The 270367-nt window shown below is 43.0% G+C and overlaps 3 protein-coding genes across 6 annotated transcripts; all 3 read left to right on the plus strand.

The window, feature by feature from the left end:
* Nucleotides 1-14851: 14851 nt before the first annotated feature.
* Nucleotides 14852-144771, plus strand: RFX4 (regulatory factor X4). 4 transcript variants are annotated; one of them, XM_073324380.2, is made up of 18 exons: nt 14852-15074; nt 41410-41496; nt 54989-55049; nt 60915-61038; nt 74211-74272; nt 79798-80011; nt 80916-80993; nt 83018-83181; nt 85910-86010; nt 87458-87516; nt 90372-90516; nt 94936-95030; nt 96802-96919; nt 105053-105172; nt 106472-106633; nt 119650-119812; nt 129833-129971; nt 143250-144771. In XM_073324380.2, the coding sequence occupies exons 1-18, from the start codon at nt 15032-15034 to the stop codon at nt 143520-143522; spliced, it is 2208 nt and encodes a 735-aa protein (XP_073180481.2). In that variant the 5' UTR covers nt 14852-15031; the 3' UTR covers nt 143523-144771. The 4 variants fall into 4 exon arrangements, with proteins under 4 accessions (XP_073180481.2, XP_073180491.2, XP_073180500.1 ...); XM_073324390.2 differs by having other exon boundaries at nt 106475-106633; XM_073324399.2 differs by lacking the exon at nt 106472-106633.
* Nucleotides 144772-151153: 6382 nt separating this feature from the next.
* On the plus strand, nt 151154-210836 carry RIC8B (RIC8 guanine nucleotide exchange factor B). Its single transcript, XM_073324456.2, has 10 exons — nt 151154-151353; nt 158308-158355; nt 172727-173335; nt 178838-178932; nt 189864-190017; nt 191381-191476; nt 194048-194192; nt 198062-198206; nt 200811-200930; nt 210282-210836. The coding sequence occupies exons 1-10, from the start codon at nt 151267-151269 to the stop codon at nt 210391-210393; spliced, it is 1611 nt and encodes a 536-aa protein (XP_073180557.1). The 5' UTR covers nt 151154-151266; the 3' UTR covers nt 210394-210836.
* On the plus strand, nt 179684-183630 carry LOC144930247 (uncharacterized). Its single transcript, XM_078851800.1, has 2 exons — nt 179684-180137; nt 180723-183630. Exons 1-2 carry the CDS (start codon nt 179684-179686, stop codon nt 180806-180808), a joined length of 540 nt encoding a protein of 179 aa, XP_078707926.1. The 3' UTR covers nt 180809-183630.
* Nucleotides 210837-270367: the final 59531 nt, after the last annotated feature.

The following is a 270367-nucleotide window of genomic DNA, read 5'->3' on the forward strand; positions in this document are numbered from 1 at the left end:
GCAATCAGACTCACAAATGAGGGGGTGGATCTCTTCTTTTCTTTGCAGTCAGAGTAATAACAGTCTGGATAATTCAGAGAAGAACATTTGGACCTGGAAAGGTTGGGGGTTTTTTAGTCACCTGTGACCTGAACAACAAGATGCTATTAACAAAAAGTTAAGGAATGTACAGAATTGTACATGCCCCCCAAAAAGGGTAACTTATGAGCCACTGCTCTACCCAAATTACCTTTCTGCTGCCAGGCTGTGAGAAGGGGGTGGGAAATGAATGAAAAGCCCTGGCCAAATAAGTGCACCTACCTTGTTCCCAGAGACTGCCAAATTGAGGCTCTGGTGGACCACCAGAGGGAGTGAGCTTCAAATGCTAGGGCCTTCCCCTCAGAGAGCTCTGGCCTGGGTCCTGGAAAATATAGTCTGACTGAGGTGTTCATGCTGCCTAGTCCTGTCTTAATTGCTGTGATGGTCTGGGGTGAATTACAGGCCATTCAGGGCTCTGAAAGTTGTAAGCAACATCTAAAATTGTATCTGCAAATCAACAGGTAGCCAGAGCAGAGATCAGCAGGAGCAAAGGAATGTGTTCATAATAGCTTACCCCATTCAGAAAGCAGGCTTCTGGTGACATTGAAGGGTAGTCCTAAGAGTATGGTACAGCAGTTGAGCTTAGAGACGGCAAAGTCATGGGATAATGATTGTGAGGCCTGTGCTAGAGAGGAAAGAGAGGTAGGAAAGATGGGTAGCCAAAGATGAGGGAGAAAAGGCAGCACAGACCCCAGTAGCTATCAGAGAATTGCTAGCATTGCACGAAAGCTTATGCTCAAATAAATTGGTTAGTCTCTAAGGTGGCACAAGTCCTCCTTTTCTTTTTGTGAATACAGACTAACATGGCTGTTACTCTGAAACCAGTAGAATGCAGAGACTATAAAGAGTCTGTGGCAATAGGCAGGTGTATCTCAATAGATAGAATAGATGCTGCCTCCACCAATTCAACTAAAACCGTGCCCCAGCAATAAACACCTACCACCGTCTGATCCAGGTAAAGTCAAATCCAGGTTTCTTTCATCCAGAGCTGCCTCTCATACAGTGGGAGAGTAATAAGATTGTAGAATTCAGTTGAATCCAATATTTTACTACCTATGTTTACACCGTGTGTTTTAAGAATGATCACCTACATTTACTGATCTAGGAAGACACTTTGGAATGATAGATGGTGTTATGTATGATATCAGCACTGCAGAGCAAATATAGGAAATAACTCAAGAACCATTTATAGACAAACTCCTAGGACATGCTTCTCAGGGTAGAGGTGCAGGGGCAGAGGATCCCCGTCCATGGCCCTCAGAAGAACTCTGCTTTGAAATAAGCCCCTCAAGTTGCTACCCTACTTTTAACTGAGAATCTCCTCCCTGCAGCTCTGTGGAACTCGCACACAGTCTTCAGAAAGGCATTTGAAATGCTGTATCTGGCCGCATTCTGCAAGTTGATCTTCCCTTTGTAAAGTGAAATGCCGTCACACACCGTTCTAATGTCAGCTGATGACTCCCATGCCATGACTGGGCTTCCTCAAAACAGCCATGTAATGACTTTTTGTCTAATCACTGAAGGAGATGTAATGTTCCAAACAAATACTTGCTCTCAGGGCTTTCATACAGGGTACTGTGGTTAGGAAACTGCGCCATAAAGTTTTCATTCTATTCCAGCTTCTTTATTTCTTCCTACTTGGTGTCCAGGAGAAGCTTTTTACCAGAAGTACTATTCAACATGAAGGTCACTAATATGACTCCCAGCTGAAATGCTGAACACAGTCCACTTTCTAGCACAAGCAAACATGTATTTTGCTGCTAGCTGGGATACCTACCCTATAAATCATTTTAAATCATCCCATTTATTTTGAGGATACAAGGGATTTGACGGTATTAAAAATGTAGAATTGTTAAACTTGATTACAGAAGTCTGGGCTGGAAACTAAGTCTATTATTCCACTGCAAAATGAAGTTTGGGTCTACAGGGATGAATTTGAAACTGTCCCTTAAAAATACCATAAATGTCTAATCATGCTGTGTAATTATGAGAAATAAAATTAAAAAGGGTGCTGAAAGATGTTTAGGTGCAGTTTATTCATAAAATCCAGAACTTGTAGCTGTAATTGAAGCTGGGTTTAGCTAATCACTTGTTCAGGCTTTAAAAAAACAGCCTCATTTTTGAGCCATTCAGATCATTAAAAGCACCTTTATAAAAAATTTCAGTGACGTTTTCATGTAAACCTTCCCAAACGCTCCAGCATTGTGCTTGTGCCTTGTAACCAGAAAGTGAAATTAACTATGAACAAAAGTGAAACTGGCTAGTCTTGTTTCATCATTCATGCAGGATGTTGTGCAAATACATAGTGAAAAGATTTTTTTCAACATCTTTTAAAATAATCTAAATGTAATAATATTAGGTAAAACTGGTTTGTTTTCAATGTATTTGTCTTCAGAGATTTTAAGGCCAGAAGGAACCATTGTGATCATCTAGTCTGACCTCCGGCATAAAACTTCTGAATTAATTCCTCTTTGAACTAGAGAATATATATTAGAAAAACCTTTAATTTTGACTTTATAATGTCCAATGATGGAGAATTCACCACAGACCCTTGGCAATGCCAGAGTCCCCTTTAAACATATAGTTGGGATATACAAATCGATAGCAGCAGTGCTCACAGAATAGGTGTTACTCTTTTCTGCTTAAAAGCCCAGGAGAACCACACACACACACGCACACACTTGGCCTGATGAGAAATTGAAAACTGCCCTCAATAATTACTTGCATTTCTTAATTTTAAAATGAAATGATAAAATTTGACACTTTTCACAGAAAAAAAGCTGTTTAAAAGTGTAATGCTTATCTTAAGGACTAAGGAAAAGGCTCGTGTTTTACTTTCTTCTTTGGCAAATGCACCAGCATAAAGGGTGCCGCTGGCCCTGTGCCCTCTCAGTTTCTTCTTACCGCACATGATGGTTGCTGGAATGACCCTTTTTGCTGTACCAAGGCTGCTTTCCCAATGGTTTTGGACTTTCTCTGTTCATATTTTATATAGTTATTGCAGTCAGTGTATAGAGTTAGTTAGTGTATATGGTACTGTTAGTAATTGTCCCTGTCGTCGAGAGACTTTTCGCCCAAGGGCTGGGTATGCCCTGGTCCCTGGGCTTCAAGCTGTGTGCCTCATGCGGCAAGCTGATGTCAGTGAGTGACCTGCATGCTAGCTGCCTAAAGTGGCTGGAGGAGTCTCACATTAAAGAGAAGTGCCAGATCTGCAGAGACATCAAATCCCGCACGAGAAAGGATAGTGACATTCAGCTGAAGGCCTTTCTTATGGAGGTGGCCCTCAGATTGGCCTCGGAGCTGAGCCCCTCCGAATCAACGCTGAGAATCAACGTTGACAACCATGCAGAGTGCTCCCCTGGCACCGTGCTCTTCCCAGCACTGCTCCCCATCCCTGGTGCTGAGGAAGAGGCATAAGAAACAACATACTGAGAGAGGGCATTCTCCCATGCAGAGGAGGAACAAGAGGGGAGCGACTAGCATAGTGAGACCTGCATCAGGCCACTCATCCTCCCCAGAGCCTCTGATGACGCCATTGACTCTGCCTAGATGCTGAGTCCAGTACAGGACCTGCCACCGTCTCTCGGGAGCAGCCATGGGGTCAGGCGTCTGCTGGCCCCTTCGATCCCGGAGGCTTTCCAAGCCGCAAAGGCCCCGCTGCCCCTCCCAATTCCGCAATATCCTCCAATATCCTATATTCTCCATATCCTCAAGGCCCCTCGTCAGCCAAGGCGACTGAGGACAGAAAGGAGCAAGGTGCAGCGAGCTCCACCATGGCACCGAACACCACGGCACCATCCGGGGCAAGCCCTCCATGATCCCGAGGCAGCAGTTCCCCGGCACTGCCCAGAGGCAGAAGCTGGTACTGCACCACTATGGTCTCCAGAGGAAGAATCCACTTCAGACTCTGGTGGGGAATCCTTCGCTCCACCCAAAACTTATCAGTACCCAGCCTACACACCAGACTTCGGTGCCAGCCCTCTGGTCCCTGGCCAATGCAGTGGCAGTACTGGAATTCTTGGGGTTTTCCCCCGGTACTGGTCACTCCTTCCCACCTCTCATACTCGGTGGTGTCAGAAAGGTGAGCTCCCGTCTCTTCCTATCTGGCAACAGACCTGACTCCGATACCAACCCCGGTGCCGATGTTCAGGAAGTGGCCCCAATGGACGTGGTGGAAGGAGATGAGGAGCAGGGAGCCCTGCCTCTGGCACAGGCCTCCTCCTCATCCCCAGACGAGGCAGTCGCAGGCCCTAGTAACCCGCTCCCCAGGAGCTCCTGAAAAGGGTTGCTGTGAACTTGAGTCTGGAGGTTGAGGAGCTTAAGGGGTCAGAAGACAGCCTAATCTACATGCTAGTTGCAGCTGCTCCCTCCAGAGTGGCCTTGCCTGTTAACGAAGTGGTGATGGGCCCTGTCAGAACACTGTGGCAGACTCCTTCTCTGCCCCCCCCCCAACACCTCAAAAAGGGCAGAGAAGAAATACTATGTCCCAGCCAATGGGTTTGAGTACCTTTATTCGCACCCACACCCTGGGGTCCCTGGTAGTGTCGGCAGCAAATGAGCAGGACAGACAGAGGCAGTCGAGTGCTAACCCCAAATATAAAGAGGCCAAGAGACTGGACCCATTTTTGAACGTAAGGTTTATTTGACAGATAGTCTCTAGTTACGTATCTCCAACCAGCAGGCACTGCTGGGGAGCTACAATTTTAATCTGTGGGACTCATTGTCCAAATTTAAGGACTCCTTTCTGCAGGAGTCAAGGCAGAAGTTCACAGCTATCCTAGAGGAGGGCAAAACTGTGGCGAGGACCTCCCTCCAGGTGGCTCTGGATGCAGCTGACTCAGCAGCCAGGACTATGGCATTGGCAGTCACCATGAGGCGCTGTTCATGGCTCCAATCCTCTGGCCTCCCTCATGAAGTGCAGCAGTCCACCCAGGACCTCCCCTTTGAGGGCACCTCCCTCTCAGAACAGACCGACTCGAAGCTTCACAGCCTCAAGGATTCAAGGGCCAAGCTTTGTTCCCTGGGCCTTTATGTGCCCCCAGATTCCAGGAAGTACTTTAGGTCCCAGCAGCCTCTCAGGGCAGGAGCCCTACAAAAGAAAAGGGAAGGGTTATAAGCTACGCCAACCCCTTCCTCCTACCTCAGCCTTCCAGTTGGGTTCTCACAGATAACCCGGCTGGGTGAGGCAGACCTTTTGGAGGTATGCCTGAGGGCAATATACCAGTCTTAACTCCATATCCATCTTCCCTTTTGTTATTGGACCACCTGTTGCCCTTCAGCTGAATATGATCATATATAACATCAGATTGTTCGGTACTGAGTACGGTAACAGTTACAGCCTCCGATTTTCATCCACGCCTCCATCCCACCCCTCGTCCCCATCCCTCTTCAGGGACTCTTCTCACGAGCAGCTTCTCGTCCAGGAGGTGCAAGCCCTCCTACGTGTGGGGACTGTAGAGGAGATTCCTCAAGACTTGAGAAGGAAAGGGTTTTACTCCTGATATTTCATAATCCAGAAGGCCAAGCGGAGTGGGAGGGGGGTCTAATGGCCCATCATGAACCTGTGTCACCTCAACAAATATCTCAAGAAATTGACATTCTGTATGGTCTCCCTGGACTCCATCATTCCCTCCCTGGATCCAGGAGACTGATACGCTGCCCTCGACTTAAAGGATGCTCATTTCTACATCTGTCTTCCACAGACACAGAAGATTTCTCAAGTTTGTAGTAGGTCAATGCCACTAACAATTCACTGCTCTTTCTTTCAGCCTATTGGCATCCCCACAGGTCTTCACAAAGTGTATGGCCATGGTAGCAGCCTTCCTCAGGTGTTGAGGTGTAGAAGTCTACCCATACTTCTACGACTGGCAGATCAAAGGGCAGTTGCAGGCTCAGGTGCAGTGCATCATCAGTACAATCCAGGCCACCTTCCAGGCACTGGGTCTGTTAATAAACAAGCAGAAGTCAACCCTGGTCCCCATTAAGAGAATAAAGTTTATCAGGGCAGTGCTCGACTTGACCCAGCCAAAGCCTCCCTGCCAGAAGCTTGATTCCAAGCTATATTGGACCTGATTTCCAAGGTCACGATTCACCCAATTCACGGGTCTGCTCGGGTCTACCTCAGACTACTGGGATACATGGCAGCATGTACCTACATGATGCAGTACACAAGGCTATGCCTCAGACCCCTCCAGATATGGCTGACATCAGTCTACTCCCCAAGCAAACACCACCTGGACTCAATATTCATGATTCCACCTCTAGTTCTCACTTTGCTGGCCTGTTGGAGAGACCCAGGATCCATAATGGAAGGGGTACCCTTTGCTACCCTTCAGCTATTGACAACCCTAGTCTCAGACATGTAAGACCTGGGGTGGAGAGCCCACCTCAGTAGTCTCAGGACCCAGGGCCTTTGGTCCCAGGAAGAACTCTCCCTGCATATAAATGTCAGCGAGCTCAGGGCAGTACACTTGGCTTGCCAGTTGTTTCTTCCCCAGATCTCAGACAAAGTGGTGCAGGTCCTGACGGACAACACTGTACCAAAATTTTGCATCAGTGTTTTACATCAACAAGCAGGGGGGCTCGATCTTCAGCCCTGGGCCAGGAGGCCCTTCAGCTGTGGGATTTCTGTGTGAAACACGCCATTCACCTCAAGGCATCAAATCTCCCCAGAGCCCAATACACATTGGTAGATCATCTCAGCAGATCTTTTTCCTCTCTCCACGAGTGTTCTCTTCACCCACAGGTCATCCATGTCATCTTCCAGAGGTGGGGGCCTCCACAGGTGGACCTGTTCACCACCAGACAGACCAGGAAATGCCAAAAGTTCTGTTCACTGCACAGTCACAACATAGGCTCCCTCTCCGATGCCTTCCTGCTCTCACGGGCAGACAGCCTGCTGTCTGCCTTCCCACCGACCCCCTTGGTTCACAAGGTCCTTCTAAAAATCAAATGGGACAAAGTGAAGTTTATCCCAATAGCACTGGCAAGGCCATGCCAGCATTGGTTCAGCAAGCTTCTAGACCTCTTTGACTCACATTCCCACTCCTCCCAGACTTGATTTCACAAGACCACAGCCAGTTGCTTCACCCTAACCTCACCTCCCTGCACCTGACTGCATGGTTGCTGAGTGGCTGAACCCTGAAGAGCAGGCCTGCTTGGATCAGGTTTGACGGGTCTTGCTAGATAGTAGAAAGCCTTCTACCAGGGCTACCTACCTGGCCAAGTGGAAACACTTGACTTGTTGGGCCTCTAAACGAAATCTCTCTCCATCCTGATCTTCTCTTCAGTCTATCTTGGACTATCTGCTCCATCTAAAGCATCAGGGTCTGGCTCTCTCATCTATTAAGGTTCACTTGGCAGCCATCTCCGCCTTCCACCCTCCACTGAATGACAGATCAGTGTTCTCCTGTGAGATGACAGTAAGGTTTCTGAAGAGGCTGGAAAGACTCTATCCTCAGGTTCATGATCCAATCCCCCCATGGGACTTAAACCTGGTCCTGGTGAGGCTCGTGCCCCCCCCCCTTTGAGACATTAGCGTCATGCTGCCTGCTGCTTCTCTCTTGGAAGGTCACCTTCCTGGTGGCAATCGCCTTGGCCAGAAGAGGCTCTGAGGTCAAAGCCATGATGTCGGAACCCCCTTATAAGGTGTTCTTCAAGGACAAGGTCCAGCTGCGCCCTGACCCGGGCTTCCTGCCAAAGGTGGTGTCGCAATTCCACAACAACCAGGACATTTTTCTACCTGTCTTCCCAAAACCTCACGAGTCCACTGAGGAACATCTGTTTCATACGTTGGATGTTAGATGGGCCCTCCCTTTTATATTGAGGGAATGAAGTCCTTCAAGAAGTCCACGCAGCTCTTTGTAGCAGTAGCGGAAAGGATGAGAGGGCTACCTTTTGTCATCCCAAAGAATCTCATCCTGGATAACGGCCTGTATTCAAACTTGTTACAAGCAGGCAAAGGTTCCACGTCCTGCCACTGTGACTGCTCATTTCACAAGAGCCCAGGGTTCATCAGCAGCGTTCCTTGTGCAGGTATCAATCCAGGACATCTGCAGGGCCGCAACCTGGTCATCGGTGCATACCTTCACGTCCCGCTATGCCATCACCCAACAGGCTTGAGATGACGCTGGTTTCAGAAGAGCAGTATTACAGTCAGCATGTCCATGAACTCTGCGCCCACCTCCAAAGGTCCTGTCTGAGAGTCACCTAGCGTGGAATAGACATGAGCAAGCACTCAAGGAAGAAAACTTTAGTTACTAACCTTCTGTAGCAGTTCTTCAAGATGTGTTGCTCTGGTCCATTCCATGACTCATTCTCCTACCCCTCTGTCAGAGTTACTGGCAAGAAGGAACTAAGAGGGTGCTGGGTCGGCAGGGCCCTTTACACTGGCGCATATGGCCAGAGGGTGCTCGAGCTGGCCCAATGGATACCACTGAGGTAAAAATCTCCAGCAACTGTGCATGCGCCATGCACACACCTGGCATGGAATGGACGTGAGCAACACATCTTGAAGAACAAGACTTATGGAAGGTTAGTAACAGTTTTTTCATTTGTTAGTGATGGGAAGAAATGAGAAACTAATAAGCAGTGCTTTGCACCTTCAAAGTGCTTCACAAGTCACTCTCATACCACGCCTGGTAAGTCAGTTGTGTAAGAATGATCCCGATTTTACATCTGGGAAACTAAATCAACCAGGCCCAAATTGCTGTTGTACTGGTGCAGAGACACCCTGCCCCTTCCCCCCCCCCAAGGAGAATGCTTCCCCTAGCTTGTGGCTGGTGAGGGCTTGCTTGGCCTTCCTCACAGGTTAGAGTAGCCCTGAGGCTGGCGCTGACCTGTATCCCTAACGCAATGCCCTCTAGGAGCCAGTGTACTAACGCAGAATAGCTGGAATGTAGGCACACTCTGGCTCCACTGCAGGGAGCCCCTCCACTGGGGGGGATGGGACAGAGCTGGCTTTATACCTTCCAGAGAGGTCTCCTACATCAGGATCATTCTCTAAAGGGAGTTTACAGCCCTGTAACCTGTGCAAAGGGGACATAGGAGATAGATGAATTTCCCCCCTGCTCCCCAGCCCTCCTCCCCCTTAGACAGGATGCCTCCCACCCATATGCAATCCTGGAGCACCTCCTCCCTCCAATTGCCCCACTTGAGGCAGGGTCCATGTCCCAAGCTCACTTCCCCACCGAAGCAAGCCCCAGGGCCTACCCTGCACCCCACCCTCTGGGGCACTGCCCGATACCCACCTCCATTGAAAGAATCGCAATTGCACTGAAGCCTACTAAAGTGACGACAAAGATTCTTCAGTATGAAAAACTGACCCCAGGTGACTTTTTTATGGTGTTTGCTTAAAATGCTACCTGGAAACACCAAAACTCTCTTCTCCTTTTACAGAAGCTTTTCTGACTTAAATGAATAAATGAGAAAAAAAGTCTGTTCTGAAAATATCTTTCTCTCGCGTATATGCCTTGATCCTAGATATCAACCCCTTATGTCAGAAGTCCAGGCAAAATCTCATTTAACCCGAACGTGGATGCAAATGGAAATGCTTCAGGCAGCAGTCTAAAATAATGATGTCACAGAATGAATGTCTGAAACTGAAAGATCAGATGATGAATCGGAACGTCTTATAAAACTCATTAAACCTCTGAAAAGATAGTGAGATCGGGATGAAGGAAAGCCCAAAAAAGATTGGGCCAATTCTTGATTAATTTGAAGATGAGCCAGGTCTCAGTAAGACAGAAAACATATTAACTGATGGGGATCCATCATAAAAATGTCATGCTTGAGCTGTATCAACGGGCAAAAATTGTATGGGCAGTTGCAGGAACACAAGTGAGTTTTTGAAAGAACACTTTCAGGCTTCAAATGTATCCTTTCGTCACAGAGGTCCAATATGACAGACCAAATATTAGATGCTTTTTTAGTTCACTCAAACAAATTGTTCATAAAAAAAATTGTGTTTGATAACACTAAAACATTAGGAAAACTCATGTAAAATTAAAAAATGGTCAAAAATCAAAAAAGTTTCATTTTTTTTCAACTCTCTCTTTTGAATTTACTTCCACTAAGACTGAAATTTGATTTGAACCAGTTCACACTGGTAACCGAACTGTGTTTGGGGGGTTTATGGGTGGCTTGATCTGGAACTGAACCCAAAGACACTGAATGCAACTGAAGGCAAACCTGAACTGAACCAAAACAAATACCTGTTCAGCTCCCTTTTAGCAGTCACCTTCGTCTTTGAGCTGGAAGTTCTGCCCGCAGGAGGAAGTATACAGTGTTCACATGGAGCATCACTTGCTGGGATTTGTCATCTCTGCAGAGGCAAACCTCTAGTTTAAATTAAAGAAGAGGGCTGCCCTGGGCTGCATTCAGCTCTGTGGGGGTTGTCTCTTGGCCACCCCATCCTGCACATAATCACTTGTGAACTGCATCCATCTCACCAGCACAGAGGGAACGTGGTCATAGTAGTTGCTGTATTGCTCTCTAACAAATGATTTAATGCTGGGACATCACAGGGATGGTTCTGTGAAGCGTTAGAACACATGGGCCTGATGTGCAGAGGTGCTATGCCCAGGTAGGTCCCACTGACTTCAGCGGGCATTCTGGATGTTCAGCACTTCTGAAAATCAGGCCCCCATAGTATATTGGCTCCTCTGCCTGTCCTGTGATTTGATATGAGCAGGAGGCGTCTCTCCCCTCAGGGTGCCAGGCTACACCACTAGGAGGCCTACCTCTGGCCAGACAGGCTCACTGGCCCTCACTCAGCCCCACTGCCTGATGCTTTGACAACACATCTGGCCTTCCTGCGGCCTGTGCCTCTGAGTAATTTCTGACGGAGCAGTTTCTGGGAGCTCCTCCATGACACCCAGATCTGGAAGCTCCATTACATTTAGCTCTTCCTATTTTTAAGTTAAAGCTGACTAACCGCCCACCCCAGCCTGCAGAAGTACCACAGGCTTCCAGTTACCACTGCTCCAAATATTTATTCATACACCCGCGTGCACATCCCCACTTAGGGTGACCAGATGTCCTGATTTTATGGGAATAGTCCCGATATTTGGGGTCTGTGTCTTATATAGGCGCCTATTACCCCCATCCTGATTTTTCACACTTCCTCTCTGGTCACCCTATCCCCAAACCATGCACAAAGTTTTCACAGCAGCAAACACGGGCAGGCTCCAAAGATTGCTCACACTGGAGCTTGCAGGGCTAGGAATTCAGGGACCGGGGAACCTTGTTTTGTTTTATTAAATCTAATACACTATTTCTATTTTACAGTGTTCTAGTCATAACATGAGGAAAAATAAACTCTGAAGTTGAGAGAAAGGGAGCAGCCAACTATGGAGCCCTGATTCCACCTTGCAGCTGAGCAGGAAACCCCCAAGTAAAAGCCCTGGGCTAACCCCTGCTCTGGTACACCTATGTTTGTGGCAGTGTAAGTGATTGGCCCTGTGATTGGAACAGAGGCCATGTCTACACTACAACATTATGTTGACCTAACTTTCGTTGGCCAACAGCCACTGCGGTTTTTACATCGTTTGTGCACATGAGGCTCCATGGGTTGGCAGTGCATGTCTTCCCAGGAGCGCTTGTGTCGATTGTACTATCAGGGTGGAGTATTGTGGGATGGCTCCTGAAAGCCAGCAACAGTCGAGGGGAGTAACACAGTGTCTACACTGACGCTACGTCAACCTAGCTCCATCGAGCATGACTGTGCACAGGAAGGGGGTATTACTAAATTGGTGTAGAGAAGCACTTGTGCTGGTTGGAGCCAAATGTAAGTAAAGACGCTTCTACAGCTACCTTGACACAAGGCACCGTACATTGGCCTACCCCTGTGGTGCAGAGCAGGCCTGAGTTAATGATGCTGTGGCTGCGCAAGAAGGAATAGACCCCACCCTCTGCTCCCTCCCTCCCAGTTGTGCTGGCCCTAGGAGCCAGAGGCAGGGCAGAATTCCTTTGCCACTAAGGAGGCTCTGGATGCCCAGAGGGCAGGTCTGGCAGTACAGAAGAGCCAGTTTCACAGTGCACTTTGCACTGGAGAGGAGTCTCCTGGGGTCCTATGAGAGACTGTGGCTGGGGGCTCGCTCTCTGCTGCATTCACCTGTGAGGCCTAAGGAGCAGCGAGTCCTGCAGGAAAGGGGGAGGAGAGCAAGCCCGTCCCCTGCCCAAGCTACAGCTCCCTGATGTCCAGATGCTGGCAGCTGCCCCCCATGTGCCCCACCATCACACACAGGCTGCAGCAGAGCCGGACCATGGATGTGAAATTTTGACCATCTTAAAAAGGAGAAATCTTGGCCCCAATTTTCTCACCCCCACCCCTTTTCACTGCCTGTAAGACAGTTTCTGTGCTGATGGCCTTGGAGCTCCGAGCCCTCATTCCCAGACAGACACCCGCAGGAGACAGGCCGAATGCCCCCAGCTGCTCATTGCAGCATGATCCCACTTTAACCCATCACGTGTTTCCTAGCACACTCCGGCGAGGACAAAAGGCATTCTTCCAAATACAGCTGCTGCAAACCTTTGGGTCTCTCTGGCCCTGCCGCCACCCCCCACCCTCCATTAGCCCTGATCAAAAGAAATGGTCAGTGTCTAAATCATAATTCAACCAGAAGGGGAGGAAAATGACATTCTTTCAAAGGAGGGCAACAACAAGCTGCTGTCTCTAAATTGCCAGATTCGACTTCCCCAAACACGTGGGAGTTCACTTCTTCTTTCAGGAAGAAATAGGGGGGATTTGCCTCTGTGGAGCAACCTAGAGAGACAATCCCCCACCCGTGCCCAGCAGAGGAAAGGTTTGCTTTCTCGTTGCTATTGCAATTCGACCCTCGTTCCCACCTTTCAACAGACATAAACAAGCTGGGCACAGCGCAGTGTATCGTTCTTCTTCACACCAATACGGTGGCCACACTCTGGTTTTACACTGTACCAAAGTTACAGGAATTGCTGAGCCTACGACACTGGGATTTCTCTTTAGGACTCTCCCGATTCCCCCCCCCCAAAAAAACAAACAAACAAACAAACAACCAACCAGCCCCATACAATATGCTCCTTGTCGATACTGTGTCCCATCACCTCATTATCATCTCATCCCTGGCATTCAATAGTGGCCAAAGGATCAAAGGGGTCAGTTTGTTTAAGGTGTAGGTGATTCCAGCCCGCAATAGCCAACCTCCCCGGAGCTCCGCCGGAACAGCTGCTCTGCCCCTGCTCCTAGGTCTTCTGGGGGAATGTTTTTGCAGCAGGAAGCGTTTGTGAAATTTAACAGGCCAATTTCTTTACCTTTCCCTGAAGGCTTTTTCGATCCCGTTGCTTCAGACGCTATTTTGTCACAGTCTCATTCTTTTGCAACCTCTTATTGAGCCGCAGTTTGCTTCCCCCACAAACCCCCCTTGAGTTTTCCAGGTTTTGCTCCTCACTCCTTTGCCCCAAAGGACAATCTTTGTGTTTATTGTCTTTTAGGCAAAGCTAACAAGTGTGTCAGCATCTCCCTGCTCTGCACAGAGACTTTTTGCAGGAGTGCTCAGAATCCGAGCAGGGCCCCGCGGCAGCCGACTGGCAGCAACGCTTTTGTCTCCTTTCATCTCTTAATATGGATTTGAAGGTACTAGGAGATGTTCGGCTTCCTGTTTAGCAGAAGCGCTGCTTGTTTCGCTGGGTGGTTGGTTTTTTGTTTTTTTTTTCCAGGGGAAGGGAAGGAGGGGGGAAGTCTGGGTGTGGGGGAGAGAGTAGAAAACGTTGGCTCTGTCCATGGTCAAAGTAATTCAGCTGTAATCCCCCTTTCTCTTCCTCTCCTGGAGCTCTATTCATATTCTAATCACAGCTTTTCCTTCCCTAAACCAGCCACTTTATCAGAGCCCGAGCTTTGCACTTTTACTTCCACTTCCAGCACCTAGAACCGCCTTCAGAATAAGCAACTTTCTTTGCAGTCCAGCCCCCTTGCACCCCTAAAGGGAGCCCTACAACGTTGTCCTAAAAACCGCAGGTAACATTTTGTTCTTTTCACGTACCCCGGAGAGCACACACAACCGTCCCTTCTTTCTTGGAAGCGCCGCCTGGAGCTTCCCTTCTCTTCCAGACTTGCACGTCAAGTGCATACAACGTGCCACCGCCCTGTACAACACATGCAGTTTATGTGCAGTCCCTGGCGAGCCAAGCAAAAATGCCTGGGGGTGGGTGGGTGGGTGTGGGTGTGCGCCAGGGACACAGAACTGGACCGTCAGCTCTGTTCATGGGCAACTTTCTCCGTCACCCCTCCCCAGCCAAACTGAGCTTGCAAGACCTGGGGGGAAGGCAGCACACAGCCTCCAACTCCATGTGTGTCTGGGAATGAGCCCAACTTAAAGCTCGGGGAGGGGTCGATCGATGGGGTCTTTACACACACCGCAGACCCCGCACCCAGATCTCCTGCTTGTTTGAGGAGCTGAGCCAAACTTGAGCTCAGGCTGTAATGAACCAAAGACTGGGGGGGGGGGGGGAGTGGAAAGGCCCCTGGAACTTTAAATCAGAAGAACGTTTCTAATGCTCTAACCGAGGAGGGAAGTCGGAGTGTTGGGATTGCGTAGATCTAAGGCCCCCCTTTTTGGAGGAAAGCTTTTCTTATTCAAAACAGCATCACAATGGGCTTCACATTGAGCCTTGCCACATCCCCATCTGACTAGCAGCCATTCATCAGGCTGGCTGGCCTATCAATGACATTTCTCCCATCAGGGCTCCTATAAAATGATGCTTTTTCCCATGAAACATCCGCAAACATTTTGACGGGTCTGGCTTTGCCCTGCTGGATTACTGAGTGTCCCTCTCTCTCTCTCTCTCTCTCTCTCTCTCTCTCTCTCTCTCTCTAACCTCCCCCCCTCCCCTCTCTCTGTTCTCGGTGTGCATCTCTGAGCTAGGGGATCTCCAGACCCCGGGACTTTGGGGCTTCTGTACTGCCCATGGGAAGAGCATGCATTGTGGGTTACTGGAGGAACCCGACATGGATTCCACAGGTTAGTCCAAGACTCGAGACAACAGCCTCCCATTGCAGCCAAGTGGAGACTATTCAACTTGACAGTGGAGGAAATATACTAGACTCTAATAGGATGATAAGTTACCCGGCTTCTAATCAAACGTGCATTGGTGTGTGTGTGTGTGTGTGTGTTTTCAGTTCACCAGAAAGAGAGCCCCAAAAAGTTGTGTTAAAAATAGACAGGGCTGGCTGGAGCCCGAAGTTTGCCCTTGCAGCTGAGGTGCAGGCTGGATTTTTCCTCGGGATATCGGCAAACTAATTCCCTCTCTGCTTTCAGTTTTAGGCAGTTGACTAGATTTGAGCGGAGCCTTTCCAGGGCAATACATTACGGTATTAATAAGGAAGGGGTTGTTTTTTTTTAATGACCTCATCCAAATGGCGTCTTGTGGGAATAGCTAGAATTCAAGCCGGTTTGGAAAGCGAGTCCCTCGCTGGGGTGGACTGGCTGAGTGGGAAGTTTTTCTGATTTTTTAAAAAATTCAAGCCAGGGTTAGGTGTAAAGACCTTGGTTGGAATGAAAGGGAGACCGTGAGTAACCTCTTCCTAACCGCGGCAAGCAAAGAAAGCCCCAGGCTTCCTTAGACTAGAGGGGATGGATGCGGAGCTCAGTCAGAGGAGTACACTGAAGTGTATTTGTCCAGCTCAGGCTGCAGCTTCCTGCCAGCCCCTGGCACCGCAGCGTTGGCAAGGCTCGTGCTTTGGAAATCGGGTGGCGGCGGATTGCAGTTTCGGTGGCTGGTAATGTTGTGGACAGGTTCTGAGAGTATCCCCTGAACCACATGCGTTATTAGCTCCCTTAACTTAAGGCCTTCCATTTCTTCCCCACGCCAGCTGTCAGTCAGCTACCTTCCGAAACGAATCCACCCCCCTTTTTGCGCCGGTTCACCTGGCGGCCCCCTTTTTTTCCCATCATGAAATCGATTTAATAATCTTGCACCCACAGAAACGACATTTCTAGATTTTTTTCTATGTCCAGCCGGATTTTACACTCGGGCCACACCAGCCTGTCCTGATGCAACCTATGACATAGGAAAGCAATTCCCACTCAGAAGCAGATCCCTGAATCCATCAGTAACCTTTGCGCTTTTCTAGGAAAAAAACTTTCCAAACAGGTCGCTCGCTCGCTCTCTCTCACGGCAAAGTCCTCTTTCGAAATAAGCCCAGCGTGGAATCATTTCCATTTTTCACCTGAGAAATCGTCAGTGGCCATTTGCCCTGATTTGCGGCTTATATTCGCCTTGTGCAGGTTTCTATCGAGTTTTAGGTTTCAGAGTAACAGCCGTGTTAGTCTGTATTCACAAAAAGAAAAGGAGGACTTGTGGCACCTTAGAGACTAACCAATTTATTTGAGCATGAGCTTTCCTGAGCTACAGCTCACTTCATGCATCCGTTAGTCTCTAGGGTGCCACCAGTACTCCTTTTCTTTTATCGAGTTTTAGTAATTTATAATTAATTATAAATTGCCGTGCTGAACACATACTGGGGACCCGATCCTTCCCCCAACGAAGTCAGTCCGAGTTTTGCCGTTGACTTCAGTGGCTACAGGATCCTGCCTTGCAATGTTGACCAAAGAGTAATTATGGGCCAGATTCTAGAGACCTTATGGGCTCAAAACTCCCAGCGACTCCGTGAGAGTTTTATCCGATGAAGACCTACAGGATCCACCCTAACAGAACTAAAACTTCTCTTTGATTTGGCTCCTTCTCCCTGACCGTGCTATATTTTCCACTGGGAATTCTCCTGTGTATGTCTTTCACTCAGATGCAAAGAATCTCTCTCCTCCAGCTCAGTATCTTTAGGCAGTTCTGAGGGAAGGAAACTAGGGGAGACTTATTACCGCTAGCATTTGGAGGACTCTCCAGAAGTAAGTTGTGAGGGGGAGGTGTGTGTGAAAATATTGTAACATTTCAGAACCCCTGAAAGCCTGTCTGCTCTCTACCAATTATCACCGGTTCGGGTAGGAGTCGATGCTGTGTTTTGAAAGGGGCCATCGATGTAAAGAAAGCCTAAAGTCTCCTAACGGATCGTATGCAAGTTTCAAGAGCAAGACGCTTCCTCACCTAAATGTGAACTGCTTTCCCGCATAAGCAGACGCCAGATATTTACATCTTTAATAGAATTTATTTTGTAAATGCAGAGTGTGAGATCATTGCCCGGGGTTTTTTCTGTTGAAGCTCTAATTATTATGTGCATGCATTGAGAACTAAACGCAACAGCTGGAACTCAAAACCTTTCGGGGGGCGCGGGGGAGGGAATAGTCTGGCTGGGGCGAATTTACAAAGATGTGACCCTTTAACAACAACAAAAACAAAAAACCCCGGAGTTTGTTTTCTCAGGATGAAAATGTTTTGAAATGAATGAAGCGTTGTACTCGCTGATTTGCAACACTCGCTCTGAGGCAGCCCACACTGCGCCTAGTTTTCAGTGAAGAGTCGTTAAACAGTAGGATAAAGTTGCCCCTCTTAGCAGGGACGCAATCCAGACTTATTTATGGGCACTGCTTGTTACTTACCGGTGGCACAGGCGATTGGAATCCCCGATACTTTCAATCCCAACGCTCAGACCTGTGCCCTGCGGCCGTCTCTGTGAGCTGCCGTTCTCTAAATGCAGCAGGGTTATGATAAATGGCAGCATGATTGATGAAGATAATATTAATCAGAAAACATTTTAGCCTTGCTAAACAGATGGCAAGAAAAGTGGAGCTTTGCAGTTGTCTCATTCAGACACCTTAGCCTCCCTTTCAGAGGACTTAATCCAATTAGCTTTTCTTCTGAGTTTCAGTTGTTATGTAAAGATCCTAGGGCATTGGAGGAGTAATATAGCTTCATTGAAAAAAAAACAAAAAACCCAGCCATGTTTTAATTTCTCTTTATCAGTTTTATTTTCTTGGTTTTTTTTTTTTAAAAGTAACGGGGGAAACAACCCAACCAGCCCGTAACTTTTAATGGCAAGGCACTGAAATCACTTAATAATCTTTGCTTTATAAAATAAAATATCATCGGCTTAAATCTAGCCTAGCGAATCGTCAACTAAGATACAGCGTGCGTGGAAATTAGTTATTTTAAAACCAATTCAAAGAAGAAATCGATTGCTACAAATCTGGAAGTATTACAAAATCCCTTCTCCTTTTAATGAGATCTTCCGCATCGTCTTGTGACTTTTTAGGAGGATTTTTGTTTTAAATAGCAACGGGCAAAGCTTCCCCGCCCCTTAATATGCAACAAGTGCTCAGAATCAAAGGCAAAATTTTGCTGGAGTGAAAGTGAAGGATGCATCCACACACCGAGGGAGAGATTCCGTTTCCTTTTTTTTTTTTTTTTTTTTTGTCCTTCTAAAGAAATACCCTTTAGCTGAGGTGTGGACAGGAGGGAAGAGAGATGATGAAGAAGAAGAGAATCACTTCTTACTAGCAGCAGGGATCCAGGAGCTCCGGTCTGGAAACTAATTGAAATAGACAAGAGGAAGCAGCGCCGGGACTGGTGGTCCTGGCTCCTGATAGCTGAAGCGTTTCCCGATTGTCCAAACAAGGCTGTACAGGGGATTGCTGTGTGGAGGGAACCCAACCCGTGTTCAGGAAGGGAAAAGCCCCCAGATTTCTTCGCTTGGGACAGACGGTTATTAGTGTGTCTGCCCTTCCCCTCCCTTAATCGACGATGAAGATAGGCTGTTGATATTCTTGTAAGGGGACCCCTACTCTTGCTGGCGATGCTGTTTAAAGGCACTTAAGGTCTAGCGTTGGGCAAAGACCCAGAAGTTTGGCGGAGTGAGTGATTTTGTTTTCTTCTGCAAGGCGCTGGAAGTTAACGTGTAAAAATCCAGGCCCTGCAGACGCACCGCTAGCTGGCGGCTCACCCTGCCCTTTGTTTTAGACTTACAAAGGAAGAGCAAGGAGTAGGGGGGATCTTCACAGGGGGGTTGGGTTTTATGGCTATAATCAGAGAGAGCTTTTCCCCCAGGGCGCAGCCTGACTCATTAAAACGGACCCCAAACAACCAGCCTAGTACTAGTACCTGTTTGCCCGGAGGAGAAGGAGAGAGACTCATAGAGTCATAGAATATCAGGATTAGAAGGGACCTCAGAGGTCATCTAGTCCAACCCCCTGCTCAAAGCAGGACCAATCCCCAATTTTTGCCCCAGATCCCTAAATGGCCCCCTCAAGGATTGAACTCACAACCCTGGGTTTAGCAGCAGGCCAATGCTCAAACCACTGAGCTATCCCTCCCCCCATGGCCAGCCCCATCCCACCCCGGCAACCAAGCCCCCGCCTAATCCTACCTCGGCCTCACCTCCACATGCCCTTTACCTCCCCAGTCAAAGGGGGAGACCAACACCCACACGCCCTATGGTGGATTTTCCCCAAATCCCTGCCAGTTCCCCCCTTCTCTTCCTCCTGGGTCCCCTTCCTTCCTGCGCTCCAGGCAGTCTCCTTTGCCATCCAGCTGGGATCTTTCTCTGGGGGCTGGAGGGGGAGCCGCTCCCCAGGGCTGCTGGCCAGGGAGGAAGTGACTCGGTGGAGAGCCAGCCGCAGCCTGGCCAGGCTGCATTGCTGCCACATACACATTATGAACCAAGCCAAGGGTCGGATCCTGCCGTCTTTCATTCCGCCCCCCATCACCCACCCTGCATTGCAAGGGTCAGGGCTGGAGGGAAGGGCTGTCATTTCTATACCTCTCCCAGCATTGACTCCTCTGGACACAATTCTCCAATCAGGGACAGGCTCAGACACCATGGTGATGGCTGCACAGCAAGCACCCAGAGAGACAAGGTGGCTGGGGTACTATCTTTTATTAGTCCAACTTCTAGTGGTGAGAGAGACAAGCTTTCCAGATACTCAGAGCTCTTCTGCAGGAAAGCACCTAGGCAGCTAGAAGCCTCCTTATAGAACTGGGCAGTCACTTCTGTGGTAGGGATGTCTCACAATTTAAGGGCCAAAGTCTACCCCCCTTCGACGCAACCCCACTGAAGTAAGCAATGTGTGAGTGAGAACAGAATTTGGCCCTGAAATCATCACCATCTGCTCCTGCTGCTTTGAATAGCCTATTCCTTCCCATCCACCTCTAGGGCCTTTGAGATGGTGCAATTCTCCCCAGGGTGGGCCAGTCCCACTGCAATCCATGGGAGTCCTGGCCAGTAAGGGGCCTGCTGCAGGGAGAGGGCTCAGAGCTACCGCGCCTAGAATGCGAGTTGGCTTCAGTGAGCCTTGCGCGGGCAGAGCGGTGCCTTGTGCGCGCTGATGGTGCCTTGCGCGCCCTGAGCGGTGCCCAGCCGCTGGAACTCACAGGACAGCTCTGCGCCTTCCCGCACACACCGAGAGAAAAGTTTGCAAGGCAGTGGAAGTACTAATAAGATGTTTCCATAGCCACAGCCCTCCCCCCGCCCCCGACATCACCATGGTGACTGCAGGGAGCTGGGGGGGAGGCAGCTCCGGGAGTGGGAAGGGGGTAGCAAAATATTATAAGTTTTCTGGTTTTGGTTCTTTAAAAGGCGTTTGGGAGCAGGGGGCACCAAGAAAGCAGCAGCGAGTTCACAACAAAGGGGGAGTGAGGGAGTGGAAGGAGCAAGGATCCAATGGAGCATGCATGTCCCCCTCATACAATGTAGGAGCCCCTGCAGCTTGCTGTGAAATAAAACCATGCAGAAGAGAAGGGGCGAAACCCTGCTGAACAGCTCCAACAAATCATTCTTAATCACTCATTAACAATCCTGTCCAAACAAACTTGGGAGGGATGGGCATCTAGAACCATCAGTTCTCTGGCCACCTCGGAGAGCAATCTTCCTTCCAGCCAAATGATTAGTACTACCCACTTCCTTGCATCAGCTCACACAACGCAGCTGGATTTTGCATTGCACCTTTGGTTGACATAATCTTCTAGATGCTTCACAGAGCTACCTAGCAAATGATCAGTGACAGAGAGAGAGAGAAAAGCAGAGGTGTAGAGGCAAAGGAGAAAAGTGATGTGTTCAGCTGAGATTTGAAATGACTCTGTCTACTACCTGTTGAATAAGCATGCTAACAGTATTGCTTTTATATTTTCAGGACTGGGCAAAGAGCTAGTTTTCCCATAAGTAAAGGAAATCTCTCATGTCATCTTAATATTGCATGATACACTGTGCGATATTACTGAGTCACACAGACACCAAACAGGCCTCACACCCAGAGATTCCACAAGAAGCAGGGGTCTGCAATGTATGATTCCCCTCCCTCCCCCTAGATGACGTGTCAGAGTTTAATCCTTTCATCAAAACAGTAGCTTTGTTTTGGTGGCGGTCATGATGTGTTTAGTTTATTTATTTTTAAGGCAGTTGTGTGTGTGCTCTCCTCTTTCCTAGGTGGGTAGCTTTACCTCCACATACCTTCAGCCATGTCCCAGAGGTCGAAACCCCCATCACTTCCCATCCTTTTGGGTTCCAAAAGAACAGCATGTCTTTCCTAGGACAGGAACTGGAGACCATGCTAGTGTTGCCATCTTGCCAAGCATTATAAAACCCTCTGAGAACGATCTGTACCACAGGATGTCAGGGCTGGGGGGGATAATGGAAAGGAGATCGTTTTGCAGTAGAATGTTTCTGCTGGATGTATGTTTAAAGTATGGAGACACTTGTTGTTACAGTTTTTTGGGCCCCGTGTTGCTCCAAATGAAATCAATGGCAAAACTTCCACTTACTTCAGTGGGAGAGGGATCAGGTCCTTTTGGGGGTGGTGGGACCTAAAGCTGATACTTCGGGCCTGATCCAAAGCCCATTAAACTCAATCAAAAGGCTTACATTTATTTCAGAGAGTCCTTAAAGCACTTTTGGTGTGAACCCTGAAATGCTTAAATCACGTGAAATGATGAAAGCATTTTAGCATTAGTCAAATTTTGGGATATATGATCATCACTGCATGAGGATTATTATGATTCCCTGTGAATGAAGATGACATTATAGCTACATATCTTTGTTACTAAAACATATCAGTTCATTTTAAACATTCTGTTTTATTCATTTGCATTTTTTCAAAAAAATCTAGAATGTAAACATTCACTTATAATAGCTATAAAGGCTTTCATACATTGATTTTGATCATGAAAATTGGTATAAAGATGTAACCACTTTAAATCTTAACAAATATTAGTGCCCTAGTTGGCAAAGAGATTGATTATAAAACTTTAAAACATTTGAATAATAATACAGTATTTAACCGTAGATTTCCAGATTTTTGAAATTCAAATTAGTGGTTTATTTTGTTGCTGGAAAACTACCTATCTTTTCATAAGAAGTTTCCAAAACAATTTGCATTGTTATCTAGGAGACAAACTGTTTATTATGGCTGAAGCATGTTATATTTCTTTATTGATTGCTTATGCTGTGGTAGAAATGTGCTTGTTATATTCTGTACTTCCATATACATAGTGCATTATGTTCATGGGGCTGATCCTGTATTCTTTTTGCACCTTGAAGTTGATATGGTGTGGATATACAAAGAATAGTGCGTTGAGTCCTATAGGGTCTAAATCCTGTTAACCACATTATCTGATTTCATAGAAATGCACCAGTGAAAGAGGTAGAAGTGGTTTTTCATGTTTACTATTGTGGTGCTGCTGGCATTATTTTGGGTATTATGCTGGCAGAACTCTTAGTGAGAACAAGGAAGGCGCTAGGATCAAGACTTTACATTGTATCCATGAATTTATATTAAACCCTGCTTTTCAGAGATTTTTGGACTGTTAGACATTGACTTTCAGAGTTCTAGTCAGGGGAAAAGATCGTCTACATTTTCTTCAATTGCTATGGAATTATTTCCAAAAGTTCGAGGGAAAGACGTGTTAGTTTTCTCAGCTGTGTGTGTGAAATGAGTGAAGGTGCTTTATTTGCCTGCTGTTTATAAATGGTTGTTTTAAAAACAAAAATACGCACACGAATAGCCTGGAGAGTGGCACAACTGTGCCTCATTTTGCAAAAGTAGAGTGAGAAAATATTTTTTTTTAAGCTACAGTCCTCAAGGTTTTACTTGGGCAAAACTCCTGTTGAAGAAAGGGCTCCAGAACTGGGCCCTCCGGACATGTGTGTGAGACTGTAATGGTGCTTCCAGTGGACATTGTGCACTTGTGACCCCCCTGCTCTCATCTGATATACAGAACAGTCCTCCTTTACTGTAGTGTTCTTGTCTATTGAGTTCAATATTTATCAAATATTTAATCTGTTTATACAATGACGACTATTTTAACACCCTCATGCTGAGACACTAGGGTTCTGTGCTACATATCAATATTATTAAAATATAATCAAGCATAATTTGAAAACACCCTTATTATTTTAACCCCCCCAAAGAATAATCAATCTGTGGGGAGGCGGGATTCAATAAAAATAAGGGCAATATGGAGGAGAGGGGGAAAAGCTGGGTGGGACAGCTGTGTCTGACTGTAGAACACCAGGCTTTCTTGTTTGTTTATAAAGAAGGATGAGAGGAATTGGGGTGAATGTCAAGGGGAACGGGTTCCACACTTTAGAGCCTTCCCCAGCAAAATCCTGACATTAAGGTGCAATGCTGGGATCGCTAAACTTGGGGTGGTGTCTGAATACACATCCCCCTTCAGGTCAAGACTCAAAGAGGTGGGCTCGAGTAAAGCCAGAACTGTAACGACGCCTTTGGAGCAGTGGTGGGCTGTCATGTACCTAATGCAGGTATAAAGTCCACACTTTGAGTGGTATTTGACATTACATGACAAAAAAATAATCAGCTTGCTATTGCATGAATATTGAAGTAGGTGAATTTTCTGATTTCCCCCCTCATGTCTATTTCCATAGATCTGTGCTGAATTTTATACATTTATGCCATTGTAACTGAAAATGAATACTCTCTAAGACTTGATCCCGCTGGAGCCTGAAACTCATAGCAGCTGAGTAAACGGACTGCTGACATTCTAGCTAGGATGATGGGTGGTATAATGGGTTTTGCCACAAGGGATACAATAGAGAACAGTAGTAACGAGGAAGGGTAATTGGTGATGATTACGCCAGTTTGGGCATAGGGAATGTTTTTTAATATGTACATAGTCAAACATTTGTGCATGCACACGTGTGTGTGTGTGTGTGTCTCTGTGTGTGCATGTCTCATTTGCATTCAGATGTAAGTGTGTGTGTATAGTATAATTTTCTACTTGATAGAGGGTCCGATCCTGCCATTTCCATCCCCCGCGCTTCCATGGAAATCTCCTGTTGAAATCAATGGGAGTTCCTCATACAAAGAGCTTGGCCTATAATGAGTTTTTATAATGCTTGTGAATATGTAATTTTATTTTGCATCCATGTCACATGTGTAACTGGCAGTTGTGGCTTTGTCCCCTTCCTGTTTATTTTGTTCTTAGAGATTTGCATGCAGATCTGTTCATTAGGTACAAGACATCAGCTGCTGTTAGAAACTCTATCAATGGCAAAATACACTGACTTCAAACAGGGCCAAGATTTCACCCCCTAAGTATAATTGATCATGCTAAATGTTTTTGGCAAGTTTTCCCCTTCATATTAAACTTGTCATAGAGAAAGAAAGAGGGGGTCAGCAGGAGGATGGGGTCCACTGGCTTCAATAACTGAGAAAAGGCTCCCTTGCAGTTTAAAGTTCCCCCAACCTGTCCAAGAAAGGACAAAATTCTCAGCTCAGGAATGTTTTGTTTATTTCCCTGTGACTGCAGTTAAGTGTGTGTGGTGGTGGGGTGGGGAGGGGTTTGGAAAGTGAAATTATGTCTCTAAAATGGTCTTTGTTATGTGACTGAAATAGCCAGTTCTCAGCAGCTAGCGCACCAGAGTTCACAATTAACAAATTCTCACCAGGTTTTCTAAATAAGAGCTCCTATATTATGATGGGTTTCAGAGTAGCAGCCGTGTTAGTCTGTATTCGCAAAAAGAAAAGGAGTACTTGTGGCACCTTAGAGACTAACCAATTTATTTGAGCATAAGCTTTCGTGAGCTACAGCTCACTTCATTATGATGATGAGCAACAACAGAAGTACCAGGATAGCAGGATAGACAGGTGTCTTTCCGAGAAACAGTCCCAACTAAAACCCACAGCATTAAGAAAGAGTCATTAATTCTAAAGCATTCAGCTCTTGATATGCATTTCGATTTCATTATTTTTCTATGCTATTCCTGGCCTGATCCTGCAGTCATTAGGTGGACAAAACTGCCATTGAAGACAATAGGAACTTTGGGCAAATCAGTAGTACAGGGTTAGGATCTTATGTTATGTCAGCACATCCATTGTAAACCCTATTCTTCAGGGGGGAGGGTTAATTCAGTTGCAAAGTTGATAGCCAGTCTTGAAAGAAATGGGAGTTTTGCCTGAAGTCAGGACTTAAAGAATAGATGATTAGAAATTGTTGTGGCTTAAGGACAAATGTCCTGAGACACATTAGTATTTGAGTCACTTCTTTTTTCTTTCTTTTTTTTCTTTTCTAATCAGTACTCACTTTTAAAGTTTTTGTAAAACCTGCTCTGGTCAGAATAATACTAACGGGCTTCCGATAGCCAGCTTTCCCCAGCACAGCTATTTCAGGTGATGCAGCTAGTTGGGGTCTGACACCACAAACCTGTACTCGTGAGCTTTCCCATTACATTGGATAGGGCTACCTGCAGGAGTAACAGCTACTCACCTGAGTAGAAGTTTATAGGATCAGGCCCTGAGTAAGCAAAACACTGAAATACAGATGCTGTGAACTTTAGGTTGCTATACAGATTTACAGGGCCTGAACCAGAGCCGAATGGAGTCATTCACTGGGAGTCTCTCCATTGAAGCCAACAGGCACTGGATTCTATCCTTAGTCTGTGGTACATTTATACTGCAGTAAAATGGCAAAGAGAATTACAGTAAGAAATCATCTTGATTACAGCAGATAAAAGAGATGTAGGGTGAATAGTGATACACTGAATGGAATGATACATTAGGTTAAAACATACTTTTCCTGTATTGTATTCATTTCCGCACAATATTTGATGAGTACTAAAGCTACACAGAGACAAGGTGCACATGCTATTGGTGATGAAATCAAGTTGCCAGAGGTAACGCTGGGGGGAAAGGCCTAAATCAGCACAACGTACGTCCAGCTTCCGGAGAAGCCTGTTCTCCTGGACTTCTAAAATCTACCACCGGACATATATTATTGTGCCATGTGAGGGAAGCCCTGGGCCCTGAAAGGGGTTCTGCTTGAGTGGGCCCCTTCACCTGCACACAGCCTCATTGCCCCAGCAGAGCTCCTTGCAGGTTCATGGATTTACTCCACCCACCCCGCTGCCCGCTCTGAAAACAATGGGAGCTGCCGAGTCCTGAACTCTTCGGAAGATCTGGCCCTCTGTTTTGCCTTTCTCATCAATGGCAATGATAACGGAGCCCAAAGTTGTGGTTGATTCTGTAGCCCAGGGTTTCCCAAACTTGGTGCCAACATTCCTCTCCTAAACACAGGGTGGTAGAGACAATACTTGCCCCCACACCTCAATATAAACTAGGGCTGTCAAGCGATTACAAAAATTAATCGCGATTAATCATGCAATTAATCACACTGTTAATAATAGAATACCATTTATTTAAATATTTTTAGATGTTTTCTACATTTTCAAATATATCCATTTCAATGAAAACACAGAATACAAAGTGTACAGTGCTCACTTTATATTTATTTTTGATTACAAGTATTTGCACTGTAAAAACCAAAAGAAATAGTATTTTTCCATTCACCTAATATAAATACTGTAGTGCAATCTCTTTATCATGAAAGCTGAACTTACAAATGTAGAATTATGTATAAAAAAACTTACGTTCAAAAATAAAACAATGTAAAATTTAGAGCCTGCAAGTCCACTCCATCCTACTTCTTGTTCAGCCAATTGCTCAGACAAAGAGTTAGTTTACTTTTTCAGGAGATAATGCTGCCTACTTCTTGTTTACAAGGTCACCTGAAAGTGAGAACAGGCGTTCTCATGGCACTGTTGTGGCCAGCGTCACAAGATATTTACGTGCCAGATGCGCTAAAGGTTCATATGTCCCTTCATGCTTCAACCACCATTCCAGGGGACGTGCATCCATGCTGATGATGGGTTCTGCTTGATAACAATCCAAGGCAGTGTGGACCGACACATGTTCATTTTCATTATCTGAGTCAGATTTTCTTTTTTGGTGATTCAGGTTCTGTAATTTCCGCATCGGAGTATTTCTCTTTTAAGACTTCTGAAAACATGCTCCACACCTCATCCTTCTCAGATTTTGGAAGGCACTTCAAATTCTTAAACCTTGGGTCAAGTGCTGTTGCTATCTTTAGAAATCTCACATTGGTACCTTCTTTGCGCTTTGTCAAATCTGCAGTGAAAATGTTCTTAAAAGGAACAAGATGGGCTGGATCATCATCCAAGATTGCTATAACATGAAATACATGGCAGAATGTGGGTAAAATAGAGCAGGGGACATACAATTCTTCCCCCAGGAATTCAGTCAAAAATTTAATTAATGCGTTATTTTTTTAACGAGCGTCATCAGGATGGAAGGATATCCTCTGGAATGGTGGCCAAAGCATGAAAGGGCATACAAATGTTTAGCATATCTGGCACGTTAATACCTTGCAACAATGACTGCAAAAATGCCATGCAAAAGCCTGTTCTCACTTTCTGGTGACACTATAAATAAGAAGAGGGCAGCATTATCTCTTGTAAATGGAAATAAATTTGTTTGTCTTAGCGATTGGCTGAACAAGAAGTAGGACTGAGTGGAACTGTAGGCTCTGAAGTTTTACATTGTTTTGTTTTTGAGTGCAGTTGTGTACCAACCCCCCCCCACGTTTGTAAGTTGTAGTTCCACGATAAAGAGATCGCACTACAGTACTTGTATGAGGTGAATTGAAAAATACTATTTCTTTTGTTTATCATTTTTACAGTGCAAATATTTATAAGCAAAACTAATATATACACTTTGATTTCAGTTACAACACAGAATACAATATATATGAAAATGTAGAAAAACATCCAAAATATTTTATAAATTTCTATTGGTATTCTATTGTTTATCAGTGCAAATAAAACTGTGATTAATTGTGATTAATTTTTTAAATCGTGATTCATTTTCTGGAGTTAATCACGTGAGTTAACTGCGATTAATTGACAGCCCTAATATAAACATTTTAATTGGTGTGGGTCGGGGCAGCAAAGAGCATTCATGGTGGAGGGGAGGAGGGTTCATGGACTGGGAGGCTGCAGTTAAAAAGCATTTTAATCACATGGACGGAGCAGCCTGTTTACTTCTCCAGCTTGCTGGATCATTTCCACTTGGAGCTCCTGCAAACAGCCCATCTATTGAGCAGCTAGCATTCAGCGCTGAATATTCAGGACTAGATTCTTGTCTTAGCCCTTTTCTTTTTTCCTGTTCCCTGGCCTTGCTTGCACATTGTGGGAAGTGGAGCCTTCTCCAGGAGGTCAGCCTCGCAGTTTGAGAAACTTGTGCTACTTTCTGAGGGGAGAAGGAGCGGAAGGAATTGAATTTGCTCTAGGTTTTTGAATCTCTAATTTGCGTATATTGGGGGCAGAGTGGAGAGCTGTTAAGAAACCTCTCAGAAATATATTTAGCTGGTAAGCTCTGTGGGATAAAACATAATGGCCATAATGGATCAGACCAAAGATCCATCTAGCCCAGTATCCTGTCTTCCGACAGTGGCCAGTGCCAGGTGCTTCAGAGGGAATGAACAGAACAGGTAATCATCAAGGGATCCATTCCCTGTCACCCATTCCCTGCTTCTGACGAGAACTCTTAGTGTGTATATGTACAGTCCATAGTACTGTGGGACACTGATCTTTGCTGGGACCTCTAGGATGGCCTAGAGCACATTGTTTATTAATTAATTAATTAATACATATTATTTTATTTATTATTGATTACCACCCCTTCTAATTTTGTAAAACAAATATGCTCCGGATGCATTTTTAAATTCTAAAAGAAATACTGTTCTCTTCTCTTTTTACCCTTTAGTATATCTTCATTTCTATTGCTTTGTTTTGCTGGGGGTTTTTTTTTTTTAGTATTTGGGTCCTTCCATATTGCTGCTGCCAATCCAGATGGCCCATCTGGACTTTTTTGAGAGTCAAGATTTCTGTATGGGTCTGGCAAGTGGTGCTCTTTTTGATGGGACAGATTTCTCTGGCTCTTGTATAGTTTTTCTCTTTTCTGCTGGTCTCCCTTTTCTCTGTTTGTTTGGTATCTTCTCCATCTTTATCTTCTCTCCCTCCATCCTCCTTTCTTCTTGGCTACCTCCTTTTACCAGTCCCACCCCCCCACCGCAATATTTCCTCTTCCTCCCCCTTTTCTTTTCTTTCTCAATTGTCTTCCTCATCCCCCATCCCTATTGTCATTGTTTTCTTGTCTCTTCCCCCTCATCACTTGTCTTCTTGCTTTGTCCTCTTTGCCTGCCTGTCTTACTGATGCACCACCTCAGTGCTTAAAGTGTGTGTAGGAGGAGAGGTCACAAGGGATCACAGACCTGGCAAAAAATAATAATTAAGAATTGAACCATGTCACTGAGGGGCACACTTTAAGCACAGTTTTATAGAAGTTGCACCTCCCGGATTATTATAGACCCCCCACATTTTTTCAGACCACTTTAAGCACTGATCACTGTGTTGGGCCAACTTGGCTTGCTGTTAGATTCAGCAGCGCCTGTTGCAGGGAAGGAAGCATAGCATGGGCACCTGGTGTAGACCTGCTTCTCATAGATATTGTATCCAGCCAACTCACTTTAGTTTTGTACCCCTGTGGGACTGAATCAATGGTCTGGGGCTTTCATGCCTCTTTGCATGCGCTAGTGGGTTGAAGTTCAAGGGTTATCATGATGATTTTCCCCCAAAAGCTACTAATGAGTGGATACCCCTGCCAGGTGACTGGGACTAAGAAACAAAGACCAGTCTCTTATGAACACTCGTGTGTGTCACACATTGATTACATGGGGTTCAAAGTAAATGGAATTTTTGGCAAAAGTGCAGAGAGGGAGCTGTCCTTCGGCCTGGGAATGAACCTGGCACAGAAAAGGAGGAGGTGATTGTGAACTTTCAAATGTTCCTGGAAGGAAATGTTGCAGAGAAATCAGAGAAGGTAAAATCTTCCATACTGCTATGTGCGGCAGACCCAGAATCACTGGAGATCTACATAATACATTAAAATGAGAGCATGAATGTGGCTGCAAACTGACAAAGTCATCCAAAAAATTCAGGAATACATTCAAGGTATATATTCTTTAAAAAAAAAAACAGGTGCTGGGGCAGATGATTGACCATCATGTTGCAGAGCTAGGTAATGACTAAGTCAGGTGAATTTGAATAGTTAACAGATGGATCAATTAGATATCAGTTTATTTCTGGTATAACTGATCACTAGGTCAAAGCAAGGCTACTGTGAGAAATGGACTTGACATTGCAAAGAACAGTGCATGCTTACAATGCTGGTGAAAACTACTGCCCAAAATATGTGGAATGCTGGAGAATGGCTGTCATCATAATTCCACGCAGAACATGAGGTCAGATATACCAAACATAAATCACCATGTGGTTCCTGAGGAGGATAAGGACAGAGTTTGAGATGTTCCTGTCTTGCCAGGCATAAATGCTGCTATGAAAAATAAGATCTGTAGTGAAATAGAGGAATCAGAACGCAAATGAACCATTGCAACCACAAAAGATTCCTGAATGTCCTTGGTTCAAGGTTTGGGCCAGTCTTTTAAAACTGAAATATGCCCTCTTGGGTGAAATATTACTCCAGATTTTTAAAACTGAGCTGTTGCACAACACATGAAGTAACAAGGTAATAGCACAGTGTAAACACGATTTGCTCACCATGAGATTCCAGATGAGTTAACAACAAATAATGGGCTATAATTCACAACTCTTTCAGGTGTATCAGTTCAAGCACAGCAGGGCAAGCCCATACTACACACCATAAAATGGGTTAGCACACAAGTCAATACAAAGAGCAAAAAATGAATAAACAGAACAAAAGGGCCCCATTGGATTCACAGGGTCCATACTTGGCATTGTTGGAATATCACAACACCCCTCACAATGCTTCATTAGGACCACCAGTTCAGAGATTTATGGGTGGAAGGACAAAGACCTTTAGCATGTTTCTTTGACCAAAGACAATTAACTCTGAAGTAGTTCCAACAGAACGATAGTCCAAGAAACTAGAACATAAAGAAACTACTACAAGAAGAATGCTAGACACTTACCCCTGTTGCGAGTGGGAAAGAATGTTAGATTTCAAAGAGGCCGTATCTGGCAACTTGCCAAGGTAATGGGCACCCAAGATACTACCAGCAGTGCTCCTGGATGGGCTGACATAATGCACATCCAGTCAACAACAATGAAATTACAAAAAAACAGCAAACCCAGGATCAAGGTAGCAGATCCACCTAAAGAACAAGTGGCCGTGTGATCAGAAAGCCACTGAGCTTGAGAGGTAATCGTTATTGACTAATGGTCCAGAAGAGGCAGAAGAATACTTTCATGTGCCCTAGCGGTTGACGTTATCTACTCTAACCAACAGCCTAAACGTCTCTCCATGTTTTATTAATTGTCCATATTAATTTTTGGTGGTTGGTTTGGTTAGTATATTAGTTGCATTTGTTTGTTTGACTGTTTTGAAAAAGATGTACCATCAGCCACTAGAATTGGTGGCAACTGACCCCTGCCATGTACCAGGCGTGTAATTGTTTGTAACCCAGTCCCACGTCAGGTGGCTGGTGCTAGGAAATAAATCTCAGTGTTTTGGTGAAGTTTTCAGAGCGATCATGATTTTTTTTCCCCTTTAGGGACTCTTTCAAAAGCTTCTAATGCTCTGCTGTAGTCAACCTTAGGACACTTCCAACAGTGCATACTATAGTGTGCTTCTCAGGCGATGGACGCCTTTGGTGTACGCAACAAGCAACTAAACAGCGTGTGTTACAGGAGATAAGGAAGGAGCAAGACACGAGTGGGTTTCTCGTCAGAACAAGTGATGTATAGCTAGCTCTGGCTATAAGCCTGACCATGACTTGCTGCTTCATAATCACCTGTAGTGCACACTATTAGGGAACTAGTCCCAAGTCTGCTGGACTAGCTGTCTGTATTATTGGCAGCAAGGGTTGAACTGGGGGGGAGAATATTCTGGTGGTGCTTGGCTCATGGCCTTGTTACTAAGCTTCCACCTTAGTTTGCTCTCCCCTCAACTCTCCCCACACCACCTTCTTCTGTGGGCTGCTACTTCCTTCACCTTTCCTCTCATAGATGCTGTCCCTCTTCCCTTTTCTCTTTCCCCCTCTTTCTGGAGTGCTCACTCCAAGCCTTGGAATAATAACTAGGAGTAATGGGATGAATTTAAGAAAAAGAAACATTAGGCTGGAGATACACTTCCTAGCAGGGAAGAGTCTATTAGAGTGAATAATAACCATCTCCAGGGAAGCGATGGAACATTTAAAACTAGACTAGACAAAGCCCTAGAGAATGCACAGTAGGGAACAACCCTAGCAGGGCCCCAGAACATGGTTAAAGTGACCTGCCAGATCTTTTCCAGCCTAATTTCCATGCTACTCAACCACAGTGGCTAAGCACAGCTAGATGTTAATGCTCAGATGATTAGCACTGAAATAGTTAAATGCTGTCAATTTAAAACTGTTGTCGTTAGGCTATGCAGTTGACGCCCCTTATGATAAACTAGAGAAGTCTCTTATAGCTATTGGATCAAATTCGATTCAGAGGTAACTCTGTTAAAGTCAGGGGAGTGACGCCAGGGATGAGTTTGCTCCATTGTTTCATCTGTTTGCAGACTCATGAAATAACTATAGACCTGTTACATTCTGGTCCCTGCTAGAGGGTTTTCATCACCACCAGTAGCATTCATAAATAAATAAATAATAAAGACGCTGAAGGCTTAGCTCCTGGAGAAAACGGAGCCACTAGGAAAGTTTTATTTATATATAGGTAGTGCTTTATGGATTTAGCATCTGATCCAAAGCCTGTTGAAAGCAATAGAAAGACCCTATTGACTTCAGTGGGCTTTACTCAGCTCCCTATTCCAGTAATGTTATGTTCAACAATTAGATCCTATCATGTAAACTTTGTGTTTCGGTTGAAAGCTGTTAGGCCCTGCTCCTGCGTCTACTGAAGTCAATGAGAGTTTGTCCTTTGACTTCAGTGGGTGCTGGAATAGACCCTTAATGATTTGCTGGGTATACTCTGGTGAGGCTGTCCTGCAGAGACCAATGGCCAACAGTGTTTTGTTCTGTTACGGAGAGTAGGGCTTGGGAGTTTAAAAGTCCTGACTTGTCCTCTGAGTTAGTATGGTTGATTGATTTGGGTCGTGACAGTGTTGTAATGCGTGGACTTCTTTTTCCCCAGAAGAAATATTAGAATAAGATGTACTATTGTTTTTCCTTTTACTATCATTATTACTTATTTGCATTGCAATAGCATGCAAAGACCCCATACCAGGATTGTCGCTCCATTGTGATAACCACAGTTGTGGAGGCTGAAGTTCTCTATCCACCCACATGGGCAGCAGGAATGCAAGGGTCTTTCATATCAACGTGCTTCAGGCTAGAGATGAGAAAAGTGTTCAGTCTCCATAAACTACTCAGTCAGCAGCATTTCTCCAGAGACTGCTACCACGGGGACCTGTTAGAACCATGTTTTTTCTGATGTGAACACTTACCCACTAGGAACAGGTGTAAGATCACCAAGTGAGTTCACGCAGGGCACTGGGCAGTCTTTCTCCAGTAATGATATTTCGTTAGTAAAGTGAAGGGCTGCATTTGATCTGGAGAACTAGAGATGGAAGATTCCATATCCTAGGGGCAGTCCCCTGAGCTATCCAGTCCCTCCTTATATCCACCATATTTGTTGTCCCAAGCCACACCCTCTTGGCTTGAGATGTCACAAGAATAGCTAATCGTGGCTGGCTGAGTCAGCACTGGGATTGGCTGCAAAACGAGGTGGTGGTGACTGATGTAGTAGATGGAACTCTTCCCTGTGAAAATGTTGAACCAATACCACAGCATAGTAGTGTTGTGGAAAACGAGTCACACCATCTGTTTGGTTCAAACAGTCTGAGGTCCTTTCATTTTTGAATACAAGCATGCAGGGAGAAGGAGACAGAGATGGTCACACACAGGAATTTCCAGGAAAGGTCTGCACTTTGCTTGTGGCATCGTTTTGTCTCAGGGCTTTTGCAGGTTTGGGGGGCGGGAGTTGCATATAATGGACAGCTAGGGACTTGAGCTAGGCTAGAGGTTGGCCTACTTTGTTATCTGGGTCAAAATACCATGGCCCAGCATATGCAAATGCTCTTAGCTTAAGCTAAGTCTTACAGGATGCAGGCCTGTAGGCCTCTTGCGTTACCGCTCTTGCCTATGCTGCATATAGTGCATAGGTCTTGTCACAGAGTGGGATGGGGTCAGGTCAACAATACTTTCCCCCACAGTAGTAAGGTTCAGTGTGTTGCAGGAACTGCCATCTCTCAGGTAAAATGTATAATGAAGTCTCCTTGACTACATCTGGATATTAAATATCTCATGGCACTCTTTGCAAGTGTAATGGTGTGCAGGCCAGTTTCTGCTTTCAATATTCACAATCTGTAGACCTACCTTCCCCTCTACTTCAATTGCTTAGCACGCAGTTTTAAATCTGCTTTGTAGTATTGTTGGAAGGTTATAACTAAAGCGATAAACAGAAAGTAGGAATGGATCGCATTCAGGTTCAATTGCCAAACCATCGGAGTGTGTGGGTGGTTGAATCAAAAGTTTTTCCTTTGGCCCATTTCTAGCTCTAACAGCAGCCAAATCCCACTTCAGAGGTGACTCAGCAATCAGCAAATTGAAGCAATCCATATAGGGTGAATCCTGAGCCCTTGTGCAAAGCTGAATTAAATGGTCCTATTTATTGTTATCAAATCACTTGAAAATTCTGAGTTCAGGAGCCAATCACTCCAGGTTTACAGAGTGGAGAGATTTGCACATTGGCATGTATGGATAATCATACAACCACATTCAAATTGCAGAATATTGCATAACTGGTGGAAAATCCCTGCACTGTGATTGGTTGAGACAAAATAAAGGCCAGATTAGATGATCATAATGGTCTCTCTTGGCCTTAAATCTATGACTTTGTGAATTCCCCTTCAGTACAATTATTCACATATATAACATCAACTACAATCTACTCTGGCAAACAGTCATTATTAGCCAGTCAAATGTAGGAATTTACATAACCACTGTCTATCTCAATCTCGATAGCTAGTCTTTGAATATACACATTTACAAAGTCTTATTGGTTACAGTAATCTCTCAGCTCCGATTAGCTGCTGTACTGAGAATTTTTTCAAGCTGTTTGCCAGCAATACATATAAGAACATAAGAATGGTCATAGTGGGTCAGACCAGTGGTCCAGCTAGCCCAGTATCCTGTCTTCCAACAGTGGTCAATGCCAGGTGCTTCAAAGGGAATAAACAGAACAGGCAATCATCAAATGATCCATCCCCCGGTGCCCACTCCCAGCTTCTGGCAGTCAGAGGCTAGGGATGCCCAGAGCATGGGGCTGCATCCCTGACCATCTTGGCTAATAGCCATTGATGAACTTATCCAATTATTTTTGAACCCTGTTATAGTTTTGGCTTTCACAACATCCTCTGTCACTTCAGCGTCTCAATCCCTTTAGCTGAAGCAGAAAAATGCCAACATTTACATGACAGAGAAGGGAAAAAACCAGGAAAGAAAATTATGCTGTCAATCTTCTGTGAGAGAGAATTTAAAAAAATAAAAGCTTGAGTTTAATTTAGAACATTAAAAACGTCCACGTAGAAACAATTTGAGTGTGCTTTCATTAGACACAATAATAAAAATATTTGGGGCTAATAAATACAGTGGTTTTCAGCCTCATTCTTTATGATAAATACCTTGGCAAATTTCATTTAGACCAGGAAATGCTTATTACTTTGAGGAAACACCTTCAAACCGTCTTTATGAAAGTACTCTGAAGTTAATTGTCCTATTCTCAAATTATTTAGCAAGGGAATCAAGAACGAAAAATTACCTCAGTTTTAAGAATCTGCTTCTTTCGGTCATACAGAAATGGTGTAATATTTATAATGGGCTTGTCTTCACTTACATACCAAAAAATATACAATTGCAAAATGCAGCATGTAAAATGACAGGTTGATTGACAGTCCACTTTTAGTCCCTGATATATTTACTTATTATTTAAAGAGGCACCGTCATCTCAAAAACTATATTTAAAAAAATCCTTACCTGTGTTCTTTACTAATAGTGTAACAGAGTTACTGTATTGCGTTACTATACAGAGTCCCCATGGGGTGACTGTGTTAAATATTACTAAGCACACCCACAGACAGCCCATAAAACGTCTGACTCCTCCCATGTGGGAAGGACTTCCGCCTTGGGAAGTAATTATTAGAGGAAGTTTAGGGGCGGATGGGTGTGCATGCTTCCTGTGGAAGGGAGAATGTGAAACAGCCCTCGTAGGAGGAGGGGAGCTGCCTTTGTACTCTATTCCTGCAATAAATAGATGTGCTTTTGTTGTTTCATGGAGCTCATGTTTGCATTGTTGTTGTGGGGACTGTGCCTGGCTATGCTAACCAACCAATACGTAGACCCCAAGGTCACAGAACAATAATTAGGCCTCAATCCTGAAAAGACAACCATACGGTGAGACTCAAGGCCTGCCTAGAGCCCTGCTGAAGTCTGTAGGGGTCTGTGCACATTCAGGGGTCTGCCTATATGGTTGTTTCTATAGGGTCATGGCCTCTATTATTAAGATCTGAAAGAATTTAAAAATCAAACTTACTTTTCACTTTTTAGTTTGTTTTTTATTGTTTTTTTGTTTGTTTTGGTTTGGGTTTTTTTTGCTCAGGTGAGAAACTAAACTAGACCAGCCAGCTTCAATTTTGTTTCTAGTCAGTTTCTCTCTTGCTCCTTTTTTTAAAAAATTTTTTTCATTAGCGCACTGCTGCCATATTTGGGCTTTGCAAGTCCCTGATGGCAATATTTAAATTTCTGCAAAAACATGTTTGTGCTTTTTAAGAAATGCACGAAAATATTCTTATTAGTGTTGGATGTTAGGTTTTGTAAAAACTTTAAAAAAAAACAACTGTTAAAAATAGTTTCCTCCACAGTTAATTTGGGGCCAAAACTACCTGGCAGGTGGGCTCTACAAAACAATCTAATATATATTCTGTCCTCATTTGCAAATCTGTGCCCTGATGCCACAATTAGATCCACATGGGCAGAGTCCTGCTGATTTCAAGCAAAAATACAGCAAATTATTGTTGCAACTTCAGTGAGAACTGGTGGATGCTCAGCCCTTTTGCAAAGCTAATTTAATACAGATGCTAAATATGGTTTTAGGAGCCTAACATTAGGGACCCAATTTTGGAAATCTTGATCCAGGTGCACAGGAAATGTCTGGCTGAATGTCTGAGTGCACCAATTCGCACTGGCTGTGATAGCCAGATCTCCATCACTCATCTCATAATGCCAGTCACATCATTTAAAGAAGCAGACCTTTTTCAGCCAGGTTCTGTAATGTGCTCTGTTATATGGTAAATTTGCCAGTAATCCTCTGAACATTGAGACTCAGGGTTAGTTTCCTCTATTCTTTGCTGCTTGGCAGGTCAAATAATTTTTCATACTGGAAGAGGTTTGATAGACACTTGAATGTGAGACCACAGGGGAAAACCCAGGGTGCTGCAGATAGTGGTGTGTGGGATCTGCCACTAAGTTTAGGGTTGCAGTACATTGTTGAACAGCAACTGGGCCTCATCCCATAGGTGACTGCATTAAGAGGTGGGGGGATTGTGCAAATTATAGTTTGTCAGCCTTCTAAATGAATCTAAGTCATGGTATTGATCGAAGACAGTGGGTTCAGTATGTGTAAAGATATTGACAAGCAAAATACCACCAAATAAAACCTTGAAAAAGCTTTGCCCCCAGTCCAGCGCCAGGCCCAGGCACTGAAGATAAATACAGATGGCTACTGCCAGCTCCCTGTTGCTAGGATGACTCACACAGTTCTTGTTAGAAGGATGAAGAACAGAGGATCAGTCTATCTGCTCAGAGGTGGTGGCAGTTATGTTTGCTTTTAATCCCAGCAGCTGAGCTCAACGCCATGAGATGCGTATAAGCAGCACAGGCTGCTTTCTGAAGAGCTCACGTCAAAGAGGTGGGGTTGCCTTTCTCATAGGCCTCTCAGACCTCACTCTGCTGTAATCCGGAGTGCCTGGTTCCTCTTTGCTGCTGAGGGCCTATCCCTCTGCCCCACTGCACTGAAGGAGCGGGAGGGATTCGCAGCACCACTGGGCCAATTTGAGCATGTGGCAGGAACACCAGATATGGTGCAGAGAATAATGTGGCATATGGCCCTTAGCCAGTGTACTGGATCTACCTGCCACAAAACTTCAACGGGATCTTTTCTTCTGTGAAAGCCAGACTTGTGGTTTGCGATTGGGTAAAGTACAGATTAGTTATCAAGGTTCTATTGTAAGGTTGTAAGCCACTGGGCTCAGGGTGGTCTTCTGTATGGCCATGTTGGATGTGATAGAAAGAGGAATAGCTTTCCGGAGAGGGTATAAACCTACCAGAAACAATAGCTATATGTTGCTGCAGTGTTTGTTTGCTTGAGCTGCCTTCCTGAAAAAGTGTGGAAAATCCTCATCTGCAAAGGGAGTAAATTCTAGGAATGAGAGAATTACGGGTCTGATACTTCTTGGGTGCTCTGCAGTCTAATGGTGAATGTGTTGCCCCTGTTCACAGAACCTGCAAACAGTTGAGAAAGGGGAGGTGGTGCATGCAAATGTGGCCGTAATTAAGGGAATGAAGGCTGCATTACAACATTATTCCTTTCAGGAACCCACATGGAATAGAGAGATGGGGTGGTGCAACATGAAGCTGCTGCGACCTGTGGCTCAGGGGCTAACCAGCTCGAACAGCATGTGCCCAACTATAACTGAAGGCTTATGGTAGGGTCCTGGCAAACATGTGATTTGCTGCTTCCCGTTGCCCTTCTTGAGTACTTCTGTATGGACCCCTGTTGCGTGCGTGTGTGAGCACCTGGGCGCATGAGGCTGCTCTCATGGGTGTTGTCTGGCCACGATTGCTTACGTCTTTATTTATTCAGATTCAATTCTGAACCAAAGTTGTACATATCCTGTTTTTATAACTTCAAAGTATACCTACAAATTAGCATTCTAAAACCACAGGATACACTTAGCAATGCAGCGAGCTGCCCGCAAAATGCCAGTGCTCTCATGTTTACCCACTAGGATGCTAAATCTCACAGACAACCATCCCCTGGACCTCCGCCAGCCCATCACTGCACCCTGAAATTAATGTTTTAGGTCTCTCATGTAGGCTGTGTGGTGTAAAGTGAGTGTGTGGTCATCCAGATCCCTTTCAATACTCTTGGCCCTGGCTATCTGCTACATACTTCACTTACTCTTAGTCTTTTCTCTGCAGGGTTGCTACCTGCTGCAAGTATGGGACCACTTTTGCAGCCTTGTGTTCACCCTCTTCCTACCCCACCTATGGCCACGGTCAGTTCCACCAGAGAGGAAGAATTACATTAATTGCAGTAGTGTCCAAAGGTCCCAGCCAGACTCAGGGCTCCATTGTTCTAGGAGCTGTACAAGCACACACATGAGAAGATTCAATCCTTGCCCTTAAGACCTGGCATCTAAGGCCACAGTCCTATAATCAGAGCTCCATGGCCAGACCCTTGTATCTGCTGGGAGGAGGAATTCGTGAGGGGATAAAGTGTCCACCTGAGTGTATCTGATTCCAGGATTGGGCCTCTGTGTGGGTTCTAACCCTGTCAAGACTTGCACACTTGGTTAACTTTATACATGTGAAGAGTCTCATTGAAATCATGCATAAGTCTTTGCAAGATTGAGGCCTAGAAATGTATGCATAGTGCATTTGTTTCAATTCCCTGGATAATTTTGAAAGCATTTCAGGAGAACAGGGCCCTTGATTTGTCTTGTCATATTAAATTATGTGTCAGAGAAATTATTGGTCTCCATGAAGAAGACTCTTAATGTACATGGACACATCTCACTCAGCCTGTGTAGTTTTTTAAAACAGAAATCTGATAGTTGAAGGTGGGAAGATGATTTGGCTTGTATGTGGGTTTGGGCAAGGTTTGAGTGAAATCCAGCCGAAAGGCCTCTAGCAAAACCTGTGGTTCTGTGTTGTATTGAGAAGAGCGAACGATTATCCAGGGAAATGCCTCGTCTCACTGTGATGAGACGGAGGCGCGGTAATGCGACCCTTTATCTAGTCTGCCGGTACTGGCTTCACGCTGTGCAACCCGAGCCATTGAGTCTTTCTAACTTCCTTTGCCTCGGGTAGCTAGGTGCAGCTGCTGCCCTGCATCTTTGCCGCCTGTGTTAGCCATCATTTTCAGGGTTTACACTGGATCTGGCCACCTGGCATAATGCCCAAGGTGATATTTCGGATAAGCCTTCATCGCTGATGGCATAATTCCAATGAGCAATCCCCGACTTCAGATGTTACACCTCCTCTACCCCAATGAGGTACAGGTTGGACTTTGGGGGGAGACCTCCAATACAAGGGTTCATCAAGTCTGTTCCGATGTTGGACTCTCAGGCTGTCAAGCCTTTGCGGTTGTGCAGGAACAGACCAAATGGCAAATTATTGCTACGGCCGACTGTCTGGCTAAGCACTGAAGAAGAAAAGATTCTATTTAGGGTTGCCAAGTGTCCTGTTTTTGACTGGTCGAAAAGGGACCCTGGTGGCTCCGGTCAGCATCGCTGACTGGCCTGTTAAAAGTCTGGTTGGTGGCACGGCTAAGGCAGGCTCCGTGCCTGTCCTGGCTCCGCAAGGCTCGCAGAAGTGGTGACATGTCCCTGCACCCCAAGGTGCAGGGGCGGCCAGGGAGGCCATGCATGCTGCCTCTGACCTGAGAGCCGGCTCTGCAGCTCCCATTGGCCGAGAACTGCGGCCAATGGGAGTTGCGGTGACTGTGCCTGTGGGTGAGGGCCTCGCACAGAGCCTCCCTGGCTGCCACTGTGCTTAGGAAACAGAGGACATGTTGCTGCTTCTGGGAGCCGCCGCAGGTAAGTGCTGCCCAGAGCCCGCTCTGCACTCCCAACCCCTGCCTGCATCCCAGCCCTGAGCCTCCCCCCCACGCACCCCAACTCCCTCCCATTTTCTGCAGTCAGAAAGTTGGCAAGCCTAATTGTATTATAGACTTCAGATCATTCAAAAGATTTGTATTTACACAAAAGACAAAAAAGCAATTTTGTTATTTTGCAGAGAGCTGGATTGAAAGATGTCTCAATGAAAGTGAAAACAAACGGTATTCCAGTCACACCTCTCTGGGGAATGTTTCTAATGATGAAAGTAAGTAATTTTTCATTCCATTTAAGTGAGGTTATGGGTATGCCCACGTGCAGAAGTTAACTTGTTTAAACATGCCATTGTAACATTGATGCTTACATTCAAAAACTATCTTTATTTCATCATGACATTGAATATATAAAGAAAAAATTACATGCCTTATAATGAGCGTAGGCCTACACTGCAATACAAGGGGCGATTGCAGTTCAGGTAGGAATGCCCATGTTGACAGAGTTAAAAATAGCAGTGCAGACATGGGGTCACCGGCTTCAACAGGGGCTAGCAGCGTAAGTACATACCTTGGATTCTGGCATGTTTGTACAGCCCTTGCTAAAGCCTGGGCTACCGCATCTGTACTGCTATTTTTAGCAGTACGGCAAGCACACCTTGGATCGCAGCATAGGTGTAGACTTAGCGGCACTGTGCTGTTTTTCAAGTTGATGATCTGGTAAATGAAGTGAATCTTGTTGTACAGCACAAAAAGGCAGTTACACTATGCACGTGATTTAAAACTATTAGTTATTATTTGTATTGTGGTAGCAACTACGGACACCAGTCATGGACCAGGATCCCACTGTGCTAGGCACTGTACAGACAGACAGCTGCCCCAAACAGCTTACAATCTAAGGACTGTAAAATAGTGTATATTCAGGTTTCCAAATCCAGTCATTGTTGGAATGAAAGAGTGTTTCAGTTGTGTAGTCCAAAGAGCCGGGTTACTGTGATATCTGATAATTTTATACATGTTTTTCATTAGAATGTTTGCCATTAAAAATGTATTGAAGAGGAAGCAGTGTTGTCTGTTGGTTAGATCAGGATACTCGGAGTCGGGGCTTCAGTAGGGCTCTGTGTGGGCACAGGGGTCTGCCTGAATAGAATAGGTTGCAGGATTTGGGGTCCACTGTATAAAAAGTTATGACCTGTAAAATGCAACTGTCAGGATTAGATCGAGAGCAAAATCTGTTTTGTTTTTGACAGGTGACCACCAGACACTTGGAACACAGAATAAAACAATAAACAGTGGCTTAATAAATCCTTCCTAATGTGTACATTATGTGTTTAAAAATTAGACTCTCTCAGGTTACAATCACATGTTAAATATGCCCTTACCAATGCTACTAATACCTTAAGTTATTAAAAGGACAGTGTCAATTTTAAATCTAGTCAGAAGAAAAAATATTTTAATTATCTTCAGTGATAGCAATTTTAGTTGTTGCTTGTAACAAGTTTAAAAATCAGGCAGAAATGATTTTTAAGGTGTTTCCCTTTAAATTTTTTTTTTTTTAATTCAGCATTTACTTTTCCCCATTTGGGTTTTTTCTTTTCATTGTACTCAATTTGGGGAGAGAAAATAAACATCATAAGTCATTTTCCATCTCTGCATTTTATGTGTTAGCCCATGCTACAATATATGTTTGCATTTCTTACCCTGCAGGCGATTGCTTAGGTCTAAACATAAACACTCTTAACTGAATTTTTTTAAAAAGCTATTTTTTTTACTATGCTTTTAAAAACTCAGAAAAACAACCCTTCCACCCCATATTTTGCATCCAATGTACCTGACTATCTTCCCCCCGTCACACACACACCCTTTTTGCATTAAGGGAGAATTAAATATTCTGAAGTTATCCAGTTGCTATGGTATTGATGATATGACAGTACAATAATTCAGTGGTCCTTTCTACACAGGGTCTCTGCTCCCCTCTGCTCAGGGCTGTAGGGGGACAACCCTCTAATTTAGAAATATGGGAAGAGAAGAATGGTTGGAACCTCCTGACATTTGTTTGTGACCCCGAAATTGAGAACACATGCTGTAATTCACTGAAGCAAACTGATGAGTTTAGCTGAGGACCACTTGTTTGCCAGGATTTATTTTAGAAATTAAGGAGTTCTTCTAACTGAGTTTCTCTGTAAATAATTCTGGCAGATTCACAACAACCATTTGTTTGCCCATGTTTTATATAGACGGAGATCATTAATATCTTATAACCAGGGGTGGCAAGTTTGTAGAAATTTTGGTGGTGCCCAGAACCTGCCCCTGCCCAAACTCAGCCCCCCACCTGCCCAAGGCTCTCGAGGGAGTTTGGGTGGGGGAGGAGGTCTGGGGTGCAGGCCTTAGGCTGGGGGAGGGGATTGGGGTGCAGGGTGCAGGTTCTGGGAGGGAGCTTGGGGATGGGAGGGGGTGCGGAGGGAGGGGGTACAGGGATGAGGGCTGTGGGGTGTGGCTGCAGATGAGGGGTTTGGGGTGTGGGAGGGGCTCAGGGCAAGACTAGGAGTGTGGCGGGTGAGGGCTCTGTCTAGGGCTGAGAGGTTTGCGGGGTTAGAGATGCTCAGGGCTGGGACAGAGGGTTGGAGTGCAGGGGGATGAGGGCTCTGGCTGGGGCTGGAGATGAGGGGTTTGTGGTGCTGGAGGGGGCTCAGGGCTCGGGCAGAAGGTTAGGGTGTGGGGGGATGAGGGCTCTGGGTGGGACTGGGGATAAATGTTTGGGGTGCTGGAGGGGCTCAGGGCTAGGATAGAGGGTTGGGGGTGCGGTGGGGGGATGAAAGCTCTGGCTGGGGGTGTGGACTCTGGGGTGGGGCAGGGCTGGGGATGAGTTTGGGGTGCAGGCAGGCTGCTCCGGGACAGGGGCCAGAGAGGAGGACTCCCCCCAGCCCTTTCCCTGCCAGCAGCAGCGAGCTCTGGGGGAGGAGCCCCCCTTCCCCTCCCCCCCCCGGCAGCACACTCACCCCCACCACTGTCACTGCATGTGCTCCTAGGGCCCCTCTCAGGTCCAGGAATCTCCCTCGCTTCCCCCATGGTGGGTGCCAGGGGATGCTGCGTGCACCTCCTCCCCTGCTGTTGCCCCTAACTGTAGCCTCACTGGGGGTGGGGGATGGGGCTGCCTCCTTGCCCAGTATGGGGCAGGAGCGGTGACTGCAGGCAGAGGGGCCCCCTGTGCTGGTGGAGGGTCCTGCCGGAAAAGGGAAGGGTCTGAGGTGCAAGGGCAGGCTCAGGGTCAGTGTGCCCTGGCAGTGGAGATGGGGGGCACTAGGACCTTGCAGCAGCAGTTGCTGCAGGGAGGCAGCATGGAGCTGCATGGAAGAGGCAGAGACAGGGATGCTCTGCTCCGGGACCCGGGGGGGCGTGCAGGAGGGCTGGGGGCAGCAAGAGGGGGCCGGGGGACACTCAGAGAAGGCACAGGGGGTGGGGGGAGGCAGGTGGGGCTGGGGGAACACCCAGCCCCAAATATTGGTGGAGCTGGGCCCCTGGGCTCTGAATATTGCTGGTGTTAAGGCACCACATGGAGACGTAACTCGCCGCCTATGCTTATAACATCAATTTCACACTGTGTGCTAAACCTGAGTATAGCCATCTTTCAAGTGACGCCTGATATGACTTAATTCCTAATAGCCAAAGAGTTCAGCGCTGAGCAGTCCTGCTTTTCAGAATGCTCACGGTCTCTGCAGGCCCAGTCCAAAGCCCATCAAAGTCAACGGAAAGACTCCCATTGACTTTGGTGAGTTTTGGATCAGGCCCTTAGTCCAAGCCAGTCGGATTCTTTCTTTTAACTTTGAGCTCCGGATCAGGCCCTGTCTGATGAATGCCCTATAGTACGGGTAGCTCTTACTCCAGAGTTTTCTGTTCTGGATCTGCAAAGAGTATGTTGGTGCTGGGCAGGTTTGGGCTTGTTTGATTGGCTAGTCCTTCCACTACAGGTGGAGTTAACTGGTGTCGAGGTCACTTTGGGTAATGTTCTTTTGCTTTATGGCAAGTATTAAACCTCCTCTAACTCCCAGGTGTCCCTTGAGCATCTAAAATGGCCACTTCATTGGTGAGCCAAGGAAATTCCATTTGTATTGTTTATCAGTATTTTGCAATGGGTCTTCCATCTGTATTCCATTGTTTATCAGTGTATTGTAATGGGTCTTCTGAGAATCAGGATCAGGGCAAGAAGTGCCATATTTCAAGTGTCTCTGTGCTGATTCCACTTCCCGATGTGCCTTTAAATACATGAGGAGTGAAAGGAGCTTGTATGAGTGTGTGTCAGTCACTCATATATCTGGTAGCTTGTTGGGCTGATGTGAAGTCATTGGCTCAGCATCCATACCTAATTGCAGGCTTTTCACCTCAGCCACAGCAGTTTTAAGGGTACTTATTCAGACCGTTGGGACTGATTTCTGAACCTCAGGACTTTCTGTGATGCCATGCCTGCAAAACCCACAGCCATAAAAGTGACATTGACTCAATGCACCTAAATTAGCAGATAGATTTTTCTCATTTTTCTTAAATATCTGTAGAAAGGAATTGCCATAGCTAATCAGAACTGAGGTCCCCATCTAATCCAGTATCATGTCTTCCACAGTGTCTCATATCCGATATCTCCGAAGACATTTGCAAAAAACCACAAAGTGGGCAATTATGGTATAATCCATCCTTGAGAGAAACTTCTTCCTAACTTCACGTTAATTAGAGGTGGGGTTATGCCTTGAAGCAGAAGGGTTTATATCCCTTAAAAGTCTTCCCTCCCCCCCCCCCCCCCGCCATGTAATGTGACTGGTGATGGTTTTTGTCCATATAAATGTCTTACTGCCTTTTTTGAATTCTGTTTAGTTCTTGACTTTAGTGATAATTGTGGCAGTGAGTTCTGTCAGCTGATTTTATTGTCACAGCCCCTGGTAAAGCTGCCCCTGCCAGAGACACACCAGGCTGCTGTCTTGGGCCCACACACTGAGCCGTTGTGCTTTTAAGCTTCCTGTGTCTGAGCAGAGCCCAGGTACTGCCTCTGGCTTTGGGTCTCTAGGCACACTCCTGGGGTGCAGATCCTCTATCCAGCACCCCCTTCTGAGAGCTGAGCCTAGGCCCTGTGACTAGAGCCAGCTTGCCCAGGCTCTCCAGTAGCTTAAGCATGCCCCTCCCAGAGCACCAACTTTGAGGGCACTGTGGCTTATGGTTACCCCTTCGGGGACACGAGAGAGATGAAAGCACATAACACACAGACTGTGCAAAGGTTCCAAAACCAATTGCTCTTTACTTTGGATAGCAAAAGAACTATACAGATCCAGCCAGAGCAATAAAATATGTATATGCTATTCCCTCCATCACTTCCCTCCCCATCCTGGAGTATTCTTCAGGGTGTGAGTCAGTGTCTTTGCAGGGCCAAGTTTCCCCTCTGGGATTTCATTCTTCCAGGTCAGGCAGCTCTATGATAAAGAGGAGAAGCCCATCTTGAAGGAGGGGAGTCCTGAAGAGGGGACCTGGAAGTCCAGAAAGATACTGACCCAAATCCTGAAGAACACTCCAGAGTGGAGAGGAAAGTGAGGCAGGAAATGGCATATTGGCGTATTTTGTTTTGTCTGGATCTGTACATGTCTTGTGCTATCTCAAGTGAAAGAATGTTTGTTCTTGTGAGCACCCTGTTTGCCTTTCACTATAGTTTTCCCAGCCTTGTTTCCAAGGTTTTGCTTTTAGTGAGGCTTTGGGCAAAAGCTATACAGTTCATTTCCCCCCGACACATCTTTCCTATAGTTAGATTATGCTCATAAAACCAATACCCTGTCCAAGACCACAGCCTGAGAAAATAGGTCTTTCCCTAGGGGTCTTTCCCCAGCCATTTTCCCTCTTCCCCCACCCTGCCCATCAAGGCTGCTGTACTCCCCTGCTTCTTTGTGGAAGACAGGGATGACTAGTACTAGTCGAACTGTGTAGCTGCAGATTGACCAGCTTCTCTGCCCCCCCGCTTACCCTGTTTACCCTTCATTCAGGGTCTTTTCTGCGCATAGCTGGCACATAGTATTTGGCCTAGCATCAGTGTTCTAGATTAATGCCTTATCAGCTTCCAGTTTTCTAATACCTGCTCTCCCATTGTTCAAAAATTCTAGTAAAAGGGAATGGCATCATCTCCTGTCAAGTAAACGAAATGAAATAACTTTTATTGTTTCCTCTGCTTTGGCATATTCTACAGAACAGCAGGATTTGGGGATGGGATATTACAATTTAGGGTTTTCTGAAGGTTTCAGCTTTAATGTTCTGTGGCAGAATTATAGAATCATAGAAATGTGGGGCTGGAAGGAACCTTGAAACATCAAGTCCATCCCCCAGTGTTGAGGCAGGAACAAGTAAACCTAGACCATCCCTGACAGGAGTTTTTAAGAATAGGTTGGACAAACCTTCAATGATGAGGATTCCAGAACCTCCCTGAGAAGCCTGTTCCAGTGCTTCATTAATCTTGTAGTCAGAAAGTTCTAACCTAAATTCCCCTTACTGCAAATTAAATCCATTACTACTATACATGCTATAAAACCACTATACAGAGGTATGTTGGAAATATTCCTTGAGTTGGAGATAGTCGAAAATAGGGCCTCTCGGGGCCTCTCCTTCTGCCCCTCCACCCCCACAAACATGATACAGTTCTGTGACCTAGAATCCTATTTTCGACGTCTCCGACTCAAGGAATATTTCCAACATACCTCTGAACAACATACTAATCCACAGAGACCTCCCTACCAACACTACAAAAAAAAGGATTCTAGGTGGACTCCTCCTGAAGGTCGAAACAGCAGACTGGACTTCTACATAGAGTGCTTCCGCCAACATGCACGGGCTGAAATTGTGGAAAAGCAACATCACTTGCCCCATAACCTCAGCCGTGCAGAATACAACGCCATCCACAGCCTCAGAAACAATTCTGACATCATAATCAAAAAGGCTGACAAAGGAGGTGCTGTTGTCATCGTGAATAGGTTGGAATATGAACAAGAGGCTGCTCGGCAGCTCTCCAACACCACTTTCTACAAGCCATTACCCTCTGATCCCACTGAGAGTTACCAAAAGAAACTACAGCATTTGCTCAAGAAAATCCCTGAAAAAGCACAAGATCAAATCCGCACAGACACACCCCTGGAACCCCGACCTGGGATATTCTATCTACTACCCAAGATCCATAAACATGGAAATCCTGGGCGCCCCATCATCTCAGGCATTGGCACCCTGACAGCAGGATTGTCTGTCTATGTAGACTCCCTCCTCAGGCCCTACGCTACCAGCACTCCCAGCTACCTTCAAGACACCACTGACTTCCTGAGGAAACTACAATCCATCGGTGATCTTCCTGATAACACCATCCTGGCCACTATGGATGTAGAAGCCCTCTACACCAACATTCCACACAAAGATGGACTACAAGCCGTCAAGAACATTATCCCCGATAATGTCACGGCTAACCTGGTGGTTGAACTTTGTGACTTTGTCCTTACCCATAACTATTTTACATTTGGGGACAATGTATACCTTCAGATCAGCGGCACTGCTATGGGTACCCGCATGGCCCCACAGTATGCCAACATTTTTATGGCTGACTTAGAACACTGCTTCCTCAGCTCTCGTCCCCTAACGCCCCTACTCTACTTGCGCTATATTGATGACATCTTCATCATCTGGACCCATGGAAAAGAAGCTCTTGAGGAATTCCACCATGATTTCAACAATTTCCATCCCACCACCAACCTCAGCCTGGTCCAGTCCACACAAGAGATCCACTTCCTGGACACTACAGTGCTAATAAACGATGGTCACATAAACACCACCCTACACCGGAAACCTACTGACCGCTATTCCTACCTATATGCCTCCAGCTTTCACCCTGACCGCACCACACGATCCATCGTCTACAGCCAAGCTCTGCGATACAACCGCATTTGCTCCAACCCCTCAGACAGAGACAAACACCTACAAGATCTCTATCAAGCATTCTTACAACTACAATACCCACCTGCGGAAGTGAAGAAACAGATTGATAGAGCCAGAAGAGTTCCCAGAAGTCTCCTACTACAGGACAGGCCTAACAAAGAAAATAACAGAATGCCACTAGCTGTCACCTTCAGCCCCCAACTAAAACCCCTCCAACGCATTATTAAGGATCTACAACCTATCCTGAAGGATGACCCAACACTCTCACAAATCTTGGGAGACAGGCCAGTCCTTGCCTACAGACAGCCCCCCAACCTGAAGCAAATACTCACCAGCAACCACATACCACACAACAGAAGCACTAACCCAGGAACCTATCCTTGCAACAAAGCCCGTTGCCAACTGTGCCCACATATCTATTCAGGGGACACCATCACAGGGCCTAATAACATCAGCCACACTATCAGAGGCTCGTTCACCTGCACATCCACCAATGTGATATATGCCATCATGTGCCAGCAATGCCCCTCTGCCATGTACATTGGTCAAACTGGACAATCTCTATGTAAAAGAATAAATGGACACAAATCAGATGTCAAGAATTATAACATTCATAAACCAGTCGGAGAACACTTCAATCTCTCTGGTCACGCGATTAAAGACATGAAAGTTGTGATATTACAACAAAAAAACTTCAAATCTAGACTCCAGCGAGAAACTGTTGAATTGGAATTCATTTGCAAATTTGATACAATTATCTTAGGCTTGAATAGAGACTGGGAGTGGCTAAGTCATTATGCAAGGTAACCTATTTCCCCTTGTTTTTTCCTACCCCCTCCCCTCCTCAGACATTCTTGTTAAACCCTGGATTTGTGCTGGAAATGGCCCACCTTGATTATCATACACATTGTAAGGAGAGTGGTCACTTTAGATAAGCTATTACCAGCAGGAGAGTGAGTTTGTGTGTGTGTGTGTGAGAAAACCTGGATTTGTGCTGGAAATGGCCCAACTTGATGATCATACACATTGTAAGGAGAGTGATCACTTTAGATAACGCTATTACCAGCAGGAGAGTGGGGAGGGAGGAGGTATTTTTTCATGCTTTGTGTGTATATAAAAAGATCTTCTACACTTTCCACAGTATGCATCCGATGAAGTGAGCTGTAGCTCACGAAAGCTTATGCTCAAATAAATTGGTTAGTCTCTAAGGTGCCACAAGTACTCCTTTTCTTTTTGCGAATACAGACTAACACGGCTGTTACTCTGAAACCTGTCATTATAAATTAAGCACTGCTTCCAAGTGTTAGAAAGGAATGAAAAATGATTGCAGGATTCATATATATTATTGTTCTGGAACCAGCAACAGCTCCTTCAGATCTCAGTTTCTTGATTTTACTGTGATGTAACTGAAACCAGTGTGTGGGCTGCAAAGTCTGAAAGGAGGAACCCAGGAACAGACAACCTTAGGAGAAGGTTTTACCTGGGGTTTGTGATCTTATCATTAATTTTTGGTGTTAATAAAATTAAGTGCATTGGAGGAATGAGTTTGGACTATTCATAGTGTATAAATTGTGCTTGCTATCAGATTGGATAAGGCACCTGTTCATAGTTCCTTACATGAAAACACAGCAACTAAATGGATGGGGGTAGTGACTATACTGCTGTATAATTTAGATATTGGTAAGATATTTCATACAGTTCCACGTGATATCCTAAGGGAAAATTAAACCAAGCTGGCATAGATGAAAATATAATAAGCATCTAAAGATAGTCCATTGAACAAAACAGAAAGAATACATTTAAAAGTTGAAGTCTGTGGAGGGAATAGCATCCACTGGGTTTCACGGGTCAGATACTTGTTCCCATTTTGTTTACCATCTTTGTTAATAAATTAGACAATAAAATAGAAAGTACTAAGTTAATGTTTGACCTTACATCTGGGGAGAATAAACCTGAACATAACAGGAAGAGGAGGCTTAGGGACAAATTTTGGCCTCTTGTGCATGGCTCTGAAATAATAACTGAGGCCACCTTTATGCATCTGTTTATAGATTTTATGTCTTAAAAATCAGCAGCATTGGAAAAGACATTGGTGTGCAAAAAAGCTAGATAGTGCCATATTGTAGGGGGACTGGTAGTGATATCTGTACTTGGGTTGCCAAACACTTTCCATTATGAAAGATTCTTGTGATCTGTTCTCTGCAAACTCTCTGACCTCTATTGTTTGCAGAACACTTTTAATGTTCAACGGGAGGGTTGCCCTCCAGCTACAGAAGTGTCTCTTCTTTGTCTCACAAAATTCTGTTTACATTTTGCTGAGATATAAACTGCTAAAAACGGCCATTTCCCTTCTCTCATTCATTTTCCCTCAGGGAAATGTTGGCAGCCTGCTGGAATAACCACACACATACTCAATTCTAAGGGTCTGTCTACACTGAAATGCTACAGCAGCACTGCAGCTGTGTTGCTATATGCCACTGTGGTGTAGACATTTATAACAGCAATGGAAGGGTTCTTCAGTCACTATAGTAAATCCAAAAAGAAAAGGAGTACTTGTGGCACCTTAGAGACTAACCAATTTATTTGAGCATGAGCTTTCGTGAGCTACAGCTCACTTCATCGGATGAAAGCTCATGCTCAAATAAATTGGTTAGTCTCTAAGGTGCCACAAGTACTCCTTTTCTTTTTGCGAATACAGACTAACACGGCTGTTACTCTGAAACCTATAGTAAATCCACCTTCCTGAGGGGCAGTAGCTAGCTCAACAGAAGAATTTTTCCATCGACCTATTGGTGTTTACGTGGGGTTTAGGTTGATTTAATGACATCGAATGGGATGTGAAATTTTTTGCAAACCTGAACGATGTCGGTTAAGCTAACCTAACTTAGTAGTGTAGACCTGCCCTGAGGCTGACCTCACGCTGCCCATGTCAAAGCTGCAGCAGACTGTGTCCTGGGAACGTCTGGGAGATTCCAGAGCGGCTGTCATGGGGGAAAACTAGGTTGGGCTCCCCTTCCCTTCCCTCCCTGGGTGTGGTCCGTAACCCCTCTGCGAGCACCATATTGGGCAGAAACCAGCTGGGTGCCCCCTGAGACCCAGCAGCATGTTTGCTCCCCATTCCCCAGGGGCACCTCAAGGGGCTGGACCTTGTCAACTTCCAGGACAGAGAGAGAGAGAGTCCCTCAGGGCAGACTCCCCCGGTGAGGGAGTTGTTACAGTTGCACATAACAGGTTTTGTTTTCACCCTTTTCCTTTTCAAATAAGCCCCGTGAAATTACCTTTTTAAAAACTGTATTTAAACTTGTGCAGCTGTCCTGTGCGCGGAATGAGGCAGGTGTCCTGTGGAAAAAAGCAGTATGTGGTAATGTAATTAAAGACTGTATAATATGCCTATGCACAAGGGGACAGAATTAAGGTTGCACAGATGAGCATAAATCTGACGTTTCCTAATTTTCAAGTGAGAACATTCCTTTAATATAACCTAAATCAGTCCCCTTTAAGGAAGTTTTAAGTTCAACACTCAAAACATTCAAAAATCACTTTTGAAAATTTTGGCCTAAGTGCTGGGCAGTATTAAGTAGAGTAGTGTTTCCCCATGTGTTTTCTGAACCCGCCTGGCTTAGCTGAGTAGGAGGAAGGGCACGGAGAGAGTCTACAGTTTCTGCTTTCATTTGAAAAAATGTTGGTCTCCTACTATGATGATTGCAAAGAAAACCTTCAAAAGGTGAAGTGAGTGTAACTGAAGGAATGTAGGAGTTTGCAGACAGTCAGAAACAATAGCTCTAAGATGTGAGCTGAGCCATTCATTTAAGTGGGTGCTAACTGGGATGGTGATACTTTAAATGGCATCATTGTTAATTATTTCACTGCTCATCAAAGCATGTAAGAAAGGAGAGGAAGCAATATTGCCAGTTTTTGTGATTGTGATTTTTTTATCTCAAGTATTGAGGTATCTAGTGTTTTATTTTAATTCCCAACTTCTGGAGTCCTGTGATTATGGGAGGCTCTCCACTTTCAGGTTTTTTTAAAAATCCAAATTTCTAGCCCTTGTGGTACAGCAAGAACCTGGAAAATGTGGCACTTCATGATTCAGAAACCTGGGGGCAAATATTTGTTGGTTTGTTGTTGGTTTTGTTTTGGCCTCTGACTCATGGGTTTTGAACATTAGGAGTTGACAGGGCTGAGGAAGTATTATATTAAGAAGATCTACACCATTTCCCCAAATGGGTGTGGGGGAGCTAGGAGGACTAGCCAGGAGAAGTGTGGAAGATGTATAAAATTAAGCTGTGTAGCAACACATTGCAGAATGGTGCGGGCCAAAGTTCTAGCAAATAGGCTGGCTAACACAGGGGGTGAATGCAGTCCTCAAGAAGTACCCAATAAGATCAGGAACTACCACTAGGTGCCATTCTGGCTCCCGCAGAAAGTGCCAAAAAGGCATTCGAGAGCATTCTGGCATGACTCAATAGTTAGTTAGTATCCATTATGCCTCTGGCATTTAGGGCAGCAATGAAGCTCCTCCATTCCTGTGTGTTTCTGGCAAGTCTTTCAATGGTTCCCCAGGCGTGCCCCAGGTTTTTCAGCTCAACTTCCACAGCTCTTTGCCATGTCATTTTCAGGCAGCCTTGTTTTCGCCTGCCTTCAGATCTCCGTCTTATTGCTATTCTGGTGATGGAATCGGTTTCCATCAGAAGCACATGGTCAATCCGTCTCCAGCGCCTCCTGGTAATGATGGTGCTCATATCTGCTTGGCTGCAGTGTGTGAATAGGTCTCGGTTTGAGATTGTTCTGGGCCAAAAGATTCGGAGGATTTTTCTGAGACAGGTTGTATGGAATGAAGATAGTTTGGACATATACTTTGTCATTCCCCTGCATTCTGCACTCTAAAGCAAGGTTGAAAGTACACAGCTCTGATAAATCTTGAGTTTGGTTTTGGTGTGGTATTTTGATGATTTCCAGAGTCTGTGCCGGGGAGGGGGGCTTTTTGCTCCTGGCAGGTTCAACCAGGCTGGATTGGTCTGTGCGGGAGGGACCAGACAAAACAGACACCCTGGTCCTCCAGGTTGGGGGTTAGGCACAGGGCTAATAACCCTGTCCCATAAAAACCAAAATATATTATGGAAACAGCGCAGAGAAATTGACCATTACTGCATGTGATGGCCTTCAGACATGACTCAAGGGCTGGGTTAAATTGTGAATATTCTGTAGTCAATCCTGCATATTGAGGAGATGTGCTGTCTGATCTATGGTCCATGTACTGTTACAAACTAGGAAATGATGAACCTCAATATCAATACATCTGGGGGTTCTGGTGACAGCAGAGATGTACTGTACATTACTTAAAAATCCCTTCTGAGGGGGAGTCTGATACCATCTAACACCCCTGAGTATGTACAGCCTTGCAAGTCACATTTGCCCAGGAATTATTTTAAATTTATTTTCTAACTGTTATAAGAATTAGTGGGACTTGAGGAACAGTTGCTCCATTATCTCGAGTGGTTGTGTGCTGTGGTGCTGAAGGTCCCAGATTCTGACTCTTCTTATGACCACGTTGGGGTGGGGGGTTTGTTACATATGACATAACAATAATCCCTATACACAATTCCTCTCTAATGGTCAGGGCCTGCTGCAAGCAAAATATGCATAGTTTTGGCAGCATGTATGTGAACTAGTCTAGGGGGACCGTTTTACACATTTCCAGAGTTTAGTCTCTATTTTTGGAAGGCTGTGAAGTCTGACAGAATTCTTTGAATAGATGGTTCCTTATCAGCTCACAAATGCTTGAGCAATTCCCACTGAAATGACATACCATTTTTTATTTCTCAATAGATGAGGAAAAAGAAAATAACAGAGCATCCAAACCACACTCAACTCCAGCTACTCTGCAATGGTAAGACTCCTTTTTTTAAAAAAACCCTTTGATAATTCCTTATCATTTTCATGCTCTGTCCCCAAGTAAAAAGATTGTAGGTCTGAGAAACCTCACAAAGCAATAGTGTTTTCACTGCATGTGGGCATTCTATGCAGTTACACTCTATATGATAATGTGTCTTGCTGGTTGTCCTAATTATGCTTTTTGTACACGGAGCAAGTTCCGATCCAGTTTGCATAAGTCTTTTGGGCAGATGTATTTGCCACCTAAGCAATGAGGGTTTTGGTTTGTTTTGTTTAATTTTAAAAAGATAAAGAAAAATAAATGCCAAGGGTTTTTCAGTTTTCAAGACCCTGATTCAGCAAAGCACTCAACCAGGTGCTTATGTTCATCCCTGTTAGATTTAGGGTTGCCAGGTGTCCGGTAGGGAATGCCTGGTTAAAAAGGGACCCTGGTGGCTCCAGTCAGCACCACTAACCGGGCTGTTAAAAGTCCAGGTGGCGCGAGGCTGGCAGGCTCCCTACCTGGCTCTATGTGGCTCCCCGGAAGCGGCGACATGTCCCTCAGCTTCGAGGCAGAGAGATGGCCACGGGGGCTCCATGCACTGCCCCGCCCAGAGCAATGGCTCCGCAGCTTCCATTGGCCAGGAACCACGGCCAATGGGAGCTTTGGGGGCGGCGCCTGTGGGTGGAGGCAGTGCGTAGAGACGCCTGGCTGTGCTCCGCCTAGGAGCCAAAGGACATGTCACTGCTTGCGGGGAGCCGTCTGAGATGAGCGCTGCTCGGAACCCACACCCTGAAACCTCTTCTACACCCCAATGCCCAGCCCTGAGCCCCCTCCTGCATTCAAAGTCCCTCCCAGTGCCTGCACCCTGAACTCCCTCCTGTGCCCCAACCCCCTTCCTCCACTCGGAACTCCCTCCTGCACGCTGAATCCCACGGCCCCAGCCTGGAGCTCCCTCCTATACCCCAAACCTCTCATCCCCAGCCCACCGCAGAGCCTGCACCCCCTGCCCCAGTCCAGGTCCCCCTCCTGCACTCTGAACCCCTTATTTCTGGCCCCACCCCGAAGCCTGGACCCCCAGCCCAGAGTCCATACTCCCTGCCACACCCCAAACCCTTCATCCCCAGCCTGGAGCTCCCTTCTGCACCCCGAAACCTCGGCCCGAGCCTCACCCCAGAGCCTGCATCCCCAGCCAACACCCTCACCCCCTCCCACAACCCAACCCCCTGCCCCAGCCCGGTGAAAATGAGCAAGTGAGTGAGGGTGGGGGAGAGCGAGCGACAGAGGGATGGGAGGATGGAGTGAATGGGAGTGGAGCCTTGGAGAAGGGGTGGGGCCTCAGGGCAGGGGGTGGGGCAAGGGTGTTGGGTTTTGTGCAAATAGGAAGCTGGCAACAATAGTTAGATGCGGTCCAAATGCTTTAAGGTAGAGGAGGAAAAAGAACAGCTGGAGTTTGACTGTGTGATTCACCTCACATGTCATAATCCCACCAGGGAGAAGGAGGACAGGAAGGAGTGAGAGGAGAAATTAGGTGGTGGAGCAGGGAGGGAGGGGGCAAGGAGGGGCAAGGTTGAAAGTAGATGAGAATGCATTAGAGCATTATTGTGTCTTGTACTGTGAATAAGTGAGGGATGGTCCACCTGTCCACACTTATTTACTGCAGCATTTTCATTTGTGTTACGATGACACAATCTTCTGAGCTCTATTTCTGTAGCTTGTGTCTTCTACTTTGGTTGTCTTTTTATTTTTGTTAGTTTTATTTCAGAGAGAGTTGAGGACACAAAGTGCCTTGCAGGAAGTGCTCTGCATCTCATAGGATTGGGCTCTAGAATTGTGATCTGAAGTCAACTGAAACAGTCATTGGACTTTGGATTGGACCCTAGGTACCCTGTTGGAAATCAGTGTCCCCGGACTTGTTTTAATACTTTCCAAAGCAAATAACTTGAGGGGCTATTGTTATCTCCACTCTACTTCAGCTATCAGTAATTTTCAGTATGTCAGGTAACAAATGGATTATTGCCATACAATATCTCACTTAGCAAAATGTTGGAATACTTACCTTGTTGTGTCAGCCTCTTGAGACTCATGTCTTTAAAGGGACATCAAGCAAAGAGCCAGTTTTCAAACAAGAGTACCCAATTTTGCACTTGGACCCTTAGATTGTCACTTAGGCACTCAAATACCCATTTTAGGTTTCTAAATGCTAATTTGAGCACCCAATTGCAAAATTTGGGGGTTCTCATTTATCCATCCCAGTATAAAAATTGGGTTGGTGGTCTACCTCCAACATGCTTCACTGTAGACCTGAATGAATACGTTGCTAAGAATAATCTATCCAATGAATTTGCCTCTTTTCCTGCATGTGGAATATTCATGAGCAGATTGCTGTTTCCTCACATCTGTTGTTTAAAGTTTATTCAATGAAATTTTTCATTTTATTTGACTATGGATCGATCCAGAGCAACTTACTGTGAGTATTCAGTGTTCTGACTGGAGAAACCCATGAACAATTCTGATGCAAATACTCGCTCAGACTTGCAAATTTAAATTGATGTATAATTTGACTCTGAAAATCACTTTCTGCAAGTATCTATGCCAAAGAAATTTAGTCTCTCAGATGTTTGTGGTCAGTGAATGAAAAGGGTGAGTGAGTGTGGCCAAACAGAATTCATTAAAAAGTGAAGAGTGAATATTCATAGGTGTCCTGTTATTATGCATTATTCCCCCAGTCTACTTGACCTCAGTACAAGGTAAACAATACAATGTAGGACACTCCATCTAAAATAAAATAGCCAACAGTACTTAGCAGCCACAAATGCAGGACATTGTTTATTTTGTAGTAGTGCCAGTTAGAAGTCTTTCCCCCCCCCAAAGGAGCAAATAACATAGTAGCCAAGAAGTGAGATTGAATTGGAACACATGGCGGTGATACCGCTCTCAAAAGAAAACATGCAAATACTAGAAACAATATTCAGCCAAACACTTTCAGGCTTCCTCATTCACAAAGGTTAGTAAATCCCTAAACTCCTGGGATATAGAACTCTGCTGGAATGCAGTCTGCACAATAATGCCCGTTCAGAAGCATTTGCCAGAGAATCCTAGAATTTAGAAATGTAAAAGGCTTGTTGCGTCATGCAGTCTATCTGCTTCCTGCTACCTACACATTACGTTATGTTCGCCCATGTTTATCTAGTGCATGCATTTTTGCAGAGCATTTAATTCCCTCTATTGAATATTCCACTGAAAAATATGGGAGGAGAGCAAAATACACACAGCAACTTTCTTCTGTGTTTTTAAAATATCTTTTTTTCTGGTGTCAAATTAAACAATTCAATTAGCATATTGATTGACGCCCCAGAGCTTCACAGTTTAGCGGCTGTGCCACACAACAGTATGTGGTGTTTCTTCCTTTTGTTTATCTTAGTATTATCTCTTTGAATGTTGTTGGTCTCACCTGGAGAAGCTGTGCTACTGGATAGATTATATTGTATACAAGCAGACACTCAAATATCTTGGCCACTGTGCTGTAAAGTGCTAAGCTTTCATGGTGTGAAGATGTCGTTTTGCACTGTTCTAAAAAGCCTAACACGTTAGCATCAGATTAACCATCATATTGCAGTAGCACCTAGGAGCCCTAGTCATGAACTAGGACCCCACTGTACTAGGCGCTATACAAACACGGGACAAGACATGCGTAGTAGTTTTAGTTTCATGTGTTTGTTTGACAGCTCTGCCTGCAATTGCCTTGGACTCTGCCTTTGCATGATTGTAAAAGAGAGAAGGCCAAATTCAGTTGGAGACAGCCTAGTGTATAAACATGTGCAACTGCCATGAAAGTCTGGGCCAAATTCAGCAGTGACATAAATGGTGATATAAATTACTCATCGGGCATAAGTGGCAAAATAATGTAAAAAGGACTAGGAAAGGGGGAAAGAGAGGATGATAAGAAATAGGCCTTCCTTGGCATAGTAATTCCATCAATAAATATAGGAATTAATTGTAGCTACGTTGCAACAGTTGGGCATATTCTTTTGCTTCTCATTTCAAAATAAAAGTCTGTATGATCAACACTTACAAACATTACTCAGATGCAGAATAATCCCTTTTAATCTAGCAGTGCATAAGTAACAAAGGGGAACAGTAATAGGGGCAGATAAAATTGTCTTTCCTATAGACACATTAGGTTTTTTTACTGCAATACCATGAGTGGTACAAAAGCTCTCATAGTGAACTACTGGATTGCTTTATTAGGACACACATATATTTCTGATAATGATTTATTAGGCAGAAGATTAAGTTCATTATCTTTCCACAATACTGTAGGATGAAGCTGAATTCAAAATATGATAAAGTTGTTAAATAAAAGGCAGGAAAATAAAAGAAGTGGAGCAAAATGGGGTTTTTGATCATTTAAAAAAAAAGTCCAGGTATAATGGAGCATTCTTCAGTGTCAGACTAATGACTCCCTGTGAAAGAGGGGAGAAAAAGAAAAATTCATCAGATATGAACAGAAATAATTAACTGCTTTTCTTTCTGTCCTGTCTTGGTCAGGGAAGCTGACATGCCAATTAGCAGCTATAGTATAGAAATGAACTCACTGGGTTTTGAAAAGAGGTCTTGTTAAAGGTCAATGAATTTGGGGAACGATGCCGTGATGATATTCCTGTAGAAACCAAGGAAGAATAGATGTTGCCCTTACAAACCAATTCCATTCATCCAGCCAGATATCTTATTAAAATAGTTTGCAGTCACAAATGGTCACAATAACTGACATGGAGGGAAGGTCTGCCAAGGGCAGCGAAACAGAGAAACTCAGGTTATTTGGAGATCTGAACTTTTACAGGTAACTACTTAAAGGGCCATGTTTGCTTTAAAACCCAGGTTTCCTGAGCAAATATTGATTCCAGCAATATAATTAACCAAAATAATGGAGTGTACCCTTTCTGACCCTCCTTCAGCAAGATAGTATAGTAGGAGCATTGAAGTCAGTGGGACTACTCATGGGTTTCAAATTAGGCATGTGCTTAAGTACCTGGCTGAACTGGGGGCCTCTATTCTTTGGGAAAGATCAGCCTTCAGAAAATAATTTTCAAAGCAACATGTTCTCAAATAGACAGATTTATAATTATTCAGTTATATGGAGAGTCTCCTGTTTTAAAGGCAAAGCGTGTGTGTGTGTAAAATTAAATATATTGCGGGGAATTATTATTTTCTATGAGGTAGAATAGAACAATATCTTAATGTTGCATTCAGCACTTGGTAGATTCTTCTTATCCTGTGTTGTTCATCAGCAGCTGTAAGAAACTGTTGTACTAAACTTGATCTGTGGAGATCCTTACATTGATGCAAATATTTTATTTTTAGCCACTCCTGTTTACTTTATGTAAAGAATCTTGCAATCAGATAGACGTGAAAGTATTTAAAATATTTCAGGATGTTGATGGTGACACTGGCTTGGACTCATCAGAATGCTCATCAGGGTGCATCAGAATGTTGCCACTTAGTGATTTCTTTATTCTGTGATTGTGCATTCATTCGTTTAACCCAATATGATTTAAAAGTTTTATGATATAATAGTATTAATTATTAAAATAGCACCTAGGAATTTCAATCAAGGATCAGGGCTCCAGTGTGCTAGGTACGATACAGAGAAGTAACAAAGAAGCCCCTGGAGCTCACAATATATATATATCAGATAGAATGCAACAGGTAGACAATACAGACAAATGGGGTGGAGGTGAATTGGAAAGATGAGATAACAATAAAACAGAGGTTAGCTGAAAAGTGAAAGTCACTTAAACATGCAGGTTTGCACACTATTTATAATTCAGGGCAGCCAACATATCTGCAGTTTTCTTTGTTTGGTATTTGCTTTTTAAGGCTGGAGGAGAACTATGAGATTGCAGAAGGCGTTTGCATTCCTCGAAGTGCTCTCTACATGCACTATTTGGACTTCTGTGAGAAAAACGACACGCAGCCTGTTAACGCTGCCAGCTTTGGGAAGGTGAGTCTAAACTGCAATGAGAAGCCTTGCTCCCTAACCTTGCTCCAGTGAGATTTTGATATTTTAAAGGATAAAGGCTCTAACCTCAGGAAAACTGTCACTTCAAGTCAGAGGTGGTGATGCATCAAAGGAATATGGTGTGTATTAAAACTCCAAGAAAAATGTGAAGCATTTTAAACACTCAGGAGGTCAGGATCGCTTTTCATCATGGTTAAAGTGAAAATGCATTTTAAAAAATTGATGATTTTTATGACCTGCCTGTTCGTGGCAACCATTTTGCTTCAAAATGACATTTATGGCATTGGCAATATGGAAGCCAAATACAAGAGAGTGTAAGTAATTCTGTTATTCCTTAATATTGCTTTAACAATAACAATAATTTTAAGAGTTAAACAGCAACAATTCAGGTAATAAAAACAGAAGTGCACATTAATTCTGCAGAAATATTGGAATGCCCATTGACTTCAGTAAAGATACTCCTGATTTACACTAACATGAGTGAGAGGAGAACCAGGCTCATTATATGTCTTGTGCTGGTCTTCTGTGAGTGAGTGAATTTCACCCACAGTACAGATGTGATCAATAAATCTTAGTTGTATATTTCAGTACCGAGTTTCATTGTCTTTTTAGGAGCTCCCTGTAACCCTGAACATTACCAGATGTTCTTACTTTTTGAATTTTCAAATAGGTGGGTGTCTTAAGTGCAAAATAGGATTGTGTCAATCTTTATTTAGTTATTCAAGAGAGCACCCTGGACCTTTAAATCTTGTATTTTGTGATACAACATGCTGAAATTTGCCAACCATTTTTGAAAAGTTTGCAAGCATCCGTCTGAAGCTAATTTCAATTGAAGCTAGTCTCATTTAATGTTTACAACATTAATTGTATAGTAGTGCTATATATTTACAGAATCGAAAATGTTTCCTAATGCAGAAGCCAAAAGAGGAGAAAACATTTAATGGAATGTTTTCTTTTGTATTTCATGTTTATTTAAGTAGTTTAGTGAGGCAAGTAAAATGCATTGTGTGGCAATGTTTTAGGTGAATTAATTGCTATAAAGCCCTAAGCAGTTAGGTTGACTTTGTGTTAAAGTTTTGTTTAGATATAGTAAATGAAAAATTATTTTTATTCAAACTTCTGTTCATCCTATTTGCTATATCATTGCTACTAAGTGGTTAATATTGTTCCAATGACTAATTTAGAAACAATGGAAATTAGTTACAAATTTCCTACAGATTGACAAATTTGGCACACAGGTAAAATTTTTATTATACCTTTGTTGCCTTTACAAAAATGTCTGTAAATGACGCATAAGCTGTAAAATTTTAAATTGTTTAATCAGGAAACAAACATGGTTTGCCTGTCTGAAACATTACGCCACACTGGTGACCTCTCAAAGTGCACTGGTCTCTCCCGTCATGTCTACATTAGGTGGAGAGGCATTTAAACCCTTTCCCTTCCCTGAAGCACTAGTTGGAGTATCTTGAACTTGCAAAGCAGGTGCAGTTGTCCCAAATGCAGATTTTTACCAGCTGGTTGCAACATCCAAACTAGAGTCAGGGCTTTAGCTCAGATCCAGCGGTTTCTCTCCATTGTAGACAGGAGCCAACACAAATGAGCCTTCTCACTGCATCCTATCATGCAGTGTTTCATGTGTGCAAATTACCCCCAAACCCATGTTCCCAGCAACAGGGATATGTACATCAGGAATCTGAGTGCACTGGTACAGCTATGGTGGTGAGGCAGTAGGCTATCTGTAGGAAGCTGAACGTAGCAAAATGGCTCTGTCAAACCCAGCTGTTGCTGTGCAGAGGTACTAAACAGTTACAAAGACCAGTGAAGCCAACAGTCACTCCATGCAATCAATGACTCTGCCGTCGATTTCTCCCTTAGTGTAGACACACCCTAGAGCTCTGACAAATTACGCTGCTGTAGCGTGGCAGCTGAAAAAGCAGTAATTTTTAAAGTGTGTGCGCCATAAGTGCCTTGGAAGTGGGGCTGTCCTTCCAGGCACAAATGAGTAGTGCCAACTGAGGGGTTTCCATATTTAGCTGGCTGAACAGAAACCCAGACACATTTGCCCTTACTGCGACTCATCAGTGCACTGCAGCTGTCCTCTATTCCAGAGAAAGAGGCTAGTTGTTCTGTGAAAGCTGTTAGTGAAGTTATGGACAGTTCTCCTTTGAGTGGATCTCACTGAATTTATGATTCATCTTTGAACTTTGAACTTTGTGGGCAATGTTAAACATAAGGGCTCCTGCTTTTTGATTGATTTATTTTATTTTTCAATAGATTGTTTTAAAGCACAGAGCTCTCTGTCCTGAACTAAAAATTACCCATGTGCAATGAGTAAACCCCTAGCACACTACCTCTGAGTCAACTGTTTCTTCTCGATTAATATGCCAGCACTGATACCACCAGTACACGTAAGGTTTCATTTATAAATGCCATTTTGGGGGGATCTCTGACTTGCCTATGAATGTTTGGTGTAGATCAAGACTTGGGGTTCAAGGTTTCAGCTCAGAAGTGCCTTTAAAACCTCCTTTAAATGGAATACACATACAATGGAGGCAAAAATAAAGAGAGTTTAAAAAAGAGCAAGAGACGTGATAAGGAGTTGGAGGAGCAGAATTACTATAAGAGGGATGATTAAGAGAGTCCTCAGTGGCACTTAAGGTGTATCCACATGAGGAAAAAGGGTTTGGTAACAAGTAGTAAAAAAACCCACCCTTTTTTTTCCTAGCGAAGGCAAGGCCTTAGGCACGCTTGGCAATTCTACCTGTATAACTTATCTAAGCAATGACTAAAGAAGGCCAGGCTTTGACTGAGGCTGAAATCAGGGCAGTCAATGGCAAAATTACCAATTACATCAATGGAACCAGGCTTTCACCCTAAGGAGGGAGCAGTATTAGTTAGATTGGTACTTGCAGCCAGTGGGAGGGGACAGGGAAGCATTTAACTAGGACCAATGGGGTACAAGTAAGAAAAAGGAATTTGGGCGGCATGTGAGGAAAAGTTTTTTCTGACTGTGAGAGTGTTCAGCTTGTGAAATAGTCCTCAGGCAGAAATACAGGAAACCCCATTATTTGGACAAAGGACTCAGTGAATCAAACATTTAATTAAAAAAATCTTCCCAACTGTTTGACCCATTCCCAGATCTGTCAGTAATCTCAGGTGAGCATTGATTCATACTGTAGGTTTAGAACCACTGCTATAAAGTTACCAATAACTTCAGCCTTGTCCCCTTTCCATTCCCCTTTTCTTCCCCAGTGTCCTCTCACATAGCTGCTTCCTTCCTGTTTCTTTCATGACCCCATATGCTCCTCACTCTCTTAATCCCACCTCCTGAAAATGTAATCTCCCCCCACCGCAACTTTCCGTTTTAACACTTGTCTTGGAGATCCTGAATGTCTACAAAGGGGAACTCTGCAGTGTCTCGTGATGGGTTTATGCTCCCTCCCAGTGTTCTTCATGCAACTCCATTGTGCAGCCTGGAGGTTCTATATCTCCTTCCATTGTTTCCTTATTTTGATGTGATGCTGCTGTGTCTTTGGCCAGCTGCAGCAAATAAATATTTTAAAAGGGAAAAAGAAAGAACTCGGCATCCAGAAGAATGCGAAAAATTATAGGCTGATTCTCATTCATACTAAGGCCACTGTACACCACCCTTGGCAGTGTAAAGCATACGCTGCCAAAGTGGTGTAACGTGGTCTGGATGCGAATGAGAATTAAGTCCCACGTTTTTAAATGTAAAGGGGGAGTAGAGTAATGTCACCGATTCTTATGACATTCTACACTGGCACAAGCCTCTGAGTAGATGCAGTTCTACTGGCATAAAAGTCCTTGTGCTGGTATATCTTATTTCATTTGGGGAACTGTATAAACTTCACTAGCAAAAGCACTTTTATTGCTGTAAGCTGCATTTACACTAGGAGGCTTTGCCAATATAGCTGTACCCAGCAAACCCCTTCTAATCTAGACAAGGCTTTAGTGTAAACAAGAAACAAGCCTTCTCTATTTAAGACTTTTTTTATTCTAAGAACTTGAAAAAGTTTTTCAAAATCAAACTTTGCTAGATGATCAATCCACGGTATTGTCAGAGTTCAAAGCCAGAAGGAACCACTGGATCATCTAATGCAGGGGTTCTCAAACTGGGGGTCAGGACCCCTCAGGGGGTCGCAAGGTTATTACATGGGGGGGTCGCGAGCTGTCAGCCTCCATCCCAAACCCCGCATTGCATCCAACATTTATAATGGTGTTAAATATATTAAAAAGTGTTTTTAGTTTATAAGGGAGGTTGCACTCAAAGGCGTGCTATGTGAAAGGGGTCACCAGAACAAAAGTTTGAGAACCACTGATCTAATGTGACCTCCTCTATAATACAGGCTGCCAGTAAATATTATCTCAGTTTTACAGATGGGGAAACTAAGGCACAGAAACGTACCTAAGGTCACACAGCAGTTCAGCAGCAGAGCCAGGGTCTCCTGCAGTGCTTAATTGGTAACGAAAGAGGTGCTGGGGCTCAAGCAATTAGGTGCCGGGGCTCAAGCAATGTTTTTACTTTCATAATTGACACAGCAAGCCTAGAGGTGCCGGGGCTCAGTCCCAGCAAGTCCTGGCACAAATTAAGCACTAGTTTCCTGACTCCTGTGCGAGCACCTTGTCTAGTGGACCACACCGATCCTTAGATTTAAACACCTTTTCCCCCCCTAGTTCTTTTTTTTTCTTTTTTCTCCTTCCCAGTATTGGCTGGAAACAATATCTAATAAAAATGTATCTTCTGTGACAATTGTCCATACCAAAGACTTCAGGTCCAATACTAATGAGGGCAGTCACACACAGTACGTACGTGTTTAGCAAAATATAAAAATACATCTGTGCCGTCTCACCAGTAATGTTTCCTTAGAGTCCTGAGAGCCAATTGGCTTGGGACTCAAAGATGAGGGAAATGCGATTCCCTCATTAAAGCAAATGAATTAGTTTAATCGATCAGAGGAAAGGACTGAAGATGAGTTTGCCCTTGTTAAAGGTTACTTTACAGGCAAGGCCCTGTGTATTAATCAGGAGTATGCATTGTAAGTATCCTCCTGACAAGCTTGTCCTCATGTGCAACAGTTTTCAGACTGCACATTTCAGTGGTTTTAAAGTGCAAAGGCAAAGACAGCCAGGAAGTACTTCCTGAAGAGGCCAGAGCAACAGAACCCTGCGGCTGCCTGATTGGTCCACACCAACTGTTTAATCTAGGAAATTGGCCCAGGGAGCTGTCTGAGCAACAATGCAGATTATGGCTTGCTATGGCTACAAACCTTGTTTTTTGCTCTGTCTTGATCCTGACATTGACCCTAGGCTGGCTTGACCTTGGAACCCGTCTCCTGACTTTGCCTGGTAACAACCCTGGCCCAACAGACATTACTGGTCCAGTTGCCTACACCCTGGCCATTACAGGCAGCTACAACTCAACTGAGAGTCTGGGCCAAAGTGTTCAATGGTTCTTTAATCTTGAAAAAGCAACAGTCTGTTTGATTGTGCTGTGACGGGGTTCCCCTGGCGTGCCATCTGGAACTGGGGTACCACTGAGCCCCTGACCCACCAGCCTGTGCTCCCTCTCACAATGTACTGCTCTGTCAAGCTGCAAAGCCCTCCAGCCTGCACTTTCACCAGCATTCATACAGGTAGGGACACACCCAGCTGCAGTTACATGCAGGCTGTCTAACCACCAGCTTCCCACCCTGGGACCCCACAGCAGTTCCATCCTGCCCTGGTCAAATCTTGCCAGTATATGGGTTTAGTACCTTGTCCGCCTATCCCTCAATGTGAAGAGAACAATGCACACTTGTGGTAACCAAGCAGAGATTTTCCCCAAGCACTCCAGTCAGAGCTCACTGGTTTAGATTAAAGCAAAAACAAATTTATTAACTAAAAAAGTTCATTTTAAGTGATTATAAGGGATAGCAAACAGATCAAAGCAGATTACCTAGCAAATAAAATTAAGATACTGAATAGATGAGATATGAATTAGTCAATTCTCACCCTGAGAAATGATACAAGCAGGCTGCAGATTCTTAAGGGGCAAGCTGTGCTTGCTTTACAGCTTGGAATCCCCAGGTGTTTCATACACAGGCTAGAAATCCCTTTAGCCAGGGTCCAGCACTTCCCCCAGTTCAGTCTTTGTTCCTCAAGTGTTTCCAGGAATCTTATTGTGTGTGGAATGAAGAGCCTCTGATGATGTCACTCCCTATCTCACATAGCTTTAGCATAAGGCGGGAACCCTTTGTTTCAAAACTTGGCTCCCAGAGCAGTCTGTGGAAAAATACTGACATCCCAAGGTGGAGTCCAGCATCTTGTGGCCTGGTCACACATTTGTAGAGTCATAGCAGCCATCACTCACAGGCTGTCTGTAGCATTCTCAGGAAGGCTCACCAGGTGAGAGATAAACCTCTCCTAAGGCCTATTGTTCTTTCTAATGGCCCGTTGCCCTGAATAGGCCCTTCCCCACCCTTTATCTAGATTGAAAGCATCTTGTCTAGTGGGCGTTACCCAGGTGTAACTAAATTTGAAGTACAGATACATAGTCAATATTCAAAACTTCAGATACAAAAATGATACTTGTATATAAATAGGATAATCATATTCAGAAAATCATAACCTTTTCAATGACACCTCACATGTCTTATCTTGTACAAAATGCATCATAATTATGCCATAATCCTATCAATAATAATATCACTGTGAAGAATATGGGGTGCAGTGTCACATGTGAATTAGCCTGAATTTCATCTGGCCGGATGAACTCTTACAGTGGAAGATTTTGTACATACCTGGATTCAAGCAAGGGCTTCACAAACTTCCCTAAAGGACTCGAGCCAGTAGGACTGTTTGCAGGGTAAGATCCTACTGAACAGATAGTTGTCAGAACAAGGGCCAGTGATTAAAGTGGGTGCAAAGAGCCTGCCTTATCTTGCTTGATAATGTCAACTGGGACATAGCAATCCTCAATGTAACAATCTAGATTTAGGGTTGGATTATAACCTCATTCCTCCATTGGAATCACACAGCTTTGGGAGCAGGGGTAAAGTACCTTCCCAATGCTCCCGCCCTCCCCCATCCCTCGCATATAAGTGGGCATGGAGGCAGTGAGGAGTAGGCACAGGTCATGCCTCCTCCCCCACTATGCACGGGACAGCAGAGCTGTATGGACGCTGGGGGCGGGGAGTATTATTTTACATTGGGCTGATTTATCATGCTTCTTCCCACCAGTGGAAAAGGGGTGCTCTGGAGGAATTGCATCTCAGTGGTGTGCTTCTGCAGCACAATGCATTCCTTCTGTTCTTCCTGGGGCAGCACGTCTACATGATGCCCTATAATTAGGGAACTGATCCTAGAATATGTATGTGGGGGGGGTGGGGGGTTTCAGGTGGGATTTTCAAAAGCACTTGGCATTGGAGTGGTAGGTAAAACTTAAATGGGAGCAGAGTTAGGTCACAGCGGCGCACTTGTGAGAACCCCACCTTTCCTGTATAGGATTGAAGGTACCAGTAGTATTTGTGATTCGAGTTTTAACACTAATAGGAAATACAGATAGCCCAGCTCTGAGAGAGTGAGCTCACCCTTGCAATGAACAAGAGGAGAATGACCACCCTGGCAGAGTTGTCTTAGACCAGAGCAATAAAAATAATTACCCTAAAACTGGGGAATAGCACACACTGTGTTTTGTATCTCATTTCACACAAGCAAAGAATGTGCTCTGGGTGCAGTATTGGAAGCCACAGGGAGTGCACAGCTCATCAATCAATGTTCAGTGAATGACGGGCCCTGCTGGGGAAACTGGGGAAACTGAATGGAAGGAATTATTAGCAGGGGTAAGAGAATTTCTCTTACCTTGTTTAGAACGTGATAATCATGAGTTCTAGACTGGCACTCTGAATCTTAGTGGTGGGAGTTCTGTTTTGTTCCGGCAGAGTTCAAGTTCTGGGCTGTTACTATATGAGTTTTTGTTTTATTCTAAATTTATTTAGTTGCCCTTGTTAGCGTTAGGAGCATGGCAAGAATAATTTTCAAATTAGAAGTAGAAAGACTTGCAAAGTATAGCACAGGCTTCTATTTAGCTCAAATGCACTTGTAAAAATGAAATGTACCTTTGAAAAATAACAGTTTAAATGGAGGGGAATCTTTCTTTGAAAAGGTTTTGCAAAATCCAACATTTTAACTAATAAACCAAAACGTTCTAGAGTCTTCACAAGACCTCAAAGATGGCTGGTCTCTCCCATCCTTAGTTGTCAGTGTGAAGACTGAGGCCTAAGCTGTTTTTGAGCCTCATACCAGGGAAGAATTTAGGTGGAATAATTGGGAAGTAGAAAGTTCACAGCTCACTTGTGAATGGGATAAGGGATGATGGCCCCTGGTGCAGGGGTTAAAGGTAGAATAGACAATACACTTCTCATTTCAAAGATAGAGAGGACCCTGGTTGTGTTTGAGTCTCATACTGCTGAGGCATGTGTGATGCAATAATAGAAATTACAGATGGTATAAATCGGAAGGGCAGGGTGTACCTCGGCAGCATAGTTATATCTTTTGCAGCTATCCCTGGCTGATGCTTACATGGCTCATGCAGAGTACAATATAGATATCTGCACTTTTTGTATATTTTTCTATATTATTGTTTATAAAACTTTTGGTAACTTGCACTGAGCCTTACATATGACTTGTTTACTGTTTATTTCAACGTCTTAAGAGTTACCAAAAGTGCATTTAATTTGATATTTAAATTAGATTTACTCAGGCAACTATTCTAGGTTTCAAAAATACCGCTGGGTTAAATGCTTCTTAATGTAATGGCTATATAATATCAGAGGGGTAGCCGTGTTAGTCTGTATCCACAAAAACATTGTGGAGTCCAGTGGCACCTTAAAGACTAACAGATTTATTTGAGCATAAGCTTTCGTGGGTAAAAAACCCACTTCTTTTCTCATTTTTGTGGCTATGTAATAGCTATTGTATGTTACATTGCAACTGTTTAACCTCAAATGTATAAGAATGATTTGAGGGGAGCCCTTCTCCCATTATCTCTGGTGTCCTTTATAACCTCAGAGAGGAAAGGTCACCTGTCCCCACCAGACATACAGAAAAAAGGGTCCCTCATGTACTTCTCACTGATAACATTAAAACACAACACAGGCGTTCTGTCCACTTTCATAAAACCACATTTCAGGATTAACATCAAAAGGGTTAAACAAACACAGATGTATTTGGTAATAGTCCAAAAGAGAAGAAAAATATACAGCTCTGATTTTTGGATGTAATGCATCCTGCCTTATCTAAATCCCAGGCACTCGCTAATAGGGGCATCAGGTATGACTATTTAATTGTGTGATTATTTTACAAAGTGGTGAGGGAGATGTTTAAATAGCTCATAGGAAAATACACAAGATTCCCTCTCATAAGAAGGAAAGACTAGAACTTAGCTAAGGCACATATGAAAGGGGCAGAGCTGAAGTTATTAAACAGGGAAGGAAATCAGTGGAGCACAGGCTCCTGAGGTGGTGTTGAGAGCACAGATTATCTTCAAGTGAAATTCCTGGGCCTCATCTTCCTAAAAAAGCCCAAGTGAAACTTCATATAAAAGAAAGTTTAGTGTAAAAATGTGGTTTTAGTCTTAATAAGTGACAATGTAAAATGACTCCTCCTTATTCAGCAGAGCTCTCTGTTTTCAGATTTATATTTGCTCACTTTAGGGACATATGGGGTGAAATTCTGACCTCACTGAAATCAATGGCAAATTCCCACTGGCTCCAGTATTGGTACAATTTCACATGATATCTTTTACGTCTGTTGCTACCGCAGAGCCAACATTGCCGTGCGGCATGCAGCTGGATTCTATTCTTGTTCACACATCCCCAACAGAATTATTAAACAAGTTCAAATTGTAGAGTCAGATCTTGCCCTCACTTGTATCTGCAGCTGCCCCACAGAATCTTCTTTACTGGTGATGGGAAGGAAAGAACCTAGCTTAATTTTCAGATCCTAAGCTGAATTTTCAGTTCTGACAGCTAGAAAAAAGCATCTTTACTTATTAAAAAGAGCAAATTTTCTCTGTCAGTCACTGAAAGTCAATAAATATGAAACCCCATATTGCTGGTTTTTATCATCACTTTTCAGAGTGGAAACACATTTTAAAACCAACAATCACACATGTCTGCTTTTCCCATTGATTTCAATGCACAGTGATTTCAACCTACTCAGCCTCACTTCCTGCCACTTGGCAGGGAACTAGCTCCATCCATGGAGATAGAACAAAATCATCTATAACCATATAAATATAAACATTTGAAAATAACAGTTATTTTTTAAATAACGACATTTGTTGTGCTTGAAATTACACCCCCCCCCATACCTCCCCCATAACGTTTGCTGGAAAAATCCTGGAATTTTTCTTTAAGGTTTTGCTGGACTTCTAAAAAAATAATTTATACTGAATATTGTTATAAGCAACACACACTTCAGCAGTGCTCCAGAAAGTATATTTTACTGCTTAACGTACTGGATTTGGGAGGAAAAAAAAAAAAGGCAAATCAGCTGATGTTCTGCTTTTATTTATTCTTTTCTTTTCCTGGTCATTTCTGCCCTGGTATGTAGAAATGTCTGATTTCTAAATTTCAAGAACTCCCACAGAATATGGTTCATAAGGTAACATTTACAGTGTGCATTATAACACTTAATCAGCACTTGACAGACTTTGAAAGTTATTCCATTGCTTTTTTTGTTTGGTTTTGAAAGAAAAATTAGGGTAAAAGTAAAATGGAGTAAGTTTGCTTTTGAATCCACTGCTGTAATATTCAACTTTGGGAGTGGAATGGTACGTTCTGAGTGACGGCAACCACCAAAAGAAAAAAAGGAAAAAAATCCCCAGAAAGTGGTTCTTCAACACTGCCTTTTTTCCCACAGCCCTGTGGAGCCCCCAACCTTGTCTGCAGAAACTGAAAGAGAGAGGGGTGGGATTAATGTGTAATTAAAGGGAATTTGGAAGGTTGAGATGTTGCGGAATGTTAGATCAGTAGCTGGAACAGCATGTGGTGTTCTTTAGGCAGGCTTCATTGAATCCATACAAAAAAAGAAAGAGGGGCTGCTTGCCCGTCTGCTCATTTATCAAACAGCTAGGCTGTGAACTTTCACAGCTCCACAAAAGTGTTTTACTGTTTGCTGAAGTTTTCCTCCAGAAATTAAAGCTGAACAGCCTAGTGAGTGTGAACATACGTAGCATTTTTGACACAAGCCAAAGTGTGTGCAAGGTTCTGAGAAAGAAACACAAATCGATTATCTGTTGCACAAGGAAAACCATTGGTAGATTTGGCAAGAAATATTTGTGAAGAATAAGCCAAATATGTGATACTGTAATAATCTTTATAAAACACCTTTGATCCAAATGCCCGTTCCATAGCTTTTGATCATCAGTCAGGGTTAGATATTGATTGCTGATACCAGTTGTGGTAAAATACAACTTTATGGGAAAAGTCCATATTATGTAATTAATCTTTAATTGACATTTTCTTCTGTTTGAACAGCTCCTTTTATCTTTGTCTTCAATTAATTTTACATGGCTTTCATGAAGTATGAGAAAAATTCAGCAATAATCTAGGGTGGAAAATAGAATGCCTAGGAGTAAAATAAAGGAAGAAATTCCTCCTCCATACCAATCTTTAAGGCCTACTGTTTTCTTTCTTGAATGGCTGTTCTGCTGAAAGAGTTTTCATCATGCCTCATGTGACACTGCAGACTGAGCTCATTCCTGTGAGGGGGTTCCACTCACTTGGACCTCGGTAGGAGTTGGGCAGACCCATACAAAGGGGCTCTGCACTGGTGGAGGGACTAGACTGCATGACGGAATCAATAGTTATTGAAGGCACAATCTACTGTTTGAATTAATAATGATCGGAGTCCTAAATGTTGCTAGCACTGAAGATGTGGTGTTGGTTACCAGTCCTCTTCATTGTCTATTGGGCATAAATCAGTGTTCAAATTCTTTGCTTAATCCTGTTTGCGAGATGGACCTTTATTCTCCATCCAGAGTGTAGATTAAGCCTATGTTAACACTACCCTATCCCTGTAAACACAACTGTGAACCTCATCTAGCAGAATTGTGGCCTCTGGCAAACAGCAACCTCTTTCCAAGGAATCTTCTTGTAGCAGTGTGAGTATTTTAATAACAGGAATGTGGGGGCCCTGAAAGAATTACTGCATTCTAAGAAACATTCTGCTTCCAGAGCCATCAAGATGAGATGCTGCCCACAAATTAATATTCCATAACCAAAAGTTACCTAAATTGCAAAATCTCAGGCTTATTTGACCAGAACACTGAGTAAATTTTCCAGTAATTAGTGTCTTATTCTGATAACATGAAGCCCCTGCTCCTGCAAACGCATACATGAGCAACTTTAATAGTACGCCCAATTTTAGGTGAAACTCTCAATAAGCTTAAGGGCAGAACTGTGCCCTTAGAGTTTACGAATCATGTTTCACTCTGGTATAAATTCAGAGCAGCTTCATTTAAGTGAGTGGAGTTGTTCTGAATTTTATTTGTTATTTTGCCTCATTCAGTAAAGGGATTAAATTAAAACATCGTTTTTTAGAAAAGGCTAATTTGGTCCGATTTCTCCTATCACACTTTACATGTACTTGCAGTGGTGCCCACAGCTCTGTTTGTACACATGGTGCATACCATTGGCAGGGGTGCCAATGGGCGAGGGTACAGCTGCCTAGAGAGGGGAAAATAGGCAGGTTGCCTGGCGCCCCCATTTGGAGGGTCCCAAAACTGGGTGGTGGTGTGACCCAGCATGCAGGGTTGCACTGCCACTCAGAGGGGCTGTGAGTCCAAACCTATCATGATGGAGGGTCGCAGGGCCCATTTCAGTGAGTGGCGTTGCAACCTGGCACCAGGCCAAACCAACCCTGGGCACCAAGTTGCAACACACTGGAATGGGAAACTGGGCCTACGCGCTGTTGCAGGGTGAGTGCGATTGTGCACACTAGGTGACAAATTTCTAGTGGTTCCCCTGATTACGTGCAATACAATTTCTCTTCCTTTCCCTCGTGCTGCCCAAAACAGTCTATATTAAAAATACAGTATTAGCGTATGTGATTTTTTGGATTTGTTAACGTGTCACTATATTTATTTGCAGATAATAAGACAACAATTTCCACAGTTAACAACAAGAAGACTCGGAACCAGAGGCCAGTCAAAGTGAGCAACGTATAGTATTATTTCACATTCTCACCCAGGGACAAATTTTGCCATTTGGTTTCCTGTCACTGAAGATAGGGGCATGACACCAGGGATGAATTTTCCCCTGTAGCCTTTTAGATCCAAACTTTGCCTGAAGATTCTACCATGGAGTTCCCATTGACTTCTATTTCTGTTGCTTTAGAAGCCATTTCCAAGTAATATTTTCTCTTAGTGGTGTAGTAACTAAGGTAATTTATAAATGGTCTAAAAGAGCATCTTTTACTTATTTCACCATTCTGTGCTAACTTTCTGAAACTTTGTAGAGTTATATCATTTATATTTCATATACATTTTATATAGCATGTTTCTTGCCAAAAGGTTCTAGAGCACTTCATACACTATTAGAGATCTTCACACCCACCACTGAAATGCAACCATTTCTGGGGTGCAATGTGACAGTTATTCAACAGCATACAGTTTAGGACATAAATGGCAGAACACTATATCAAAAAGAGGTTCTAGAGGGAATTTAGGTAGAAAGAATCCAATTGCCCAAACTGGAAATTGGCCAGGAACCTGGAGTTAATACCCTCTGCTCTTGTGAGAAGATGAGATCTTTAAAAAACCATAAGTGGTCAGGATATGAGTTTTCTGTCTCATACAAAAGATGAAATTTCCAGAGTAAAGTGCATCCTAACATCACAGGAATTGGTTCTGTACTGATTCAGAAAGAAGAGTGAATGCAACATCACTCCCTGCAACACCTAGGTTTTCCTTGGAGATCCACATATTGTCCAGATCGGACCCTTAATTTGTAAAATATAAAATGAAAGCCCTAACTAGTATGGCTGCAAAATTTTGTTGGTAAAACTTCTCATTCCCACATAAAGCCTACAAGCACAATGTTACTAATCAATAAGAAAAACTTATAAAATGATAATTAAACCTATCTATTAACATATAGTAAGGATAGAAACCAACAATAACTCATGCATTGAAAGATATTCAATCAAATACCATTTTAAAATCTAATTTCACTTCCTTCTCCTTCTAATAAATGGTTCCATGGTGATGCATCTCTAGCAGGTTCTCTTCACTGAGATCAAAACTAACTGTACAACAACCCACCACCGTCTCCCTGAGGCAATTTTTGTGAGAATTTCCTGTGTTTTGTAACCAAACTCTTTTTCCAGAGTGATAACCCTCAGACAGTTTTAAAATTGAGATCTCATCCCAAAGACCCAGCTACCATAATGGTTAATAACCCAAAATATTATTCAAATGAAATTGATGGGCTAGCCCAGCTGCACATTAGCAAAAAATTGTAGGCCAAATGGACATGATTTCTGCACTGGTTCAGCAAGGGCAGTATGTATGAAGATGTGACGGTTTGGTTTTGGGTAGTATGCCGTGAAATTGTACACTGTCTCACACTGGTGTCAACTGCAACATCATTTGGTTAATTGCTTTTCAGCTGAAAGGAAAGGGTGAGTGCTACCATGTTTGACGATAATATTAATTGCCTTTAGAAGACGGTACTTCTGTCACTCGAGTGCTGAAACTAGCCATTCATTTGTGCTATAATGGGGACACTCAAACGTGACCCATTTGAGGGAGCCATATTAGCAGTTTACCAGGAGCCCCAGTTCCATGCTTAATTTGCATAAACAGAAATAGATGGCAATTACACTCCTGTTTAATGCAGAGGTATGAGCATATTTTCACATTTAAAGTTGGTTGTAGCCATAGTCCTGCTGTAGAACTTTGTGGGCAGCATTTGGCCAATAAATTTGGCCACTCCAGTCAATAATACTGCCTTTCAGAGGGAACACCTTCAGGAATAGCATCCAGTTGAACAGGCCAACTCATTACATAGTTATGTGGGTGCATTTCCAGGTAGACGTGGTTATTTTAATATTTACAGGACCCATTCTTGGTGACGTGGAAGTGTCAGTAGGATACCTAGTGGCCATGTGTCATCTCACTGGATTGTCCAGTGAGATTCCCATCCTGTTCAGACTTGGCCTGGGTTGTTGCTAACATCTGACCTTAACCATCTTTCTAAATAAGGAAAGGCAGGCAAAATAAACAACAAAATAATCAGAGCAATCTGCAGGGTTTTAGGCAGTCAGCATAGAAACAAATGCATGGCCACATAGGGAGTTCATGATTCCCACTGTGCTGGATGTCTTTCCCTCTCAAAATTTCACAGCAACAGGAGGGGTGAAATTCAATTCTTTCAGATCTACATCTCTTTTAGCTGTTAGCAGTGTAGGGATCACAGCACCCAGATGAGTAGTTCTGATTTTATCCAATGAAAGGTGAAGATCTACATGCACAAAATACAGTCCATCACAAGAAACACACTCTCTGCCAAATGCAGTACTGCTCTGACTGAGTTCTGTTTTTGTTTTCAAAAATATCCAATCACATTCAAATTAAATGTTCTATAGAGAAATTACTGAAGAACTATAAACTAGAAGGTCGGTCTCCCTCTCAACAATTGGGCAGACCAATTGCTGCCAATATCATTTCACTCCGCTACCCACCTATTGCCAAAAGGAACTCCAGCCGTACAAATGGTTAAGATTATCTAGCTTCACACTGTTCTGCCTTCAGTCTTTTTATAGAAAAAAGTAACATTAGGAAGTTCAGCGCTACAATGTCACTATGCTTCTGGTCATCAGCTGACCAGCTTTCTTCTTTGCAATGGGGTTTATTGCCTGTAAGAACACAGCTGTGTTCTATCTCACTGAGCTTAAAAACAGTTTCACAACAGGTGAGCCATGAGAAGGCAGCTATACATAAAAGCCAATTTCTTTCTGTATGGTACTGTAGCTTGAAACTCTTCAATTATATGAACAAGGGGTTACTTTTCCCAATGGAAACTACATGGTGTGCAGGGAATTTTATTTCTTTCACTGAAGGAGTACTGCAGGTACTCAGCCCATGAAAGGAAAAGTCATTCCGCTCTGCTGTAAAAATGTTTGTGTATGGTCGGCATTTTATTCTCTTAAAGCTCAAACTTTCATATGCTGGCCATTGGCTTAACTCTTTTCCACAGTAACTGATAGGAAAAGTTAGAAAAGAATATTTGCAGAGTGCACTAAGGAGTTTTTGTCCTTTGGAGCAGTAATCCTAATAAGTTAATTTTGAATATTGCCATTTCTTTGATTTTGTGGCTATTGGAAAAACCCTCTTTTGTAGTGTACTGCTAAGTGAAATATGCCAGGAATGAAATGATACAAAATAAAACACTATCAAATTCTTCACACTTTTGTTCAGGTTTTGATTTTGAAACAGGTATAGCTGAGAACAAATTGAGCTTCTGTGAGTTGCTGAATTTATTAGAGGGAAAGGCCTCTCGTAGGATGCCACCTACATTGTCCCAGTAATTCAGCAATTAAACTGACTGTCCTAGATTGTGATCCCCTTACTCATGGTGAATAGTATATACTCCGTGTATAGTCCTAATAGTCCTAATGGAGTCAATGAGGTTACCTTTGGAGTAAAGCGCTACCCAGTGTGAGTAAAAGAATCTAGCCCTAAAGGAATAATTTATTGATAGAACACAAGGGGTGAGATTCTGTGCTGTGCCCCTCAGGCACTGCAGAAAACTTGCAATGCAGGGAAAGTGGAGTCAAAGGTGGCTTTAATCCATTTTTGTCAGGGCCGGCCCACAACATTTTGGCACCTGAGGTGGGGAGCTCAAATGACGCCCACATCCCCCTCACTTGGGCCAAAACTTTGAAACTCTGGGTCCTAGTGTCCCCCCTCTCATCCCCCACTCTGGCACCTGAGGTGGCCACCTCAGTTCACCTCATGGTAAGGCCAGCCCTCCTCATCCTGGGGGCTGGGGCCCTGCCTAGGTTACTGCAGCCTGCCAGGGCTGTTCAGAATCTCTGCAGTGCTGCCTGTTACAGCGTTGCCCCCAACATGCCCTTCCTGCCCTCAGTCCCACCTCTGGCATGCCCCCCGCATCAGGGCTTGCAAGGAGGCTCTCAGGAGGCAGCTTTATGGTTGTCTTCCACAGTGCTTGTGCTGGGGGAAATTCTCCCCCAGCTGGAACCAGGGCTTGTAGAGCCCCTTTAGGTTGCTACAGCCCTTTTACACAGCATAAGGGGACTAGAGCCAGTGAGAGGATCTGACTCATGATATAAAAAATGGAGCACATCAGTGTGTACAGCAGGTGGTAGCTGAGCAGGAGGGCACGATTGTCATCTTAAATATGGAACAGGGTTAGGACTAGAGCTGGTCGGGAATTTTCTGACGCAAGTTTAATCAGAAAATGCTGATTTGTCAAACCCAAACTATTGTGCCGAAATGTCTCAGGTTCGATGATCTTTGCTTAAATCCCAAGCAGAGTTCTGGTGGATCCTTGCCTGGTTTCCTGGCGGGCTGCTGGTGAACATGTGTTTCCAGGGTCTGGCTCTGGGGCAGCCCCACTGTGTGGATTGCTCTGGGGGATCCCAGCTGACTCCCAGGACTTCTGATGGATGGAGCCACCCCAGAACCACAGATCCTGGGAGTCCTGGCAGCTGCTGAATGAAGTTGACATGATTCTTGTCAGTTTATCTGTCGCTGTTGTTTTCAAGTGAGTCCCTTTTGGTTGACCAGTGGAGCATCACTGATGGGCTCCCAGAGGAGCCATACCCCAGAAGGTGTCTGTGACACTATGCCTATGAGAGGACATGAAGATGCCAGACAACTCTCTCTAGGAAAAACAAAGAAGTGAATGAATGTTTCAAGAGAAGGATATTTTTGTGACATTGTCTATTTTCATAATCATCACAATGAGGTAGCGATGGCTGAGTTGCTGTGGTCAAGGTTAGGCAAGTTGATGGAAAGAATCATATTGTCCATCCTGCTTTGATGCAGGGGGTTGGACTGGATAATGAGGGGTCCCTTTATCATCTATGATAATGCTAAGCTGTAGCACAAATTTGCAGTGATTTAAGAACAGTATTAAACCTATTCTGTTTTCCCTATGTATTGTAGCACAGGTGATGTTATTCTGTCATGTAACAGCCCTCATGGGTCTCAGCCTAATGAGGATAGCAATCCAAGCTACAAACAACTTTATCCTGAAATTTACATTCCTGGGATTTGCCAATTTGTGCCATACTTTGTTAATGTTTCTCTTTGAAATTTTGTTTCATCTGAAGTTTTCCAATCAGCTCTATTTGTGATAAAGACTTTTGCTCCCCAGGATCCAACCAGCACACAGCGGCCTGAGAGTCAGGTAGCTGGAAATATAGCAGAGGTACTAGTCCTGTTGGTCTGGCACTCTGTCTCTGCTCATAGCTAAGCAGCTTTACTCTTCCTGATTAGAGCTATTTTTACCAGCAGGATTGATATTTGGAAACTTGATACATTACAATGTCATTCTGCCATTAAATCAGCACTTGTGCACCAAATGTACACTGGCACACATCTGTTTTGCAAGTGAAACCACCAGCAATTGTATATTTTCTCTTCTCCCACCCTTTATTTGTATGCTATATGAATAGGTTGCTTATAAAATGTGTATCTTCATGTGTCAGGTACCATTACTATGGCATTGCAGTGAAAGAGAGCTCTCAGTATTATGACGTGATGTATTCTAAGAAAGGAGCAGCCTGGGTCAATGAAACAGGAAAAAAAGAAGTAACCAAACAGACAGTGGCGTATTCACCACGATCCAAACTTGGAACGTTACTGCCAGAGTTTCCAAATGTCAAAGATCTAAATCTGCCAGCCAGTCTGCCAGAGGAGAAGGTAATGCTTTTGAAATATTTCTTTGGCTTGCCTTGCTTTTTTTCCTGTTGACGAAAGGTTGATCTAAAATACAAGGATCTTAAAAAACAGTGAGTTTAATAATGCCTTGGCTTTATTTATGAGGGACTTAATTGCTCCATGTGCTAGGGGCATGTATTTTTCTCTCACTAAAATGTCTGACAAAAAATCTACTGTAGCTTTTTTCCCCCCCAACATTTCTGAGTTCAATGTAAACTCATTCTGTAGGCACAGTGTATACAGTAAGAAAGGGTTAGCAAAGGGTATCCGTTTATGTCACCAACTGTGATATTCTAGGCCTCTGTTTCTGTAATTGAGTATACCATCTACAAAGTCTGAACTCCCTTGTTTGCAAGCTGAAAGAAATCTATTATAACACTTTCCTGAGGAAAGAGTGTATTTATTACATTTCTCCTTCCTGTAGGCTGGAAAGCGAAAGAAATCTTATACGTGCATATGGCAAAATGTCTTGACTCTTCATTGATCTACTTTGCAGACACTATTCATGTGTTTAGTAAATATGTAGACTCAACAAAATAAATAGGGTTCTCTATATCCTAATTAAGGGCTATGTTATTCCTGTTGATCTCATCAAGGCTTTTTTGCTCATTTAATACTTGCAGAATCTCCATCAAGGAATCCTCTGTAGGTCTCAAAAAGGAGAATTTAGCTTTAAGACTTGCATTGTTCCTAATAGTTATCTAATTGAACTCATCACTTCAGCTGATTTTAGTATTTTTTGCAATTATATATTGAGGGAAACCACCATGTTCCTTTTGTACTGTGTATTTTGATAGTAGTTTTTAAAGCAGAAGTTTTTTTAATTTGATTTGATTTTTTTTTTAAGTAAAATCATCTTTCGTGTGTCTTTCCTTTTCTTTCTCAGGTTTCTACCTTTATTATGATGTACAGAACTCACTGTCAGAGGATACTAGACACTGTAATAAGAGCCAACTTTGATGAGGTATGCTGAGAAAGAAAAGAGCTGTAGTTTAATAACATTTAATGTCTTCAGGATTTCTGGAGCATATTTTGAATGTGATATTTCAAATGATAGATTATCTGGTACATTGTTGTGAATAATAGAGGATATTTGCACTAGTGTATCTATGGTGCTTTATACATGATAACTCTTACTTCTATCGTCATGTAAATTAGAGAAAAAATCTACGAAATTATCTAGTCTACCCCTCCTCCAATGCAGGATTGGCCCCATACTATACTCTAAGTGCTGGCCAGTCCAATTTTATGTGATTCAAAAAATGATTCATCCGTCACTTTCCTAGGGAGATCTTTATACAGTAACATATCAATCTTAGGGAATTTTTCTCGAAGTTCAGTATAAATTTGCCATTGCCCAGTTATAGCCCTGTGCTGCTAGTAACACTTACCATTGATTGCTTGGATATCTGTTAGGAATGGGCATGTATTCTGGATACAAGATTCAGACTGATTCATTGCAGCCAGTCTGAGGCACAACACAGGTTTGACTGGCTTCAGTATATAAACTACCCCCACAAATTTGCAACCTATTTTTCATAGTCTGAGAACTTTCTGGTCATGTACTTACATAGCCTTTGTTATAGTTCAAGAACTGCAAACTCCCAAAATTGCTAATGTGTAAAGTAATTTGCAATTGCATATGGAGAAAGTATTTAGTTAAGGGAAATAAGTCTGAATACACAGAGACTGGGATTTGCAAAGGAACCTAAGGGAGTCAAGACACCCAACTCCTATTGAAAGTCAATAGGAATGGGGCAACTATTCGGGTCGGCCCCTTTGAACATCCGAGCCAGAGTGGGGGCAGAATTCCCTAGGCATGTCTCTCATGCTGCATTATTCCCCACACTTTTCCAGTTTCAAGCTGAGGCTCTTTAAATGATTACATCCAGCCTAGATGTTTTCATTTACCCAAGTGAAATACGAACACTCTCCCATTTTACTATTTTCCTTTGGTAGCTTCCTTGTTAACAATCACCCATTTTCAAATGGGGATCAAGTTTCTTAATGAGAGTAAAACGGACACACAGCTTATATAAGGTAAATACCCCCTGTTCTAGTCCCATTGACTTCAGTGGCACTGAATAAGCATCTATATAGGAGAGTTTGCAGGATTGGCTCCACACTATGGAGTGTTAGTCAAATATCTTGTTGGGAAATCCGATAGTTTTTCAGCACCTCTGATGGCTATAAATTTTACAGGCCTGATTCTCCCCTGCTTTGCACTTTGTGTAGTTATTTACATCAGTGCAAAGTGGGTCTAAAATACTATCAAACTGGAATACTTGTGTTTTGATTGCTCTAAAACTCATCAAATCCTTTCCCATGGAAAATGGCTTTTTTTCCTAAATGAAAATTTTAACAGAAAACTTCTGATTTGGCTGAAATTCCCACCTACCTTTTTTTTTTTAAAACTGAAAATAGATTTCCCCTCCTTCCCTATTTCTCTCCTCTCCTCCCCCTTTTCCTTTCTAGTGAAAACATTTTCAGTTTTCATTTAAAAAAAAACCCCAAAAAAACAGAAAATTTCTTTCAAAAAACCAAACCTGTTTTGTTCCTTCCAAAAATGTCCATGGAAAATACTTCCCGTATTTTGACCACCTCTAGTCCTCTCCTGGCCTTCACTTTACACATGTATAAATGTCTACACCCGGTGCAAGCTGTGGAAAATCAGGCAGTATATGTTGAAGTCAAGGAGCTGCACTCATAGTGCCTGCTGGTGGAGAATAAAAATTGCGTGGCATGCATGGAACCCTTGGCAAAAGCTTTCTTTAAACTGATCTCACCACTTTATCCTCCTGTGCATTTATCTTATGATGTACCACGTTTATCTAAGTTACAGCATAAGCCTGTCCAGGTAGGGACTCTGTCATGTGAGTTTTGAGCAGCACCATGTACAACTGTGGTGCCATATCAGTAATATGGAATTAGATCATTTAAGAAAAAAATCACATTTGCCATGTTTAATTTGTGTGTGTGTAATTCTAGGTTCAAAGTTTTCTTCTGCACTTTTGGCAAGGGATGCCGCCTCACATGCTTCCTGTATTGGGTTCTTCCACTGTAGTAAATATCGTTGGGGTTTGTGATTCAATATTGTACAAAGCTATTTCTGGAGTTTTGATGCCAACAGTACTGCAAGCATTACCTGACAGGTTAGTATGTTCTGCAGTATTGACCGTTTTTGTTTGAATTGTTTTTGTTAATTGTGTGGATTTGTTTTCACTATTGGTGCAGTTCTTTAAAAAGCATAATTTCCCTACATATTTCCTATCTCCTGAATCCAAGTCAGAATCAGTTTAAATGAGTTTATAGATAGATAGAAATGTCTCATAGCATATAGATGGTCATGTTGCAGATGGCATGTGCGCGAGTGCCGACCAGAAATCTATTGGCAGTGGAATGCCTTCATTATGCCTCCTTTGAAAACTTTTAGAGAGGCTGCTCGGTCACTTCTCCAGGGCTGAGAGCTCAATATTCCGAGTTATGGCTCCAAGAGGAGTTAGCATGGGCTACCTGCATATGCACAATTGCATACACAAGTGCAGAAATCCAAGCATTGGTCTCTGTCATAGTCTCTGACCCAAATTGTTCTTCTATTTACCAGGAGTAGAATGTGTGTGGGGGCTGGGTGTAAGGCTGACCTCTGAGAGAACATGGATGCATTTAAATACTATAGTGGGCAGGATAGAATTGTGCCCATTTGGGGGTCACTTTCTTCACATGGTCCAGAACCAGGCCTACACAGCCTATCTCTACAGGAAAGATACATAGTCTTTCCACACTAGTTTGAGAGCTAAATTCTCCTTTCTGATCTACATGTCAGATCTTGTCTGTTCTCTTCCTACATGTAATTCATTTGTGTCCATGGAGTTTTGCTTACATAGAGACAGCAGGGTTAGGGTCAACAATTAACTACAGAAAGTTTTATTCAACCAGCTTCTTTTTCTCTTTGTGAATTATCTGAAAACAGACTTAGATTTTTATGCATTTGTTCAATATTCAAAATTATTTGACAAAATTCAGCGCAAGATTTGCTAGCAATTTGTTGAGACTATTGCTTTGAGTGTTCACTCTTTGCACTGTACGTTTGGTCACCTACATTTTATTGTAGCTCTAATTACAGCAAACCTTTTCCGGCTTTTGTTCTACTTATTTAAACTAGAGTGCAGTGTTCAGATTGTATGGTTTGTTAAGTAGGTGCAAAGTATCTGTCTGCAACCAGGAACAGGGTACAAGCATGGATTTCTTTGGTAAATCTTGCAAGTTTTTGCAGACTTCAGCTCCCTCCCCTCCCTCCCCCCCAATCTATTTCATCGGAAGGATTAAATTGCATAGCAGCTCTTTTTTCAAGCTGCTTAGTTCTTTCAGAGCAAATAAGGAGAGACTTGAGTGTGAATATGGACTTTTGTAATGCATATAAAGGGCCAGATTGTGGCTGTTAAGCCATGGCCCACACTGGAGGGAGTGCAGAAGGGTCTCAAGCAATGGAGACACAGCAATGGAAGCCCTTGGAGGAAATCTTGCTGACTCAGCCGGAATTCCCTGGGAACAAAAGTTGCAGTGCCAACAAAGCCAACCTTTCAGTGGGGGCATCATGTACTCCCATCCACGCCCAGCCCTCTAAGATAGCCCATGTGGAGGAAGGCAGGACCGTGGCCATGTCTTCTGCAACACACCTCTTCCTGCCCCACTGTGAGTAGCTAGCATCCACAGGAAACTGGCTGTGCACTACATCCAATGAGTTGAGCCCGGTCCCCGCACAGGGGCTCCATAAGGAGTGGAAAAGCTTCTATGTGTCCTCCCCCTTCCATCTTTGTGTACCCATGCAGGGCTGGGCCCAGTAGAGCTCAAAACTCTAATCTTGGGTCTTATGTTCCTTAAAGTGATGTGACTGAGAGTAGGACCATGAGTTTTTTTATGACAGTTGAATAGGTTGAGGCTGATCTGCCCCCACCCCCCGCCCCCTAACTGAAAACAGCAAACACAGTTGTAAGCTTAGTGAAGTATTAAGGCCATCTTTAAAGTTGATTTGAATGAGGAAGATGAATCTGAAACTATTCCTGAATTCAAGGTATTTTGGGTATTTTCCCTTTTGCTTCAGATATTTTCAGATGTTTTCTATGCTGTCCAAGTCCTTGATCCTGCAGGTGACTCTGTGTGCACAGTGGGGCTGCCTACAGGTGTAGGAGCTGCCCAGACAGTTACTTGCATGATCAGGATTCAGATCTGACCTGTTTTGAGAATACAGTTCCCAAAATGTAGTCATTTAAGAAATGGGGCTATTTCTTCCCCTTTCCAAACTTCTAAAGGTCTGTTATTTTTATGCAGCTTTCTATGTTTAGTCCTGTTTAAACTATTCACTAAAAAGCCGTGTAACTGGGCTGCCAGTGGGCCCCATAGACTGTAGTGGGGCGAATTCTGCTCAGAAGAATTATACTAGTTTGAATGCAGAGTAACAACACTGATTTTAACAGAATTTCTCCATATGTATGCTGGTGTAACGGAAAATCGAATCTGGCCCAACAGTCACTCCACCCTCTTGAAGCTATGTCAAAATTTCCCTTTTATGTTATGGGCACAATTGTTAAATGTAAGCAACCACTGAGACTTCTAGAACCCAGATGTGGCTGTTCAAATTGGCAATTAAGTGCATGAATTCCTGTATTATGAACCTTAATGCCAATTTCATATCCCAAATAGGGGATCTAAATGTACTATTAAGATGCCCACATCTGAAAATTGTGTCCTAGGTACCTTTGTTTATAAATTGTAACTAAAAATGATATGCTGGGTGGTGGAACACTGACTTTACATACTTCCAGGCACTGCCATATAAACCACACAGTGTACATTTTCTGAAGTAGTGATTTCTCTTTTCAGCTTGACTCAGGTGATCCGAAAGTTTGCAAAACAGCTGGATGAGTGGTTAAAAGTAGCTCTCTACGACCTGCCAGAAAACCTCCGAAATATCAAGTTTGAGTGTATGTACTGAGCAATCTCTTTTATATATATGAGAAGAATGTGTTATTTATCCGTTACAAATTAATTGGAAGCTAGGGAAAATGTTCTATTAGTCATGAAAAAAGATCAACATTACAGATCTTTCATTCACCAATAATCTCCACTCACTCATGAGAACCAATTTCCTTTAAATGTAATAAAGCACAGCTCTAAGACCAGTTGCCTTTCCTTTTTTGTGGACTCTGATAAGAAATTAATTTGTTGACAGTAAGCAAGCATTAGGCATGATATTAGGCAAAGCAAATTATTAAACAAACCTATAGACTTGCACAATTTGAATACAGCTTGAGGCCCTCACTCCAAAGAAGTGCCAGAGTTAAATATGAAGGGGATCAAATTACCCTGTCACCACAGGAAAGGGCACTATGCCTTTTCAGACATGCTTTGTAGATGCCTGCAGTGCGCATCACCTATTGATAAAGCCTGCTTTATTTCACAGCTCTCCATTCTTTGCTTTTCATGAGCAGTAAATTCCACATCAGAAGTTTAAAAAAAAAACTAATTTAGGAGAAGGATTAACTACTGATCAGCATGGAAAATTAGGAGTATGTTTTGCAGAAAGTACTCAGGACATATATTATAATAATCCACTGGATATTTTTGGTCATTACTTAGTTATTCAAAAATTATGGAAAATGTGTCCTGAGACTATTTTTGTCAGTTCTTTGACAATTCAAAACTATTGAGAATCCACAACAGTGAACTCTGTTCTGCTCATATAAATATTGGGAAATGAACATTCTAATAAATCTGAAAATATATATTTTAACTGCTCGATGGACAATGCAGAAGGAATATGTAATACCAAGAAGTCTGACTTCAAATATCTCTATAGATTATTTGCTTTGATCTGCAGATCTTTAGTGATTATAAAATGAGAATAAACTTGAGAACACACCAGCATTTACTTGTATTTGGTGCCTGCAAATGATTACTTACTCCTGAGCATAATATTTACTCTTGCCTGTGCAGTCCCATTGAAGCCAGTGGAAGTATTGGTGAAAGAAAGCTGTATGGCTGGGAGTGTTTTCAGGATTGGGATCATAGATTTCAGATGCTGTATGTAGAATAAATATTTATAGCCCAAGTTACAAGTATGGATACCTCAATAAGATGCCCAGATCCCTTTTTGGGACACTCAAACCATCATTTAGAGATATAAATAATCCTTATACATACTTGGAACTACTGATTTGAGCATCCAAATGTAAGATTTGGATGTCCTATTCAGAAGTCCATCTTTGAAAACTGGGCAATTAATATGAACAATAAATAAGTCACAAATGTGTGTCTTAACAGAAAGGAAATTCAGTGTATTTAATTGATGCTAGTTTTAACAAAGTACTTTTATAATCAAGTTTCTTTATTTGGAATATTACCTAAATGTGTAATTCTCCTTTCCTGCAGTATCCAGGAGGTTTTCACAAATTCTCCGTCGGCAGACCTCATTAAATCATCTCTGCCAGGTAGGCATTTCAGTGGTTATCCATTCCCGATAAATTTATTCTATGCTGCTTTTGCAGACTGTTGTAACAGTTTGCTAAATCTGCAGGTTGGATATTGCACAAGGAGAAACTCTCTTGGAAGTAACAATGGTATATGAGGCTTTAGTACAGGGGTGGGCAAACTACAGCCCATGGGCTGCATCCAGCCCATCAGATGTTTTAATCCAGCCCTTGAGTTCCCGCTGGGGAGCGGGGTCTGGGGCTTGCCCCGCTCCGGCGCTGCAGCCGGGGAGCGGGGTTGGGGGCTTGCCCCACTCCGTGTGGCTCCCAGAAGCAGCAGCATGTCCCCCCTCTGGCTCCTATGCGCAGCGGCAGCCAGGGGGCTCCGCACACTGCCCCTGGGGCTCCCATTGGCCAATGGCAACTGCAGGGGCAGTGCCTGCCGATGGGGCAGCGCACGGAGTCCCCTGGCCCCGCCTCCATGTAGGAGCCAGAGAGGGGACATGCCGCTGCTTCCGGGAGCTTCTTGAAAGTAAGCGCCACCTGGAGCCTGCACCCCTGACCTCCTCCTGCACCCCAACCCACTGCCCCAGCCCTGATCCCCCTCCAGCCCTCTGAACCCCTCAGTCCCAGCCCGGAGCACCCATTTGCACTCCAAAGCCCTCATCCCCAGCCCCACCCCAGAGCCCACACCCTCAGCTGGAACCTTCCCCCCCACACACCCTGCCCCAGCCTGGAGCCCCCTCCCTCACCCTGAAGTCCTCATTTCTGGCCCCACCCCAGAGTCTGCACCCCCAGCTGGAGCCCTCCCACACCCCAACCCCAATTTTGTGAGCATTCATGGCCTGACATACAATTTCCATACCCAGATGTGGCCCTTAGGTCAAAAAGTTTGCCCACCCCTGCTTTAGTAGTTTTGTTTCTAATATTTATTTATTATGATCTTCCATAGATAAGCTACAAAACCATCCACAAATCAATTACATGATTTGTTAAATAGTGGGGCTGATCCTGCATTCCTTATGCACCCAAAACTCCCAGTGACTTCTATGTAACAAATTCAGGATCGGATCTTAGAAGAGGTTTCAGATCCAGTTCAACCCGTTGAAACCAATGGGAAACTTTCCATTGATTTTTCAATGGGGTTTGGATCAGGCCTTTGATGAGGGAAGCAATTTGTCCATTTTCTAGAGAGAAAACACCATACCTAGTTGTGACATTAAACCTCAAGTGAAAACAAAATACAGGGCAAATATTCACTTATTGTGGTTACATACTTCAGTTTAAAACCGAGTGCTCTCAAATCCTGAACACTTTACTTGTTTTTGTTAATCCAGTCTTTATTCTGGCAGAACTAGGGAGTTTTGCCTAGATAAAAACTGATTAAGCTTGTTATGCAGACTTACCACTTTGCAAAAGATGCTCTCGTAGACATACATGATGGATTTTTTTTCTTCCATAAAATTAACCTGAAAACTCGTAGCAGCATATAAAATTGAACTATTTCAACAGGTGTATTTTGTCTGTCTTTTTTCCCTTTAACATAGGACCCACTCTATTAGTTTTCTTTGTTTATCATTTTGTGAGGATGGCTTGACTATATTTTTCTGTATTTTGGGGGGTTTTTTTACAATGGATTATTTTCTTCTGGGGTTTTGAAATGGTTTATTTATCAAAACTTGTTTGGCATGCCCAACAGTACTTCAGTAGAGATCATTTTATAAATAAAATTACCGTTATAATGTATTAATGTTCTTATAGCTGTGAATATAAGCTTCATAATATCCCATTGTTTTACTGATAAAAATCCACCATGCAGGTCAACATACTATGTCTGTGATTTATTTTTCACTGACTCAGTTAGGCCACATGAACTGTGCAAAATTCACAGGGCCAGATTTTCTGATGGTATAAGTAGGAGCATCTCCCTTGACTCCTGTGGCGTTTCACCCATTGACACCAGCTGAGGGTTTGTCCCACACTGGAGTTTGAGGGGCTACACTTGAAAACTGTATCTAATGCCCCAGATTAACCCCCACAGCAGAAATACCCCCTGACGGAAGGAGATCTCAGTGAGGATGCTTTGTGGAGTTCCTCCTCCTTTAATTCATTTGTGGGGCATCCTGCTGCATGAGCTGTGGGGTCTATCCACAAACCTGGTAGATCCCCAAGAATCTGCACAGATCCACGGGAATCTGTAGAAGACCAGATCCATTCACACAGCTCTGTCCCCTCAACAGCTTCCTAAACCAGGGACTCTTCAGGCTGCCATGGCCCCCAAGGGAGACTCCTTGGAAAAGATAATACAGCCCTAATCTGGGTTGTCTTCTCTGATTAATTTACACAGGACTGATGTGTGACCCCGATCCAGCACCACCCACGTTTCTCTCAGCCTACTCCTTCCCTTTGTGCAGGGAGGCCTCTGCATGGTCCAGAGGATGGGCAGGTGGTGGTGTGGGGGCAGGTGAGCCTCCTTTTCATGTGTCAGGGGGAAGATGCACACGCAGAGTATTCCCTCCCTACATAGATTGAGGGGAAGGATCTGGGCCAATGTGTTTTTGTTCTTGGACTGACGTGGACCAAACACTGCAGCTCAAACCTTGTAGAATTAATGGTCTAGGGAGAGAGCAGTTTGATTAGAAATGCCTGTTGAGATTTGTACTTGTGAAAACTAAATACATGCTGAGTAGAACTGGCAAAAATGGCTTCAGAGTTCTCTCTAGCTACTGTGTCCAGTAACTTCGAGAAAGGATCAAGAGGTGTGTGGGGTTTGAGAATCAACTTAGTGAGGCTCACTAAGGGAGCGTAAAAGGGGATGAAGGCTATTTTTAACCTAATAAACCATGAACTAATGAGTAGATTGGATTGGATTATAGGCATCAAGAACGGTGATCCACAGTGCAGACATTACCTTTCAAATGCTGGAGGACTGGAGGAATGTGGATCTGAACAGCATTACCAAACAAACTCTCTATACCATGGAGGATTCACGTGAGGAGCACAGAAAGCTCATCATACAATGTAAGAATAAAATCCTCAAATGTGGTACAGGGAACTCTGAACTGTGTTTCCTGTTGAATGCAAAACACCACAATAATAATAATGTTCAATTTTATAATAATTGCTTTACAGTCAATCAGTTTATTAATTGAGATATTGTAGCAATGTGGTGGCACATCATTACTGGCTATTGCTTGCTTGCTGCTCAGATAAATACTGAAACACGTATCAAAGAGAAAGGTGAGCCAAAACCAAGATGTTCCACTTTGAGACATGGATATGGACAATGTTCTGTTAAAGAGATTATTTCTAGTCTTCCTAATGACTGATGCAGATCTAGGGCCCAATCCAAAGCTTATTGAAGTCAATGGAAGTCTGCCCATTGCCTTTAATGGGCTATGGATCAAGCCCCGAATCATTTTATCTGATAGAGTAGAATGATGGTTGTTTACCCAGTTATACTATTATGGGATAACTGCCTTTTGAATGGCTTTGACAGCAGGGCCATTTTTGTTTGAGTCACTTCCAGAGGCTTATTTTTTTTAAAAGCACTGGTTTCACAAAGCACTTTTATCAGCAAGTTAGTCTCTGATTGGCTGAAGTTTTCTTTGTGAACTTTTAGAAGTAAGTATGTATCCCACATCCAGAAATCTGATTGGCTGACATAGACACTGCTTGGTTTATTGAAGAATGACTTGTAGAAACCCTGGAAAAGTTGTGCTTTCTTAAAGGGGCAAGTTGGTTTTAGGGTAGGGTGACCAGATGTCCTATATAGGGACAGTCCCGATTTTGGGGTCTTTTTCTTATATAGGCTCCTATTACTTCCCACCCCCTGTCCTGATTTTTCACACTTGCTATCTGGTCACCCTGTTTTAGGGGGAAAGCTCATCTATTCCATGTGTAAAGTAGTGACACAAGTTGCCCACAGAATGTGCATGTGATAGCCATTTCTAGCCCATAGAACTCTGACAACAAATGTGTGTGCATCCCTGGGTGTGCTACACTGAGATACTAAAGATGAGTATTCTTGTCTTTAGTAGCAGTCTCAACCTCTACCTCCAGTTGGAGTCCTCCTCCTTTCTTTCCTGAAGACGACAAAAATGCTCCCGTCTACCTCACATCCCTCACTGACCTCTGAAAGAGTCACCCCCAAGCAGGAAGAAGGCCTCACATCTCCTGACCACCTGCTGCTGGCTCCATTTCCCAGAGGAGAACTGTTCTGGGATTCTTGCCAGTTCCCCCAGCCCCTGAGTTTACCTCCTGATATGACCCTTCTGCCCACTGGTGATTGACGGGAGTGAGCCAGGAGCTGGCAGCAGTGAAAGGTTGAGAGTAGTGAGAATTCAGGACAGGACAGGGGTAAAAGATAAGCAGTTCAGGACAAGCTGAAGCCTAGAATCCAGGCTCATCCTGGTTCCCACCAGCCAGAAAATCTCTCTTCTTCTTTAACCATCCTCAGCATACACCCAAAACCCCTAGAAATTATCTAGTTCCCAAAGGGTTAATACGTAATACCAGTAATGTTTCTGGCCCAGATTCAGGAGACCATCCCCATTTAGGAAGGACCCTTAAGCAAGTGCTAAACTTTCAGTGCATATTTAAAAACCATTAAAGTTAAACAAATGCTTAAGAACTTTCCTGAAGAGTGGATGGAATTCAGCATATAAGTGCTTTCCAGAAGGGGCCAGTCATAGCCGGGTAGCAGTTTGCAACAGAAAGGGAGAAGAGAAAGGTGTGAAAGAAGGAGAGAGAGGAGAAAGACCAGAAGCAGTAACCCAACCCAGTGTACGTGTTGAGGATTACATTGAGACAAGGGTATATATGTGACACTGACCTCAAGAGTTTTTTTTCCAACTTTGCATATAGTTTCTACCTCGATGAAGATCATTTAAAGATCTGTAACCAAGGATAAGTCTACAAGGAGCTAGTTCCAAAAGGTGAACCTTCTTTTTGGGGTGGTATTTTCAGCTCCCTTGCAGCAAATTCAGTACTGCTATTGCAAGTCAGTATTACCCCTTCTACTGGAGGGTTTATAGCAGGCTGGAAATTCAGCTTAATTCCTTTGAATCCTCCAGTAGTATCACCTCCTCTCTGTCCTCCTGTACACTCTTACCACTCTTGATAGATTTTTTCCTCTGAATCACCAAGAACTCTAGGATAACTCTCCCATGTCCTGCCATTCCTTATGAGTATTGCAATAGTGCCTAGCAGCCATAGTCTGAATCAGAGATCATTGTGCTAAGCACTGTGTGCACACAGATTGAAAAGGTGTTCCCGGCCCTCTAAAGCTTGCCTCTCTGTCAGTGCTCAGTCTTATTTCAAATCCTGGTTGAAAACATAGGTAAGGGGAAGAGACAAAGACAAACTGTTCTGTACCTCTAAAAGGGGCTGGCGTAGGTTGGAGTCAAGTGTTGGATGAAGATTCGGGCTGGTTCTTATTTCACCCAGTCCACTTTACTTATTTGCAACACACACACACACTCACACATGCATGAAAGTGTCACATTTTTGCAGGGTGTCTCCTCACGTGGTGAAATTGGGCCCTCACTTTAGGATGATGGCATTGGGATTTCTTAATACACATGTCCAATGTAGGTTTCCAATGCTCCTTTATATCCTGCTGGTGCTGGGAAATCCCGACACTCAGCCTCCCAAGGTTACAATTTCCAACTATAATAACTGGAAAAAAATCTTCCAGATTGGCAGATTTCCACTGAACGTGATAGTCGTTTGTTAGTAGAAAGTGGCTTTTCTCGTTTTTAAGAATAGAGCTACTTCTATCATGATTTTTCTCCGGTGCTCCATTCCTTCTGGCTCCTTCAGATGTGTCTGCAACAGCTGCTTTGGGGCAGATGGTAGCTTTTTAATCGGCCCTGACTAAGGGATAGTGCATAGCAGCACTTTCCCAGCAGCTAACCAGACAACAAACTGGGACTCGGAGGATCACAGTTCCACTTGTGCTCCCCAACTCACTCACAGAGAATGTAGTTGAAGCAGCTTACTCCCCACTCTATGCCCAGCCAGGTACTGGATTAAGGAGGCAGAGCGAGGGCTCCTCCTATGCCCTGTTCCGTCCACCCTCTCCCCACTGGCTTGCTTGCAGTGAGAAGTATTGGACAAATAGAGTTCTCCCCTCTGCATCCAGGGTCCTAATACGAGCAGGTCTGAGTGGGAAAGGAAGGAAGGGGAGGCTTGCTCCCCATTGTTCCCCTCGGTGGCTGAATAACAGCTGTGACAATCTACCCCTTTGTAATTAAGTCTAAATGGAATCAATGCACAGTCATTTGTAAGGCAAGAAAACTCTTAAATGCATTCCTACTGGATCCGTTGCTTCAGCTCATAACAATACTTCCCAATCTGCAGAGCCCAATCCAGGGTGGTGTTACAAAGAATGGCCATGCTGCTCAAGTGGAGAACATCCTTGTATTTTGCATTTTTTCTCCATGTCTCCTGCACTCTTCCCTAGCTGCCAACTTTGCGCTTTGCCTCGTCTCCCTGCCCCTAGCATCCACTCCAGTGGTGGGAAATTCCTCTCTCCTGCTGTTTATAATGAAGTATAAATGGATGTGCACAGCGCATTTAAATCACCCTGTGACACAGCAGGTATAAAAGCATCTTTTCTTTTGATTTAGGGGACCATTTTTTGTAGCTCAATTGCAGAGCAATTCCTTGAGATGCTCAGACACATGATTCCTTGTCTTCCAATAGCTTCTTCTCCTAAATAAATTGGAGATTCTCCTATTTAATTGACACATTTGAACAGGCCATCTGAGTTTACTCTCTATATTTTTGAAAAAAATATTTGGAAGAGGATTGCCTGTCTGTAGAAACTCCTTTAGGTGTAGTCAGCATGGCATTTGTGTTTTGGCAGTAAATCACTTTATAAAAGTACACTTTTGTTGTTGTTGCTTGTTTGCTGTTACAACTAAATGACGGTTGCAGCTGAAGCACGTTTTCACAACTAAAGCATTATGCACTGGAGATTTGCTGACGAGAGGCCTATCAACAATGCTCATCCACTGGGTGTTTAAAAGATCCTCTATGCATTTCTAAATCAATTTCATGCATGGCCTTTTTTTCTCATGAGGGTCAAAGCCTAGCTTACTGCTCTGCACCATGAACACCATAAATGTGTTTTACTTCCGGGCATAGACAGCTGAAGCGTAAATCAAAAGATGAATTACAAATGATGGGCCAAGATCCTGCTCCCACTGAAATCCTTTAAAAACTCCCACTGATTTCCATAGGAGCAGGATAGTAATGGTTTCAACCTCTTTTATGTCTTAAGGTGTACATATATACATTTATAGTTAAGTGACCTGTTGTAATTAGCTTAGCAAATTGGCGATGTATTACTGATTGTTTTGTGACAGTTGTTTTCTCTATTGTTATAAAATGGAATTAAAGTCCTGATTTGGAGTATTTTTCTTTGTTTGTTAGTGTATCAGGAGTTTGATCATCTTTTGGAGGAGCAGTCACCCATTGAGTCCTACATTGAGTGGCTGGATTCCATGGTGGACAGATGTGTTGTGAAGGTTGGTAAATAGGAGTTAGGACCCGAGTCACTTAATGTGCAGTATTACCATGTGTAATATTTGTTTTAACAAAGCAATAGGTATTTAGTAGACACAGACTCAAGATGCAAAATCTGGATCCAAATTCCAGAGTCAAAAGTCAGGGAGTGTTCAGATTCAAGGCTTTCATTCATTCCATTCTAAAAATAGGAGCCATTTGCAAAATTCGGAGCTGGATCAGAGTTCAGATTTTCAACACCCCAACGTTCAAGGGTGTATGGATCTGAAGTGTTGGTTCAGACTCCTCTGTAGTGTATAGTGAATAATGTAGCATTGCAGGTGGAGATAATAAATTAATATGCCCTTTTGAGAGTTTAATGAAGATAATATTTAGTCCAGCTGATTCATTTTAGTAAATAAAGGTTAACAACGAGTTTATGGTTCAGCAAGGGATTAAGCTGGGTGATTTTTAGGAGTTGCTCTGAAACACCAGTAATAGAACTCTGACCTCAGTTTTAGTATTATTTGGGTGGACACTTACTGGCTGAACTCATGAGCACTCTTGGCCAATCAGACATCAATACAATTTTATGCAGTATATGTAACTGTACAATTTACCATATACTTTTAGCTTCTGTCTGTGAATGATAATACATTTTGTATTAGCATGTTCTGTTGGAAAATTGCAACTCTACTTCCAGAGTTCACTATTAGACCTGTGTAAATAACTTAAGAACACTTCATTAAACAATATTACCTCTTTTTCTGTTCGCAGAATGTCCACAACTCCCCCCCCACCAAAAAAAATTCCTAAATGTATCAATTGTTTGAAATTATTTAATTTTTTAAAAAGTGTCTTTAGTCTATAGATTGCTGTTTGAAATAACTGTGAGTGCTTATGATGGATCATATTGGACGTGGTATTTTTTCTATTTGCTGACTAGATGAGTATAATTCTTAGGATCAACTGGGAATATAGAAAATTAACGGGTCATTTCACCTTGAATGGTCCCTTGAAATATGTGTTAGCTACTTATACTAAACAATCTGTTCCATCTTGTATTTAGCTGTGACACTCTAAGTTTTCCAGACCCGAAGAAGAGCTCTGTGTAAGATCAAAAATTTGTCTGTCTCACCAACAGAAATTGGTCCCATAGAAGATATGACCTCACCTACATTGTCTCTCTAATATCCTGGGACCAACACGGCTACAGTAACAGTTATAGAAAATGAGCTTTTGAGAGTGTAAACTTACAATATGCTTTCTGAGAAGTATAATTGTGAGTAAAACATGATCATCTGAGTGTTCACAGAAAGAAAATGCAAAGAGGATGTGAACGCACCAAGAGCCAATTAGTTTAAATTAATTAGATTAATACATTATTTTTGCAGTATATTCCCAGCAGTATTCATTATAAATTTTCTTCCTGAACTAGAGAATTGCCAAAAAGAGAGTCAAATTAAGATGAAGACCTGGATGTTGTTAGGCAGTCTGATAAATCCCTTCATTATTTATAATCCAAATGTTACCCTCCAGAAGCATGAGCATTTTCTGTTTTAGAGATTATAATTTTATTGTAAGCTTCTTCTTCCTGCAAACTAATGTGTATAGAATTATCATTACGGGATGGCTTCATGTGTGTCTGTTTTAATTTTTATCCTAATTTTCTTACAGTGGGATGTAGTTTTAGTTAAGGAAATGGATGGACATGGGCAGTGTTGGGCTGGGACAGACAATGGAAATGAAAATGAATGTTTGTTATCCATGTGAAATATATATATTTTCTTGTAGGTAGCTGCCAAGAGACAAGGCTCTTTGAAGAAAGTGGCTCAGCAGTTCCTCTTGATGTGGTCCTGCTTTGGCACACGAGTGATTCGGGACATGACTTTGCACAGTGCACCCAGCTTTGGTACTTTAATTTTAATTTTACGGATTGTTAGCACAGTAAAAAATGCTAGATCAATAGCTGTCATGCACTTTTGAGTGATGATCCCCTCTGATTTTCACATGTTTATAACTTTTTTTAAAAATCTCTTTTTGGGGTTGAAATTTTCAACAAATTTTCTGCCTCTAGGTCATTTTTTCTGTTGCTTTTGAACAAATTCCCTTCAGTTGTTTTTGATGTCCATAAGAGTGGAAGAATATAAACGTACCTCATTTAAAAAAAAAAAGAAAGGAAAAAAAAGGTTGTCCTGTTTCTTTTCACACAGAACTGTGCTTTGAAACCTGGTGTGTAAACAGTCCCTACTGAGGAGTATGTGTATGTACAAATTGAATTAGTCAACAATAGGAATGATGGAAAATTGGCTATTGTGCTTTTGTGTTTTCATAAGTGCACACTTGTCAATGTATGTTATTAGCAGACTAATAATAATGAGGATTGTGAGAGAGCAGCACTGAGCCACTAGCATGTTTTCTTCCAGCAGTGCTTTATTGTGTTTTATTCTCTTAGGTGATGCTTAGATATAGGGGTGCTGGGCACCCCCAGAAGAATGTAGACCTATAGATAGAAAGCTTCCGAGCTTTGTTCAGGTACCAGTAAGCTGAGGGGAGCAGATATTGGAGGCAGGCAAGAACACTATGAAGTCCCACATGGGGCACCTGGGAAGCTGGCCATGAGGACTCAGTATTACTAACCCCAAGCAATCAAAAATTGTGTGTCAGGCCACACAAAATCATGGGACTGGCTTAAAAAAATGTATGTTTTTTTTTAAATGCATTTTGGGTGCTTTTATTTATCTTCTGGTTTTTGAATCTCTAGAGTGCATGTGGGTCACATTTTTAAGTTTTACTCCATGACCATAAAGGCTAGAAACTTACTTTTTTAATGCAAGCTGAGATTCTCACATATTTACAAGCTGCCAGGAGCTGAGGCTTTAAGAAAAACACCAAATACCACACAACTCTTGATAAAATCTCAAGAGCTGGCCTCACTGTCTTCTGAGAACCTTCAGGAGCATTTTGATCTGTGGTTGGTCTTCATGGCTTCCCTGTTGTCAGTTTCTTCTAAGCACAGCTTTTCAGCAAGCACAACAGTGAGTTGCCACTCCTAGCAGGCAGTAGGATAGTGAAAATCCTTAAAAGGCCTCTATGCACAGCTTTTGTATTCACTGGACTGTGCTGAAGTACCAGAGCCCTGACCATGTTTGATATCTATCCCCTCTCATATGCACTCTCCCCCTTATTCACCAAAACTCTTTTCACTGTGGAAATAGAGATTGCTCGCATTGCTGAGCATTGCATACTTCTCTGCACAATGCAGAAACCTCTTGGAACAGGTATTGAGCAAACACTGAGTTCTGAGCGTTTTGGCTCTCTGCAGCACTCAGCTGCAGGAGCAGCCTTTATATGCAAACACTGTGTAAAATGCAATGTTGAGGTCACACTGATAAAATCATGAAACGTCAAAAATGCAAGTTAAGGTTCCAAAAATTGTGCACTCTCTATCAAGCTGTACATAAGCAGTATTTTAAATGCCTATTTAGGCTAAATGTGTAGCCTAATAGAATACTGTTTTTTGTAAAATGTATAAAATAAAATATACAGGATGTGTAGTCACACACGTATACCCCTCTCTACACAAAATAGAGCTATTTAGATAGAAAGGTGTATTAGGAAAGAGCATATCAGCAGCCACATGCGATGTGCTTTCCATGGCATCTGGAGAATTACTCTATACAATTCTAGTAAGACAGATCTTAAATGCATACTCCATCTTAAAAGTATGTTTAAAATCAATTGCTGTCTCTTAAAAGTATTGGAAATTTAATTACATTTGTAGTCACCAGCTACATCTGTTAAGAGTCTGCTTTCAAATTATTATAGCACATGTAAAATCAGTATAAACTGGTTTTCTGAAAGTAATGCATTTTTAAAGGATATAAATAATATAGTATAGAATTTTTTAACGACTTGGGTTTGATAATGCTGCTTGCAGCAGTAGTGAACAGGATTATCATTTACATCTTCATTATGGCACTGTAAACTTCCTAAGGTTTTCTTATAATAAGCCCATGTAAGCTTTCTTTCTTTTTACCAATACACACTGTCTCTGTGAATAAGAGCTTTTAGTTGTTTTTAACGGAACCCTTGAATTTCTCCCCTCTGGGTCCAAAAGTGCAGGTCTATTGAAGTCAGTGGGAGTTTAGAATGAGCAAGGACTTCAGATCCTCACTTTAGATAAGCTATTACCAGCAGGACAGTGGGGTGGGAGGAGGTATTGTTTCATGATTTCTGTGTGTATATAAAGTCTGCTGCAGTTTCCACGGTAAACATCTGATGAAGTGAGCTGTAGCTCACGAAAGCTCATGCTCAAATAAATTGGTTAGTCTCTAAGGTGCCACAAGTACTCCTTTTCTTTTTGCGAATACAGACTAACACGGCTGTTCCTCTGAAACCTGTCAAAGGGGATGAGTATTGAAACCACATCCAGACCCCAGTATAATAAAATTTGGCTATCACTGCTCCCACTTCTCAAAAAGTGACTGACATGTTATTTAACATCATCAGCTGAATTATAATCTCTTGAATGAATGCTGTAATATTCTAATTACAAAGCCATTGTATTGCATTATAGCTGAGCATGTTCCAAAAGTCTAATATCCTCTGAATTTAAACGTATCAGAATCAGACCTGAGGAACTTGTTGTGGGCTTAATTTAACACAGTTCTTCCTCTCTTTTTATAGTATCATGCATTTTTAATGAGTACTGTACAATAGAGGGAACAAAGATGACATTGATATATTTTAGATATTGTCTTCTATATAAATTTGTTCTTATCTTAGATGAAAACTTGTGTATTTTGGCTACATTGATGACTATATAAACAGGCACTGATTTTCGGGATCATTCTAAGCAATAAACAATGCCAGATCTTTATGCTGTTATTGTTTTAAAAAACAAAAAAGCATTATTTGAGAGTGTGTTTGAAACAAAAACATGATAAAAATCACTTGTTTGATGCTGTGGTCATTCTTATATACAGTACAATATATTTGAGCTTTGTCATCATTTCATGATCTGGAAATTTGACTACAGAATGTTTCACAACATGTCACTGGGCTGGTAGTATATATCCTGAAATGACATACAGATCTGACTCTGGGCAAAGCTTTTAAGTATGGTGCATGGCATGGGCAAGTCAAAACGATTCCTGGCAGACAAAAGCTCATCTCTCTCCTTTCTCTCTCCCTCTACCCGTCTTCCGTCTAGGCATATCAAAGGCACAGTCGGTGGCAATGTTTTGGTAATGCATCCTGTGTATTAAAACAACTAATTAGTAAAAGGAGCTTTCCAATCTTCCGCAGAGCTATATATCTCTGTTTTACAATACTTGTACATAATTCCTGGCTTTTGTGAAAGCTGCTGATGTTTACTGTGTATTAGCTGGATAGAACAGCTGTAATAATATCCTGATTGCATTCAATTTGGTCTTTTTGAAAAGAGAGACAAAAGCAATTTATTACTGTAGGTACAGTATCTAGGGGGCTTTTTATCTCTCACTAAATGAATATATATTTTATGAGACACAGATGAATCCTCTTCAGTACCTACAGCTGTATTTGAAAGAGCCAATCGTAGGTCCCTGCTAAATACAGTAGCGTGCAAAACAAAATATAAACATAAAATATAAACAGTTGTACATGAATAGCTGCTCAGTAAGTAACTGATGTGCATATCCTGAAACTGGTTTCATTTTATATCTTACATTTAACTTAATTAATTTAAAATGTAAAATGATTGCATTCATTTGATACAACACCCCTTGATGCAGAGTGTCTTATAAATTCTGTCTCAAACATTCTACAGAATTAAAAAATATCAAATAGTAAAAGAAGAGGAAAATTCAGAGAGAGACAAGGGGACCAGATAGTTTTTTAAATGGTGTACTCAGTATTATCAACCCCAAGTGTTCAAAAATCAAGAGTTAGGCCCCAAATATCATGAGATTTTAAAAAATAATAAATCTTGGGTTCTTAGTATTTGTCTTCTAGCATGTGAGCATTTAGTGTTTCTACTTTCAGGGTTTTCTCTGCAACCTTAGGGCTAGAAACTTTCTTTTATTTTTTAATGAAAGATGAGATTGTCACGTAATTACCTGTCTCCAGGAGCAGGGGCTTGAAGGATGAACACCAAATATCCTGAGACTTGTGATTAAAATTGTGAGACTTGGAAACGCTGAATATTAGGCCTGATTCGCCTCTTGTCCGGATCAGTAATGACTCGAAGTCAACAGAGGTACAAACTTGTGTGAGACGAGAACCAGGCTTGTTCTAGGGCATAATGCTCCAGTTTTTTACGCTGGTGAACCCCAATGGAGTTACATCAGTATTAAACTGGACTAACACAGTGGTCAATCAGGCCCATTGTGTTCATAACACTTCTAAACAGAGTAGGATTCTACAACATTGTAACCGATGTTAAGCATTTTGAAAATAGCTATCTTATTCCATTTGCAGTTTTTACAAGACTTCCAGTTCAAAAACTTTATAAAACTAAACAGCTACAGAGCTTGGCTAAGGCTCTCCACTACATTGCACCTTATTAGTCATTTTAATTTCTGTAAGATGGCTGTGAAGCATACAGTTTTGATTTGCACAGGTGTAAATGATCACAAAAGTAGAGAATCAAGCCCTTTATATTTGCCAGTGGAAGATTATTTGCCCATCACTACGCATGTGTTCTATTTATAAAAATGTCCGATGTTCTTGTTTTTGGTCTTGCGCCAAGGACACAAAGCATCTGTTCTCCCCTCAGTGTGTGTGCATAACTCCCATGAATGACAATGGAAGTTACGCATGCGTGCATTGAGAGAATGGAACACAAAGACTAGAGCTGTTGCAACTGAAGAAGAGTGTGTGCACAGTTGCTTTGAAAGCCTAATTACGAGACAACATTGCATTGCATAATGACATGGGGCCTTTCAGACTGCTTCTCCTACACTCCACTTGTACAGTATATACGAGCAAAGAACAGCATATTTGTGGAGCAGCTGTAGGCACTCGTTAAGGTAGAAACAGGCTTCCCAATATAAGCTCAGCTTTCAACCTCCTCCTCTAACTTCCTCCAAAAAACCAATCATTCTGAAATTATGTATGTAGCATCCCATTCCAGGGAAGGATTTTGTCTCAAAAGTTTGTTAAAAAATCAGTAAAGAAATTTGAAAGTTTTGGGCCAGATCCTGGGCTGTGACCAAGGACCTGCCTATGGGAGAGAGAGCCTCTCTCTGTCCCCAGCTGCCATCTTTGTGAGCAGTGAGCTGACATCTCTTGACTTTTAAGAAAGGGGCCCGTTGGCAGAACATTCTTTTGTGAGGGGCCCTCCATTTTGGAATTCACCCTCCCGTTATCCCTAGGTTTGAAATCGACAAATCCATTGATATTCAGAGCACAACGAAAAAGCCATCTCTTTTTCCAGGTTTTGAGGAGTGATGAGTATATTGAGGGCTTGTATTTGTGGTTGCGGGATTTGGGGTCTATGGGTGTAGCTGATTTCTGATTTCTTTTCAGCTGGCTATTTTCTCTGGTGTTGGGGTGGCTGGTGGGTTTACTTTTATTCCAGTCTGACTGTATTCACTCCTGCCAAAGGTACCTAAAGCCTTTGATAGGCCTTTTTAAATGTACCATGCAAGTACAAATAAATATATCTAAAATTTACTAATCGTTGGTGGAAAGCCAATATAAAAAGAGCAAGTTAAATTTCTCACTAAAGTGACTCTTCATAAAAAAAAAGTGAAGTATTCACCCAGCTCTGTTGTATAATATAGATAATACAGCTGGTTGAAAAATAATAACCCCAAATATCAAAGTTTCTATTTTGCAGTGGTTGATACAGACCCATTTTTCTGTTTTGTACAAAAACAGTTTATTGCAACTTTTGTCTAAAGTGTTATCTAGATGTTTATGCACATTGTTTGTTTATCAAAGAGCTGGTTTTGGTAAATGAAAAATTTTGAAGATATTTTTATTAAAAAATCAATACAAATAGTGATTTAAATTTTTACAAAAAATGTCATGGGAAATTTTTAAAATTACAAAAAAGAGGGTCAACATGTCTTTGTGATTTTTTCATTTTTGCAAAAAGATTGGTTCTGGAAGAAAAAACATTTAGTTTTAAAAATATATATATCATTCATCTCTAGTAGATGCCAGTATGCTCTTCAGACAAAGTAATCTGTCTTGATTTTCTTCTTTGCTTCCTATCTTCTATACACTGCTGAATCTGCCCAGTGATAGCATATGGACATGTCTACTTCTCACACTGAGTCCTTGTATAAATTTTTAAGTCTCTGTCTATGGAGGCTAGAGGAAAAGTCAAATTTTCCCCAGTACTGCTTCCCTCACATCTGTTCTCTGCTTCTTGGCATTTCTCTAATTGAACTGAGACCTGAAACTACACGGGAAACTCTTCTTTCCCTGTCCAGATCCATATCTGTATAGCATGTCTCAAATTGCCTCCTAGGAAGTGGCTTGCCGGGAACCACCAAGAAATGTGCTTGGAACTTCCAAGACTGATGGTTGTTAAAGATAGTGATGCCTGTCCCTCATGCTGGGAGATGGCAGGCAAAGCCAAAACATTCAGGACACTTCCTATTCCAACTATAGTAATGTGGTACGTAATAATGTGACAGATGCCTCATGTGGAAGGGCTGATGCCAGAGATATTGACGCTACTTTGGTTGACTGAAGCCTTTCCATGTGGGGCATCCCACAGTTGTTGCTCGCACGTTTGGGAAGTAGTGGAAACCTCATCTGTCGAATTATTCAAAGATAGACTGGATAAAACCCTCAAGATGTGCCATAGGGATGGACATTTTACTTAAGGAGTCTTTTAGTCTCTCATTGATATCATTGTGTCATATACCTTCTCTGATGTCTTAGGTAGCTTGGAATTGTCATGCCAGAACATGTCATTGGTCTATCCCATTCAGTATTCTACATCTGTCAGTAATCTGATGCTTCAGAGAAAGGCAGAAAAGTATGCTATACTGTTCTTGGCCAATTTTACAATGCTAGGACGTGAGAGCAAAATATTTATTTCCAGCTCTCAACTCAGTGACCAGTTTACATCCTAAAATGTGCTGATTCTTAACACTTGTAATTTTTAACCTATTAGTCTAACCACAAACATAATCCACCTCTGGACGTATAATTATGAAAAATGAGAAAGTTCCTTATTTATAAATTCTTCAGACTGTACCTATCCTGACTGACAATGCTTCCTGTTAAAGCAACTTATTTTAAGGTGTTTGGGCATCCTATCATACACGAATAATGGCTTTGATTCTTGGCAACACTAATGACATTACCAGAGAGTTGGGAAGGAAATGTTCTGGCTTTAAAGGTCCTATATAAATGGTACCAACGCCCAATTGGCTGAAAAATGCTAACAAAAAGATAATCAGACTCTTGCTGGGAAGATGCTGAAAGAAGGTTGGGGTCCAGGTCCCGTAGTTTCTGACCTTCACCATATCCCTCCCTTCATCTTTCTAGTTTAAAGCCCCCATGGACAGTCCAGCTAGCTCAACAATACTTTGTGCTAGTGTATTTGACAGGAATAGATTTTTATATTTTGATTCATTTCCTGCTTTCCCAGACCGCCCCATCTGACTTAGTAAGTGCTTGCTTGGATATAGGAGAGAGAGCTTGGTCCAAAAGGCAATTCTTGCTCAAGATTTATAATTACTACAGAATGATAGTTATTTGTCAGGACACTTTTCTCAAGAACCGGACCCCAGAGACACAAATTTTACTTCTGAGAAATGATCCCAGAATTCACATAAATCTGTATAAATCCAGGTACAAGTACACTGTGGCAAGCAGAACCCAGACACAAAAACACCCTCCCCTCTTAACTTGCCTTTAACATTGACAGATGACTCACTTTTCAGTAAGAGACATGGTTCAGTAGCAGGACTATACAGGGGCCAGTGGTATTCAGTGATTTGGGGTTGTTTTTTTGGTAATACTGTAATCATTTGTGTGATAAATGTATTGAGACCATTAATTGCTTTTATGTTTGTTCATATTATTTCATTCCCAGGGTCTTTTCACCTTATTCACTTGATGTTTGATGACTACGTATTATACCTGTTAGAATCACTGCATTGTCAGGAGAGAGCTAATGAGTTAATGAGAGCAATGAAAGGAGAAGGAAGCACAGGTGAGTTTGTTTTCTTAGCAGTACCTTACATACCTTCTATAATTTTATTCTCTGTGATTCACCCATTTCTGTACATGGGCATTTCCCTATCCCCATTTACCCTAATCAGGCCTTTCCAGAAGGAATGTGTAATTTTTCAGCTGTATTATGTCAGACAAGTCAATTATGAGCCTCTCTGGTTAGTGAAAAAAGAACAGGAATACTTGTGGCACCTTAGAGACTAACAAATTTATTAGAGCATAAGCTTTCGTGAGCTGCAGCTCACTTTACCGGATGCATTCAGTGGGGACATTGAGTGTCCTGAAATTGATTTTTAATTAGACTGCCTGCTTCTTGCTGTAACTATTGAGTTTAGTTATGAAAGTCTGAAAATTTCAACTCCTAAACCTGTATTTGAGATTTCAGCAAGGGAGTTTTATACTGAATGTTCACATCAACTAACCTATAAAACCACAGTCACATTTAAGTGACACGTGTCTTGATTCCCCTCTCCCTTATACTGGCTTTACAATAATATGTCCACTGTCTTTGGTCGGGTTACTCCTGATTTTACACCACTGAGTCTGAGAAGAGAATCGGGGTGAGTGACTTTCATTGGTTAAGATTAAAGCCAAAGCTATGATTTATGATATACCAATGTTTAACTTCCAAAGAAAAAAATCTACATTATCAGTAGAAATACAGATGCCAGATACTCAGTGCTGTATGCTCAGGTACTTCAGTGCAGCCCCAGCGGTGTGGAGATCACCTGTAACCTCCCAGTTCAGGATGCATGTGATGAAAAAGAGTCCTAGCAGGCATAGAGTCAGTGGAGCCAGCTTCCATCCCTCCCTGAAGCTACAATTAATTTAAATGGGAGTTGTATGGCTAAATCCCCTAGCTGGCTTTTGAAAAGCTCACTCATCCATTTTAGCATAGACTAAATATGACACCTAAGGTTTGGAAGGATGATCCGGTAGTTAGGGTGCTAGCCTGTGACTTGGAAGACCCAGGTTCAAATCTATGCTCCACCACAGACTTCCTGGGTAATTCATTTATCCTCTCTGTGCCTCAGTTCCCCATCTGTAAAATGGGCATAAGAGTACCTCACACTGATGTTGTGAGGATAAGCATGTTAATGATCAGGAGATGGGGCCATGAAAATGGAGCCATGAAAATACCTACGATAAAGACAGATTTATGTAATTCCTCCACACACCAGAGTTTACATCTAAAATTAACTTTTCTAAGTGATCTATTTCATAGGGTTCCACGAGCCATATTTAACAACATTTTTATGACCTGTCTCCCAATCTTCAGCAGAAATACGAGAAGAAATTATATTGACAGAACCTGCTCCTCCAACTCCTTCGCCAGTGCCATTCTCTCCAGCTAAATCTGCCACCTTGGTGGAAGTGCCATCTGCATCCTCACCTGTGAGCAGTCAATCCCCAGAGTACGCTAGCATAGCAACTACAACAGGTAGGTAGGCTAAGGATGGCTGGTTCTTGCATTCTTTTTTCCAAAAAAATGTTGTCAAAAAACCAAAAGCCTGCAATAAAAATTGTGAGCAATGTGTCAGTTTAGAGCCACTGTCTCTGAAGTCGCCCTCTCAAAATGGACTCAGCATATGTTCCTTATTTATAATTGTAAATAGATATTTTCTTTATATCTTGCCAAACATGACATGCAGTGCAATTGAAAAAGGATCCAATGTGTGCATGGATTCCTGGACATCAAGATATAAATTTGTAAAAGCAGATGGAAATCTCAATACATTATGGACTCTATGCAGATGTCTGGGGCCCTTGGAAGAAGAGGGCCACAATTTTGTTCCAAAATGTTTTCAAACCTCAGTTTAAAATCGCATATTTCTAGCAATACTTTAAAAGAGCCTTTTCTAAATACAGCACTTTACAGGGCTTCTCGCAACAAATTTTTGGGTGGCCTCAGTGTGTGGCCACTAACTCTTGCTGGTAGCCGCACAGACACTTTTTCCTAAAATTATTTATTTTTCCTAAATTAATAAAGTAATATGCACATATATACATCTAAATCATTGTAATTTATTTATGTAAGGTTTTGGGCTTTTTTTTGCGGACTCAATAATAAAAATAATGTAGTTATCTCTATTCTTGACTGGACCTAACAGAATAGAAACACAAATAAGGTGCTTTGCATGTTCTTGTCTTTTTTTATTATTGTTTCTTTTGCTTTTTTGGTAAAAATGGTTGTACAACAATTCTGAAGTAAATTTTAAAATGCTTTCACATAATAGAAGTCCAAATAATAATGAAAAACATATCTGGGCGGCTTGGGTCTGGGGAGAGGAGAGTCGGGGAGGATGCTCAGGAGGGCTAAGGGGAGGGGAGGACACGCGCCCCCCCTCCCCCCGGCCTCCTCACTCTGCTGCTGGTTCACCACTCACCTCCTTACTCCCCCGCTGCTCGCCTCCTCACCACCCCTTGCCTTCTCACCTTGCTCCTTAAGCGCTGTGTGTCCCATCTGTGCCTCCAGAGAGGCAGCGCATGCAGCAACAGGGAGAAAGAGCAGTGTTCCCACTAATTTTTCCCACCCATGTGCACCAATATGGAGGTGATGTGTGACCTTCACCTTCATATTGGTGCACAAAACCTTCATATTGGTGCACAAAACAAAATTCATGTGATGGGGGTGGGGCCGAGGGGGAATGTGGCAGGGCTGGAGCAGAGGGTTGAGGTGCAGGGGTATGAGGGCTCTGTCTGGGTGTGTAGGCTCTGGGGTGGGGCCAGGAATGAGGGGCTCAGGGCTGGGGCAGAGGGTTGGGGTGCAGGGGTGTGAGGGCTCCAGCTGGGGGTGCAGGCTCTGGGATGGGGTTGGGGATATGGGGCCGGTCCCCAGGCGGGTTCCCTGAGTGCCTGTGTGGTGCTAAATAGGCTGCTGCATGGCCGTGCAGCTTACAGGGAACTTGGAGGGGCTGATGCTTCCCCTCCCCCCAGCCCAGGAAACTGCCGTGGCCACAGGGAAACCCCCTAGTGGCCGCATGCAGCCACTGTGGCCACATTTGAGAAATGGTGCTTTAGAACACCCTCGATGACTTAACACACACTTTCTCTAAAAATGGACACAGTTTGAATGGGCCAGATTTATAAAGCTATACAGGCTTTTAGCGGGATTATCAAAAACACCTCAACTCCCAATTCCCAATGGTAATAGATCCTGTCTGCATCTTCAGGTGCCTAAATCCTTTAAAAATCTGGCTCAGTTGCTCTAGGGTTTGTTTTGTTTTTCTGTTTTAACGCTTTGTTCATACCTTTCAACATCTTACAAGGACAGAATTTAGGAAATGAAGGCCTGTGGCTTGTATGCAACTGCATGCCTATAACTGCACATATAATTATAGCAGTTTCAGGAACACACTGTGTATCAAATGGGCATGTAAAAGTCCTAATTAATCATTTGTGCATGAAGATACTCCATTTGTGACTTGGGATTGCAAAAATTGCAAATGAACTAGTAGGCACGCAACTGGCTTGCAATTTGGTGTATACAAGTGGGCCTCTATACTCTGCATGTGAAATTCCTCTCATAGGCTCTCTGATATGAAAGACAGATTGTACATTCTGAAGGTGGTGGCCAGGGCCAGTCATGACCTTCAAGTCTCTGGGGTCAAAAATATTTTGTTTTCCTAATTTGAGTCTGCAAATGCAGGAAAGGAGTCAGGAACTTGCATGACTGTCAGAAGACATTCCAGGCACCTGATGCTGCCCTGGCTACTCAGTGGTGAAATGAATGATATAACTTTCACTTTTGGAGGACTCTAGAGTAGCAACAAAAGCTTCTAGAAAAATGCCAGGAAGTGGCAATTTACCATCCTAGAGAATCAGACAGTAGTTAAAGGACTAATAAAGGTTTCTGCCAAATCTTTTTCATGCCTTCAAAGACATTCCAGGGAACCACAGTGTGTATTTGTGGCTGAAATAGATTTAAGAGCATTTTAATCCTACATAGCATTGTGGAAACCTCAGGTTTGCTTGTTGTTTGAGACTTTAGAATCATAGTCTAAAGTTTAGAGTGTATTTGGTGTGAAAATACAACAATCCCATGTCCTGAACAGCAAGACCACAAGACCAGAGTCATGTGGTTCTTGGACATGAAGGGTGAGTACCACTGTTCCCTCTAAGCTGTGTGCATGTGCACACAGATCCTAAACTCTGCACACACGGCGAAACACCGCGCACACACAAAATGAAATACTACATCAGAGCCAGGCTGAAATATCATTTACAGGCGACTTTTGACATTGTTCGCCTGCCATCTATCAACACAGCCAGATTCTACTAGCTGGCAAGGGGGGGAAAGGGAAAGGAGGGCAATGAATCCTACCCCTCCCCACCATCATTTCGAATGTGAAACGTTGATCATGTCGGGACAGTCGGGACCCACGCATCTCATTGTAGTCTGTTCGTTTGGCTGTGTACAAACTCAAGTACGTGTGAATAAGTCAAAATGCCTGGCCGTAGTTGCTAAGGAACTGCAAAGATTTCCCAGAAATGAACAAAGGTAAGTGTTGTTTTCGTGACTGAAATCTTTCAAAGGCATTGGACTTCATACATTTTCTCATGATGTTTTACCATTCTCCTGCATTTTTTTGCCACAGATGCATGAATGTGATCGGAGCTATGCACAAACTTCCGGTATCCTGATCTGAATGATCTCCCATTTGCCCTTTTGTCGAGTTACGCTGTTAAGCACATTGAAATAGTAGCCATTTCTTAGAAGTATTAATTTTAAATAAACCAATCTGGTAAAAAATCAATCCCAAAAATGTCACTATCTAGAGGTCTAAAGCATAAAAGAACAGTGACTTCATTTAAATCTGGATAGCTGGATGAGACTATGGAGACGGTTACACCAAAGTCATGTAGGCCTGGGCTACACTGGCAGGGGGTGGGGGGGGGTGGGGGTTGAACTAAGATACGCAACTTCAGCTATGCTATTCATGTAGCTGAAGTCGAAGTATCTTAGTTCGACTTACCTGGCCAACCTCATGGCAGCGAGTCAACCGCGGTGGCTCCCCCGTCAACTCCGCTTATTCCTCCTGCCAGGGTGGAGTACAGGAGTTGATTCAGGGATTGATTTATCATGTCTAGATGAGACGCGATAAATCGATCCCCGATTGATCACTACCTGCCGGAAAATGTACCCATAGTATAATGCTTGTTAAACTTTGTGAAATATTCACATATAATGAGGACAATGGAGTGGTTTATGTATATTGTCGAGATGCCAGAGCTTCGGGAGAATTTTCAACAGGAAGAATGTGGAACTATTTATGGAAGTTGGATTTCTTGAAGCGTCATCTGTCAAGTAAGTCTCATATAGATGGTATAACAAGACTTAGGCCTGGCCTATACTGGGGGGGGAGGGGGGGCGGCGTTCAAACTGAGATACGCAACTTCAGCTACACTATTCACGTAGCTGAAGTCGAAGTATCTTAGTTCGACTTACCTGGCTTTCCTCACGGCGGCGAGTCTACTGCGATGGCTCTGCCGTCGACTCCGTTTACTCCTCCTGCTGAGGTGGCATACAGGCATTGATTCGGGGATCGATTTATCGCGTCTAGACAAGACACGATAAATTGATCCCCGATAGATCGATCACTACCCTCCGATCTGGCAGGTAGTGAAGACTTACCCTTTAGAAACAAAACCTGTCCTTACGGAGCGGATTGCTTAGCATGATTCTTGAAAGTCCCGCTGAAAAGCAGAGGAGGCAAATTAATCTTGAACACAAGCGCTCAAACCCAGAAGAAATCAAGGTACTTATTGACAGTGTGTTGTTAGCTATTAAAATTAACAGCTCAATGCTTTCTGTTCAGGATATTAATGACCATATGGAAAAGTATGTGCGCATACCAGCGAGCTGGAGAAGTAAAAATTATGCTTTTGAATTTCTTGAAATTGTCAACTGCATTGTCCAAAATGACCTCATGCATGAAATAGCATCGGCAATGTTTCATACTCTAGCTGTTGGTGAAAGCACTGATATATCCATTAACAGACACTTGATACTCTACTTTAAATATAGATCCATAAATTCTGCAGACTATAAAACTTCATTTGGTGGACTATTACAATTGCAAGAGTGTGATGCTGTTTCAATAGTGTCTGCAATCAAAGAGTTCTATAAAAAACACCAACTTGAGCTCATGAAAATGGTGATGTTCATATCTGATGGTGCCTCCGTGATGTTGGGCAAACTCAATGGCGTGGCGGCTCATCTGAAATGTGATATTCCATACTTAGTCCAGCAACATTGTGTTGCACACCGGGAAGACTTGGGGATTTCCGATGCATTGAAAGAGATCAAGCTGATAAGAGACATCGAAACCTTAATGAGAACTGTCTACACGGTGTTCTGTCGGTCATCCAGGAGAAAATGCAAATTTCAGGAAATAGTGGATGCTTCTGAATGTGAGTCAGTGGCTTTCAGGGCACTCAATGAAGTGCGCTGGTTATCTAGGCACTTTGCACTTCGAGCAATTATTCGCAACTATAATCCTCTTCTGGAATATTTTGAGCAAGACAAAGATACTGATCCAGTTTCTAAATACTGCCACAAAAAGCTGAATACCATGGAATACCAAATAACATTAGAAGTTTTGAATGATGTTTTGTCGGAGCTGACTTCACTATCCACGCTGCTCCAGAAACGGGGCCTTACACCTCTTGAAGCATTTCACCTTGCCCGAGGTAAACTGAACAAGATCAGAAGACAGTCCCTTGGAGATTCAGTCTATGGAGTGACAAAGTTAAGGCTCTCTCAGATATGAGCTCTCAAGAAAATAATGAAATTGATACCAGTTCCATAATAACTTTCATAAACTTCTTGTGTGCACATTTAGCAGACAGGTTTCCAGAGGATGAAGTCCAGGAGTGGTCCGCTTTTGATTGTGCAGCAATAGTTAAGTGTGACTTCAATTTTGGAATTCATCAGGTGAAATCTCTATGTTCAAAATACAAAGACTTTCTTGCTGAAGAGATTGTTATAGTCAGTCAGTACAATGACTTCAAGTTTGCAGTAGCTGAAAGAATCAAAAGCCAATTGATTTTAAGTTTCCCAGATATGGTGACATTTGCTCACCAGAACGAACATTTCAGGATCTTGCAAAGTTGACGGATATTGGAGGAACATTCCTAGCATCAAGTGCAGACTGTGAGCGTGGCTTTAGCTTAATGAACACTCTAAAAAACAAACTACGGAATCATTTACAAGTAGATCATTTGGACATGCTGATGTGTGTTAAGAGTTACCAGCTGGATGGAGGACAGAGTGAAATAGATAGGACAGATGGATAGATCTGGACAGAGTTTATATTGAATGGGCAAATGAAAAAGATCACAGGGAAAAACAGTAAATAGCAGTCTTTGACATTTCGACCAATAAGGAAATTAAAATTTATTTGTAATTACATATCTTATTCTTGGCTGATAATGATTTATTGATATTGTTTAGGAAAATTTTAAATTTAAAACACAAACTCTTGTTTTTCTTTTTTTACTTATGATGTCTCTTTCTGAAAACCCATACAAATTGACATAATGGCATACTTATTAAATTGTATTTATTATATGTTTATCAAAATCTTTTCGGACATGTGTATAGAATGAAAGGTGAAAGTGGACACCAACTGGCAGAAGCCTATGGACTGATAATGATCATGATTAATATGTGCTTGATATATGCTCGTGATTGTCTATAAAAAAGATCATGAAGCGTAATGCTTAAAACTAACTTCTGCTTCATGAAGAATGGTTAAATTTCCTTTTTCTAAGTATTTAAAAACGACATTTATAAAATAACATGGTATAAAACTATTATTATCACAAATTGCAAATTAAAACTTTTTAAATGTATAAGCATTTTACTCGCTTGGATGCATTTGCCTCATGGCGCACAAATTTGAACTCTACTTCAAAAATTTTCACAGAAGAAATGTTTTGCGCACTTGGCCTGTCAAAAATTAGAGGGAACATTGGTGAGCACAAAAGAAAATACACTGTTTGAATGAAGCAGCATGCTATGTGCTCTCCCCAGTAGAAACTTGAGACACAGATTTTATGAATAATTTGATTCGTAGATTTTAAGGCCAGAAGGGACCATTGTGATCATCTAGTTGGGCCGCCTATGTAACACAGGCCAGAAAACCTCCCCCAGTAACAAGAAATTGAAAAGCAGGTAACTGTGTGCTGCCCCTCAAAGGAGAGACCTACAAAATGAGAATGGTCTGAGGTTGTAAGAGTGGGGAACGTGGAAGGGACTCACACTGGCATTATGTTAATTTATTTGTACTTTAATTATGTTTACTAGGGTGCTTGAGTGATTGTCTCTCTCCTGCTATGGCCCTCCAAGGCTGAGGGCTGCTAAGGTGAAGCCTCAGGATGGACATAGGGACTATGGCTAAGGAATCCTCCCACCTGAGCATTTCTACCACAGCCTGTCTTAGCTAAACCTCCATGGAAGACCTTTCTGCTACAGTTCATCTTTGATCATTACAGTCCTCCTTTTTCACCAGCTCTTCATTTCCCCTCCTCCCCCACCTCCCCCATTTTCTCCCCATATTCTTTTGTTTGGCAGAACTGCTGCTTCTCTCTGGCCATTGAGCTCAACTTTGTTTTAATCACCATTATCTTAATTTTTGTCTAGAACGCAACTTATATGAATAAGAGTTCATATAAGTAAAGTAATCCAGAACCAGAAACATTGCAGCTGCAGGAATTGGTTGTATTTTACTTTGTGTGTGCTGAGGACATATTATAAACCATCTTGGCTAATCAACCTGCCATAGTTCTAGGGTATCAATTAATAGAGGGTATATTCTGCAGTTTGTAGAAAAATATAATAGGAAGTTTTTAAAAACATTAGAGGGGACATCAAAAAAATTACCCAAAACTGGTGGTGATGTCGATGCAGATAATATTCCAGACATGTGAAAAATGTAAAAGGCATTTGTGTGGAAAGTTCATGTACGTTGATGATAAAATAAAAAGGGGAGGTTTTTTAATAAAAATGTAAAAGATGCTTCTTATCCATGTTTTTCTTGATTCTATGGGCTGGTCTACACTAGAAAGGTTTTCCTCATTAACTACACTAGCATAGATAAAATAGCAAAATGCCCCTCGTGTGGATGCAGTTATTCCGTATAAAAACGCTGATTTTTAGCTATAAAGCCTAAAGTTTATTCCAGTTCAGGAAGGGGAATAAGATATACTGGTGGGTAGGTGTACACTACAATGGCACAGCAGCTACACCACTGAAATAGAAACACTTGCTACAGCAAAGGAAGGGATTTTTCCACTGCTGTAGAAAATTCATCCCCTCAAGAGGCTGCATGTACAGTAGGGGTTAGGTCAACCTAACTACATTGTACAGGGCACAACATTTTTCACAGCCCTGAGCAACATAGCTAAGTTGATCTACGTTTTAGGTACAGTCTCACCTTTATATCAGTCTAACTGAATCCATGCTAGGGCTTGCACTAGTACAACTATGTTAGTAAAAAAAAAAAATCACACCACTACTCAGAATAGTTGTATTGATAAAGCTTTCAAGTGCAGACCAGGCCTTAGTGCTTACACAGCATGTAAAGTAAAAATCAAAATATTTGAAAATGTAAGTACTCCAGCTCAGTGAAGTTATGCATATTTATACCAGGTGAGGATTTGAGGGATGAAGTGTAAAATTCTCAATGTATTTTCTTTTGTTTGTTTTCTAATTCTGTGTATTTTCTCCAGATAAGTGGATCGAACCAGCAATTCTCTTGAGATATATTTAAAAATTACTGTGTTGCCTTTCTTTAATTTTTTTTTTTTAATTTAGGTAAATGTAGCAGTGTGGAAATGCATTGTACAACTAGAAAACTAATCTGGTTGGTTGCCAATAGCTTGCAGTTCCCCCATTTGAGGTGTCATTAAGTCTTTGCTGCTTGTGGCACTGGCAATAAAAGTTAACTATTAAACTTGCTTTTTAAACTTCCTGCATGCACTCAATGGTCAAACACAAAAGCAGCAAATTAAATCACTGCGATTAGATGACACCTAACTAAAGTAAGGTAAATCCTATATAGATTGCTCTGGTGTAAAACATCTGGCATGCCCAGTTAACGTTTTATTTAAATTTTTCTGTTAAATTACTGAAAGTTTAAAAGGATAATTAGCCCTAATTCTTTCTAAATTACAAAGGCCAGATTAATGATTGGTCAAATTACAACAATATTGTAACAAAAGTGATGGTTGACTCTGCAGTCCTCTCTTAAAGCCTGGGATTACTCATTTGCTAATGCAATTGCTGTTAGAAGAACCTGAACTGGTTTACAGAAATTCTGCATTGTAAATGTTTGCTAATAGATAACTAATCATTTCTCCACCTCCTTGTCATTGCCACCTCCACTGTTTTCCTCTCAGTTACAAGGGACTGTATATTTGAATTGAAGGTTCATTTCAATAGTACTGTACACTATTCCTCAGGGTGCTGACTTGGTAGTAATGCTCCCTGGGGCTGATCTTGTAAACTCTTAGTGAGTGTTACCAGTTCTCATGATTTTATCAAGAGTCTCATGATATTTGGTGCTTTTACTTAAAGCTCCAGCTCCTGGATTCATGAGAATGCTATTTTTTGTTTAAAAATTAAGGTAAGTTTCTAGCCCTCGAGGTTGCAGAGAAAAGCTTGATGATGCAAACCCTGAAGGCTCCAGCACCAGAAAGCAAATGAAAAGAACCCCAAATGTCTGGTTTTTAAAAATCTGATTTTTAAGCCAGTCTCCTGATTTTGGGGCGACTGAGGGCTTGTCTGCATGCACAGCGATGCAGTGGCACAGCTGCACCGATTCAACTGCAGCACGAAATGAAGACACTACCTACGCTGACGGGAGAGCTTCTCCTCTCGCGGTAGTTAATCCACCTCCCCATGAGGCAGTAGCTATGTTGCCAGTAACTATGAATCCCTCCCATCAGCATAGCACCATTTACACTGGTGATTAGGTCGGCACAATTGCATTGCTCAGGGGTGTGGATTTTCCACACTCCTGAGCAACGTAGTTATACCGACATAAGTCTGTTGTAAACATTATACCTGGTATTGTATTGTTTACTACCAGGTATAATATTTACTATTGCGATTCCTACTGACATCTGTGGGCTTGCTTCAGTGTTGCCATGCACCTTTGCAATCCAGTGCAAAGTGGCTGTAAAATGTGAAACCATGTGTGAATGTGTGTACCATTGTGAAATGGTAGCATTTTACATCCACTTTGCATTCACTTTGCACAAGAGGCAGGACAATAGCTAATCAGCCTGGCTATATGGGACTATTCACAGCCGTACACACACACCACCAAGTACAGTCAGGGTTTGTAGTACAAATCACGCGTCCGTGAATGAAATTCCTTTGGATTTTTGGCTTTGCTGTGTGAAAGCACGACAAGGCTGTTGTTGGGCTTTTAGCAGAGCTATTTATACATTGTGCTTCCTACAGAGGGCCTCTTGCTGTCGTGTCTTCAACAATGTACTCAGTCTTAAAAAAGTAAAAAATAAAGTGAAATGAAGTAAAAGAACTTTCTATGTTTATTCAAACCCCAAAGGCTGAAATCACAAAGAAAAACAAAAAAGTGTTGTCAAATCACTCAACCACTACTGTTTTATGTTTAGTTTGGTTCAATTCAGTGGGTACAGCAGCTAAAAAAGGCTGTCTTCTGGATTCCAGTCTTGCGGCCCATTGAAATCAATGGGATTGATTGTATAAAAACTGTGGGATTGGGATTCTGGTGTTTTAAAAATCGAAACAATCACAATCTCTTCAATTGCCTCTCCTCCTACCTTTTGCCCTACCACAATGTATGGAAGGGCTCTGATTGGTGCCCTCCCTTAACACATACATACACACGTGTACCCTGCACTCTTCTTCCTCCGACAGGAAATTGAGACCTTCCAAATCTGAGCCACTCCTTCCCCTCTCTCTTCATGTGCAGATCACTCTGTGAAAGCTACTGCATTCCCTCCACAAGGGAGAGAAGGGGTGAGTAGTCATCCTTTTCCAGTCCAGTCTCAAATGCAAGAGAGGCCTCCTTGATACAAAATCTTTCAATAGTCAGATGCTCTGCAAATCCAGAGACAAGTCCACCACATGCAAACTGCTAGTCTTCAGACGTCCCAGAAAGCAAGCCTTTCCTAGAGCAGTAGCCTGAGGTGCTGCTGTCTGGCATGGTGAAGATGTTCTGACGATCGTCCTGGGAGATTTCAGCAGCCATATTGACAACCCCTCCAATACAATGGCCTAAAACCTCTTCGCCGCATTTTCCATTTTTAGTTTCTCATAGGTAACATCTGGCTCTACACACAGAGCAGGTCATGCTTTGGACCTGAATTTTGAATGGGACTTGGCTATGGATTCATCAATTTTTGAGGCCAGCAGTGACTACTAGATCATTTCCTCTCACTTAAAAGGGGGAACCTAACCTGATATAGAGGACACAAGAAACGGCCCCCTATGCTGGACTGACCGTCACTTCCTTCAGGCTGGTTTCCAGACAAAAAGGAAGGTAACGTAATGGCCTGGGCCCAGTCAAGTCCAAAACACACTTGCAGGTAATGCCACCCCACCAAATTGCTGTAGGATAGACGGTCTGTTGAGTCACTGTGACCACTCATTAAACACAACCATTGATGTTCTAGTATTGGAATGCCTGCACCCTCCTCATTGCTCCCATAGATCTCAGTGGTTCTCTGCAAACCTGTAACAGAAGGAGTAGAAAGGAAGAAAATTCAAGTGTTAGTGATGGAGAACAGAAGCAAATGCAGACAGGCTGTAGCACAAGCAATTCTTGTGAACCTACTCTCAGGCATGTATCAGGGGGTACCCGTGTTAGTCTGTATCCACAAAAACAACAAGGAGTCTGGTGACACCTTAAAGACTAACATATTTATTTGGGCATAAGCTTTCGTGGGTAAATCTGTTAGTCTTTAAGGTGCCACCAGACTCCTTGTTGTTTTTACTCTCAGGCATGAAACATGCAAAGTACTCCCACCTCTTCTCCACCTGAGCAGCCATAAAGTCACAGCCTACCGGAGATTTTGTCTATGAATCACCTTGTTTAGGACAGGGTGTCCCACTTTAGTCCCAGAATTGAGCACTTTCCACTACAAAGAACTATCTGCCTGACTTTCTGAAGAAAATCACCCACATCTGAGATTGCTTCTCCATTCACCAAGAGCCATACAATGAACACAGAGCTGACAACACAGTAACTTGCCTCTCTGAATTAGGTCCTTTGACAAAACAGAAAGTCCTAGAGGTGCTGAAGGAAAATGTAAGTCAGCTCCTGAAACTCTAGGCCATTCCCTTTTTTAGCTGGAGAAAGAGAGCTGAGAGCACCTGGTGACCTTTATTCTGCTATCTTCATTGGCTCCCTGTTCTATACTGGGTCAAATTCAAGATGTTGGCCCTCATCCGCAACAGCTATGTTACCCCAGAATTATGGAACCACCAACCTCAAGAATGGGAGTCACGTAGAGAGGACAAGTTTTCTCAAGAACTGGCCCATAAATCTGGAGTTCCCACCTGGAGGAGATCAGGCTGACTAAAAACTTCAGCACCATCAGAGCAAAATGCAAAACCCACTTCTTTGCCTTAACCTTCCTAGAATAGAACCACATTAAAAGTCGACAACATCTGGTCCCTGCTGACTAGTGGGAAGAGAGAGGAACGTCTCCAAGTGTGCACTTGTTATTATTTTGGGAGCCAATCTGATACCACAATGATGGGGACCACATAAGAACTTAGATTGGTGGGTAGATGAAAGCCAAGTCAGGCAGCAGGGAATTCATTTGCCTGAATCCAACCCTCTTCTATGCCCACAAGGGCCCTGACTGTTTTTCCTACCACACCAGCCCTGATCATCCTGAGGATCAAGTTAGGCCGGCACGGAGCTCCATTCTGTTGCAGAGAGGGGCTCAGGATTTGGCCCATAATGTCTATGGAATGTTTTGTGCTAGGGCTGTTCTCCCAGCTCTAAGCCCTGTCCTGTATTTTGTATATTATATTATATTAATTATATATTTCTATTTGTATTACTGTAGTGCCTAAGAGCCCTAGTCATGGACCAGGACCCCAGTGTGTTAGGTGCTGTACAAACTGATCAAAAAGACAGTCCCTGCCCAAAGGTTTATAGGCACAAATTACAGCATTGCATTGATTATTCCCATCCTGCTATGTTTCAAAAATACTAGTTGTGTCTGGGTTGTCTCCCAGTATCTGATATTCTAGCTCACCTATTTGTGCCTTTTGAAGTGTTCTTCAAAAATGGGTGTTTTACTGCTTGCCATTTTTATCACCTCCTTTGGTTGATGTTCTTCATAGGCATCACCTTATTAGATTGTTCTTTACTGGCTGTTTCAAAATGGATTGTTTCAAAGGACTACAGCTCATGTTAACTATGAATATCAACTTTGTTTGTTCTGCAGGGGCTATGCAGTCCTATACATGGTCACTCACATACACTGTGACAACAGCTGCTGGTTCACCTGCTGAGAACTCGCAACAGCTGCCCTGCATGAGAAGTCCTCATGTGCCTTCTTCATCTGTCACACACAGGATACCTGTTTACCCCCACAGAGAGGACCACGGGTAGGTCACTTTCCAGTTTGTTTATTTGAGTTTTAAGGACTCGTCTAAATTTGCAATAATTTTTTTTTCAAAAGCAGTTGGAATCCAAGGTCTGTTTCCTGAGGGAATAGATCGTCATTGCAAATGTGATAGCGTTGTATGGTTATATGGTCTCTCACATATTTCCATTTATTCATTTAAAACATAATGCTAGTCATAAACACAAGGAAACCTGGAAAATAAGTTCTAAAGGGAGAAGGACTGGATGGATGATCTAATTAGGTTTCTTTCTATCTCTGATTCCTATTATTCTATGTCAATGGCCTAGATATGTCAAGAAAAGCTAACCCTCCTTCACCAAGCTAGTTGCTAGTCTCACAGAGCAACAATTTCCAGGGTTTGGAAAGACAGACAATTTTTGAACTAGAAGGAGAATCCAGCATAACAAATGTGTAAAAGCCTCGGAGTAATGCTGACCAATGAAAATAGTAAACATTGACATAGCACAATTTATTAAAGATCTTGGAGCACTTTACAAACTTTAACAAAGCCTAACAACACTTCTGTTAGAAAGCAATAGCCATTCTGTATATTCCCAACTTATAGGGCTCTGTATCAGGCTCAGAGAACTCCTCTGTCCCTTCCACAACTAGCCAAACACCATAACAAAATCACCCATTGGGCAGGCCCATGCATGTACCAGGATTAGGAGTGTGGGAGATGTTGCTGATAGCCTGCGTGCAACACAAGGTGAAGACTTCTTACTGAATTCCTCAAGCTCTGTCCACAGTTTCCATGTGTGGAAATGCATACTCCATAGTGGAAGATAAGAGATTCATTGCTTTGTGGAGAGCCAGCACAATATCTATGCACCATTGAGGGCTTTGGTCCTCGATCTGGGCTGAATTTCACACAAAATGCGGATCCTCAGCCTGCCAATATATCTGAATGGAGAGAACCTCTTCTGGCTTTTCTAGAACAATTTCTGCTGGAGCTACTACCAGTCATCACTGAAGATGGATACCCTCTGGAATGCAAAAACTTTGTAGAGTACTGATGAGGAGAGCACCTTAAAGGGCTCAAGAGTTTTTACACTGACTTTTATTTTACCACATGACTGGGCTTAAGACAGAATCAAGCTCAGAGTCATTTTGAGTCATGCTCAGAAAATGTAAATGTATCTTTTTGTACTTGAGGCCGGTTGTGCAAAACAAAATGAAAGCTTCATGATAAAAGCAGCTTTCATGACCATAAATAGTGAGGGATCATTACTGCTTCCCTCTGAATTTGAAGTGGTGACAATAATAGATAATATAAGACTCCAGACCTTCCTGGGAAGATGCTGAGATAGTGACATTCAGCTGTGTTTTAAATGAGGGGATTTATCAGACATTTCTTAATTAGCTTGATTGTACTGGTGAAAATATTATTGAAAGTGGCAAGAGTGTAACTTCTTGTTGTGGCCTTTTCTTTTCTTTTCTTTTCTTTTCTTTTCTTTTCTTTTCTTTTCTTTTCTTTTCAGAGGCTATGTAAAATTATTTACTCCTAAAGCCCAGTTAAACTGTCCAAGATGGGAAGGGGTTAGTGAGACTTATTCTGGAGAGTAGGTGGAAAAGTCGGAAACCTCGAGCACCTAAGCCCGATGTGCACAAGTGCGCAAACATCCTTTAACACAGTCAGAAAACATTCTTCCAAAATACCAAATGAAGAAATGTATATTGTGTATATCAATGGCACCTCCTAGGAGATAATGGAGGATAACAAGACAGAAACTGCTTACCTTTCTTCTACGAACTGCAAGAGTCACGCTAACAGCAGCATGGAAAACCTTATAATTGTCCACCCCTTGGGAGGTCTTGGCAACTCTGCAGTACCAACCTTTGTCCTGAAATCATCCTTAGTGGCGTGGTCTGTGTGCCACTTGCCAGACAAGTGCTATAGGCACCTTAGGTGCCAGGCCTGAAGGCACTGGCAGGTTCCAGTTAGACTCTGCTAGCTGCCTCCAATCACTGGAGGGGCCATGAGAAAGCTTGCCTCTGTGACCTAATGCCTTCAAACTGCCCTGGAACCTTCCCTTTCTGGTGACCTATATCCCTTCTGAGCAGGAGGAAAGGAGCAGCAGCAAATTCACCCTCATTCACACTGCCCTCTGTTGGCCTGTTACTGCACAGGTGATTAATCACAACCTCCCGATTACCCAGGAATCCAGATAGCTTCAGGTGATAGAATCATAGAGTATCAGGGTTGGAAGGGACCTCAGGACATCAACTAGTCCAACCCCCTGCTCAAAGCAGGGCCAATCCCCAATTTTTGCCCCAGATCCCTAAATGGCCCCCTCAAGGATTGAACTCACAACCCTGGGTTTAGCAGGCCAATGCTCAAACCACTGAGCTATCCCTCCAAATCCTGGTAACAGAGAAGTGCAGACATCAAAGACTGTCTCTCTTGTGCTCTCAGTGCCTATCTTGCTGGGCCCAGGCATCATGAAAGAGGAAGCTGCCTGTTTCAAATGCAGATGGGGCCTGGAATGGGGCAGGGAGATTAGGGCAAGGAGCCTACATGCGTGAGACTGAGACTGGAGGTTGATGGTGTGGGTGGGAGGGGAAATTGGGAGTTGAAATGGGGAGAGACGGGGATTAGATGAGCAAGAAGACTGAAACTGGTGCAGGGAGTCCAGAGGGGTGAGACTGAGGGCTTGTCTACTCTTAAAATGCTGCAGTGGCACAGCTGCACCTCTGCAGGGCTTCACTATAGACACTACCTAAACAGAGAAGCGGGATTCTCCCACTGATGTAGTTAATTCACCTGCCCTAGCGCTGTCTTCGTGGGGATTTAGGTCGGCTTTGTTACACCGCTTAGGGGGTGTGGATTTTTCACACACCCCTGACTGACATAGTTAAGCCAAACTAACTTTATAGAGTAGACCGGGCCTAGGACTTGCTGAGCAAGAAGATTGGGAGTAAGATGAGATGCCTTAAGAGTGGAGACTGGTACTGGCTAGTTGAGAAGAATGGGATTGGAATGAGGAGCTGGGGCGGGGAAGACACAGGACTAGGACAGGGTTGCATTGGAGGGCATGGGACAGAAGGGATCAAGTTTGGGGGAACAGGCAGACGAGTCTGTGCCTACTAGAGCACATTCCCCTACAGAATTTGAAATGGAAACCAAGATTCCTGAGGCTTGTCTACATGGCGTGGCAGAGCGCACCAGAGGGATGTGATCTGCAAAGCGCCCAGCTGTGCTGTGTAGACCCTGCTGGCACGTTCCAAAAAGTACCTAGTTTGCATTAACGTGACCTAGGGACTTTTTAGAATGCACCAATGGAGTGTACATAGGGCAGTTAGAGTGCAATGTGTCTGAACACTTTAAAAACATACCCCTCTATGGGCGAGCAGCAGTGACCACCAATTTGGGCAACTTAATGTACTCTCTCTACACACAATCACATCATACATAATTTGAAAGCTTATTATGTCTACCTTAAGATGACATGTGATGGGGAACTGTCAAATGGTGCCATTATCATAGAAAGAGGGTAAACAATTACACCATCAACACATTAAAATGGCCACTTTGAAATATTCGCATTTGTTTCTGTTATTATTTCAAGACATAAAAATGGATTTCTTTGGATTTCAGAGCATCACGACAATCAAAAGAGTAAAGCAAAATCTAATAAATTAGTACAGTTATCATTGAACTGTAATAGCACTGGTGACATCTCTAGTCAACATCATTATCATCACCTTGTTCCTTATGATTTCTGTCAAGAGTGTATTGGTTACCCAGTCTTCATTGCCTTTGTATACACACAGTTCTGTGCAGGAAAGATTGTTCTGACTACAGACAGTTGATTGTGCGGTGACGCCTACTGTTACAGGCACAGATAAGGTCTTGTAGAAGCTCAAATGCCACTGGCCCTTGAAGAATACAAGAATTAGCTCATCATCCACATTTGCCCATCCATGTTGCAATGATGATCCAATATCTGGTTTACCTGTGTGTGTGAAGACGTCCAAATCTTTGTCTGCCAAGATGCTCTTTTGACCTGCTCTTCAAAACTGTGGTCGTGTGGTGGGAGTTTGGCCGATGCCGTGTCCTTTCTGATGGCTACATTGAGCCAAAAGCAATGTGGGTCTTCTTTTTCACACTGGTCATACAGCACTGCTACCAACTTCCTTATTGCAGAAATTGTGGCTTGTTAGTCACACTCTCCCAGTTTGGCAAGATCTCTGATGAGGTAAGCTCCCTTTGTTTTGACAAACTAAACACAGATTTTTCCCCTGAATCCCAAATAGGGATGACACAGATGCATCCTATCAATGCAGGTACAGCAAGAAGTATATTGCAGAATTCAGGAGTGTATGAGTGTGTCACAAACTGCATGCACAGATATGAAGTGACACTAGTCAGTCATGCTTGTAATGGTGCCTGGTTTCAGTCCACATGCTATCTATGTGTTCCATTTATGGAAGGTTGTGAACAGCAGGACCAAAACCTCTGTATCAGTTGACCTAATTGCTATGGTTCCTTTGACACTAAGAGACTCAAAAGCCATATTGGCACATATAGCATGCAGAAGCATCCTTCTGTCCACTTTCTCTTGAGTATTGTACACGGCTTGGGCTTCTTCAACATCTCTATTGGTGATGGACTTTGCTACCTCACCACTGGAAAAGTCTCCAGCAAGAAGGAGTGTTTGTGTTGGGTATGCTCCTACACACTTAGGTGCATTTTGAACCATGTATTCATAGAGGAATTTTACAATGTTTGTAAAATGTCAAGTTTAGAAACTTTTTCCAGGGAGGCACAGGGCATCCACCAATCACCTAGTATTTCTTGCGTCCAACCTTAGATCCTGTCCAGCGCTGTCTTTCTGCAGTTTTAATAGTGTTACTGTTGTCATATCTCTCAAAGACTTCAATTACAGAATTAGCTTTGTGAAATCCCAGGGCCTTCCTCAAGAACTCAGCAGCCAGTTCACTGAATGTGTGGAATTTATTTGTCTCCAGCCATCATTGTATGACAGCCATGGCATCTCTGATGTATACAGTGGTTTCTTTGTTGCATGCTCTTAGCTCATGGATTCTTTCAGCTTGAGCTTCCAGCTGATGCACTAATTCAGCTTTGTCTGTTCTCATTGTTTCATCAGCATGAAAGAGGAACATAGGCACAGGTCTTATTGGGTGACTAAGAACAATTGCCATTGAAACATCATCTCTGCCTCTTGCTAAAGATAGGGCTCTGTGGGAAACAGTTTCTGCACTTATAGCTGCTGTAAGTGTCCCTCCTTTGCCAGACTTAAATTTGGTCTTCTTGGCCATATTAGCAAATGTTTTGATGCCAGTTTTCCTGCCTGGGCTGAAGAAGCTACATGACCCATCAGAATCAAGGGTACCTCTCCTAAATCTCTCCATTTGTTTTTCACCAGCATCTACTATTTTCAGTAGAGACTCTTGTACATCCATTGTTACATGAAGTCTAGTAGATACGTTGATAAGCACCTCTGGATGTGACTCAGGGTCAAATGGGTTTATCATATTGTTGATGACATAGTTAGTAAGAGCTGTAACATAGTCTTCATCCCTCTTCAGTGCAGAGGGAAGAACTTGCTTTGTGGACTTTGCTTTGTCTTCACTTCTTTCTCCTGTAGCTTTTGCTTATTCACTCAGGACATGTTTTGTGAGGGGCATCTGACGAGCTGGCTTCTTTATTCTAAGTCCTACAACCCCACTGCTGCTTTTTGAGTCTTTGATGACAGTTTTCTCTGTTCCCATGTCACTCCAAATTCTTTTGGAAGAACCAGGAGTCTGACACACAGCAAATTCCCCAGATTAAAAGGCACTGTGTACTACTTCAGGAGAATTACCATAACAAGAATGTAGATTGGTATCTAACTGGCATAGTTGGGCCTGTTTGCAGTAAAGAACTATGGAAGCCGGCATGCTGTGTGTGTAGGTGAAGTTTCCAATCCTCCTGTCAGCCTGCATAGAATCATAGAATTGGAAGGGACCTCGAGAAGTCATCTAGTCCAGTGCCCTGCACTCAAGGCAGGACTAAGTATTATCTAGACCACCCCTGACAGGTGTTTGTCCAATCTGCTCTTAAAAATCCCCAATGATGGAGATTCTGCCACCTCACTAGGCAATTTATTCCAGTGCTTAACCACCCTGACAGTTAGGAAGTTTTTCCTAATGTCCAGCCTAAACCGCCCTTGCTGCAATTTAAGCCCATTGCTTCTTGTCCGATCCTCAGAGGTTAATAAGAACAATTTTTCTCCCTCCTCCTTGAAACAACCTTTTATGTACTTGAAAACTGTTATCATGTCCCCTCTCAGTCTTCTCTTCTCCAGACTAAACAAACCCAATTTTTTCAATCTTCCCGCATAGGTCATGTTTTCTAGACGCTTAATCATTTTTGTTGCTTTTCTCTGGACTTTCTCCAATTTGTCCACATCTTTCCTGAAATGTGGTGCCCAGAACTGGACACAATACTCCAGCTGAGGCCTAATCAGCGCAGAGTAGAGCGGAAGAATTATTTCACATGTCTTGCTTACAATACTCCTGCTAATACATCCCAGAATTATGTTTGCTTTTTTTGCAACAGCATTACACTGTTGACTCATATTTAGCTTGTGATCCACTATGACCCCCAGATCCCTTTCCACAGTACTTCTTCCTAGGCAGTCATTTCCCATTTTGTATGTATGCAACTGATTATTCCTTCCTAAGTGGAGTACTTTGCATTTGTCCTTATTGAATTTCATCCTATTTACTTCAGACCATTTTTCCAGTTTATCCAGATCATTTTGAGTTTTAATCCTATCTTCCAAAGCACTTGCAACCCCTCCCAGTTTGGCATCATCCACAAACTTTATAAGTGTACTCTCAATGCCATTATCTAAATCGTTGATGAAGATATTGAACAGAACCGATACCAGATACATCACAGTGCTAAAGGCAGGAATAACTGAGACAAGGTCGTCACCACCAGCAAGGGATAATCTCCTAGCCAACTGGAGATGGTAAAAAGCATTACTCGTGGATGCTCAGATATGACAGCTTAGCCTCAGCAAGGAATCCAACAACATTCCTAAATTATGGACTGACTTGACCAATTGTGGGTGTAAACCTTCCGCAAAAGGAGACTGCACCATAGAATAACGTAAGAAAGCCAAGGCTTACCACTGACCACCAGAAAATCTGTTGTTGGCTTTGAGCCTCGTGCTTCCCTGCAAAGGGGAGCAAGAAGCAAAAAGACTCCCCAAAGGTGGGTTGCAGTAGAGTGGGTGACAGCTCCATGGCATGCCCCTGCGTGTCCTTACAAGGAAGCTGAAGAAGCCTTGTCAAGTGGACATCACATGGTTGAAAATATGTGAGTTTGGAGGAGTGAGGGCAGGGACAAGGAGCTGCTACCATATACAGCATGCTGTCCTAGGACCCTGCTTAATGCACCGCTGAGCGGAAATGCAGTGCTGGTCGAACTGACATTATCTGCCCCAGAGAGAGAGCACAGTCATGGCAGGAGGAGTCATGCTGCCATCAGGAGGAGTTGTTGTGCAGAGGCCTACACTCTAAGATGTCCAGGGTAACAAAAGTCCAATTCAGACTGTTCTATAAAATTCTTTGGAAAAAGGTATAAAAAGAAGACAGAATAAATGAGTCCAGACAAAAAGGTCTACTGAAACCACCCAAGAACGGTGTTGAAATCATGACCACTAAACAAGAGAATGGAATTGGAAATGAATGGACCAAAATTGGTGTGTCAGCAAGCAGGCCTAAATAGCAAACACAATGATGAGGGGATGAGCTATTATTCCTATCACCCCCTTTCAGCTCATTAAAAAAGAGACAAGGAGGGGGGAAGGTATCAAAACACGAAGGCTGGAGACAGGTGAACTGAAAGGAGTGAGCTCAACCATCATGGTTGCCACCCCAATCTTCTCCTGGAACCCACCCTGACACCACTGGGCCTTCATTGACCTGATCCTGACAGATGCCCTGACCACACTGAACCAAAGAGAGGGACACAGCTGACATCACCACCTCTACCAGGCTAAATCCCAAATGTCTGTAGGGATGTGAGACTTGGGTTGTAGCTGTCATGCCCTCCCTTGAATATCATTTTCCTTTCCCCACCTTATTTCTTTTCTTTCTTCTCTTTTTGCCTTCTAAAACGAGTCTGGCTTAGCTGGCTAAGATTGTATCTTTCACAACCCTGTTGCGAGCCCATGACAAGAGAGGCAGATAAAAGCAATGGCTTAAACAGCCCAACACTGGAACAGCTTGCCAGATCTGGGAGTAATAGATAGGACTGTGTGCTCCGGGTTTCTTCAGGAGTGAGATTACAAGCAAGATTGAGCACCAGAGACAGAAGCTGCACTTTGTCTTCACTGTGCTTTTCTCTCCCCTCGTATATGTTTTTCTTGTTTTGTTTTGAAAGGGATCAGGATTGGACTTTAACAACAACAGCAACTTCAGCCCATTTCAACTATCTTTTTCTCTCCCCCCCCCAAGACAGTTATTACATCTTTAATACCATCTCAAAGACTGTCGGGCTGGGGTTTGCTAAAAACTCTACAGCTAAAGGGAATGAAGAAATGCTTCCTTTAATGCATTACATTTCAAATGCTTTCACTGCTTTTTCTTCTTTTTCTGTAGCTTTAATAAAAGTTTAAAATGCTTTTAATAGTGGTTGATTCCATGGGGCTAAGCAGGGCGAGGTCTCTGTACTCAAAACCATGAATCATGTTTAATGTTGTATAGGGACAGGGTCATGTTAACATCTTTGACTCTTGGGCCATTTATTCCATTCCAATTAACAGAGAGTGGAGGACCCAGTGACCCACCCAGATGGACCAGTCCCACATATGGAAAACCTCCCTATTAATGCTTGAGTCCCACTGTGGTCCATCCTCTTCCCCTTTGCTTTGCTCCACCTCACGCTTCTGAATGAAGAGAGGCCTCTGGCCCCGGTTTTTGAAAGCAATCCTTTTCAGATTGGGTGTCCTCCTGTCATTTATAAACGTACCTGTTCGTTTGACTGGTTTACAATATAGCGCAGTATCTCTAGTGTGCTAAATTGAAGACTAATAGGAGATGGTTGAATGTACCCAGACTCTAGATCTATCCTGTGCACCTTATAGTAGTCTGTTTAAAAGATGTTAAAAATAAATAAAAATAAAATGTAAATGAGCCTCATCCTCCTTCCCCTGCCCCCCCTCTCCCATCCCTATATCAGTACCACGTCTAGCTAGTGTACATTTTTAAAGCCTAGTACTTTAGAGGTAGAATAGCATGTAGCATTTACATGGCCATGCAGAGGCAGGGAGACTGTAGAGTCTCCATCCCTTACCCCCTCTTGTGTGACCCACCTAAGGATTAACCAGAAACATTCAGAAAAGTGCAGGAGCTTCTCCCTCCCCCATTCTGACCTGTGCTGGAACAGCTGTCCCAAAAAAAAGGGGTAAGGAGAGAAGGGGAGTAGGCAGAGCCGTGACTCTGTCCCTCTGCTCAGCTGCACAGGAAGAGTATGCTGTACCCCTTTAAGGGAAGTAGCAAATTACTTCACCAACCCCATCATCAGTGGGGAGCACCCCTTGCCCCAGTGCAAGGCTATGGCTACATTTAACAGTTTAGCTCTCAAGGCCCAGTTCTACCATTCTGGCTCATGCTGAATAGTACTTCATTGTGTGAGTAGCCGCAGGAACCGCCTCCCTGAATAGAGGACTATGGAACACTAGTAAAAGTGGCCAAACTGGACGCTTAGAAAGCACAACAAATGACTGATTACAAATCACGCAGATACATGGAGTCACTCTATTTGCTCAATGTAGAGCACATAATTACACTAAGTGACATTTGCATTTTCGAGCTGAGTTGGGGTAAATCTTCGTACAGATTGTTCTTCAGAGCATCTCTCTCCTATGGAAACAAATGCAAATATATCTGGCATACAGCATTAGAAAACTACAACAGAACTCGTAGCTGGAATGCCATTTTTATGAGTACTAAATGTGTGGGGGGGTTTCATTCATTTTAGGTACACAGGAAGCTACAACTATGGTAGCTATAGCAACCAGCACCCCTATCCAATGCAGAGTCAATATCCATCTCTATCACATGACACTACTATTTCTGGACCACTTCATTACTCAGCTTATCACAGAAGCTCTTCACAGGTAAGTCTGTTGTCTTACTGCCAATGCATGATTTAATGTATTAAATAAAGATTTTAAACTATCTGTAATCAGCATTCAAGCTATTTTAAACTGTCTTTAATACGTGGTGTTATATGCTATGCCCTGATTTTTACTCTCAGCTTTTATAGACTATAGCGGTCTAAAATTCCTCATAAACATTTTTATCATGGCTGCAGATTCTTTTGCCAAAAGTGACTTTAATCTGTGAAGTTGTTTTTGAATGCTATGATCTTAAATGCAATTGATGGGATTACAAAAAACGTTTCTTTGCCAAGCACCAGTCTAAAATATCAGTTTAAATAACTGAACATTTGCATTAGCTGTTCTGAAGTGAAGGAGACGTCTCATTTGTAATAAATGTTTTAAAATAGCAGACATAATTCATCTGATGCTAGGATTGTAGTTCATTCTTTTGGAACCTTTGCCTTTGAGTATTGATTTTTATTATTATTATTATTATTATTATTATTATTATTTTATTTTTGGCCCTGAGCTTGTAACAAATACTGCTTGCATTTCAACTCGTAAAACAGAGGCTCAATATTTTACTGCATTTCTGAAACTTATATTGGCATCTAATTAAATATGCTTGGTGAAATCCTGATCCCACTGAATGGGAGTTTTGCCATTGTCTTCATGGAGCCAAGATTTCATCCCATGTTTCTCATAAAGTTGCTTTAAGAACTTTTGTAACTTGCAGCACAATTTGGACTCTATCTATCCATCTATCTAATCAATCATGTAATATTAAAATCATGTCCATTTATTAAAGCTGTTTGTCTGTATGAGCCCCATAATGGCTTGAGATGATATAAAGCCTATGTGCTGGCTGTTTCAAACATATGTACTGGGCTGTTATGCACTTCATATTTAGGATTTGTATCTGGCTGAGTCAGTCATTTGATTGTAAATAAAAACTATGGGTCTCACTCCCGGCCGCATTACTCCAGTTTTCATTTAATTTAAATGGAGTTACATTGGCATGAAACTAAAGTAGTACAGTGGTGAATCAAGCCCTGTGTCTTCTGACTCAGGTTTAGTTTCACTGATTGGGAACCACTCGCACTTTGTTTCTGCATGTATTGTGAAGCACTTTTGAATTCCATTGCATGAAAAGCACTATCTTAGTCCCCTTTCTATTCTGCGCCTCATACTGTACATTAACTACACTATTTAGTCATTTCAGTTCATAAAACTGTGCCTGTCAGAACCAGCATGGGATTTAGAGGTGCAGGCACAGCCGTTGGCAACAGGACTAGTATGGATCCACAAAGCCGTGAGGTTCTGGGGGATACACAGATGGTGCTGACCTACTGCACAGTGTGGAGCACAGCTCCATGAAGGCTTTGTGTCTTGGAGCATGCAGGAAGCAGGTAGGGGCAGGATTCTGGAGGAGGCAAAGTTGGGAGTGTCCATCTGAATGGATCCTCCTATCTTTCATCTATAGGGAATTTAGGGAGACACATAAGGGGCCACGGAGCCTACTCCAGTCATTAGGCTGGAGCAGCTTTCACGGAGGATGCAGTAGGTCCTAATGAATAGAGCATTGGCCTTGGACACAGGAAACCTGGATTCTGTCCCTGGCTCTGCCACTTGCCTGCTGGGTCACCTTGGGCAAATCACTTCCCCTCTCAGTGTCCCAGTTTCCCCTTCTGCAAAATGAGGATAATGATACTCTGTAAAGCACTCTGAGATATATGAATGAAAAGTGCTGCATAAGAGGTAGGTATTACTAACAGCTTGACAGTGACTCAGTGGCCTGTGTGAAGAGATTCCTCCCACAATTTCCTATGCATCTTCCAAGCACCTAGCCCAGACAGTTATGCCAGGTGCTGGGTAGAGACTCTAACCTTTAGTGCAACAGCTATATCTACAGTAAGAAGAATGAGTGGATATTTAGGTTTAGTAGTGCAAGACAAGTTTGTATGTATCCGTTTTTCACTACAGTATGTATTTTTATGTTCTGTAACAAACCTTTTAAATCAAAGACTTTTCACCTTTTGGAAATCAGTTTTCCATCTCAGTTATTAATTGCAGAAAATATATAATAACAATTGCATGAAAAACAATCTAAATATGTGATCTAAGGACACATGCACTGGCTCAGAAATTATTGAAGCACATGTGTCTGTGTGTATAATAGAGTGTTTGGCTGTTGCTTTTGTTGAGAAATTTTGTCCCTTACTCAAATTTCTTATCCTCTTGTGACAGTCTTCAGTGTCAAACATAGCATATTGTTATGCAAATAACAATAAATAGAGATAACTACTTTGAGTGCACACTAATTTCATGGTTAAGGCAACATATGCAAATAAAATAAATTAAAATCATGCAACCATTTCGAGGGAGATTTCTTTTGCAAGCATTGTTGCTGTAGTCGACTGTCTCTTCAAGTCCGGGTTTCAAATAACTTTTCTGCCTTCTTCAGCTCTTGAACATTCTAGAACAAAATAGAACAAGTAGATGTGTCTTAACTGATCATATTTCAGAGCAGTTACCTCAGCTTGAATTGAGTATGTTCTTTCTTACCCTGCTGGTAAACTGAGATTTTTTAATGCAGAATATAGTCAGCAAAAGCCTATTAATGTGCTAATTTTACATTTAAAGGAGCTATAAACTGCACCCAAAGATGCAAGAATGCTTCCAAGAGTTTTAATATGACATTGGCTGAAATCAGGTGTTTTTTTTTTAAAGTTTAATGGAATGCTGTAAAATCTCTGCACTGATAAATGTTGTCATTTTATTAGTCACCCTTAATGCATAACAACTTAATTATGTGTTCTGCACTGAAAAGGTAAAAGAGGTATTATGAAGCCACATTTGTAAGGGAAACCTGCTGCAAGGAATCAGAGAGCAGAAGTCATGACTTTGCAAAATCAAAACAAAATGGGCCAAATTTGCAGGGCCCTTTGCAGACACAATTCCACTGAAGTCAGGGGAGCTGCACCCATTTATGCCAGGGGTGAAGTTTGTTCCATCAGTCTGCATGGGCTCTTCAGTCAAGTGGCATATATTTACCAGTGGGTTTTTTTTCAAAAGAAATATTTTTCCATAGTCCACATTTGGTTTAAATAGAAAAGCCTAGTTGAGCATTATTTAGTGTACTGCTTACCATGTTCATTACAGTAGTGCCTAGGAGCCCATCAAGAACTGGGTCTCATTGCACTAGGCCCTGTACAAACATAAGAGACAGTCCCTGCCCCAAAGAGCTTACCGCCTAAGTCAGTGGTTCTCAACCTATTTACCATTGTGGGCAGCATATACAGCTCTCTATGTTATGTGGGCCGCATTCAGAAAATATATATACTACCTGTATGGCACTGAGGATGTCACATGGGCCGCAGCTGTGTGCTGATTGGGCTGCAAGTGGCCCGTGGGATGCGGGTTGAGAACCATTAGTCTAAGTGGACAGATCAAACAAAGGAGCGGGGAAAAAGGGTAACATGCAAGCAGAGTGAACAGTGTGATGGCTGCAAACATCAAGTTAGTCCCAGGATATTTTTGTTGCTTTTGTTTTATTATGTAAATCATTTTGATGGGCTTATGTTAGGAGAGGATTGGTTAGATTGAAAGACAAAGGAAGAGTGGGGGTTGAAGCAAACAGCCAATCAACACAGTGGAGTGAATGTTCAGAGGGAAAACTGCAGAAAGCAATCTGATGACTAGAGCTGGTGGAGACTTTTTTGACAAAGTGGTTTTTTGTTGGAAAATGCCAATTTGTCAAAACCAGAATAGTTCATAGGAAAGAGATAGTTTTGACAAAACTTTGTTGGGAAGGTTTCTCAGGTCCAGGGTGGCGAGTGGGGAGGGGAGGAAGAGCCACCTAGGATAGCCAGTAGTCAGGTGGTTTGGGTACTCACCTGGACAGGCCTGCCGATGGTGCCCAGACGATTTAAAAGGGCCCAGGGTGGCAGCCAAGAGCCCCGGCCCTTTTAAACCTCCCAGGCAGGCCACAGGTCTCCTAGGTGCACACAAGCCCTCCGGACCCCGTGCTTTGAGGGGCCGGCGCAATTGGCCAGCGCGGTTGGTCCCAGAAGTGATGGGTCGATCCCAGAAGTGACGGCTTCGTCACTTCCACCCCGGTCCCTGCAGCCCCCCTAGGGATGGCCCTGGCCTTGGGGCCCAGAATTGCTGTGGGCAGGCCTGCACCTGGGAAACATGAGTTGAAGTCCCTGATCTGTTTGATTTGGAGCAAGTTGTGTCTGTTTCTCACCTCTCTCTCTCTCTCTCTTTTATCAAATAACTTTAGAAGGTCTCGGTTTCATCTCAATGCAGAACAGGAAACATTTCCAAAATCTTGAAAATATTCATGGGACAGGAAAACCATTTCCCACCCAGTTCTACTAATGACATCATCAGTAGCTGTGGGCTCCTGGTTGAACTTCTTTCTGCAGCTGCTGTGCTGGCTTCAGTCTCTTGCTGGCTCCTCCCCGCACTATCGGCTTGCTCCAATTCCCACTTAAGTCAGTGGGGGTCTTTCTATTGACTTAAATTGGAATTAGATTGGGTCCTTTATGCAGAATCTCTCTAGATGTATCTTAATCTTAGCCTGAATATTTTTAAAATCCATTTGCCTTCTGGTGGCATCTGCTGATAGTTCTCAGAGCAGCTGCTTCCTATTTATAATTGCTCAGATTTAGCACTCCAGGTCTGGCTCACCAGCAAGAAGAGCATGGTGCATCAATGTGAAATGATCTACTGTGTGAATTTGCTAACTATTGTCTCATTTTCTAGGCAATAATGCAGAACTGCATATGATCATATGTGACTCCTGCAACTAGTGAAGTGTGCAATGTTTATACATAAACACCTGTGTATTGCAGGTTATACTTCGTAAATTAGCCATCTACCTAGTTTTAGCTGAGATGCTGCTGGTGTTACCTCATATTTAATAGGTCATTGGCAACAATTTTGTCAAAGAACGTCTGAGCATTTCCCCTAACAATTCATGGCACAGTGATGAGATGTATATTTTATTCATAATGTCACCGCCTAGCCAATCTGTGTTGTCCAAAGTCAGCTGAGATTTGATCAAAACTTTTGTCATGAGAAATAGAAGAGCTTTACCCTGTAGCAGACTATGACCCAGTGTATCATTCAGTTAAAATATTATTCCACTTTCTTTCTAGACACCCATCTTCTTCCTTCTCAAACTCCAGAAACTGTTTGCTGCTTAACTGGACACTGAGTAATTTAGGCTCCAACATTTTTTGTTTTGTAAAACATCAAGTACTTTCACTACACTTATCTTAATATGAAGAGCTGTGTTTTCATGAACACGAAACCATATTTGTCTTTAATATTTTTAAATGTCTAGTAACTGAACATATGACACAATACATTCATCTCCAAGACAGACAGATCAAACTGATTGATTTAAACTTTCCCCTATGATGTTGGAACCCAAACACAATAGCATTGCATTAATGTATAAGAACTAGGAAGTGACTCTGATTGGACACAGAATGCACAACTCACATCTCTAGTTTCACTGTCCAAAGAAAATGTCATGTAAATATAAGGACAATCCTCTTAAACCTGGGACCGCCAGAGCCAAGAGCATAAGCCTCTGTAGACTGAGGTAAAGGACTGTGGCCCTGATGCCAAAAAAACACTTACGCAACTGCTTAAGACCATTCCTATTTAGGACAGCACTTTTAAGCATGTGTTTAAGTCTTGTGCTGAATAGCGATATGTTCCAGAATTGGGACCTACTTCTCATAGTTAGAAGCTGAATCAAAGTCATATGTTCTATAGATCTTCATGGATTAGGCAGAGAGGGAAAACAACACATGTTGAATAGTGGATGACACAAACATTGCCAGGCCAGTGCTCAGCACATGTGACAGACCATGAAAAATGTGTCCCATGAGTTTCAGGAGAGGTGGTAATGCTAGTCTTTGATCTCCTCGTTGTGTTTATAGTGACAGCAATTTGGGGCAGCACATGGTTTGTTCAGTGCACACTGATGACTGGATCTCTACAAATGTTTATCTCTTTAAGGCCACAGTTCCCTTGGAATCCCAATATGACAGTAGTTTAGTTTATTGCATGAGTTTAATGTGGGCAGCGAAGTGCCTGGAGGTCTACTAATGAAACAGGATTATAACCCACATGTCTGTGGGTATATGTGACTGGACACACCTTCTGCTAGATAGCACACATGCATGTTTACCTGTGTACCTTCTCATAAATAACCTCTTCGTTCCTGCTAATGCTCACTGTGGTGTGGGATACACTGGTAGCACTGGTAACTCTAATACTACTATGCTCCTTGGGTGAAATTTGGGGTTGTACCTCTAAGAAGCACAGCAGAGAACTCACGCCCTGGGGTTGAGCACAGAGGTTAAGGTTGCTTTAAGCCATGGTTGCACTTTGCATGGGCTGTTCCAGGACTGGAGAGGCCCCCAACATAACTTAGTCCTGAAGTCCTGTCTAAGTTACAGTAGCTTTGCAGGGCTGCCCTATGGGCTGCAGCACTGCATGAGCAGCCCTGCCTCTGGCATTCCCTTCACAACCACTGACATGCCCCGAGGCCAGGTTTTGTGAGGGGTGGAGAGGTCCATGGAAGGCAGTCTTACTCCTGTCTATTTGCGATGCTTGCTCCAGGGGAGTTCTCTTCCACCTGGAACTAGTTCTTTTATACTCCCTTTACACCCTTCTTGCCTGCCTTAATGGGGCTAGAGAAGGGATGAGAACCTCACCCCAAGTGTACTATATCCCTACACAATAGCTTTCCCTTTTCCATATGTCCTCATCCCCCAATAACCACATTATAATCCTGGAAACTGTAATACCCATTAGAATCAGCCAGTTTCCTTATATTTAGTCATGACATTAAGAATAAATAAGGACCAATATGTCCAAATCCCATTTAAGAAACTTGAATTATTGTTCTAGAAGATATGAGTTCATAACTGTCCATCAGACTGTTATTTACTCAATTGAAATAGTCATGTACTTCTATTGGAAAGCAGAAAATGACATTTTAAAAAGTAAGCATTGGTAACGTTTTCAAAAGCCCCTAAGTCCCATTTTCAAAAGTGCCTAAGTCACTTACCCTACATCTGTGATGGGCCAAGACACACCAAATCTAGCTTTGTACAGAAAAGAGTCAAATTAAAGGTTAGAAAGGAACAACCAATCCATAAATAGCTTTTATTATTAAATTCCATTAGATGTTACTGTACAACTTTCCAAAAAGTTCATTTGTAACCAGGTCTTTAATACAGATATAACTTTTGACTAGGTACTTATGAATCCTAAAGATAATGTTTGACGTATATAATAATGACTTCCAATGCTGCTCAAAAGTGTGAGCTAATGCAATATAAAGTTAGAGCTGCGTTCATAAGGAAAATATTTTGCTATTTGGACAGAGACACCTTTCACCTTCTTGCATAATCAACCGGCTTGCTAAAGGGTAAGGATAAAGAGATTATTCTTCAGCCTTGCTCTGAAGGAACTCAGACTCCTTTGTTGGGAGAAGACACTTAACATAGTATTTTCTAAAATAATACTAAAAGAAATTGAGTTAATTTAAAATTTTTGCGGAAAGGCCTTAACAATAATCAGCTTAAAGTCACCCAAACTTAAAGGAGTTAGTGTTTCTTGTCTAGTTTAAACAGCAGTGGTAGCAGCGAGTGTGAGTTGACCCAGAAAATAGTAATTTCCTGTCAAGAGCCCTCCAACAAATGTCGCTTTTATATCTGGCAAAGATCACTAGGCCCCAGTGTTTTGAGTTCAGCATGCTTAAGCACTCTTCATTAAACCGGATGTAAAGTGTGAAAGGTGATTCAGGCAGCCTGGGCAGGCATCCGCGCAGATGGCTATGCTTTGGACACTCCAACAAGGCTGAATAGATGCTTCATTGGTTGAGTTAATAGTCAGGCAGGGGCCAATGGGTACTTTAAAAATATTGTCTTTCAATGGTCTCTTCACTGTAGGGAAAAAGAAGTCACTGACTCATTTGCAATTAGCTGACCTACCATTACAAAACTTTCCATGTTGGATTCAGTCATAACAGAATTTATTGTAAAACAGTAGATATTTGGAGTCCATATTATTTTCAGGCAATTATTCTTTTTATATTCGTGACACATTCATAAACACAGCTGCATCTGGGGTATTTGACTAAACAGAAAAGCAGCATACTGTATCCTGTCCCCTTATGCTCAGTCATTAGCCCTTGCTCTCAAGTAAGCCTCACTGCGACATATTAACTGAAAGTGGGAAGGCAGATTAGCTCTCCCTTTCAATGCATTATGGAGTTTGCTCCATAGGCTAAAGCTTAAATCCAAAAATGGCATCTTTTTCATATGTTCATCTACTCTACCTGCCAAGTGAACTGCATTGTGTGACTCCCTCATACAATGATGACATGGCATGATCTGGAGAACCTGTGAGGTTTCCCTAGAGACCGTTCGGTTTCCCTTGAACGTTGTTGAAATTTTAGAAGCCTGCTGTACATCCCAGAGAGAGCTTCTTCTGGAGTGTATAAGGTCCTCGTTCTCAGTTCATGCAAGGAGGTGAAGTCCTGGCTTTGAATCCCAGCCTTTGCCTCACATCTTCCAGTAGGAAATTGTAGCATGTCGGGATGGCAGAATGTTCTAATCTGATTAGCAAGAGGGAAAGTTGTTTAGAACATCAGGAAGAAAAGATTTTTTTAAGCCAGAACACTGGCTCCAAGTGTAACAAAACTTCAAGTTAACATTAAATTCTAATGTGAATTAAGAAATAAATCCATCACAATGTTTATAAGACAAGATCTTGATTCGGCCAATATAGTATTTTCCCAATTTAGCTCTAGTTCAGGCCAAGCTTCACACAGTGGGCCCTGGAGAGTACACATTTTTCATTTAAATTATTCCTGAAGCTTTTACCTTTTCCCATATGGTTCATCTTTATCCTTGCACCCAGTGACATAGGACAATTTGTGAACATTGCTCCTAAGGGGCTTCTGAGGCTAGGAAGGAGAACAGCTCACAGCTTTGGCCACTATAGAGTGGGACATTGCGGTTGATTTAATGACCTCCTCTGAACAGCCCTAGCCAACACATTAAGTTGGCTACAGATAAGGCCCTTTGTTTTAAGTTTTTACTGATTTTTACTGAAAAATTCCCAGGTTTTACAAAAGCTGTTATTCTGTTTTTACTATTTTCACCCAAATTTTGGACCACACAAGTACATGAGACTACTGATTGTTACATTACATTAGGTAGATGTGTTTATTTTAATAATAAATTAGTCTAGGGTGAATGAGAGCCTGTCTGTTAAAGTAAGGCAATGCAGTGGAAGACACACACATATATGCATGCATGTGCATATGGGTATGTACTGTTAATGTACAGTTCATCAAATAAACTACAGCATTAAACTGCTTTACTTTCAATACTCTGATTTTTCTCTATTTGTTGCTTTTTTCTAGACTCCCATCCCCCAATAATAATCTCAATATTTACCCAGAAAACTGTGAAGTAAACTTTTGCACTGATTTTTGCCCATTTTTAAATTTTTGTAATAAACACTGACATTCCTGTGAAATTTTAAACAAAATAGAAACTGAAAACAAAGGGCCTTAGTTACAAAGTATTGTTTGACTGTACTCTATGGCAGCACATTTGTACAGCTGGACATATGGTAGAGGTGGTCTATATTTCCTAGCATCCTCATATGATTGACTGAATGAATTTCAGAGGGATTTTACCTTCCCACTTCATATATTGCTTATGTGGTCCAAGAAGATTTAGTTCTTGAGCATATTAATGGAAAAGATCTTCCAATGAGTTTTTCACCTGACACTTTAAAGATATGAAAAGTTTTTAAACTTTACCTGGAACTACTTAGATTTTATTTAAATATTTATAATTTCTTTGACAGACTGCTCTAAAATCTCCAATCTTTACCAACCAGATTACTATCCCATTAAAGTAGACTGCCATGGTCCTAAATTCTAAGCCTGATTCAGAGACTGACTCCCTCTGTGGCCTTAAGTCCCTTAATGTAAAATTTCAAGACTTGATTTTCATTGGTGTTGAGCACCTGCAGTTCTCATTGTCTTCAATGAAAGCTCTAGGTACTCTGCATTGAAAATCAAGGCCTTTAGGGTGAAATAACGGCCTCCGAGTTTTCCTGTCAAACATTGTACAGGAAAATATAATATGCTACATGTGTAGAGATGAGAGCCATGTGATAAAGTGATAAGCCATGTGTTAAATGAATGCATCATGCATCTCTGACCTCTTCACCTGCCCTCTGCTAACTAATCCCTCTCCCCAGGATTTAGCTTCAAACTGCTGCTGCCATAAAAAGCAGCTTACAACAGAAAAGTTTCCCTCTTTTCCTTCTAATGTACCCCTACTCAAAATTATTACATATATCACTACATGGTCCATGACTTGTTTTCTGCCTCCCAGCTATAGAGGGCAAACTCTGCTCTCTTCCCTTCTGTCCTGCCTTCAGCCTGTCTTCTTTTTAGCAGGAGGCAGATATCATCCCCCTCTGTTCTCCTGTTTCCAGCTGTCCCTTTAGACAGACGGAGTGTAGAAAGATTCTTTTCCGTAACTCACCATCCCACCTCTTTGTAGAAGCTCTCCAGTTAGCAGGGCTAGTCAGGAATTTTCCACCTGAGTGATTAGCTCACAGAAAAAGCCCTTTTTGCAAAATCAAATTGTTTTGTGGGAAAACTTCCCATTTTGCTAAAGAAAATTATTTTTCTGGCAGGGAAAACTGAACTCTCCAGCTGCCTGCCTGCAGAAAGTAAAATGGATAAGAGTCTTCCAGGTGGGCAGCCGGCAAGCTAAAAAAATCCATTTCAGTTCTCCCAAAATGGAGTTTCCCATTTGTGGAAAATTTTCAAATTGGGATAATTTTTTTTTAAATGTGATATTTTTCACAGAAAGGGATCTCCGGATTTACCAGTTAGTTCCCTTCTAGGTGGACAGACCTTAGCTCCTCTCTGCAGAGGCTGGGAGACAGGCTTGTAAACATTTAAAGGGGACAGACTGCCTTTTTCTAAAGGTCCTTTTATCTTTCCTCTTTGGAACGCAGTAGAATGAGCAGGAAGTGTGACATTTTAAGACCTGCTGTTTATTGGATAATGAGTTTCTTGATCTGAGTTGTGACAAATTTGGCTTATTTTCTGCTTGTGGACTATCTTGCAACAGTTATTGTTTTCCTGACTGTATTTGAAGTTTGAATTTAATGATTTGTTTGCAAACCATTTCTTATTCTGTGGATGAATTGCAAACATTAGTATTTAATACTCAACCTATTAAATATAAACTCTGTTGATGTGATAGATTAGATAAGTCACATGGTTTTGTTTGGCTCCTGATTGAATAGGTAGGCTTACACTTCTAGTGCATGTGTTCACATGTGCAAATTTAGGCTCCAATCCTGCTATCTGATCCCTGTGGGATGACCCTACCCTTATACAGAGCCCCACTGACTTCAATGGGACTCCATATAGGCATAAGGGTCCACTCATATGGATCAACTTGCAGGATCAGGGCCTTTTAAATTCAGTTTCAGAGAATATTAGTGCACGCAACTTTAAAATGCACTTTACCTGAACATATGTGTGAATAAAGCTTGAACATTTTGAATGTTTACTAAGAGTCTCTTATAGAGAGTTGCTATGGTTTTGGCTGTCATTGCTGAGTAATGGCATAGCATTCATTAGTAGAAAATGCTCCGTTTAAGGCTGAGAAACCTCTCATCTCCCTGTGTAACTTCCTACTGTTTTTCCTCTCTCTTTATCTCAAGATTTCACTTATCACTGCCCCTTCTTCTGTTGCCTACCCTGGTATGTCTATTCCCATATTCTTTTGTAGTTAGCACCAGTTCTTATCCATAATACCCTCTCTCTTCCTTCCCTTATTTTCCCCAGTATTGCTTTCCATTAAAACAAATCTCCCTTCTTCCAAGGCCTCCAGCCCCAAATGCTGACCTTCCTCACAAAACAAGTTCATCCACTTTCTGCTTGGTCTTCATCTTCCTGCGGCTGCCTTAGGAGTCTGCCTCTCTACTAGTCCTCCTCTGCACTATCCCTCTCTCTGTCAAGACAATGCATGTGGCACCAAACCACCACCTGACTCTCTCCAGAACATCTGATCTGTTACTATGCAATCTTTACCTCCTTCTGGATGATGACTTTGAAATTCCTCAGGTGGCTTAGACCTGATTGTTAAACCCTAGTTTCTCTCCACTCAGTGAGTCTATTCCCCATTTACAATGGAAAAACTCCGTGCCTCTAAATATGGAGGGTGTTTGGCTATCATTGCCAACCCTGCATTTAAATTTTTCCCTCTTTCCAGCAATACCTACTCATCTTCCAAACAGTGTTCCCCATCTTCCATCACCATCCAACCCACAACTCTCCATAATCTGTAGGCTATTTTGGATTAATAATACGTATGCTCCTTTTTCTCCAGGAAGTAGTACCATATTCTCTCATTTTCTGTCTGCTTAATTGGCTTCCTCTTCATCTCTGAAACTAATTAATTACAATTTCCTTCATTCTCTTTAAAATTCACAATGGCCTCCCACAAGTGGTACTATCATCCCGCTCTGTCTTTCTGTCCACCTGCTGCCCACCTACTTGCTCCGCTCCTCCACTCAGGAGTTCCTTTCTGTCTCCACCACATGATTCACCACGATTTTGTATTCCTCTTCCACTTTCATGCCCAGCCTGTCCACTGTTGTCAAACATCTACCAGTGTGGGACAGACTTTTATTTATATTTCCCATTATGAAAGTTACTGAACTCCTCAAACTTGGTCAGCCTTGGTATAATCGAAACATGCATTGCTGGTCAATCTGTTCCCCATTCTGTTCCATCTAAGATCCTCCATCTAATCACTTCCTGTCTTTGAGCCTGATCTCCAATGCCCTGCACGTAGTGTAGTTAAATCAGAAGGGTGGAATATAACACTCACTTTGCCTTGCTGTAAATGACCACGCAAGGTGTAGGGCGATGAAGAATTCGGCCCTTTAAAGTCTGATGTTTCAACATTTGTTTTTCTTTAGCTCTCAGTTAACAGTCTGTAGAACATCTCAAGTGGCACACTATAAATGTTCGATAAAAATAAAAGAGAATGTATTGCTAAGAATATTTACCATTATGAATTTACTGATGACCTTTATAGCTCCTTAACAATAGTTCCTACTACAAAGGCAACATGTATGCTATTGCCTGTTCTAACTTTTTTTTAATGTGTGTGTTTAACATTTTTAAAATTTGTTTTTATTTCTAAGTACCCTTTCAACAGCCCGACATCCAGGATGGAGCCCTGTTTGATGAGTAGCACCCCAAGACTGCATCCAGCCCCTGTAACTCCTCGCTGGCCAGAAGTCCCATCAGCAAACACGTGCTACACAAGTCCATCCATGCACTCCACAAGATATGGAAACTCTAGTGACATGTACACGCCCTTGACAACTCGCAGGAATTCTGAATACGAGCACATGCAACACTTTCCTGGCTTTGCCTATATCAATGGAGAAGCCACCACAGGGTGGGCTAAGTGAAAATGACTCGTACAGCATGAGCCCCTATATCTAATAAAGACAGAAAAACTTTATATCTGGCTATTACATGGGACTTTATCTGAACATTCGTTAACGGACTTGAAGATAGAATCGATCCTGGACAGATAATTTTAGTTCATAATCTGAACATACTGCAGACCAGTGTGACGGCGTGTTCCTGTAACAAGATTTAACTGTTACTATAGAGCATTATATTGGCCAAGCTGTGCCTTTTTTTTCTGCTGTGGTATGGTCTGGCGCTGTTGTGATGTCAGTTTCACTGAGCCATTCTCCCCCTCCCCCCTTATTGACAAATGTTAATTAGTCTTTAAGGAAAGATGTTAGAGAGAAATCTATTTATAATTTGAGATAAAGACAAAAAGTTGACCATAACAAAGCTCTGGCACCTCTACTGGGTTCTTTAGAGACATTCTGTCAGGTCGTTACTTGTTGTCCTAAATTCCTTTTTTGGGCTCCTTAAATGGTATGTGTTGTTATAAGCTTCAGTTTACACATAACTTTGTATATTGATGCACCTTTCTGTTGATCAAATAAGTGTTATCCGTACAAAAGAAAGACATGTAGCATTGAATGATACACTGCCTTAAGTTGACTGTGGTTCTTATTATATATGTATTTGTATTAAGTTTGCACAATCTGGTTAAATGCAACAGCTCTGGTCTGTAACATCAAGGTTAAGAAGGGATTTTTTGAGACTGGTAAAGTGTTGGATTCAGAGCCACTTATGTTAAATACGATGATACTAAGCAATTATATAAAAGTGACAATACAAAACAAATTATTCATTTCATTACCTATCGACAGGTATGAAAACCACTCTTCTGATTCCTTCACAAGATGACAACTCAATATGTGTCTACAAAAAAATAATTCAAAGCTGTGCCTTTGAACTTATTCTGTAATGTGTATGTGTGGGAAAATGTATTGTATTTTTGGGAGAATTTTTAGTAGACATTTTCTGTCAGATTTGTAGGTATTTGTGAGTTTTTGTTAGAATTTATTAACATAGGTTTTTCTTCTTATTATAAAATGCACCAAGCAATTATGGTGGACCTATTACCCTATGGGTAAGAAATAAATAAATGGAAATATGACATCGGGCATTTTAGTAATTGTTATGTAAATAAAATCTTTGATAACACCCAGTGTGATGATAACCATGTTTATGGCTAAAATGGAAATAAATATTATTTGTACAGTTGTGCAAGATATATGAAGGATTTTCACACTCAGATAAAAAAGTTTTTGAAATTAAATATATTTTATTTTAATTTATTTGTACACAGTGACCTTTACAGGCTGACAACTCTTTAAACAAATCTTAAATGTGGTGGCATATGCCCTTATCCAGCAAAGCACTGAAGAATGTGTGAAACTTTAAGCTCTAAATAGTCTTATTATCTTAAATGAGATTGCTGGGTTGCTTAAAGTTACAAATGTGCTTAGTGCACTGCTGGATTGGAGCCATATCCAAGCCAAAGTCTGGTGACATCGTTCACTCAAGCAATCGCACTGATGAAGGGAAGCAAGATTTGTCTCTATATAAATATAACTTTTATAACAAGGCCAATGCCAAATAGTGCTGGAAAAACAAAGCCTTTGTTTTCTTAGAACAGTGAATAAAGGGGCCAAATGTTCAGTCCATGCATACCCAATGTCCTGTTTAGGTCAATGGGGTTATCACAGAGTTACTGGCCACTTTAAGAGGGAGCAGGATCAGTGCATCTGCTGGAGCAATTTTCGTCTGCCCAACTGGGCATAAGGGAAAGCACCTGGGCCTTTTGAAGGGGAACAGTGGGTGGTGGTGTTGGCATATGCCTATGCATACTGCAGGGAATAAGATGGCTCCTGCAGGGCTCTGTGTGTGCAGGCGAAAGGCCTGTGGAGAAGGCCAAACTCCAGGCAAGAGATACTGGGAAAGCAGAAAGACGGATCCTAAGGGAGGAGGGGCTGTTCCCAGCTTGAAAGTGGAAGGATGGAGTGTTTGAACTCTGAAAGGGAGATAGACACTCAAGAGGAGGGGCTATGCCCAGCTTTGGATAAGGGCAAAAGAAATTGACTTTAAAGAGAGGTCAGACCCTCAGTGGCCAAGGGCTGGGCCAAGCTGAAACTGGGATGACGTCTTCGGCGGTTTGAGATCTGCTATGAAAGATTTTGTGCAGGACTTAATAAATGGGACCCCAGAAGGGGAATGTTTTGAATATCTGGACTGTGTGGACTTTTTAAAAGGCTCTGAATGAAGAGGAAAGTGAGGCAGGCCTCCGTAGAGCCACCTCAGGCCATGAGGGGGGCACTTGGGAGGTGGCCAACCCTTTGACAGGGGTACACATTGACTGCAGAATTGAGTTGAAAATTTGCATGAAATGAGTTTTTGCTAATTACAAATAATGAGCCTGTTGGCTAGATTGTTAAGGGTATTTCGGCACTTTAGGATACAGATAGTCACCTAGTGAAATTTTCAAAAACACCAGCACTTTTGAAAATCCCGCTGGGTGCATATCTGCATCTTTAAGTGCCTAAATATCTTTAAAATCTGGCTCTGGTTCTCCATTATGTGGTTACACCAAGAGAAAAGCGGAGGTAAAATTCTACTAGATCAAATGATATTCTTTTACACTCAGTCTACAGTCATTTTGCACTGGTGTAAATGACTACAAATGGTGCAGGGAAACTGAGAATCAGGCTCAATGTATCAAATCCTCCTTTGTTATAATTCAAGGTATCCACAAAAAATGTCAAAATATCACATAGTTAAAATGTTTGGTGAAGTTTATAAGTAGCTAAGCTTTAGCAGCTACAGTTTTGAAGTATTTGGTTTGGATCAAGGTCCTGATTTCAGTGTTCTTTCTGTGTTTGTTTAATCAAGGCATTGAAATTGTTAAATATAAAATGCATACAGATATGTACCTACAGCCAGACTGCAATCAGTGCACTGCAACTCATAGGGAAAGCAAATGCTGCCAAAGAAATAAAATTTGCCTTTTCTCCCAAAAGCTCTCAAATCATTGAACAGCAGCCCCTCTGCTTAGCCAAGCAGGGCCCACCTGTGACCCATTCTGTTCACTGACCCTCCATGAAATACTTTGTCAAATTCAAGGTTTTGGTCTTTTCAATGTCCCCTACAGAGGAGTGGCCTAAGTTACCCAATAGACTGCTGATTCTGACCTGGCATGACAACTGCATACCATCAAAACAGTCTGCCACGAGAGTGAGGCTCATGTGGGCAGAATGGAGCTTTCTCCGCCACTAGCACTAGAATCTGGAGTGGACTCTTGGAAGAGATCCAGGTGACCTGAACCTCAGCTGCTTCTAAGCAAAGTGCAAAATCTACCACTTTGCCTTTCCACAAAAACAGCACGTTAAAATCAATAAACAAAGCCCAGTCCCTGCTGACTGGAAGGAAGAGAAACAGAAATATATCCTTATGTGTACACACACATTTTAGAATCTGGGGGATGTGCTCAGATACCATGATGATGGGAGCCATATGAAAACCCATGTGGGTGGATAGATAGAAATCATATACAGTGTATATAGTACCATTGAAACGCAACCATCTCTGGGATGGAGGACTGCAGCCAGCCAGCATATAGCACATCAGTGCTGGGGAGAGGGACTTTTGGTCAAAGACACCACAGCAAACATCTGCTCTTATGAAAAGAGCCACAGGATCTTTAATGACTACACAGATTAGATAGGACCTTGGTTTCGAAGGTCTCCCCCAGAACACACACACTCATTTCGTCTAATTTAGAAGGATGAAAGGCAGAATTGTTTCGATAGGGATTTGAATCTGTAATTCTAGGAATTATTACAGAGCAGATGCTTAGACCACTCAGTGACCTCCCCTGCCCGCCCACCTGAGCTCCTTGACCATGGCAACTAAAACTGTTGTGATTTCATAGCCACAAATTTTAAGTAAAGTGCAACTATACAAATGTCTCTGGGGAAGTCCACTGTCTTTTTTTTCCCCCTTGAGACCACTACAAATGCATTTTCAAAATGCTGCTTTTGTCATTCTGGAGTGAAACCCCACTACAACTTTGCAGGATTTTCATTACCAGGTAGAAAAAAGACTCAGCAGGGGAAGAGCAGTGAGAACTACTTTCACTAGAATGAATCCAATTTTTTGTCAGGCTATCTCTTGCTGCTAGGGTCACTACCCTTTGACAAAAATGGCCTCTGACCTCGCCAACCTCACAATTCTGTTGTGACTGACCCTGAAACCCATGAAATTCAGGGGCAGACACTGCTTTGGAAGGTTTAGATAAAGTAACAAACATGGAAAGAGCTCATGGTATGCGCCCTCTGAAAAGGTCTGGCAGCTCTTTGGGGGAAGATGCAAATTATTCTGTCCACCTTTCATTGAAATCCTAATCTTTCATATGCTACCTAAGATGTAAACTCAAATGCACAGATGATAAATGACAATGTGCCTTCAAAGTGCCAGTAACTTTTTCTAGAGTCTATCTTTTAGGTTTTAATAAAAAGGTATGTAAGTAATTTGAACATTTATTATTTTGGAGAGAGAGAGGTGTAGAAAGGCTTGTACTTTATTATATGGTATGTAGATAAAAAAACTATCAAAGGATTATTTTTGCTTAATTTCTTTAAGAAGGTACTATGAAGGTGATATGTTTGAGTAAAAAAAAAATATCAGATTAGTGTTTAGGCTTGGATTTTGTTCCTCTATGTCCCAAAGGTTGGATGGTGTTCTGATTTTGGGTTTCAGTTCAGCCCACTGTGGATCAAGGCCCTAATTAGACATTCAGAGCCACATTTGGATCTGGATTATTCATACACACATGCACAAGATGTTCAGGAGTGTTTCTATTTGGAGGTCCATTAGTAATTGCTAATGCCCTGGCCTCAGGATATATTCAGCTATGCTATCAAATATTTGAGAGCGAGAGAGAAGTATTCTTCAAGCTTTCTAGGAGAGTGAGCACTCCTGGGAGTCAGGAAATGAGTCTGTGTTGAATAAGTAAATTCCTCTTGAGGGAGACAAGTAGCAGACCCCTCTGAAGCAATGTTTTATTGTTGATCACAAAATAGGCAATTTTCTGCAATCTGGACAGTACATTTTTATTACAAAATGCTCTGAATATGTAAAATACTGTTCAAGTTTGAAGTGTTTTTTTATTGCTGTAAACCTATAGATGTGTATAATGCTTCACAAAAAAATTTAGGAACACAAGATCTCTGCCCTTATGTTTTGAGAGCTCATCCTGAATTTTATGCACACCCATAACTCCTGTTGATATCAGATTGCCCTCTTGCTCTTTTAATGCAGCACGTGACATAGTGGGCAGGGGAGTGGAGCAGGGAGCTGGTTGTGACATGCTACCATTCCATGGCACTAATGCTAGTCAGGCCACTATAAACTCCCACCACATCATTAATCTATCTGCAAAAGGATTTACTGTGCATAGGCAACTTTGGAGAGCCAACCATGTTGTCACTTGAGAAGGAGAGCGTAATTTTTGTTTCTAAATGGAAGCTAAGATTCTTGCATAATAACATGAGTCCAGGAGGTGGGACTTGAGGAAAAACACCAACTATACTGAACTCTTGATAGTCACAAGAGATGGTAACGCCGCAGGTATCAGACTTATCATTCACTGACAGTGACACTGCTTTGTTTTCTTACTGTAGAGCTGTGGTTCTCAACCAGGGGTACGTGTACCCCTGGGGTATGCAGAGGCCTTCCAGAGTACATGAACTCATCTAGATATTTGCCTAGTTTTACAAAAGGCTACATAAAAAGCACTTGTGAAGTCAGTACATAATAAAATCCCATGCAGACGATGACTTGTTTATATTGTTCTATGTACTATAGACTGAAATGTAAGTACAATAGTTACATTCCAATTGATTTATTTTATAATTCTATGGTAAAAAATGAGAAAGTGAGCAACTTTTCAGTAATAGTGTGCTGTGACATTTTTGTGTTTTTATGTCTGATTTTGGAAGCAAGTAGTTTTTAAGTGAGGTGTAACTTGAGGCTATGCAAGACAAATCAGACTCCTGAAAGGGGTACAGTAGTCTGAAAAGGTTGAGACCCATTGGTGTAGAGTGCACACAGAATTCAAAGACTGTCCAATTGTGTAGTGTGCATATTTGCCTCTTGCTTTTTATAAGTTTTTGTAGCGGCTGCCTGACCACCCTGACTCTTCAGCTGTTCCAGGCAGCTGTGGTGGCTCCAGCTTTTCTCAGGTGGTCACCAGAATATTTATTTTAAGCTTTATCTCATGCCCAATACCAATGACTGCTCTCTTCTTCAGCTACAGGCTAAGAGAAAGTCAAAAGAGACCTCCTTATCCGCCTTTATGGCTGGAACCTCAGGACACACCCTCCTCATGGCACTTGCCCACCCAGTTCCCACTTACATAGATTTTCTCACCCTTGGACAAAGAGTCAAGACATTGAAGTGGCATCATTGTGCACTTGTATGATGGAACACATATGTTGCATCCAATGAAGTGAGCTGTAGCTCACGACAGCTTATGCTCAAATAAATTGGTTAGTCTCTAAGGTGCCACTAGTACTCCTTTTCTTTTTGTGAATACAGACTAACACAGCTGCTACTCTGAAACCCATCATATACTAATGGCATATCACCCTATGCTGCAATATCGTCCTGCAGGGGTGCAACCAGAATTTGCCTGGAGGGCAGGATAGAGCTCTCCCGCCCCCGCCCCCCCCCCGCCGCAAGTTTTCTCCTCCTGTAACTCCCCCACACCCAGTTCTGAGCTGTCTGTCACCGTCACTTTGCCTCTAAACCCAGCTCCACGATCTCCACACTGCACCCAGCTCAACACTCCGCTCTTGAGGCCCGCTGCCCCACGCCTAGTGCCCAGTCCTGTGCTCTCTGTTACCCCTCACAGCCCTCCTGCACTAATGTAACTAACTCCATGTGATTCGAGGGCATCAGCCCACACCGGGCCAGCGTTATGACCCCGAGGCACAGATGCTGCGACGTGCCTGTCTGGCCCATTGGGACGAAGGGCCACAAGTGGTAACCCCCATAGCGGGATCTGGTGTTTGCAGCCTCCTGCAAAAGGACATAAATGGTTGAGAGCCTGCGGCTGGGGCCGAATGCATGTTGTTATCAGCTGTATTAGCCACCACAGTAGGGACATGTCGTGATGACCATCGGGCCGCTGGGGAAACTGAGGCACGAAGGAGTTGCGGGGGACAAGACACACATTCACACACACAGCACGTCAATGCTTCCAGTGGAGACTGTGATAATTAAAAGTTTCTCTGCCCTCCCGCCCCCGCTAACTCCCCCATCGGCGTAGACCCTAGGGACTACAACTCCCAGCATGCAACACATCACGAACAGGCGGCAGGTCCCGCCATGCATGGCCGTGTTGCTGACGCACTGTACGCTGGGAAATGTAGTCTCTACCAGCCTCGGCCTTGCCTGAGGGGGCGCCGGGGGCTTCTGCCCTGAACTGGGGAGGGAAATAGAGCGCAGCCAATAGGAACGACGAAATGGGCACGAGCCCGCCTCCCCCAGGCCCGCTCCAGCCAACAGCGACCGAACTCTCCCTTCGCCCCGCCTAGCCGGGTGGGGCCGGGCCGTTGGTTTCCAGGGCAAACGTGGCGTCATTGGCGGTGAAGGGTGAAAGGTCGGGGAGCAGCTGGCTGGGTGTTGGCTGCTGCTAGCGGAGGCGCTGCGGCTGCGGTGCCCGCGGCTCGGGAGCGCCCCGCAGGCATGGAGTTGGAGACGGCGCTGGAGGCCGTGAGGGGGCGCGGCGGGGCCGAGGGCCTCGAGCGGGTCCTGGGCCGGTACAACGAGAAGGTAACGCGCCCCCCGCCCCCTCCCAGGCCAGCCCCCCCTCCCAGGCCTCGGTATAAGCCGCCGTCGCCACAGCCCCGGACCTCGGTATAACTCCCCCCGCCCCCGTTAGCTCCCCTCGTGTAACACCCTCGAGCTCCCCCCCCCCCCTCCGCCCGGTGTGCTGCCCCGCTCGCGCAGCATCCCCCCCTCCCCCCCCGCCGCCGCCGTGTAACTGTCACCCCCGCTTCCAGCTCCCCGGGCACAGCGCTGCCAGCAGCCTCCTCTGCGCCCCGGCCCGCCCGCCGGCCCGCTTCCCTCGCCGCCCCGCGTTCGGACCGCGCTGACCCCCCAGCCCCGCGGGAGCCCTCGTAACGCTCTCCCACAGACACCGCCCCTCGGGAGTGCTCCGCGGGCACCCGCGTAGCCCCCCGCGGCCCCCGTTACTCCCCGCAGCCGCCCGCTTCGTGACTCCAGGTCACGGGCACCTGTTATCTCTGTGAAATCCCGCCTTACTCCAGCTCCCCCTTTAACCCCTGCTTCCTGCCGACCCCTTTCCCTCGTGCATCCCTGTCCCTGCCTCAGATACCTTAGTATGTTCCCACTCTTTCCTGCTTCCTCCCGTAATCGTTGTTCTTTGCTGGAATGCCCCTGGCTACTGCCTGTAAACTCCCCCCCACCCTTTTTTTTTAACCTTGTAAATTTCCACAAATTAACAAACACCAGTTATCTTTCTTAAGTGATCCCAAAATACACCTCCCTGAAATAACCCCCTTTGCTCCTTCACCTGGTCTTCACGCCTCTCATTTCATGTGCGTTCCGCCTTCTCTACCACAAATACCTTAGTTTTACTTGGGAAGATATGAAATTAAGCAACGCTTATGTGACTTTCTCTCTCTCTCTTGTTTTCCAAGTATGTGTGTGTGTATGTATGTGTCTGTCTATATGACACCCATGCAAGAAATCAAATCAACTGCAAGATCTTTTAAAAAAAAAAAAGTACGTGTGGCACCTTAGAGACTAACATCCGATGAATTGAGCTATAGCTCACGAAAGCTTATGCTCAGACAAATTGGTTAGTCTCTAAGGTGCCACAAGTACTCCTTTTCTTTTTGCGAATACAGACTAACACGGCTGCTACTCTGAAACCTGCAAGATCTTTGTTACCCTCCTTCCCCACTCCAATCAAAATCGTGCAGTTACTGGTATTACAGGCTGATGACAGAGCTGAAAAAAATGGTATTCTTATTTCTGAGTGGGAATTTTATTTTGTGAGGGATCAGTAATGAGGCAATTTCAGGGAAGGTTAATATTTACAAGTGTGTGGTGATTTATAGCTTCTCCTCCTCCACTCCACCATTTGTCACTCCTTAGGTTTAGGGTATGCCATGTTTGTTCAGTGCCTAGCATGAAAGGGCCCTGATCTTGACTGGGACCTTTAGGCATTATCTTAATGTATAATTACACCGTAAAATAGTCTGACCTGAATGTCTCTTCACCTTGCCTAGGCTATAAATCACCATGCACTGTATGAATGCTAGGTTTCAGAGTAGCGGCTGTGTTAGTCTGTGTTCGCAAAAAGAAAAGGAGTACTTGTGGCACCTTAGAGACTAACCGATTTATTTGAGCATAAGCTTTCGTGAGCTACAGCTCACTTCATCGGATGCATAAAAGTGGAAAATACAGTGAGGATATTTTTATACACACAGACCATGAAAAAATGGGTGTTTATCACTTCAAAAGGTTTTCTCTCCCCCCACCCCACTCTCCTGCTGGTAATAGCTTATCTAAAGTGATCACTCTCCTTACAGTTTGTATGATAAACACCCATTTTTTCATGGTCTGTGTGTATAAAAATATCCTCACTGCATTTTCCACTTTTATGCATCCGATGAAGCGAGCTGTAGCTCACGAAAGCTTATGCTCAAATAAATTGGTTAGTCTCTAAGGTGCCACAAGTACTCCTTTTCTTTGTATGAATGCTGTATGACTATTAACCTTCCCTGTAATGTCCTCATTATTTATCCCTCACAAAATAACAGCCACGCTCAGAAATAAGAATACCATAATGATTTTTTTAGCTTTGCCTTCAGCCTATAGTACCAGTGACTGCAAGGTTTTGATAATATGGCTGCAGAGTTGGTCAGGGAGTGGATGGGATTGCACTTGAGTCATTCCATTCCTTTCTCTTGGAAGATGGTGATGGGTAACTTCTCATCCACCTGAAGGACACTCTTGGCTAGGGTTCGCTTGTCACTCATCTTGCTTGGTGTATATGTGAGGCCACTGGGTGATGTGGAGACCATGTGGTCTGTGACTGCTGTCAGCATGTGAATAACATGGAGCGCTGTCTCTTTCATAAAATCCAGGAGACACAGCTTATTTAATTTGCTTGTATACCTGGCCAAAATAAGGGCATGAGTGTGCAAGAGAGCCTGCTGAAGCTCAGTTCAGAAGAGGCTGAGCTGAAGATGCTGGCAAGAAGCATCTAGTGGGTGGTGGCAAAGGGCATGTCAGCTTCCATTACCACAGGGGTATGCCCATGTGTAGTCAAGGGGCTTGGGGATATGTTTGGATTCCCTGGTAGCATGAGAGCCAGAAGTTTAGTTTTTCACTTGTTGGGCTAAATTAGGGGTTCTCAAACTTCATTGTACCGTGACCCCCTTCTGGCAACAAAAATTACTACACAACCACAGGAGGGAGGAATGAAGCCTGAGCCCCACCGCCTCAGAGGGGACAAAGCCAAAGCCCGAGTCCCTACTCCTCCAGGGGGTGGGGGGGCCAGCAAAGTCAAAGCCCAAGGGCTTCAGCCCTAGGCAGGGGGGCAAGCTGTAACCTGAGACTTGCTATCCAGGGATGAAACCCTCAGGCTTTGGCTTTGACCTCAGGGGCCTTGGGATTTGGTCCTGGGTGGTGGGGCTTGGGCTTCGACCCCAGCAAGTCTAACGCCAGCCCTGGTGATCCCATTAAAATCGAGTTGTGACCCGCTTTGGGGTCCCAACCCACAGTTTGAGAACCGCTGAGCTAGATGATTGGTTCCATTTTTGTCTGATATGGACTTCATGACATTTAGATTGTTTTGGTGGTGTAAGGTTGCCAACTGTCTAATCGCACAAACCCAGACAGCCGTGCCCTGCACCTCTTCCAAGGCCCTGCCCCCTACATCTTCTCTTCCCTTCTTTCCCCCTCCCCTCCCAATCGCTCACTCTCTCCCACACACTCACTCACTTTCACCAGACTGGGACGGGGGTTGGGGTTCAAGAGGGGGTGCTGGGGGTGGGGCCAAGGGGTTTGGAGTGTAGGAGGGGGCTCCGCGCTGAGCCTGGGGCAGGGCGTTGGGGTGCAGGAGGGTGTGGGCTTTGGGACGGAGTTTGGGTGCAGGAGGGGGCTCAGGGCTGGGGCAAGGGGTTGGGGTGCGGCAGGCTCCCAGAAGTGGTCGGTCAGGTTCGGGGTGGCCAGGCGGCTCTGTGTGATGCCCCTGCCTGCAGGTATTGCCCCCGCAGCTCCCATTGGCTGGGAACCTAGGCCAATAGGAGTTTTTTGGAGTCAGCACACAGGGTGGGGGCAGGACACAGAAACCCCCCTGGCCACCTCTGCGCCTAGGAGCCAGAGGGATGTAGTGGTTGCTTCCAGGAGCCACATGGAGCCAGGGCAGGTAGGGAGCCTGCCTTAGCTCTGCTGTGCCCTGCCCACCGGACTTCTAATGGCCTATTAAAATCTCCCAGATTGCTTTCAATAGCCACTGGGAGATCGAGGCTGATTCCGGGAGACTCCTGGCCAATCTGGGAGGCAACCCTAGGTGGTGTAGTCTATCTTTGAAGATCATTTGACATAAAAGTAGATGCCTTATTCTGTCAGACTGCTGTTACTTCAGACTTTGGAGAACAGCTGTATCTTCTAGCATGCTTTTGGAAGCAATTAAAGGCTTATTTTGAACTCTAAATCTGCTAGATTTGAGTACTAGCTTCTTAAGTTGCCACCTCTTCTTTCTTGTGCTGTTGCAGCTGCTCATCTCAGCACAGTACCAGCTCAGTCTGAATCTTGGCCATAGCTTGTATCCTGTACCAAGGCTTCTGGGTGGCTTTGTCTGTTTTGTGCGGAGTAAGCTTTTCATTTCTTTACATTTCTAGCCCTGTGATTTGAAAGGAAAACCTTTATGAATGGGAATCAGTTCATGGTTGTCTTCCTAGGTATGAGATGGATAGAAACGTATCTCAATTTCTTATTGAGTGATGTTTAATGATGACAGTAGCAGTTTTACTGTTGATTATTTTAGCAGAAGCCTCCAGCTACCTGGGGTTTTGTTGGAGATTGAGCAGAGTATCTCAGCATGTTCTTGCCTAATTGCTGATAGACTTGATTGTATCCGTTAGGGCTACTGTCAAGGTATCACCTGTGTGTGAATTTCTGCTCTGGAATTCACTTGCCTGTGGCCCAACAGAGGGTTTAGATAACTGTCACCTGAGGTATGGGGGTTTGTGCCTGAGGGGCAGACTGCAGGAATGTAAGGCCGAGAACTGTATTTTTGTTAAATTCCGTATATGCAATCAGTGTCTGAATGCACATAAATATCTAATACTTTATCTCTGTTTGTCCCCCTCCCTTCTCAACAACCCCACCCAGCAAAAAATCCCTCACTTGGTCAGACATGCCAACCCCTACTCATTTGGGGCAGGGAATGGCTTGGGAAGCTTTCCTTAGTAGGATTTAGCATGTAAGCTGTGGTTAAAGTTTCTCCTTCTGATGACTGGAGGTTTTGCTGTGTATTCCAGAAAAACTTGGGCTGCAGGAATGAATCTCTAAACATGTTCCCAATCTGACCCATCCCCTGCCTATTATGGTCCTTACAAAGAAGTCTTACCACAGTGTTTCTGTGTCTCATTTATTTAGCCTCTAAGGCATAATCAGGCAGAAGCAGAAAACATCGCAGTGTCTAGGTTCCATTACAAACTGATAGTTAGCTAGATTTGTTAAGGCACGTGGAAAAAACAACCTATTACCCTGGGCACACTTTTCAAATTTTTAAGAAAAGAAAACCCAGCAAATTCTAAAAGCAGCAGATAACTTATTTCTTTAATAGAAGGACCCAGTTCTGTGTGTCTAACTTTTAAGAGTTGTTTATTGGTGGTTGCAGATGGCTGTTTAAAAGAGCATTTATTTAGATACTCATTCCTTCTCTTCCCACTCCATGGCCCCATCTGCCATGGGCACACCAAATGTGTTTGTTTTCTCTCTTGCTCAAAGATACCTTACCCCCAGTAAAGGTTTCTCTAGTCTTTTCAAGGCGTCGTATCAATAAAAAGATACTGCCAAGGTCTGGGCCCCTTTCTTTCACTCTGACATCTGTGATGAGGAGGTGGTGAACTCTTCCCATCTAGCCCTAATAGATGTTCTGCTTGGGGGAGTCCCACTTAATACTGAGCCAGATTTTGTTTCCTAAAGACATATCCAAAGCCTGTCCTCTGCGTCTTCCTACCCAGAGACTTTCTGCTGGTACCTTCATGGTCATTAAGTGTAGTTAAAAACAGCTACCACAGCTTTACAGATTCTTTTTACTCCCCTCACATCAGACCTGCCCAACAATGCAAACAGTAAAACAATCCTCATCTGACCTTGAGAGCCTGTTACTTGAAGAGACTGATGCTGATAACTTTTGATAGTGAGTCCAGATAGTGACATCTAGTCCAGTTTTTGCCAACGTAGGTGCATGCTTGGTGCCGTGCAAGGGAGAGTGCCTGTAGATAAGCCATGTAAGGCAGTCATGCTTGACCTTTGGATCATTTGTATGAAAGGTAGCAGCTTGTCATTTTTTCCTCTTATGGTGTTAAAGGACAGAGATAGTAAAGATCAACGTTCACTTCATTAGATAAAATTAAATAGCTTAGCAAGAGTCTTACACTCTATTGCTTTCCATCTCTTTTTAGCATTCTTAAAGACCAAATATTGTTAAATAACTAATTGCTGTTCTCAAGTTTAAAAAAAAAATTCTAACAATATTTTTTGCCACTTGAGTGCTGATTAATACAGTTCAGAATTTTCTAAAATAGAACTAATGTCCATCACTAGCTCAAGTTCTGTGAGACCACACCTTCCTCACACTTAATTGTACCCATAACAAAAGAACACTAGGTAATGCATTTAGACAACCAGTAAAAATTAAAAATTGAAGAAATATATCAACAGATCTTGTACTGTACTCACTCTTATTTGAATCAGCATTTTCTGGATGAATTATTTTAAAAATACCCAAACTGGGAAAATCAACCTAAAGCAGAATTTCCCAACCTACAAATGAGATGCACCACTTACGTTTGTAAAGCCTGAGTAACTAAATAGCCTTGCAAAAAGAAAAGGAGTACTTGTGGCACCTTAGAGACTAACCAATTTATTTGAGCATGAGCTTTCGTGAGCTACAGCTCACTTCATCGGATGCATGCCGTGGAAACTGCAGCAGACTTTATTTATACACATATTTATTTGTATTCTTTTTGCGAATACAGACTAACACGGCTGTTACTCTGAAACCTAAATAGCCTTGCTGATTTACACATGGAACTAATCCTCAACACCTGTATAAGGTGAAAAGATGGAGATAACTGCAGTTTCCCTTGTGTGTAAGTAGGTATTATCTTGCTGGCCTGATTCCATTGCCCATTGAAGTTTGACAAAAATATCCCTGATTTCAATGGGGTCAGTCTTTGGCCCTAAGTGACTTGGCCATGACAACAGAGGGAGTAAAGGTTAGCAGTACATAGCTCCAAGATCCAGGCTTATACTACAACTATAGAGGTAATTGGGGAACAATTTAGAGGCACTTATTGCAAGCTTACTGTAGCCTCACAGTTGGATGCAGTGGGTTAGATTACATGATTCAAGAAAGTCCTTTGCACCATATCAACTGAGATTCATGTTAAAACTGAAATTTGTTCTAATCAGATTATGGCAATTATTTTACATTTAATTTATTTCTTTCCCCAGAATAGGGCCACTTTCAAATTTGATCCTGCAGATGAGGACAAAAGAAAGGTAAGCAAAACAAACCTTTCTACTTGTGCATGCCCCCTTTCAGGCAGTCTTTCCTTTGCTCTGTGTTCAGAGTCCACTACCACTGAGGTGATACAACTGAGTGTAGTTTGTCACGCGATGACATACATGTTTTGCCTTGCTGTGCTGTCAGAAAAAGAAACTGAGTTCCAGAAGAACTGATAAAGAAAAATAACAAAAGAGCTAAGTAATCTTGTTGGAGGTTCTGATTAGGAAAAATAAATTAAGGGACCACTAACTCAACCGGAGGAAGAAGCAAATGGAATTCCCCATTCTTGGAAGACTTGGGTTAATAGAAAATTTTTCATTTCCCATTCATCAGACAAGACATCTGCCTACTTAGTGAGTACACAATACCATTTTTTCTCACAGGAAATGAAGAGCTGTCAGACTGATGTGCTTCTCAATACACCATTCTGAAAGTTTTGTGGCTTCTTGAAAAAGATGGTCTGATCTCAACCTCTGTCTGTATAATATGTAACTGTAGAATTGTCCATGAGAACTTGAATTGAAGAGTCCTTGATGAAAAGCAGAAAGGTTTTGCAAGCTAATCTCACGGTTCTCAGTTCTAGTATGTTTTATGTGAATCGTAGGTTCTAGACATGACCAGAGGCCACGAGGACAAAAGTAATATGTGCATCCCAGCCTATTTTGGATAAATCGGTTATCTGAGCTTCAGACATGACTAGAGAAGCAAATGGAATTCCCACACATACATTTCCCTTTGTCTATCATTCCATCAAGGTTCCAGGATTTGATCAGGAATCAGTACTTTTAATGACAAATCATTGAGTGTTGGTTTATAAGGTGACTTGATCCATGCTTGAAATGGTCTGACACATAATCTGGCAGTTGGATTTACAAACATATACGAAGCCATATGGCCTAAAAGTTTTCAACTCTTTCTTATTGTAGGCAGAGGGTAAGTACAGATGTGAAGGATAAAATTTTTTTTATTTGAAATACTTTCAGTAGAAAGAATGTCCTCACTGCTTCTCAATCTAGAATTAATCAGAGGTCTCCTATAGACCGGGACAGATCCAGATTTGACTTTGTTGATCCCCAAACCCAGAGATAAAAATAAATTAATCACTTTGCTTGCTGCTGCTATGACTTGCATTCGTGACTTCCCCTTTACAAGCCAATTGTCCAGATAAAAGTAAATGTACAATGCTTATAAGCATAAATGAGCTGCTAGTCCTGGCAGGTGCTTCATAAACACCTGCAGTGTCAATGACCTTCTGAAAGGAAGTGCCAGAATGGATAATGACTCCCCAGAGCCATAAAACTTGGCATTTGTGAGTGCACTTGCACATCAAAATAAATGTCCTGCAAGTTGAGGGTAATGAACTAATCCATGGTATCTAGTGCTGGGATAATTGAAGTGAGAGCTACCATGTGGAATTTGGTGTGTTGAATGTATTTAAGGTTCCTGAGGACTAACTGTATGTTTGGTATGAGGAAATAAAGAAAATAGAAGCCATTCTGATGTACTAATTCTAATGCTCCTAGCTTCATGTGCTGATTCTAATGTTCCTAACTTGATGAGGTCCTCTATCTGCTGGCATGTGGCATTCTCATGAGAATAGTCCCTGAAAAGGAACTGGGAAATGGGGCAGGAAGGAAGAAAAGGTTTGAAATTGAATGGCATAACGATCCTTGCCTACTTGATGGACCCATCAATCTGTGGTGAATGGCATCCAAGCCTGCAGGAAAAAAAATAGACAGGAATCAGAGTGTGAAGTAAAAGGGCATAGATCTTTGTTAGATTAGTACAGACGCTCCCCGGGTTACGCAAGACTTGATTTATGCAAATCTGCGCTTCTGGAAGAAGCTCCGTAAGCTAGAAATAAAGAGTGTTTTGGGGTTGTTTTTTTTTGTTGGCGTAATGTCAGATATATGTTTCTGACTTACACAAAACTCGAGTTACGCAAGGCGTTCCGGAATGGAACAATTGCATAAGTCGGGGGAGTGTCTGTAAAAGATCCTTGACCACTGCTTCGAATCTGATGTCTCTGTGCCTGATCCAACTGAGTAGTACAGGAGAGGGTAATGGAGCTGACTTCTTTTAATATGTAGATCTTTCTTTAATTGTACAGAAGGCCTCTGGTGTTGAGAACATGGAAAAAAGAATATTGAGCTTTCCTATATCTGGAGACGGAAGACTGAGGACAAAATTCCTTGTTTTTGAAATTCTATAAAATCTGAGCTTGGATCTTGAATCTTGTAATGAATGCAGAGATTATCAATATTAGAACTGAACAGATTCTGACCATTTGAATGGCAAGTCTTCAATTGCTGCTTGAACTTCTTTTGGTAAAACTTAAGGCAGATAACCATGACTAGTGTTGCATTACAATACCTGTAGCCATTGAACAAGCACCAGAATCGGCAGCATCTAATGCAGTTGGGCTGCGGATTGTTGAATATCAAATAGTTTATATGCTTTTTCCTGAACTATATCCAAATGAAGAGTGAGTGTGTGTGTGTGTGTGTGTGTACTATATGCTTCAGTAATTCCTGAAAAGTTTTAAAATTATCAGGTGAAAGTGGAGTAGCCTGTGCAATGATTTCATCAGGTAAGAAAGAAGAATCAAGTATAGGATCAGAATGATTGTCCCGATGAGCAGGTATTTCATCATCACTTAAAATATGTTCCTTTGTGTCTCCAACTAGACAAGGAAAATGATTAGAACTGAGAGTCTGCAGCCTGAGAGTCACAAATAGTTCCCATATATTGTGGGAGAACTTGCTCCTGAAATTGAGTATTGTGGCCATATGGAAAGAGATGTGGCCAATTCAGAGGAAACCAAGGAGCATAGTGAGAATGAGCATCTTTAGATGTAATAGGAAGCTTCTTCTCATTATTATTTTCTCTCCGTTGATATTTCTTTTTAATGGAAGACTCCTGTCAGAAGCTGCAGAGGAATTGGTGTCTTTGGCTGAAGAAAACTGATGCAGGAACCATGACAGGAGACTGAAAGATAAAAGTGGGACTTGCATCCTTTAATTTTACTGATGTGTTGCTTCAAAGAAGTTTTCATAACTGGTACCCTTGTTTCTTTTTGTGGAGGGCTCAAGTTACAGTCCCCTCTTCCAGGGATGAAGCCCTTGGGCTTCGGCCCCCTCTGCCTGGGGCAGCAGGGCTCTGGCTTCGGGCTCGGGGTGCAGGGCTCAGGTTTTGGTCCTCCCCACCCAGGGTCACGTAGTAATTTTTGTTGTCAGAAAGGGGTCGTGGTGCAACAAAGTTTGAGAACAGCTGATTAAAGCTTCCCTCTGCAGTTGCACTGGAGCTGATGTTGAGTCAGAACTATTCAGTCCTTGGAAGCAGGACTGTTTTGATGGATCTTCCTGAGTTTGCCTCAGCTGCTTCCTGGCCCGTGAGTTTGGTGTCACAACTTTGATAGGAGAATTGGAAGACTGTCTCAGGAAAGAAGAAGCTTTTGTCTATGGTCAGAGCCTAACATAGCTTTCATGGTTTTTTTGTGGCCCCTTCCCCCCTCCCCCCCGCCCCCTGAGGAAAAAGGTTCAGTCTAGACTGCTTCTCCCTTTGTGTCCACTTCTTGAAGGGTGTGAAAATGGTACAGTTATCTGGGATAGCTGGGAGTTCCTCAGCCATGACATATGCCTTTATTGTCTGGGTATCAGTGAGAGGAATATTTCCTTCTCCCCTGGTCCCGCCCCCCAGGATTGGCATGATTTAAAACCTGGGAATTTAGGCTCTACCGAAAGCTGCACTCCTTTTTTTTTTTTTCCTAACCTGCTGCTAACTGAAACAGTAAAAAGTAACCAACTATAAACAAACTGTTTACTGAGTATTTAGGCTGGAAGTTAATCAATAATACAGTTGGACACTGGTGTTCCAACTCATTACTTAAAGCAGTTTGAAGGAACTGAATGGAGGTTGAGGTTGCTGTACACTTTATTCCCTGGGGACAGGGTGAGGAGGGGTGGTGGGAGCACATGCATGACCGCTATTAGTCACTGCTAGAGAAAACATTCTGAACTGCTATTCTGGGGAATGTGGACACCATAAGTGGGTGCAGTTATTCAAAGAACCAGTTGCCATGTGCAGTTACTTGAAGAACAAGAACATTCAAGGAAATTAAGGCTCTCAAACTTCATTGCATTGTGACCCCTTTCTGACAAGAGAAATTACTACACAACCCCAGGAGTGGGGGACTGAAACCTGAGCCCCACCATGCAGAATGGGGGGCCAAAGCAGAAGCCCAAGGGTTTCAGCCCCAGGCAGGGGGCCTATAACCTGAGTCCCACCACCCAGGGCTGAAACCCTCTGGCCTCGGCCTGGGCAGTGGGGCTTGGGCTTCAACCCTAGGACCCAGCAAGTCTAATGCCAGCCTTGGCGAACCCATTAAAATGGGGTCCTGACCCACAGTTTGAGAACCACTGATCTAGACCACTTATACAGGAACAATCTAGCTTCATGAGTCAAGCGCACAAATGGATTCCAAGGCAATATGTGAATTTACCCAACACATAAAAGCTAGAAAAAGGTATTTTTAGTATCAGTATAGTGGGATGTTTAAGGGTACAGTGGGTTTAATATCCAACATACTTCCACTTAAAACTAGATTTGGTACCTGAAGATGTTAATTTCTAACTATCAAAGTTGTTAATATATATTGCAATCTTAATCATAGTTCTAAACTATATAAATAAAAACCTAAGACGACTTGACATATCTATGAATAAATAACACACAGTTCTATTGAAAATGTTTTAAATATATTGTGACTACTATATACACTGACATTCTAGGTCTCTATATAAACTCAACTAAAAATCAAGAACTTTAAATAATACACAAGTCCCTCTATATAATTAGTTCTCTGATTCCCTTCCTGTTGACTTGGCTTCTGTTCCATGCTCTCAGTAATTTTCTGGTGGTGTCTCGTCTTCCTTCATTCTTGACATCTTATATGACACCCTTCCTTTTAGCTGTGAAACTTGTTTCCAGCTGTTCATCTAAAAGCTTGTTTAAATAAGGATTCAGATATTCTTTTAACTTGTGGTAGCATTGCATGATTTGAAACTATAACCTGTAGTCCTGTGGAAGGGATTGTTAAAAGTGTATTAAGTGATTGCATATTCAAATATAAGCATCCATGTTCGTCACCAAAATTCAAATAACTGCAGGTATGTTTGTATTGATTAGTTCAGATAACTTTAGAAGTGTTAATTTGAATTGATTAGTTCAGCTCAAATAACTTTAGAAGTGTGTAACTAGATCATGTCTTTAAGTTTTTAATGTGCTTTGTTGGCATCATGCTATATGCTGCAGGGTTGTCTGAGTGCTTTACAGCATTTTTTTTGCAGTCCATTCTCCTTACTATTACACTACTTTCAGCAAAATGGTGTTTAGTCAGGACCTTTATTTAAAATGTTCTATCAGAGAGCCATCTTTGAATCCTCTTAACAGACAAGGTCTTGAGGGGAACATAATCTTTAAACTTAGGGCTGGTCTACACTAACGCTGTAAGTTGACCTAAGTTACACTAATTCAGTTACATAATTGAAGTCAACGTAACTTAGATCAACTTACAGGGTGTCTACACTGCGCTATGTTGATGGGAGATGCTCTCCTGCCCACTTACCTCCCGCCTCTTAGGAAGGTGGAGAACAGACCTCTATGGGAGAATGTTCTGCCATTGACTTAGCTTGTCTCACCAGACCCCTAAATCGCTGCCGCTGCATCGATTGCAGCAGTGCTGATTTAGCAGAAAGTATAGACAAGCCCTTAATGTTGCAAACATGGCCACAGTGAGGCATGATTGGGGTCATTGATTTAATATGCAAATTTATTAGTACGTATTTGAAGTATTTTTGGTGTCTCCATGAATCCTTTCTCCTTCTCTCTCCAGTCTAGGTGTAGGGGGGGGTGTGCGCGCGCACATGATGGGAGACAGTATGAACTAGGGCTTCTAGGAGCAAAGTTCCTTGGAAATCCAGTTTCAGGAAAACATGCACACACTTCTTTCAGTTGTGGCCATTAACTTTAAGGCAAATTATGATTTTTTTCATTTTAAGTTTTGTGCTATTTGGACTTGTCCTACAAAATCTTGTGAGTAGTCCTTGAGGAAGGCATGGCAGGATTGAACCCTTTATTTGCATACAGAAGAAAGAAAATATACACAGAGTTTAAAAGGTGACCTGGAGGATAGGCACTGCATTTTCATTGGGTAAGCTGTTGAAGTTGCGTTGCATTGCATTGCATAGCATGACAAGTGCATAAAAATTAGTTGAGAGATTTGGAAATACTATATGTACACATTTACCTTTTTTTACAGAGGAGTCCATCTGTCTAAAAAAAAAAAAATAGAAACATGATAGAAAACTTGATTTTTTAAAGTTTTCAGCTGTTTTTCTTGTCTGTCTTAAAATCATCCCAAGCGCGTACGATTTAAAAAAAAATTTTAAACAATAAAATAAAATAGCCTATCAAACAAGGATGGCATAGAAACATGGGACTCATCTCAGTCAGTAATTTGGTTTTATTAACTCTTTTAAAATCTAATCATTACTGTGCTCTGGTGTATATCGCTATCTTATAAGTACTTAGGAGCTAGAGGCACTTGACTTCATCTCACGCAGTGTACTCAGTGCATGCTGATATTGCAGAATTACACATGCCCGTTGTGAATGGAAATAAAAAATAAAGCATATCTGTAGGGCTCTTAACAAATCTGCTTAAAGGATAATCAGACCCCTAGGTAATGCCACACCTCAATTTAAAAAAAAGTTGTTAGCATAACCGAACTGAAAATGAAAATTTGATCTTCTGGGATCATAATTTACCTGTTTTGCCTAAGTATTATAGGACCCTCCAGCCAGAGGATGACTTTACAGTATCCTAGCGGTTGCAGAACCTAGGCCTGCTGTCTCTTACTGAAACGTGTTTTTTTTTCTTGTGTGGGGTAGTGAACTGAATTGGGCTGGAATTGTAGAACCATTCTGTTGAGTATTTCAGTAAAACAAATGACCAGCCTGATATCCTAATGTTGTTGTTAACTTGTAATGGGCCTGGAACCCCCTCAGGAGGTAGCAATCTTAAGGGTTTTTTTTGGTCAACAGTGACATTTTTTTAAAATTGGGAAAATGGCAGCATTTTTGTGGCTAGAGCTGTGGTCTCCTAACATGTTGTCATATTTCTCAGTGACTTTTTACGACCAGAAGTTGTTTGTAAGCTTAACAATACTTTTGCTGAAACAGAGGAAGTAAATTCATCAAGGTAGGAAGGAAAACTGTTTATATTAACACACAAAAAAAATTGAGCTTAAATAGTCAAGGAGCAGCAGCCAAATGCAAAAAGAGCTCCAATAAGTTATTTTTTTGTGGTCCCAAAACTTCAGCAGGGGAGTAATTTCTGCTTTTCTCTTAATTCCTTTACGATCAGCTATTCAAACTTTGGTAGCATTGTTTCTCTAACCATGGATTTCTCTCTTCCTCTGCTTTACTTTTTTGTGAATTATCAGCTGACTTTTGTATGTGATGGGTTGGTTAGCACTTAATTTTTTCCACATGATTATCACATTTGTAAAAAAAACAAAAACAAAACCAAAGCCACTTCTTTAAACCATAACCCCTGTGCTTCTTTAACTCTTGTCATGCACTCCATGGTAGAAATGACCCTGTCTCTCTGCATTTTAATTCTAGATTTTTTTTCTTTCTTGCTTCCCCATCTCTAGGCTCCCTATCTCCCCCTACTTTATGTTAGAACTGTTGCCCACCCAGCTTCCTCCAGACAGTGTCTTCCTCCTTCCTTTGTGTGCCAGCCCCACATGGCCTGTCAGGTCCCCAGATCACTGAAGAGTCTTGCCCTCTCTGCTGTCTTGGGGGGCAGGGGTGGGTCGCTGCAAGCATGGTGGAGCAGAATCCTCATGTCAGTGTGTTTTGGGGCTTTAAATGTGCCCCTAGCACCTGCCAATTACATGTTACCACAATCCCCTTTAACCACACACTCATATGAATCTACTAACTTCACCAACAGCTCAGCAGTTCTATATTCTGTTCAGCGTTTTCCATTTCAGAACCAACTGGAGTTTTAGTTTAACTCAGAATGTAGTTAATTCTCAGAAGCTCTCAGAAATCTAGAATGCTGTATCTCTATATATCTGTGGTTGTCATCCAGGGGTATGCAAAGGTCTTCCAGGGGTACATTAACTCATCTATATATTTGCCTGGTTTTACAACAGGCTACATAAAAAGTTCTAGCAAAGTCAGTACAAACTAAAATTTCATACAAACAATGACTTGTTTATACTGCTCTATATACTATACACTGAAATGTAAGTACAATATTTATATTCCAATTGATTCTCATTTTTACCATACAATTATAAAATAAAAAGTGAGCAATTTTTCAGTAATAGTGGCTGTGACACTTTTGTATTTTTGTTAGCAAGTAGTCTTTAAGTGAGGTGAAACTTGGGATACACGTGAGAGATCAGACTCCTGCAAAGGGGTACAGTAGTCTGGAAAGATTGAGAGCCACTGCTGAATATATACACTATGATTGACGTACATATATGGAAGCTGGCACCATTGAGAAAACATGCAAGATAATACAAAAAAAAATAGGTGTATATGAAGAACTCATGCTGACTGAATTAGCTGCTGTCACAACGTTTGACACAATGCTCTGTGTAAGTGGATTTACAGATATAAAATGAAACCATTGTTAAACATTTTAAAAATAAGAAGTTGGGGCCTCTGTATTCTGCGACTCTGCAGCCACAGAATTTGCTGTGAATGCTAGCCACTGTTACAGAATTGTGCTCCAGAATCTAAGCTTTCATGTATTATTTTTGACAGAACTATGAAAATAACTTGCACTGAAAGGAAACCAATGCAATACTGACATCTTGAGAATACACTGAGCTTAAAATAGTACATGTAAAGAGTATACACTTTCTCACTCAGACCAATAGATGCTTCGCTCCAAAACCTAATGCCATAAAATGCTGGTCATTTTAGCAGAAATAGCCAGCTATTCAACTTATCCAGCAATCCCAAACAACCTTATTTGATGTTAAAATCCCTAACTGTCTCCTAGTTGATTGCCAGAAACTCCGAACTTCTTTCTTTGACAAATTCTATAATCCGTTATGCGTGGTCAATGCAAAACTGTGGGGCATATATAGAATGAGGTCTACTATACTTATTTCACTGTTTCTTTATTTTTAATTCACTAGCCTGTCTCCCACCACACCCCCTTTAAAAAATATTTTTTATGGGACCCAGTTTTGCATCTGTTTTTTGTGTGGTGTTCCTAATGACTTCATTGACATTCTGCCCTCTGAGCAGCTGCTAAAGTAGGTTGTATTAAATAAATTAAAAACTTGCCCATCTCATGAACCCCCTACTGAGAGCTTAATTAAAATCAACTGAGAATTTAAAACTATGAAAAACCTTGGTTAGAAGACACAATGAACTACAGAGACTTATGTCAGTCCAGGAGAAGGCAGAATGACTTGATGCCAGTTACCGTTTATTCAAGTGACTGGGAACATCATGTGCTCTGGCACATAATCCCTGAGGCCAAAGATGCGGGTGCTGCCAGCGCTCTCAACTATAAAGCTCATGAAACTTCATAGCAAACCTGTGATGTGACTGATTTCCTCACCATCGCTGCTCTCCCCCTCCCCTTTCCAAAAAACAACTTGGACCATGATTTAGCTGTTTGAGGCCTTTTTAAAATGGACATTTTCTAAAAAACCAAAACCATATAACTGTGTAAATTGTTAATCTTTTTTTAAAAGCAGGTGGATGTTCCATCACCCTCCCAAGTCAAATCCTCTGCCTCTACAATGCTGCATTAAAATCATGAATCTTTAAGATTGAGCCAATATCAATTTAGCTTTAAAGCAGAAGACCTGATCCTTGAAGTTACTGGTAATCTAGATTAAAAATTCAACAAAGGTATATGGCTAGGCTTGAGTTTGGGAATTTTCCACACACCTACCAGGATCCTAAACTGCATTCCTTAGGCCTGCTGAACTGCCATTGGAATTTAGGGTGCGCAAAAGAATGCGGGATCGGGCCCAACTGCATTGCTTATAAGAGGCAAGATAAGTGAAGATGGTTTAAAAACACATTACTTTGGGGTAACATTCAATTACTACTTTTTGCTGGATTTTCCTTCATTTTTGACAGTGTCTGCTCTGGTACAGGGAAATAGGATCAGCAAGCAGTTCAGAGTGAGGTAGTTGCAGAGGCAAATTATTTTCTTTAATCTCGCATCAAAGTAGAATAATATATAGATGTGTATTTGAAAAGGGTGCCTCTCTATGCTTTAGGTCCCTTGGTTGTAACTCAAAAATGCAAGTACATTGTATATAAGAGAACCTAGCAAATTTTGGAAGCAGATACTTATTTTTAGCAAAACTCTTGCTGTTCACCCTTAAATTCCAGTTAGTTCCTGTAACAGTGAACCATCCATAGTCACGCTGTTATACTCAATAAGCTAGTGGTGTTCAGCTACTGGTTTGTATATGGCAGTAATGGAAAGTATATTTTTCAAGTTCATGATATTATCCAAATGGAAAGTGATTCTCTAGGGGGAACAGCAAAAAAGCCCCTTCCTCATGTCGCTCATTATGTTTTTTTGTTCTCAGCATGTTTGTACACTAGCTACAAGAAACCAAACTGAGCTTGCATAGATCAGAAAAAGCCAGTAGTGGGGGGTAATTTGGAGAGGGAACACATTGAATGGGTCAGCAACATGGCTGGGAGATGTGCTAAAACAGGGCTAGTGGAGCCTAGCTGATGTGTGGAGAATGGGCTAGCTGGCTTGGTATTCAAATTGTGGGACATAATATGTACAACTGTCTAAATGACTACTAAGAACATATATTTTTCCTGATTGAAAAACTGGGAAATTCAGTGGCAAACTGTTAATGCAGAGATAAGGTTGCTAGTAGTCTTTCCTTGCAGAACATTGAGTTGAGCAAAGCTCAAATTTCTGAAAGCCAGGAAATGCACAGTTAAGGTTGCCCATGCAACCTTAACTCTACCATCTTTCAGCAATGCCCCCAATATGTCCTGCCAGTCCCACAGTTGTTGAAATTGCTGTTCACCTCTTTTTACAACCTATTTATTCTCATCCATGGGATTCTATCTACCACTATTAAAGAACAAAAAGGGGGAAAAAATTGCCCACACTTGGTTATCTCAGAGACCACCTCTCCTACAATGCTGTTTCACGGTGGCAGTTTGGATCAGTTCACAGTTTTTCTGCCACTGTGAATTACAGTACTCTGTCAGCAGAGACAGAGCTTTCTTGACTGAATCACTCTAGCAGAAAAAGGGTCAATTTATTCTGTTCCTGCTATTAGCAGGTTTGTGTTTGTAGTCCCCAGTGCTGCCCACTCTCTCTTGTCTGGATTATTTATCAAAATCTAGCAGGTTCAGTAACTGCTGCTTCTGATTTATAAGCAAAGATAATTATACAGAAAACTTTTTAATTGAATTAAAATATTTGTGAAAAGTCAGTTGAGCTGTAGAGGTTGATTTGACCATTTCTCCTGAACTATGATCGTTTTTGGTTTGTTTTTTATTTTTAAAAAAAAAAAACTTTAAGGGTGAGATCTTCAAAGTCTTCAGCATTGGCCAACTTTTCCCACTGAAGTCAAAGAGCGTTTTATCACTAACTTCAGTGAAAGCAGTTAGGCCAGTGTTGAATGCTTCTGAAAAGCCCACTCTTAAGCTTCCTTTTTTTTTTTCTTTATGTGTCTTGTTGATTTCCAGATAACTCATAGCCATGGTTTAACAATACTAAGTATTTCAGAGAGACTGAAATTCTGTGTTTTAGTGACTGTCTCTTTTGGCATACATGATATAAATATAACCCCATCTGTGCTTATCAAAAATGATTTCCAGATAAATTTTTAGAGGCGAAGAATGCAGCAGACTGGTAGGTCTTTAAACCAAAACATCACCAGTGTACTAAGTAGCTGTGTGTGACAGTCAATAACTAACTTGTCTCACGTTTTGCTTATAATATCATATGCTTTCCTGTTTGACAACGTGATGTATCACACAGCATTGTACCACAGTTTGACCTGCCTAGTTTAGTTGAATAATATGTTTTAACATGACTCTTCATTTTCTTAATCATTACTGTAACAAAACTCCCTCGATCGCGTCCAGTGAAACTTTCCTCTCTAGCTCTCAGTCTGGGTGGTGAGCATTTGTTTTAGTGCTGAAAAATCCAATTCCTGCAACATTTCCTTAAGTAGGAAACTGTTACAATATATTTAGTATTAATTAAAAAACTGAAGTGTGTGTACATGGCGCATATTTCTGATCATAAACTGATTCATACCGCACCAGTGGATGTCACTAAGAACTACCCAGATTAGTGACTACACTGTTTCACTAGTAACTAACGTACGTCAAGGGACAAGAAGCAGAGGAAGATTTAAAGGGCAAAAACCAAAGGATCTGGGTGGTATAGGGTGCAGTAAATCTTTTATTGCCACTTATTTGCGAAGACTTTCATAACTAGACTCGTGACTCTGCCATCCATGAGTAATATTGTCTTCCTGAATTTGTAGCAATAAAAAATGTATGGAGCCCTGTTCGGTCATGCACTCTCTTCTACTGTGTCTTTCCTCTCTCTTGGTTGATTTGTCTGAGTTTGTTTTAGGTTTTTAGAAAATAGTGTGTTTAGAATCTTTCTGTAATTGAAATGTTTTTCTGACCTTCTGATTCTTAAATCACTTACATTTTTCTAAGCAGCAATGCAAATTAACAACTGCTTGTAACATAAGTATAGCATTCTGTCTTTTGATCACTGGACAATCTTTGAGTCTCTTGATCAGCTTGGCCTGGCACTATATTTTGCAGGTAGTATTGTAACTCTCCTAGCTATGACTGCATATTAGTTACCTTAATTTACTAAAAGTCTACATTCCACTCTGTCTCATCTTGCTAGTTTTAATATGCCCTCTTTTGTCTGTCAGCATATAGACTATTAAATACCAGTTTGAGTTTGCCTCAACTTTGAATCTGACTGAGTCATTAAATCTCAAATAAGAGAGGTGTATGCACATGAAGAACCATTTAGCTTCAAGCTTAGTAGGAGAGGTATGTACTATATTCCAAATATTTAAGACGACTAGAACAGGATTGTCAAGGTTCCTTCCCCACTCTGAACTCTAGGGTATAGATGTGGGGACCTGCATGAAAACCTCCTAAGCTTGCTTTTACCAGCTTAAGGTTAAAACTTCCCCAAGGTACAAACTATTACCTTTTGCCCTTGGACTTTCGCTGCCACCACCAAACGTCTAACCGTGTTTATTATTGGGAAAGAGCCATCTGGAAACGTCTTCCTCCCCCAAAATCCTCACCAAAACCTTGCACCCCCCTTCCTGGGGATGGTTTGATAAAAATCCTCACCAATTTGCATAGGTGACAACAGACCCAAACCCTTGGATCTTAAGAACAATGAAAAGAAGCATTCAGTTTCTTACAAGAAGAATTTTAATAGAAGAAAAAGTACCATTTCTGATTTTACAGAGGGCATTCTTTTTAAATACCTTACAGGGTAATTAGATTCAAAACATAGAGAATCCCTCTAGGCAAAACCTTAAGTTACAAAAAGACACAAAGACAGGAATATCCATTCTATTCAGCACAGCTTATTTTCTCAGCCATTTAAAGAAATCATCATCTAACGCATCTCTAGCTAGATTACTTACTAAGTTCTAAGACTCCATTCCTGTTCTGTCCCTGGCAAAAGCATCACACAGACAGACACAGACCCTTTGTTTCTCCCCCCTCCAGCTTTGAAAGTATCTTTTCTCCTCATTGGTCATTTTGGTCAGGTACCAGCGAGGTTATCCTAGCTTCTTAACCCTTTACAGGTGAAAGGGCTTTTCCTCTGGATTTTAAAGGTGTTTACCCTTCCCTTCCCTTTATATTTATGATGTGGATGATTTCTTTTTTAAACTAAAAATGTAATGGTCTATTATAAGGACCTCTGTTTCCATAAAAGTAACCAAAGTCTTGCTGTGACCCAATAGGATTAATGTATAGAACCCAGGTGAAACTGGCAGCATGCTTATGACTAGGAGATGTGCTGTCATCTCTATCTTTATCCATTTATTTTGGTTGTGTGTGTAAGAAAACCTTTAAAGATATTCTCTGAATATTTCTGTAGCAGTTCATATTTTGAAAAGCTAATAATGACCTAGATAAAATATGACCAAAAACAAGTTCCTTGAAGAAAGTGGCTGAAGTTTTTATGATTTGATGGATGACAGTAGTAAAAGATTTTGCATTCAAATTCACAATGATTAAAATTTTGGGGGGTTTTTGTATGTGTCCACAGAAACTGTGTGAAGGAATCTTAAACATCCTCGAAAAAGACACAAAAACTTCATGTCGAGTTGCTTGTCTTGAAGCCCTTCGGATTCTCTCCAGAGATAAGAAGGTTTTAGTGCCTGTGACAACAAAGGAAAACATGCAGATCCTGATGAGGCTGGCAAAGCTGGACATGACAGAAGATTCTTTGGAGGATGTGTCCAATTTCCCTGTTATAGTGGAAGCTTTAAAATGCCTCTGTAACATAGTTTTTAATAGTGCCATTGCACAGAAGCTCAGTTTGGAACTGAACCTTGCAGCTATGCTTTGCAATCTACTGAAAAAATGCAAGGACCAACAGTTTGTTGATGCCATTAAATGTTTTGATTTGCGCCTTCTCTTCCTCCTGTCACTTCTGCACACAGAGATTCGGTCACAGTTGCATCATGAGCTACAAGGGTTGCAGGTTTTGACTCAAGCCTTGGAAAGTTCATTTAGCATAAGATGGACAGACAAATACAAAGCTGCTGAAGAGCATGATGGATCTCCTTTATCGCTACAAGAAACAGATTGTGCCATTGAGGCACTCAAAGCTCTCTTTAATGTGACGCTTGACAGTTGGAATGTTCACAGTGAGGTAAGGTCTGAGTTTAAATTCTTTGATTGGGCTTATTTTGTCTGCAAGAACCATAGCCACCTCATACTTAAATTGGAGAAGCAATTGCCCAGTCATCAGAGCAGGGCATTCCCTTGTTTAGGACAGTACTTAAAAGCTAAACACATGCTTAAGTGCCCTTCTGAACTAGGGCCTCAAAAAGGTGGTGAATCCTTAATGTTAGGAAAAAACTTTGAGGTCCTCAGAGGAAAGTAACTACACAGTGGGGGTTGGATGGATGGTGTAATACAATTTTTTATTTTTTTTAAGGTTTTTATATATAAACTCAAATATGCAGTTGAATGTCTAATGAGAATGAGGCTGGATGAGAGTTTAAGGTTTCCAAAGGGAAATAAGCACTAGTTAAGCACATTAAAATATATGTTGGTTAGGATAACTTTTTTCTTTAAATGTGTGTTGTTCAGATGACCATCTCTCGGGATTATAGCCAGCAATTAAGGCTGTGGAACAATGACTTGATTGTTTTTCTGTGGACACAATTACAAACAGATCAGCTTTTTTTAAGAACAAGTAATTGTTTGAGGGAAAGAGGTGTGCTTTTTTCCTTAAGATGTTAAATGATGAGAAGCAATACATGCACCTTGTTGGTATAATTTTTAAATAGGATTTACCTTTTCTCTTGCTGAATGTCAAACCAGTTGCCTCGAGAGAACCTATGGCACCTGGAATATGATACATCAGCCTTCCTGTCCTCCCCTCTTTTTTGTTGTTTACCCCACTTGTGTCACATCTTAAAATTATATTGTAAGCTCTTTCAAGTCAAGCACTGTAAATATGATTACAACTGGTAAGTCTAAAGAGAAGGTATTTACACTATAGTAATTTTGCCATATAGTTAAACCTCAAAACAAATGTCTTAATTATCAAGCAGAGATTCTTTTGTGTAAGGTCAGTGTGTTAGACTAATCTGCAGAGAGGTTAACAATCCTAAGAACATGAGAGCCCGGATATGAATTACTCACCCAGGAATGTGGGACTTGAAAAGAGTTTTGAAATTAACAATTCAGTTAAAAATTTTCCAAAATTATGGGGCCCTGAAGAAAAATGTAACTCCCAAAATAGAAAAAAGTTTAGGTCTGAATGTCACAGTAGATAGCATAGTCTTCAGACTCTTGGATAATCCACAAGAAAGCGAGGGACTTTTCTTGCTCTTGCTTTTGACTTACAACCTCAATAATTAAAAAGTCTCTCTTGACAGGAAGAGATGCCTTACCTTTGTCTAGACAAACAGTAGCATTAAATGTGTGTGCTCAGGGGTGGAAAATATGACCTCCTAAGTGTAAGTGTGTGTATAATATGCATGCATGTATATGCACTTAGGAGGTCATATTTTATTTATATATAAATGCATGCTGTATAAATGTATGCATTTGGAAAGAAGTTGGGTGAAAATAAATGACTTTATTTCCCTCAGACAGAATTACCTGGTCATAAAATCAAAGATGTTAAACTGTAGACTCAAGCCATGTTATGTGTTTACTTCATGGGTAGCAACTCCTTCTTCTGAAACCTAAGTCTTGATGCTGATAAGTTCTACTTCTCCATCTCTGAGGGTTTCCAGTAGCACCAGATGAAGGTTTTATCTCCTGACGAAGGGACTACAGAAATTATGTAATATCCTTTTGAATATAAAGCAACTACCTCTCATGGACATGGGCACCTTGCTTAAAAATATCTAAATCAGATGACACCTCACATTAAGCCTGTATAAGACCTGATCATACTGGAACTGGTTGACTTGCAGGGAACTGCAGCTGTCACAAAAGGGGGATGTCTATTATAATTTTGATCACCAGATCTTTCAGTATATTTTCAAGACAGGATAGACCACATACTCCTGGGTCTTGCCTATCTGTTAAAATATAGAGCAGAATTCACTGAAGCTATCACTTGCCCTGGTAAGATGAATTTGTAGCCTCAAGCATTTTTCTCCATGCAACGTTTGTTTGGTTTTCAAAATAGTGACTGTGCAGCAAGTTGGGCTTCCTGTGTTTTTTGAAAGGGGAGTAGTTCATCACTGTCTTCTTCCTTGAGAACATAAAGATTGAAGCTGAATATGGTATCTCTTAGCAGTCACAGCGCACTAATGTCTGCACCTGTATCTTTTTAGGTAGGTAGTCTGTAATTAGGGACGTATCGCATGAAAAGTAGTCTTACCTCTGATCTAGGCCACTGAAGTAAGCTCTTAGAAACTGTTTGGTTCCTTGAATTTTTCCAACATGAGCCCATTTGATATTGCAACAGACTTCCCAAAGTCCTGTGGACTATCAAGTGAAACCATGGTGCGGCTGAACTATAGGGAAGGATCAACAGTTAGCTATCTGGCCAACTCTTGGTTATTTTGTCTTCGTTTTCTGACACCTGAAAGGAAGGGTATGATTACAGATACTGTGGAGTTTTTAAGAAGGTTGAGACGGCATCTTTCCCAATGCTTTCTCGCACTGAAACCTCAAAAACGATGGAGTTTTGTGCGTGTGGGAACTGGCAGTCTCAGCAGTGGCATTTCCTACTGATTCAGTTGGGGGAATATCTTTAGAAAAGTGGAGGTTTCATCTCAGAACTTTGCCCCTGGACAAGCCAAACAAGCCAGTCTGAACTGAAGAAACAGCTTATGCTGAGGGAGCATAATGAAGAAGGGAAAAGGGAAGTACTGTTGCATTGGGTCACTCTATTTTCTATCACATGAGTATTGGATCTCTTCTAGGCTTAGAAATTTTATTTTGTATTTCAAGATAGAGCTTTTATAGTAACTTATTTGCTAAAGGTTTCCAAAGCCAAACAACACTTCAGTAAAAGCTATTCTCTCTAGTTCTAAACTTTAACATTCCCCAAAGGATCCTTGTTGGGCAAAGTGTTGTTTAACATCCTTTTTAATGATCTAGGAAAAGAGGTAAACAGTACACTAATTAAGTGCGCTGGCGATGCAGAATTAGGAGACGTTGCAAACATCCGGGAGGATGGAAAAATTATAAAGGGATCTAAAGAGTTTATTCCTATGAGCTCAAAATGAGATTCAACCTCAACCTGTATCTGAAACACCAGAATTCAATGGCAGGAAATAATTTCAAAGTAGCAATGCCAGAATAGAGTTGATCTTGAGTATCAAATTGGAGGACGAGGTGGTGATGGTTTAACGTTTATATTACAGTAGCACCCCAGGGCCCAATCAGAATTGGATCCCATTGTGTTAGGTTCTACAAACACTTGAGATCTTCATTGCCAAGAGAAACTAACAGTCAAAAAGAAAATAAATAGGGAAGGGGACAGGGATAACCCATACAACTCAATGATTGTGGTGGTTATTGGCACACTTTAATTATGTATTTTTTTTGCTCCTGTTTAGGGCTTTTTGGGGAGGGATGAGTGGGCGAGGTCATTTTTAAAAAAAAGGGCAAAGATAGGGTGAGTGGGAATGGGAAGAGTAGACAAGTTAAATAAGGGAGAAGAGAAGGACTGAAGGGGCAAAGAAGAGAGTAAGAAGGAATATGGAGGACAGCAGATTGAGATGTGTTTTAAAAAGACTGAGGAATAGGGGAGGGAGGAGTTTGGCTGTTTGTCCCAATCAGACTGAGGAATGTATGTAGTCTAAACTTTCAAAAGCAGTCAGTGACATCATTGATGCCCAGGAGCCATGAAGGAATGTTGCTGCCACTGTCCCTGATTACTGCAAGGGACAAATCTCTGGCACCAATGGCTGGCTCCTCTTCTGGGAATTTTGGCGCTGCCAGCTTTCAGAGGAAATAGATCTAGTGCCCCCAGGATGAGATTGCCCTCTTCTCCTCCTCCCTCCTCCCCCCCCCCCCCCCAAAAAAAAAAAACCACCAACCTGCAGTGAGATACAGGAGTGCAAAAAATGGCAGAGACATTCTGGGTAGCTTACAGAGAAGTGACACCTCACAGAATGAGGAGGGCTAAGGGTAATGTAACACATACCAAAATTTGGTATGTGTAAATGGCAGGGAAAGGGAGAAGATAGTTGTGGAGTTGAAATTGAGCAAAGGATAACTTAGTCTGAATATCAAGATAAATTTCCTAATTATGAAATGTTAGACTGGAAGGGCTAGATGCACAAAAGGACTTGCATGCTTAACTGACACTTTAGGCACCTAAATCCCAGAATCAGGCCCCAGTGGGATTTACAAAAACCTCACTCCGCTGCTGCCAAACCATGTAGGCCCCTAAACTTCCTCTGCTCCTAAATTTTTACTATAAATGTTCCCTATGCCTATATTTTGGCCTCTGAGCATGCTCAGTGCAGCCCCATGCTGGGCATCCAGACACCTAAGCCCCAGTGCAATTTGGGCCCTACATGCATTCCTATATCTAACTTGCCTCTGGGGCCTGATCTACTATGCGTGTTTAGAGCTCACCTCTCAGATTGCCCCCTCTAGATGAGTTTACACAAAACAGCTGGAGGAGGAGGACCTTTGTCATAACTTTTAGCCCAGTGGTCTAAATGTAGGAGACCCTGGGCTCAAGTTCACCCTCCACCTGAGGAGGAAAAAGGATTTGAACAGGGATCTGCCACTTCTCAGGTGAGTGCCCTAACCACTGGGCAGTGGGATAGCCTGATGTGGGGTCCCTCATTCTCTCTCTCCTACTGAAACTGTTCCATTGTATATAAATAATTAGTCATTGGATCCTGGACCTCCCACTGTCCAGGTGAGTACTCGAACCACCATGCTACAAAGTCATTCTAGAGCTTGTTCTCTTTCTGGCCCAATGATGCTTTCATTGTTTATCCACAATACAACAGCTTCAACACCAGAGACTGAGGGAGCCCCACCTCAGAATATCTCCCCTTCAGGTGAAGGGGGGAGTTAAGTCACCAGTCTCCCACATCCCCGGTGAGTACCCTAACCATTGTACTAAAAGTTATGAGGAAGATTCTCCTGCTCCCCCAATTTTCTGGCAAAAATGGCATACGTTTCCTATGCCAGGAGGAGAGAAACTTTTTTGTAACTGCCAGCCCCGCGAAGGGAGGCACCTCCCTGCATCCTGGACTTAGAGCCAAGCTCCTTAAGAGGGGCAGGGGCTTAGGACAAATCCCTTACCTTGGTCTCTCCCATTGGCTAACTTGAGTGGAAAGCCTCCCCATGTAGTAGCTTGTGTGATTCCCATTCTGAGGCTTCTGTCTGTCCCCATTCATTGTATAGGGAGGCTAGGTGCCTAACTCAGGCTTCGTGAATCCCAATGATCTATTTTCTTTTTTTTAAAGGTGCATAAAGTTTGTGAATCTAGCCCAAACAATCTCCCAGAGGAAATAATGGATTTAGAGTAACTTAAAACTAGACTGCACCAAGCATTCAAATGAACTCTGAAAGAGCAGTCCTTTATTGGTAGGAAATAGATTATATGATCTAATGGGTGTTTTCCGTCTTTAATTTTTATTATTCTAGTGACCTGAAACCCTCATTTGCAATCGTCAAAATGAAAATATCTTCATAATTTATATTTATATAGAATGAATCTCATCAATTTCGTTATATGGCTGCCATCCTTCGCCACTGCTTATTAACCGTGGGCCCTACTGAAGACAAAACTGAAGAATTGCACAGGTTGGTAGAATTAACAGAACCAATATATTTTTGAAGGATAACTTCTTTAGTTAGAGCATTAAATATTTCTCTTTAGATATTAGCAGATCAATATAATGTCTAAAAATAATATCCACTATCCAAAAAATAGATTAAAAAGTAATCCCTGAACTGCATAACCCTTAAGACTGAGAGAATATACTGAAATGTAAAATGTACTTGTGCAAATATTGAGGATAAAATTGTTTACAGGAATTCTAGCTGCAGCACTCCTTGAAGTTATCTTTAACTGTAATTGTCTCAGCCCTGATCTACACTAGGACTTTAGGTCGAATTTAGCAGCGTTAAATCGATGTAAACCTGCACCCATCCACACGATGAAGCCCTTTATTTCTACTTAAAGGGCTCTTAAAATAGATTTCCTTACTCCACCCCGACAAGTGGATTAGCGCTTAAATTGGCCTTGCCAGGTCGAATTTGGGGTACTGTGGACACAATTTGACGGTATTGGCCTCCGGGAGCTATCCCAGAGTGCTCCATTGTGACCGCTCTGGACAGCACTCTCAACTCGGATGCACTGGCCAGGTAGACAGGAAAAGGCCCAAGAACTTTAGAATCTCATTTCCTGTTTGGCCAGCGTGGCAAGCTGCAGGTGACCATGCAGAGCTCATCAGCAGAGGTGACCATGATGGAGTCCCAGAATCGCAAAAGAGCTCCAGCATGGACTGAACGGGAGGTACGGGATCTGATCGCTGTATGGGGAGAGGAATCCATGCTATCAAAACTCTGTTCCAGTTTTCGAAATGCCAAAACCTTTGTCAAAATCTCCCAGGGCATGAAGGACAGAGGCCATAACAGGGACTCGAAGCAGTGCCGCGTGAAACTGAAGGAGCTGAGGCAAGCCTACCAGAAAACCAGAGAGGCGAACGGCTGCTCCGGGTCAGAGCCCCAAACATACCGCTTCGATGATGAGCTGCATGCCATTTTAGGGGGTTCAGCCACCACTACCCCAGCTATGTTGTTTAACTCCTTCAGTGGAGATGGAGGCAACACAGAAGCAGGTTTTGGGGACGAGGAGGAGGTTGTAGATAACTCACAGCAAGCAAGTGGAGAAACCAGTTTTCCCAACAGCCAGGAACTGTTTCTCATCCTGGACCTGGAGCCAGTACCCCCCGAACCCACCCAAGGCTGCCTCCTGGACCCGGCAGGCGGAGAAGGGACCTCCGGTGAGTGTACCTTTTTAAAATACTATACATGGTTTAAAAGCAAGCGTGTGAAAGGATTAATTTGCTCTGGCATTCACGGCTCTCCTGGATGTACTCCCAAAGCCTTTGCAAAAGGTTTCTGGGGAGGGCAGCCTTATTGCGTCCTCCATGGTAGGACACTTTACCACTCCAGGCCAGTAACACGTACTCGGGAATCATTGTACAACAAAGCATTGCAGTGTATGTTTGATGGCATTCAAACAACATCCGTTCTTTATCTCTGTGTTATCCTCAGGAGAGTGAGATATCATTCATGGTCACCTGGTTGAAATAGGGTGCTTTTCTTCAGGGGACACTCAGAGGAGCCCATTCCTGCTGGGCTGTTTGCCTGTGGCTGAACAGAAGTGTGCCCGCTGTTAGCCACGGGGAGGCGGGAGGGTTGAGGGGGTAGCCACATGGTGGGGGGAGGCAAAATGCGACCTTGTAACAAAAGCACATGTGCTATGTATGTAATGTGAACAGCAAGGTTTGCCCTGAAAGAGTGTAGCCACTGTTTTATAAAATGTGTCTTTTTAAATACCGCTGTCCCTTTTTTTCCTCCACCAGCTGCATGTGTTTCAATGATCACAGGATCTTCTCCTTCCCAGAAGCTAGTGAAGCTTAGAAAGAAAGAAAAAACGCACTCGCGATGAAATGTTCTCCGAGCTCATGCTGTCCTCCCACACTGACAGAGCACAGATGAATGCGTGGAGGCAAATAATGTCAGAGTGCAGGAAAGCACAAAATGACCCGGGAGAAGTGGTGGCAGGCTGAAGAGAGGGCTGAAGCTCAAATGTGGCGGCAGCGTGATGAAAGGAGGCAGGATTCAATGCTGAGGCTGCTGGAGGATCAAACCAGTATGCTCCAGTGTATGGTTGAGCTGCAGCAAAGGCAGCTGGAGCACAGACTGCCACTACAGCCCCTCTGTAACCAACCGCCCTCCTCCCCAAGTTCCATAACCTCCACACCCAGACGTCCAAGAACGCGGTGGGGGGGCCACCGGCCAACCAGCCACTCCGCCACAGAGGATTGCCCAAAAAAAAGAAGGCTGGCATTCAATAAATTTTAAAGTTGTAAACTTTTAAAGTGCTGTGCGGCATTTTCCTTCCCTCCTCCACCACACCTCCTGGGCTACCTTGGTAGTCATCCCCCTGTTTGTGTGATGAATGAATAAAGAATGCATGAATGTGAAGCAACAATGACTTTATTGCCTCTGCAAGCGGTGATTGAAGGGAGGAGGGGCGGGTGGTTAGCTTACAGGGAAGTAGAGTGAACCAAGGGGCGGGGGGTTTCATCAAGGAGAAACAAACAGAACTTTCACACCGTAGCCTGGCCAGTCATGAAACTGATTTTCAAAGCTTCTCTGATGCACACCGTGCCCTCCTGTGCTCTTCTAACCGCCCTGGTGTCTGGCTGCGCATAACCAGCAGCCAGGTGACTTGCCTCAACCTCCTGCCCCGCCATAAATGTCTTCCCCTTACTCTTACAGATATTGTGGAGCACACAGCAAGCAGTAATAACAGTGGGAATATTGGTTTCCCTGAGGTCTAAGCGAGTCAGTAAACTGCGCCAGCGTGCCTTTAAACGTCCAAATGCACATTCTACCACCATTCTGCCCTTGCTCAGCCTGTAGTTGAACAGCTCCTGACTACTGTCCAGGCTGCCTGTATACGGCTTCATGAGCCATGGCATTAAGGGGTAGGCTAGGTCCCCAAGGATAACTATAGGCATTTCAACATCCCCAACAGTTATTTTCTGTTCTGGGAATAAAGTCCCTTCCTGCAGCTTTTGAAACAGACCAGAGTTCCTGAAGATGCGAGCATCCTGTACCTTTCCCGGCCATCCCATGTTGATGTTGGTGAAACGTCCCTTGTGATCCACCAGAGCTTGCAGCACTATTGAAAAGTACCCCTTGCGGTTTATGTACTCGGCGGCTTGGTGCTCCAGTGCCAAGATAGGGATAGGGGTTTCATCTATGGCCCCACCACAGTTAGGGAATCCCATTGCAGCAAAGCCATCCACTATGACCTGCACATTTCCCAGCGTCACTACCCTTGATATCAGCAGATCTTTAATTGCGTGGATTACTTGCATCACAGCAGCCCCCACAGTAGATTTGCCCACTCCAAATTGATTCCCAACTGACCGGTAGCTGTCTGGCGTTGCAAGCTTCCACAGGGCTATCGCCACTCGCTTCTCAACTGTGAGGGCTGCTCTCATCTTGGTATTCATGAGCTTCAGGGCAGGGGAAAGCAAGTCACAAAGTTCAATGAAAGTGCCCTTACGCATGCGAAAGTTTTCGCAGCCACTGGGAATCGTCCCAGACCCGTAACACTATGCGGTCCCACCAGTCTGTGCTTGAACGCCGATTCTGGGCTCGGGAAACCACAGCATGAACCTGCCCCATTAGCACCATGATGCATGCATTGGCAGGGCCCATGCTTTCAGAGAAATCTGTGTCCATGTCCTGATCACTCACGTGACCGTGCTGACGTTGCCTCCTCGCCCAGTATCGCTCTGCCAGGTTCTGGTGCTGCATATACTGCTGGATAATGCGTGTGGAGTTTAATGTGCTCCTAATTGCCAAAGTGAGCTGAGCGGCCTCCATGCTTGCCTTGGTATGGTGTCAGCACAGAAAAAAGGTGCGGAACGATTGTCTGCCGTTGCTCTGACGGAGGGAGGGGTGGCTGATGACATGGCTTACAGGGAATTAAAATCAACAAAGGGGGTGTCTTTACATCAAGGATTATTTCAGGCAGAACTTCACAGAGGGCTCCAATAAGAAATGGTGCACCTAAGTAATTGTTCTTATTGGAACAAGCAGGTTGGTCTCGCCTCTGATTGATACATGGCTAGATTTACCTCGCTGCACCTTCTCTGTGATTAACTGCAGTGTGACTGAGAGGAAGGAGTCCCCTAGATGGGGGAGAAGGGGGAAAGCAAATGAGTACAAAACAGAGCTGGGTTATTTCTTGTTTTGATCAACTCCATGTATCTTTTACATCTTTGGCTGGCAGCAGATGGTGCAGAAGGACTGCAAGCCATCCACATTTCATGGCTGCTCGGCAGAAGATGGTACAATAGGACTGCTAGCAATCCGTATTGCCTGCCTGCTCACCATAAGATGGTTCAATAGGACTGACTGCAGGACTAAAGAGAGTGACCTGGTCAAGTCACTTCTAATGTAGTCCCTGCACCCATGTCTGCCCAGGCGCTCCTGGCTGATGTGGCCAGGAGCACCTCGGACATGATGATGACAGCTACCACTCCTATTGTACCGTCTGCTGCCACAAGGCAATGAGTTGCTGCTGCTGTGTAGCAATGCCGTACCACGTCTGCCAGCACCCAGGAGACATATGGTGACAGTTACCTGAGTGGACTCCATGCTTGCCGTGGTATGGCATCTGCACAGGTAACTCAAGAAAAAAGGCGTGAAACGATTGTCTGCTGCTGCTTTCACGGAGGGAGGGAGGGAGGGAATGGGGGACTGATGATATGTACCCAGAACCACCCGCGACAATGTTTGAGCCCCATCAGGCATTGGGATCTCAACCCAGAATTCCAATGGGCAGCGGAGACTGCGGGAACTGTGGGATAGTTACCCACAGTGCAACACTCCGGAAGTCGACGCTTGCCTCGGTACTGTGGAAGCACTCCGCCGAGTTAATGCACTTAGAACATTTTCTGTGGGGACACACACACTCAAATATATAAAACCGATTTCTAAAAAACTGACTTCTATAAATTCAACCTAACTTTGTAGTGTAGACATACCCCAATAAATATCAGTAGAGAAAGAAGTTAGAAATATTTCTACAACTTTGATGCACTAGTCTGGAACTGTTCTGTTGGTGTTTTATGTCACCATTAGCCCAGCATTTCTACACTGGTATACTAGCGGGGCAAGTGCCATATACATGTATAAATTCTAATTTGTCAAAAGGTGAATCAGTTGCAATAAATTCATGCTCTTGGATCTGTGCTCCTGCATTTGACTGGGTTTGGAATAGTTAAAATTCTAAATTGCCTTCCCACTGTCCTACCTATTTATGTATAAATGTCATTAAGCTGCCTTAGTTATCAGGTCATCTTCCTGTGCTATTTGGGGAATCTGCAGCTTCCTCGAATGTTGCTTTTGATCCCGTAAGGAATTTGTTCTATAAAGTTTTTCTTTTCTTTCACCAAATTCTCTTGAACTGTTTGACTGCAGGGTAAGCACACAAAAAATTCAAATTAATTTTGATAAGGGTCCCACTCTTGTGCATTTAGAATCGCTAGAATTTTATTTGGGATATTTATTTTTTATTTTTGTCTTCCTCAAAGTAACAGACATCCAAAGACGCACATGAGCCTAGTAGATACAAACACTGTCCCCAAGTTGTCTAATGACAGACACTAGTGTTGCCTATTTCAACTTGGAAAGGCCATATTTCTAGCTGCAAAACCTTCTGAGGACGTTGCTTTGAGCCAACAGTTCTCCGAAGAATGCTATAGGTTTCACCCCCTTACCAAAAAGAAAAGGAGAACTTGTGGCACCTTAGAGACTAACCAATTTATTTGAGCATGAGCTTTCGTGAGCTACAGCTCACTTCATCGGATGCATCCGATGAAGTGAGCTGTAGCTCACGAAAGCTCATGCTCAAATAAATTGGTTAGTCTCTGAGGTGCCACAAGTTCTCCTTTTCTTTTTGCGAATACAGACTAACACGGCTGCTACTCTGAAACCCCCTTACCACTATCTGTAAATTTGACTGAAAGTTATCAAAAGCTACAGTGCCAGTGGGGTTACTTGCTGGGAATCTAGATCTTGCATCAGAGCTGCGCTCAATTGGTGTAGATTAGTCTGGGACTATTTAAGGCATATCTGCAATCGGTGCCTAAGCACCATGTAATTAAAGATAGTGCTGGGTGTGCCCTAAAGGGCAGTATATTCTCTCTCTCCCTTGTTTTTGTTTTTTGCTCTCATCCTCCCCTGAAGTGTGTGGGGGTGGGAGAGGAGGGGATTAGTGGATTGTTGGGAGATACTACTACTGGAGGAAGGCATTATTAAAGAGATGGGTCTTTGCATTTAGACCAGTACATTGTTAGGGGCAGGTTCTGTCTGATCTCTTCTGGTAAGTTATTCCACAGTTCTACTTCATACACCCAAGAGTCTAGGGCCATGCGTATCTATGTGTATCACCCCCGTAAAGTATAGCCATCTTGGACTGTTGTGGTCTTGCTTTGTTGTAAATGGATAACTAACATGTAATGTGCTTTGGTCCCAGCCTGCTAAGTGTTTGATAGACAGGGCCGGTGCAACCACTAGGCAAACAAGGCGGTTGCCTAGGGCGCCAAGTGGTTGGGGGCAGCCAAAAGCGTGCTCCGGGGAGGCGGTGGAGCGGAGGTGAGCTGGGGCAGGGGGGTGCGGGGAGGGCCGCCTGCAGCAAGTAACGGGGCGGGGGAGGCAGCACCATGCTGCCCCAGCTCACCTCTGCTCCACCTCCTCCCCTGAGCATGCTGCCCCGCTCTGCTTCTCTCCCTCCCAGGCTTGCGGCACCAAACAGCTGATTGGCACCGCAAGCCTGGGAGGCGGGAGAACTGGAGTGGCAGCGGTGTGCTCAGGGAGGAGGCGGAGCAGAGGTGAGCTGGGGTGGGGAGTTGCTGCACGGCTCCCCGGACCGATGGGAGGGAGGGAGTTGCCGCACAGCTCCCTGGGCCGAAGGCACGAAACATCCTTGTACCGGCCCTGTTGGTAGATCCAAACTGACTTGAAACTGAATCTGAAATAGACAAGCAGCCATGGAGTGAGCACTGTATTGGAGAGATTGTCACATCTGCCTTTGTCAGTTAGCAGACATGCTATTGGTGGACCTGGCACATGGCTTAGTGGTCTATACTCCCCTCTGAGTGCACCACAACATGTCAGGAGCTCCTCCAACTTCAGACTAGGCTCCCCATATCATCTGACAGCCCAAGCATGTGGCTGAAGTAGCTTATCCCCGTCTCTCTGGGCTAACAGCCGCCTTCTGTTGCCAGTTAACGTAGCTAGTCCTGTAGCTTAAGTAATAAAAAGTTGTACTGAAGTACTGACTGTTCAAATCCCGCTGATATTGCGTGATGAGGGGAGGAGGTGATATTTGTCTGGTGGGGCACCACCCCCTAGGAAACTGCATACAAAAAACCTGTTAAAAGAACATTTATTTAAGTTGCAAAGTCAGGCACTAGAAAGTCCGGACTTAAGACTGCCTGCAGAACATCAGTTCTGTCCCCTTGTGCATATGCATTATGATACAGTCTTTAATTATGTGATTTCATGCTTCCTTCCCCCGCAACCCCGCGGACCTCCATCTCATCCAGTGCACAGACTGGACACACAAGGGGGCAAAGTTAAGACTTCATAAGCAACCATGAATGTGGCATTTCCTCACTCAAATGTTTGTGTAATAAAGCAATTTTGGAACGGGGTGGCTTTAGCCCAGGGGGATTCCCCTCATAAACCTCTGGGAGCTTGAATACCCCATTAGTCCGCTATGGGTGTAGTCGTAATTAAACACAAATGTTACTTTCCAGATCAGAGTTTTCAATTATTATTATTATTTATTATTAATAATTATTTATTTATTAATAATATATTTTATTTATTCCTCTTTAACTTCTGATAGCACTGCTGAGCCAGTTTAGGTATAAAAAAGTATGAGCTGGTTTATTTTCAGGTTTATGTTTCAGCAACAGAACTCTGAACTACAGTAGACTCTAATTGTAGAATCTTTATTGCTGGAAATGAGGCACAAACCAGAGAGAAGAGAGCTTGATTTTTAGAATCCAGATTTCAGATGGAGTCTGCAGGCCTGGCAGTTACAAAAAAGTTTCTATTTGAAAATTGAGCACATTTTGTATGGCATCTTTGAGGCACAAACATATTTTTATAGTCCCTCTTCAGGGTATAAACAACACTTTCAGCTGAGTGTCCCACTTTTCAACAGTGGTTATTTTTAAAAGGATGAGTAAATCCCACATGTGGATGCTTAGATCAGTATCTACTGTTGGCATGTAAGTTTGAGTGTTACACCTATAAATGTTGATTTTTAGTGTCCAAATGCAGGACTTGGACAGCCTGTTAAGGAGCCCTTGTATGAACATTTGAGCTCAAAATAAACTTATTTTATACTAACATCAAATGAAATACCAAACCTGAAATATGGTTTGGTTTGCTCCCTCATCATAAGCACTAACCACAACTTGATTTTTTTTAACCAATACGTGAAAGTTTTTCTATAGAAAATACCTTAACTAACTTAGTACCTGTATTGTTTTGTTGCTGTTAATACAATTCTGTAATATCATTGCTTCTCACTTTAATATGAGAAGCTTAAAGCACCACATATTAGAGCGAGTGCCATTTTAGCCCACTAACAAGGTTTTAATCAAGGCATTCAGCCATGCTCAATAGTCCTTTGCTTTTGAATTTGCATATCAGGAGGGGGCTGGGAGTCTGAGTGGGTGGACGTCATGTCCCAGTGATTAATGATCTCTAGGAAGCTAGAAAGGGGAGAGTAATATACGCAGTATTTCTACCCCCTGGAGTAGGAATGCAAACGCTATTGTGCAGATCTGTGCATAGTCACTGACTTCCTGGTAGCTGGAGAATTTCATACACTCCTCTACCACAAATAAAACTGTCAGTGAAGTGACAAAGATCAGAAAGCTGGGCTTCATTTATTGAAAAGAATAGCTCAGGCACAGTGATCCAGAAAATTAATTTTGTAGGTGTTTGGGAACTCAGTTGTTTAATAGGAAACCAGTAAAAAGGGGACTTTCTATGAAAAGGCTGAAGCCACCAAATATTTGTTGAATTGAGTTCTGTTTTGTTTCTTGCTGTATGAGTGGCTGGAAACTGGATACTTTTAGATTGCTTAAAAGAGAGAGCTGCTTTGAAGGAAAGTAAAATAATAGAAAGACTATCAAAATTTAGAGAGGGAGCTAATATTGTGGGGGAAAACGGTCATTTTTTTGCAACAAAAATACAATTTCTAATACAAATTCACAACAATATTATCTGATTATTTGAAAGTTTTAGACAATAGACTTTTCACTAGAACCACAATATCAAGTAGCAAGATACTATGGAGATGGGGGGCAATAGTAATACCTAGCTAGATTTGTGTTTGTTTTTAACTTCAGTAGAGGCTTCTGAAAGCTTTGAGGACTCTGAGGCCAAGATTATTCACTACTTTTCAAGCACTGATATTTATGATTAGCAGGACTATAAGGGTACAACTACACAGCAAAAAAAACATCCTTGCATGGGCTGAGACTCAGTGTCCTACAGACTCAGGCTTGCGCCACAGCACTAAAAATATCCATGTAGACATTCCTACTCAGGCTCTGAAACTCCCCCTCTTCCCTAGGCTTCAGAGCCTGGGCGAGAACATCTGTACTACTATCTTTAGCGCCGTAGTGCAAGCCCCTTGAGCTCAAGTCTGTAGACCCAGACTCTGATACTCACTGCCATGGTTGTTTTTTGGCAGTGTAGTCTTCAGAGTCTGTGTTCTACAATATTTCTTAACTCTTTTCTAGATTTATCTGTTGTTAACTTTGCTAAACGCTGGTTAGTCGTCAGTAAATATGGAGAGGGTGCTTCTCTTTCAGCACCTACTATATAGCAATGTATTGGGGAAGTTTATAAATACAATCTAACTTTTATTGTTCTGTCAAAAGAGCAGAATAAGGCTCTCTGATTGAAAAGGTAAATAAACCAGACCATAAAGCAGAAATTCATGAAGTAAAACTCTGACGTGGTTTCCCATAACAAAAGGACCCTGTGGTATAGTTTCTTGAATTAAATAAATATTAGTCTCCATTAACTGACTTAAATATGGTTTTAAAAATCAAGACACAGTCCAGTTCACTTGTATTGAATAGTACCTTCTGCCACAAGTAGTCTGCTTGAAGTCAGTGGGGCTATTTATGAAGTAAGTTACTACTCAGCATGAGTAAGGGTATTGCAGTCTGACCCTCGCTGTTTTGGGGATTCTAAAACTATCACTTTTTAAAATCCAGCACTTGATGAAATGAACTCCAGTTGGCTTTTTTTTTTAAAAAAAAAGCCTTAAATATCTCCCATACGTGAGAAGTCAAGTAAAGGTGCTGATATATGAACAGCATTTAAGACTTCCTCCCCTGCCTCTTCAAGGAGGATGAAATAACTGTTTTTAAAATATTCCGATAGTCATTATTGTAACTTTAAGTATTGTAAAGCTAAAACTTGTAAATTTCAAGGAAAAAGACATTTTATGTGACCTCTGGAAAACCAATGTGTGGGTTCCCCCTACTGGGTGCAGCATCAATAATGTAATAAACACAGTTCTTCTAGCTATGCATATACAGTACCTGCTGACATCAGGGGTGCTGAAGCAGCCAGAAGTAATGAAAAGCAGCTATATTTGCCTCTCCTCCTTTAGAAACACAACATGGGTAATCTTGTAAGAAATTAGAAAGAATAGAGAATTAAGAACTAATGTTAAGTATCTTAAATAAACTGTAGGTGTTTATGCATAGTTAGTATTCTGCTTTACATTTTCAGTTCCTTACACTGTCTATTTTTAAGCACATAAACAGTGTTGGTAATGGCATATACTTTTCAGTCAGTGTTAAAATTACTTATATGATTTGGGTACAGCATGTAATATGTTATCAAAGCACTAACTAGATAAAAATCTCTTTCAGTAATGCAATCAACCTTTTAAGCAATATTCCAGTTTCTTGTTTGGATGTTCTCATTAATCCATCAACCCAAGAAGAAACAGTTTTGAAATATAATGGTATGAATATGGATGCCATTCAAGTGTTGCTGGATTTCATGGAGAAAAGAATAGACAAGGTATGTGTGACACTGAAGGACTTCACAAAAGGAATGCCTCTTAGTAAGAGTAGAAACGAACTTGAATCAGAACTCCAGATCTCTACTCCAGAACTTTAAAACATTAAGGGGTGAGAATGATGTGAAATTCAGTAATTTTGCAGGTCAGACTCATTCTGGAATTTGAAAGTTCATGTGATCATAATTATATTAATGTAGAATTCTTCATAAATTTATGAAAAATGTCAAGAGGCATGTGATGTAATAAAGAAAAACCCATTTCTCTCATTACATCAATATTAAAATAACAAGGAAAAGCAAAGCTAAGAAGAGAATTTTCCACTCAATCAAATAGAATTTATTTATCGATGATAAAACCATACTGATTTCCAACCCAGTTTCTAATGTGATGTTGATTCTGGATCCCTTGAGTACAATAAAGTTTAAAACATGGTTGTGGTTATAAAAAGTGACAACTGTGTGTGGGCAGTAGATGGGAACATTTTGCCTCTTGTGGCTGAGATGTCTTCTTTTACTGACAACTTTTTATTTCTGTTAGCATTGCAGAGAATACCATCTATGTATAGAAAAGCAAGGTCAGCAAAACTTGATCAGGGCCGAGTTCAGCAGATAATTTAAATGTATACTTAAAATTTTCATCCAGTGCCCACTGGGTTTTGGATTAAGCCTAAATGCTTTGCTGAACAAAATGTGTTGAAGTAATGTGAATCCAAAATCCAAAACACAAGGAGAATTGAAGGCTGAAACGCCACCATTAAATTGTGCACTGCACATAATGTTCAAAATACAAAGCAGTTGTAAATATTTTTATGACCTCCAAGGGAACTAAACTAGGTTGTCTTAAAAGCTAATTTTAGTCTGAAAATTTGCAGTTTATGTAACAGTCCCTTTGGAATTACTGAATGAATTCCGAAATTATGAATTTCGGGGAGGATTTTGGTAGTGTGTTTACATAATCATTTTTTTCAAATTGTGTATAGTAATGTATTTTCATGATGAGATATTCTGTGCAAAGATTTAATTTAGAGAGAAACTTTACGTAAGATTATTATAAACCCTTGAAAGAAAAGATTTTAATGGAAATGCTGTCCCTGCAGTGAGTGGTGAAACTAGTAACAGTTTATATGTTGGTGACATTTTTAAGAATTTTTGATTATACTGAGAAGGAAAAATCTGTCATTGCAGACATAAGAATTATTCTTTTCCACTTGACTGTATACTAAATTAGCCACATTAATTATTTATTGTAAAGTTTCAAGCAAAGCACACCCATACTGAATGCATATAATATATAAAATATAATCTTGTCTGACTCTTGTAATTCAGCCAGTGTTTGGTTTGTTTTTTTATAATTCCACTTTAGGGAAGCAGCTACAGAGAGGGTCTGACTCCAGTTCTCAGTTTACTAACAGAATGTTGTCGAGCTCATCGGAACATCAGGAAGTTTATCAAAGCTCAGGTAAGATTCAGATATAAATTTAGAAATCTGAAAATAAAATATGCAGCAAAATCTTTCAGGCTTCTACAGCACAGAGAACATTGATGTTTGAATATTAAGCAACTTGGATTTTAAAATTTCTCTTAAAGATGTCTACATCCGTAAGCAACTGCAGTGTCTTTGTTACCTTCTGTCAGCTCAATGACAAAAATATTGATCTACATTAAGTGTTTTCAGTGCAATGTCATGATTTGATTTCAAAGTAATATAAAGGGAATGAACATTAATGTCACCCTATAAATGCAGGACAATGACTTAAATTATTGCATCAGCAAATAAAAATCCAACAATAAAATATTTGACAAACTGAAGAACTTTAAATTCTCCTTCAAATTAAAAATACAAAATGTAAGACTTGGGATGTAACCACAAGGCACCTCTGTAATGTTAAAATATAGAGGGGAACTGGACAAATTGTTTCAGTTACAAGAAGATGCCATGGGTCCTTGGCTTAATTCAATTGCATGGGCCTAACTTCCATGGCTTATGCCAAGAGCCTTCAATTCAGCAACATTAGGGCGGAGTCTGAAGCTGTAGTGTATGAGATAGGAGGACTTTTTCAAAAAAACCTAATGGGACTTGCGTGTCTAAATCCATTAGTCACTTCTGCAAATTTGCCCCATAATTAATAAAATAGCACTACAACTGTATGGAAGCCAGTCAGTCCATCCGTGTTTTGGTACCCTTCAATTGAGCTTTAGTCATAAATTACAATACATCAGCAGAAATGAGTCAATGGTGTTGGAGCTTTAAGACTTAACTGCTGTGTGTAAATTGTATAACCAAGGTGAAATTCATACCTATGCAGAGGGCTAGCTCAAGGGTTGTGCACCATTTAAGCCCTTAAAATAGGTCTTAAGTGGAGCATGAGCTCCATGCTGGCCCTCTGCCTAGGGGTGAATTTCATCCCATGTTTAAAAAAGACTTCTGCAATTTTAACTATCTGCTAAAGTGCAATGGAAAAACTTTTCAAAATGCCCCCCTGCCAAGCAAGGAGGAAGCAGAATAGAAATTGAGTCCTAGCTGCATCACTGATTCTTAGTGTCTCCTGTGGCTACTCCTAGGATGATGCAGCTTCCAAATTACACCCTTCTCAGGGCTGTGCCTGAAATCATAGTCTAGCTCTTTGTTCTACCACATATCTTCTCTGCATCTTTTCTTCTTCCCTTTTTGTTGTTAGGGACCTTTAAATGAAAACCTGATCTTTTACTTTCAAGAAATCTGTACTTGCTGCATATTCCCCACCTGAACCCATATTCATATGACAGTCATTTCCCTATGAACATGTTTTGATTATTACACACACACTACATTAAAAGTGCAGTACTGAGGTTGTGTCAAGCACTCAAAAGTTAGGAAATGCCAGAATTAAGATTGTCTTAATATGGCCCCCTCATGTGTATGTATTAGGATGCAATTTCTAATTTCATGATCATAATGCGTATGCCCAAAAGGGCCAAATTAAGAATGCACAGGCAACCTTTATTATGGCATTTCCCAACTTTTGAGTGCTTGACTTTGCATCCTTAGTATGTTCTTTTAATGTTTTTTTTTTTTTTTTTTTAGTTTTTTGTGTGTAATTCCCATGGTTCTTAAAAATAGCAAACTGAAAAAAACAAATTCTCTCATGTGGAATCCTATTGACACCCACATGGCTCGTCAGCAGGGTTGGAACCTTTGGATCCACTGTGCACATCTCTGCTACTTGAGCAAACAGAGTAACAAAGTTGTCATCCTTCATGTGGATCAGCACTAGAGGGGGATGAGACGCACATTTTACCATTGAGTTTCACAGATATTTGCTGATAGCAGAGGGATGGTGAGAATCAGGAATCTTGGATTCCATTCCAAGGTCTGGAAGAATGTTCGCTTGTTCTAGTGAGCACAAGCTCTTCTGCCCATTTCACCCTCAGCCCCATCCCCTCCAACCTTTTGTTGTCTGTGCTGTCTTCTCATTCCCTGACATCTTCTTCTAGTCCCATTTTCCTTGCCTTCCCAGTCCCTGTCTCCACTCCTCAGGCTTCTCAGCCCTGTCCCAGTCTCCTTTCTCAGCTCCTCATCCAATCAATCTCTCACTCTCTCTTCTCTGTCCCGCCCCCCCCTCCACCTTACTGGCTCCCAGTTCTAGTCTCCCTCACTGATCTCCTCATCCAATCTCATTGTACCCCTTCTCTGGCTCTTCTTGGCAAGAAGACTATTTGAGACATAGGCTAGAGCCCTGATATTATTTGGGATAAAGGTGGCAGAAGGAGGAAACAAATGTATTCTAAGGCGGGTGTCTTGTTCAGTTGTCTGCGGAGGTCCCAGGAAACCCATGCAGCTAGCTGGGCTCTAGTCACCTTTGCAAGATAGGCTTTATATTGTAGATATCCTACTTATAAACTTGCAGCTGCTTTGCATGGGTGGGATTTTAAGCTTGTTCCATACATTATTTTCCAAGAAATCAAAGTTTGCAATGTTTTTCCTTTCCATGTACTGTATTAACTTCTGCCAGGAATGTATGGTTTTCACTTTTTCTTTTTGTAACACTAGGTATTGCCTCCATTAAGAGATGTATCAAATCGTCCTGAAGTTGGCACAACAGTGAGAAACAAACTTGTGCGCCTTATGACACATGTCGACCTTGGAGTAAAGCAAATTGCAGCAGAATTCCTTTTTGTCCTTTGTAAGGAGAGAGGTATAAAATCAATTTTGTTCCTTTCCTTTTATTCTAATTACAGCAAGACTTTTGGAGGATCTTCTTATTTCTGTAACCCTTCCAATTCCAGATACGTCCTTTAGTTTAAAAGTACTGTTTGTGATACTGCTAAAATCATGCCTAATGTTTTTCATCATTAATCAAATATTAGATAATGGTTTCCATTTTCTATCTACATGTATATAGTTACTGTGCAATGGGACATTACATAGTACTAACATCATAATTAATGTATACTGACAGAATTGAGCTTCATTTTTGGGGTCTGGCCACTCTAACTAAACAACAGTAATTGTAAATTATTGAATTTTTTTTATGCTACTTTACATATTTCCCCCCAGCTTCCCTCTTGCAGGTCATTTAGTTCAACACAGATCTTGCAACTGACTAATTGTTCTGTCTGCTTCCAGACAGCACATACACCTACCATGCTTCTGTGTAATATTAAATAGATTTTATTTCTACTCTTTAAATGAAATTAACACCTTTTAATGGCCAAGTTAATTCTGTGTTGGTGAAAGTGTGTCCTTCAAATATCTTCTTTAAAAAAGACTGAAAATAAAATTTTAATTGCCTTCCAGAGATCTGTGGCTTCAGTTAAGAACTGGAGTCCTAATTGACAAATAAGATTCTAGCCTTATTTATTTAGTATCAAAAATGTGCCGGGTGCTTCTGAGACAAACAGGAAGACAGCAGTCAATGCCTCAAAGATCTTACATTCTAAAGATGTAACATAATTTACTGGAAATAAATTGTGATCAGTTCAGACTAAATACCTTGATTATCCAAACTCTTTCCTGACATATATTTAATGGTTATCTTCCTTTTCAGTAATATACTTTATGAACTCTTCAAACCATAAAACATTGTTTTCAAAGTTTGATATCTAATGAAAAATCTAGTACCAATCCAGTAATAATGTTAAAGTATAACTGTACTTCCACAGCCTAGTCTATAGTACAGCAACCTACAGTAAAAAATTACTTTAAGGGCTTTTTTATCATATAAAAAAATCATTTATAAATCTATCATTTCTTAATCTGATAAATGTACCCAAAATTACAAGCCAGGTGACTAGAATTTTCTGTTTGTCATGGAATTGATAGAGTGGCAGAACAAGCTTTTGCACACAGCCCTGCTGGGTGTCAGAATTATTTAGGTTGTCTGCCTTTTTCTATATTTGACCCCTCATCTAAGAATGCCAGTGGCACCAGCTGTAGTAGTTCTGTCTGTAAACTGTCTGCTGTAGCTGTTCCATTCCCAAAACTCTCATTGACTTGAAGCAAAGTATCTTATTTCATTTCAATGGGAGTTCCATGTTCAGAGCAGCTACAAAACGGGTACCAGGATCTGGACTGAGCAAACCAATTCTTTTTTCTTACCACTAGGCCCCAAAATATTAATATGTAAATTACTTCTGATCACTACCAAGTTCGACTGGATTTCACCCCAGTGCAGAGGGAATGTGCAAGGTCCTTCATTAAACCTTGTACAAAGGGCTTAAGTGGGGGAGGAGAGGGCTCCTGTACTGGTGCAAATTTTACTATTTACCTATTTCAAGATATAGCCACGATCTTGGAGTTTCTGTTGCTAAGAGCATGCCAGCAATTGCTTTTATAGCTTAATTTCTTGTTTAATACCAGACTTGGGCATAAGCATGCTTGTGGAGTACCTTTGTAAGATGTAGGGACAATCACTTTTGTAATTCTGCATTCAGAGAAGGTGATTCTCAGAATTGCTGCTTGAAAAAAGAATTTTTTTGAACCACCATGCAAAGTCTAGGCCTTTGCCCTTGTAGAAGTGTCCTGCTTTTTCTCCTGGGAATATACTGTGGCATCTCGTGCTCTTTCCTTTTTTTTTTAATGCTCATTCTCCCTTAAGACCCTACCTTTTAGTGACCTTATTTTGAATACGGAAGGCTGAATGGACTCCATTAGGAGAACATCAGGATCTGTTCTATTGTATATTAGCCAAAGGGGTCACTGCATAGCAATGCAGCATAGTCCCCATAAGGGATGAGTAGACTGTATTTGCAGTTCTCCAAGCCCCTACTGGCCTGATATGCAAGAGAATGGATTTGGAAACTGACTTCTTGTAAGTGCCCTACATTTCAAGTGATGATTCTGTGTTGATAAAGCTTAGAAACTGATTTTCTGTCTCCCACATCAAGTTCTCATTCTGCTAGTGTCACACACAGAGAATTTGTGGGTAAAAGTAACAATCTGCTGTAGGTTTAAAATACCACTTGTTTTTTTTTTAAAAAAAAAAACAAGAAAACCCTTGTTTGTGCTTGGTGAAAAATGCTTTGTGCCATGTGGTCTTTCTTTCAGATGGCTGTACTGAGAAAAGTGACTGACTGTTGTTTTTTTTCTCCTATACTGGCTGCATAAATTATGTGGGTTTTTTCCCCTTCTAACAATGGCCAGCTTTAATACTACAGAAGGAGAGGCTAAACTCTTCTTCTCTAACTAATAGGATGGCCTTTTTCCAGAACATTAAGCATGATACGTTCTGCGATTGCTGGACTATGTACTCTGTAAATAGTATATGCATGGTGCTGTGTACCAGAAACATTTTTTTTTTCAAGAAAATGTTATCCTTTCACTGTCACTTACCTATACTATCCATAGTTTGAGAAGCATTGAAGCCAAATCCTGCTGTCATTACTCACTGGACTATTCCCACTGAAGTCACTGGGAGTAGGGTATGTCAATTGAGCAGAATTTTGCCCATAACTGTGAACCTCAGATTAAAAAGAAACCACATTTCTCAAGGAAGATAATCATTTTCAAAAAATAATTTCCACATCACATGGAAATACGTGAAAGTTTCAAGCAATAATAATGAAAACAAAATTCAAAAACATGAAATTTTGTCAATGGTACCAACCAAGAATTTTCTAGTTAGCTGCCATAAATAACAGTAGCACAAATATAAACAATGAAGAGCACTTTGTCTGTGAAGATGGGGGTTGGGAGGGTGGAAGGATGGTTGGAAAACAGAAAGTTGACCAAATATGAAAGGATTCAGTGAACTTTCTAGATCATTTAGGAAAATGTTGCCAGTAAGTTGCATCTTTGGTCAGTGGATGTTAAAAAAATTATTTTATTCTTTGGGTTTGCATAGAAAATAAAACAAGCTGTTCTAATAGTGGCTGCAGTAGTAATACTTAGCATTTACAGTCAAGATTTCCACACGAAAGCTCATGCTCAAATAAATTGGTTAGTCGCTAAGGTGCCACAAGTACTCCTTTTCCTTTTGCGAATACAGACTAACACGGCTGTTCCTCTGAAACCTAAAGAAGTTAGGTGACTCAATCCCGTTGCTTTTCAGTGGGAATTGGGAACCTAACACTCTTAAGCACTTTTTGAAAATCCCAGCCTACGTTATTTATCAAACCAAATAAAGCCCTCTTTTGGGGGGAGGGAAAGCACTTCACATGAGCCACAAAAAGAGCAGAGTTTAGAGCCAGGATTAGAATTTCGGGAGTTCCTGGGTCCCAATCCTGATTCATACCACTGAACCCCACCTTCCTGTCAAGAGTTCAAATACACACTTTCACTTATCACAGCTTTTCAGCCTCCTGAAAATACAAAATGATATAAAACAGGCAAACTTAAATTTGCCATGTTTATGGCTTATTAAAAAATCAAAAGCGACTGACTGCGGGACTGAATTAAAATGTAGTACCTCACTTCTGCCTTTTTCAGCTATTTCATAGGGCATACTGGTCACCATATAAATAAGTTAGATTTTAAAACCCATTTTAAAGATGATGCTAATGTTGCACTTTGTACTGTAATTAAATTAACTTCTAGCTGAATAAATTGATCTTTGTCTCTTTGCAGTTGACAACTTGTTAAAGTATACAGGCTATGGTAATGCAGCAGGCCTGCTGGCAGCAAGGGGCCTGTTAGCAGGAGGAAGGGGAGATCATTGGTACTCGGATGATGAAGATACAGACACTGAAGAATATAAATCTGCAAAGCCAAAGTACAGTACTATTTTTTTTTCTTCCTGTTACTACCACCCAGTCCACTGTGTTTTGAGTTAGTTTCCTCCTCTCTGCCCTTTGTCAAAGGGGTCCATCATAGCTTACAACTTTGGAGTTGTGTGTATTTACATGGACTGTTGTTTTTCACAGACTTTATAAAGGTTTTCAGTGTTGTTCTGATCTAGTGTTTCTGGGGTTCAAGTGTAACTTCGTCTTTGTTATTCATCCTTGAATGTTGCCTCCATAATTTCATCAATTGCAATGAATTTGATAAGTGATAGAGAACTTCCTAGCTCTAGGCTGGGATGTTTCCATATTAACCAGTTTTAGATATATGATGGGTAGGGCCCTACCAAATTCATGGTTCACTCTGGTCAATTTCACAGCCACAGGGTCTTAAAATTGGTCAGTTTCAGATATTTACACCTGAAATTTCAGGGTGTTGTAACTGTGAGGGTCCTGATCCAAAATTGGATCATTGTAGGGGGGTGTGTGTGTCCTAAAGCTGTTGTGTGGGGGTTGTAGGATTGCCATACTCACTTCTGGGCTGCGGAGTTTCCTGCAGCTGGAGGAGGCTCCCAGAGCTGGAGGTAGGTCCGATCCCCCAGTGCTGCTGGGAGTGGCCCAACAAAGGGTTCCTAGCTGCTAGTCAGGGCCAGTGGTGGATTAATGCATGGGCCCCCCACAATTTGAAAAATGGGTGCCCCAGCCCTGGCAGGAGCCATGGGGTGGAAGCCCTGAGCCACAGGGGAGTGGGGGTGGCAGCCCCAAGGCCTGGCAGGAGCCATCAGGGACAACAGCCCTGAGCCCCGGTGGGCGGCTGCCCTGAGCCTGGGCAGGAGCTACAGGGGGTGGAAGCCCCAAGTCCCAGTTGGAGCCCGGGCACTTCCCTGCAGGAGCTACCGGGGGGAGCGGAAGGGGAGCGGCAGCCCTGGAGCTCGGGCATCCTGAGCCCCAGCAGGAGCCAGACGGGAGAGGGAGCAAAATTCCCAGAGCTTGGATGCCCTGAGCCCTGGTAGTAGCCATATGTAGGCGGGGGTGGAAGTGCCAGAACGAGGGTGCCCTGAGCCCAGGCTGTGGGGCACAGCAGGCCCCAGCCCAAGCGCCCCGAGCCCTGGCAAAAACTTCAGGGGGTGGCAGTCTGGAACCCACCTCTGAGGCTGCTGCAGCGCACCACACTCACTCCTGCACTGTCTGTGGAGGTGGATCTGGTTCTTTCCCTGCATGGCTGTTATATAGAAAAATAAGTCCTGTCCCTTCCCAGCCCAGTTGATTTTGGGTAGATGAGATTTCACGGGGCAGGGCTTATTTCACAGTCTGTGAATGTTTTTCATGGCCGTGAAATTAGTAGAGCCCTAGTGATGGGATACTATCAGTAGGCATAGTTATTTCAAATGCCCATTGTAGTGCTTGAGTAGGGTTTACTTGTTATATGGCTTTGCTCTGCCTTGCTTGAAGCTACTAATCTTCTCAATGGAAGAAAGATACAAATATATGTAGGGTTATTTGATTTTAGTTTCAGACTCTCTCAAAGACACTGTTAAAAAATGTGCAGATTCAGGCCTCTCTTGGCCCTCCTATTGGAAAATCTCCTGGAGTTCAGTAGGTTACAGCAACAATTTTTTCCCCCTAAAGCAACATATACCACGAAGAGAAGAAAAGAGACGGAAGACTTCAATCTCCCTATAGTTTGGGGACATCTTCCTCTTGGTCTGTTTGTCAAGAACCTGACCTGAAAACCGTCCTGTCATCTCCAGATAATAAATGATGGGCATCTTGAATGTAAAAGATGTTTGTGAGCATGTAGTCTGGGATTTGCCATTTTGTTTATGTGAAAAGGTCTTAAATATGACTTCCTCTACTACTTTTATTTTTATTTTATTGAATATTATTTTTCATTTCATTTTTGGAAGTGTGATTCTGCTCTGAAAAGTCATACTTTTTTTTTTTAAAGCTGTGGTGTCCAGTCACAAAACACAGATTTCCATATCCAATTGACTCTCAGTTTACAAGTAAAAATTGCGTGGGAGAAGGGGGTTCCTAACAGCCAGTACTGTAAATTCAGCCTCTGATCTTAGTAAAGCTTGGTTCAGTAAAAATGAGTGTGAGAAGGAAATAAAGGAAGTGGTGATGCCATTTTAAGGTACCCGCACCATCACTTTGTTGTTGTTTTTTTTGGGGGGGGGGGGGGCGGGGGGAGGATAAAGTGCACCATCAGAACTGGGCCATATGTGCCAAAAGTAATAGTTCCAGAAAATTTAACTCAAAATGCCTACCTTGAATAGAATTCCTCTTTTGAGTCTTGACCCATAGGCATAATGAGTACTCGTGAAACTTGGGTATTTGAGCACTTAACATGGGGCTAATATAATAAAAAATTAAAAAGCCAACAATATGGAGGAAGGCCATCCATGAAAAGAACTGCAGAATTCTACTTGCAATTCTGTCTGAAGGAGTTAAACCATTTTATAATGCTACCAGGGAGCATTAACTTTTAAAACAGTTATCTGTCAAAATTGAAAAAGAGAAATTTTGTTGGCAAATGTAAAGATGTAAATGCTACAGCCATCTTTTTTTTCTTTTCTTTTTTCCCCCCATCACAGCATTAATCTTATCACTGGCCATGTAGAGGAGCCAATGCCCAACCCTATGGATGAAATGACAGAAGAACAAAAAGAATATGAAGCCATGAAACTTGTCAACATGTTTGATAAACTTTCCAGGTAATGTAACGCTATCCAAAATACTACAACCAAACAAAAAAAGTGGATGTTTTTAATCATAGCTCCTCTTAAGAGAGAGGTTTAGGCCCCAGTTCTTCACTCTGTCAGAGGTGTGTATTCATGTCGGTGGGACAATTTGCTTGCTTTTTAGTTATCCACATGCTTAAGTGTTTGGTTTTTTCCCCCGTTTTGGCTACTTTCACTGGACAGGAAAATGATGCTTACACTTGGACAGATAGCAAGAACTTGTATTTAACACTGTTCCATCTAACTCTATGTAAACTGTAATGTGTATGGGACCTTTGGAAACGGTTGGTTCCCTGCGCCAAAGCAAAGGAGCCAGGGTGGAGAGACAGGTGCACATTGAGTTGCTTCAGAAATCTGGTTTAAAACATTGCGCAACATAATAAAACACCCTGAAAAACCAAGAGTCTCTAAAAACCTACTTGCTTTTTGACAGGTTTGCTGTGTTTTCCAGTCTCACTGCTGTTACTTTTAAGTAGCAGTGATTATAGACAATGTCTTTTTCTTGATAGTAGTGTGGGTGTGCTGCTCTCACTTCCTGACCTTGGAGGGGAGAGCAAGAGTCGGGGACAGAATGGCAGGGACTGTGTTCAGAACAGATTAGGAGGAAGCTGCTGTGACTAACAGAAGCAATCAAAGGTTGTGTAGAGAAAGCAGTAGTGGGAGGGTTGGGGAGTGTATGGACAGAACATAAGAGACTGTCACATTATGGAATGAATAGGGGTGGAGAAAAGGTGGGGAGTATACAGTGTTTGCGGAGTAAAATATACCAATGACTAAGGATCAAGATGAGACGCAGCAGTGGAAGACACCGTAAGGCACTAGGTGGCTTGGCAGACTGCTAATGACAAAATTTATTATTTCTAAGTTGCTGGATAAAATCTAGCCCTGGTCACACAAGTAGTGAATAAAAGTTGTTATCATCTGTAGTCTATTGGATGGCCTGTGGGAAATGAATTTATATTAACAGGTTTACAAACTGAGACACAAATGGAAAAAGTGGCTTAGATTTACACTGCTGTGAGTAAGCCTGAGAGTTTGCAGCTGTGATTTGCTGTAGTCCAAATGAGGATAAATTGAACTTCAATCTGTATAAGGATAATAGCATAAAAGAAAATGGTATTAAAATATAAATTAATGCAGAAGAATTGAGTTGATTTAACATATTGGCTCTCTTTACCAAGAGAGAACAGATCTATTTTAGTGATTATAACTATCTGCACCCTTGACTTAATATTTAGGAATTGGTGCATCATCCTTGGATGTCTCAGAAACAGTTTCTTCCTCCACTGCCACTACATGTGAATATTGGAGCAACTCTTTATCTAAGTAACATAATCCCCTATAAACAAACAAGTATGGAGTTCTCAAGTACCAGTTCATACCTAATATAACACTGATTATGTTTATTAGTGGCTTGGGCCATAGGAGTTTGATTCACCTAAAAATATTTAACGGCGCTATTCTCAAATGCATAAAAGCCCCAGTCCTAAAAACACTTACGCACATCAAACCCATTGAATTCAGTGGGATTGCTGTCATGTATAAAATATTCGCATTTGCAGGACTGGAGCCAAAGTTCATAAAGGCACAGAATCTAAGTATTTCTAGGAAATTTAAACTACAAAGCTATCTGATAGGCGATATATGGTTTGCTGCATACATCTTCATAGATCTTTTTATTTAAGAATAACTTTTTCAAATGGTCAAGAACGCAATGAGAGATTAGGGTTGCCAGGCGTCTGGTTTTCAACCAAAACGCCCTGTCGAAAAGGGACCGTGGCGGCTCCAGTCAGCAGTGCTGAATGGGCTGTTAATACTGTGGTCAGCAGCACAGCAAGGCTAAGGCAGGCTCCCTAGCTGCCCTGGCTTTCCATGGCTCCCAGAAGTGGCAACATGTCTCCCCTCTGGCCCCTAGGCTGGGGACTCTGCGTGCTGCCCCTGCCCCAGCTCCCATTGGCCGGGAACCAGGGGGCCATACCTCAGGCAGCTCCCAGAAGCAGTGGAAAGCACTGCCTGGAGCCTGCACCCTAGCCCCCTCATACACCCCAATGCCCTCCCAGAGCCTCCTTCCACACTCCAAACCCCTTGGCCCTGGCCTCACCCAAGACCCCACACCTCCAGCCAGAGCCTGCACCCTCTCCCGCACCCCTGCCCCAGCCCTGAGCCGCTTCCCATACTCCAAACCCCTCGGCCCTAGCCTGGAGCCCCCTTCTTCACCCGGAACCTCCCTTCCCTGGCCCCACCCCAGCAAGAGCCTGTACCCCAGCTGGAGCCCTCTCCCTCTCCCCCTCCCACACCCAAACCCCCTCCCCCAGCCTGGTGAAAATGAGAGTGAGAGAGGGTGGGGGAGAGCGAGCAATGGAGGAAGGGGGGATGGAGTGAGTGGGGGGCAGCGCCGTGGGGCGGAGGGCAGGGCAAGGGTGTTTGATTTTCTGCAATCAGAAAGTGTGCCATGCTAAGAGAGAGGATGGCAACATTGGATTTGGTATTAACAAATACACTTAATTAAATCCAGATGTGAAGGAAGGGAAAAATTGAGGTGCATCAGTCTGGAAATACCAGTGCAGTAACTGAATAATTGTTTCCCACATTTGTTTGTATTAAAAAGACGCATTTGTCTATCATCAAAAAATAGTAAAATATGTACAAGCGATGATCACAAGAAAATAGCTAACTTTAATAGAATTACATGTGCAACAGTGAGGGAAAATCAGTGAATAGGATAGAGTATTAAGATAAAGAGGGGTAGTAAAAAGAGAGGTCATTTTAAGGAACATCATAATAACCCTACCTATTGTCCGAAACTTAAAAGGGAAACTTTGTACTGGAGATGAGAAATTATTTAAGACTGAAGGCTTTTGAGTTGCTATCATTATAGCTGTTCAAAAATACATTTAGATAAAATGTGAATGACATTACTGTGACGAAAGAGCCTTCTCAATTCACAGGGTTGGAGGCACCTGTCATGATGCCTACAAAAAGCGTAACAGTGGTTAGGTAGCTGGGCGTTGTCTGCGCTGCTTATGCTGTTGACCAATATCCTCTCGCTGTTACCTTGTGCTTCCCTCTGTCTGTCGTATCTACTTGTTGTCTCCTGTTCATTACTACCGGGAGATCAACACTTCTGCAATTGATGCAGCAGGTGTCGATTTAGCGGGTCTAGTGAAGCGTCTCCTGTCAACACGGTGCAGTGAAGACACCGTGATAAGTCATCCTAAGCTACGTCAACTCAGTAGCGTAACTTAGCTCGACTTACCCCCATAGTGTAGACAAGGCCTTAGATTGTAACCTCTTCAGGGCAGGAACTGTTTTGATATGTGTTTGTACAGTGCCCACTGCAAGAGGTCCTGAGTCATGATTTGACCCCCTGGGCACTGCTGTAAAACAAATTAAAAAAAATCACTTCCCTTTTTTTTATTTATTGTAAAAAGATACCACCAGGAAGAGAGAACTAAAAGAAATGAAGCTTGTTTACAGGAGACTGGAGTGTTTTTTAACCAAATGTAACTTACTGCAGTTGGTCAGTTTGTAGAGAGATTAAATGGAAACCAGAAGCTGCCAGTCTTGCATTCAAGAAGAGGAACTAATTTTAACAGGATTTGGATTTTCTCCTTTTTATTTGGAACTGCACATATGTGCCAGCACTCTGAGCCTTTCAGTGCAGAGACTTTTTTCATAAAGTTAACGCTACCAGTTGACTACAGTGGGTCCCTGGTATACGTCTTCCCCCTTATCCGTTGTTTCATATATCTGTTGCTCATCAATAGATGAACGTGTTCCGATTCACATCTGTCCCGATTTGCATATCTGTCCTTTGAAGTACTGTACTGGGAGTTGCAAACGACAGATTTGCTCACCAGCGTGAAGCGGAACACGTTCCCCTATTGATGGGCGACAGATATGCAACAGATATGGGTAGCCCCACTTAATAGCCAGGCCCACCCCCCCCCACCCCAGTTCCAACTCTGCTCCCATCCCAGCGCTCGCCTCACCTGGTGCTCCAGCCACGGAGCGGGGGTCGGGGGCTTGCCCGGCGCTCCAGCCACAGAGCCCCAGATGGGCAGAGCAGGGTGAGCCCCAAGCGCACGGGGGGAGCAGGGGAGCACATTTTTCCAGGCACTCCTGGCCAGAGTGTCTATTGCACCCCACACTGCAAGGCCAAGTGGAGGGGTGGAGAGGCCGCTCCTACCCCTCTGCCTCCCGTCATTGCCCGCCCACCCAAGTGTCCCCTCCTGCCTACGCCACTGCTGTACGAGCGGGTCCCCGGTATACGTCATTTCGGTATCCATGGCCCTTTTCAAGAACACAACCCTGACGTATACCAGGGACCGACGCTAATGTTTTTGCAGTTGTTTGTAAGTTACAAATTAAACTGAAAGCTGCTTTGCTACAATTCTTGAAAATTAATCAGAAGTTTTATAAAGTCTAATATTCTTCTATGCTGGAATTACACGTCTAGGACCACAATCTCTTAGCTTCTTTGTTTCTTGGTTCTGAAGCTCATGGCCTTGAAGCCGATCACTAATGGCAGGTGTACTTCCTTCTAGATAGACTTGCTAATTCTGTTGTCACTATAGGAAGTAACACATAAGGAAGCTGGCTGTGGAAATATTGCCATACTAAAAAGTTATAAGTAATCAAAAGTAGCAGAAATGCTACTGCAATCTTAATGTCCATTGCATTTCTCTTCTCTGCTAGAGTGTTAATCACTTTAAAGATGCCAATAAATGATTATCACCTTCTTCCAGCACCAGCATGCTTTTCATCATTTAGGGGGAGGGTTTTTTTAAAAGGGAAAGAAATTGAACAGGAAAACGTGGGGTGGGGCATGTAACCTTATGGCATGTAACCCTTTAAGAACTAGCATTCTCACAGTAAAGAAAAATATAAAGGATTGATAAGTCCCTGACTGACTGAAAATGGCAAAAATCATCCCATCTGATTACAGACCTTTCTAGATCTGATTTTATTTATTGTTTTTAAAATGCGTTCTCTGACCGATTGCACTCCTAGGAAATAAAAACATGGCACCATTTTTTAAAAGGGCACAAACTTTCACAAGCAGTCATGTGTTTGGACACACATGTTGTGAGCTGTGAAGCTGTCCATTTTTTGATTACTTTAGTATTTGTAGTGTATTAATATTGAAGAGTGCCTGTTGTAGGAGATAATTGCATGCAACAAGGAAATATCTGAAACCATTTTATGGCATTTTGTAACACTAAATGATAAGCATGATGGAGCTGGAAGGAGGTGATAAGGATTTATTGGCATCTTTAAAGTTATTAACCCTCTAGGAGAGAGAAATGCAATGGATATTAGACTATAGGTAAGGTTGCAATGGCATATCTGCTATTTTCAGTTACTTATAATTTTTCAGTATGGCAGTTGTGCTTGAATGAATCTTTTGATGCTAACGCTGATCTAAGTTGATTTTGTGAGAACGAATTATTATTGCCAAGTTTGGGTAGAAAATTAATTCATCCAGTTTTATTGCATATAAATATAGGTAGTGTGAAGGGGAGGAGTGAATATACATGTTTGTGATGTTTCAGACTCTTTTGCACATAACTGAAAAACTGCTTTGTACAGGCTGAGGGTTTTTAAAAATATTGAGGTTTTTATGGTTAAACTGCAGTTTTTACAAATGAAGTGTTATCTGGAGTTTTGTAATCCACAAAAAGGGAAAGTGGCATACAGAATGTGAACTCATTACTCGTCAGAAGTCAGGATACATACAAGGATAGCATCCATAAAATACATAGGAATGAAGTATTTAAAAAAAAATCTGATATAACCATAACAGCCTATCCTAAATATAAATCATCTTTTGATTTTTAAATAAGTGTGTGGTCTTGGTTTTATAAAAGCTCTCTGTTCCATTCACAGTAACTAAACTTTGGTACAAATTTAGCCTGACAAGAATGCTTTCCTGTTGCTGTTGTTGTAATATATGTATTTCTAATAATTTTAAATGCAAGGGAAAAGGAAGACCTTGAAATCTCTACAGCACTCGGGAACTTTCAACACTACTTGGGCAAGGTGTTGGATAGGGTGTTGGGTGGCTGGAGTTAGCCCTGAATTTGTTTCAAATAAAACCTGTTTGTAAGTAAGTAGTATAACTCATCTTGTTATAGCAATGAGAATTGTTGGGTGCGAATCAGTTCACTCTCCATAGTAAGTCGTATGATTGAGCTTCCAAAACCTTCTCCAATCTGTACAAAAAGATTTAACATAACCTTTCGGAGTTGCAAAGGACTAAATTTAGCCACATTAAATCACTATTGTGCAATTTTCCATCTGTTTATATCCAACAGTATTGGAAATATTCCATGCTAATTAAAATGTCTGATAAATATACTAACACTTTCTCCATTATAAATTATGGGAGAATTATATATTAATTGACTAATTTAAAATGTAAGGGTGCTTTTTCCAAGCCAACCTTGTATTAATAGCAGGAATTCTTTTGCTGATGGAAATGGTCCCCAATTATCACAGCTTGGGTTTTGTTGTACATTGAACAGAAGTCAACAAAACAAGTATGTAACAGAACCTGCCTAAATAGCAGCCACACTCATTAAAAACACAGCATTAATCAGGGGGTGAATGAAGAAGGTAATGGTGTATAGATTCTCCCCCCCCTCCTTTTCTAATCATAGAACAAAATAATGTTATATGAAAGGATTGGAACTATTATGTAGTACTCAATTATAGGGAGGTGAATAGGTCCCAAACATGCCATGTTATCAAAGGAGCAGACTGGTGTTTGCATGACAGTTGTTTCGTTACAGACACTGTCATTAATTCCATGTGTCAATACTGCCCTGTCATACACAGAGCAGACAAGAAAGAAGTACCCTTGAAAACAAGGGAATGATTTTTTGAATCGTTATTAAGCTAAGTGGCAAGCAGGAAGCTGAAACTTGTATAGGTAAATTTGAAGGGACACTTGGGAGATCTGCAAGTGGAGAAAAGAATGCATTTTACCAGCTGCTTAATTAGGGTGTGTTTTCTACTTGTATACTTGAATAGAATGCTTTGTTTGTGTTAGGAATATGTGTAGTGCAGCCAAGAGTCTTTGATCTTGTTAGGGGTTACAAGGATGTTCATACACACTTAAACAAATTTTATTAATATGTACATTCATATATTTGCATTTATAATATATATTCAATTGATACAGCAAAATTCATACTGCCACCCACTGCATGTGGGAAGTAAGATCTCTTTCCTATAATGTGGAGTGATCACACTTCACAGCTGTGATAGCATAGATGTGAAATTATTTTCTTGGACGTGTGTGCATTTGTCAGGAGAACCCCAAGATGACTTTTACCTTACTTTAAACAAAAGGGTGCAGGTCCTCAACTGGCATAAATTGTCATAGCTCCATTGAGGTCTCTAAGCAACCAGTGCTAAATTGGTGACCTCCATGGACCTATGACAGTTTACACGAGCTGAGGATCTGCATGAGGATTGTTGTATGCAAATGTCAAAGTCGGCTTTATTTCAATTGGTGGAGTTACTCCTCTTGCAAACCTACCCAACGAGTTCTGTTTTGAGTAATGTACTCATTCCAGACTCATAAAGTTAGCTTTGTGGCATCCCAAACATCACATATTTTGTTTGCTAATCATTCTCTTTACTTTTAGTCCTTTTTTTCCTCTCCCTTCTCATTTTACCCTTTTGAAGTACACAAGTTACTGTGGGGTGGTTTGGAACTTTGGATGGTCAGGAGAGGCCGAGAACCCATACTGCCAAAGTGAGAAGGGGAGGAAGAATCAGTCCTAGTCCACGGCTAGTTATCTCTCCTCCATGAAGAGAATAGCCAGTGGAAGTACATAATTGCACATTCCCTCCCCCTGCCAGCTCCCCCTGGAGACTCAGATGTGTAAGGAAGCCATACTGTCACTGGTCTGCATGCAAGGGTTGCAGACCTCTTGCACAAATACCTAGAAGTCTGCCCAGCCCAGCTTGCAAAACCACACTGGTTTCCTTGAGTTCAAGGTGTCTCAAGCCACATAGTGCAGCAAATACATTTTTCTAAAATGCCAGAGGAGAAAACACTCTGAGTTTGTGTCTGGTGCAAATAATGACTGTGATTTGAGTGCCTCACTTATGCAAATAGCTTCCCTTTCTCTATTGAGAGAGATGAGACTCTTCAAAACTAGGGTTTCTGGTATCTTGTTTGAACATTGGTCATCTTTATAATATCTGAATTATTGTTCATACCCTGCAACTAGCGTGTTGCTTTTCTAGCTGCTTCTGTAACAGTCATCATTGGAAGGAGGGATTGTTGACTCTCTGTACAAAGCCCTTCTCGTTTGTCCTAAAGAGAGAGTGAGGAGCAAGCAGAATGTTGGGGGAAATAAAGCTTTTCCCCACTGAGAGTAACTAAATCCTGCTCTTTAAGTTATGGCTGTCTTTGGGAACAACAAACAAGTTTCAAGGGATTCCCTTTCAAATTGGAGGTAAATTAGGGTCCAGCATCCACACCATTTAGATGAAATCATGAAAATTAAAAATAAGGGCTTTTTAATGGAAAATTAAAATGTTATCTTTGACCTTACAGCCTTTTCCATAATCCACATATAATAAATGAGGTGATAAAATGTGAGGATTAAATAAATCTTTGCTAATACTTTTTGATTGGCTTAATCAATAATTAATCATCTTTAGATGAGGCCGTGGCTTGTGGAGTAGATATAATTGGATTAGCTGTGGAGAGGCCTTTGGAGCTTTGAAGAGATTAAAATGACTGTCAATCCCTGTAATTAAACTGCTACAAACAAAAGCAATAGTTAAAAAAAAAAAAAAAAAAAAAGCTGACTTTCAAAATGAATCAACAAGTACTTAAGCACCACTAGAGGTTGTGTAGGCAGAATGTGTTCTCCTGAATGATTTATTTCACCGAATGAGATAATATGTATCAAATCGTCTATTTTAATTGTGTGTTGCCCAGAATGCCAGGTGAAACTTTGGCAACCATTTCTTCTTAAAGAATTCACAGAAGAAAAGCTAGTGTATGTATTTAAAACAGTGAACCTGCTCCTTGTGGTGAGTCTGTCAGGCATTGACTTTTCCTGTATCTTTTAATTGGCTTAATAGGTTGGCCTACATGAATGAAGTCTTTATCTGTCCTCCCCACCCCCGTTTTGGATTTGTTTTGTTCCCCTTTCTTATTCAAAATGGAGATCTTCATTAAAACGTTATTTTAAAGACTATAAAAATATAGTTTGTGTGTATATCTCTATATATAATAAAACAGTGGATTGATGCATGTGTGCATATGCTAATTAAGACTTTTAAAAAATCTTACAGGGATGAGGTTATAAAGCCAATGGGAGTTCGACCAGATGGCACGATGACTCCTTTGGAAGAGACAATCTGCCAGTACCAAACCAATGAGCAAGACAGTTCAGATTCAGACTAAAGCATCACCTGCTTCTGTCAATATCTCCTTTAATCAGCATCTTCCCTCAGAGCCTCGACATCTTTTATCTACACATTCTACCCTCTCATTAGCCAGCATCACTTTAAGTCTTATTATTGGGATATTTGAATGATGGATCTTGTGGTGTAATCTCTGCATTTTTATTAATCCATTTATATAGGAACAAATTATCAGTTTATTAATTGTAAAGCAAATTGTATTTCAGTGAGATGAAAATAAAAGATTGCAATGCAAAAAAAGTAAATATTTATTGTAACTTGCTAGATTCTTCTCTCCCATTTCAATAGGTTTTTTCCTTTTCCTGTTGTTGTTGGTTGTTGTTTACAGTGTCCTACCCCAGCCCCGTCCCAAAATACAATTTCAGCTAAAGAAGCAGAATGACTTAATTGCCCTAGGAATAAAGGATGTTAAATGTGACATGACTGACCTAGTCAAGCCATCAGTTTGCTTACACGGTTTCTCAATGTTTCTACAACCACTTTAGAAGAACAACATGTTAACCATCAAATTTGATCTCCCCATTCGTTACCATGGTTAACCGATCTGTTTCAAAATTTACCCTCTGTGTCAGTCAGCTACCGCTTAATCTACTTTTATTTTATTTTATTTTTTTTAAATAAGCTGTATTTGGTTGTTCTCTGAATTGGGGCCACAGAAGTAAAGCCCAGCAAGCCTATACTATTTATGGCCTTGATCATGGGTGGTGAATTGTATGAGCCCATGGTGCCCAGGCTCCACCAATATGAGAGCACAGGGGCCCGGATCCACCAGAGTTAGGGGCTGGGTCTCTCCCCTGGCCTTGCCTGCTGCCCCCGCATGCCTCCCCTGGATCATCCCCTGCCTGCTGTCCCCGAGCAATTTAAAAGGGCATGCGGCCCCCACCACTGGCAGTGCAACAGGGCTAAGGCGCTTCCTGCCCGCCCACTCTGCTTCCGGAAGTGGCCGGAAGGTGCTGGCACGTCCCTGTGGCCCCTGGGGGGGGGGGGTCTGCACGCTGCCCCACCTCGAGCGTCAACTGCGGCCAATGGGAACTGCAGAGGCCGTGCCTGTGGGCAGCGGTGCGTGGAGAGCGATCCGGCCCCCCCCACCTAGGCGCTGCTGCCAGAGGGGTGTGCGGGTCACTTTTGGGAGCTGCCTGAGGTAAGCACTGCACCCCTCACCCTCTCCTGCACCCCAAACCCATGCCCCAGCCCAGAGCCCACACCCAAACGCCCTCTGAGAGCCTGCCCCGTGCACCCCCTCCTGCCCAGAGCCTCACCCCACCTCAGCCCAGAGCCCGCACCCCACACCCAATTCCCTCCCAGAGCCTGTTCCCGTGCCCCAGTCTAGAGCCTGCACCCAAACTCCCTCACAGAGCCTTAGGCAGGTGGGGGACGAGACTTGGACCTGTTCTGGGCACCATCAAAAATTATACAAAGCTGCTGCCCCTGACCTTGATTCAGGAAAACATCCCTATTCAAACAGTGCTTAAGCATCTGTTAAATTGTTGCCAGGGATGGACTTCAGTACATATTTAAGTGCTTTCCTGAATCAGGAGCTACTTGTTGAAAAGTAACAGATGTGTTAATTGAGGGGAAGTCATGTGAAGAAAGGAGAAGGGTTTTTTGGGGGGGTGGGGTGGGGGGGGTAATTGAACTTGGTGGAGTTGTGGGACAAGGCTTGTCATACTTAACTAATGCTTCTTTACTCTTTAACTTTACAATTCTGGACCCTTAAAAGATGAAAAGTTTTAGAAGTGCTGCATTACTGCTGTTGCCTTTTTGCCTACCTGGTCTCTTTACCTGTGTGTCTTTTGATATCCATATGTGAATTACAATCCCTGCTACCTGTCCTAGTCAAGTGTGTTTCTATGTTTTGTTCAAGTGCTCATCATAGACATCTCTCTCACAATTTCAGGGGGAGGCTGGCAGAATCCCTCCTGCAACGACTACTCCAAGCATGGTTTGTCTCAAGGAAGCCAGCAGCCCTTTAGCCTTTTGTTTCCCTCAGTTTAACATTGGTCGCATACAGAGCTTCTGGACAGCCTATAATGTCCATATGTTTTCCTGAAGTGTAAATGTGCACACTTCTGTCCACATGGCTCCCTAACCTGAATGATTTTGTGTAGCAGGGGAAATGGGACTTGATTTCATAGGGGTGTGTTACCCGGAGGTGTCTCCTGAGCATCCCTTATACTTCCTAAAGGACTGGAAAGGAAAAGCCCATTGATGCCATCTCAGAAGGTGTGAGTTTCACTCACTTCAGAGAGAGGTTAGCCAAGAGCCTTCCCTTTTACTTTAAAGAGCACCAGGGATATAAAAATTAATATTATAGAATTTTTGAAGCTGAGACCACTAGAAATGTTGTTCATGCTAATCCATGCAATTCTAGATTGCCTGGTGAATCTATGGCTTCTCTTCACACTGCATTGAAACTAGTGGAGTTCAAGCCACCTTGCAGAAGTGAAGCCAGCCACTGCTCCCGCCCGGAGTTGGAGGCAGAAGGCAACTGGCCAAAGCAAACACATTTCTAATGCACCAATAATATGTAGGTGCCACGTACAAAAGTAAGAGTGGCCCCAATTCTGCCACTACAGGACCCTACTCCTCCATCTTGGGCAAGTTTCCTGAATGAGATTGGTTTTGGTAGTTGCCTTCTTCCAGATAGTTACTTCTAGACTGATTTGTGGTGTTTTCCAAGAGTGGGAGTCTGACTGTAGAAGAGTCCACCTGTGGGCAGTGCTTGCTCTACACAAATTGCCATCAGCTCTCCACAGACAATAAGGTTAATGGTGTAGAAGATGACGACCGGAGAATTCACAAATTCTCTCCCTCAGGAGCAACAGCTCACGAGCTTCATTAATGAGGATTTGAAGGTCTCTTGGTATCCACTTCAGACATTCTTTCCTACAGAGGTAGGAGCTGTTGCTCAGGAGTAGAGTCCCATAAAACATACACAGGCTGTAAGATTTTGGACACCAATCAGTGCTGCAGCAAGACCTCCTGCAAAGTGGAAGGGATCAACGCAAGATTATTTTGACTAAGGAGAAAGATCACACTTTGCCCGCTGAGCGTATTCTACCAACTCTAAAATGATCTTTCCCAGAAGGCCGGAGGGATGAAATTATATTGGCTCAAGGGATCTCAATATAGACAGCACAACACTCTGCTTCTGCCAGTTTGAATAACACAACCATTTGTTTTCCTGTTTAAAGGTTTATTTTGCAAAATAAGAGTATATATTCTTCAGACACCCACTGGACACTGCTTAAAGTGACAGGCAGAAATGAAGACTCCAAGTACCTGAATCTGGCTGATGTTCCAGCTCTGAAGTAATTCATGTAAATTCACTCCTCCTCAGTAAATTGAAACATGGTCTCGTTAAGTGTATGGAGTAACTTTCTACTAGGGCAATGTCCCAAAACCTCACTCCATTATTCTATTAACTTTACACAGCAAGATTATGGGGAGTGAGGGTGAAGGTTACTGCAGACCTGGCAGCTCCTCCTGTGGAAAAAAACCCAAGCTTTTCTCACTCCCCACATGTCCCCTCTCCTTTCTTTGAGATGGCTCTTCGTCCTACCTCACCATTTCATCCCTCTTACAGCATGGAAGCATGGATGCAAAAAACTGCCTGCAGGCTACCGGCAACCCACACTGTGCATCAATCTGGCTCCCCTGATAGGTTCAGATTCTGTGGAATTTAAACTTTTGGGAAAAAAGTGGTATGTAGTCTTTTAAGTTTGACAGAAAACCTGCAGGTGCTGGGATGCAGTACTGTCTTCCTCAGTTTGCAGAAACTGGTAAGGAACAGTACCACAGAGACTGCAGCAGGAAGAGGATCTGCTCCTTACTCTCTCTCAGGAAGACCTGAGGTAAGGAGGAGATAGGAGTGTAGGTCAGAGAAGGATGGCTGTGAATAACTGGTGGGCTCTCAGTTTAAGCCCCCTTAAATTTCAAGCAACTGCACTGCTCAAAGAGGGAAAAGGGCCAAGAGGTACTAGCCCAAATAGAGGCCAACCTTGAGATGGGGAAAGACACGGGCGAAGTGAGGAATAAAACAGCCATTGCAGTGGCCCTAAAGAGGCAATAGCTAATTGTATTAAGGGCCTGAGTGAGGCTACCACCCCCATTTCTCCTTGACCAATGGGTTTGCAGTTGCTCGGCACTTCAGGTCATAATACTAATTATTGTGGCCGTCCATAGTCTAACTTCAGTTATCCCAAACTCCCATTGATACGTCTGCTGTGCACTGCAAGTGCGTATAGGGCCCTTCATGACTTCATAGCTCTGCCCCGTGGGCTCTAATTAAAATAAAATTCAGCCCTGTCTCCCTAATGAGTTTGACACTCCTCCCCTTGCTCCCCGGTGCTGCACTTCTTTCAGCTGCTGCATGCTACATTTTGGTGTAACTCACAGAATATTGTTAAATGAGCCTGGAGGCTGTGCTTCCCTTTTGAGTTAATTTGTATGACAATAGTTCCTACAGGCCCCCAGTCATGATCAGGGCCCCATTGTGCTAGGCGCTGTACACACACGCACAGTAAAAAGACAATCCCTGTCTTGAAGAGCTTATAGTGTAAGCTGAAGTGAGGCATTTCTAAGTTTTTTTTTTTTTTTAAAAATGTGTCTGCTGTCAATGAAAACCAGACATTTAGCAGTAGCTTCAGTCACTTTTTAAGGACAGATCTTGGAACCCCTGCACGCCACCCGTGCTGAGCCCAGCCAATAGCAGTTGAATATATGAGAAAATATTAGGACAATATTAAGGAAACAAGATGAAAATAAACTTGATTCAGGAGAGTGGTACAGTTGCTTAGTGGCTCTCTCGCTCTCGGGGTGTAGGAACGCACACGGAGCTATTGGTAATCTCATGTGGGGATGTAAATGGTATTCTTGTAGCTGTATTGGTCCCAGGGTTCTAGAGAGAAGGTGGGTGAGGTAATATCTTTTATTGGAGAGTCATGCCGGAGGAGAGCTGTAAAACACATGTTAGGGTGACTAGAACGTGCTTGTAGACCAAGATTATTTTAGCATATTTTGTGGTCCCATGGCCTAGTTTTTGCTTCTGCTAAAAGTCTTGAGGCAGCCATTGGACATTATTCAAACCATCAGCCTGCTTCTGAATTTAATAAGCTTTAGTTCTACTGTATGTAATTGTGTTGGATAATAATGATGGGCTCAGTCAATCCACCCAGCCAATGGAAGTTAACTGGATTCGTCACTTTCTGATATTGGGTAAAACGTTCAAAAGCACCTAAGTCCCATTTTCAAAAGTGATTTAGGAGCTCAAATCTCACTGAAAATCAAGGGACTTAAGAATCTAAGTCACTTCTGAAAATGTTATTATAGTGAATGGAACATAGACAGTAAGGGGTGATTTCCCTGTTGGCAATCCTGTGACACTAGATTCTTCGTGGTACTTTGCCATGATCTAAGTATCGTCTCCACTGTGACATAGGATACTTTGCATATTGTCTCTGTAAAACCTGCTCTCTGTATTACCAATTTCTCCATGATTCCTCGGGGACAGAAGAGGAGTTGTTTCACTGATTTTTCTCAGCTACCATGAAGAACATCTTGTGGTTTCTGATTATTCGGCTGATAAGCTGATGAAACCAGAGAATCGTCACTGTTAGCTACACACACAGCTCTTGCTCCAGCTGTTGCTGTACCTGTGCATTGTGGCATCAGTTCTTGGTACAGCTCCCAAAAGCAGGTGCTGATTTAGACCTGAATGGTACTTTGGATTAAGTTCTATGGATTCCCCAGGCCCTGCCACGGTCTTGGGTTCCACTAACATTTTGTACATATACACACGCACTTCCTGACTACTTAGCTTGTCAGCTATTCTTTCAGACATGCTTCCCTCAAAGGCTCCATATAGCACTTTTCAGTTTGACAAATGAACATGGACAGCTGCCTCTTCCTTCTATTTGCTACCCAATTTGCCTAACATCCGGCCCTGACCTGCAGAAAGCACCTCCTTTGTGCAGGTGGGAAGAAGGGGATGTTCCTTGCTAGTAGTAGAGTTGGGCAGGACAGCTAGGGAGGCTCCTATGACCTAACTTTGCTGTTTGGGGCTGGAGCTCTGAAGTCTACCTCCTGTCTATTGATTATGCATTGCTGGAACTGCATCCAACACACTCAGTTATGCAGGACACATGTCCTCTAGCCTTAAAGGGCCGGTAACCTGTTACATGAACAAAAAGCTATTTTTCATTCAAAAATAACCGATTTCTAAAACAAATTTTCATGGGAAATTGTTGACACTATCTAAACACAAAAACCTCATGCTTTATTCTGCTGGGAGGGTTTAAAATTTTAATTGAAAGCATTTTGTCAAATATTTTTAAATGGTGGTTAAAATTTTACATTATCTGAAAACCAGATTTTTGGCAAGGGAAAGTTTTGAAAAGACACTTTTGAAGGAAGGGTGACTTGCATAAAAAAAATCACAAAAACCTTCAAAATGATGAAAAAGGGTTAGTTTAGAATATTTTGACTTTTTTTTTTTTTTAAGAATAGACTTTTGTTTAATCAGATCTTACTTGCATTAAGAAATGACTTCCTTCTGGACTGCCAATGCACTTAATATTAAATCTCCTTAAAATGAGAGTCCCTTTCCCCGGAACAGTTTAAAAAAGTGGTGAATGGGCAGTATTATTTGGGTTTTCTTTTCTTTTGAAAGTAGCTTTGGCTTATCTAGGTGAAGTAGTTGTCAGAGAGCGCTTCAAGGTAGAGAATATTACAATACAGCAGGCTAACATATTAGTCCATTGCCAGGCATCCTATCCAGAAAGAGAAAAGTGAACTCCAAAGTATACAGGAATTCAAGAGCTTCCAAAGGAGCATTCCACTACATTCTCCTTAGTCTTATTAACACAAAACAGCTAATAAAATCCGGCACTTTAATAAGGTTGGCTGTAAAAAGACTGTTCCGCTGTTCAAATAATTGAAAAACAGACTTTTTAGATCTTTGATGAGCAACAAGTTAAACAGTTAGCTGGCCAGGAAAGATTTTTTTTTTCTTCTTTCTGATCCATGTGTGTAAAATGCTAATTAAAAGTAGTACAAAGGCACAGCAGCTCTGAGGAACAAGTATAAGCACAGTGTAATCTGGCAAACGAAAATCATTGGTTAACATCTTAATTACCTGGTGTGTTCAGCGCTGTTAGAAAAGGTATCCCAAAACGATAGGGACCATTATACTAGTTTAACTGAAAGCGTATATACAATAAGACAAAACAAATCAATCTTTCCTATGTTGTTTTGTGCAGCCTTTACTACTGAAGTCAGTTATCTCTGCAGAATGCAGCTTCTGGCTTCAGGGATCATGCAAAGTTTAGCTCAGCAATCTCTGACCTGTCAATTTGTCTTGGGTCCTTTGACTTCTGCTAAATGTCCACTGATACTGAGCTACCTCAGTACCATTTAAAAAGTAATGTATCCATAGGCCATTGTGTTAGGCAAAGTATTTGGGGGTGGCAGAGGGGTGCAGGAAGATGCTTTTAAACCCCATTGTGCTTCCTGAAGCCAGCTGGAGACCAGTCTGGACCCTGGCATAATGTAATGCAACCTCAAGGCTGCTTTAAGTTGTACGTGGCTGCCAGTTGTACCTGTCAATTGCCAACAGCCCCCAGAACCTATGCAGGCACATCTCCTTTCCCCTGCCCTTTACAAGCCCAGAGCAGGTCTGGGGGAAGAGAAGCCCCGTCATAAGGCCTGTTGGCTGGAAGGACAGAGGGCTGAGTAGTGGGAAAGGTTGGACTAGCTTGATAAGCAGCCAAATGTTTAACATTTTGTGAGGTTCCTCCAACATCAGATGGTTTGTTTTACTCTGGTACAGTTAGTTTACTCTGTGCTTTTAAGTAGCAGTTGGCTCTGTTGATGCTGGTGTTTGTATGCTTATCATTTCATTTTCTGTGTAGTCACAGTGTACAGATTCTAAGAAACGCTGTACCCAAAACAATATCAAATCTGCCCATAATTCTGACATAAAATCACCAGCCTCCTCAACTGGCTTCCTTCTTGAGACCCTTCCACTCCCCTGCACTGGGAGGAAGGACCAGAAGAGGAGCTCACTGTGGCAGGGCCATTTGGAGGGTCAAAGAGAAGTGTACTATGGGCTACGCTTCAGAGGAGGTGCCCAGGTTGACTGCCTCCACAGTCCTGGGCAGCCTAAGCACCTGTCTCTGTAGCTGCATAACTGCACAACGAGAAGACTGCATGGACTGGAATCTCCCACTAAACAGTCACAGCTCACAGTTCCTCCAGAATCCATTCACAGCTCACGAGTGTCCCATTGTGCAGAGTGAGAGCAGCTACTGTAGTTTGGTCACTACATGTTCTTAGTCAATGAAAAGAGCTGGCTTCTGCCACCCGCCAGCCTCTTGCATTTGCTGATGTTTTGGTGTCTTAGCTCAGCTTTCCATGCTAACTGGAACAGGGGGTGAAGGACCTGGAAGAGGTTTTCATACTGCTCCTGGAGGCAGACCCAGCATGCAAAAGCTCTGGGATGGTTCTGTCCTCACCTGGGCTGTGTGTGAAGAGTGACAATATACAGCGGACATTTACCATCTCCAAACGTACTATTTCACATTCTAAGCACCAAGAATACTGTAAATCATACAGAAAAGGTGAATTCTGTGGTGCTCTAAGTTCATTTTGTAGTAGCACCCCCTGTATATAATATATTGTAAGGGTGCGTGATTGGCTATACAAAGCAAGATGGCCAAAGATGGCTGCCATGATACTGGCATGTGATGATTTCGGTGGACAATATTGCAGCAGCCTGTGATTCCAAGCCAGAAGTGGATCTCACAACTTGATGTGCAGAGAAACTCGGTGCTTAATTTCACTAGAAGTGACATTTCAAGGACACGCAAACTCAGTGAGATGACACAGTTAAATAAATACCTAATTAGATAGATAAATCAAACATAGGAGGAAATTATTTCCAATTTTCCCCCAGGTTCAACTGGAATATGTTGTAAATAAAAAGCTCCACATGGTATTTATCTCATTCCAGGCCAAATTGTGGCTTTATACTCTGCTCTGGAGAAGGGGTGTGCCTCACACAGGCCGGTTTCTTCCCTGCTCTCTTTCTGCTCTGGGGTATTAAAATCTTCTAGTGCTGAGGAGTAGCAGATGCTTAATTCCACCCTGATGGTCAGTTTTCAGAAGGTGGAACCAAGGTCCTGAAGATGGGTTAACGTATGGGAGCACATGGGGATTGCATCTTCTTCTCTCCCTGGATTAAGGGAGAAACACTCCCTCCTCCTCCTCTGGTGTGGCTGGCCCTCCTCCATCTCGTTTCAGTATAAGACTGGCCTCACTCACCTGCTTAACAGGAGTAGTGGGTGCTGTGGAGAGGCTTCTCCTAATGCCCCTGCTCCAAGAAAGCCATACTGGAGACAGGATGTCCCACTCAACATCCCTGTGCACAGTCCAGACTCTGATCTGGCCCTCAGTGTTCACTTCAGAAGATCACATTGCAGGAGGCTGAATTACACTCATGTTACTACCCAGTGAATGAGGCAGGGATTTGGGGATCACATCCTTCACTATGTCATTTCCTGAGTCGAGTGCTACACTTTGCAACCCTGCCATCCTTTAATGTAGTGTTTTAATATAATATGGATTGGCTCGGTATAAGCTACCTTTGAACTACAGTACTTTTTTTTTTAAACAAAGGAAAGCTAATATCAGAATATGGTGTTTTCTACCAATATTTAGCACCAGGAGGTCTGATGAAAAGGATAAAGGTGCTGTTCTGAAGTTTCAGATTTTATTCATCGTGGAAAGGTTTGCAGTCCCTGATCTAAGCTGGCAGCAGCTCCAAGACCTTTTCTGAGAGTGACATAGATGCAATCGCACCTCACTAGTAAGCTCCAAGAAAATATGATCCTGTTCTGACTCCTCTTAGCCTTGGGAAAGGAGTGCTAATGGTCCTTTAGTTGCTGCTGCTGTTAAAAAGCCATTCTTCATGTGGTATATAAATCTATAGGGTGCTACCAAATAGGGATCTAGAACTTAATGAGATTTACAGTAGGATTGTAAGGTATTTGGGGCAGGACCCTCTCTCTATGATATGTTTGTACAATGCCTAACACAGTGGGGTCCAGGCCTCTAGGTACTACCACGATACTAACAACAATAATTGTGTTAACTCTTTTCCCCAGGATTTTATTGACCGTTGTTGAATTAGATATTTTCAAGAAGTTCTGCCTTTGGAAGGCTGGTTGGATGACTGAGTCTACCAAATGGTCAGGTCATATATTGCTCAGGTTGACACACGCTTTCAAATTTAAAAAGCAAAAGCAAACCTTGGGGCAAGAATTGTGAATAGGAGGCTACAGCTAACATGAGGGAAAAATTAGTGCAAACTTTCTTCTGATATTCTCCTAAATGAGAAGCAAGTTGATGTCAGAATCCATTCTTAATTCAAGCTTTTTTCCCTCCTGCCTGATGCACTGTGATTGCAGTTTAAAATGAAAATGATTGGATTATACATACTTCAGCACATCCATAAATCCCCTTTTACCTTTAAAGTGCAGATTAGATGCTAACCACAGACAGTAGGTCACTGGAAATACTGAAAAGGTTGCCTCCCCCACCCTCCATTCTGCAGTCTTTGTCAAAAACTCCGGTGTCATAACTTAAAAATAGATAAACAAAATTCATAGCATATGCAGAGATTTGAGAGTTCTACCTTGAACCTAAAATGCTAGGAAAGATTTCACACTGAGTTTATTTCTTAAAATTCATCTTGTCGAGTAAATCCCAGAGCCATATTACATCTCAGTTCCAAAGGCATTTAGGAAAAAGAATACTTCATTATTTTGAAAACAGAAGACTGGCTGTTTCCCCCTCTTTATTTCTTTGTGTCCAAACATTCATAACACCCTGTTTGGGGAGGAAAAATTCCCATCCAAGTTGTAAAACACACTTATAAGTAAATGGAAATATATGAACAGAGCTGTACTGAAAACAAAACCTCCAGGAACAAGATCTTAGTTTGCATGCTTCTCACTGTTGTATTTTGTCCAATTTGCATATTTTAAAGACAAGCCTTTTAAAAAAAAAATTCTGATATCAGCCTGAACTATTCTCAAGCTTTGAACTTTTCCATTCTTTCTCCTGATTATGGCCAAGTGACCCATATTTAAAAAGCATTTACAATAAAATTATAGCACTTTCTTTTGTGCTGCTAGCTTTCCCAGTGAAAAGCCGAAATGTTTTAAAATTGTCACTTTTTGACAGAGGTAATGGCTGTAATATATTTAGTCTCTTCCCTCTTGTTGTGTTTAGAATGGCTATGCTAATAAAGGGCACAGCTGTCGATACTTTATGGCCTGCTGGGGGGGAAAAGGGGAAGGAAGGCAAAAAACAGATTGACTGTGTGTCAACAAATGCAGCTGGGAAAGAAAAAAAGGAGCCCCTTGAAGGCCTCTGCAACTTAAAGTCCAAGATAAATGATGTTCCTATGTTTAAAAAAAAATGGAGGTTGGAATTCAATAAGGGGAGGCTGAAAAGAGAACTGCTTAAAACTAAAAGCCTTTCTCTGCTCCGAGACAGCCTACAAGAGAAATGAGCAAATCTGACTACAGAAGAGGGTGAGCGGCCAAGAGAAAAAACAAAAAGCCTATCCTGGAAAATATATTGCATCAATGAATGATCTGAAGTGCATTATCACCAGCAGGCAGAGAGAATACAGTTTAATGGAGACGCGATGGCAAACTTTTACACACTGTTGCGGTTTGGGGATAGGCTTGTGTATGGGGAAGAGGGGGTGTCAGCAGGCACTATAATTATTCATAACAAATAAATGAAAATTAGCCATTTGGAATAAAATACACATGTGGTGCCTGTTAAAGCTACTGATGGTGAGTTGGGCCTGCCTGCATTCAAGGCTTACTTTCTAATGTTCTGCTGTGTGTTTTGCCCTCACATGACCCACCTCTTATGGTTTTCACCCTCAGATCTGAAGTCAGCAGGTGATCACATATTTGCTGCAGTAGGCTACAGGGAGTGGGACATCCTCCTTGCAATCTGATTCTGCCTCTCTTCTCTCCCCCCCCCCCACCCCCGCCCATCCTCTCACTCAGACCTACCTTCAGAAAAAAAGTTTTTTATTTTTAATGTTGAGTCCACATGTAGAACCTTTCCCCCTTCCTTTTATATAGGACCCCTGGTACGTGTGTTCTTAATGAAGGTGTTGTTTTTTCCTCGTTGTTGTTTGTAATTTGTCAAAATTAGTATTAATACTATTAACATTATAATAGAGCAATCTGAAAGGCAAGAAACAGATTCTGGGCCAGATCCCTGGTTGATGTAAATTAGCACAGCTCCATTGACTGGAATGGAGCTACACTGGCTGATTCACCTCAGTCTTGGTCTGCTCCTATTTCTTTCATGGGAAGCTGTCTTGTCGCTGGAAAGCAGGCACTTCTCCCCTTACATTGGCTTTCTTGGTGAGCCTGATGACCTGCTGCAGGAGAAAGTTTCATCTTCTAAGCACCTGTTTTCAGCCACCAACATCCTCCTGTAATTAAATGGGGCACAATGAACAAGCTTGGAAGGGTGCGTTGCTTTCCGGGGCTTTGTTTGACAGTGTTAGTGCAAGAAACAGCTGTTACACTATAATCACTCACATTTCTTAAACGTAACAATTAAAATGGCGATACGACACCATTTTTAATATGTGGTTCAAGGAGATGAGCTGTAGAATTAAGGCTGTGAAATTAAGATATTGCGTGTGGTCCAATATCCACTGAAGTCAATCGCTATCTTTTCACTGACACCAGTGACCTTAAGTGATGTAACCACGCGCAGTAAAACCTTATAACAGCTCTTGGGAAATACGCAGGGGATTTCATTGCAAGTGGTGGTGTGACCATATGTGAACAAAGTCTGGACATAATCTTGCTTTGCTGCATGGCATATTGACGTGACTTGCTGATAACAAGCTTGTACTCGCTCCCTGACGTTGAGGAGCACCTCTTCCTGTGCCTGGCTTGTGGAGCACAACAGTAAAGTGAGCTCAAAGAGCAGAAAGTAAGAGGAAAACAGTGATCCATCCATGAGCAACACTGCAGTCACACATACCAAGTGATACAGGATGTTCAACTGAGCTCCCATATGAGGAGAGATTAATAAGACTGGGACTTTTCATCTTGGAAAAGAGCCAGCTATAAAATCATAACTGGTGTGGAGAAAGTAAATAAGGAAGTGTTATTTACTCCTTCTCACAACACAAGAACTAGGGGTCACCAAATGAAATGAATAGACAGCAGGTTTAACATAAACAAAGGGAAGTATTTTTTCACACAACTCCTAGTCAACCTGATGAACTCTTTGCCAGAGGATGCTGTGAAGGCCAAGGCTATAACATGGTTCAAAAAGGATCTAGATAAATTCATGGAGGATAGGTCCATCAATGGCTAATAGCTAGGAGGGACAGGGATGCAAAACCATGCTCTGAAATGTACCTAGCCTCTGTTTGCCAGAAGCTGGGAGTGGACAATAGGACAGAGCACTCGATGATTACCCTGTTCTGTTCATTTTCCCTCTGAAGCACCTGCCATTGACCACTGTTGGAAGACCGGATAATGGGCAAGATGGACCATTGCTCTGACCCAGTGTGGTCATTCTTATGTAATGAGGCTTACAAATGTACAGGCGATACTAAAATTAAAGGCAGAACAATTAACATGGAATAATGTAACTGGAATTCAAAGGTTTAGGTGATGGGGTCCAACAGATGGCAAATGCAGTTAATCATAGAACAGTGTGTATGAGCCATGAAGCAGTCTAGCAGACATGTACTGAACCACCTTTTGGTCATTCTCAAACTTACCGGACTCAGTGTTTCCATTGCACCTGAGCTCTGCTTTGACAGAGTGGAAATGGGGATGAGCAAAGAGCTACTTAAAGTTGCCTGATCTGAAGCCACCTGTTCCAATGGGAGTTACAGCTGCACAAGTTAGAACTGCTGCGCCCCCTAAATCTCCTTATGCTGTGGGTTGAGGTGGCAGTGGGCTCAGGAGGAGGCTACCCCAGCAGACTGTTTCCCTCCAAAAGGGGAATTCTCTGAGGGCATATCAGGCTGCTTTAAGTCTGTTTTGTGCCACAAAGTGGCCTTAGCAGACTGGAGAATCTGGCCCCATTTCCAGATAAATTTTCCTCATTTGGTGTTTTATTTCCTCTTCCCAGGTGTATGTATTTACATGTATTTCTATCGATTCTCACTTCACGTGTGAGCCTCCTTTACAATCTCTCCTGGCCCAGTTGCAGTTTGCGTCTGTCCCCCACTGTATTTGATATCTTTCCAGTTCTGATGCTGTCAGCAGATTTGTTCATACTTGAATTTACATCATCTTCTCGATCCACAGCACTCGGTTCTGAGGAGCTCAGAAATCAAGTTGGTCTTTGGGTGGAATCCTAGAGAGAGACAAAATATTCACGGTGCAACATCTTGACAATGTACTACCATATCTGCATCATCCAAGAATGCATGGATGAGAGTGCTAATACTGAACAGTTGCCCAGTATTTACGTTGTGCCACATTGTGACTATAGTTGATACATTAGCTCCTCACTCCCCTCATCCTCTCTTGACTGCTGAGAGTGGAGACAGAAATTCTTTGTAGTTTCTTTTCTCCCCTGAGTGGGGTGATAGTGAGCAAACATACATCATCACTCCTTGTTGGGGGGTAAAAGTTGGAAACAAGTCACAAGTCCACCCAATTTAGACTTAATCAATTTCCCCCTTTATTTATACAATTTCGGACAGAATTATTATCACTTATAGTGTCAGGACATACATTTATGCCAGACAAATAACGACAGACAAGACAGAATTGGTAAATGGGCCAAAAAAGTTCTTTCATCTTCCATAAAAAAAGAAAACAAAAAAAACAACAACAAGGAGTACTTGTGGCACCTTAGAGACTAACAAATTGATTTGAGCATAAGCTTTCATGGGCTAAAGCCCACTTCATCAGATGCATGCAGTGGAAAATACAGTAGGAAGATATAGATATACAGAGAACATGAAAAAATGGGGGTTGCCATACCAATTCTAATAAGAGTAATTGATTAAGGTGGGCTATTATCAGCAGGAGGAAAAAAAACTTTTGTAGTGATAATCAGGATGGCCCCATTTCAAACAGTTGACAAGAAGGTGTGAGTAACAGTAGGGAGAAATTAGCATGGGGAAATAGTTTTTAGTTTGTGTAATGACTCATCTTCCATGATACTCATTGCCTCCTCTGATCCCTTGGTCTGGTCCTTTGGTCCCATTCTTTAGTTTCTGGTCCAGTGTTTTTCAAGTTTGGAACCACGTTCACTTACATGTTTTATACATTTCTGCATTTCAGATTACTTAATCTTTATCCAATCATCTTTTAGCACATCAACCTTTTGGATTTTAGGTAACCCATACATTATGCATGTGCAAGCTTCATTTACCCCACTTCTGTATTTTTCCTATTTGTTTTGCAGCTTCTGGATCATGTTGTTTTGTGACACCCTGCCCTGGGTCTTCCCAGAAAAAGGGGAGTTTTTACTTATCCTTGCATGTTTGTGTATCTCTTACTTACATCTTCCAACACGTTACCTTTGTTCTGTCAGCAATGACATTTTAAGCAGATTAGTAATTCTATGTAAAAGAAGAATTGGCAAAGCCACAGTTACTCCAGCAAAGTCATAGCCTTAATGTTTCATTCACTATACATAATTACATATCATTAATAACACAGGCTATCAAAGCTCTTAATCTTACCATTAACAATTCTTCATTTTATATTTCAGTGTTATATAGTGTCATATTTTATTCTGGGCTACCCTTAATCTATTAGGAAGGGTAGGGGAGTTTTGGAAAACGTGATGATTCTTTAATTTTTCTTATCTTTTTTTAAGCATGGGTTTTTCATTCAAAGTTTGAGGGGGGGTTGTTTGTTTTTTGGGGAATCCATTACAAAAAAAACTGCATTAGAAATTTCCCTATGAATGCATTTTGTGGGGTGTCTCAATTTTAGGGCCTTCATATTTAGTTGCTTGGTACCCCAACACTCCTCATGCTTTCTTGCTTGTGTCAGACAGGCCATGGAGTACTCCTACAATTGATCTTTTGCTTGCCCTGTTTTAAGAGACAGGCTGAACAAGTGTTACTGCTCCATACCATTAATTCAGTTGTTGAACTGTGTCCACTACTGACCCCTGTGGTGTCCCATTTGGTACCGTTCCCCAGGCAAAAATCTTACCATTATAAATTACTCTCAGCTCCTGATGATACCAGCCAATCGGGAGTCCATGCTGTGCTTTGTTTTGTTTTCCCAGTATAGAAAACTGACCAGGTTTTTGGAAATGTAGGCCCATATTTTGGGATGCTTAAAGTTAGGCTCCTAAATCCATATCTAGACTTTAAATAAAAGTGAACTAATTTTCATATATCCATATGCACAATATACAATCGCTATTTACATAACACTGTCAGTAACCAAACACCAACAGGCAACACACACTTATTTAGGGGGGTTTTGTTTTTTGTTTTGTTTTTTCAGAAATGCCGGTTACTAAAAGTACATAATTTAAATATAATCAGCATAATATTGTAAACTTAATTTTTAACAGCTTCACAAAGTATCAAAACTGACTAATGACAGTAGTCATTACTAATCCCATTTTTAGTGTAATTTCTGGTATTATTATGGAAGCTAAAGTATTTATTTCCATGTGTTCTAATGTACTTTTGTAAACATCTTTTCAGGTTTCCTGGAAGCGTGCTCTAGTAGTACAGATTGTATCATTACATTCATGGTGTCTGTAACAGGGCACGCTCAGTATTGCCAATCTCAGCAGATTAAAAATCAGTAGTCCTCCCCCTCCCGCAGTTCAGCCCCCCAGCCTCACCTCTGCTACTCCAGGGGCTCTTCACCCTCCTGCCCCTTCCCAGGCCAGATGTTGCAGAGGGAAGGAACAGAGGTGCTGTCCTGTCCCCCTTGCTCACAGGAAGGGAGGGGTAAAGCTATGCTGAGCTGTCAGGCTTTTTCTGTTCCCCCCACCCCTCCTGTGAAAATGGTTAGCAAAGGGGAGGGGAGTCCGCTGGCTTCTTGCAGGGCTGAATTGCAGGAGAGAGCTAAAGCTTCTAGCATCGTCCGAAGATGAGCTCCAGAGCCCTCAGCAATCCTATCACTCATTAAAAAAAAACCCACCAGAGCTGGCTCTTCTCAGGCAGGCTATGAGGCCAGCACACCTCTGTACTGATTTTTCTGCCCAGAATGGAGGCATTCTGGGGACTGTAGTTCCCAGCAAGTATGGGAACTGTAGGCCTGACAGCAAGGAATGCTGGGAAGTGGGCCAGGACTACAAGTAATCTCTCTTTCCTCCAAGTGAGGGTGACTGAGTGAAACCTGTGGTAGGGCTTCTAGCTAGGAGGGAGTTTTACATTTAGTTATTTTTTCCATTTTGTTTGTTAGTTTTTCCACTTTTTCTCTCACTGGAAAAGTGTGAAAAAGTTAATAAAAAAGTTAAACAAAATGTAACTTTGTCACCCTCTAATGTTTTGTTTTGTTTGTTTTTATTTGCTCCCTCCCCCCCCCCTTTTTCTGGGATTGGGGAAAACCAAAATGAAAATAGCTTCTAATCAAACAAGTTTAACTGCAGTTCTTTAAATCAAAATCAAAGAAATTCCTTAATTTTCAAATGGGGGGGAAGAAATCTTTCATTTAAATATGCTTTTGTTGTTGTGAAAAATAAAAAAACAAGAATTTCAACAAACCCTAGGAAACTGTTCATTTTGTGAGCCTTGGCTCTGCCTTGCCCCAAAGGTGAAGGTTTTAGACTTGAGTTGAAATGACCTTTTTTTTCATTTAATTTTATTTATTTATGGACTTTTATTACACCGCCAGTGATGGAGTTTGGCTTGGCCAATGAACTGAACTACTCACAGCAAGAGAGAAAGTAAAACAACAGCTACTCCAAGGACAGAAAGGTAAGTCACTGTGACAGCAGCCATTATCATGTAGCTATATTTTGATTTTAATGGAACATAACTCCTTTGCTTGTGAGTATGGCCCAGGTCTCCAAAAGAATTTAGGCTCCTGACTTCCATTGAAATCAGTGGGAATTAAGGGCTTTAAATACCTTTCAGGATCTGGGTCTATATGTCTCTCCCTGTGCAAATCACATGAATATTTTGTAATTGATGGTTGAAAAAACAAATGAGGCCCACTATCTGGGTTGGGAATGTGAAGCACAGGACAATTACAATTATCAACTCCATTCCCCTTCCTCACCGCAATCATTATATCTCCTTGGGTATCTTGCATTCCTTGAACCCACAATGTCTTTTCTCTCATGTCCACATTCCATGCCCCCTCCCCCTGGGGTCTCATCCATCTTCCTTCCTTTCTTCCTTCCTCCTTCTACACCCTCCCACCACTGCAGCTTCCCACTCTGCTCCATGTCTCTTCTCTTCTTGCCTCCTCGAGATACTCCACCATTTCCTAGACTCCAGCCTCAACACACACCCTCTTAGTCTGTTACTCCAATCCTCCAGCCAGTAGCACCTTTACCTCAGCCCAGCTAAGGGCATCAGAAGGGGGTTAGTTTGTGAATAGTTATACTAGAAGCATTATTCTTTATAAATGTAAAATCATCTCTTCCCTTGATAACCACCCTCATAAAAAATAAAGGATGGTAATATAATGTCAATCAGTATGGATTTATGGAAAAGAGATCTTGTCAAACAATCTTTCTCACTTTTTGATGGGACTACAAGCTTGGGTTGATAAAAGTAACAGATGTAGACTTCTGCAGGACATTTGACATAAAATACAATGTTCTAAAGAAAATTATCATAATAGAAAATCAATGCAGTATGTATTAAATCGACTAAAAACTGGCTAACTGATAGTTCTCAAAATTGTAATTGCAAATGAAGAATTATCCTTCAGTGGGTATGTTTCTAGGGGGATCCTGCAGGGATTAGTTCTTGGCCTAATGCTATTCAATATCTTTATCAATGGTCTGATAGAAAATATAGTCATTGCTGATAAAGTTTCCAGATAATAAAATTTGGTCAGGTGTAAATAAAGGTAAGGACAGGTCAGTTGTACAGAACAATCAGAATGTCTTGATAAGCCTGGTGCAATCAATCAATACGCAGAGTCATAGATCTAGGAAAAAAGGGTGTAGGCCAAATTTACTAGATAGGGGACTGTGTCTTTGAAATCTGTGACTCTAAAAATGATTTAGGGGTCATGGTGGGAAACAGCTGAACATGAGTTCCCAGTCTGATGATGTGGCTAAAAGGGATAATGTAATCCTTGGATCGGTTGGTTGTATAAACAAGGGAATATTTGATAGGAGTAAGGAAGTAGTTTTATCTCCATATAGCATTGGTGACGCCACTGTTAGAATACTGTGTCCAGTTCTGCTATCCACACTTCAAAGACAAGGTTGAAAAATTGGAGTAGGTTCCGCAAAGTGCCATGAGAATGATTTGGGGACTGCCTTACATGTCTTTGATTGAGTTCCTTATGTCTCTCACTGAATCTAACTTACAAAAGAGAAGGTTGAGGCGACTTGGTGATGGTCTATCTCAGGGGTGGGCAAACTTTTTGGCCCAAGGGCCACATCGGGGTTACAAAATTCTATGCAGGGCCGGGTAGGGAAGGCTGTGCCTCCCCAAACAGCCTGGCCCCCACCCACTATCTGCCCCCTCCCACTTCCCGCCCCCTGACTGCCCCCCTCAGAACCCCTGACCCATCCAACCCCCCCTGCTTCTCGTCCCCTGACCACCCCCTCCTGGGACCCCCCGCCTCTAACTGCCCCTCCGAGACCCACCCACTATCCAACTCCCCCTGTCCCCTGAGTGCTCCACCGACCTCTATCCACACCCCTGCCCCCTCACAGGCCCCCTGGGACCCCCCCCCATCCAACCCCCCCCATCTCCTGACTGCCCTGATCCCTATCCACACCCCTGCCCCCTGACAGGCCCCCTGGAACCCCACCCCCTATTCAACCCCCCCGTTCCCCATCCCCTGACTGCCCTGACTCCTATCCATGCCCCTGCCCCCTGACAGGAGCCCCCGAGACTCCCACGCCTATCCAACCCCCCCCCCCCGCTACTCCCCATCCCCTGACTGCTCCCCGGGACTCCCTGCCCCTTATCCAATCCCCCCACTCCCCGCCCCCTGACCATGCTGCTCAGAGCAGCAGGAGCTTGCAGCCCCGCCGAGCCAGTCCCGCTGCCCGGCAGGAGCGGCGGGCCAGAGCGCTGGTGGCGCGGTGTGGGCATCGCTGCGGGGGAGGGGCCGAGTGCTAGCCTCCCCGGCTGGGTGCTCAGGGGCTGGGCAGGACGGTCCCGCAGGCTGGATGTGGTCCGCGGGCCATAGTTTGCCCACCTCTGGTCTATCTACACAGGGAGATTCTATGCGAAAGTAGAGGGCTCTTTCATCTAGCCAGCAAAGGCATAACAAGATTGAGTGGCTTGAAGCAGCAATGTTCAAATTGGAAATAAGACACATTTTAACAGTGAGGCTATTTAACCATTGGAGCAACTTATCAAGAGATGTTGTGGATTTTCTGTCACTTGAAGTCTTTAAATCAAGAGGGGATGTCTTTCTAAAAGATCTGCAGTATTCAACCACAAGCTCTTTGGTTTGACTGCATGAAATTCTATGGCCTCTGTTATGTCACACTCCCTGCAGCTTTGCACTATTCATTGGTTGCCTGTTGTGCGGATTTTAACATTTAATGCCCAAAATATACTGGTCTCAGCTAGAGCTGGGCAAATAATTCATAGAAAATAAGTTGACACATTTTGTACTTTTTTATTCAAACTGCCCATGAACAATCACAATTTTGTCAAATTTATTCAAAACTATTTGTCAAATAATTTCTCTGACTTGGCCTTGGCTGCACTGGGATTTCAGCCATTGGTGGCCAACCTCAGATGTAGCTGGACTGATGAAAACTCCAACACGACACCAGGAAAGAAAAAGCTTGCACGAGTGGAGCTTACTCGTGCTTGAAGCTGGAATATTGGAGAGAGTTTCTTGTTAATTTGCCCTATTTTTTTAATCAGGGATTCTTAAACTTTTTCATTGCATGGATCACATCCTAATGTAGAGGCTGATTCTTGGACTACCTCCCATTCACAAGTGCATGGACCATCTTCCCTTTTTTTCATGATCACACAATATCTCTGCCAATAGCAACTGCATAAATGAAAACGTAATATTCGGAATTACCTGTTTCACAGCTGTCCTTATTTGATAAACGTTCCGTCCTTTTTTGAAAAAGTTAATCATATCGTCTACTTTTGCTGTTTTCGTCTACTTTCATCTAAGGCAGAGTTGGGCAAACTATGGCCCGCGGGACAGTCCTGCCCAGCCCTTGAGCTCCCGGCAGGGGAGGCTAGCCCCTGGCCCCTCCCCTGCTGTCCTCTCCCCCCCTCCGCCCCCCTGCAGCCACAGCTCACCGTGCCGCCAGCACTCTGGGCAGTGGGGCTGTGAGGCTGGCTCTGGCCAGGCGGCGCGGCTGCCGGTCCTGGTGCTCTGAGCGGCATGGTAATGGGGCAGGGAGTGGGGGGGGGGTTGGATAAGGGGCAGGGAGTCCCGGGGGCAGTCAGGAGACAGGGAGCAGGGGGCGGTTGGATAGGCATGAGAGTCCCGGGGGCCTGTCAGGGGGCGGAGGTGTGGATACTGGATAGGGGTCGGGGTAGTCGGGGATGGGGAGCAGGGGGGTTGAATGGGGGTGGGGTCCCAGGGGGTGGTTAGGGGCAGGGGTCCTGGGAGGGGGTGGTCAGGGGACAAAGAGCAAGGGGATTGGATGGATGGGGGATTCTGAGGTGGGCAGTCAGAGGGTAGGATGTGGGGGCCAGGCTGTTTGGGGGGAGACAGCCTTCCCTACCTGGCCCTCCATACAGTTTCAGAACCACAATGTGGCCCTCAGGCCAAAAGGTTTGCCCACCCCCATCTAAGGCCTGTGTTATGCAGGAGGTCAGAGTAGATTATCATAATGGTCCTTTCTGGACTTAAAATTTATGCATCTACAGGTAAAATTTAATTCAGCATATAAGGCCAATGCATAAGTCCCACTTAAAACCTATTTTTGAGGGCGTAAGTGGGACTTACATGGTTCATTAGGTTCGTGCTGGCCCCATGTGACCAGCCAGCTCTCCAGGGATCACTGGGTGTCCACAAACTGCTCTCTTTAGATTAAATTGTTGATTCAGCTGCAGAAGAACCTAAGGATAAACTTGTCTTCGTGAATGGTGGCTTCCAATTTTTTCTCTGTTTTGTAATTTGTAAGTTTCTTACTATTCTGCAGGTTAGTAGTAGGTGTTACAGTGTGGGTCTTACTCTGAAATGTGACTATATACAAATGACATGTCTTTCTCCAGTAGAACTGTATTTCCAGTTCAACTTGCTGATATTTCTTTTACTATTATTGTTAACAATTCAGAGTGCATTGTGAGACTACGGTTATGAGATATGGAGAGGAATTTTATTTAGGCTGGTTCATCAACAATAAAAGTGTTATCCAAGTTCCTACAAAGGAGCTATACAGGTGAAACAGAGGGCAAAATCTTTATGAACCTGTTTGCTCTTTGTTAGAGATGGAATGCACAGTGGAAGTCAGCATCAGAAATATGCGCCATTCACAGAGCCCTGAGTAACCCCAAAATAAATTGGAGCAACTTCCCAGGGCACAATGGTACAATGTGGTACCTGGTAGCAGTGAAGTAATTTTTCATTTGAACCCCTAAGAAGAGACAGAAAGCCGGTTGGAGATTGAAAAGAGGGACATCAGTATAAAGCCACTGCTAGATTTTGCTATTCCTAGGCATTTTATTAGAAGCCCTGATAGGATCAGGCATTTTGAGGAAATATATACAAGTAACGCAATAAAATATTCAAGACCTCACAGAGGACTTGCAAATCCAAGCAAGGGGTTTATGTAAAAAGGTACAGTTTCTCTGAGCAGAAATCTAAACTTGGCGCTCAGTTAAACCTCCACGACCCTTGTCTGATTTCTCCCCCACCCCCATCCCCGCCCCCCTGGGTTTTCAATACAGCCAACAATGCAAGTGAAATCCAATCCCATCCAATTAGAGGAAAACGAATGGCTCATCTACAATAAATGGGCTCTGAATAACCGTAAGCCAACAAAAGAGCAATGAACTGGAGACAGAGCACAATCTTCCTGGATGTTAATCAGCAGCTAACTCCACAAGCTTCTTGGATGTGGAAAGAACTGGGGGGAACCAGCTGAAGGAACCTTTCAGCACACATTGCCTTTTAACTAGTTAGGCCTCACAGTTTTACCGAAATATCAGAATGTTTGTAATTCTGCCTGTTACAGAAGGGCGTGTATGTTCTCGACATTGCTTGGTTTGAGTTTATTTTTGAAATGGTGGGTCCTATAGTGCCTACTCAGATATCATTTGTTTTGCACAGCTAAATCTATTTCAAAGTAGCTTTAAAAACCAATGAGCTCGAGTAAAGTACTGGAAACCGCAAAGAATAGTTTTCGCTTGCAGAGGTAAGTAGGCCCAGGAATTTTGGAGAAGAGGCAGTTGCCTTCAGAAGGCATGATGAGCCTAAAGACACACGTGAGACAAAGGACAAATCATAAAGAAACTACAGAAGCAATCTGTAATTAGGCATCTGAACATGGGCAACGCTTTCCACATCTTGGCGTACACAGAGGAAGTGACCGCTTAATGGCTCTAACTGTACCCTTCCCCCTCTTATATTCCTTTTCACATTCGTCTGAATGATGCCTGAAATACTTACACAGTGACCCAGATGTTATTTGCTCTGTCTTTAGTCCCGTAGATGATCTTTGGAAAGCAAGGACAAGCTGCAGCATTACTTACATTGTCAGAACTAAACTCTTCACTAAAGCCTCACGTGGTGTGAGCATACTACCAAATCTGAAGACATGGGCCACCAACAGGAGCTGTATTGCTACCCAGTCCACTTCCTTAACACGTTTTTGCCCCAGGCTGGCAGAGAGGTCATCCATCTGAACCACTGCAGAATCCAACTTGGGCTGCCATCCCCTATTGCCTACTTTAATCCATGCAGTACGGGGCTAATCCAAAACCCACCAAAGTCACTGACTTCAGTTGGCATCAGATCAGACCCCAGAAGATTACCACTTCATTTTATTGTTAAAAATTTAATTTATTTTTTCAAATGAAAGCTAAGGTCTTGTCTACACTGGCACTTTACAGTGCTGCAACTTTCTCGCCTAGGGGTGTGAAAAAACACCCACCTGAGCGCTGCAAGTTTCAGTGCTATAATGTGCCAGTGTAGACAATGCAACAGCATTGGTAGCTGCACCCCTTGTGGGGGGTGGGTTTTTAGAAAGCTGGGAGAGCTCTCTCCCAGCACTGCACCACGACTACACAAGCCATGTTAAAGTGCTGCCGTGGCAGTGCTTTAACATTGCCAGTGAAGGTGTGCCCTAAGTCTCTAGCTGTTATGGCTGTGAAGAAAATCCTTGCAAATATGACCCTATGTAAAGTATGCAGTGATGTCTGTCTGAGTTTGCAGAGAGCCTGAACCAATAGGCCTGAGCGTGAACTCCATTCTTTTCAATGGGTGCTAACTCAGGTGACGATGAATATACTATAAATGCCTCTGTTGTTAACTATTTCACTGCTCAGCAACGGTGAGAAAGGAGAGGGAGGATCATATTACAAACATCTACACAATCTACTCTGAATGACCGCTCACTTTGGGTAGGACTAGTAACAACACATGGCCAGGCTGCAGGGTTTTATTTTCACAATTGGTTTTATTTTCCTGAGGCTGATAGCTCAGCTTTCACAAGTTTGGGAGGCACTGCTGTGGTCCTTACTCTCTTGAATCCCATGCTCTACTCATATGCGTAAGGCCCCAATCCTGCAGCTCTTAAAAAGTCAACCACTGAATCTCACCAACACTAACTGCTTAAAGACATAAAACAAAAGAAGAAACTGAATAATGTAAAATGTCAAATTATATAAAATAATATTGAAATTATACGTCAAACACTTTAATAGAAATATCTTTCTTGTGCCTGATCCATAACACTAATGTTCAGATAATCCTATTCCTAGAGATGTTCCCAAACATCATAATATCTCAGTCCAGATAAAGCAGCCAAGTTTACCTATATAAAACCTATGTTACATGTTTTCATTTTATGTATGGAAAAATGAGAGTGAACAGAAAAGGCCTAGTCCTCCCCTCCCCCACCCTGCCCTGCTAATCTGATGTACAAGCAAAGGGTTAGTGTTTGTATGCTTTGAGAGGAGCAAGAATTTGGCAGGCATACAGATAAACTATTAAGTAATATCTGGGAGCAGCTAAAGGGGATTTGGAGAAGAGAATTATTCATTTGTTAAATTAAATAACAATTTGGTCTCAGCAGCATTAAAATAAATTTTCAAAGGCCATTGTTTGTTTGAACAAAGAGGGGAAAGGAGCTGTTAGAAGCAGTTTACAGAGTGCAAATAAGGGCACAAATAAGAAGGGGCATGTATATTAATGAGGCAGGGGTTGGGGTTCAGCATGGAGTGGCAAGCACAAAACCCACTTTCAATCTAATGTAGTGTACACCCATTGGCAATAACTTTGAAACACAATATTCCACCCTGCTGAAACTTAGAAGCTTAAGCAAGAGGTTCTCCAAATAACTCCAAATGTTGATATATGTCTAACGTGCTCGCTCTGGAATATCTACCCCTGAATGTCAAGCAAGAACAGGGCAATCTCAGCGCCTGACAGCTGCACACGTCCCCTTTCACTGGCAATAGTGTTTCTTGGTGCTTCTGTAACCCACACGCCTCCTGGGTGTGGTGTTCTAGCCCATCTAGTGGCACCAAGACCACTTACAGATTAATGAGTCTGCTACAGCCTTAGTTAAGGGCCATGTGGCTTTTATCTCATGCAGTAAAGGCTCATGCATTTAGCTCCAGAGGTCCCAGGTTTGATCACAACAGCAGTCTGTTGGTGTTATTCTTCTATAGCACTTTCCCTCCAACAATCTCAAAGTGTCTTACAAACATTTAGGCATCCTTAAGAAGGAGGCAAGTACTATTAGCCCCGTTTTACAGATGGAGAAAAGCAGGCACAGAAGTCAAGTGACTACCCCAGAGTTTCACAGGGCCAATGCTGACATGCTTACTTACCTTGATTAGTACTTTACTCCACAAATGGTTCCGTTGAAGTCAGTGGTACCACTCAAGGAGGAAATTGCTACTCACCAAAAGTAAAGGCATCAGTGAGGACTGGGTGAAAATTGTGAATCAAAACTGTTTTTTTAATGGAAAACTGGGCTTGAGAGAAAATTGTTTTGCAAAAAGCATCTGCTTTCTTTGAAAAATCTTATTTTTTTCCATCAAAAACGCAAACATCCAAAAACCAGAAAGTTTTTAGTTCTTGGCTGAAAACAGAAATATTTCTGTTTGGATATGATGCCACAAGGCCTCATGGGATTTATAGTCTGGTTGGCACATGTCCCCATTCTTGTCTATGGGCTGGACTCCGCAGCTGTACTATATGTTCCTTGAGACACCACAGCCAGGGACTCCATGATGTACTGCTTCCCCTCCCCATGACACAGGATGCATCATGGGAAAAGTAATCCCACCAGTGAGCTCAGTCTACAGGAAAGATTGGGAGCATGAGGTACTGAACTACAACTCCCATAAAGCACCATGATGGCATTTCCAAATGACCCTGGAGCCATTTTTTGAATAAGGTCCTATTCAATATGAGTAAAGCGTGTCAGAATCTGGCTGTGACCTTAACAACATCCCAGTGCAAGAGGGCAAGGAGCTCACTAGTATCTGACAGCGTTTCAGCTGGTCTGGCCAGTTCAGTGTGCCCCAATTCATTAATTAATTCAATTCATTCATTCATTCATTAATACATAAACTGTATATGATGCGTGTCATGTAAGGTATCTCTGGAAAACTAACAACACACTGATAATTAATATTCTTTCATAGTGTATGTATGGTAAATGGCCAAGGGGCCATTCAAATATGAGGAAAATGTGGAACTATTCTGTGTTTACCAGACAAGTCTGGGGAGCGGGTAAACAAGCTTCTCCCAGGCAAAGGACACGCCAACGCCTCCAGCCAGGTGTCCTCAGAGTCAATTAGCAATCACATCTCAAGTGGCCATTCATTTGCATTTTAGCAGACACTAGTGAGGGAATAAACCAGCATGGAATTTCCTTTACCAGCACATTCCATGTCTCCTTCCTCACAGCTTGAATGAACTTTACTATGGTGGGGGGGAAGGAGGAGGAAGAACCTTCAGAAGAATCCATTTCAAAGGTTCATTGGCCTATAAAAGAGAGGGGCAAAGAACCGCAAACCATTTTTCATTTAAGAAAGCAAAGGAACTGAGCACAATGGACCTTGTAGGAGATGCTGACAAGACGGGTGGTCAGCCATGTTGCTGGAAGGCAGTGGTGTAAGACTCTTACCTTGAACCAAGACTGTAATTTCATTAAGTATTCTAGAAAGTAATTCACTTTTATTTGTCTGTAACCATTTCTAACACTATCCTTTATACTTGGACTCACTTAAAATCCTATCTCCTTTTGTTCATAAACATATATTACTTCTAATCTAAACCAACCCAGTGCTGTGTTTGAATTGAAGTGATAGTTAATGCCAGTTAAAGTGACAAGCTGTGTAGCTTGTCTCTTTAGAGGAACAAACAAACCTTATTATTCCTCTGAATGGTCCAGGACAGGGCTGGGCATTGTGGAGCACATGAATTTGGGACTGGGAGTTGCTGGGGTCATCTTACCAGATGTAACCAAGGTCAGTGGAGCCCAGAGTGTTGCTGTGGTATAACAAGCAGGCTGCTGGAGTCAGAGCTGCTGGTCCAGGGTTACTGATCACACAGACACTCAGTGTAGGCTTGTGTGCAGGCTGGGAGCATCCAGACAAGGGTGCTACAGAAGCAGAGCTGCTTCTTCGAGTGATTGCTCATGTGTATTCCACAATAGGTGTGCGTGCTCGCCATGTGCACCAGTGCCAGAAGTTTTTCCCCAGCAGTACCTGTAGGGGGGGAGCACCCCCCACGACCCCTGGAGTGGAGCCTGCCTGGCACGGTATAAGGGGAGCTGCGTGCTCCCCCACACCCTCAGTTCCTTCTTGCCATCAGTGAAGGTGTGTCGGAACTGCTCTGCTCCAGCTTTGCTGTAGCTCGTCCCCAGAACTGTTCATTTATTCAGCGTTAGTACCTGTAGTTAGTTAGCTGTTAGATAGTTTAGTTAGTCAGTGAGCCTGGGCCGGAGCATGCCCCGCGCCCTGGGGTTTAAGTCGTGCGGCTCTTGTAGGCCTTCTGTGCCAAGAAGTGACCCACACACAGACTCTTTGCACTGTTTGGGAGAAACCCATATCAGCGAAAGGTGCAAGATTTGCAAGTCGTTTAAGCCTCGGACCAAAAGAGAAAGGGACATTAGGCTCCAGCACGCCGCTCTGAATCTGCACCACGGCATCAGTACGCTGTGATCCTCCGGTGCCACTGACCAGTCGGCACCACACTCCATCCACGGGGCATGCCAAGAGGGCCAGGAAAACTCCCTCTTCGTAGCAGCACCGAGGGAAGTCTGGGACAGAGGCTAGGCCCATGTTGGGCAGTCCTCAATCTCCACCGGGCCCCAGGCCTCCAACTCATGTTGAGCGGAGTAGCCCAGCCCCTTCAGAACAGGCCTGTCCGGATGCCATCCACGCCTGAAGCCCTCATAGAATATCAGGGTTGGAAGGGACCTCAGGAGGTCATCTAGTACAACCCCCTGCTCAAAGCAGGACCAATCCCCAACTAAATCATCCCAGCCAGGGCTTTGTCAAGCCTGACCTTAAAGACTTCTAAGGAAGGAGATTTCACCACCTCCCTAGGTAACGCATTCCAGTGTTTCACCACCCTCCTAGTGAAAAAGTTTTTCCTAATATCCAACCTAAACCTCCCCCACTGCACCTCCTTGTTCTGTCATCTGCTACCACTGAGAACAGTCTAAAACCATCCTCTTTGGAACCCCCTTTCAGGTAGTTGAAAGCAGCTATCAAATCCCCCCTCATTCTTCTCTTCCACAGACTAAACAATCCCAGTTCCCTCAGCCTCTCCTATAAGTCATGTGTTCCAGTCCCCTAAGCATTTTTGTTGCCCTCTGCTGGACTCTTTCCAATTTTTCCACATCCTTCTTGTAGTGTGGGGCCCAAAACTGGACACAGTACTCCAGATGAGGCCTCACGAAAGTTGAATAGAGGGGAACGATCACGTCCCTCGATCTGCTGGCAATGCCCCTACTTATACAGCCCAAAATGCCATTGGCCTTCTTGGCAACAAGGGCACACTGTTGTGTCCCTGTCCAGCTTCTCGTCCACTGTAACCCCTCGGTTCTTTTCTGCAGAACTGCTGCCGAGCCATTCGATCCCTAGTCTGTAGCGTGCATGAGATTCTTCGGTCCTAAGTGCAGGACTCTGCACTTGTCCTTGTTGAATATCATCAGATTTCTTTTGGCCCAATCCTCTAATTTGTCTAGGGCCCTCTGTGTCCTATCGCTACCCTCCAGCGTATCTACCTCTCCTCCCAGTTTAGTGTCATCTGCAAACTTGCTGAGGGTGCAATCCACACCATCCTCCAGATCATTAATGAAGATATTGAATAAAACCGGTCCGAGGACCAACCCTTGGGGCACTTCACTTGATACCGGCTGCGAACTACACATGGAGCCATTGATCACTACCCATTGAGCCCGACAATCTAGCTAGCTTTCTGTCCACCTTATAGTCCATTCATCCAGCCCATACTTCTTTAACTTGCTGGCACGAATACTGTGGGAGACCGTGTCAAAAGCTTTGCTAAAGTCAAGGAACAACACATCCACTGCTTTCTCCTCATCCACAGAGCCAGTTATCTCATCATAGAAGGCAATTAGATTAGTCAGGCATGACTTGCCGTTGGTGAATCCATGCTGGCTGTTCCTGATCACTTTCCTCTCCTCTAAGTGCTTCAGAATTGATTCCTTGGAGATCTGCTCCATGATTTTTCCAGGGACTGAGGTGAGGCTCGTTATGTCCATGCTGTGCCTGGAGCGCCATCGATGTCAGCCCCACGCTCCAGAAGCAAGCTGCCTCTGGGATCTCCGCAGTTGCCTCAGGCCCGGTACTGATCTCGGTCGAGGGAACATTTCCAATGCTGTTCACCACGCAGTGGCCGTTCGGGGCAGAGTCCATGTGGATCTCTCTCTACACCGACCAGACTGTCTGGCTGGATTCCGTCCGGCCAGGACTCTCTGCACCGCTTGTCCTCAAGGAGCGAATATCGATGGGACCATGGCAGGTGTTGCCAACAGTCCTTGTCTCTGAGGGGTTATTGCAGTTGGTCACGGCACGGTCACCGACACTGTTCCCGCTCGGACTCCCGCTCCAAGTCTCCGACAAGAAATCGCAGCCCTGGGCATCAATTGCCAGTGTCTCGCTGTCGTGGGTCTGCCCATTGAGGCCATTCACGGAGCAGCTGTTACGGTCGGTACTGGTCCTGCATGTCAAGATCACGGTCCCTCGGCCAACATAGATACCGGCACCGCCGCTCCTCCCAGCTCAGAAACAGCAGCAGCCCTTATGCCAGCCCAGCCTCTATTCGTAGCCGTCCTTCGGTGGGCTGGGCCAGCCAACCCAGCCAGCAGGTGCAGTGGCACCAAGCGTCGTGGCCGACCCACTGCTACCACTGGGCACCGTGGCCTCCGGCGCAGCCCCTGGTGGGAGCTCGCTCGGTGGCTGGAGCTTTGGAAACACCATCGGCCTCCCTCCCCAGACCCCTGAGAAAGGAGTCGGCGGGACGTATGTCCTCGGCACTGTGCCCGGAGACCGAGCAGGTGGTGGACCCTCCAGTGCTGGCCGACACCCAGAGCACCGCACGGGCCTCTTTGCCCTGCCCGGAGGAGGCGATTGCGGTCCCGCCCCACAGGAGGACTTCAGGGCCCATCAAGAACTTTTAAAGAGGGTGGCAGCAAGCCTCCACCTCCAGGCAGAGGAGATGGAGTTGCCCTCAGACTCCCTGTTTAATGTGCTGTCCCCATTGGCATCGGGTAGGGTGGCCTTGCCTCTCCATGAAGGGGTGGCTAAGATTTCAAATGCCCTGTGGCAAACACCGGCCTTGTTGGCCCCCGTCTCTATGAAGGAGGGACGCAAGTATTTTGTACCCACTAAGGGACATGAGTATTTGTATACCCACCCGGCGCCCAACTCCCTGGTGGTTGAGTCGGTCAACCACAGGGAACGGCAGGGTCAGCCAGCCCTGACCCCAAAGAACAAAGACTCTTGGAGACTGGACTCTTTTGGAAGGAAAATGTATACATCTTCAAGCTTCCAGTTACAAGTGGCAAAACATCAGGCTATCCTGGGCGGGTAAGAATTCAATCTGTGGGGCTCCCTGCCCAAGTTTGAGGACTTCCTCCAGGAGCTTGATAGGAAGGCGTTCAAGGCGCTAGTGGAGGAAGGGGCAGCAGCCGCTAGGGCATCTCTGCAGGAAGCTTTGGACGCTGCGGACATGGCCACACAATCCCTGGCCTCCACGGTGTCCATGAGATGGGCCTCATGGCTCCTGCTCTCTGGGCTGTCCAGCGAGGCACAGTCTTACACGCAGGATCTCCCGTTTGACGGGAAAGCTGTGTTTGCGGCAGAAATGGATACAAGGCTGCATGGCATGGAAGACTCCTGCACGACCCTCCAGATACTGGGACTCTATGTCCCAGCTCCGACAAAACCTAAGTTCAAGCCACAACAGACTCCCACCCAGGCCACCCTCCCAAAGTATGAGGCCGCCCATAAGAAGCAGTGGGACTATAAGAGACACCCTCAGAGGCAGTCTTGGCCTGCCCCCCAGCTTGGGTTCTCCAAGGACAAGCAGGCGGGGAAAAGGCGCTTTTGACAGGACACTTGGGGGCACCCTGCCAGTCCTCTTCAGGGATCCACCCCCAATAAAGCTCCCCTTCTCCAACCAGTTGTGTGCTTTTCTCCCAGAGTGGTCATGGTTAACCTCAGACTGATGGGTCCTCAACACCAACTCCCAGGGTTACACCCTCCAGTTTACTTCCTCCCCACCCAACCACCCCCTACTCCCATCCCTCTTGGGGGACCCCTCACATGAAGCTCTGCTCGAACAGGAGGTGGGGCGGCTCCTAGGACTAGGAGCAATAGAGGCAGTGCCCGAGGAGTTCATGGGCAAGGGTTATTACTCCCGTTATTTCTTTATCCTGAAGGCCAAAGGGGGGCTCAGGCCCATCCTGGACCTGCAAGGTCTGAAGCAGTACATGGTGAAACTCAAGTTCCGCATGGTTTCCCTGGCCTCCATCATCCCCTCCCTGGATCCCGTGGACTAGTTTGCTGCCCTTGATCTACAAGACTTGAACGTTCACATCCAAGTATTCGAGGGGCACAGGCGCTTCCTCCATTTCGTGGTGGGACAGAATCATTACCAATTCACGGTCCTCCCATTTGGTCTGTCCACTGCCCCCAGGGTGTTTACAAAATGCATGTCAGTGGTAGTGGCCTACCTCAGACTGCGGTGGGTCCAGATATTTCCCTATCTGGATGATTGGCTTGTCAAGGGCACCTCCCGGTCTCAGGCGAGGTGTCACATAGCACTCTTCCTGTCCACGTGCACCACCTTGGGCCTGTTGGTAAACAACACCAAGTCCATGTTAGTCCCGGCCCAATGCTTAGAGTTTATCAGGGTGCTCCTGGACGCAGCATCGGCCAGAGCCTCTCTCCGCCAGACAGATTTGAGACCCTGAAAGGTGTCATCGACTTGGTCACAAGGTTCCCAGTGACAACAGCCAGGGTTTGTCTGCAGCTCTTGGGTCACATGTCAGCGTGCACAGACGTGGTCCGTCATGCCAGACTCAGGATGAGGCCTCTCCAGCTCTGGTTGGCCTCGAAGTTCTCCCACGCCATGGACAGGATGGACAAGGTCCTCACCGTGCCGGACTCTGTGATCACCTCTCTATGGTGGTGGTCCGCCCCAAACAACATGCTCCAAGGGGTCCTGTTCAGGGACAGGGCCCCGTCATTGGAGCTGGCGTCCAATGTGTCGGACCTGGGTTGGAGGGCCCATGTGGTGAACTTTCAGACCCAAGGCCTGTGGTCAGCACAAGATCTGACCCTACATATAAATGCCAAGGAACTCAAGGCGGTGTGGCTGGCGTCTATGGCCTTCTGCTCTCACCTGGAGGGCAAGGTAGTCAGGGTCCTCATGGGCAACATGGCCTCAATGTTCTATATCAACAGGCAAGGCGGGGCCCGATCCTCTGCCCTCTGCCACGAAGCCCTCAGGCTGTGGGACTTCTGTGTAGCCCACAACATCCACCTGAAGGCCTTCCACCTACCGGGCGCCCGGAACAAGAGGGCGGATCACTTGAGCAGGGACTTTTCCTCACAACACGGGTGGTCCCTCCACCCAGAAGTGACCCACTCGCTCTTCTGAAGGTGGGGAACTCCTCAGGTGGACCTATTCACGACTCTGCAGAACTGGCGATGCCTCCGGTTCTGCTCCAAGTGGGGCCTGGGGAGAGGCACTATCTCCAATGCCTTCCTCCTGCCCTGGTCAGGCCGGCTTTTCTATGCCTTTCCCCTGTTCCCTTTAATCAGCAGGGTCCTGAAGAAGATAAGGATGGACAAGGCCTGGTTCCTCCTGATTGCCCCGGCATGGCCCAGGCAGCATTGGTACAGGACCCTCGCAGGCCTGGTAGTAGCTCCACCGTGGTCGTTGCTGCTCTGTCCGGACCTGCTCTCTCAGGACCATGGCCACCTCCTCCATCCCAACCTAGTGGCTCTTCACCTCACGGCATGGCTGCTCAGTGGTTAGGTGGAGAGGAAATGACATGCTAAAAACACGTTCAGCGTGTCCTTCTCGAAAGTAGATGGCCCTGCACTCACTGCGCTTATTTGGCGAAGTGGTCCTGGTTTTCTAGGTGGGCGGTGGACCAGGGTGTCTCCCCTGTTGCCGCCCCAATCCAGCTTATCCTTGATTACCTCCTCCACCTGAAGGCCCAGGCCCTGGCGCCCTCATCTGTCAAGGTGCACCTGGCAGCCATATCAGCCTTCCATCCGCCGGAGCAAGGGCACACGGTATTTTCCTATGCTATGACTGGCTGGTTCCTTAAGGGTTTGACTGTCTTCTTCCATATTCTAGACCCCCAGTCCCGCAGTGGGACCTAAACCTGGTGTTGGCTCATCTCACGGGGAACCTGTTTGAACCACTGGCCACGTGCTCCTGGTCTCACCTCTCGTGGAAGGTGGCCTTCCTGGTTGCAATCACATTGGCCAGGTGAGTCTTGGAGCTCAGGCCCTGACCTCCAAGCTGCCGTACACGGTCTTTCATAAGGACAAGGTCCAGCTCCGCCCACACCCCGCGTTTCTCCCGAAGGTGGTATCCACCTACCTCATGGGTCAGGACATTTTTTTACCAGTCCTCTGCCCCAAGCCTCATGCATCCAGTGAGGAGCGCCATCTCCACACACTCGATGTGCGGCAGGCTCTGGCTTTCTACCTCGAGCGGACCAAGTCGCTCAGGAAGTCCTCGCAACTGTTCATCTCCGCGGCTTAGCACGCGAGGGGCCAGCCAATTTCCACTCTGCGGCTTTCCAATTGGATCACTTCGTGCATCCGTTCCTGTTATGAGCTTGCGGGTGTCCCCCTGCCACCATTGTGAGGGCACACTCGACTTGGGCTCAGGCCTCATCAGCTGCCTTCATGGCCCACGACCCCATCCAGGACATTTGTAGGGCTGCCACATGGTCTTCGGTTCACGCGTTCACCTCGCACTATGCTATCGTCCCTCAAACCAGGGATGACGCCGGGTTTGGCAGGCTGTCCTCTGTCCTGGGAACTTGTGAACTCCTACCCACCTCCAACAGATATAGCTTGGAATCACCTATTGTGGAATACACATGAGCAATCACTTGAAGAAGAAAAGACAGTTACCTTTTCCGTAACTGGTGTTCTTCGAGATGTGTTGCTCATGTCTATTCCACACCCCGCCCTCCTTCCCCTCTGTCGGAGTTGTCTGGCAAGAAGGAACTGAGGGTGGGGGGAGCACGCAGCTCCCCTTATATCATGCCAGGCAGGCGCCACTCCAAGGGTTGCGGGGGGATGGGGGCTCCCCCCCTACAGGTACTGCTAGGGGAAAAGCTTCTGGCACCGGTGCACATGGCAAGCACACACACCTATTGTGGAATAGACATGAGCAACGCATCTTGAAGAACACCGGTTACGGAATAGGTAACTGTCTTATTTTAAGGCACCCATTGTTACGGGGCAGGTGATGACACAGCCCCTCACTGGTCTGGATTGTACCACAAAATGTGATACTGGCCCTGTGAAACTATGGACTAGTTACATAACTTCTCTGTGCCTCCTTTTCTCTGTCTGTAAAATGGGGCTAAAATACTTATCTCATTCATATGGATTCTAGAAGGCTTAGTTCAGTTTTCAGGTTTTAGGGATTTTTTTGTTTTGTTTTTTGTTTTTTCCTTCAAAAAAAGTTGAAATTTGCTGCAGGGGGAAAAACCCCATATTCTAACCAGATCTAGTATCAGAGTCTGGCCCACAGTGAGTCAGCAGCAGAGCACGGAATAGAGATCCCAATTCAGCAAACACTTTAGTACACAGTTAAGTCTCATTGTCTTTGATTTGCTTCAAGTTAAGCATATGTTTGCAAGCTTTGTTGTATCAGGGCCAAAATCCAGGGGTGGAATCCTGGCTCCACTGAAGTCAATGGCAAAACTCTCTTTGAATTCAATGAGACAAGGATTTCACCCCAAATCTCCTGGATCCCGGGCCTCTGCTCTAACCACTAGACAGTGTTCTCTAAAACCCAACGCATTCCATCCTGATGGTTTTATGTCTCACCATCAGACTGCTTGCTAATCCCACAAAGTCAATGGTTTCTTTGTTTACCTCCTTCCTGCCCAGTGCTATGACATAGATAGGACATTTTTAGATTGTCCTCTAGAATAATGTCAGAACAGGCAATCTCTGTCCTTGGAAAGACTTCCTGTAAATACTGTCTTCTTTATTGCTTGTGATTAGTTCAACTGTTGTGTACGCGCCCAAGGTCTCTTTCCCCAGATGTATTAATCAGGAGATCTGCTACTAGAAAAACCCATTGGAATGCAGCACAGTTGGAGTCAACTGGCTCCAGTAACTGCCTCTAAACACACTTTTCCATTACAGTCATGCTCAGTTTTGTAAGATTGTAAAGCTCTAACATGATTTAATTCTTGAAGGTCTTTGCTTTCCATCCACCGGTCTCATTTCATTTTGCACTGACACATCCCCAAACAGGCAGCTGGAGTGGCCAACCCAGCCTAGAAGGGGAATACATGTAGTGATTGCTCCCATGATGACTTACACCCTTAGTGCCTTGGAAATTTAAATCTTGACAAAAGATTGTCATCTGGTGCCCCAAGAGTAAAGTGATTAACCAACCTTCTCATTTAGGAGCACTCTCACTGCTACCTTTGGCACAACCATCCTGTTCCGGCCCTCTGCCAGCTGACCTAATACCTCCCCTTTTCCTTTCTAGTCAGTTGTAGGCTATTGATTAGACAATCTTACCCATCCTGAAAACTACTGCACATGCTCCACCAATGGATAGGGGTCATTTGAGACTGCTGAGGTTGGCTACTAGCCCATTAATTCTAGCTTCCCTCAAAATGTCCACAAAATTGCAGTGTACAGGCAGGTCTCTTGTAGGCACTTTTATACCATCTTTAAAGGCCTTTATCTGCTGGATCAGTATTTGGGGCAGACACTCATCCTTTTAATCTTACCTAGTCTCAGCTTCAACCCTTTATTACCCTCTATATTACAAACAGATCTATCTTGTTTCTTTGTCTGTTGGTTTAGAATATTTGGCAGGTTGTTTAGATGAGACATAGTGATGACAGAGGGTCCAACTCTTTCCTGTAGCTCCACCCCCACCTGTTCTCCCTGGCCAGTGCCCTGCATAACCTGAATGCTTTTCTTTTTGCATTTGAATTTTATTTTATTTTTGAAGATATTTAGTTGTTTTTTGAAAATGGAAATTTTTGCCAAAACATTTAGCTTTTTCTCATCATGTACCCTTTTATGGCAAATTCCCAACAAACTTGGTTTTTTTGTCTGTTGACTTGAGCATTTGCCTATATGGGTTGACAGCTCCCTCCCACAGCGGAAAGTCTTTCAAAACTGAATGTTTTTTATTTTGAAACTGAAAATGAAATGAAATTAATAGGCAGCAGGTTTAAAACAAACAAAAGGAAGTATTTCTTCACACAATGCACAGTCAACCTGTGGAACTCCTAGTCAGGGGATGTTGTGAAGGCCAAGACTATAACAAGGTTCAAAAAATAACTAGATAAATTCATGGAGGACAGGTCCATCAATAGCTATTGGCCAGGATGGGCAGGGATGGTATTCCTAGCCTCTGTTTGCCAGAAGCTGGGAATGGGCAACAGGGGATGGATCACTGAATGATTACCTGTTCTATTCATTCCCTCTGGGACACCTGGCATTGGCCACTGTTGGCAGACAGGATACTGGGCTAGGTGGACCTTTCGTCTGACCCAGTATGGCTGTTCTTATGTTTTTATGTTCTAGGTGCTGTACAAACACAGAACATTGAAAAGTGGCCCCTGCCTCTGGGAGCTTACAATCTAAGCATAAGACAAGACAACAGATGGATACAGACGTACAGGAGAGTACAAGGCAACAATGAGACAATACTGGTCAGCATGATAGGCTGAGGTCTCAGCACACAAGCAGCGCATAACAGTGGGATCTACACACTCAAATACATGAAGAAGAACTGTCTATTTAAAACAAAAAAAACAGAATGAAACAGCCTCTGACATGTTTGTCGATTTAAGGGTGTGTTTGTTTACCAGCTTTTTCTGTCTGGTTAATTCACAGAAATGAAGTCAGCCTAACAGTTCAATAACTTAGCTCAGGTTCTCCGTATGCCAGTTCCCTTAGGCACCTCATCTGTTTTGTCTTCCATGGGCTCATGGTTCTGGGAACTTCCCTAGTTGGTCAGTGGCCTCCACTGTTAGCAACCTGAAAATGGCACAAAACCGCGGCAATCTGATTCACTGGGGCCCGTGCATGTTTAACTCTGTGACATGTTAACACCTAGGCACTCAACACTAGATGTCTTTCAAAATGGCACATAATTTGTTGACTGGCAATGAACAGGCAACTACCCATCTGCTCCATCACTTCTCTTACCAGATAGCCACAGCCAGGGAAAATGAGCTATGGGAAGGAACTATACTTGTGTTCTACTCTTCGAGCTATTTAATTAACCAAGAAACTAGCCCTGGATGCTTCTTGGAATAGTTGGAAGCCCCTGTTTCTTCAATCTAGCTATCCATGCAGGCATCCTATAACAAGCCCATCACAGTAGTATTTGCTGGCTGGCTCGAAGATCTTGGCAAAAAGCTCTTATTAAATTGTATAATAATGAATGAATTATATTTAAATATTGATGTATGTATTAAATAATACATATAAATATAAAATAGCATTTATGTAATGCTTTTCATCTAAGTCTCAGAGCACTTTTAAATGTATGCAGGCATTATTATTTCCATCTTACAGATGGCGAAACTGAGGCACGGGCAAACTAAATCATTTGCAAATTGTCATACAGTCAGTCTGTGCCACCACCATCAAAGCAGTGCTGAATTGTCTTCTGGCTGCTTTCTTAGGCTCAGTCCCAAAAGCTCATGTTCTTGGACAGGCCTGCACTCCTAAGAAGCCCAAGTGGAGTCTTTTGGTGCATCTCAATATGTAGGATTGGGGAAATAATTGCATAAAATGTACACCTTTCTGCATGCTGTGTGTATGAGCTCTGATCATTGCTCCTGTGTATCAATATAGCGAAGCGAGCTGTAGCTCACGAAAGCTCATGCTCAAATAAATTGGTTAGTCTCTAAGGTGCCACAAGTACTCCTTTTCTTTTAGCTCTTAAACTGAGATTCCAAGGTTGAAAATGACTGTATAGAAATGGCATCTTAAGTGATCTGCTTCCTGTGTGTGTTCAGTCACATCTGCTAACTTTAGTGTTACAAATGTTTCCACTCATTTTTACTCCTGTTTGCACAACACAATCAACATGCTTATGGGAGAGTGAGCTGGCTTCTATTGCTTCTCACGCACTAACAGAATTGTTGACTAAATTCCACTTGCAAGCCCAAATTCTACCTCAACCTTGAAACCCAGCAACTTAAAACAATTTGGTGCACTTGGTGTGTATTAGGGCTTGTCTATACAATGCTCTAGTTTGTACCAGAGGGGTGTAAATTCGAGTGTGCACTAGCTATAATGTGTTCTGCACTAATTGGCCAGCATGGACCCTGCGGACATGCACTAAAAGTTCCCTAGTCCACGTTAACTTAATACCATTTAAAACTGAACTACATTAATGTGCAGTAAGAAATTTTAGTGTGCATCAGCAGGGTCCACAAGGGCCAATTAGTGTGCAACATGCTAGTGTGCACTAGAATTTACACCCCCTGGTGTGGACTAATGCACTGTATAGACAAGCCCTTGTTTAGGAACTGCTCTTGCTGCTCTCCCTGAGCATATAAATGACCTGACCAAGTGAAACACCATTCAGGATCAAGCATTCTCAGACTTTCCACTGGAGAAGGACAGATCTGAGTCAACCTGAATTTACTAGGCCTCCTCCGTTAGGTTTGACACCCTAAAGGAAAAATAAACGTGGCAATATATGTCTAGTCTGTGCCATGCTGTGAACGGAATTAGACTGTAGACCTGATAGGATCATTTCACCTGCTGCCAGTGTAGGGGGTGTGGCTTCAGAAAAGGGACACTTGGATGCTCTACTGATGGCCTGTTGCTCTTTCAGCCACTTGCTATCATTCAGTTCCATATGCCAGGGGACTGGATTGGCCTAGCCCAGCCCAGAGTGGACTCTGGATCAGGAATATGCCATTTTAGCAACATCCTCCCCTTGATTTGCACCTTGTGCATTTTGGCCAGCTCACCTCAGGATCTGGCCCAGTCCTCAGAATGCTGGATAGGAAGGTTCTGTTAATAGACCATCTGGACTATACACATTTCACTTCTCGTCTATTTATCTCATAAAGCCCCTGCTTTCTACCTTCCTAACTTGAGGTGCTTTGACATGTTCATGTTCCTTAGATTGTTTTTCAAACCCTCACGATAAACCTTGCAATAAGAAACTTGCTTTTGCACCAGGGCACTGACCTAGCCAGCAAACATACTGTTTAATTAGTGATGGACCCTTCACCATTCTGCTGCCCCCATCACATACCATGTCCTGCTTCCTTTTTTCCTGCATCTGTTTGTAGCAAGCTAGTCCCTGTGAGAGAGAATTGAGGAATTGTAGCTACTCTGTAGCAGAAGCCTCAAAGCTGTCATCAGTCAGAACCAACTTCTCCAGAAACACAAACCTTGGCTACTTGAGCAAAGGGAAATCTTTATTAGCTGTAGCAGTATTAGAGTGAATGGCTCAGATCTTCAGGTGTGCCCAACAGTGGCATGCTGTGACATTTTTAGTAAGACACACAACGGTTCAGTTCTAAACTTGAATGGCTCAGGTGGTCCAACCTTTTTAGTGATGTTCCACAAAATAGCATCCTCCATGTGGCGTGATCTTGTACGTAGGGCGCATACAAGGTCACACTGTGAGGAGGATTCCATTTTGTTCTATAAAATAGCATTCTCCGAGTGTGTGTTTGGGGGTTGGATGGGATCTTCCTGTAGGCTGGATCTGGCCCATGGACCACCGGTTGGACCATGTTTTTGAATTCTGGGGTATGAACTTCATGTGTTGCATACCTAGATGGCATGCTACTAATACCCAAGTTCTACTTGATGTACCTGAGAGGAAGGTGGACTTCAAAGTTAGGTTACACTCTCCCTACCCTTGTGGCAGCCAGCCAGGGGCTAGTTTGTCAGCCTCAGGCCTTCTGAAACTTGCGTTGGATTGTATGGGACTGCTAGGTGCTGTAACATGGCTGAGAATGCCCAAGCACGGTGCACACTAACTACCTCAGAAGTGCCCTTGCGTTGGTGGGGAGAGGAAGAGGCGTAAAACTGACCCTACTGGCCTCTCTCCCAGTTGAAAATACTACTATGCAAGGGGAATCCCCAGCTCGCCTGTTAAGGCAGCTTTCTGGCCCCAGTGCACTGTTGTTTCAGGGGAATTTTTACTTTCGCTACTGAAGTCCATTTGAAGCTAAAATTAAAAGCAAAGTTCAAGGAGGGCAACTGCAGATGAATTCGAATGCCAGAGAAAGTTCACATCAACCACTGCAAACAGAGCCTGCCAAGTTTTGCACATCTCCACTTATATCCTCTGGAAACCAGGCACTAGACAATGAATTCTCAGTGAAACATAATAGTGCACAAACCAGAGCTGATTGCAATAGTTTTGTCAAAAGGTTTTGTTGATGAAAAATGGCTTTTTGGTCAACATTTTTCCACTTTTTTATTCAACCAAATTTATTTTTGGTGAAAATGTTTGGGTTTTGGTCAAATGTTTAAACTTTTGTTTTTTAAAAATTGGGTTTGTTTGTTTTTTTAAACAAAACCCAATTTTTTAAATCAAAAGCAGGTATTTTGAAAACTTTTGGGGGTTTCATATTTTTCATTGAAAAACAAAAAAATGTTCACTAGAAATTTTGTAAAAAATGAGGTTTATTTCATAATTTCCTGTGGAAAAATTGGCATTTTTGACCATACCATTTCAAATCCCTTTGACCATAAGAGTAAACAAAGGGAAAAATCCTCCTTGTCTTAATCTTCACAAATTTTGCCCCTCCCCACATAGCTGCTTGTGTCCTGTGTCATGTCATGCTCAGACATTCCCTTCCCTCTCTGCACAGCCAATGATGCCAGTCTCCACAGTCCTACCTGTTTCCTTCTCACACAGTCATCTGTGTTATCGTCCACACTGCCCCTTATGTCCTGACTGTTCTTTTGAAATGCTCCATAAAGCCAGCCACTACTCTGCATTGTCACCCTCTTTCAGCCCCACTTCTGACACAAAGCCTACAAGAAATCAGCCACCATTTAATAGCTAAGCTGAGGGGTAGTTGGGAAGCATCAATATTTATGTAATTGCCAGACTACAAAATATAGCAAATGGATCTGTTTGATTGTCTCCCATAGCTCCAGCCTTCATATGCCATTCCTCTTCTTGGACAGTAAGCTCTTCAGGGTAGGAACTCTGTCTCCATTTGTTTGTACAGTGGCTGCCACAAGAGGGCCCCAGGACTGATCCAGTCCTCTGTAATATAAATATTAACTAACAATCAAAACTGCCTTCAAATGAATTCAAAATGAGGTGTTCTTTCTAAAAGAGTTCATCCATCTTCTACTGAACTCAGTGGCAGTCTCTCCATTGGCTTTAGTAATAAATAATATCTAGTGCTTTTACAGCACTTCTCAGCAGCAGCTCCCAAAGTACTTTACAAAGGAGGCCAGTATCATGATCCCCATTTTACAGATGGGGAAACTGAGGCACAAAGCAGGGCCGTGATTAGTACAAGGTCACCCAGCAGGTCCAGGGCAGAGCAAGGAATTAGAACCCAGGTCTCCCAGATCTGACTTCCAATAGGTGTTAGATCAGGCTCCAAATAAGCAAAACTTGCTAAGTGATCATCCTCTACCGGAGAGCTCCAGGAAGGAGGTCAAACCAAACCAGGCACAATATAAGCATCAGTTATAGATGTCTTCTCAGTAGATAATTACTACCTTTCAACCCCTCTTGCAGGGATTATCGAACACAAGAATAAGGTATTCATTTCTATTACTGTCCGCTCATTCCTGGACCCTCCTGTACATGCAATAGTGGAGTTTTTGAAATATGAAGCTCGGCACTCAGGCCAGATCCTCAGCAGGTGAAAACTGGCACAACTCTGATTGCAATGAAACCATGCCGATTTGCACCAGCTGTGGATCTGGCCATTAATACTCCCTAGGAACAGAGTTGGACTGTTCTAATTCTTCACCCTTGTTCTGCCCAATTTTAGTTCTAAAAATAAAACTACCACCCAAAGGTTACATTCAAAAACTAGCTAGAACTATTTATACTTATACTACTTAATTTTAAGCAAGTTAGACAAGCTCTTTGTAATAAGAGCTTCTGGTATTGGTGCCCCTTTCTTGTACATGCTTAAAACTGACTTGCAAAATCGCCTTGTATTTCTTTGAGATCCCTAGGGAAGTTTTAGAAAGTACTCAGGCTAACACTCCCCCATTTCATTTTAAAGGTCAGGCTTAGAGTTGGCAGTTGTATAGGAGCTGTCTTCTGTAAAGAAAGTCTTAACTAGCCAGGCAGAGCCTTAACCCCACCGTCGAAAAACTAACATTGTCACTAGGATATGGAGAAACCATGGTGAAGAACTAGCAACAGCTAGACCACGGCAGAATGAGCAGTCGGCATCTACTCTGTGGGCCTTTATCATGCAGTGTTGTATGTACGATTCAAAATGCACAGAACGATTGTTGAAATGATGTAGACAAATTGACTCAAATTAGTTTAGCATGGGCCGTGCAAAGTTTAAGCTTGTTGAGCCCAGACACATAGCAACAGGCCACAGCACTTTTGGAAGACAGTCTGTTGGAAGTGCTAAGAGAAAAAATGTATTTGGACCCAAACAAGTAGGATTTTTAAAAATGACTGGCTCTAGAAGACCTTTGCAGAAATTATGATCCTTACTAAAGACTCTAGTAGAATAAATAAATTGTATAGAAATACTTGAGTGATTTAATGTCATTTTATATTCCCTTCAGCTTTTGACTGTTATTTAATGACAAACAAATCCCCAAAGAACTGCAAAAAGATTAAAAGGATTTTGAGATTGTGTTCTCTGCTTTCAGTCAAACTGTCCCAAATCCTGCCAATACATCCTTAGTGCCCCGTGACACCTACAGACCACCACGAGTGAGCTTCTTATTGTATTTACAGTAATCTAATTACACCAGGTCTTCAATTCACAGACAGCTTTGGTATACAGGCTTTAGTGAGAACTTTACTTTCAGAGCAGATTGCAATCTTTAATCTTTTAAACTAACATACTCATGGAAAAACTTCAAAAAAGAGAAGTTTTGAAACTCCTTCTGTAACCTTTGAGCTGTGTTCTTTCCCCCTTAAAGTTACTCTGAGTATTTTTGGAGAGCTGTTGGGTTTTGTTTTTGTTTTTTGTTTTGCCCCTTCTAATTACCTTAAGGCAATATTTGAGCTCCCGAGAAAGCATTTCATGTAAGGTTATAAATTGATGATCAACAGCTAATGGCCAATTAAAAAATCTTTAAAAAAAACAACAACTTCTGAATTAGTAGAGTCACACAAACACTTTTGAATGCCTCGCTGCACTTCTACCATAGGGGAAATAGAAATATATTGTGGAAATAGAGACTAGACTAAATATTTTATTTAAAAATTAAATGAGAGAATAGAATTTGCTTTGCTCATACTTAGTGGACACCAAGCTTCAAGCATTTTTTCATGCAATAAGAACTACATGACAAACACAGATGGATCGCTATACACATATCAGTACTGTACACAGACAGGCAAAATTGAAAATATGGCATGCTAAAAATAAAAAGTTCCAGCTTTAATATATGTAAGAAAAATATAAATCAAAAGAAGAATCATCAATAAATTAACAAATCTAGACATTCTTCGTGTGTCATTACTGCCATCTAGCTGCAGACAGTGGTATTAGACTATTCCCATTTCATTTTCCACTTCGGCTTCACCATTTGAACCTTCTCAAATTGCACCGGGTTTACCAGTACAATTCTTGTGCTAGTTTAAGAGAGAAATTCTCTTATCCAAGTTGCACTATGAATGTCTTAAGGACATACTTCTAGGAATCAATGCTTGGAAATCCCAGCAACATCAGCAGAGGTCTGCTCACAAATGACCTGATCTAAAATACATTGAAATCAGTGGGCTTTTAGCCCAGAACATCAGGGTGGATAAATTTGGATCCAGCACTACTATAAATATGTAACCCAGATCCCCCCCCATCACTACACCTTTTCTAGCTGTGCACCAACCAGATATAAATAGTTATAAACTCATATTTCATGTGATAGCACTAAAAATCCGTATGTGGACTTTTACTACTGCATATGATTCACAAATCATTTTGTATTTGAAATACAAACACTTGTCTGCCATGTTAAAAATCAACCAATATTTTTGCCATTATTGAGATTTATAGCTATGTAAGATCAGATTATATAGAAAGCCAAACTCGTGTTTCATAGTGTTAGCTGAGAGCCTGAAAAAATCTGGAAATATTCCTCAGAGCTCCTGTCTCATGTTTACCCTTGAACAATTTGTTAGGATGCATCTTATTATTGTTTTCCTCTGAACAAACTATCCATCAGACTGGATTAATGAACCAATGATCTGATTCAATGTGTTAAACTTTATGTTCCTATGCAATGGCCTGTGCTATGCAGGACATCAGACTAGATGAGCACAGTGATCCCTTCTGCCCTTATTATCCCTGAAACTATGTGTATGCTGTATTCAGCATGAAATTTTGCAGCATATTAAAATGCCTTCTAAAAGGGCATATGAAAAAGTTCCATTGCCACCTATAAAAAGACTACATTTAATGTTTTAAAATTCAAGTGAGAGCTCTGGGGAAATAGTTTTAAGCCTCAAAGTTAAGTCACTTACAATTTGGTACAGCATGCAGGAAATATTTAAAAAACTACCTTTAAAAAACCATTAGCTACTTTTTTGGAACATGGTCATTTGCAGAGCTAGTCGGTCTCAACAATAAAATGAAAATGTGACTAGGACCCTGTAAAACACATTAATGGTTGGTCCAGTGAAGGATAAAGGGTAAGAATGCCATCTGCTGGTTCATTAAAAATATGACCTCTTCTCAAATATCCCTGCTGTCATTCAGCATGAAGTCAGAGCGCCCAATTCTGATTTTACACATATAAGCCAATTAAATTATTCCAGCTGTACACTAGTATTTGGCCAGCTTGTGTGAATGATACCTGTATTTTACTTGTACAACATCCATATTGATATATAAAATAGCCTAGTTTATGCATTGTTTTATGCCACTGGGACTCACTTGGTTGCTTCCTGTTTTGCCCTCAAACTGAGAAAAGACAAGGTGAGAGAAAAAGGATTTGCACTTGCTGTTCGAAAGACTACTTTTTCTGAATAGTCTCTATATTTGTGTTGATACCAATGTGGGTTTGTACCCCTTTGTCTATTTGTAGTTGAGACATGCAATGCTATGTAACAAGAGCTCTTGCTGTTAAATATACCAATATCACCAGAATAAAGTTTTATTTTTTAAAGTGACCTCCTTAAACAAGGAGTGGCTAAGAGTGCCTTAATTCTGTGCAGCAATTTTTAAACATTACTAATTTAGAAAGTATGTTACAAGATGTCGCCAGTTTCACATCTGAAAATGTTTGAGGACAGGAGTGGGGTCTGACATTTCAGCCTGAGGCACAAAAGCATTATTTCAAAAGGTCCAAGGTTACAATCAATACACTGGGGCAGATTCTCTGCCCTCTTCCACTCTCTTTGCACAGCACTGGTGCAAATTGGTGCATCCCCTAGGCTGCTCTAACCTGCTCCAGGGCTGAGCCAGAGAATTAGGGAACCTTATGGTTCTGGTTGTTGGTTCTTATCTTCTATTTTTCCCATCTTTTGTGCTGCCCTGGATGACTGTGGTGGGAAGGGAGGCATTCTTTCCTAGATGCTCCCCTCTGGTCAGGCAGAGCCAGCTGAGCTCTGATCCTGCTCTCTCTGGGGCTCCTGTGGTCCATCAGGGAAACAGGCAATGGAGCAGTGAGAGCTACTCCTTCCTTCCTTGTGATGCAGAAGGGGAGAGACAGCAGCCTGGCGTGTTCCCATGTCTCATCAGAGCTGCTCCTGGGGAAGTGGTGGGAGGCAGTTGGGGAAATGTGTTCCCTACTTCAGTATTGGTAACCCAAAACATTCAACATCCTGAGATTGGCTTAAAGATCACAAGGGCTTTTTAAAAAAATAATGTGTCTCTGGTTTCTGAGCCTTTAGGGTGCATGGGGGGGTCACATTTTAAAACTTTTCTCCACAATCATGAAGGTTAGAAACTTACTATGTTAATTTCACATAATGACCTGACTCCAGAAGCTGATGTTTTTAAACCCCTCCTCCCCCCCACCCACACACACCAAATAGTGTGAGATAAAATAGTGAGAGTTGGTGACACAGCTACCTTGCCCACTAGAGCTGGGACTGATTCAAACACAACAGTTTAAAAATTGCACAGCATGGTCCAGGGAGCACACTTACAATTCACAATCAAATACACAGTTTCTTCTTGACACAGGGGGCCTTGATAGACACACTATAGAGCCCAGTAGGCCACCAGCTGGGTGCTACTGATGTAGAAGAATGGTGAAAAAGCAAAATACTACTGTTATCTTCACAGCCAGCAGTGCTCGCCCTAAAATGTACCTCACAAAATGTAATTAATCTGAACACTGTTCAGACCGTTAAAAGGCCTTGTTAGTTCTCTTGAACATTTTCTCTTTTATAATGTATGGGGACCCCTCCTGGAAACAGAGAGATGAAGGGGAAATGGAGCTGCTAAGGAGGGGAGCCAGAAGCGGGGAAGGGTGGGGGAGATTTGAAGAACATTTATTAAAGCCTCCTTTTCACTCCCTAACTGCGCTGATGACTTAGCCTAGCTCAGAATCCTCCTTTCCATCATCCTCCCCCAGCTGAACTCCTGTGAGGGATCCTGCAGTCCCAGCGCAACTGGATAAAGCTATCAACAGCAGAGCAAAGTATATTAATAGTCAAAATTGGGGCACTTGAAAAATAGCCAGATAGTTGGTGGAGGTGTTGACGAAGCTTTGGTAATTTAAGGAAACTGTGCAAATGTCTGAGATACTTTGTTGGAGTGTCTTGGGAAAAACTAGGGTTGGTAAATGATGATTTAAATCATGTTTGTACTAAACTTGGGCCAAATTCTCTGTTCTTCCTTTTTCGTGTGAAAAGGGGTGGCAAAGGCAGCTTTAAAGCTATCTGTCTGCTTCCTGCAATCTGGTCCTGCCCGGTAACAACCCTCAGTAGGCTTTGATGCTGGCTAAAGACGAGCTACAGTACAGAGTGTATCATTCGCACCACCTCTCATTCCCAGTGTGTCGCTACGCCAGGGGCCACAAGCAACAGCTGTGTATGACTAGGGTGACCATATTTCCCTATGCTGAATACAGGACACCTGGTAAAATTACTTGTATTCAAGTGAGTTCAACAGCAATCAATCAGAACTATGCAGTACAAACATTCAAATTAACATAAAGTTGACTGAGCCCCTTTTAAAAAGAAATACTGCGTTGGTTTCTTTTTATTTTACCTTCTTCTCTTTGAGGCTTTAGGGTTCACACGGGGATGGGTGACACACACACACCTACCCTCCCCACACACACACACTGGGAGAGGTGACATAGACACACTCCTGTACCTCTCTCACATGGGGGGGTGACCGACCAACTGACCCTTCCTGCCCGGTGCTCTCCACCCTCCATGTCTGGCTGGGCCCCCCAGGATGGACCCGCCTCTCCCAGTACCTGGCGCTGCATCTTCCCAAGGCGACACGTGGGGGCACGCAGGGTCATAGCCCCCCCCCCCCAGATTTCTGCCAATATTCACACCAGAATGTGGCCAGCAGCAGCCTTTTGGCACTGTGCAGGAGGGAAGGGACGGGAGCTACTTCCAGCCTCAGGGGAGAAGGAGGAGGGGAAGGCATGACCTGGCCCATGTTTTTGCAGCTTGTCCCTTCCTGACCACATAGTGTCGAAAGGAACTAACACCTCCAGGCTGCTGCTGGCCACCAACATAACCCAGCTGCCTCTTGTCCCCCGCCCTGGCTACAGTGTGGGCAGGAAGGGTTTAAGCCCTAATGGTACATTGTGCACCAGGGCCCAGGGAACCTGATTGCAGGGGCTTCAGCGAACCCAGCCAGACAGGTGGCTTAGCAGGGAAGGGTGCCTGGGTACGGAGCAGTGCCACACCCCCTGGGGCCAGGACCCGGGGCCGGGGTGGGGGGTGAAGAAGGTGCTAAGCCCCTGCCCGGGGAGCTGCTGTGGAGCCTGCAGGTTTGGGGTGGGAACAGGCTGGAAATTGCTCCCCCTCCCACTCCAGAGTTGGCACACAGCGGGGGCTGCAGTGACAGACCAGCAGGGGGAGAGGCCTAGACCCGTGTGCTGCAGATTTGTCTCGCCACCAGCCTTGCACACCCACCCCCATTGTGGGCCATTGGATCACCCCACTCACAGCTGGTGGGCGGGCAGCTGGTGAGCAGGGATCCAGGCAGCAGCAGGACCCAGCGGTACTGATGGGGGGGCGGGCGTGGGAGAGAAAGGCAGAAAATATGGGACAGTTTGCCCATTTTAAAGAAAAAGTCAGGACACCTGCAGGAGGGCTTAAATATGGGACTGTCCGGTTAAAAAACAGGACATCTGGTCACCCTATGTATGACGGTTACACTAGACTCTATGCAAGCAGAGAACTCCTTCCTAATAGAGATGTATTCTCCTGGGGCTAGTTTCGCACTTTCTAAGACCCTTTCTGCTGTAAGAGTGGCATAAAATAGCTGCATCATAGGGGAGAATCAGCGCCATAAAATGTAGATGTGACATTGAAAAAAATTAACAGTTCTGCTCCTTTTTAATTTCCCTGAAGAAAAAAGGAAACTTAACGGAGGTGCAGGGCCTGCTCACAGCCCAAAGGAAGGGGGGAGATGAGATGGAAGGGCATTGTTGAGTAAATGATCAAACTGATAGGTGAGAAGGAAGCCTAACAAGTGACCACAGCATATATTTTAGGACTGGATTCTGCAACTGCTTATTCTCGTAACTTCCAGGGGACTACACTCACTAGTGTTTTCAAGATTAGGCCTAGGGTCTGCAACATTGATAGGTTCCCTTTACTTTTTAATGCGTCCCTTTCTTGCTCTCAGTGTGTGTCAGCTATGAGTAGGAGGGACTCTGCGAGGCAAGAAGAGCTCCTCGAAAGCCATATAGTCTCCTTATAGCAATGTTAAGGTCAGTTTATTTTACTTTTGAAGTAAGTGCTTACAATTAAAACTTTAAAGAAACGAGACTATTTTCTTCAACCACGTCCTCAAGTGTGTCCTCGGTTTTAAAAAAAATATTTTTCATATGAATGTTTTTTCTTTCGAACGCAATACTTTATTATTATAGTCAGATGCTCCAGGACGTATATTGTAACAATGTGTATGCGTTGTAATCACGACATGCCTTGGTGGTTAATGGCAGGCAGCCTTTGGTCTTTTGCCTCAGTGACTATTTCATTACTACACTATAATACAAACCCTAGAGTGTCTTATTGTTTAATTATTATATCTATCTGTACCTATAGGTACCTATAAAGCACTCTTCGCCTTTGTAGCTAAGGTAGCTGTGACAGGATATGGAGACACCTATCTAGTTTTCCCCAAGCTTCAACCTCTCCAACGTTGTGTAATGATGAGGCAGGACTAGGGACTGAACAGCCAGTCAGGCTCTTGAGGGTGCAGAAGAAGCTCTATAACAGCTGTTTGGCAGTCAAAAGGGGAAAAGACCTTTGAGAAGAGAGGAAAGGAGAGTGTCACTGTTACAGGCTTGAGTTTTGCCTTTGGTTGGTTTCACATACAACCAACAGACTCTCTAACCTCAAAATGTACAGGGACTTCCCGTTTCTTTTTATAATAGGCTGGAGGCCTGGTAGAGGTTTAATCATGGTATGCTGTCACAATGCTGAACACTGCTTTTCCTGGTCTACATGGGTCAGAGTCATCACCTCAGCTAACCCGACTTTTCACAATCATGTTTGAACACAACAACATTTTGTACAGTAGACAAGCCCTCAAAGGGAAAACACAGAAAGAAAAGCTAAAGAGTCTGTAGCTCAATCGCTAGGGCATGCCTGTCCTCTAGCACTTTCTGCTGGTCAAGTGTGGCTCTGTCTCAGTTTCCCCTTCTCTCAGGACTCTTAGGAATTCTATGCAGGTTAAAAGGTATCGGACAAAAATCCCCTGCTGGGGTTCTACTTTATTAAGTCCAAATAAACTTGAAATAAAGCGTGTCACACCCAGACGCAAAATAAAGTCTCCCTGACCAGTAGTATTTCCCCTCAGGTTCAGGCGGTTGCACATCCCTTCTTCCTGGGACTGTGTTTCTGGGCTCTCAACAGCTCCTCCAGCAGCTTCTCCAAAGCTGCTTTCTTCAGGAACCCTTCCAGAAGCTCTCTATGGAGTTCCCTGGGAATTATCTTCCTGGACTGAGGTTTACGGGTTGGAGAGCAGCAGAGGGAGTCACCTGCTGATTTCGAAGCTGAAGGACCAGCGTTGAGGGTCAGAGAGGTCTGAAGGTGGGGGAGTAGCGGAGGGGTGTACCCCGGTGACATCTCCATGCTGGAGAGCTGGAGCCAGAGGGCTGGAGAGGGATGAGGGCCAAGGGAACAGTGGATGGGCCTACCTGATGGAACTGTCTGAGGTGAGAAAGGTTAATGGGACAGGGGAAGTGATTGATGCTCCCCTGATGACGATGAACTTCCAGCAGAGAGGCTGGGACAGTTTCCATTGGGAAGAGGTTGTACACCAGCTGGAAGGTGGCTGACCTGGCAGAAGGATAGGAGAGGACTGACAAAGAGTCTAGGTGTGGTGAAAGACGCTGGGGTGTGGTATGTGAGGTGTTGAGGGACTAGATGATGTGGGATTTTAAGGACTACATGCGCTGGGGGTGATAAATGGACTATGGGGACTTTTGTCATCGACTATTTACACTATGTTTTTTGTAATAAGAGGGAGAATTATTGAAGCAAGAGAGCTTGATGCGGAGTTACTGGAGTCTCTGAAGGAGGGAAATTGAGGCAGGTGTGACTGTTTAGCTGCAGCCTGCCGTGAGAGGGTGCTCTGAGTGAGGTCACCCTATCCCAAAGGGATGCATACAAAATAGCAGAAAACTGCTTTTACAAACCAAATAGTATGTGTCTTTTGAGATCTTTCCCACCAATCTTCCCTGGTGAGACTAATTAGGAAATTAATAGTCTTATGAAATAGTATTGTTGAAATCCATTTGTTCCAAACTTACTGCCATTGATTTCCATGGGAGCTCGGCAGCTAAACACCTTTGAGGACAGTAGTGCTGGAACTGGGGGTGCTGCTGCATCCCCCCAGTTTGAGGTAATAATAACAAACACCAAATACATGGTTTCCATCAGCAGCATCCCCACTATAAAAATTGTCCTAGCACCCTCGTTTGAGGATATGTTTGCTGTGTTGGTGTAGCCATGTTGGTCCCAGGATATGAGAGAGACAAGGTGGCCGAGGTAGTATCTTTTATTGGACCAACTTCTGTTGGTGAAAGAGACAAGCTTTCGAGCCACACAGAGCTCTTCTTCAGGGCCTACGTGCATGGGCAAGAGAAAAGACAGTCAGTCCCTGCCCCAAAGAGCTTACAACGTAAGCAAGAGCTTAAAATCTACTCTCACTACCTTTTGATTTAGACCACAGTAATTCTGAAGTTATTGATTGTGTCAGGAGAATTAGGCCCACCTGATTTCTGGCCTCCAACAGCAGCACTACCTCGTTGTTCTACCTGTTACTATGTGCACCATCCTTGGAAATCCTACACAACCCGTCTATCTCCTTTCCCAATGTCCCAACACAATTTGCAACGGTCTCCCAATTCTTCTTCCAGCATATGAATAACTATATTTGGTTTCAATTTCTATGAAATAAGCTGGATCTGAAGGTAAGAGAGAGGAGCAAGATAAGCATTTCCTTCCATGTGCAGCAAATCAAGATGTTCTGGACATTGGAGCAGCTCTCGCCCAGTCTTTCACACCCAGCTGTTCTCCAGGCTTTTCACTCCAGTGCCTTTTCACTTCCTATTAAAATATTGTTGCCCAGTGGTGTCATTAACTAAATTATTGTAAAATTTGGAAATAAGTTTAGCTCTTATTTTCTTGCAGTAAAATATTGGAATATCTGTCCAGGAAAGCAATCTCTAGACCCCAAGTGGATGTACATTTTTAACTTGCAAATAGTAATATGGAAATACAGAGTCCAGTCTAATCTTTTTGCTCAGTTCCTCAGAGATGTGTATCTACAATGGGACTCTATTCATATTTTGGTGTACTTTATTCACTCAAAGATTTCACTCCATCACACCCAGAAGTGACTATGGCTATTTATGCAGCTGTAACCTCCAGGGTTGATCATGCAAATGTCGTCTAGACATGAAATTGTACGCTCTGAAAAAGCTCCAAGAGTTACAAAATGTTGAAGCCAGTCTGCTTAATACAGGATTGAGCACTCCCCCCCCAGTACACAGCTCGCTGCTCTGATTCCCTGTTCAACTGAGAGTCCAGTCCAAGTTATCTGTCCTGATATTCAAAACCATAGTTAGTTGAGAGACTGCTTTTCCCTCTGCAACCATGACCCCCTGTAGTGGGGCACACCCTCACTGGCAGAGAAAAGACTAATGAGCTGCTCTGGGCCTGTTCAACACCAACAAGGTACACCTGCAAGCTTTGTTCTGCCTGGGGGGCATAAAAGGGAAAACCTGCCACAGATAGGGGTGGTGAACTGGAAAAAGGTTGCCCTGCCTCAGATAGCTGAAACAGGCTCATGGAGAGGAAGATAGCAACATCACCCCCCACTCTGAAGCTGCAAGACCCAGCCTCAGAGCAGTATATCCCACAAGGAGGTGCTGGAAGTGGAGCCCATTTAGGTCCACCCAAAGGGCTGACCCTGGGTTCCACATGACCCTTACATCTCTCTGTTTTTCCATGGACTCCCCTCTCCCAGAAGGGAAGAAAGAGGGGAGAGAACTTTTGTTTTGTTTGCTCCAAGAACCTCCTTGGGTGTTTGCCATGGGGGAGAGAGAAAGACAGTATAAGGATCTGAAGTGGGGTCTGGAGAGAACCCCTGCCCCCCACAACAGCTACCTTCCACTGGAAAAATGAAACTGTCAGTTAGAAGGGGAAGGCTCAGAGGTCCAGGAGAGGAACTTTCATTGTTGAACTCATTTATGTAAGGAGAGAAGAATGATCATCTTTAGCATAAGCACTGTCTCTTACTCAGTGTTTGTACCACACCCAGTGCAATGAAGCCCTGATCCTGAGTGAAAAGCCTTGAGTGGTACTGTGATATAAATTTTAAAAAATCACAGAATTTGCTGCTTACAGAACTAATACAAAACTTCTTTCTTTGACTTGAAGAGGAATACTTGTGGCATCTTAGAGACTAACAAATTTATCTGAGCATTAAAATAAATAAATTTGTTACTCTCTAAGGTGCCACAAGTACTCCTTTTCTTTTTGCAAATACAGACTAACATGGCTGCTACTCTGAAACCTTTCTTTGACTTGGCTTTCCTTCAATTATTTCTTCACACAGAATCAAATGACTTCTAAACTAGTCACACTGTACCTCCTACATGCTTAGAAGGGGAAGAGTATTTCTATTTTTAAATACTTGGCAAGGTGCTTATATACTACTACAGTGATGGAAGGTCATGCAATTAGCACACAGATTAGAGAAATCTTTACTGAAAGCTTTCATCGTGGAACAAGTATGTTTTAAGGAGGCATTTGAAGGCTGGGAAGGAAGTAGATTAGTGCATGAAAAAAGGGAGCTGGTTACAATGAGCGAAAATAAGAATCAACTTGCATGTTTACCCAAACTGAAATTTTTTGATGTGCAAAAAAAGTTTGGCTACCTTTTTAATCCCCCCCCCACACCTTTTAAAAGTGCTGCATAGAAAGGTTAAAGGGACACTATCAATTTGTAATCTAGTCAATTTGTAAAAGCAGTTACAGTTACTACACCTGTTCCTACGGCCTACCTGCCAACTTTTGTGGTTTTACAAGCACTTTTTTTTTTTTCCTTTTTGCTGTGTGAAAAAAGAACACAACCGTGGGAATCTGATGACAGTAAGTTTCTTTTTTACAGTGAAACCAGATGTTTAAAAATAACTGAAAAAAGAAATTTTTTTCCCCTGTAATGACTTACATTTATCGAAATCTTAAAGTGTTATGTGTAACAATAGTAGGCAAAACATTTGCAGACAGCCCTTATCCTAAAGCCTATCGACAATTAAAGGCTTCAAGAAGAACACACCTCTTTTGGCAGCAGCCTGATCATTTGAAGACACAACTCCCTCAGAGCCTCAGGCTTACCTATCCCAGAGAGGCTGCGCAATATATCTAAAGAAACCGTTATATTCACCTCAGTCTAAAGGCTCAGAATGGACAGAAAAATACATTTATCTCAAACAACTGAAACGAGATTCACCAATAAAGGATGCAGCGGAGCAGTTGAAAGGCAGATTCCTGAAGAGCTGGAGCAGCAATGGATGCAGCCCGGCACACAGTTCCTGGGGGGAGCTCCTTCACTGACTCTGGTCAGAGAGGGACTGATGGAGAAGGCTGTCAACTGAGGGAGCTGTAGCAGTTGGAATGGGATAAGGGAAGGGGCTTTCTCCCAACTGCCAACACATGCTAATAGCCAGGAGAGTTCCTGACCGGTCTCGCTTTAAAGAATAATAATAATTTGCATCTCTGATACCATTTAAATCCAGAAGGATCTCAAAGAGTCTTACAAACTAGGGGCCTTACTCTACCCTAGCTGGGATTTTCCCATGCAGGGGTCCGGAAATGCTATAAGTTCCCTTCTCGAAGCTAAGCTACCTTGAGGGATAAAGTTTGTCTCCTCCCATGCACTGTGCAGGGATTTTAGCTCTTTAAGCCACAAGGCTTCTTGACACCCAGGCAAGCCCGTGCTTATGCACAGCTACCCCACCACTGACTCCCACGGCAGCTTCACAACAGCAGCCAGGGAAGGAAGTCTCTGGTTCTAGCAACAGTCTGTGGCACTAGCAGTCTAGTCTGACTGGATTTCACATCAAAAATCTGAGGGGTAGCGGAGAGGAGCATGCTGCAAGAGATCCGATCCTCACCAGCTTAACCCCCATCTGCATTATGTCTCCCTGCAAATCCAGGGGTAAGCTAATGGAGCTGCAGTGGAGAAACATCTGGAAGGAGGCCTCAAGCACTCACTTCTACACTCTTCCATATACTTAGCCAGGAGCTAGTGGTTTTGGCTCTCCTCTGTTTTCAGAAGCAGAGGGAAGAATATTGCACTACATAGATAAAGCATAACTGAAATGCAACCCCTTTGGGGTGGAGGGTGACAACCAGCACTCTGCACAACACTGGAAACCTACTCTAACAAAAAGTCGCAGGGTCTATTTAATTTTCTTGCAGGCAGACAGAATCCCTATTTCTAAACGTGTTCAAAGCTGCATGGTACTCAGCTCTTCATCTTTAGCCAGCACTCAGAACAGTGATTTGCCCCGGTGGTGTTGGCTAACAAATTCTCTCTTCCTGAGCCCTGTGCTAGTTGGCTGCCGCTGTCCTCCTTACAAGTGACATTTCAGGCGTGCTGCACATACATACCATATCTGGGATAAAAGGCACTATATAAATGTCAGTTTGCACCACATTGCAGGTGTAGAGCTGGTTTATCTGGCCCAGCACGCTGGGGGTGTAGAGGCTCCTGTGCTTCCCTTTGTTGGCAGTACAGGTGGTGTGGCTGGAGGAAGCATGACCTGGCTAGGACCCTACTAACGTGTACCATTCCATGGCTTTGGTTTTGGCCTTTTGGGGCTGTTAGCAGCACAACTAAGGGGGAACGGTCCTTGGACTCAGCACAGTGAGACCAGGCCTGCACACAGTGGCCCGTGGGACCAGGAGAGTACCAAGCTGAGCTGTATGTCATGTAAACACAAACACACCCTGGCTTGCTTTGTGTAATTTGGCTGGACCCTAAGACCTGGCCCATTATAGCAAAGAGAGCTGTGCCTGGAACAAGGTCTCTGTATGATCCTTTATTTAGTCACAAATTGTTTTGGATGCATGGTATGCAGTCTGCTGTATGTTGGCTGCTGCTCTCCATCTAACAGGAAAGGGGCTGTCCTAGGCCTCTGATCTCAGTGTCCTGCTTGGTAGGATATGACCTGATCTACACTACAAACATAGGTCATTGTAAGCTGCCTGGCATCTACCTAGTTGTGCATGTGTCTACACTTAAATTTGTCTCCCATCGATGTACGCGACACATTACAGCAATGCAGTAACACCACCTCCCTGGGCGGCACTGAGCCGTGGTTGGTGTATTGAGGTCAATGCAGCACAAGTGTAGACACAGAGTTACTCATGTTAACCCTAACAGTTCTCCAGCAATTGTCCCACAATGCCTAACACTGACTGTTCTGGTCACAATTGTGTACTCCACTGCCCAGGGTTCACAGAGATCAGAAGGCCTCCTTACCCCTTTAAAACACCACACATCTTTGAAATGCCTTTTCCTCATTATCTACCTTGGCAAGCACACCTAGCAGCTCTCCATTGTTGTGCACAACTGTCTAGTGGACCATGCCGGCAACATGCTCCAGACATGCTCCAGCTTGGAGTAGTCGGGAGATATTGGATCTCCTGGGCTTGTGGAGAGAAGAGGCTGTGCAGGCAGCACTACGGACCAGCCATAGACACGTGGACATCTACAAGCAGATTGCAGGGGGGGATGCAGGAGAAGGGATACAACAGGGATCACCAGCACTGCCACATGAAAATGAAGGAACCGTAAAAAGGCATGCAGAAGGCCAGGGAGGCAAACAATTGATCCTGTGCAGAGCTGCTGCCTTGACGCTTTAACAAAGAGCTGCATGCCGTACTTGGTGGAGACCTCACCACCACCCTGCACACCACCATGGATACCTGGGTCACAGGCTCTTGGCACGAACAGCGAGAACATGGAGGAGGAAGATGGGGGCATGCAGTCAGGATCCAGCTATGCCACAAGGAAGGACCTGTTTGAGACGCCACTGCCGTCTCAGCAAAGTCAAGCTCAGGAAAGCGCGATGCAGAGGAACTCCAGGTAAGTGTGTAATTGTATTTCCCGCTACAACAATGCACTGATCGGCACCCTCAACTTAACAGGACACAGCTATTGACTTTTCATTAATTTACTCAGACTAGAAGCTGTAGTGGTACAACAGAGAGAGGTAGAGTTGGTAACTTCTTTTCATTCCCTGGTAGAGTCAGGCAGGTTGGGCTATGCAGAGAAGGTTGTGTGCGTATGCAGTGGTGTCCCTTGAATCCTCCTGAGAGATCTCAATGAAACTTTCATGGAGCTACTCTGCAACCTTCTTGTGAAGGTTTCTAGGGTGGCAGCCTTGTTTCTTCCTCCACGGTAGGACACTTTTCCAGGCCAGTCAGCAATAACTTCAGCAGGCACCACTGCAATACACAGGCTAGCAGCATATGCACCAGGAAGACTTCGGACACCAGCAGCAGCTGTGCTCTGTGTCTTTGCCACCATCATGAGTGAGATAACAGCTAAAATCACCACTACCAGTGGAAAATGGTGCCAGTGTTCAGGACCATTGCCTTATACTCAAAGCTTCATGCAACTGAGGAATTTCCTCCTCATTACCCTCCCCCCAGAAGGCCATACTCACCATGCCTGGTGCTGTGAGTGGTGCTGTGCACAAGCACTCCAAAACAGAAGTGTCAATGCTATCTCTGTGTGTTTTATCTGTAGCTGCTGCTGTTGCAGCCTTGAAGGGTCTGCTGTACACACCCATGGAAACCTGAGCCAGGAAAGAAGGAGAAAGAAGAGGACTTGGGATGACATGTTCAGTGAGATCCTGCAAGCGGGTGCTGCATCAGACCATGAGCAAAGGGCCTGGAGGGTGAATACTGCAAACAGCCTGGAAAAGGAAAGAGAAGACCGGAGTAAGACCCAGGAGTCCCCACAGGAAAAGGAGAGGGAGCTGCACCAGGACATAATGGGTCTTCTTTGGCAGCAAATGTAGATGGTGCAGACTCTTGTGGACCTACAAGTTCAACAGTCATGGGTTCACCTCCCTATGCAGTGCGTGGAGAACTCCAGTACAGCACCACCCTATATCCTTCCTCAACATTCCATGTGGCATTAGGGGCCACATGCCTACCCCTACCTCAACCTCCACCTTCACACTGGGGGACATTAAGGACCAACCACAGCTTCACATACACTGACCTATGAGAGCCACAGTTGCTTTATGTGCAGGTAAAAGGGACATAAATGTTCTTTCTCCTTGCTAAATTCTTAAAATACATTAAAAAATAATACATTAATGTGCTTTTAAATTGCACAGATTTTTCTTTGCACTGGTTTTGTTACTGAATAAAATTCTATTATTTGGAAAATAATTCATCTTTAATAATTCACAATATATGCTGCAGAATGCCTAGCAGCTCTGAGAGCACCCACTTACTTGTTGTTGTACAGTGTGACACAACTCATAGGATCAATGACAAACAGTGAAATAATTACAAATGTACATTAAGCACCACAAAATTAATAGGTGCATTGACAGTGCTATATTCACTGATGTGCACCAAGCACCACAGAATTCCTAACAGGACCCAAAACAGCAGGGCCAGGTAGAGCACAGTATACCGCAATGCATTATTGTGGGTCATTGTTAAAGTGCTTTTTCAAAGCTTCCCTGAGCCGAATAGCTCTGCATTGAGCTCTTCTAATTGCTGTGTGTTGCCTTGTTCAAACACAACATACAGCTGCTTCACCTCTGCATTCCACCCTGTCGGCAACTTTTCCCCCTTTGCTTCACTGATATTTTGCAGGACACAGCAGGCAACTATAACCATTGAGATTTTTTTTCACTGAGATCCAATCTTGTGAGTAAACATCGCCAGCAACTACCGAAAACACATTCAACTGTAATTCTGCACCTGCTGAGCCAGTAGTTGAATCTTTCCTTGGTGCTATCAAGGTGGCTA

Source organism: Lepidochelys kempii, chromosome 1, assembly GCF_965140285.1.
Source record: "Lepidochelys kempii isolate rLepKem1 chromosome 1, rLepKem1.hap1, whole genome shotgun sequence".
Taxonomy (NCBI): Eukaryota; Metazoa; Chordata; order Testudines; family Cheloniidae; genus Lepidochelys; species Lepidochelys kempii.

Coding starts and splice junctions, on each gene's coding strand:
- RFX4 (XM_073324380.2), top strand. CDS start 15,032: ATGCATTGTGGGTTACTGGAGGAACCCGACATGGATTCCACAG. Junction 15,075..41,409: donor ACCCGACATGGATTCCACAG/GTTAGTCCAAGA, acceptor GTTATTTTGCAG/AGAGCTGGATTGAAAGATGT. Junction 41,497..54,988: donor GAATGTTTCTAATGATGAAA/GTAAGTAATTTT, acceptor ATTTCTCAATAG/ATGAGGAAAAAGAAAATAAC.
- RIC8B (XM_073324456.2), top strand. CDS start 151,267: ATGGAGTTGGAGACGGCGCTGGAGGCCGTGAGGGGGCGCGGCGGGGCC. Junction 158,356..172,726: donor CAGATGAGGACAAAAGAAAG/GTAAGCAAAACA, acceptor ATGTGTCCACAG/AAACTGTGTGAAGGAATCTT. Junction 200,931..210,281: donor ATGTTTGATAAACTTTCCAG/GTAATGTAACGC, acceptor AAAATCTTACAG/GGATGAGGTTATAAAGCCAA.
- LOC144930247 (XM_078851800.1), top strand. CDS start 179,684: ATGCTATCAAAACTCTGTTCCAGTTTTCGAAATGCCAAAACCTTTGTC. Junction 180,138..180,722: donor AGGCGGAGAAGGGACCTCCG/GTGAGTGTACCT, acceptor TTCCTCCACCAG/CTGCATGTGTTTCAATGATC.